Source organism: Epargyreus clarus, unplaced genomic scaffold, assembly GCF_041222505.1.
Source record: "Epargyreus clarus isolate Ecla_fem2 unplaced genomic scaffold, WU_Ecla_fem_2.2 ptg000004l, whole genome shotgun sequence".
NCBI lineage: Eukaryota > Metazoa > Arthropoda > Insecta > Lepidoptera > Hesperiidae > Epargyreus > Epargyreus clarus.
Genome location: NW_027332212.1, coordinates 6,128,252 through 6,416,609, shown reverse-complemented (window position 1 = coordinate 6,416,609; position 288,358 = coordinate 6,128,252). Strand labels below are relative to the sequence as shown.

Here is a 288,358-nt window from a genome sequence, read left to right as displayed (position 1 = left end):
AATATGTGAATATATATGAAGGTGGTAGAACCCTTGTGGTTCGACTCCGGCGGCACCACCGCCACACCTATTTCTACCTAACAACAGCAGTGTTAAGCGCTGCTGTGTTCCGTTTTGAAGGGTGTGGTAAGGGAGACAGACTTTTCCGAGACGTTCCAGCTTAGTCCTCAGGGGTAGCGGCGCATCTGTAACCGACCTCATGTAGGAATATCTTATCTTATCTGGGATTGATTACAGATGTCCATGGGCGGCAGTAGCCACTTAACATCAGTTCCCTTAGTATGAGTTTTTAACGTTTCCGCGACTCACTCCTCGTAACGAGCTCGCCCATACATCTCCTAGCAGCGCCTCTAGCGGAATTTGTTGGAACTAAAATATGGCATTATGAGTTTTATATTTCGTTTACGAGCTCGGACTCGCTTGACCGAGTAAGGCGAACTCGTAAACGGTCGATAAAGAGTGGTATGTTAGTATAAGTTGCACATTTGACATTTCTTACAAAGTAAAATGACGTCATTTTCGACTCGGACGTCGTCGGTCGTTTACGAGCAAGCGTTGAACTCGGTAGCTTTTAAACCGTGAGTTGTGTTGTGATTGAAAAAAAACTAAATAAATTTAATAAATTGTGTTGAAAAATTATGTTGTGAGATCATATTATGCTTCGAGAATTATAAAGGAGGCTGTGTATACGCTCACTGTCGTGAAAGTGAACGATTTAGTGCATCGTACTAAACTTATGTCATATTACCCGGATTACAACCAAATTCAAGCAAACCAGGCATTCAAAGAAGTTTGATTATTGTGCTTCTTATAGAGGGAAACTACTACTTTTGTGCCGTGGAAAATACCAACCTCAAAAGCTTACCAAGGATGACGCTAGTGACTAAGGCAAGTAAAGAGAAATTATAAGTAATACGTTAGGTACATTATCATCGGTGTTATATATTAAATGGTAATTTATTTATTACAAAGTGCAATGACTTGGATATGTTCCATGTTACCATACTACCAGAATGTTATTTGGGTCCCTAATTACTCACCTATCAAAGAAGACTAAGCCTTCAAGTTACAAAGGTTTTAAAGGCTTTATATTTCTATTTATAACCCCTTGATTTATATAACTACTCAGTATAATTTAAAAAGTAGAATTTGATTTCCTTGAAGCCGTTACAATAGAATACAAAACTGTTGAACACCAAATTAAAAGTAACAAATACAACATTGGAAAAAAACCTAAGGTACAATTGGTGACCATTGTCTTTGAATATAAAGTAATTAGAAAAACAGACCAAAATACTACTAATACTAGCATTCAACAACAAATTAAGTGAAGTGGAATTTGATTATACATTTGTTTGAGAGTTATTTTAATTCATAAAATCAATGTTAAATAAGTATTATATCTATATATTTATTTATATCACGGCGTGCGTAAATTGACGTTTTACGCACGCTTCGCGTGCGCAAAACCCCCATTTCCGACCCCGTAATATAAAATTTTATACAACACGCGGACGAAAAATGTTTTTCTGACTCGTGTGATTGCAGTCCTCGCCTGCGGCTCGGCCTGCAAACTCACACTTGTCAGAAAAAAATTTTTCGTCCTCGTATTGTAATGTACTATTTTCACATAATGCAGCTATGAAGTGTAGGTATAATGGGCATCTGATGAGCCTTCCCTGTTGTGTCCAGGATGTCTACTACATGGCAGAGTACCCCCTTGAATAATACAGCTACTATTTTACATCTACCTATAGAAAGAATCAGTTTACAATTTTTGGCAAATTCCATGGAAATATGAAGGTCATTAATGCATTTCTAGTGTTAAGTCCATGTGTATTTGTATAGGACTTATAGTTCAATTCAATTCAGACTCAGACGCCTTTAAATAAAATAATAATTAAGAATAATATTCTACTTTAATTTCGAATCCTTTCCCCCAAATATGAAACTATGAAACTGCCATGGTACATTCCATCAAATACTAACACAATATCGTCATATTTTGTTACATTATCTTGTATATTGTAAATTTTGTAATAAAAATATTTAATAAATTGTAATAAAAAATGCAAGTTCTTGTTTTTTAATTAATTTATTTTCTTGTTAGGCTACAGATTGAATTAATCTTTTATTATAACTATGTCTTATTGTATTATAATACAAGTTGCAGGTACAACGCAATATATTAATACAATTTATAGTTAGTATCAAAGTATGTGTTTAGAGGTGACTGAAGACTGTTTTTACATTAATATGCAACAGTAACTGTTTACTCACAACTTTATTATTATTAACAAAAGAATTAACATAAAAACATACAAATTTATTTTATTTTTAATAGTTATTTAAAAGTTGAAAAAGAAATGATAAAGAATTCAAAATCAAATTTACAATTAATAATTTACAACAAATGTATATTATACAATTATTAGTATCAACAATTAAATGTGAGTAAATATTATGTCATTAAAAAATAGGAAAGATTAATAAACATAATCGCAAATAAAAACATTAGTAGTAAAAGTGAAAATTACATGTACAATAAACTTATAGTATTAAATTTTAAATAATGTAGCAAATCATTACTGCAATATTTAATTAAATAAATACATTGATAATTTAAAAAAGATTGTATCATAAAGTGATGCAATATGAATAAATTAGTAAGTAACAAAATAAATGATTAATAACATTATAGAAAATATCAACATTATAAAATTCACTGTTTAAATAATATAAGTGACAAATAAAAAAAAAACATATATTATTAACAGAAAAGTAAATTATTAAAAGAAAAAATAATATGTTATCAAGTAAGTTCCAAATCCTTTTCTATAATTTCTATAAAATAAACTATTGGATAATAAATCAATTTGGGGAAATATTAGAAGCTGACCTATCTCTATTGCTATTGCACAAATCTACATTAACTTCAATACTTATATAATGTTCTTAGTTTGATCGTGTTTTAGTTTTTTCGAATGGAAGATATTTAAATTGGCAAAAATATAACATAATATTTTTGTATACATTATATTACTTTTAAAGTATTCATTTAAAGTATTCATTCCATTAATATTATATTTAAGTAAACATTTATAATTAATGACATTATTACAAGGTAGCTAATAATAGTTTATAATACATTATTTCTATGAATGATATTTGACGTAGACATTTATTATAGATACATTATATGCTATCCTCTTTTTCAAATGTGACAATTCCCTTGTGAGTCCAAAGGTGGGAGACAACTGCCTGACATACCCTGAACTGCAACTGGTGGGATTTCAATTCTGGATGCAGCTTTTGAAGGCAAAAATTTCAGCATGCCGTTGGGGATGACAAGTTCCACTAAAACAGAGTATAAAATAATTAGTAAGCTTATTCCAGGGAGTATTACATTTATAAGTGTTTGTTATTGTATGACTGTGGCAAGGAAGACTATAAAGTCTACTTATGGGGATGAAATGTTTTGAATAATTAAATAAACAACAAAACAAATAATTTATATACTACTCTGAATTTGACTGCTTCCTAACTGATTGATGTATTGTAACATATTGTTTGCATACCCTATTGGGACTTATGTATTAATATAACTGTCAATCTATACAGTACAATTAAAATATTAATTTTGAAACTTTAGAAACATATTTTATATCTTTTTTTTATACAACTAAAATGTATTAACATTATAAAAGAAAAACATGTAAACCAGTTAAAAAGTTTTGTAGGAAACAATAAACAGAATCAAAGGATATGCAAATACATATTATCATCTCTGTTTAATAAAATAAGAAATGTTTCAGTCAACATCATTTGTGTTTCAAATTTATTTATTTAGTAAAAACATGTAAATATTTATAATATAAATAAAAATAGATTGATTTTTTACCTTTTTACAATCCACTTGTTATCTTTTAATGTGAGTAGTGCACATGCAATTTTAACGCCAATATGTTCCACACCGGCTTATAAATTCGGGGCCAGCAGCTGGTTTATTTAAACTGACGTGTCTAAAAACAAAAGGCATAATTACGTGGGGCTAATGTAATAATGAAAGTATAAAGAAACGTTTCACATATACATAGAAAATATTATCGTATACTCACCTCTCTACTCGGTACTCGATTTTATGAATTCCAGCATTATTTAAACTTACACAACACAACTACAACTTCAACTTCAATAAAGTACAACTTTATACTTTTATTGAGTAGCACCTTTTTTAAAACGTAGTGGTTATAATATTCTCTTAGACTTTTTATTGTTTTTGATTTTAAAAGTATACAAAAACTATGAGAGATGATAAACACTGACACTTAAAAAGTTTCTAAATTTTTTAAATAAACAATACATGACAGTCATACTGTCAATCCCAACGACAAAGAAGTTTATTATCTTTATGGTAGTGATAAATTTAAAATAAATATTTATATTAATAGCAAAGCGTCGTTAATTTCTTTTTTGTAAATTATATAAAGTACTTTGTATATCTTTTAAATTTTCTTTAAATAACAACCTGGTCAACGAGTTGCGATTGCTCGTTTGTGCATTTCCGACAACTTATACTACCAATGCATTGGATTCGGACCAACGACCCGAGCACTCGGCTCGATCTCGCAAGTGCACATTTTAAAACTCATACTAGGGGTACAGGTGGACTGCATGCTCGTCTGCTACTCTTACATTATAAAAAAAAAAAATGTTCTAAAATCACTTTAATCCGCTTGCCAAAGAATATTGAGATTTGACAGTATGTATTTGTTACGGGAAAACCTTCTTGTTACAGGTTTATGTAATGTGTATGTTTCTTGTGACTGTAGCCAATCCCTTTCATCTTCTCTTTTCATTTTACCTTTCATAGCTTTGGCTAATTTATTAATACTACCGAATGCAGCAGGATGAGAAGGGTTATAGTAATTATTTCTATAACCCTTCTCATCCATTATACTATTTATTTCTAATAAGGGATCCATTTCTCCCAGACTAATTTTTTCTTGGGTTTTACTTTTTCTCTTTCAGTACTAGTTGTGTTGAATTCAGATCTTTTTGCGGTGTAAAGTTCTTATGCTCATGTAATAATAGCTGAGTTATAAAGCCAGTTCTTTTAGTATTACCGAGGTAGGTAACTGGTGTATTAATATCTTTCAATAAAGTTGCAAATTGTTGCCATCCTACTGGATCAATTTTTCTACTTGGTCTAATAAAATCACTCACCAAGTCTATGATGTTACTTCCAGGAATTTTAACTTTGTCTATGAATACAGTACCCTCGCCATCCCAATTAATTTTATCCTTGTGATCAGACAAGAAACCTAGCAACAGCTCACCTTTCTTTAAATATGTTTTAGGTATCACTCTCAATATTTGTTTCGGTGTGATAAGCACTCACTTATCAGCGTCTAAATATATTTGGTTATTGGACCCACCCGAGATAACTACATCCTATTTCCTTTCATTATGATAAGTACCTTATCATCGGTCAGAGTTCCAATGATATTGATTCACCATATCCAAATGGGCCAACAAACAAGTACGAACAAGTTTCCTTTCATTATGATAAGTACCTTATCATCGGTCAGAGTTCCAATGATATTGATTCACCATATCCAAATGGGCCAACAAACAAGTACGAACAAGTTTCCTTTCATTATGATAAGTACCTTATCAGTGCTCAGAGTTATTTAAAATGTGAAGTATGCATTACGGATGCAACTCTTATTGTTCGTAGAGCACGAATAAATCCAACTGTACTCCTCGCACATCAAAAAGTCTTAGCCTCTACTACAGCAAAATATCCTATTACTCGAGCTGAAGTCAAAGTTTTAACTATACCATCAGGGGTTCAGGGAAAAACTCTTGACAACATTTTTCTGGGGCAAGTACCTAAAAGATGTATAGTTGGATTTGTAAACAACACAGCATTCAATGGAAGTCTTACTAAAAATCCATTCAATTTTGAAAACTATGCTATGAACACATTTTGTTTATATATTGATGGCCAACAAATACCTTCAAAAGCATTGCAACCATCATTCGAGAATGATATTTTTACTGCAGCCTATCACACTTTATTTTCGGGGACTGGTATACATTTTCTAAATGAAGGTAATGGAATATCTAGGGAGCAATATGCAAAAGGTTACTGCCTATTAGCGTTTGACCTAACTCCTGATTTGTCATCAAATTCCATGACTCATTGGAATCTTATAAAGCATGGCAGTGTAAGGGTAGAAGTTCGGTTTGAATCAACTCTAACAGAAACTATTAACATTAACTATGCAGAGTTTGATAACGTTATTGAAATTGATAAGAACCGAAATGTAACCGTCGAATACAGTAGTTAAGATAAATTTCTATACTTAGATGTAAGTAAAAGCCTAATAAATGTAATATATTATACCTATTTGAAGTCTTTCATTCGAGTTAAACCATATTGCGTCCCTTTGTCCATTTGTAAATAGTGTATTGTACCTATTAGAGGTATCGATAAGTAGGCATGGGGGTCGTTCAAGTATTACGTAACGCAATTTGGGGGGGAGGGGGGGTCTTGTGAAACGTTACGATGCGTTACAGGGGCGGGAGGGGGTCTTCCGTAATACACGTTACGTAACATTTTTTTAATAAAAAAAATAGGGAATTAAAACTCCTAAATTGGCAACCCTTTTCATTTACGTTTTACGGGAAATCCCTTGAATGAGCTGGTTCAGCCGAACTAAGTCCTGAGTATTCTGAGTTAGACTAAGTATAGTACAGTATAGCAGTATGTATGCTTTGACTATACTTAAACTAACTTAGAATACTCAGGAGACCTAGTTCGGCTGAACACGCTCTTTGTATAGTCTGGTTGTCATTTTTAATTTGTTCTCGCAAGTTCGCAAATCTTTTCGTTCATATTTCACGGGGAATCCCGAGATTGTATTGTACGTCATTTAATGTTGTTTCCGTTGTCAGTATTCGTTCGTAGTGTTTATAGACAAGTAGAGATTGTACTAGGTACATTTGGGACTAGGTATGCCTGTTCTTAGTATTTAAAAATACGTGATCCAGAATCCTGTTCCACCTAGTCCCATAAAGTCTCATTAGTTAGTACAATTTGGTGTGGACTAGGTACTTATTCTTGGACTAAGAAGCTAGTTCGTTCATGCCTTGCATCAATACGTAAGGGCGGTAAGGTTTGCACGCGCACTCACTAGTAATAATGAATTGTAATCTTTCCTTCATACTTTATACAGGCTTAGAACTATCAACGTTAGATTTATCGAAATAGTAGTCTGATTTATCATTAAAGGTTTCGTGAGCCGGCGCGGCGTCCACCTAAATGACATTCGTATAGATTCGGAATAGATGCACGACTGAACAATTCCGAATTTTCACACATTTGACATTTCATACTTAATTCGCATCGAGTATCTGTTTGATCCGACAGCGACTAGGTGTAGTTAAAAAGGACAAGTATATTTTTGCCTGCCCATGAGTTGATGTTTTATTAGTTTTTACTCTTATTCGCATTAAAAATCTCTTGTTTTATTTCTTAGTATTATAAAGTAAATATGTAAGTAAAAAAAGTATTCTAAGGATAAAAACTATACCTAACATAACTTTTTAGCGAGTTTAGGGTAAAAATTGACACTTGAGTGTTACGTAACGTTAGGTGGGGGGGGGGGGTGGTATAGAAAAACGTTACGGTACGTTACAAGGGGGGGAGGGGGGGTCAAAAATCTTCAAAAATTGCGTTACGTAATACTTGAACGGCCCCATGCACAATGGATACAATCGAGATTCAGAAGCATTTAAGTAAAATTCATTGTAGCTGGAAAAACAATGTCTATGCGGCAAACCGATTACCGCTATACGTTAAGACTCCAATGTACTTGATAAGTAATTTGGACCCTGACAGTGAACCAGGCTCTGACTGGGTAGGCATGTACATAGACAGAAATGGCATCGGTGGGTATTTTGATTCATACGGTCGACCACCAACAGGCCATCACAAAGCCTTTTTCAGAAGGAACGCAAAGCATTGGGATTTTAATAGATATAGAATACAACTTGATTGGTCTTCAGTTTGTGGAGAATATAGTCTTTACATACTTGCATTACATGTATTATGGAAATACACTCAGAGATTTTTTTAAGTCTGTTTTTTGAGGATAAATTGATAAACGATATTGTAGTATCGCAATTGTTCAAAAGGTTGTTTTGGAAATAATAAACAATGTCAATACGAAGATTTTTTATTGCATTACCATGCGCATACCCCGATCATTACCGACACAGTGATAATGACCGTATTATGTTGTGAGGACAGCAAGTGGTGATTAGATAAGTAAGGTCCGTATTGTTATATGGACGTAGCGAGCTTGATGAGATAAGGAGGTGATTAGATAATGAATTAGAGGTCGTTATTCAAAAAAGCTCACTTCGTAAGCAAAGGAGATAGCGTAAAATAAATGCGTGCAATCGATCGGGCATGGTCGGAAACCCCCATTTTGACACCAATTTTTTTTTAGCCGGGCTCGCCCCTCGATCGTGGCAAACAGAGCGGCGGGGGGACGGGGAAGCCCAGGAGAATCAGTGCCCCAGAACCGGTGAATCCCTACTACTGTCGGAGCACTGCCGTTCGGGCATGCCCAGGCATGATCACCTAGCCCGGCAGGAGATCTCCCTTTGCCAAATATCTATTCCAGTAGTGAGATTCGCAAGTAACGTCAACAATATGTCGTGCTTCGTGGTTAATTTTACCATAATTGATTGATGAGATTAAGCCCAAATATTTATCAAACTTCTGTACCTTAGCGTTCAGAATCAGCGCCGAGAATAACGTTCTGGCACTAACATAAAGACCACACACAATGACGACAGTCTAGCAACCGAGGTAAATACGTGTAACTTAATCACAACACCGTCCGATTGTCCGAAATCAAAACTCCATGGAACGGCTCGTTGTCCAAGGGCACATGGAAGGCAAGCGGTCACGTGGACTATCTCCTACGCGTTGGACCGACTTAATAAAGAGTACCACACAAGCCTCCATTATCCAATGTTGCCGCAACGCCGAAGACCACAACAAGTGCAGGCGCATCGCAAGGGTGGCATCGTCCAGAACTGATGCAACATCGTGAAACCACGACCGCTCTGTCAAGAGTGAACGACTAAAGAGAGAATCACAACACACAAACTAACAACATGATGAGAAAAAAGCGTTACAGCTGCAGTTATCATAAAATTACGCAACTTATAGTCGTCACAATTTAATAGGCCCATTTTGACACATGCCATCCTAATGTCATTAATGTTTTAATCTGACTTTGTAGTAGGCAGTTTACGGACGGCTAGATCTTGCGACTTCAAAGCATTCAGAAGAAATCATAATCGATTAACTTTCAAATAATCGAAACTTAGAATTACCAATAATTAATTTTATTTATCTCTTTTTCATCATAACAACAATAAAATAATCAAGACCTGTTTCACAGTATAAGGTATCCATATTTCTACTGTGCCTGTTTCTTAGTGAATGATAAAACGAATAAATATAGTTCAAAAAACTAAAAAAACACGCTTTTATGATAAATCATAAAAGCGTGTTTTTTAGTTTTTTGAACTTATTTATTTTATTAATGTTTAGTATTTGTTGTTATAGCGACCATCATTATGCATCGTCTGTAAAAAAATCATGTGTCTATCTAATACGGTTTAAGAGATTTAAGCCCTGTAACTCACGAACAGACAATCTCGCCTCGAAAATCGTTAATCCTGAGGATGTTGATAAGTACCCATTGAGTACGGAATCCTAAAAATCATTCTACAAGAGGGCATTATAGATATGTTTCAGAACATTTGAGTTATAGAGAAATAACATCATTATTTTCTAAACTAAACGCTATAACAGTACGCCTTATTGAAACTAAAAAGCAATAATTATTTGCAATCTAGTAACTTGCGATGAACTTTCTCTAAGGCGCTCGAACAATCTTGCCTCGAAAATCGTTAATCCTGAGGATGTTGATAAGGACAATGGTACAAAATTATTAAAATCGTGTATTGTCATCGTTTTTAATAATTTGACAAAATTTTGAATTAAACTGAACGTTCAAAGTGGATAGAAATCGGGTTCAAAGATTCCGTTACTCTGTTACATACAACCCAAGCTAATAAAAGCGTGTTAATTAAGTAATCTTGTTATATTGGCCTTAACCAACATAGTTAGGCATTCGCCTTAAACAAAATTATCAGACAGACATAATGCTATCTTCTTAAACATGAGCCATATTACCACAGTATAAGGATATAAAGTATTTTATCTTCATACAAACGCACGAAACGCAAGCCACGCCTACTCGCCTCGAGGTAAGTATTCACTTAGTATACGAACAGTCGTGAATGTGCCACAGTAACGAGCGGGTGATGTGACGGTTTTTAAGAAGTATATTTTTTTTTGTTTCAAGAATAATATGGCGAAGAAAAGATGTAGACTATATTGTGCTGTTTTTGGTTGCTTCAATTCATAAATAACACATCCAGATATAACATTTTTTAAACCGCCGGGAAACTCCGAAAGGTAAGACAATTAAAATGATTTTTATGTTTATACTAGATACTTAATCTACTAGGTACTACTACTACAAAAATAGATTAGTTTTTAATTAATATAATTTGATATTTAAAAAAAATACGTATGATTGTTGTAATTTTGGTTTAGTAGACAGGTGTTAGAGTTTGTTATTTGAGATTATCCCTCTTCTGAATTAATACAATAAAACTATTTCTTCGACCAATTTACAACTTTTATTATTCCCGTGCAAAATTAAACTCGAAACTGTTGATAAACGAAGGGCTTGCTTGCACAACGCACGCGTCGTATTTATTCGTCGTCGCGCGGCGCTACAAAGGCTTAGGGCGTGGCTTAGCAGCCTTTCGGCACCCGTTTATTCGCGCGATATGCCGCCGAGGGACTATTCTGAATGAGGTAATATAAATATTAGAAAATGAGAATTGATCTTAATTTATTTAGATCAATATTTTATTATCGTTGTATTATTTCAATATCGTCAAAAATAAGAAACTACCATTTGAAACGTATTTTCTTGATAGGTCAACACCTTTGTTTACATTTTGGATACCTAATTATGAATCGGAGTATAGATTAAAATTATTATTAAATATTGTATTAAAAATTAAAGTCAATATTGCATAATTTATGTTAATTTATAAGCTATCATGTCGAATATATTTCATATTTTATTGTTGTAACTGTCAAGTACCCAATTATATTAATAGTTTTTATTACGTAATATATACATATTAAAAAACATAACATGCATTTTCATTCAACACTTTTCTATATAATTTACTATAACATTCATTTGTTTAAATAAAAAATACAACATTTACAATCAAAAAATTAAAAAGAAAGTCAAGTATGCAGATGTAATTATAAAACTGTAGGCAGGCAGCCCTAACGCGTAACCTTGCCCAGCGCAACCGTAGGTATCTAATTCAAGGTCAGGGCCGAGTTAAAATACTGTATATCCTTATACTGTGATATTGCGCAATTGATGGCCATTTTGGCCTTCAATGAAAAATTACATAGGTTCTGGCTCATATCCAGGAATCGGTAAATTACGACTAATATGAAACCCAAATTATTTAAGATTCTCGTTTGTTTCAGGAGCACGCAGATATACGCAATATTTTACAATGGCGGACGGGGAAAGCAGTGGTACCAACATTTTCCTCTTATAAAAATAACAACTCACACAATAACTCACGCACGCATACGTATAATATGAGCAACCAATTTATAAATAAATTTCATAACAAGCTTTTTACTAACGTCATTTTGTTTTACGTGTTCTTCTCAGAAATCCCTTTAATTTGATGAATGGATAAAAATAACTGGGTTACCCGGCGTACCTACGTCATATTCGATTACGTTACTTAGCTAATGTTGTATTTCAAACTAGAAGTGTTTTATGTTTTTAATTTCAGTTAAATCGGTTAGGATTCATTGATATTGTCCCGGTAGTCCCGTCCAGCAAACAACCCCGGGAACTGGTCGTAAACACCAGGTGTGTGGGAGGAGCGTAAACTGCTCCTCCAGGGCAGAGCCCGATAGGGGCATCGCGCTCGGAGGACTCCGGTTGTATTCCATCGGAGATACCGGAGTTCTCCACTAAGCGCTGAGGACGGCCACCGGGGGGATATTAGTGCGGTAAACTGCGGTAAAAATTCCACATAACCCGGCGTCACTCACACTCCTCTTGAAGGTTTCCCCCTCGTAAACAAAAAAGGGTTCATTATTTAAGATAAAGTTTCAAGATACTCATACCTACAAACTAACAAACCTAGTTAAATAAAAGTTTGTAAATTTATTCGGCGTATTCTATCCACCCTGAACCAGTGATTAAGTCAAACAACAATCTTGTGTATACTCACTTACTTACCACAAAACAAATTAGGTTTTATTTTGTTTTCTTACTGTCTTTTTTACGAGATTTTTTGATTGTAAACGATACAAATAAAGCAACTATTTTTATTTTTATGCGCTACAAAATTATTTTTAAATTTTATGTGCATTCATAATTATCTGCATGGAAACAGGATAAAAGATATTTAACATTATCATAGATTAGTAAAGATTACTCACTCCTAACAAGAAAATGAACCCAGTTTTGAGAATTGAAATAGTTGCGTAAAAAAGTTTTGCCACGTCTCCGTGCTAAAATGTCCCTAAAATATTTGAAATAATTATTTATTTATTACGTAAATTACGCAGTATTAGTTATTTATTCGTAAATTTTCTCTAAAAATGTTTTAATTTGTCAAGAATTCAAAAAAAGAACTTACTAATAAGCCGTTTTTGGCTTCATTCAATTTCAAGGCGGCGAAGTATCTTTACTAATCTATGAACATTATATAAAAACTAATTGTAAGATTACATATGTTACATATTTTACCGTTTAATTTCAGATTTAGAATCGTTATACGAAAAAATGGCCAAATATGACCTTACAAAACCAGTTCATATAAGGATATATTTTGAAGAAACTGACAATGTAGTTAGTAAAGATCCATTAAGAAACCATTACAATAATAAAACATATGGAACCCAACCATCTAACGTGGTTAGAAGTAATCAGACAAATTCTAATTCTGACCAAATTACAAATGCATTACCACATGGATTAAATAATAATAATAACAATCAAGCAATACCTACGATGAACAACAACCATGCAGCAGTTACAAATAATTCACATATGAATTATGAGATACCGCACTGGATAACACAATTATTATTTGAAAAAGATCCGAACACCAGTAATAATCCACAATTTGATGCCCAGACTGCGAAGTTACTGTATATTGTAGCAAGGAATCTAATAGATCTTTTAAAAGTATATAGCTATTACATATCATTCATAAACAGGAAGGGATTAACTTATTCACAAATAATGTGCGCTAAAAACAAATTTCACGAAGCCAGAAAATATTATTGTTCGATATCTTGCGATATAGTAACACACGTATTATTACCTCAAAAATATAATAAACAATTTACGTGGGCTTTTCTAAATAAAACAAGACACATGATATACAAAGAGAAGTTACATTTTACAAATCAAGACATAACGCGGGGTTTTAATGAATTAATGTGCTGGGCAGAACAGAAAATAGCGAGCAATAATATTTCGTTACCACAAGTAAATAATGCGCCTCAATCATCATCACGCAATCATCCACAAAATGGTCAGACCTATAATAACGTTGAGGTACAACATAACCCAGCAGATAATCAAACGTGTATCTTTAGATATGGGCGTCCTGGAAATGAAATCAGCTTAAACGTTAGTACTGAGATATTACACAATGTAAGTGGTCAAACTCAACAATCACCAAGTGATAACTTGCAAATAAACGAAGTAAACGTAACTACTACAAGAAATGAAAACAACGTAAATATAAATGCGACAACAAGACTAAGTAGAATACAACAAAATGAAGAGTCTCAACCACGATACGTACCTTTAAGATCAACATCTAGAGATAGTGGTATTATGAGCCCTAGCTGCAATCAAATTGTAAGTATCCCTTTACTATTTTATGTAACGGTAAATTTAAGGGTATTTGAGATGTAAAAGCCCATTAAGGCGCAATCTCCACACCTATAGTTTCCTTACAACAGTGTTAAGTGACGCTGTATGCTGGTTTTAAGGACATAACTAGTGAGAGATTTACGTGAGATTTTCCAACGTAGCCCTCAGGGGTAACAGCACTTCCGTGGCCAACAACAACATAATGGCCGGTCATTACGTATACCTCAAGTCAAATTAATTACTTAGTCGAAACTACGTATAAAAATCTTTCTTTTGAAAAAAATGTCCCTACCCGAACTACGTTTTATTACGCCAATATCCCTTGCCCTTATACTTACTTAATATTTTAACTTTTTAGGGTGATCAATTAAATGAAGAACAAAATATTCAAGAATCAACATTACCGTATAATATGACAAGCTTGCCGTCTGCGAACCAAGACGCAACTGGTGCCAACTCAACAAACTACTGCGTAATATGTGGAGTAAATGCTACAGAAATATGCATAGGATGTTACAAATGTTACTATTGTAGCGCTGCTTGTTTGGTACGTTATGTTTTATTTACGTAAAATCAAAAACATAAAAGTGATTTAGTGGTTGTTATAGAAACAAAGAATTCGATTTCTTAAAAACTATTGTATGAAAAAGGGTAGTTATGTGAAGATTTTTACTTTCACAATTTAGACTCGTACGTTGAAATCCGTCGAGTCGTTTGAGCTGCAGGGCGTGCAGACATATGAGACACAGATATAGAAAACATTATTCTTTCATTCGGGTAGATATAAACGTGAAAATTTCATTACGATAGAAATAATATCATAGTTAAATTATGCATAATTCTTAAGGGTCAGCTAGAACGAGTAATTTGCTGTACAAACATTAAAAGTAAAAAAATCCAAATGCTCTGGGCGAGCCCGATTAACATTTGTACTTACATGTGTACAGAACCCAAAAGCCATTGAGTGGTGCATTTGCTTATCATCTAAAGGGATGTAACTTTAGAATGAATGAAAAATATTTTCACAGCTTAATTAAATTTATTAGAAACATTTGGTATAGTAATGAATCTGCCTATTTCTTTTTACCTATACCTTTCATTTTTCAGACCCTTCATTGGAGCAGTCACCGAACCCGCTGAAAGAAGAATCTACTGAAGAAAAATAACACATAGACTGAACCAGTTCTGACATTTATGAGAATAGATACAATGCCACGTCCGCACGCTTGCCAAACCGTCACAAATTCAAACATGTGGCTAGAGCGATTGGCTTCATTTGTGTAGGTTTGCAAGTACTTGTAGCATAGCTATTGATTAAACCAAACGTTTGTAGATATTTGGAGTTGCGTCAAATGCCTAGACTGCGGACGTGGCATAATAAATAAAAATCTATGTACCTATATAACATATATATTTTTAAAGATAAGATAGGACTTGGAACAAAAAGTTACTTTAAAAAGTATTTTAATATTGTAAGTTTTGTACATTTTTTATTTTTGTACTAATTAAAATTATTTTTAATTACATATAGCGTTTGTCTTGTTTGTACTTCAAAGATTTTATTTATTATTACAGAATAGAAATCATATTATGCTTATTTTCACGGTACCTAATTTTAATGATGGTGTTCCAGTGAAGGTTTGTTAAGATTCCTACGTAACACGCACGGGAGGAGACGCGCGGGCGGAGGAGGCGGGCATCGTCACCGCCCGGGTGCGGTGGTGGTACAAGCCGAACACTACTCACGCTTGCGACCTCCGTCGGCCACGGACGATTTCTATTAAAAATATTGTATCGACCGGGAAACCCTAATGTAATTAAGCGGCCTATTAAACCAGCAAAATACAGTCCACTCTCTCATTTAAGTCCCAGGACCCTAACGAGGTTTGAGATAAGGAGAGCCACCTAAAATAGTAGTACTTATCTGTTGAAAAAATATCCAGCTGTAAGCTGTAAATAATAATTCGAAAACCTTTAAACATAACGCTAGTTTAGCCAAAGAGTATGATTTTTTTTATAATATAGGAGTAGCAGATGAGCATGCAGTCTATCTGATGGTAAGTGGCTACTGCCGCCCATTGACATCTGTAATCAACCCCAGATAGGATTAGATATACCTACCTAAGGTCGGCTACAGATGCGCCGCTACCCCTGAGGACTAAGCTGGAACGCCTTGGAAAAGTATGTTTCCCTTACCACAACCTTCAAAACGGAACACAGCAGCACCTGACACTGCTGTTATTAGGTAGAAATAGGTGTGGCGGTGGTACCGCCGGAGTTTAACCACAGAGGGGAAGAAAATTTAATAATATTGGTAACTAGTTAATAAAACTACAGTGTAGAGAACCTCAAATATTTACGTAGTTCAAAAAAATAATAAATATTCTTGGTGTTTTTTACCCACATACTACACTAACGACCTGATAAAACTACTTTTTCATTAGCTCTACACTCCATATTCCGGATCTCTACCTATATATTTAACCCTTAATCAAACAATGGTCATATGTATGCCACTTCGACACCTAAAACTTAAGCGTGTAAATTATAGTGAATATCCGAACGCAGATTACTGTAAAGAAAAAAATGAATTTGGATGAAAAAATGTCATTGTCATGTCAATGATTGTAAATCTATTTTAAACAATGACATTTTATACTTATAGTAGTATATCGATGATTTTAAATAATAAAATAACGAAAATGTGGTGAAATATTATTTATTTCTAGAATTCGGTGTTTTGGTTTTATACCTACCACCTATTTTTACTAAAGGACGAGTGATTATTACTAAAGGACGACTGTGATGTGTTTTTAATGGAGTCTTCACGAGTGCTTCATTTATAAAAAGTGAATGATTTAACCCTTAATTTGATAATGTATGCCCCAACATACACCAACTTTAAAAAAATATTTTGTATTAGAAAATACATAAATAACGTAAAATTATATTTTTATCACCTTGCAACTTAAACAACTTTTAGTAGAAAATATAAAACAGGCATCTGGTATCACTAGTTTTGACATTAGTTGGCGAAAATGGCGTACCGGCGGCCGTCAGCTGTTCTCTCCAAGGTATTTATATAATTTTATTGATTATTACCCAGTTTGGGAAAAGTTTCACGACTGAATCCTATGCTTGGTATCATGATTATATAATTTGTCTAATAAGTTTGCAGTTCTAACTACTTACATTGGTGTTATTTTGCATATTAACATGATGTATGCTGTGACATACATTGCCAAGTTTGTAAAAAAATACCCCTATTTAATTTGTATGTCAGGGCATACATTGCCAATTTTAGGGTATTGCTTTGCTTAGTTTGTATATTAGCATTTTTTTTCTTTGTCTGCAGCAAAAGCTTGAAACTCGTGGTGGTAGAATTTTAGCGCTTGTCCCTGCTCAAAATGCACCCTCTGATGATAGTGAACATTCTGATATTGAAGACGAAATACGTGTGCACACACCGCTTTTCATGTCCAGCTCCTCTGCAAACTCAATTGATAGCTCTTTAGAAAGACTTAATCTTCTAGATGATGAAGACCCCATCAGCGAAAAAGTTCGCCTTACACCAATTTTCCAAAATGTTTATTCAAGCCCATCTCTAGAACCAAATTGTAGTCAAGTACCAGTACTGAGTGATATTCCCTCATTTCCCGCAACGCCTGCAACCCCTGCTACTCCTGCAACTGCTACACTAATTGCACCTAATGCACCCCCTGGTTTGGTAACACCTAGCATGTCGACGAATGCTTCCTCCACATCACGTATTTCCAGAAAAACAAGATCACAACGTCCCACTGTTCATGTTGCTAAACGACCTAGACGAATGCAAAAGTTTACTCTTAGTTATAATTGGAAAAAAGCTGTGTTTCGACATGTGGCTTCTATAGAAGAGGAATCGGAACCTGTCGGGAGCGTCACAGTCCTAACTCCCCTGGAGTATTTCTACAAGTTTTTTTCCCCAGACATTTTGACAGATATTGTCGAACAAACAAATACGTATGCAATATCTCAAACTGGACGTACTCTGGGTTTGACTGAAGACGAATTACGGGATTTTTTAGCGATTCATATCATTATGGGTGTTGTAAGCATGCCGTCTTATACTGATTATTGGAGTTTGCGATATAGATACAAACTTGTGGCTGATTTGATGCCACTAAAACGTTATCAACAAATACGTCGTTTTTTACATTTTGTTGACAACAACGTACAAGATTCTGACAGATACTATAAAGTTAGGCCGTTAGTGCAAAAAATAAGAGACAATTGTTTAGCTCAAGAAAATGAAAGGAGATTCAGCATCGATGAGATGATGATCCCATACAAAGGGACAAAAGCAGGGAAGCGGCGTCAATATATGAAGGACAAACCTAATAAGTGGGGTTTTAAAAATTACGTCCGCGCTGGAGTTTCAGGAATGATTTTTGATTTCGTATTGTATGGAGGAGAGGACACATTCCGATTTCATTCATTTACAGAAAAGGAAGTATCAATCGGATTTGGAGCGCAAGTCGTGATTGCTTTGTGCAAAACTATTAAATCCAAACCAGCCTTTATTTTTTGTGATAACTTTTTTAGTTGCCCGGAATTGTTATACATTCTCAGAGAAGACTATGGGATCTTTGGACTAGGAACCATCAGGAATAATAGGTTGAGAGGTGCGGAAGCAATTTTGCCCTCAGAGAAACAAATGAAAAAGAAACATCGAGGTAGTCATGCTCAAGTCTCCTGCGGCAAAAACCGCTTGGTCGCAGTACGGTGGAATGACAACAAAGCAGTGACCTTGATAAGTTCCTATGTCGGCGTTGAACCAGTAGCTACAATAAAAAGATACTGCAAGGACTCCAAAACGAAGGTTGACGTTCAATGTCCGCAAATTGTAAAGGAGTACAACAAGCATATGGGAGGGGTTGACTTGGCCGATATGCTTATCTCCTTATATAGAACACCTTTCAAGACTAGGAGATGGTATATCGGCATATTTGCCCAACTTCTTGACATCTGTATCAATAACGCATGGCTCCTTCACAGAAGAGATTCCAAGACAAAGTCAATTGCTTTGAAGGACTTTAGATTCGAATTGTACGAAGGTCTAATAAAATACCAGCGTTCTGAGGGTAGTAACAAAGGCACCAAAAAAAGAGTACCACAAGCCAGTCCAGTTGAAACGTCACGATTTGACAACGTTGGTCATTTTATGACAATGACCACACAAGGAAGATGCCGATTGTGTTCAAAACTTACAGTCGTACAATGTATGAAGTGCCAAGTCCGCCTTTGTTTCGTAACTGGCAAAAATTCCCGTAATTGTCAACTAGATTACCATGTGCCTACGTAATTTCTATGTATTTTTTTATAAAAATAAATAATAAATATAATAGTTGTTTTTTTTACATACGTAGTAAGTACCTACAGTAATTGGCAATGTATGCCCCTGCATACAACACATTTACGATTTGTATTCTTGAGTAGTTGGCGGTGTATGTTGTGGCATACATGAGTTTTCAGGAAAACTAAGCTTTTCAGATTTTTTTTCAAATTTTTCTATGGTTGTTTTATGTGTGTAAATAACATTTTTGATGACAAAATTCAGGTTTTATAGCATTTTATACTTTGCCAAATTAAGGGTTAAGCAATTTACACATTTGCTCATTATCAAATGAGCCGCCCTCAAAATTAATAGCAAATATTATAACTAGTGAAGATTATCGAGGATCGCTACTCGTTATGGAAATGTTTGTCTTTAATAATATAAGCCACATAATCGCTATCCCTTTTTCAAGACTGTGGAGTAATTCAGTGCTAAACAATTTTAATTATTATATCTTAAAATAAATAAATATAGTTTTAGTTTTTTAATCCTAGTTTTATTACTTAATTTTTTTTTGTTGTATTAATTACTTTTTATTTTTAGTGTTTATATATTTTTAATTCATGTCGCAGGTGCCTGGTACAAGCAATGCATTGGTATTTGGTAACAAATCTGGCGACTCATCATTTGATTTTGTTCAATGTCCATACTGCTCCCATCCTAAATATTTGAAAGGTCAAAGAGGCCTTAATATCCATATAGGCAAATCTCATAAAGTGTCCCAATCTAGTAACACGCTTTTGATTACGTCTCCAATTGTTCCACCAAGTCAAACACATCCAAATAAAAATTCTGATAAAGAGCCTTTTTGGAAATATCTATATAAACTAAAAACTTCCATTCCAATAGTGAAACGGATACCAAAAGGTGCCCGTATTTTAGTTGCAAACAAATTGTCTCAACTAATAAACTGTATTTTGAAGGATAACTCTAAGGATCATTGGGAGCAGTATTTTACATTTTCTTATAATATTTTACACGCGTCTTCTGATCCTCTGTCTGGACACACATCCATTACACAAAAAATTAAAAATAATTGCCTTAAACCTCTTCCCTTTGAAAATGTATTAGAAGATAAGAAGCAATTTCACCCAACATGTATTTTTCGGTCTATTGAGAGAAAAATCAGTGATGGAGACATAAAAGGTGCTTCTACTCTTCTGTTTTCAAATGATGTTGTCGCCCCTGATTCCCCAGAAACACTTTCAGCTCTACGGAATAAACACCCACCACCTGGTTCTTCATTACTTCCTGGACTTTCTCCCGATTGTAATGATTCGCACCTAACTGTTCTATCAAAAGATGTTTATGGAGCGATTATGTCTTTCAAAAATGGTTCTGCCGGAGGTTTAGATGCTTTAACGCCACAACATTTTAAAGATCTTGTGTGTGGCGCAAATGGTGACTCTGGCAGAACATTGTTGAACGATATAACTAATCTTATAAACTTTATGCTTGCGGGAAAAGTCAATCCAGATATAACGAATCTTCTTTATGGTGCAAATTTGTGTGCCCTAAAGAAGAAAGATGGGGTATCCGCCCCATTGCTATTGGAAACACATTAAGAAGAATAGCTTCTAAGGTTTGTTGTAGGCATATCCTCCCTTCACTGAAACAAAAGTTTCAACCTATTCAGTTGGGTTTCGGGTCGAAGGGAGGTTGTGAGGCAGCCGTACACAGCCTTAGAAGTTTTTTGCTTAAGGGTGGTGGTGATGTTATATTAAAGGTTGACGTTAAAAATGCATTTAACTCTGTGGACCGCAGCACTCTACTCCACGAAATTAAAACAATTGTCCCAGAAGTTTTTCCATTTTTATTTCAGTGTTATGGTACTCCAACCCATCTTTTATATAAGAACAACTTAATTGAGTCTGCGGTCGGATGTCAACAAGGAGATCCACTTGGGCCAGCCATTTTTAGTCTAGCCATTCATCCCATTATTTCGAAACTAAATTCAAAATTGAACATGTGGTATCTGGATGACGGGACCTTAGGAGGCGATGCAACTACGGTTTTTGATTATTTTACCTTCCTATTAGATGGTTTAAAAAAAATTGGTCTTGAGTTGAATTTTTCGAAATGTGAACTTTTTATTAATGAATTATTATCTGTTCCTGCCAGAGAAATGATTTTACAAAATTTTTTTTCTTTGTCATCTGATATAAAAATTGTAGGAAAAGAATCATTGCGCCTCCTCGGTTCTCCCGTTTTAGAAGATTCTATTCAACCTTTTTTCGACGAACTCTTGTCAAAATTTGATATAATTTCTGAACGTTTAGGCAAAATTAAAATACACATGGCTTATCACATTATTCGATTTTGTATTTTTGTTCCCAAATTTACATACTTTTTAAGATGTTGCCCAGCATGAAAGTTTTTAAATTCTCTGTCAGTATTGGATTCTCATATTTTGAGGATATTATCAAACATATTGAATTGCAATTTGGATGATAGATCTTGGTCCCAGGCCTCTTTACCTATACGTTTTGGAGGTCTTGGTATCAGGAAAGCTACATCCGTTGCTTTACCGGCATTCCTGTCTTCTGTGCACGGTACGAGTTCTCTGTTCCAAAAAATAACGAATTCTTCATTAGGTCTTACAGAAATCTCGTACTGTGAGGAAGCCAGGAATGCTTGGCACACAGCTTGCCCAGGTGTATCTCTACCTGTAGATCTGAATGTGCAAAGGCTTTGGGACGAGCCGCTTTGCAGAATAACACACACCTCATTGGTAAACTCAAGTGTCAGTTCTGCTGAGCGTGCTCGTCTCCTGGCCGTTTCTGTTAAGGAATCAGGATTTTGGCTTCATGCAACACCGTCCAACAACTTAGGGTCAGTGTTAGACAATACATCATTTACCATTGCTATCGGCTTGCGACTAGGTTTACCTTTAATTCATCCACATTGTTGCCCTTGTGGAGTTCAGGTAGACCATTTGGGACACCACGGCCTATCTTGTCGTCGTAGCGCCGGTCGCCAATCGCGCCATGCTGCCCTCAATGATGTCATCCGCAGGGCTCTTGCTACCGTCAACGTACCGGCACAATTAGAGCCGAACGGTGTTGTACGAGACGATGGTAAGAGGCCTGACGGCTTGACTTTAATTCCTTGGAAGAATGGGAGGTGTCTTGTGTGGGATGCAACGTGTGTCGACACAATGGCACCATCCCATCTTCAACTATCTTCTAGGGCAGCTGGTGTTGTGGCTACCGATGCGGAAATACGCAAACTGCAGAAATATGCTAGTCTCAGTCGAGACTATATATTTCTGCCGTTTGGTGTAGAGACGATGGGGCCGTGGGGTTCTGACGCTCGATCTTTTTTTAAACACCTTTCAAGGCGTTTGATCGAGTGCACCCACGACCAAAGGGCTGGCGCTTACCTCGGGCAAAGAATTAGCTTTGCTATTCAGCGAGGTAATGTCGCCAGCGTTTTGGGAACTCTTCCAAGAGACAACAATTTGGATGAAGCTTATTATATTTAACTATTTTATTATAAGTATTTTTATAGCCTGTTTCATATATTATTTTGTACTTTTTTTTATTACGTTAATATTGTAAATAATTAAATGTAACTTGTAGGATTATTGAATAAAGAAAAATTTTATTTGAAACAAGAAAAAAATACATTTATTTTGAACGTAACTTTGTTAAGGTGGCATTACAAAAAAACTTAATGTGACATTTTATTGTCTATAGAGTGTTTTTTGACAAAGGGCGCCAAAATTTAAGTGAAATAACACAATTTTCGCAAGTTGAAAATTAAAAATTGATTTTTGATGTTAAAAATTCCGGTAAGTACAAATAAATGTTTGATTTGTATAGTATTTTATATAATTCATTGTAGAACTAATAGAAATATTACTTTTTTGAGAGTTTTGTATTACAAAAAGGATTATAAAGTTGGTGGCCAATATATTACAATTGTCCCTTAGAGGTTTTGTATAGGGAATGAGTGTTCAAAATACCACCGTTGTTCGTTCTTGGAGTATTACTTACATTATATTGTTTTATTTATTATTATGTAGGTTTTATTCATGATTATTGGTTTTCTTCTTTCAGAGTAATTAGTAATGGCTTCTAAAAGAATTTTATCCGACAAGGATCTTCAAAATATTTTAGAAAACTGGTCGAACATAGAATCAGACAATGACGATGAAGAATTTATTCCATCCCCACAACATGCGCTGGAAGAATTACCCTACGAGGACGTTATCGAGCGCCGACTGGAACAAATTTTTGAGGGTGGTTTAGAGCTTAGTTCCGTCGCAGAAACAGAACACGCGACTGCATCAGAGGAGAGAGACATGGTGATAGATCTGAACGCTGCCAATTTCTCTCTAAATTTGGATAAAGCTTCAAAGCCACATAGGACTTACCAGGACTGGAAAATGAAAAAAAGGATTCATAGCATCCCTCAGTTTACTTCTAAATTTTGCCCTAAAATATCTTATTCACATAAAAGTCAGCCAATTGATGTCTTCAGTAACCTTTTTCCAGATCTGTTGATAGATAATATTGTGATGGAGACTAATCGCTACGCGACTCAAAAATGCAGCAAGAACTTTCAACCAACGACTTCAGGTGAAATAAAAGCTTTTTTGGGTGTGATGATAATGATGGGTTTGCATCCACTACCGGATTTCGAGTTGTATTGGTCTACTGATATTATTTATCTTACTAAACACACCCAGCGCGATTCATCCCATAGAGAATTTCGATAACGACTAGCTAGATCGCTAATTGGAGACTTTACTAGCAAAAAGCAGCGGCAAATTATTTTTAAAAACAAGAAAGGTGGGAATTTTGGAGTCCCGGGTGAGGTTCGCCTCCAAAGTGTAGGTATCCATTTCCCAGAACCGCAAGGCACCTACACACGGTGTAAATTTTGTTCTACGAAAAAAGAGAGCAAACGATCTAATATAAAATGTTCACATTGTGGAGTTGCGTTATGTGTAAAAGGCTGTTTTCGTAAATTTCACTTAGCTGAAAACATACTCTGATATATTTTTTTTAATTTTTTCTGTTATTTTTCATTTTATACTATAATAAAACTATTTTAACAAATCTTAATGTGTATTTTCTTAAACCGTACAATGGCGACATAATAGCCACTATCTGAAAATAATTGTAACCTTTACCAGACAATGGCAACATATTGTCCACCTAAAAAAAGTATATAAATATATACATATATATATATTTCTTTATGAGAACTTCTTATTTGTATAATTGTGCAGAATTAACAGTAAACTCATTTATGATTAACTTACGAGCTCGCATCCGATTAAGGGTTAACCACGGACGTCGTTACATTTTTTTTTTATATAATGTAAGAGTAGCAGACGAGCATGCAATCCACCTGATGGTAAGTGGCTACTGCCGCCCATGGACATCTGTAATCAACCCCAGATAAGATAAGATAATCCTACCTGAGGTCGGCCACAGATGCGCCGCTACGCCTGAGGACTAAGCTGGAACGCCTCAGAAAAGTCTGTCTCCCTTACCACAACCTTCAAACCAGAACACAGCAGCTCCTAACGCTGCTGTTATTAGGTAGAAATAGGTGTGGCGGTGGTGCCGCCGGAGTCAAACCACAAAGTGTTCTACCACCTTCACATGCAAAACAAGCATGCAGTCCAAGTTGATGGTAAGCGGGAAGTGCCGCAAAATAACCATCTCTATATAGGACAGGGTTTCCGCCTAAATCCACGGTAACATGTTTTATGGTCCTTCTTACCTTCCTCATCTCTCATATATCACCGCACGGCAATATAGAAGCGGACAAGGTCTTGAGGATACACTCTTTGTCTGGGCAAATTCTCAAGGGAGTAAATACCCTCCCTACTCCATACCTAATTGATATGTTCTTTAATAACCACATAACATGGGACAAAATCGTTTCCAACCTTTCTTTTAACATCCACTCGTGATTGCTCCCAAGGTATAGTCAAATCTTTGAAGAATCGTAGTAGATTCCGAATCTGGAGTACTTCCCGCTAATAGATTGCTCGGTTTTAAATCGCAAAAAGGCGCGAGTAGCCTGAAACCCTTTCAGTGAAAAATAAACCGGCCAATAATAAGACTGCACCTTAATTATGAGTTTTCAATCGAGGACACGATCAATTGAATCAAGAGCTCCACAACTCAAGTTGCCCGAGTGAATAAATATAATTTTGTCTCACATTTATGCAAAAAAAATCACACATATCGCTTTACATATCACAACATGATAATTCATTCACACAAGTGGCCTTAATTGAGACGGCGGGACTTTTTTTTAATATAGATGTGATTAGTGATCGCCTCTACTAGATGACATCACGTTCTGGTCTATCTATATCGATGTGTCGAAAAGAAAATAACCTGGTACATATGGGTGCATAACGTAACACAGAAAAGTTTGTCGTATTGGTAGAAGATCCCGATATATGACGACCTTCACCGAGCTGCTTAATAGATGAAACGTTAATGAAATGATTTCATTAACGTTTCATCTATTAAGAGCCGATGATTTCATTGAAATCATCGGCTCTTCACTTTCATGAAGATCTTCAATGTCCGATATATTTCTCCTCACCCAGCACTGGCAAAATCTGATTGTCATTTAGATGTACCCCTAAAAGTGAAACAAACACAATTGTTATTGACGAAACTTACACATTGACATAACTGGTAATAAAGAAAGAATTTTCATTAAACGTTATTCTGCACCAACAACCGTAGGCACACGATCGTAACAGTTGAAATTTGCAACTTAATTGTATCTAAATTGCAAGTTATTCGAATAAACTAGTAAAGTCCACGTATTTAGTTTTCTTTTAACTTTTAAATAAGCAATAATTAATAACAGATAACAGCTAACTTTATTTTATACTCTTTGGCAACACTAGCGCCATTTTATTGACTGAAGTGGACACTTTTTCAACAGATCCCCGAGATAAATGTGTCTTTACCTCATTACCTATACACTCCATACAATAACGGCTTTACGACACTTTTTCAATAGTTAAAGACAGTATAGATTTTTTTCATATTGTGTAGTTACTGTTAGCTCTAGTGTAGCTTTTACAGCTTCGCCGGATTTTGATGGCGAGCATAAAGTTCATAATGTATTTTTAATTTTAATACACTGAACCGAACACGAGAAAGAGATTTTTTTTTGCAAAACAATAATGTTTTGCAAAACACTTCAACTTATTGCTTCTACCATAGACTTAATTTTTTTGCTACTATGATTATTACTATTTGAAGGATAAAAAGTCACTGTCAAGAGTGTCACTGTCAACCATGACGTTAAACATTAAAATAATAGTCTCATACTTTTACTTTAAGTAATTTCGTTTTGTTAGATGCTATATCAGGTCTGAGATTTAATTCAAGAAGTAATTGTAATTGTTTATCCCTCCCAGGACTAGACTATTATAAAATTTTCCCACATTGAAAATGACTACAGAGAAAGTACAGTACTATGACGTGAACTGTGGATACAGCAATTGAAATAAGAATGTTATTATTATACTTGCCGTGTTTACTTCAATGGTTTATTTACTGTGAGAGAGGAGCCAAGGACTTTAAAATGTGGTATGCCGCGCTGCTGCGGTTCATCCGAAAACCATTGGTCCTGGGTGTTATATTTGCGTCCTCGCTTACCTACTGTATTGTTAGTTTTCTTAGAGAGGTTAGTATTTCAACACTTTATTCTTTTCTGTGAATTCGATATATGAATATAGGTGGTAGAAACTTTTGTCATTCGACTGCAGAGGCATGATTGCCACACCTACGTATGTTTAATAACAACAGTTAATCACTGCTGTATTATGGTTTGAAGGATGCTGTAAACGAAAGACATTTATAAAAGCATTTCGACTTAGTCTGCTACCCTTAGCACATAATTTATTACCGACCTCAGAAAGGAAATTAATCCTGTAATGACTCAAAGATTGGTTACCTGATTCAGGACACTTGTGATTGACAATATTTTGAAGCAAATAGACCTAAAAGTGATAGCCGCAGTGAAAACAGCAGTGATAGCCTAGTGGTTAAGAAACGCGGCCTCTCGATCGAGGGGTCCGAGGTTCAAATCCCAGGCACGCACCTCTGCTTGTCACTTGCTTACTCGGTGAAGGAAAACATCGCGAGGAAACCTGCATATCTGAGAGACTTATAAAAAAATCTTAAAGGTATGTGAAGTCTACCAATACGCACTTGGCCAGCGTGGTGGACTATGACCTAATCCTTCTCATTCTGAGAGGAGACCCGTGCTCAGCAGTGGGACAGAAATGGGGTTGATGATATGATGATGAGACCTAAAAGTATGTTTGTTTATGAGGCAAAATACTATAGTATGTTAAGTTTAACAACTTAAATAGAGTTAGTAGTAGTCCTTTGAGGGGTTAATTTTTAAGAAAAATAAATTTGGTTTCTAGGGCAGCAATCGTGGCATGGTATACCAAGATATATCCATGGATCAAAAACCATTTGTATGGAGAACTCTGCAAGAACACAATGACACGAATGAAATGTGTAGAAATTCTTTACAAGGGAAATCATTCATTGTTGATGACAAAGGTATGTGCTATCTGTTAACTCGTGCAATAAAATAAATGTGTGGAAGAATATAAACTTTTGGCTTTACTTTTGATAAAGTTATAATATAGACCTAACTACAATACAACATCTTTGGCTGAAGTTATAATATAAACAACAATAAAACATCTTGGAAATAACTGACAGGAAAATGCCTGATATGTGACATAAGTACCACCATAGTTTAACTAGAGACAGACTTTAGTTGGAAGTTGGAATGCCTCGTTCCAACTTAGTCCTCAGGGGTAGCGGCGCATCTGTGGCCGACCTCAGGTAGGAATATCTATCCTATCTGGGGTTGATTACAGATTTCCATGGGCAGCAGTAGCCACTTACCATCAGGTGGACTGAATGCACGTCTGCTACTCATATATTATAAAAAAAAATAGAGAGTTCTACAACTTTTTAGGCTTATAATACCACACATAATTTGATTTCACGTTAGGATGGCTAAGTCTAGTTAACGCTAGTAACTAAACTTATGTATTTTAATTAGAATCACAGTTCTTCAAATTAATCGCCGATCAATTATCATAGTTAATATAATGATCTTTATAGAAATTCATGTCTACATTTTCAGGTTATGTGTGTCAAAGAAGTGACATAACAAAAAATGGGTGTTGCAATACTGACACAGAATATCAGAGGTATAGCTGTAAGACATGCAAACCGAACCACTGCTGCAAAATCTTCGAGTTTTGCGTCTCGTGCTGTTTAGATCCTAGTAAGGTACTCATTTTTGAAGCTATACTTTTTTTTATAATATGGGCCTGGCAACAAGAATACAGTCCACCTAATGGTAAGTGTCTACTACTGTCTATGGATGACTGTAATCAATGCTAGATAAGATTAGATACCTACCTGTGGTTGGCCACAGATGTGTTGGTACCGTTGAAGTAGTATAAGTTGAAAAATCTCAAATAAGTATGTCTCCCTTACCATACCCTTGAAAGTGGAACATGGCGTGCTTAACACAGCTGTTATTAGACAGGAATAGGTTTTGGCATGTTTGGGAAAACAGATGGCAGTGTTTTTATTTGGTGATGACAGAAGCTTCATGAGCTGTTGTATCACATATAATCCTTTTGCTTGTGAATATAAACAGTGCCATCTAGTTTAAAAATTAAATGATTTATATGGTTATTATACTCATACTAAGGTTTGTTTACATCTAAACTTTGGTTTACTGGTTATGTGTCTGGTGTCAGTCTAAAATAAAACAACATAGATTTTCAACATAAATTTTCTGAAGAGATAGAAATAAAGATAAGTCTTTTGTAGTATATATATATTTGTTAATGTTAGATTTGTTTCATGGCACCATGTGCGAGTACATAAACACATGAAATAAAACATAGAAATGAAAAAGTATATATAAATGTTGTCTGTTTTGAATAACTTACTTACGTCGCTAATTTTCAGAGAAATATGCTCGAGATAGTACTATCGAAGCTATCAGCAGATGAGAATGTGTTATTTCATTCTCTGACTGACGACTACGAGCTGTGCTTGACGAAGTGTCGTACAAGCTCTCACAGTGTCCTTCATGAAAACTCTTACAAAGATCCCGTAAATAAGTACTGCTTTGGTCACGAACCACCGGAAACCAGACCGCCTGATTAACATTTAATATCAAAATACTCAGAAATAGACAATGTTTTATATAAGTGTATAGTGAATGTCTATGTACTTGTGAATACAGGTTTTGTACTGTGTAATTGTTGCTCCGTGTCACTTTTTGAGGAACACAGGACCAAAGCAGCGTTACTTACAATTGTTGACTATATTTTAATTAAAGTTATAAATAAATTCACAGTGTTGTGTACTTGGTCTACTCAAAATAATTGAAACTTTGAAAGACTTGTAAAGTATCTATAAATCCTCATTGAAATGTAAATTATTTTGAAATTTAATTTTATACATATATGGTTTTAGAAAATTGACTTTAAAGGTTTATTGTGTAATAGTTGTTGGTTCATATATCAGGGAAGAAACTTATTTGTAAATTTTTAAAGAGCGTTTGTGTCGTAATGTAAATCAGCGGTCGGCAAGTAGAGGTCCGCGGGTCTTCCTAAAACCTCTTACGGCTTACGGAACTTACTGAAACAATTTCTATACTGCATTACATTCATTTGTATACAGGCAATTTCCTTTTAAAGACTATTTTTTTTTTGTTGACCAATTTCAAAGATGATTTCCGAATGCGGCTTCCTAACCACTTGTAAGTACTATTTGGCCCATGTTGCCGACCACTGCATACTAAGATGGGTACAGACTGCTGTAACGTAACAAGCGATGTAACAGGAAAGGAGCATTTCATAAGTGTGGAAGCAGCGCGCGCACGTTTTGAGCATGTACCCATTCGCATTTGTTTCCGGCATGCACGCGGCGAAAATAGCTGAGTCTGTCGAGAACAACGAAGACAATACCATTCCGCAGTACAGACACACACGAGCCGTCCACACTAGCGCTACGCGCACACTGCGCGCCCCTTTGTGTTGGGCGAAAAAACCGACAAATGGCGGATCACAGCGCGCACGAGTTGAAATAATTGTTCGCGCGCGTAGTGTGCACGGTTCGTGCGCATAAGACGTCTACACTATGGGAATTCTGTTACATTACATGTTACGTTACAGCAGTGTGTACCCACCTTTAAATCAACCAAAAATTGTTTTGCGAATATGATTTTATTCATAGAACAAAATCGATCACTTTGATAATAACAACTTTTGTAAAATGTCGAAAGCTTTACCTTTACCTTTGTAATGGAGACGAATGATGATATGTTTTAAGAACAAAAACATTTGTACTGAAACCGTTGACCTACCAAGAAATTAATGCAATTCTAGCCCATAACTTAGACTAAAAAAGAAGACAATGCTTAACGGGACTTTACATTGTAAAATCCTTCAGGCGCCACAACCGCCACACCTAGGTCTGCCTAATAATATCAGTTTTCAGCCCTGCTGTGTTCTGGTTTGAAGGGTGTGGTAAGGGAGGCATACTTATCTGAAACGTTCCAACTTTGTCTTCAGGAACGGCCAATGCATCTGTGGCCGAACTCAAATAGGAATCTTATCGGGTGTAGGCTACAGATGGGCATGGGCTATTAACCCATTAACCCACTTCTCTCTTCTTAAGCCACGGTTGCTACTTCAATGTTGCAAAAAATCTTTAAAGAAGCTGAGTCTCATTTTAATTTTTGTCTGAGGCACACTTCAAGATAGCATTGATATTGGTAGGTCAACAAATAATTACTTATTATTACATAAATATAGACAATTAATTTAGTTACCAATGCCCTGTATCATTGTTATACGTTTCAGTGTTATTTGATCTTAGTTGAGTGTAAATGACTGACTTTCTGTACCACTTTTCAGTTAAAAGAAGCAGATAGCCAAGTAATTTCCTCTTTGTCTCAAAAGTTCTCAAAAAAGCAATATACCCCGAAAATAATTATTGTTGTTTCATGTATAATCAAGATTATATTATATATATTCGGATTAATAATATTATACTTTAATAACAATAATATATTGAAGATTCTATATTATTGTTAAATGTCATGTATGATTTTATGTTACAGGGGTGATACGCTCCTCGGTTTTTACCCGCCAGGGAAAATAAGTGTGCCACCAGGGAATATTATATTTAAGAATAATTTAATACGAAAACCATATGCAACTGACTAAATTATCTGTATAGTCTTAATGTTCAAATATTAAATATGTATTCATAGATTAGTAAAGATTACTCACTCCTAACAAGAAAATGTAGCCACTTTTGACAATTGTAATTGTCAAAAGTGGTTACATGGCATTAAATGGCTGACACTTGTCAGCCATTTAATGGCTTCCTTCAATTATAAGGCGGTGAGATATCTATACTTATCTATTTATGTATTATGAATTTAATTAGACCGAAGAAATGTTTTTACAAATATGATAGAACCGCGTCACAAGTATTTCTGCCTTTTATCTGCATTTTGTATTTATACCTATGTTTTTGGTTCTGAAGGAGTCAGACGTAAAATAAAAAGGCGGTCAGGAATTTTTACTAAACAAATGTAAAGTATCGGGTACTTGTTGATGTGATCAACTTAATATTAAATTAAGCTCACCGAAAATCGCTGTCCACTAACGGCGTAGCGTCGACTCGACTAGCCCAGGATAGACAATTTGCCGCCCAGAACATAGGTCAGCATAACAACATCAAACCAACAAAGGTAGCATGTAAGAAATGCAAATTATAAAACCTGTAATTTGAAAAAAAATTGCCGTCCGCGTCGACCCGAGTATGCTATGACTCTGCTGCCCATCTTTATTAATAAATCCTTTAAGTCACAGATGGGACATCAATGGCCCGCGGGTTGGATGCGATCCGCCTCATCTTCGCATGTAATCCACAAAACATTTTATTAGGCAACAGTATTTCATATATTTGTATTGAATTTGGGTGGCCGATAAAGGCCTGTATTTTTCGTTAATCAATTCGCCGTCATCAGCTCGAAACTATTGCCGACGCCTTCTTTAACATCGTTATCTTTAACTTTCGAAGTTTTATTTAAAAAAAATCAACTTTCGAAAAGTGTACCCTTTACCTATACGTATATGCTTTAAGTACTACTTTGGAGCGTTCCCGTACGAGACAAATAATTAATAATTCACTATATATTATAGTGTGTGTAGCGTAGTCTATGTTGTAAGTATACCGCCAAACTTGGTCAAATGATTCTGAAACGCACATTGTTATGTAGGTAAGTAATTTAATGATAATGACGTATTGTAAATAAATATTTTTTTACACTGTACCTATGACTTTTATACCTACTCGATCCCACGTCCGATGCAATCTCGTCGGAGTCGTATAATCGTATATTGCATCCGTTATCTATTTTCAGGGCTGTCAAGTTAGTACCGTATAGTATTTAACAGGAAAGTTTAGCGAACGGGAATAGATTTGTAATTTTTTATTTTTATTTAAATAGCCTTCTATTTAACTCCTGTAATAAAACGATTGATAATTGTAATTGAGATGAAACCATTACGTAAGGCTAAACCCGACGAGATATTTGGAGGAGATTTGACCCACTTACTATCATAAAAAGCTTGTGTAAATAAACGTTATTACATATGTTTTATCTGTCATTGTTATTTTGACTATATGACACTGGCGATAAAATTATGATTAGAAGACCTTACGATGCGGAAGGTCTCTGCATTTTGATATTGATAAGGTTAGTTGGGGCGATATAGGAGCTGGGCAACGGTGTACGATTGAAATTGTAGACTAAATGTTTCAAAATGATCTATATTATATTAGTGCGACATACTGTGCCATGAAGATGATGTATGTATATGATGTAGGCCATGATAGGCGTAGACAACCCCCCTTAGTATAGGCAAGGAGACCTGACTTTTTCGCCGACTCAGCCTATGTCCCTGCAATTGTACCCCCCTTAACATAGCAATATGATATATGAAATTGTGGGCTAAATCGGCCCATGAACCTACTTAGGCCAATTTAGCCTACAATTTAAGTCATACGGATTTAAACTAACTAACCTCGCTCTGTTTTACAGAAAACCTTATGTTATTAAACATTAAACTTAAAATATATAAAAATTAAATATTACAGTAATCAAATGTACCTAAGTAATGTAAGAACAGGTGTTACTTCGTAGGTCGTTTAATCCACCACTCCATTAAGGATTACAAGATAAGCGTATCATAAGGTTGTTGCAGTTAAAGTCAATGACATTTTAATATTGTTAACTGGCCTTAAGTATTTAAGGCACATTTATAAATGCCGTCATACAAATTGTACATTTCAGACCTCGCCATCTCCTTCTCATACATTCTCACATATTGATCTCTACCTACACGCAGCACATAAATACCTATATGCCTGCCTATAGAGGTAGGTATATGTACATATACCTATACCTACATATATATACATATACCTACCTCTTAATAAGGTTTATCATTTTTGGAAGCGAAGACCAATTCAACCAGGAAGATGATTTAGTACGCGGCTACCCATAAATCGACACCGTGTACCTAAATAAATACCTTCTAACACATACATTTTGATGGCTGTTCCCTTCCCCTAAAGATGGTGACGTACTTTATGAATGTATACCGCATGTTCACAATACAATATACAGCAAAACATGTATATGAAATGTAGTAATGATAACCCTATTGTAATACAAATGTACCAGATAGTCATAGCAAATGTGTCTTGCATCGAAGGCCGTTGCAATCACAGAATCTGGTAGATATTACGTCGTGACTAAAAGTATAACATCACCTTGTTATAACTTCTCATTATGAATTGTATAAACATTGTACAATATTGTTCTAGCATAGAATGTACCTATCCTTTCCTCTGCTGAAAATATAATCATCAGGCCACCTATTAACAAAGGCGTGCTATTTCATGGCCTATAGGTATCTTAAGAATAAATACAACCCAAATAGGGTAAGAAATACCTGCCTATAACAGCATAGAAGAAAAGAATTAAACGGGTTATTTCATAGCAGTGATAGCTTGGTGGTTTAAATTTCAACTTTTTACGTTGCGGTTTCATTACAGGACCTTTTTGTTAGCTATTTGCATGTTAGAAAATCGTTATCATATGATTAAATCTTTTGCGTTGCATCCCTGCTTTTAGCGCACTTCTCCTCTAATAATAAATATAGTTCAAAAAACTAAAAAACACGCTTTTATGATAAAATTAACTAAAAAGTAGAAAATCTAAATGAATCTAGGAATCAATTAAGGAACAGTAAATAGTATAATTGTGAAATAAATTTACAAAGTTTGAACGAAATCTGGCCGTTTAAAGTGGGTCAAAATCGCGTCTAAAGAAGTCGGTTACAAACATACAAACAAACATACAAACATACAGGTGAAGCTAATAAATCTACAAAGTTTGAACGAAATCTGGCCGTTTAAAGTGGGTCAAAATCGCGCCCAAAGAAGTCGGTTACAAACATACAAACAAACATACAAACATACAGGTGAAGCTAATAAAAAGCGTGTAATAAAAAGCGTGTAAAAATAATTTTAAAAATCTAAAAGGTGTGTTACCAACCAAACAGCACGTTGCCAGTGTAGTGTGCAATGGCCCCTTGACGTTCAGAGAGGGAAAAAGTTTAGTAAGTTGATGATGGTAATGTATATTGAATCAGAGAGTGGGATTTTCCCTTTTCGTATTGCTTACGTATCATAAGGACAAGTAACAAGTAGTTGTTTCTTGCGAAATAGTACCCACCTAAATACTGGCACATCTTTCATTGCATTGACTCACATGTATTGTTCCGAAAGATGATTCCATTTTCCATGCACACAGGCTACAGTACAAAGCATGTGATTGCAGTTTAATATGAGTCATTAATTCTTAGTTTTAAACAACTTGTTCAATCAATCAATCAGTGCTCCAATATTTTTTTACTTCAAAAATTACGAAGGTCAAAAAGGAATCTCTTGTTTTTGGGGTAACAAGGTTTGATACGATGCTTGTCTAAAGCACGCAATGCCACTGGTAACTCGAATTCAAGTTGATTCGAAACTATTAGTCCGGTTATCCAAAAAATCAACTTGAACTCTGTTATATACATAATTATTATATATAAAATACGTACCTATCCTACAAAATGTACTTATCTATGATTGCAATTAATAAATTATAGATAAAGAATTACGCCATAATTAATATCTAACATAGTCACGTATTACGTATAAAAACCTAAATAAAAACTACATAACAATTCAGCATGACTTCGTAATTTCGGAATGCAGAAGGAATCTAGCAATAACTTAATAAAACAACAGCTGTAATCAACTTCATATAGACACACATATAACCAACTCATAAAAGATAGAAAATAATATATTATAAAAAAGATTTTCTGCATGAAGCCATACATTGTCACTCCTGAGGACCAATATGAGCAACTCATATATGGGTATTGGGTCAGTCTACCGACATCCATACCGTACCACCGAAACGCAGAACTGCCTTTGCGCTAGAAATTAATATTACGGTGGTACCTCCACGGTCAAACCACGACGGGCTCTACCACCTCAGACCTTAAAACTATTGTAGGTACAAAACATTGTCCCTGTAGTTCCAGGACTAGAATAGGGCTACGGAATCCTCTGCCTGTGGTAAGCGGCGGCTAAAAGGAGGCTTCCGGGGTTGCGGACGGCAAGAGTGGGAACTCGAACCCCCCGGCCAGCAGCCCCGGGATGGACGGCGGTATGTGTGGTCGCATACCGTCGTGAACACCAGATGGTGGTGAGTTTCAAGCTCACCTGGGCGGAGCCCGACGGGGCAACGCGCCAAGTGATTGCGTTCCGTTGGAGATCCCGAAGTCCTCTACGCAGCGCCGAGGACGGCCACCGGAGGGGTTTTAGTGCGGTAAAAATCCCACATTAACCTGTGTCGCTCCCACGGCACCGGGTACCTTTAAAAGGTTTCTCCTCGTTAAAAAAAGGTACATAATTAAATAATATAATTATATAAGTGCATAATGCAAGTTTATGATGCAAGCAGAATTTGAACTTGCGACCCAAGCATCATTATAGTCTGGCAGGCCTATTAGGACATTACGACAACATTCGCTGATCACTTTCACTTAGTGCAAAATATGTGGGTACTTTCTCTTTTCCATGGACCAAAATAAATAAAGCTAAAAACTTATGCATTATTTTATTTTTGTATTTGTAAATCACAATCTAATAATGTGATATTAATTGCACGTGCTCGTAACTACGTTTTCCGTGTACAATTATGTCGTTTACATCGGTACATAATAGTGTAACTATGAGATAAAACGGTTCGCGCAGCATCACCAATCTTTAAATCTATAGTAACGTGTGATAGCTATTATCGATTAAGATAATGATAAAAACGTTTAGTATATTCATTGATCATGAGAAGTCATATCCGTGATAGATGCAATAAGTATTATCCGTATTAGTCGCGCTCGGTATAATGTAATACGACCTTCTTCTATGAATTTGTATGACAGTCTGTGTGTAGCGGCGGTCACAACTCGTCGTCTTTCTGAATCAAGACTTCATAATGTTGAGGTGAGATCTATCAGATCTATTTACACAGTTCTAACAGTGGAAGTGCTAAAATAAGTGATAAGTACTTTATTCGATACGAAAATCGATAGTTAACCGGCTATAAAGACATTTAATGGGGCAAACTTGTTGCAAACTCAGGCATTAACAGTTTAGGCAAATATAATTCTGTAGTTTGCAATTTAGTTTAATTTAAGTAATACCTGTGTATTGCTTAAACCTGATTAAGCATATAATGACGGTCACTATTTAAATTTTATTTAAATATTTGGTAACGGCTACCAATTTGTAAACGCTTAAGTAACTAGTTTATTTTCCTATTTACCTACCATAACTAATTTGTTTACAAACATTATCGACTGTCGCATAGTGATTTCCTCTATTACGAGTACTTATACTTAATTTACTTTTTACTGCATTTAATGATCTTGGGCAGCGAGGGTCGGTCATGCCTCTTCAATTCTTATAGTATTTCGCAAGGTTTAAAAGTAGGTAAATTCTTCATGAAACATTGCACTTTGTCGCTTAACGAATTATTTGAATGAAAAAAATATGACCTAAATGAATGAAAGTGTAATTTAGATATAACACTAATCTAGCAATACGGATAAGGTGATTAGAAACGCTAATAGCTCTGTCACAACAATACCGATATCGCAAATTATGTCAGGTTAAGTAACATATAACACGGCGAGTCCATGGATGGATAACCGCTAAGAAAAAAAAACGATACTTCGTTATCATTAAATTACAATTAAAATTTTAAATAAAACCTGACTGAAACAACGAAATGAAACCCAACCAAATATCGAAATTTGAAAATTTCTAACTATTCGTCAATTCGGAAGGCAAAAATTTGGTTAAATTGTTCTTTATTAATAACGGGACACCGTATCAGTTGCTCAAGGGATAGCAGGCAATGGGTAGTCAAACATAAAGTTCCGGTAATTCCGAAAATTCCCACAGACTGATTAATTCATTTCAGAAACATGATGTTATATTAGTATATCGATGTTATATAGGTATTATATAGGTATTAGGTCAAGTTATAAGAAAGGACTAGAATGTAATATAATTAATGTGTGACAGCCAAAAATAAAACAAATGTTTTGAACCGATCATGAAGGTACCTCACCTCGATGATAGGTTACAATTAGTATCTTGGGTATCGATATGGGTATTAAATATACCTGTATTTAATATCCCATATATTACCTACCTAGGTAATACATGGGTAAGTGTATATTTTTTGTGCCTGTGATACAACAATATAACTTAGTACCTACCCTTTTTAACGCAAAATTTAGCATTTTGTTTTAGAAGTTCATAAAATCTGTTCAGTCGCAGGTAATATATAGATGTCCCTGTAGTGCCAGGACTAGAATAGAGCTACGGTATCCCCTGCCTGTTATAAAAGGCGACTTAAAGGGGTCCTCCAGGTTTGCGGGCAGCAAGAGTGAGAGCTCGAACCCCCAGCAAGCAACCCCGGGAAGGACGGTGGTGTGTGTGCCGCATATGGTCGTAAATACCAGGTGTGCGGGAAGAGCATAAACTGCTCCCACCAGGGCAGAGCCCGATAGGGGCATCGCGCTCGGAGGACTCTGGTTGTGTTCCATAGGAGATCCCGGAGTTCTTCACCAAGCGCTGAGGACGGCCACCGGGGGGGTTTTAGTGTGGTAAAAATCCCAGATAACCCGGCGTCGCTCCCACGTCATCGGGTTCCTACTTTTCGAACGTTTCCCCCAACAAAAAAAAAACAAAAAAAAAGTTAGAAATAGAAACGTTGGTGTACCTCAAGGTGTTCCGAAATTTAAGTACCTACTTGCATGATTACAATTAGTACCTACAATGTTACTAATTTCCGTATACCATGTACTCGTATAAATGTGATAATGATAATAACCATCTAAACAAATATGAAGTCACAGCTCGGTAGACATAATTATGTATTACATACGTCATTGTTCAAAATAAACAATATTATTTAATCTTTGCTTTATCGTGATATCTTCTAGCGATTAATAACAACTTATTGAAATTAGCTGATGAATGTTCATGTATCTTACTCGTCTTAAGTAGGTATGTCCCTTTGCTCCTAGAAGGAAGACTGAAGCACAATTCTACCCTCGTAATAAAGAACGTACTAATCGTCACTTTCGTGCAATTAAGTTTTTTGCAGAAATGACTATGGGTGGGAGAAAAAATGTTTTTCAATTGGAAGTTGGTGGAATCGTTACGAAAAATGCAGTATTTGCACTAGATTAGATAGTAATCTTTAATTTAAACCCGTTTTTCTCTGAAATATCATTTTGCAAATACTGCGTTCTTCATTACGACGGCGGAATTGGCGAAAGTAGGTGATATTATGATAAAGACCGACCCATGTCAAATGTTTGTAAACCGGCTTCTAAAATTTTAGTTAGAAATGATTTTTCTTGCAGAGCACATTATGGAACAGAAAACGATATATAATATGAGGTCGTTGTTACTTCAATAATTAAATGTGTAGGTATCTATATTGCGCAAAAATTTGTCTCTAAAGGAGCAAATTGTCTAAACGCTTTTGTACTATAATTGTTATTTTAATTAGTGCTCTATGACCACTGCCATTTGAATATGTATGAGGTATTTCATATTTATCGTTTAAACAAAACTAGGTGTTATAGTATTTTACCTCCACAACTAGTAACATTTTTCGAAGACAATTAGGCGCACTTTTATAATTCTGCATTAACCGCCCTTTCGCCAAGTATCTTTGTGAATATGCCATTAAACTGATTTAAAAATTATTTCGTTACAATTGCTTTTTGCATAAATATGTAGTAATTCCCGAGCTAACACCACCATCTTATTATTATTTTATCGAGCTCCGTAACCGTTACCGAAACTATCGGATATAATATATTGTATATCGACATAAAAAATATCTTTGCAACCATAACAGAGTCCGATATAAAAGTTTAGAATATTTTCATATAAGAACGGAGTGTGGCTCACTATTATGAAAAGTTATTGACCGAACAAGCCGACGCTGTTCAGTCATTTCACACAAAAAAAACATAAAAACAAATCATTTATGATTCCTTAAGAACTGTGCCGAATTATTATTTCATATTCATGTCCATACCAAGAGATTTTTTACGAAGCATATACAAATATTGAAGCAGTTGAATGATCAACGTTTTTGTTATCAAAAATGGGTTTTCTGATAGGAAAATTATGCAATTACTTTATGATTTCATAAAATATTTGAAGTTTATTATTTAAGCCTTTACGACTCCCGTAAGTTAATATAGAACACATAGTAAATACCTAACACCCTTCATAGTATTTTATTTTAAGTGGATAAAATAAAGCTTATGACATCCCTATTTTACATGATAAACCTATTTTACTAGTACTCCATCGTATCTAATGGCAATAAATAAAGTATAAACTACCGAGATAGGTAGTAGGTACCTGCCTAAACAAAAAAGTGCCCTACACGAGGTCCGAGGTTCAAATGGTTACATGCGTATTAGAAATTAATTATCACTTGCTTAAACGGTGAAGGAAAACTTCGCATACCTCAGAAATCCTAAAATAAAATCATGTTTTCTAAGGTATGTAAAGTCTAACAAAACTCACTTGACCAGTGAGATGGACTATGGCCTAATCCTTCTCATTCTAAGAGGATACCCATGCCCAACAGTGGGACAATAATGGGTTGATGATGACACTCTTCTCTCTTATTATGTACCTACATACATTAATATTCTGGATTTTATATCCAGCCAATCTTACAGAAAACACTTTCTCGCTTCGACTTGTATACCTACTTATATTAAAAACTGAAATCATTATTTTCATGTGCGTACGAGATTGTATAAAAATATTTTATATCACGGCGTGCGTAAATTGGCGTTTTACGCACGCTTCGCGTGCGCAAAACCCCCATTTCCGACCCCGTAATATAAAATTTTATACAACACGCGGACGAAAATAGTACATTACGATACGAGGACGAAAAATTTTTTTCTGACAAGTGTGAGTTTGCAGGCCGAGCCGCAGGCGAGGACTGCAATCACACGAGTCAGAAAAACATTTTTCGTCCGCGTGTTGTATAAAATTTTATATTACGGGGTCGGAAATGGGGGTTTTGCGCACGCGAAGCGTGCGTAAAACGTCAATTTACGCACGCCGTGATATAAATGTTTTTCTGACTCGTGTGATTGCAGTCCTCGCCTGCGGCTCGGCCTGCAAACTCACACTTGTCAGAAAAAAATTTTTCGTCCTCGTATTGTAATGTACTATTTGATAACAGTATTTATATATTATCTAAATCTGTATTTTAATTGTATATTTGTGTGTACATTATTTTAACATTTATTATTCTAGGAACAATAAAATTTATATAAATTTTACAAAGAGATAACAAGTTGATTTACAAATCTCCCAGTTAATCTTTTCATTATGGGTGCTTACATTTTAATATGCTTGTATTGTTTCTGAGATTATGCTATCAGGATACGAACTTGTTATAATTATGCATAATTTTTATTTTTACTATTGCGTAGAACTTACAACATTGTTCTGTATCGTTATACATTGTTTAGACCTCTGAGTGGTAAATATGGATTTAATCGTAACGGGCATGATGACAGTATTGAAAAATCGAAGAATAAATGATTTACTTAAAAACAATATGTTGAAAGCATTCTCAAAAATAGCCCAGTTTTAATAAAAATTCTAGGATACACTATATTTTCAATAAAATAAAAGTATAAAATACTGCAGTCGGCCATCTTGTCTAAAACGCTAATCGTGGCGAAATGACGTCATTTTTTTGGCGAGTCACCGTATTGCTTGAACCACAGTATAATTATACTGTGCTTGAACTTTTCTATGGGATATCGAAGCGTGACGTCACTCGCGGACGCCATGACACCCGTGAGCATTTTCGCGCTTAATTCAAAATTTGTTTTAAAAATGCTTATATTTCCGTTAATAATGAATTTATTACCGAAATAATACGATTTTTGGAATCAGTATATATGTACCTACTATACATTATAGAAGGGGAGTTTAAAATTTGTCATCATGCCCATTCAATCCATATTTACCACTCAATAGGACTTTAAACAAACAGACATATAAATGTGTATTTCAAAATATATTGGCAGGTATTTTAATATAAACCGCATTTTTGTAAGATTATGAATAAATTAATTTAGAAAATGATAGACTTGATAATATTTTAATTGTAAGCCGAGAAGTCCTCATTACTGACTTTTTAAATCACGACCATAGATTAGTAATCACGACTAAGTTATTGTTCAATATAATATGGCCAGCATATTTTTTCGAGTGTTTTAAAATATTTATTTCAAAGACAGTGCTATTGTTAAGTTAATTTCTGTGATTCTTTTCTATTTGTGACACATTCTACTATTCATTTAGTCAAATAAAATGGTAAAAAATTTAAAGGTTATGTCAGTAATATTATTATCAAATTTTGAAGTGTAGTTGCTTAAGTCGTACCGTGTACGGCTAAGGCATTGTTAGAAATTATTCTAATTTTTTGTCTTTGTGAGCTAAACATTATCTTTTCTCAAAATAAGATACTACACTTGCAAGCAGGAGGTTAGGAATGAAAGAAAGCTTTATTGAAAGTTAGAAATGTGAAATTGGGATTTATTAAATATGAAGTAAATACATGCAGCAGCAAATTTCGGCACCCATTCAATCAATCCCGATCAAAATACAATGTAAGCGTTTACAAATGGTTTTGAGATCTTTTAAAGTTTTTTTTTTTTTTATAATATAAGAGTAGCAGACGAGCATGCAGTCCACCTGATGGTAAGTGGCTACTGCCGCCCATGGACATCTGTAATCAACCTCAGATAGGATTAGATATTCCTACCTGAGGTCGGCCACAGATGCGCCGCTACCCCTGAGGACTAAGCTGGAACGCCTCGGAAAAGTCTATCTCCCTTACCACACCCTTCAAACCGGAACACAGCAGCGCTTAACACTGCTGTTATTAGGTAGAAATAGGTGTGGCGGTGGTGCCGCCGGAGTCGAACTACAAAGGGTTCTTCCACCTTCAACAAGTTATCACAGACCAAAAAGAAACACCAAATGGGTGCAATTACCGGTGGTATTACTTTAGGTACGACTTAGGCTATAGGTGGTAGGTACTTAGGCTATAGGTGGTAGGTAAATAAAATATTTTTATTTTATTTTATTCATATAAATTACCCCAAAAAATACAGCATTTTTCCCATAGGGGGTACGACTTGAGCAACCTTTCCCTGCATGCTTTATACAAAAGTTAATAATTGTAAATGTGCATAAATTAATAATTTCCACTTTGTAATAAACTTAATGCACTGTCTGCTTATCTTGAAAACAAAAGCCGTTTTGATGTGACTTCGCTTTCTAGGAACTGCCATTTAACACTAAAGAGTGGTACACCACTCTTACCTTACAATCTATTAACCCGTGGTATTAACGTATTAAGAGAGGTTACACGCATACATAACTGAGCAAGAATGCCTATCAACATGGATAAAGAAGTTGATATTGAGCCCTCGATAGGTTTTTGTGAACAATTGTATTGCATGAATGTACTCGGACCTTGATCCCAATTTGGAGGATGTCACGTTCAGTGGGTCGTTGCTTAATAAATTAACAATACAACATAAAACACCTGCGCTTTTTCTAAACCTCTAATGAATATACAGGTTTATTTTCTTGTATCACAGTAACCTCCCGTAGGAAGGCATAATATCTTAAATTTGAAGTACCTAACAGGATTTTTGTATAAAGCCTTAAGGCCATAACCGGCTTAGCCAGTTTAGCTAGCCAGTTTATCTACCATAAAGGTACATATTATGTTTGTTGAAAAAGCTCATTTTGGATTCTTTATAAGTTCGAAAGAGCGCATGTATGTACCTAACTATGTTTTCTTTTTATGCTTAGGTATTTATAAGATTTTACGATGCCAATAATCCTAAACCAGTTTTAAAAATATTTGTCCGCACATTAACTTTAAAAACATTAAAATATCGTAAAGCTCTTCATAACTTTGTCAGTTCCTGAATTGGTCGTTAAGTTACGAAACCATTTATTTTTCTTATAAAAATGAGACCCTTAGGTAATAAAAACCGCATTGGCATTTAACCAATCTTTATTAGACGGGAAAGACTCTAAGTACTTAATGACATATCGACTTTAACAGTCACCAGTCCACACTATATAACGTTTGTCTGGACAAAATCTATGCTTTAAACACTAACAAGTCTATACAAACCAAGTCAAACGCCGTCGTCATATGTACACGTTTGCATTTTCGGTTTGGCAAGCGTGCGGATATTGCATAATACGTAAACTACTTAATACTAGTAAGATTGCAGATATTAAATTAATCGACACACATTTTTAAGTATCATACTCTTAAATAGTTACGCAATGATCCAATGTAATCCAGGTCCTATCAATACATAAAATCTATTATATCGGCAATGTGTAAAAGAATGTTTGATAAAACTCTTGATAATAAAAACTGATAGTACATATCAATCAATAGATATCATTAATATCATTGTAATCGATTTTCGGAATCATAATATAACAATCCTTACGATACTACTAAGTGTGTAAAAGTGTCAAAAATGTTAACCCTTTATTGTATTTTAGGAAGTCTTATTCTTTATTCTTCATTAGGCAAGCCACGTAGGTACCCAATCCATAACGCCAGATCAACTGCCGCCCGAGCTGCGCTTAATATAGGAGTAGCAGACGAGCATGCAGTCCACCTGATGGTGGCTTCTACTGCCTATGGACATCTGTAATCAACCCCAGATGGGATTAGATATCCCTACCTGAGGTCGGCCACAGACGCGCCGCTACCCCTGAGGACTAAGCTGAAACGACTCGGAAATGTATATCTCCCTTACCATAACCTTCAAACAGAACACAGCAGCGATTAACATTAACACTGCTGTTATTAAGCAGAAATAAGTGTGGCGGTTGTACCGCCCGAGACATACCACAAAAAGTTCTTATATTCACAAACGTAATTACGTACGTGAATATTATGTGAATAACACTTCTTTATAAAATGTAGCAAATATGATATTATAATCGTCATAATAAGTTATAAATCGAATAACATTCGCCGCATCTAAATCCGTTGAAACACAAAATATATTATCTCAAGTTGCGTGCGCCGTAGGTAATAAATGTATAATTGATCCCAGTAACAATGGTAATTTGATAGGGAAATGCCACTATTTTAAATTACCTGTCGTCTTCAGTTTATGACTGGATAATTAGTCGACTACTTACTATGTTTATTTCTGTTTTATAGTGGTGCTATGATACATATAGCGATGTATGGTGTTTATATTGTACTCTGTATGCAAGAAATACGAAATTACCTTCGAAGATGATAAGCACACTCCTGGGTATATTACAAAATAGACCCCCTGAGTAACAAATAACGTTGCTATAATTAACTCGAAATAAAACTTCCTCATTTGACCACGAATTTCTTAAAAATAAAGTTTAAACAGGTTATTAATTAAACGCATTGTACTATAAAATTACAATTTTGACTTAAATATTTTCACTACACAATAGGAAGGTATGCATATAACATTTATTTAAAATATACAAGTCATAAACTTACGTAGGAAATCACAATGATTTTGAATTTCAGTGTACAATACTTAAATCAAATGTAACCGCAGTGAATAGGCCATTACCTACTTTTTTTCTGCAGTCATATGCAATAGTCAAACGATTGATTGACAATACTGTCAAACTAACGTTATAAAATTTCAAATCATAATATAGTTGAACGAGTAAATCTGCCTTACAGTTTAGAATAAAATTGTTGGTCAAAGTCAAAATGTTAGTGGCCGTAAGTTAATTAAAGTGTTATTGAGACGGTAATGTTATTCTGTTGAAGATTTTTGAGAAAGCGAGGCTGGTTGGTGGGGGGAGCCGTGTTGGCGGCGCTGGCGGTGGCGGCGCTGGTGGCCGTGCTGGTGTTGCAGCCGTGGGCCGACCGCGACCCGCCGCACCCGCGCTTCCCGGCCGCCGCCGTGGCCTCGAATGGCTTCGAATGCTCGTCCATTGGGAGGTATGCTTAAAGTGACCAGACGTCCCGTTTTGAACGTGACCGTCCCGTTTTCCGGTTGTCCGTCCCGGTATCCCCAACGTTAACCGCGGGACTCCAAATTGTCCCGTTTTTTCGAAATGGCGTGAAAATTTGATCGGCCGGACCGCGCTTAGTCACGATACGCTCCTGTCGGTTGTCTAACAACAGGGCTGTGAGAGGGAAGGTGACATGTCTGTGTTTAATTCCGATTCATAATTTTAGACATCTAATTATGAATCAGACTTATAAGGTCACACCTTAGACGATCTTGTACATGTTGACCTTGAGTTCGCCCTTATCACCATAGTAATAGGCGCTATATTCGCAGTGCAAGTGTTTCGTGTGGCTTTTTTTTCGTCACGAAACCTGCTAATTGACGAAAAACTCAATGTCCCGAAAATAAAATGGTCAGGTTAGGTATGCTATTTAAACGTTCTTTAGTTCACGGCGTATTTGCAGATTATATTCGATCAAAACCTCGTTAAATTTGGACTCGTCGAATATTTCAAATCCGGTTTTTGTCGAGTTACGTATGTAAATATTTGAAATTACTTATCACTTTAACAGTGAAGAAAACAACATACCTATATGTCTGAAAGTTTTATTTTTATTTCAAAGGCGTGCATCGTGCTTTTCGCTTAACACGAAAGGGCCTAAGTCCTGTCTCTTTGAGGGGATGCCCGTGCCCATTGACATTGTGTAGCATGCGATTTATACGTTGAACTAATTTGTTGAACAACAGAAACATTGCAATATCGTGTCAAATTCTGTAAGTATAAACTAAAATAAATAAACTCCCTTTTTACACGTCCCTTTTTTAACTTAAAATCAGCCAATTTTACACGATAAGATAGTTTTGGAATATACCTACCTGCTATGCATAATTCACTACTATTGTAATTGACTACCCATTTTAACATAAAGGGGGATACTGGAAAGAAACGGATCCGCAGTTGATGCGGCAATAGCGACGTTGTTCTGCGAGGGCCTGGGGTGCGCGCAATGCATGGGCCTGGGGGGCGGGTTCCTGGCCACGGTGTACGACTCGAGGACGCGGCGAGTGCGAGCTCTGAACGCTCGCGAGCGGGCGCCGGCGGCAACCCAACACAACATGTACGACAACGCGTCCTCAACCGTCGGCGGGCTGGCCATAGCCGTGCCTGGCGAGCTGAGAGGCTACGGCGAGCTCTACAGGTAGGATTACTATAGTTTTCAGGTATCCCCGATCACGTATCTCCAAATAATCAAGTTTAAACAGATTATTATTTAGACGCTGTGTAAAATTAGCGTATTAGATTATTCAACCGATAAAATTGTGCCGTCTGAAGTAGTTCCACATTCTCCAATAGCGAAAATTGACGTAGGTATCTACCTGTTGGAACTTTTTAAAAGGTAAAAAGTTATAACTTCGCCGCTTCTTTTCCATAACGAAACACCTTGCGAAGTGATGGGAGATTATTGATGTTTAAAAAAATTCTGTAAAAGATCTTTGAATACCTAAATTATTTTTATTTGATTCGATTTGAAAGATTTTATTGTAATCTACAGGGCGTATGGGCGCCTGCCGTGGCGGGAACTAGTGCAGCCAGCAGCCGACCTGTGCCGGCGTGGCCACCGCGTCACGGAGTATATGGGCCGCGTTCTGAATTCCTACAGCGATCGCATCAAAGCAGAGCCCTCCATGAGGTACGAACAAAAATTTTACAATTTTCAACCTGAAGAAATTGCCAAATATCAATCTTAATCCGTTATTAATAATCAAAACTAACATTTGACAATTTCGATCTTTGATTGGGAAAAATCGGACAGATTGATTAATCGTGATGGACGTTAGTCCAAAGAAAGTTCATTTGAACTGCTTAATATTGGAACCACATAACTAGATCTAAGAGCTCCGTTCAATATTTGAACAAGAATTAGGGTCTCTGGTAAACTACTATTGCTAATGATTTCAGCGAAGTATACGTGAATCCAGCGACGGGAGAAGTGTGGAACGTAGGCGACCGCATCCCGAACCCGACGCTCGCACGGACGCTCGACATCATCGCGCAGGATGGCCCGGAGGCGATGCACAACGGGTCCCTCACGGCGGCGCTGGTGCGCGACATACAAGGGTATGGCGGGATCATCACAGAGGACGACTTGAGGAATTACAGGTGAGACCATTGGCTCCAATATACTGGCTGAGATACACCGTCATTGTCTTAAATAGGGGACGGGCTGGGATCGACCCCACTTTAGACGAATCTAATATCTACTCCAGAATTTCAGAATAATATAACTGGTACATAGTATACAAACAGTTAAACTTTCCGTGTTGAGTATGACGTCAACTTATAGCAAATTGCAGAGTGTTCAGAGCATAATGGCAAGAGTCTATCGCGACACCAATAACAGAAACGCACATGCCATATTTAGTCCCGCTGCTAAGTTGCTGACATTTATCTTCAACGCCCTACGGGGATGGCTGAGCGGCGCATGACCGCCACTTTCGATTTATCGCTGTCCAAATGTTGATTAATTACTTATTGTCTTCAGGGCAGAATGGCAAGAACCAATCGCAATACCAATAACAGACGATCACACTTTGTACTCGGTGCCGCTGCCGGGCTCCGGCTCGGTGCTGGCGTTCATCCTCAACATGCTGCGCGGGTGGGTCGGCGCGGGCACGGCCGCCCCCACCGACAGCGACCTCTACTGGCACCGCATCGTCGAGACGTTCAAGTACGCGTACGCGAAACGCACCGGACTCGGCGACGCTGCACGCTCTAACCCCAGCCCGGACATACCGTTCGATATCAGGGAGGTGAGTACGACTTATTAAAGTGTTTTAGTGATTCTACTTTAAAGAAAATACCGCCACATCTATTCCTGTCTTCCATTTCCATCCATTGAAGTGACGGTTGGAAATGTTCAGTAAGGGGTAAACCTTACATGTGGCACTTCAATTTCGTCGTCAGGGATAACTACGCATCTATTACCGATCTCAGGTAGTACTCTAATCCTATCTGAGGCCGATTGCAGATGTCCAGGCGCGGCAATGGCCACTCACCTTTAGGTGGACTGCGTGTTCGTTTATTTCTTATAAGATTACCCGTAAAATGGATTCGATAGACAATTTCTTAATTATATCTACTTTTTGATTATATTATCAATGGTAGGTATAACTTGAGCGTTTTATTTCTTTAAAAGTACCTACTTGTAATAACATCAATACATTAACATTTTAGTTGGAGACCAATTTGTCTTCGCCAGCGTGGGCTGCGTCGTACCGTGAGTTGGTGGACGACACCCGCACCTACTCCGATTGGAAACACTACGGTGCATTGTTCGAGGGCGCAGACGACCACGGAACTGCGCAAATTGTGGTCATCGCGCCTGACGGGAGCGCTGTGTCCGTCACGAGTACTATTAACTACATGTTAGTTGTCGTATTTTACATTACTATAGTTAAATCTACGACTAATTCTTCGTTCGTATCTACAGTATATATAAGAAATGTGGATATTTCAATAAGCCACTAGAATCCGAACAAATTCTTTTGTTTAATCCCGCGATGCAATTACAACACTTCTGTGTATTTAGGCAACGGTGTCTACTTCTACTTATGCTGTAAAATTTTGTTCTCCTGCTTTTGCCATGAAGTTAATACGATAATCTGAGTTAATGAATAATGCGTAACCCAAATGCCTTAGCATGTGAAAACAATTGTTTGCTGAGATGAAACATAATATTTTTTACGTTCACAGCAATCATCTTGAATTGCTTGCTTATTATTTATTTTGACAATAATAACAAACACTGCATCGCTAGTCTTACGTTGAATTGACTGTTATATATTTACATTGAACGATATCTGTTTACAGTTGGGGTTCACAAAGGCGGTCGAGGAGCCTGGGGATTATGTTGAATAATGAGATGGATGACTTTGCCATTCCAAACCGCACGTCATCGTACGGTATGCCACCGTCGCCAGCTAACATGTTGGCACCGAATCTGCAGCCTCTTAGCTCGATGACACCCAGTATTGTACTTGATAAAGATGGCATCCCTGTTTTGGTGGTCGGGGCAGCTGGCGGTACTAAAATCACCACTCAAGTTGCCTTGGTATGTGTCTCTATACTTGCTTTTTTATAATATAGGAGTAGCAGACGAGCATGCAGTCCACCTGATGGTAAGTGGCTACTGCCGCCCATGGACATCTGCAATCAACCTCAGATAGGATTAGATATTCCTACCTGAGGTCGGCCATAGATGCGCCGCTAACCCTGAGGACAAAACTGGAACGCCTCGGAAAAGTCTTTCTCCCATACTGCACCCTTCAAAACAGAACACAACAGCGCTTAACACGGCTGTTATGAGGCAGTAATATGTGTGGCGGTGGTGCCGCCGGAGTTGAACCACAAAGGGTTCTACCACCTTTAAACTTTATTGTAAATAGTTTTACTTTTATAATATAGCACAACTTAATTACATTTAACAAGGATCAGGATACAGTCAGGCACTGTATGTATTATATGTAAAATAATTCTTAATTACCAAAATTAAAAAAATCACTGTAATCGTATATTAAATCGTCTGCAATATTACAGATACATATTAAAACATATTTTCCTACATATAAGTCCTTACTACGTGTACATCGGCGCTCCCCTGGGAGTGCCGGGGATTCCCGGGCTCTCCTCCATGTTTCAAGTTATAAAACGTTCAACATTGTTTTAGATATAAATAATTATATTATATTAAAATTTATTTTAATACAAATAATTATATTAAGTTACCATAATAATATTTGGAACCAAAATACATAGATTGATAAACTTGCAAACTTACAATTTACAAAACTTGCCACTAGATGGCGCTATTATACCCATGCGCCCATATGTACTTACTTTGTATTTATTTATTACTGTAGGCGGTGGTTCATACAATCGTTGAGGGGAAGGAGTTACCCGAAGTAATGAACCGGCCTCGTCTCCATCATCAGCTGGTGCCAATGGAGGTTGAACATGAGGCTGACTTTAATCCGGTATATTTATATTGTTATTATTATTTTTTTCTTTTCTTATGCTGTTGCATAGGATATCGATGAAGTCGATATATTTAACTAGAGCGATTAGTAAGATGTTATCGATAATATACAGGATGAATTTTTCAAACGGGCCTTCAGGGCCCAAATCCGAAACTATAAGGATCAGCGAAAAATGCTGAAAGGAGTTACGAGGCCGACTTTATACATAACATATTATAATCCTTAAGGATTAGTATGTATGAAAAGATATGTATTTTCTTCAAAATTTTCCTTTTCCTTTAATTTGTCCAATAACTTTACTTCCCAGAAAGTTATCCTTATAAGTGACATTATCAGATAGTAGAATAATATAGAGGGTGTATTTTTGTTTTCAAAATGAACTCGTTCGATTCACGGCTAGGGTAAAAGATATTTTAAAAAACTAATAGTGCAGTTTTAGTTTTCATCAAAATCGGCCTCGTTACTCCTTTCAGCATTTTTTGCTAATCCTTATAGTTTCGGATTTGGCTCTGAAGGCCTATTTGAAAACTTATGTATAATCCTTAAGTACTATACATAAGTCATAACATCGAAGAATTTGTCCCAAAAGGCCTATTTGAAAAATTCACCCCGTATATTTTATAAAAGATTTTTTAAATAACTTATGTTTATCTGCAGGAAGTGATAGCATCGTTACGAGCGCGAGGCCACGCGACGACGGCGCTCAGCCCGACCGCCGGCTTCGCGGCCATGATCGGAGCAAAACGTGACGGTGAAGGGTACTTTGTTCCTCAAACAGACAGGAGGCGAGTGGGCAGTATCGACGGATTCTAAAATGTTCACAAATTATATAAATGTGTCCGTTAATATTGACCGTAGTATGTAATGTACCAAATCCGAATTTCGTTTTAAGCAGGTACAATGTTGCATTAGGTAAAGATAGACAGAGAGAGCGATGGAACGTTCACCTTTTGTGATGTATCGGTTTCCAGCATGTTTCATAATGATCGACATTGGTACCAACATAAGAATCATAATATTACGGTTGTATATTTATACTTTTAATTGAATATATTCTGAACACATTTCCTGATTGAAACAAAGCATGGAATGATGAGTATATGCAACAGTCAAGTATGTACCTATTTGACTGTTGCATGGACCGGATACTTGACCAATACCTACCCAGGTCTATGCGATAACAAATAAAGTCAAAAGCAAGACAAGTGATTCATACAGGTAAAACTAAATCCTGTATAGTATTAACATGACCTTATCTTACCTACTACACCTCCGTTTACTATGTGACAATAGCTATAAACAAGCAAGAATTAATGAAAAAATAATTCAATTTAATTGGATATGGTTACTTTTCAAATTCATCTAAACTGCTCGTTTTAGCAAAGTAAAAATAAATAACGAGGACAGAGAGTGAACAGTATTGCAAGTTTTTATGGTATTCTAATAAAATATACTTATTTATATTAATATTTTAACACTACTTACTTGTACACAAATATTGAAATAGACATCCTACAAAATCTTTGTGCTAAATACTTACTTAAAAACAGCTATAAACATAATATTAAACTATTATAGGTAAAGAGTATAGTAACCATGGGTCTCAAATTAATTTAAAATACCATAGATAATATACAATGTAACTAAAATAATCTGTATATAAGTATAATTGTCATGTTATAATAGTATAAAAAAATATTCCTACTGAAAAATAATATGATTCCGAAAACGAGTAAAACATCATACTTCATGCTTTTCTGTTTGTATATAATAATAATCACTATTTGAATTCCTATATTATCATTTATTTTATCTGTGATTTAATAATTATTTATATCATTTAATTTACAATAATTTGTAAATGAGTTTTAAAAGGTTTAGGTACTTGTACATTGTTACAGGAAACAAACATTGACCTTTGTGTACTATAATAACAAAATATTGCATTTGATGCGTGTTGTGTTTGTTTATAGTTTTATTATAAATTTCTGTGATGTTAATGTTTAAAGTACAAAATAAAATAAATATTGTGTTGTGCTAACCAATATTTTTTATTTACCTTCCCGTGTGTATAAGTTATTCTAGGGATATATCTCTGCATCTATATTCTGACAAACTTTTGTGGGCGTGTGAAAAGGGCGCCAATGGCGTTCATAGTGTAGTCACAGACGTAGTGTAGTCAAGAAGTATAATATGTATTATGTGCGTGTAGTTCATAGAGGAACGACAAGCCTTGTGAAGAGGAGGCACAAAAGGGAATTTCGTGTTACTCAAGCGTGGCCGATTTAGGTACATATAAAAAGTTATTCTGTAGAATACCTATATGGATCCATATCCCAATAGCTTTAATAACTCGAGCTTGTCAGAATATAATACGATGGGTTATTATAATTACACGCTAAAAGTGTACATTTCTTTAATTTGACATGTATGACAAGTAGCGTGTAGTGGGTAGGTGGATATTTGTTTCGCATACATCACTACTGTCATAAGATGAATGCCGGGCCGGGCTCTGGCTGTGAGGTAAGAGTGAACTGTGTACGACCGTCAGCCCATGCAGGTGGACTTAGCACAGTAATAGGGAATATGTGTGTGATTTAGATTTTCATGTATTTTCCCTCGGTCCTTATGGTCCTGAAATTACATCTAAACAATTAGTTTTTATTTATTTCGTATTAAATTGATTAAAACTTTAATAAAAAATTGTATTTATGCGAGCGAAATTCAAATTTGCAAAACTCATTTCCATTGGTCAAATCGAAATATGACGTCACGCAGCGTATTACGATGTTTATCGGTGTCGATATTCATAATGTTTCAGAAAAAAATGTTTTTATCTAGTTTCTAGCGATTTTTCTATATATTATTATTAGGAATAATTAAGAACAATAATTGACAGTAGTTTTGTCAAAGCACAATCGGACTATTTACCAGTAATATGCAAAAATGGATAAACAGGTTTTTATATACAGAAATATTTAACCGATCATAAGTTAAATGTTGTTAACATTCACCTATCTTTATAATATTCCTGAATTCCAGAAACCTGTTCCACCTAGTCCCATAAAGTCTCATTAGTACAATTTGGTGTGGATTAGGTACTTATTCTTGGACTAGGAAGCTAGTTCGTTTATGCCTTAAACGTGTCCATGAAATGGCGCGACGAGCAAAAAAAAAAGGGAACCGTTTTTTTTCATGAGCCAGCCGGCGCGACGAGCAAAAAAAAAACGGGACCCCTGTCGGAAACAAATCCGATAAACTACCTAGTCCGATAGACTCCCTAGTCCAGTAAACTACCTAATCCGATAAATTACCTAGTCCGATATACCACCTAGTCCGATATACCTAAAGTACCTAGTCCAAAAACTACCTAGTCCCTGAACCTATTCCACCTAGTCCCATAAAATACTAGGTACTTATTCTTGGACTAGGTCCGACCTAGTCCGGTAAAATACCTAGTCCGAGAAACTACCTAGTCCGGGAAACTACCTAGTCCCTGAACCTATTCCACCTAGTCCCATAAATTACTAGGTACTTATTCTTGGACTAGGTCCGACCTAGTCCGGTAAAATACCTAGTCCCTGAACCTGTTCCAGTATATACGCCTCATCTCTATTGTAGTATTGTTCTGAGACTAGAACCGTAAATATCGGATAGATTTTCGACATTTTTTTTTAAACTATTTCCATGAAACCAAGGTGTGGAAAGTCATCGGTTTTACACAGACTAGGTTTAGGTGTTCTGTGGGCTCTTACGTCTAACGTGTGCTGAAATGTTTATTTTAATGATTTTTCGCGGCAAACTTTAACTGACAACTGGCAAGTAACAAACATGACACTTCAAGTAATTCACTCGCCGGTCACTCACTTATAACTAATCAATACTCATGTTTTGGCTTTTTTCATAATTAATAGATTGATTTAATCGTGTGCTGTTTGACTATTGTTAATACAACTCTGTAGATTGTGGGACATATTATTCTGTTACGTTAGTGAAATATTTCACAATGTCTTACAGATTATCAGAGGGATCCTTGGAGGTAAGTAAGCATGTCGTGACTTGTTTTATACGTATTACGCCATGAATTTAACAAATTGTATTTTAAATATGTATTTATGAAAATTTCTGTTATGCTTTTTATGAAATCTCTTATATTTACTATCGAATGTTCATAACGTATTGAAAGAAAAAATATTATTAAAGCCGGTAAATGGCGTTTATTTTTATAAACAAATCCTCCAGTATGACTAGTACTGTACGTACGTCTTATTTTTTATTGATTTCTCAGAAAGAGATTATTATTTCGATCCTTATATTTCTTTGTCTATCTTTAGACTATCTAGATTAAATTATTAATTCCGTAGGTGATTATGAATGGCGGACACTACGACAAACCGGTAATGCAAATTTTGGGAAATAAGAAGATACAGGGCAGTGGGGCGAACGAGAGATTCAGATTACTAGTATCAGATGGGAAACATTCCCACAGCTTCGCCATGCTTGCGACACAGCTCAATGATAAGCTCATTACAGGAGAGCTATCTGATAACTCAGTGGTCCAGATCGATCGCTTTGTCACATCGCTGCTGAAAAATGTTGGGAGAGGAGAAAAGTAAGATTTTTTTATGTAGTAGCAAATGAGCTACTCTACTGTACATAACTGTTGTATGTCTATGGCATCTACAATAGGGAATATGCACATTTTTATTTTATTATTTTAAACCACTTAGCACATCGTTTTAACATAGTAAAAAATATAAACAATTTTATTAGTGATTGAAATATTTTTTTAAAAATTATTTAAAGTATCAATAAAATTTGACACATTTGAACGCCGCCATTTTACGCGCTCTTTGAATGACGTCACGTAGCGTGATTTGTATTAATATTGATGATAACTGTATGCACATAAAGGTATTATTAAACGTTTTCAGGTTTCATCGCTATTTACATCATGGGAAAGGCTAAATAACCACTTTTTAAATATATCCAAGAGTTATTGTGCAAAACCACTACTATAAATACAGTATATAGTGTTTTTTCTTTTGCAAAAGATGCGAAAATACGAAAAATGTGGTGCAAGATTATAGGAAACAGATATAGTATCTCCAAAATCGCATTCACATTTATATTTACTGTAACAAACAATAATTTTAGGTAAATGATTTTAAAATATTGCATTGATCATCTACTTCGTTAGGTACTTATCGACTTCTACAACAAATACTATCATTTGAAACACACAAAATGCATTATAATCTATTATAATATTATAAAGATAGGTGAAGATAGGTTATTGGTTGAAGGTGGTAGAACCCTTTGTGGTTCGACTCCGGAGGCACTAGCGCCACACCTATTTCTACCTAATAACAGCAGTGTTAGGTGATGCTGTGTTCCGGTTTGAAGGGTGTGGTAGGAGACAGACTTTTCCGAGGCGTTCCAGCTTAGTTCTCAGGGGTAGCGGCGCATCTGTGGCCGACCTTATGTGGGAATATCTAATCCTATCTGGGGTTGATTACATATGTCCATGGGCGGACTGTATGCTCGTCTGCTACTCCTATATTATAAAAAAAAGAATATTAACATAATAAGTTATGATCAGTTAAATATTTCCGAATTGACCTATGCATAAAAACCAGTTTATTCATTTTGCATATTTTAAGTAAATAGTCCGATTGTGCTTTGACAAAACTACTTTCAATCATTGTTCTTGATTATTCCTAATAATACTATGTAGAAAAATCGCACTAGGTAATAAATAACACTGTAGGAATATAGACAAAAACAATTTTTCTCTCAAACAGTTTGAATATCGACGCCGATAAACATCGTCACACGCTATGTGACGTCATTTTTCGATTCGACCAATGGGAATGCGTTTTGCAAATTTGAATTTCGCGCGCATAATTTACGATTTTTGATTAAAGTTTTAAACAATTTAACACGAAATAAAGAAAAAATAATGGTTTAGATGTAATTTCAGGACCGTAATGTACCGAGGAAAAAAATAACAAGCAAATCTAAATCACATGCATATTCCCTATTCAGGGAATCCTAGTGTAGACCTATTAACATGTTTAATTGAATCTGTATTTCCAGGCGGGTCATGATAATCTTGGATGTGACTGTCTTGGCATCAGGTGCCGAAGTGGGTAAGAAGCTGGGCAACCCTCAGAACTGGACAGAGGAGTCAGCGGCTAGTACATCAGCACCAGCACCCATGAGACCCACGGCTGCACCTGCCCCACCCAAGCCCACTCCACTCCCTTCCACTGCATCAGGGTTGAACAGCAGCATCATATCCACACAAATGACCCACCCCATTGCTAGTCTTAGCCCATATCAAAACAAGTGAGTAATTATTGCATTATTATCTAAATAATAAAGGTTAATCGTAATATTGTTACTGGAGAGGCTAAAAATGTAACATGGAACGAAGCTCCCTTGTGTGTTACACTTTTACCTTTTCCAGTGACAGTATGGAATTGTTACTTGTGTTGTATCACTATTAGCATATCTATTCTTATCTCTATTATGTCTGTTTAACTATTATAATCTGAAAACATCTAAATTCTAGATCAATTTTGAATAGCCTGTTAGATCAGTTCATTCTTTCTTTATAATGCTTAATCATATTGCAATTAACAATTAAATATTTTTCAATACAAGTCTCACTTTCCCTTCTGACAACTTATTTTCTGCATATATCACAATCTTTGTAATACCTAACTTCTACCTTTAAATGTTCTTATTAAGTTGTATTACTTTTTCTTAGAGTCTGCGCCAAACTTCTGATCTGCTCTGAGTATAAATACGATTCATGTCACAACAGCAAATTGTAGATATTAGCGGGGAACTAAGACAATGCGGGGCGCCCCCACAACTGTCCACTGCCTGCTCTCGCCCACAGGTACATAGCTGCATTAGTGTGTCCTTACGATTGCTACGGAGTATATGCATGTAGTTGTGTTTGACCGCATTGACTGTGTGACTACTCCTGCATGCAACAACTTCAGAGTGGACTAGAAGTTTGGCACGGAATATACCATATTATCGTATGTTTCGTATTTATGGACAATGAGAATAATTTGCATTGTTTATCTACCAGATGGGTGATAAAAGCTAGAGTTATGAATAAGACGCCAATCCGGACTTGGAGCAATGCTAGAGGTGAAGGCAAGCTGTTCAGTATGGATTTGTGTGATGAGAGCGGTGAAATAAGGGCAACCGCATTCAAGAATGAGTGTGACAAGTTTTATGATATGATTGAGGTGAATATGGTTTATTATAAGAAATGTCTCAAGCCAGTATCAAAGTCACTTTTAGGCATTTGTTTCATATTGCACTATTTTATTCGTATAAACATAAAAATGATTCTTTCTTAGTCAATTCTAAATAAAAATAAGGTTTGTTCAAATTTCACCAATATTAAAATTTATTTAGACTGACCAGTGGCTACTATAGCATGAACCATAGTTTTATAGCGTAAGTTTAAGATCCTTAATCCTTAATGAAGTTGTTCCTTAATCAGCTGCCACTCAGGCCTCCAATACTGATCAGTGTTCTAATCCAATAATAAAATATTTTAACTGACTTTGTAAATAAAGTTTGTAAAAATTTGTAAGTAAACAGGCTCATACAAACTTAATATATTTTACATAAATTTTTGTGTGCAACATACAGGTTGACAAAGTATACTACATCAGCCGATGCCAGCTGAAAACTGCAAACAAGCAATTCACGAACCTGAAGAATGACTATGAGATGTCATTCAATGCAGACACAGTAGTTGCAGAATGCATGGAGGATGCATCATCAGTTCCCAGCATTAACTATGACTTCCAACCTATCAACGAAATAGCAAATAAAAGTCCTGATACCATTCTCGGTAAGATAAAACTACATTTGACAGTATTTATGGTACCTGGCGTACCTAGTCCGCCATTTAAAAAAAAAGAATTATAAGAGGCCAGTAATAAAACACGTATCCATCGACAGCTTAGGTGATTACAATATAAAAGTGTTGAAATTTAATGTTGAAAGTAATGTGTTAAACTATATCTTTCAGCACCGGCTACCGAAATACCATTTATTCAAAAAGCCGGAACTTGTACCTTTGCCAAAAAAATCAGGTTTTATGGCAGTTTAACTATAAGAGTTACAAAATGTACCCTACATAACTACAGGGCTTTAGTGGTCATTTTATTCAAAAATCTATGTTAGAAACCTTTTAAGTTTAAAAGTACATAACTATTAGCCATTTAATATTCCAGATGTAATTGGAGTATGCAAATCAGCTGGAGATTTACAAGAGTTGACAGCAAGGAGCACGGGAAAATTGCTGAAAAAAAGGGAAGTCACACTTGTGGACTCATCAGGTGGAGCTGTAAGCAACCTTTTTTATAGTCCCACTAGTATTATAAATGTCTAGTCATTTATTTTTGTTTGTTTTCTACATATATTAGTAAAGATAACTCCTTCCTGACAAGAAAATGTAACCAGTTTTGACAATTTAAATTGTCACTGTCATCTATTTTCGTGTTTGAAAAATATTAAAAAAATGTAGTTTTTAGATCATTTACGAATGAAACGACATTTCTCCGCACTTTTTCTTTGCTTTCGTGTTTTTGCACCAATTAACTGCGCATGTCGGCATTGTTCCGCGTAAATTACACCATGACAGCCATTAAATGGCTAACAGAATCGTCAGCCGTTTCATTCGTCAGTCATTTAATGGCTTCCTTCAATTAATAATGCATAATGCATAAACTGCAATTTGTGATTTCTATTCATTTCAGATTGTCTTAACTTTGTGGGGTAATGATGCAGAGAAGTTTGATGGCAGCACTAATCCTGTTATAGCTGTTAAGGTAAGTAATAACAATTATAAAAAGCGTGTTATTATGTAAGCATGTTAGCCATTTACATTTTTTGGCATATTTAATTGAAAAATAATGAAAAAATAAGAGTGCATATATCAATGTGTACATGCGACACATGAACATTTTTGACTGTTTACAAATTTACAAATATTATATAAAATTTAACGACACGTAGAAATCATCGTGATATCGCTGGAATGTTTTTTTTTATGAGTACCCTCTCATTACAAATATCACGCCATTTGTCACCGTGACGTAACCCGGAAGACGTGCGGGGCAGCACATTATTTTAACAGTCAGTTCGATCTTGACCTCCGAATGATACGCACGCTTTCGTCACGTCAGGTTTTATAATAAAGAAGTCAAAAATTATTAAAATACTATTAAATAAATGTGAATTCAAGGTATTCTATTTCGACCTAACATTTTATATTATCGTCCTATATACTCGACCCGCATATACCCATGATAGTCGAATATTCTAACGAGGGTCCTGCTGTATTATGGTACAAATAAAATAAAAAAAATATATATCTTAGAAACAATACATTATTTTATTAGTTAGTCATCATTCGAAGTGATAAGGGTTGTTCACCCTTAACATTTTTTTTTGTACATTTTTTTTTGTTTGTCTATAATGTTGCATTAAAAACTTTTTTTTTAAAGCGCGGGCGCTACTAGTATACAAATACATACAACCCTAAATTTTTACCCTTTTATCACCAACCGCTATTTTTTAATAGCCATTTTAGTAATCATTTTTCAAACCGCTCGATGGGAGTTTTTTTTTTATATGGCAACACAACGTTTGCCGGGTCAGCTAGTAATGATATAACAAATGAATGCACCAGGGTGTCCGCCTGACGGAGTTCAACGGCAGCAAGTCGCTGTCGTGCCTCGCGAGCAGCATGCTGCGGCTGCAGCCGGACGTGGGCGAGGCGCACCGCCTGCGCGGCTGGTACGACAACGGCGGCGCCGACATGGACGTCGTCAACATCTCCGCCAGGTTGGTGTGAGCTCACTCCGGTTGCGTTCCTTTGGAGATCCGCGAGTCCTTTACGCAGCGCCGAGGACGGCTACCGGGGGGGTTTTAGTGCGGTAAAAGTCCCACATAACCCCGTGTCGCTATATTATTATATTTATTAAGTTGACATTAAATGGAAAATAAATATAAATTGTAATGCAAATTCTGTGGAACATGTATTGCAAAAGGCGGCGGTCATTTATCCCCGCTTAACAACTGTGGGACAAGAATGTGGCTGAAAAACAGCGCTGCACGGAACTCTGATTCTGTGTCAGCAAATGCTGAGTCACCTCCTTTTGCCTACAATTTTGTTTGCTTTTTTTTAAAATTTTTCCCTTTTTTCTTAAATTGTATATTTGAAGCAATAAAGTATATTATTGTTATTATAACACGTTTATAATTGTCGAGCGCAGGGCGGGCGGGTACCAGGGCGGCAGCGGCGAGTGGCTGACGTTCGCCGAGGCGGAGGAGCGGCAGCTGGGCGCCGGCGACAAGGGCGACTACTTCTCGCTGCTCGGCACGCTCACCTTCACGTACCCCGACAACGCCGTGTACAAGGCCTGCCCCTCCGACCAGTGCAACAAGAAGCTCGTCGACCAGGAGAACGGGCTGTACCGCTGCGAGAAGTGCAATAGAGAGTACCCTAACTTCAAGTATCGCTTGCTCTTGGCGGTGAGTAGAGTTATCCTCAAGGTCGTATGTATTTTATAAGCTAAAGTTTCGCCAGTGAGACTCAGTTATAACTTATCGGGATTGTTAAGCAGTGGTGTGTTCCGTTTTAATAGTCTTATCTGGTACGATATGCCGCGGTCGTCCCGGTCGTATGCCGCGGCGTGACTTCGCCGCGCGCCCTGTGCTAGGCTGCGTGTGTAGATTTTCAGCCCTCCAGGTGGTCGGAGAAGACCTGTCGCTCGAGTTCACTAGAGAGCGGACGACCGTCAGTTGGTCGAGCGTGGAGGGGCGCGAAGCCTCTCAGATGGGCATTTGGCCCATTGTGAACGCGTACGTACGTACATGCGACGCAACAACATGACCACATTTATCTGGTGATGATTACAGATGTAAATAAACGTCAGTTGCAACCTACCATCAGGTGGACTGCAGGCTTGTGTGTGATGTCAATATTTTTAAAAAGTGATAATACGTATATCATAACATATAAGCATGAATAATATTTGGCATTGTTCATAGGCGAACGTATCCGACCCCACCGGCGACCAGCGCGTGACCGCGTTCAACGAGGCCGCCGAGGCCATGCTGGGCCGCACGGCCGCCGAGGTCGGGGCCATGTTCGAATACGACAAGAACGCATACGCAGCCTTGTTCCAGGATATTAAATTCAAGACGTTCGTCTTTAAGTTCCGCACTAAAATGGAGAACTACAATGTGAGTATTACAGCTACAAATAAAATATGGCGGTGACCAGTTTCCTTAAAAATTCAAAGATTCTTAATTTGCTTCTAAATTTAATTATTAGATTATTTCCCTTTTACTTATTTATTCTTCTTCTACTATATGCTATACCTTAATTAACACTTGATTTTACATATTTGTAGTTATAATTTTAATTACTTTCCACCCTACCTATTATTGTAATTCTTACCCTCTTTAACTCCTCACCCTAAGGTTGTCTGGAAGAAATAGCTGTTTTAGCGATAAGACCGCCTTTTGTGTCGTCCTAAATTGTATGTTTTTATTTTATGTTCTACATCTGGGTACAATGAGGATTATTATTATTATTTATAACTGTCCTGCAAGTCTGCTCTTTACTTGGTTAAAGAATGACATGAGTTCAGAAGACCATGATATAATGTAATCCTCCCGGAGAATAATCTTAATAGTTGTTATTATGCCTTTTAATTCTTCATTGAACTACTTCGACTTTCCAAATTTGTAAGCGATATTAACTTTGTTCGCTCTAATATTTCATACCAGTCTCGATGGCGAAGCATGTAATTTATCATTATTCTATGCTTTCTGACAATGCCGGAGTAATAAACATCATTTTGTTGACCTTATAAAAATTTACATGTACTTAATTGTTCCGTTGAATTCAACTTCAAAAAATAGTACATTACAATACGAGGACGAAAAATTTTTTTCTGACAAGTGTGAGTTTGCAGGCCGAGCCGCAGGCGAGGACTGCAATCACACGAGTCAGAAAAACATTTTTCGTCCGCGTGTTGTATAAAATTTTATATTACGGGGTCGGAAATGGGGGTTTTGCGCACGCGAAGCGTGCGTAAAACGTCCATTTACGCACGCCGTGATATAAACAAATTTATGCTAAAGTTATTGTCTATTTCCAGGATGAAACAAGATTAAAGACTACAGTTATGAATGTTCAGCCGATTGATTACAAAGAGGCCAATGCGAGGTTAATCAAAAGCATAAAAGCCCTAAGTGGTATAGATTTTTAAGTGTATTCTTTATATGTATTCAGTAGATTTTTGTGTATTCAGTAGAATGTGATCAAAATGTTAGTGTCATTAGCAAGGTCTTGTCTAAAGCCAAGTGTTGTTTAACTGTACTTGTGCTTGTTAAAGGAAATAAAATTAAGTTAATTTAAAATTATGTTATTCCCAGCGAATTGTTTATCTCAATTTCTAAATATTAATAAATAATAATAAATGTGATAGAATTATTTTTTGTTTTTCTTGGCAATACTTTGGTACCCACCAATATATGTTTGACTCCCTATTATCAAAAGAAAACCGAAGACTACTTCATATACCCCAATAACAACATTACATACAAATATAAAGTGAAAGGAATACAATACCATTAATAAATAAAACTACTCATTAGTTCACTAGTTACTTTATTCAACCTCATTGATATGATTTGTAATTTGGCTAATAAAATGGACATTTAAATATATACGCACTCGGGCAACTGTAAACAGTATGAAATATTAAAATCTTTATTATTACGATGGAAAATTCTGTATCTTATTCCAACTTAGGCCAAATAAAACATGTATTAACTACAAATCACAGTAACAATTTTGGAATACAAACTGCCATACAACAAATTAATACTATAAGGTGGACAAACATTACTTACTAATAAATGTATTAGTTATTTAACAAAGTTAATGCTTCCTATACATAATTATATACCATATTTTGAATTTGAAATACACACAATGAATCTAAGTCTACATGCAGAAATTGTAACATTGAATCTGTAAACTAAACCACATTTCACATCTACATTCAACAGCTTACTGTACAAATATGAATTTGAATCTATAGACAAAGCAATAAATATGACTCTGTTAGCTATTTTACATCCTAAATCTATTGTACATCAATATTACTTCTATCTATCATTTAAAATTCGAAGCGAAAACATGAAACCGACATTTCACATACCTATTTGTATTATTTGAAAATAGAATCTCTAACTGATTGCCCGAGTGGTATCAAGGTGCACAAAACAAGTAGCTACACATTCCATTGTAATGTATGTAGAGATTGGAACTTCTATAAAATTGTACACTTACAAGGTAATACAATAATTTAAAACGACAATATAATAAAAATTACTTCGACAAGTAAAATTTGATCTTTAGATGTATGGCAGTGTGATTACATTGCATGTGCTTAGGAGGTACCACATACATTGCTGCTACACGCGTCACTCTTTTGAAACCGAGCGAAAGCATATTTACCAATACCAACACTTGTACTAATAACAACTCAGCTGACACACTACCGAGTGTCTAGGTTCCAAAATGTCATATGTGTACCTGATCAATATCCCTGCAATTTTTTAAAATATAATAAACAGGCAAACCCGGTGGTGGTGTCTGGTATCAACCGTCGTCAACAATCTGTTACTTTCAGATTCTTCAATATCGGAATACATGCATTACAATAGTACAAGACATAATTATGCGTATCGCACCAATTTCAAAAGAGTTTGTAGAATTATTGCCGTACAATAGAAAAAATATTGGATATGTTATTTTGGGTCAAATTTTAGATATTCCTATTTATAACATCTATTTTAAAATACTGTTACATTCGAGTACATCATGGAGTACACATTTATAAATATTCAAACAAACATTGTTTAGAGCCTAAAATGTCCAAAATATTCTAATATAATACTGTATAACCTCATTTCATCAAAATTAGTTTCAGCACTACGCTTTGTAGCAGCAATAAAAAAATAAATAAGACTTAACTCTTTTTACGATTTAGCGATAAGTAGTACACAAAAATAATATAATTAACGTCGATTGACAAGAAATCTCTTAAAAATTAAAGCTGCCGAATTTCATTTAAAGTTATCTCCACAACGGCATATTAAAATAAATTACTTAGTACACATCGTTTACACATTGTCAAAATAAATTCATATACCTATACTTTATCACAAAAATTAAATGTAGATAGTGCCATCCTTCACGGTGCGGCACCAAATAAGTTCATAAAAATTACGAAACCAAACCGCAACATGAAGGATTATTTATAACTTAAATACACGTGTAAAAATATGAAATTAAAGCCATAACCAAGAGAATATAAATTTGAATAAATTTATTCAAAATGGTTTCACTTATGAAAAAGATAAATTAATTAGCAAAATCAAATGGAAATATCAATTTCTTTGATACCACCATTCCTATAATATATTAGATGCCTTAATCGTAATAATTGTAGCATTAATATTATACTTATACGAGTTACAGTTACATTAATTGTAGATTTTAGTAGTTTAAATACGATACAAATACATTCTAAGAAAATATGCGTCCATCAAGAAGCAATTCTCAATTCCGAAGGAGCCATTCGACATCTACATCGAATGGAACATCACGAGAATCTACGGACGAGGCCCGCGAGGGCCCGTCACCATCCGGATACATATACAACGACGACGATTAAGGGGATCGACAAAAATACATGCGCACTATCGAGCGTCCCGTCGGTAACTTCGATAAGATACAATTAATTCCTCGATTATCTCAGTAGTTACAAATACAATATTACAATAGAGTCGACATCACTCGCGGAGGCGTTCGGTCACTTAACACTAACTTAACGTAGTACGAGTCCGTCTCGCGAGGCGGGGGTGCGAGCGGGACAGCCTGCCCGGCTCTGTCCCGCTCGGCCCGCGGGCCGCGAGCGCCGCGCAAGCGTCTCCCACAACACTGGCGTGCTTAACGTAATGAGGAGGAACCTAACACGATCGCGAGGAACATCCTTCACAATGCCCGCCCACACTAGAAACACTGATGGAATCATTTCACAATTTTTGCAAGTTGTTAATCGATTTTTTGACGTTAAAATCCTAAACTTAATAATTTCACTTAAGTTATGTTTGCGAACACATTTTTACCAGAAACTAAATTTAATTTAAGTATAAGTTACTTGGTTAAACCTGTTTGTTAAGAATAATGGGTATATTCGTTTTAAATACAGAGAAGCGAAATGATTCTCTGCCTTTCTATAAAATAATTTCTTATTTCTATAATATCCAGCTCCGATAAGGCCCGGCAAGCCACAGCGTGGCCACTTCTCTGAAAGAACACAGGCTTTAGTCTGTATAAACCTGGCAAAATCTCCATATTCCCAGGTGGTGGCATATGTAAAGGATTTCCCCCATGAAAAAATGCAAATAAATAATAATGTTACGCTCTTTGGAACGGGTTGCGTTCGAGGTACGCGGGAGCGGAACCGTCGTGAAGAAAACCTTGTTCTATTTTAATTTCGTGTTTTTATAATTTATAAATTTGCTGTTCATATATTTAACAAAAACTGTTATTATTATGAACAAGGAAGTAATATAGATTCGTGTGTTTGAGTTTACGGTAATGTGAGGGTCAGTCATACTGTCCAGATCAAATTTAATTTAGTACTAACACTTTTTTTAATCCCACTTTACATCATTACGTACGAGATTTAATAAGCTCAATCATCCCATCAACACCATTCAACGACATGATCATTTGAAAATCATTAAATTCATATTACAAAGAACAGTTTTCATTTATATAAATAGATAAAGTTTTCCCAGTATTGACGGTCCCGACCCGAACTACCGATAGGCAGCGAAACAAAAACGACCATTTCAAATAAATTAACGCTAAATAAATACAATACGTTGACTCAAAAAGCTCCGTACATCCCACACTTACTATTTACTACTCAGACTATGATTTTTAGACTGAGAACATTTGAGATTCACTAAGAGATAACTAAACTATAAATCAATAATAAATAATAAATAACCAAAATCACTTAACTAAAGAAAACTAAACATATTTCAATTAGATTTTGAGAACTTGGTGTAACAAGATGTCCCATAAATTTTATATAGACCATCATACCACCAAGTTTATCTTTAACAAATTATTTTCAACGCAGCTCTATTTTGATAAATTCCAATTTTGTTAAGCCAATTCTTTCTGGAAATAAGAAATTTAAAGTCCAACTAAAAATAACTAACAACACTATCAAATTTTTCATTAACTCTTTTATAATCAATCACCGCCTAAAGTTAAAGCAAATAGTATTTGAAGGACAAGAAAATTAAAATATAAGCTTACCCAAACAAAACAGAACAAAAATAGGAAAATCACCAAACTCTTTATGATCAAATAGAAATATGAGATTTTTTACTTAATTTAAGCTTTAAAACATGAGATTCAAAATCACATCCAAAAAATTTTGATTCATTCTAATAATATAAAAAGTGAAAAAAACTTAAACATATTACAAACAAAGAGATTCAAAATTAAATATTCTATTTAAGCTGTTATTTATTTGCACTCTAAATAGTAATTGACTAAAAAAAATTAAAACATTATGTATATTTCGTAAAGCTTCAAACAAATTAATATTTTTAAACTGTTACGCTTAAATGCAAGTATATACTCAATTGATACAAATGAAAATAAAAAGTGTAACTTATTGAGCTTCAAATAAAAATCTTCTCTAAGCTGCCACAAAGAGCTTCAAACTAAAAAAAATAATCAATTGAAAACAGAGATTCATATAAAAAAAAAACTGAGTACGACATGGCGTATATGAGTATGTGTTCTGTGTAGGATGGGGGTAAATTCAATCAATTAGAAAAACCAAAACTGAAAACAAACATTGAAGCAAAGTGATTTGTGATGATGTTGTATGTATATGTGTAAGTATGTGTGTATATGTGTGCTGTATGTGTGTGTTGTGTGTATGTGTGTGTGTATATGTGTGCTGTGTGTGTGTGTGTGTGTGTGTGTTGTGTGTGTGCGTGCGGGAGAGCTAGCGCGGCGCGGGCGCGGCGCGGCGCGGGCGCGGGCGGCGCGGGCCCGGCGCTCACGGCACCAGGTCGGGCAGGCGCCCGCGGCCCTAGGGGCGCGCGCAGCCCTCCGCGCTCACCACCTGCCGGGGGGGGGGACACGGTTAGTGGACGCTACATCTGTCGCTGCATACTTATAAACTAACCTAAATTAATCCAGATTCCTAGCACTAACCTAACAATTTTACACACACACAGTACTAGAGGTGGTAGAACCCTTCGTGGTTCGACTCCGGCGGCACCACCGCCACACCTATTTCTGCCTTATAACAGCAGTGTTAAGCGTTGTTGTGTTTTGGTTTGAAGGGTGTGGTAAGGAAGACATACTTTTCCGAGGCGTTCCAGCTTAGCCCTCAGGGGTAGCGGCGCATCTGTGGCTGATCTCCGGCTCCGGTACGAATATCTAATCCTATCTGGAGTCGATTACAGATGTCCATGGGCGGCGGTAGCCACTTACCATCAAGTGCACTGCATGCTCGTCTGCTACTCCATATTATAAAAAAATAACAAATCACAGCATGTGTGAAGTTACTGAATTTATTATTGATCTAAGAATGAAAAAAAAATATACTATCACAAAAGTCTCACTATATACAATCAATACACTTATTTTCCTTGTTATAATAATTATTATGTATGTCTCGTTCTTTGACACGCACTGAACCTCAAAAAGCAAACGAATTTTAATATGTATATGCAATATTGTTGGATTCATCTAAGAGGTGGACGTAACATAACAAAACATTGAAAGTGGTAAAACGCTCTGTGGTTCGACTCCGACAGCACAACCGCTACACTTATTTCCGCCTAATAACAGCAGTGTGTTCCGTTCTGAATTTGTTGCGAGCATGTGTAGTCATACAATTTGCTATGACGACGGGACTCATTTCTATATTCAGAGTGGACTAGCAGTTTGGCGCGGACTATAATCTGTCCTAGAGTTGATTACAGATGTCCACAGACGGTAGAAGCCAATTATCATCAGGCGAACTGAATACATGGAATAGTTATGATTCAGTTTCAATATTTTTACTAAACAGAATTAACACCAGATTAATAAACAATTGACAAAAATTAATATAATTTATGACACGCAAAAATTCGGAAACTCACTTTCCGCTCCTTGTAGTAGAGCTCCTCGCTCTCCTTGTCGCAGAGCAGCAGCACGACGGCGCCGAACAGGAAGATGGCCGCGCCCCACCCCACGCCGTACGCCCACCCGAACTCCCATACCGATCTGTTACCTGCAATAGTATGTATAGAAATATTATAACTAAGTTTTATAATCTTTTTTTTAATTTTAATCTTTAATTCAAAGGTGATGGAACCCTTTGTGGTTCGACACCTGCAGCACCACCGCTACACCTATTTCTGCCTCATAATAGCAGTGTTACACGCTGGTTTGAAAGGTGTGGTAAAGGAGACATATTTTTCTCAGGGGCAGCGGCGCATCTGTACATCTGTGTGTCTGACGACTTCAGGTACGGATATCTAATCTTATCTGGGGTTGGTTTAAGATGTCCATGGGCGGCAGTTTAGTCTATCCATAAGCCCTTAAAAGTCCACCAATTGACATTGCTCTTGCCTAGAAAGAGAATAGAGTCACCTCAGTGGACCGCATGTTTGTAAGAAGGTTATAGATATAGGTCAACAGACTCTTGTCTTATTTTTAGTTGCCAATATTTTGTCCAAAAAACAAGGAATATGCAATTATTTAAATTTAAATAGACTGTCACAATTTATAACGAATAAACTTACCCAGATTGAGTTCCGCAGCGAAGCAGACCGGATATATAACTAAAGCTATTAAGATGCACATCACTGAAAATATAATAATTAATTAATTAAAATAATACCGTGGATTACCATTATAACCTGAGCACAAAACATTACAAATTGGACTGAATACTAAATTCGGGCACTATAAGTATTTGCGAATTACTACTCGTGGTATTAAACAATGTTATTTTGTTTATTTATTTCCTTTAAAGTTGCTGCTAAGTTGAAGGTGGTAGAACCCTTTGTGGTTCGACTCCGGCGGCACCACCGCCACACCTATTTCTACCTAATAACAGCAGTGTTAGGCGCTGCTGTGTTCCGGTTTGAAGGGTGTGGTAAGGGAGACAGACTTTTCCGAGGCATTCCAGCTTAGTCCTCAGGGCCAGCGGCGGTTGATTACAGATGTCCATGGGCGGCAGTAGCCACTTACTGTGACTGTGACTGTATGCTCGTCTGCTACTCTTATATTATAAAAAAAAAAAAGTACATAGCAGTCCATAGAGAGGCAAAATATGTGTTGAATGGTTCATTATGCTCCAAAGTTTAGGAGACATTGGGGTAGACCAACACAAAGTATCGAGATGGAGAACATTTATGTACAAATGATGACTGACGTGCTATTGCAGTATTTTTGGATAGGCTTAGGACGATTTTAGTGCAGGTTCAAAATTCTTATTGATTTCGTATTATGATTGTACTCATAGAGATACACTGCAACTTTAGCGACGAAACCGTGAAGTGACTACTAATAACTTTAGGGATTTGAACGCCTCCTTAATTACTCGAAGAAAAATCCTCCTATCTTGTCTTAGTGTCTTACAATATTAATGTACTATTGTCCACTGATGCTCCTTTGACATTTTCTATTGAGATACCACTCATATTTTTCATTTTTATCTTTATTTGACATTTTATTGTTATTGACATTTTATCTTAGTACAGTTTTAATAATATTGGAAATTAGTATAATTAGTACAATTTAATAAATTGAATTTATAAAATGCGGCTTAAAATTATATTTGTACGCCATTTATGGAAGAATGAGCGAAAAAAATTGACTGTAACTCCAATGTATAAACCTTATTCTACAAATAAAGATTTTTGTATTTGTATTTTAGTGTAGTATACGTACGCGCAAGGGCCATGGCGAGCACCGCGAACCGGTAGTACCGGAACTTGGTGCGGTGGTCGGCGGCGCGCAGCCCCAGCCCCGTCAGCAGCGCGCCGCACACGTCCGCCGCCAGCGTCGCCACGCACAGCCCCGCCGCCGCCCTGACATTACACATTCTTGAATCGTACATGTACAACTTGAGCCTATAGCCTATGGCTAAGAAACTCGGCCTCGATGGAGGGATCCGAGGTTCGAATCCCAGACACCTCTGATTTTTTAATGTTAATTATTACAAATTAATTATATTATCACTAGCTAAACGGTGAAGGAAAAAACAGTGAGGAAACCTGCATACCTGAGATTTACAAAAAAATCTCAAAGGTATGTGAAGTTTACCAAAACGCACTTGGCCAGCGCGGTGTCCAGCAGTGGGACAATAATGGGTTGATGATGACGATGAAATTGTACAATAGGCTGAAGGTGGTAGAACCCTCTGAGATTCGACTCCGACGGACCACTCCGGCAACCACCGCCACACCTATTTCTGCCTCATAACAGGAGTGTTAAACGCTACTGTGTTCTAGTTTGAAGGGTGTGGTATGGAAAACATAGTTTCAGCGTTCGAAGCGTTCCAGCTTAGTCCTCACTGCGCACATGAGGCCGACTCCACACTGTGACTGTCACATATTACCATCAGGCGCAGTGCATTTATCGTTTCCTACTGTGCTATAAAAGATCACAGAATGTTTTGGTAAACTTACTTAATATACGGAGCGGGTCTGGCAGCATAGCAGCCGGGCTGTGCGGTAATGTCGAAGGGCAGCGGCGTCGGCGCCTCTGGGTCGATGCAGTGCATGAAGAGTCCTTGCCTCCAGCCTGCCGCCATCAGCCAGTCCGCTGACGCGAGCCCGAGCACCATCAGGATTACGACCAACAGGCCGCATATCAGCGCAATCACCTGGAATTGACGATACACAAGTAAGTTTATTGATAAGCGTTACGCGACATATTTGCATATGCAACGCTCCATTGATTTACTAGAAACATTAGTACCTAATGTCATAAGTTTCCAATTATTATAAGTAATAATATTATAATGTACAACTATCTATTTGTCTATTAAAAATAAGTACACACAAAACATTTGATTATTCTGATCCATGCTAGCAAATCAAATCAAATCATTTATTTTGCTAAATATAGGTAAATACAGTTGTTATATCCTCAAAATTGTCCTCTATATTCCACCTCTTAGAGGTATGCAAAATTTTAATGAATACTTAATTGTTTTGGGTCAAGTTATGGTCAAGGTTATGCAAATTAAATTTTAAACAGTCAATTTATAATTTCAAAATATAAACATAACATAGATGGCGTTAGTAAAAATGTTTCTAAATCACGCTATTGACATTTTGTAAAGACCAAAACCGCTTGAGCCTACTAGTTTCAGTTTCAATTTCATTGTAAGGGATGCTAAGTTAGTTATCTTTAGCGGGTTCCGTTCATATTTTAAAGGTCATCAAACAAGTCATTTTCGAGTGACGACATAACAGTGACATTTTTACCGCATCCTTTTTTTAGTTATTTCAATATACGAGTATATATAAGTAATATAAACTCTCTACTCCTCATTAAGTAGATAGGTATAGTACTTACTCGTATGTACAATGTAACTATTGTTATCGTGTGCCAAGAAAAAATGTATGGGTGCAACAAAGAACGCCGACAACAAAGCACGTTGCATCGCATCGCGGCCACCTATACGGTTTGTCATACGTTCACATTACTGACTTACTTTGTAAAACGTTAATATACAGTACGCGCCAAACTGCTAGCCCGCTCTGAAGTTGTTGCGAGCGGGTGCAGTCTTACAATTTGCTATGGCGACGCGATTCATTTCTATATTCAGAGCGGACTAGCAGTTTTACGCGGACTATATCAACCTACGTAAATAAATGAATTATTCGCATATTGTGCTATTGATCTAATGACATTTTCTTAAAATTTTCGATGTTCCTAGAGGCACCACTTCACATAAATGTGACCTCACCTCACATAAACGTGACCTCACCTCACATAAATGTGACCTCACCTTACATAAGTGTGACCTCACCTCACATAAGTGTGATTTCGCGATAGACGGTAATCTATTGTTTGTGTTTTTTTTTCCTCTTCGTTACTCTCTCCAGCTGAATAGCGATATGTTCATTAATTAAAAATGGCTGAACCAGTTTAAAATAGATTTTTACACAATGATAGAACTAGGTTGTAAAACAGGAAGCAGTCCAGTTTTAAATATTAGGGTTTTCATGTTCAAATTGGAAATGTTTGCCCAGGAGGATTTAGGTCGATGAAAACCAATTATAATGCACTGCGCTGTTTCATACTTCCAGCAATTTAATAATGTAGCTTAGCTGTGATATAAAGGTTACAGGGGTGCCGTTTTTCATACAATTAAACATAATGTAAAGAAAGGTTCATTAAATATTGGTATTTATTTAAACAAATCATGCTAAGATAATCCCAAGTTCCAAGACATTTTGCTTGAAAAGATTGGAGATGTAAGTACATATCTATTTTAACTTATTTATACCTATAGGTATTTAGCGAATTGCTTAATACTCATTGTAATCTCTTTAATTTTCAATAAACTACATGTTACAAACAAAATATATCTTACAAAACCTTCCTACCACGCAGATAAGTTTTAATAGTAGGTGTAGTGTGAATTCATATTTGTCACGTCTTTGGCCGCGTTTTTTCGGAGTTGGGTGTACACACTGCGATAAATATTTAAACAAAATGTCACACAAGTAACCTTTGAGGGAAACCTTTATACAACATAAAATCAAATATAGGATTCCAAAAAAGATTCTGAAATTACCAAATCCAAATAATGATTACGAGAAAAGCTGAAACATTCGATTCTACGGGTGGTCTACGAGCTAAAGGTTGTCAGGCGTAGATCCGTCCCTTTGGCAGGGAAAGAAAAACGTGAAAGTGAGAGGTATGGGTGTCTCGAGGGGTGGCGGGGCGCTCGGGTGCCGCATCGATCGCGGCCGCCCCGCATCAGCTGTTAGCCGAGTCGATCCGCCTCGTCTCGACGCTATACTCCCACAGCTTTTAAGACGACACCCCGACTTATGGCCTTAGCAGACATGCTACTTTTTAGCGGCGATTCGCGTTTTGGCGATTGCATTGATGCTGTATCTCATTTCGACGATTTCACTGCGTTCGGTCGCGGAATTGAAAACGCGCATTTAAGCGACCATATTAATGCTGCATTGCGTTCTTCGTCTTCAATTACTGCTTGGAATTATCAAAATAGTTGCAACCGGCGCTCAAATGTGTATGGCGTGTAGTTTTAATCTAACATCCGAAAATCTGTCAAATCGCCGATGCTAAAAGTAGCATGTCTGTTGGTACCCTTAAACACTGATCGCACCACCCACGCGACGAACTTCGCGCCAACCTTTATTATTCTTTTAACTTTCCACTCGACCCCCGAATTCTCTTTACACGGATTATTTTTGTGATAGTAATGGGATTGATCTCCGTCATTCTGACTTCTAGAGATAAAGAGATTAAATGCGATATTACGGAAAATCATTACTTCATTCCTATGATTCCTCACTATTGAGGAAAATGACTATAGGGTTTATTATTTTAGGAGCATATTACATTCATACTGGTGGTAACGTTTTGAGGAAAAAACATGTAGGTACATACCTAGGATAGAGGTAGATAATTATGTTAATATAGTGGACTTCTGATCCGATATAGCACCAAATCGGACGACAAAAATGTATAAGCATTAATCAAATGCAATCCAACCCCGATATGGCATTCGACTAATTTAAATAACAAATAAGATACCATAATTGGTGTCAAAAATGAATGCGTCCGCATTCATATAACTTGATTCAAACAAGAATCAAATGAATACAGAGTGTCTATTAAATACAGCGACCCACCTGGACTTGTACTTTTATAATATGGAAGTAGTAAATGATCATGCGGCTGATGGTAAGTGGCCACTGCCGCCATTGGACATGAACTGTAATCTACCCCAGAAAAGATTAGTCCTACGTCGGCCACAAATGCTGTGCCACCCGTGAGGACTAATTTGGAACGTCTAGAAATAGTAAATTGCTTACCACACACAAACCAAAACACAGTAGTGCTTAACGCTTCTGTTATAAGGCCTTTGGAGTCGAACCACAAAGGTTCTATCACATTCAACATTTCCGGCTGGTTCGTTTGCTGACACACTACTACATTTCGGTGAATTTTATAAACATTATTGGACGATGAATCATTTATTGATTTCGTGTTCGTTATGTAACCACCTAAACTCATGGTGCACGAGGTCAGTCAGCTGGACAACTTCGATTCGACATTACCTTTTCGGTTCAGTGGTAAATATTGTACGGTCCTTAAAAGGGCGTGTTGCTCAATAACAAAGGGATATTATGTTTCTTGCTTTTATTCGATATTTAGTAGATAGCTTTGTCTTGAATGAAAGTAAAAAAGTTATAGTTAAGTACTAACTACTACAATAAAATAGTTTTTTTGTAAAATATCGCTAAAATTAGCTAAATAAGTACAATTAAGAGACACAAACACGTTTTGGCTGTTGAGAAACTAAAATACTAATTAAATGTCGAGATGGTTAGGTTTGTAAGCCATGATATGATTTTAATTTATCATTTATACACTACTGGAAAAAATTAAGGGATCAAAAAAAAATTCCAAATTTTTCGGTAGTTTTCAACAGGCCGTAACTTTGAGAGAAATGGTCGTACAGGAAATAAAAAAAAAGGAAATTGTAGCTCCAAATGTCTAGTTTTTGGATTAGAACTTCAAAATTTTGTAGCCTCCGCGGTTTCTGAGTAATCGTAGAAAAACCAGCAACAAAAAAATTTTCAAAATTTTTTTAGTTTTTTTTTTGGTCTACGGGCATGGAAAAAATTTTTTTAGCTTAACCACCATAAGGATCGGATACTTTGTTCATTTAGCTTTAATTTCTTTTTTTAAACACCCTGATACGTCCACTCCTCGCTGAGATATCGGTCTTCAAATGGAAAAGGATCTTTTTGTCTTTGATCATCGATATCTCAGCAACCAATGATCGTACAGAAAGTTAAAGATGGCTTCCCCTTAACGACTGTCCATTGTTTTTTCGGAGTTTTTTTTTCTTTTCTTTTTGAAAATTTAAGCACTTTCTGGAACAAAAATGTGGAAAAAGCTCGGAAAAACATTTTTTTTTTCTCATTTTTAAAAATTATGAGCTTTTCAGAGCAAAAAACATGATCCTTTAATTTTTTCAAAAATTCGATCAAGTGAAACAAAAAAACGGCTGGCTGGATCAATTTGATTCTTTGTAGGGTTTTTGTGGACATATTGAACTGTAAAAGGCACACTTAACATTAGTGGTTTCCTCAATATTTACGATCCAGCGCTTGATTTTCCAAAAAACCACCAAAAGCCCTTTTTTTGTTGCATTTTCAAATTCATGTGACAGAAAGAAAAAACAATTTTTTCGAAAAAACAATGGACAGTCGTTAAGGGGAATTTATTCAAGTTCTTGAAAGCCATCTTTAACTTTCTGTACGATCATTGGTTGCTGAGATATCGATAATCAAAGACAAAAAGATCCTTTTCCATTTGAAGACCGATATCTCAGCGAGGAGTGGACGTATCAGGGTGTTTAAAAAAAGAAATTAAAGCTAAATGAACAAAGTATCCGATCCTTATGGTGGTTAAGCTAAAAAAATTTTTTCCACGCCCGTAGACCAAAAAAAAAACTAAAAAAAATTTGAAAATTTTTTTGTTGCTGATTTTTCTACGATTACTCAAAAACCGCGGAGGCTACAAAATTTTGAAGTTCTAATCCAAAAACTAGACACTTGGAGCTACAATTTCCTTTTTTTTTATTTCCTGTACGACCATTTCTCTCAAAGTTACGGCCTGTTGAAAACTACCGAAAAATTTGGAATTTTTTTTTGATCCCTTAATTTTTTCCAGTACTATAGTACAATTTAACTATATTACAGTATTATTTCACATATTTGTGAATAAAAACAATCAATATCCAGCTACAGATCATTACTAATAGACCAATGAATCACTTGCTGAATCGTCATAATTCAAGATTCGCATTAGATATTCCTAACAATTTATATTTTCCTGCAAATAAAAAAACAAGATATATTGGAAATACATAAAAATAGACAGCAAATTATCACAAATCCAATAATCGCACATATAATAAGAATCTTCATAATATCAAGAAATTCGGAAGGAACAAAATGGAAGTCCGTGCTTAATATCCGCTTCACTTCACTGTTCATTGAAATGGAGTTCAATCCAAATATTGGAATTGGAAGTTAACGACTTCTTCGGATAAGTTTTAATGTATTTGAAAGATTTCACAAATAAATTTAGGGCAGCTCGTGATAAATTATCTACTTAAGAATATTTATAAATTCATTTGGATTTAAAAGAGGTAGGCAGGCCCATTCATGTTTCGATTCCGGCGGCACACCGCCACACCTATTTCTGCCTAACAATGGAAGTGTCAAGCGCTACTGCGGTCTGATTTGAATGGTATGGTAAGGGAGACATACTTTTCATTCAATTCCGATCCCGAACCTGACTTATACTTAGCAGATTTTTAGAGGATAGAGAAGCCTATAGTAGTAGGCTAAGCCTATGTGGAGTACCGCATACTCTGACCGGGCGTAAGGATAGCGCAAAAATCCACCACAGTAACACGTATAGTGTGTAAGCTTTAACCGACTACCTGTTACGGTTCAAAAGACAGGTATGCAAAGGTACATCCGACGAAAAAGGATAGATGAATTGACTATTTAGGCGAGAGGGATCTTTTATATACGAAATACCCTAAAAGAAGACCCAGCCTTTCTTGTATAGGTTAGTCTGGTTAATCTCAAATCAATCTGTGAATTCGGCAGAATTATTTCTCGCTCTTGGTCGGTTAAAAAAATTAAAGGGTCATACATAACTCATTGGTAATTAAACAGGATCATCAATTGTTTGTGTTTACTATATGTCTCAAAATCACAAGCTAAATAGCTGACTTATCGCGAAGATTTCAACCGTAGTGACCGTAGGAACATCAATATTTTGTGAGTGCTGCATGACCAGTGATATGCAAAATCACAAGCGAAATGACACAGGCTTATCACGAAGATTTGAATCGTAGTGACTACTAGTGACGTATCCATTCGCCGTTCAATGACGCACAAATCAACCGATGTTGAAGTCAACACCACCCCCATAAAGTAATAATAAAAATAGACTGTGAAAATAAAAACTTTGTCATTCAATTCGTAAAAAAGTACGTGCTCATTATTTTATGTTCAGCGAACCCTAATAAGTACATAATACCCTTTTTTTTCGCTTAAAAATACAGTAGGAAGTAATAAAATAATAACATTAATGTCACTTACACGAATCGCATCATACTTAGTTCTGTCTTCAAGTAGGACAATACAGTTAGCAGTTCTCTTGGCGAACAGTTAACAGAACAGAGACCGCAAGTCTAATCCATTAGCAAGAAAACCACTTTATACTAAGACTTATAAACGATCTCGACAAGACAAGACTGAATTTGAATTTCTAATAGCATCTGTTATGTATAAAATCCATTTCCTGACTTTGTTTTAATGTAATTAAGTGTCTCCACTAATGACAATACACTTTACTACGCTGATTACATTAAGTATTTAGATAACAAGTAATTAATTTAAAAAATCAAAAACCCGACTGCACCAAAAAGGCCGAAGTAGAATTTCCAAAAGCAGTGAAATAGGCATTTCATTATTTTTATCCAGAAAGCCAAATACAAAGTTTCATAGTAGGTGTCTGCTTCAAAAACAAAAGATGTTCAAACAATATTATCCTATTTTATTTATCCTCGTAGTGTTCATTTACGCTCTATAAAGAACCTACGAGTATGTGTAAAATTCCAGCACGCTTAAGTTCAGCGGTTTCCCTTTGCGTTGATCTCTGGCACAGCAACTCTCTCATTTAGTCAGACAGTCATCTCGATGTGTATATACGACTATATACGTACTAGCTGACCCGGCAAACGTTGTGTTGCCATATAAATAAAAAAATGTTAAGGATGAACAACCCTTATCACTTAGGTGTAAAAAAAATAGATAGTGGCCGATTCTCAGACCTACTGAATATGTATATAAAATTTGATGAAAATCGGTGAAGCCGTTTCGGAGGAGTACGGTAACTAACACGAGAATTTTATATATACTCGTAAGATATATTATTTAATGTATGTGTAATCTCCTCTTAATTTCCTTTATTTTTACACCCTACTCGATAGGTTTGGTTAACTTTTTTAAAACGTGTTACTATTTTGCGAAAAAATTCACCATTTACGGTCTACAAAATATATAACTTCAGTAAATCAAAGTTTCGGTCATTATTTTACCTCGTTAGAGGTAGCATTTCATTATTTTTATCCAACAAGCCTGATACAAAATGTCATAGTGTTTGCTTCAAAATTGACGATTGTTCAAATGAACTTTTAACCCTTATTTTACCCTCTACGGGGTTGATTTTTCGGAGGGGGATAAATAAGTGCGTCCTTATTCCTATCCAGAAAGCCAAATACAAAATTTTATAGCAGTTGCTTCAAAATTGAAGGATTTCAAAAAAACTGTTTTCCCCTATTTTACCCTCTTAAGGGTAGAATTTCCAAAAGGCCTTTCTTAGTACTTATTCAAGCTATATAGAGAACCTGAGTGCAAAATTTCAGAACTGTAAGGTCCTTGGTTTAGGCTGTATGTTGATTTCTGAAAAATGAAAAAGTCATTTAGTTAGTCAGTCAGTCAGTCACCTTACTGTTTTATATATATACAAATATGTTTTTATAATCTCCGTTTAATTTCCTTTCATTTGATACCCTACTCGATAGGTTCGGTTAACTTTTTTTTTAAATGTGTTACTATTTCGCGCCAAAAATCCGCCATTTTGTTTTTTTTTTCACTAACACCTATCTAAGGACACTCGGGTCATTGAGACAAATATAATGACACTTTAACGGTTGAAATTCATCCAGCCGTTTGTTAGATCGGTTCAAATAAAGAAAGACAAACATACAAGATACGCGCGAAAAACATAACCCTTCCTTGGCAGTCGGGTAAAAATCTATATTCATTTATTTTTTTGTGATATAGCCGTAGCATGCAGATCACCTGATGGTTACTAGCGCTCATGGAAATCTGTAATCAAAGTTAGACAGCTTCGTCTAGTTAGGTGAAAAAAGTTAAGAGATATACATATATCTCTTAACTTAGTAGTGAAAAAAGTTAAGAGATATATGTATATCTCTTAACATTTTTCACTTGTCAGCTTGCTTAAGCTTCAAACCTATGTTATATGACTAAATAGAGCACCTGAGCAATCTGGTTAGCAGGCATCTCGTCGGGTTCAGTTGCGAACTGTGGCGGCGGCGGCAGCACGGGGGGGAGGGCGCGCGGGTGGGTGCGGAGCCCGCCCGGGGCCGCGGCGCGCCCCTGCATGCGCTCGCGCCCGCCCGCTACTCGCCCCTCAACACATCACACCACTGCCGGCCAGCGGGGACCGCCACCAGCTAACACTGTTATCACACTTGGCAACACCGAAGACCGTTCTACTCAGAATCCCGCACTAAAGGCACGCCCAAAGTAAGGATTTTCTCCCAATTGCAGAATTTCTAGAATTCGATCGCGACTATAATGTCCAATAGACGAAACGATATATTATTAATTATATGCAAAATAATTAATGATATGTCTGTGTCAAGTACTAAAATTATCGTCATTATAGAAAAATATAATAATAATAATAATATAAATACCGAGTACGATTTTTTTATAAAAGAAATAGGCTAGGTAATTTCATTTCTAATTGAAGTGATTCAAAAGATTACTTTCATAAAGAATTTAATTTTCCCGATAGGTTTTTCAATACATTTTATGAAGCAAATAACAGAATTAATACATGAAGCACACATTAAAGCATTGAAAGCTAACATACTTTTAATGAGATCAGAATCATCGACATTTGTATGCATACACTGGTATGTACATAATTTAATAGGCGTAAGTTTGATATACATGTATCTAAAAGCTAAAACCTAATACTTTTGTAATTATAAAGAAAAAGTGATAAAAGTTATTCCAAGAATATACCTAAACGAGGACAAAGAAGACTGAAGTAAAATGATAGCATAAATGCGAATAATGTTATAAGAACCGGAACGTTTATGCTAAAAGAAAATTTGGCGTACAATGTCTTCGCATAACGTAAGCATAACTTAACCAGACAGCTCCGGAAGTTCCTCTTTGTAAAGGCAACAAAGTTTAAGACACTATTTACAAAGCGCCTGCTACGCAAATTTTACAAGACGTTCTGAAATACATCGGAATTGGGAAACAAAAATAAAACTTTCTTTTCACAGCTTAGTAAGCAACCGCTTCAACCTTTCAAATAAAGAACGTTCTTTAACCAACGAAACCACGGTAACGAGCAGCTCTTTTGATAAAGCCGCCTTTAAATTCTCTAAAAAGACATCTCAAATTATTTTCGACCTTGGAAATTTTAGTATTATGTACACTTTTAATTGGGAAGAAACCTTTTTCCTTTTATATTGTATCTCATAGAAGTAGCCTATGGACGGATTGCGTCCTATAATGCTAGTTGTAGGTACGTGACGAAAATGGGAATTTCTATCAAGTCTTAACCAGCTTGTTGTCTTAACCAGATTTCAAAAACGATTTATTGTAACATATTTACAAGGACGCCATATCCCGATACATAAAGAAGGCAACACATTTAAGAAAGCCCCTTCACAGTTAAAATCATCCGCGTCAGACGTGGATTGAAGAGAGCTAAAAATGTACACTTAGACGTAGCGCATTTTAATCCTAGCATGGTGAAGTGCGTACTCACGTGAGTGTAAGCGGCCCCGACATAACAAGTGCCACCTCTCACCTACATCCTTCGCCAAAAAGCTGCTAATGCATATCCGTATTTTTACCTCGGAATATATAATATCGCAACGAGTCAGTAATATTTTACGGTACATATAACTACCGGGTGAAACGAACAGCCTTTTGCATGACTTTCCTCAAATTAGGTCAGAGCCGAGCGAGTGCGCGTTTCAGTAATTGTAGGGAAAATGCTTAGAATGAGGTCGTTCATGAGGCTCACACACGAACGTCAAAAACGAAAATGAGATGTCCCGTCACATAACGAACGATGCGAGGACTCAATTTAATTACGGCTAAAAGGCAAAGACCCTCAGTCCAATAAAATGAAAATTCAATATTAACGGGCACGCCATTAAATTAGAGCAGAACACAACGCTTATCGCGCTCATATCTCGAGGTCAATTTTGCTTGAACCCTTGCGTAAAATATATTCGAAGCATCGTTATAAATGTTTTTGTGTAATACAAGAAGCAAACGCGCAATATTAAGTAGTCACTGCCGTCCATGAACAACTGTTATCAATTTCAAGTAGCACGGGAGACGTGTTTCTAAACTAGATTACAGAAATCTTGCCAATGTTTTTTGACGAATATACATACTTAAAAGTCAAATCAGCGGCAGAAATACTGCTACTATAAAGTAGAAATAGGTGTGGTGGTGATGACGCCACAGTCGAATTACAAAGATTTCTGCCTTGAACTGAAGAGCATAGTCAGTCGACAACTTTAGTAATAGTCAGTTACATACGACAACTTCGTTACAAAAATTAATATAGCAAAACATTATGTGTCATCTTCATTTAGTTACTGATTCTATATCATATAGTACGTTTAGTCATTTAATTTTAATTTCATACTATTAATTTACGACTTTATCTATTGCTTTATTTTCTATATTCATCTAATTCCATTAATTTAAGCTTAAAATATTTCTGTTAACAGGAATTAAGACTCCCAGATTTCTTCCTAACATGGTGCTGGCAGGTTGCCAGGACCCGCCTCGATCCTGACATTGTTGTGGCTGAGAATGTTTCAACCAAAATTATTATCTGCTGCGTTTAGTGGACAATTGTTCACCAAAATACGAATTTGGGCTACAAATACCATAGTATCGATAGATAATGCATTTACATAATTCTTAGTCCCGATTCCTTTTACACGCTCAAATTCCTGTCTATTTCAATATGGAATCGTTTAGCTATCGTTGGTAGTTGCTTTAGATTTTTGATTTTCTGCTACAACAGTTTTGTGTAGTATAATGGGTTGTAAGTCACGCACACCCTTACAAATTACATACTTTGTTCAAATTCACGCTATGTGACCAAAGCAATGAATTAAATTGTGTTAATGTATTACTTCCGTATGCTGCCTCCATTTACGTTGATTACTGAACAACATATTTTTTGTTCACAAGAAGTATGACAAAAGTATCAGTCACTGTAGATCACCCTTGTGGCAATTCAAAAGAAACCCTTAATTTACCTTTTCGGAAAATTTTACATCGAATCTTTCGAATTTTCGAAACATATAATGAAACTTTTAGATACATAAACTTCGGCAAATGTCGCAAATTGTCATAAAGTTGGTATTATTAGTATTTATTTTTATAATCTACTACTTTCCAATTGGTGCATTTACAGTATTTAGTTTCAAACAAGCCAACAGCCTTCTCGTCTCTACTTTGAAGTAATGAGCTTAAAAAGCCCAGCGAAAAGTTATGAAGGCAATTTGGACCACTCTATTTATTACGTTTATGTTATGTTATGTTTATTTATATTATTACGATATGCCATAATATATAGCAAATTCCGATATAAAACTGTGACTACGATGTATTGGCGACATCAAATGATGATTATCCCACGGAGATGCGTCGTGACTCGGTTATGTTGGTAAAAAGTGTTTAATATATGTATTTATGTGTCGATCACATATTTAGCACTCGAAATCTATCAGCTACCATATCTTAACTTCTTTAATCTTGATGTTTGCTATTAATTTTAAACTAAATTAATAAACTTAAAAAAGTACTAAGGTAATGAGTAGGTAATTCAATTGCTAAAATTAAAAAAAAACGATCTAAGATTGACAACCAAACATTTTTTGTTGCAATGGCATTTACAATCATATTTATTTAAATGTTAATTCATCATAAACATTAATGAAAACGATAATTAAGTCACATACGAAATATCTGCGTGTAACCGCAAACAATGGCCACAGGTGGCGAACCAATATAAATGAAGAATAAATAAAACGACAGATATGATAATTACGACGGATACAGATGCTTAATAATTCAGCCCAGAAATACTAAAATCGTTTAAGCATGTGGACAGCTTCACTAACGTAAATATGACGTCGACAGATATTGTCCGACGTGAACAAATGCGTATCATACGGGGAGTGAGAACGATGCGTCACGGAACCCCATTACGATTATAAATATACCAAGAAATCCGTTTATTTGTATACAGATTTCTTTCATTTCGTCGTTGGTTCATTCCAAAGTGAAAGGATTGTTACTTTTAAGATTTCTCTGAATATGAGAATGAAATATGAGTAAGCATCTAAGATTTGAATATCGCAATTCGCAACTTAATACATTATTGCGTTCGGAATTGTTTTGACATTACTCAAATAGTGGTGATAATAAAATATGTTTCTGCTTTGTGAAATAATTAATTTATATTTATTCCCACTTTTGACTTTGGTAAATATGGCGTAGATAAAAGTTATTTCTTTCTTACAATAAATACCTGGTGCCACCTGTCTTTCTTTAATAAAATATATTTTTTAAGCCAACATCATCAATTTTGATTATTTTTCTTCGGAATATATAATTCCTCACCTACCTACCTAACGACAAATATATATTGGGAATATAAATCTTGAACCTCTATAAATTCACGCAATTCTTCAGTCCCTCTGAGTTTTGCGCATTCGGTCGCGCCGATTTTGTAGATCTACACAAAAAATACCTATTACTTGCTTCTCATTCCTCAAAGACACCTATGCAGTACCTACAACGCTAAAACGGTTAAATGCGTATTACTTGCAACGACTCTTAAGGGTCTTTGGGTGATCGGGGGATAGATGACAATGTGAATGGTCCCCGAGGGCGGGAGTCACTAGTTAGGCGACCGGACCGGGCGGCGCCTGACGCGAGACTGCCGCCCGCCCCGCCCTGCACCAACTCGCATCTGCCGCCCTCCCGCGCCCAACAAAACACAGATTACGGAGACACGTTTATTAGCCAAAACGCTACTTAAACTTCGATCGTTCTACAACAAACACGAACAAAGCATAGCGTTTTAGCACAAACATTACATTTACAATCTCGTACAACGAACATAATGATAACTATGCATCTAAATTTAGTAAATTAAAAAGGGGATCTCCAGAAGTGAACATCCTCGACGGTCACACCTGAGTAATCTGTAAGCGCGGAGGATTCGGCTGCCGACGAGGCGGTGGTCGCGGTTGCTCATAACAACGTCCCAGATTACGCATCCGACGTGAGCATTCAGTTCTGGAAGGAAGTTTCCACCATCTTCTAGATTCCTTCACACCAAATGTGGTCACCATTCGGTCACCCGGTTTTGATATATCGTAAACTATCTTAGGACTATCGACAGGATCTGCACCTGGCGCTATACGGTGTCTAGCCGAGGATATGGCTCTTTTAATACCATTAATTGCGCGTCGTGTCGGTCCTTCATCGTCCCTTTCAGGGCACACTCTCGCCGAGGGTCGAAGATAAATAGGCGGTGGACATCCCTCTGGAAGATTGCGGTCTCTTTTCACGAGACGTCGCAATCTATTGAGAATCGTTGGTGGCGGATCGGTATTGGTTCCGACCGTGCATACGCGCGGTCTTCTATATTCGCGTTCAATTGGCGCCGTCGTTACATTGTACGCGTGAGTTGATATCGGTATCGTTGAGGACGCACGTCGGGGCGATGGCTCGTCGTGTAGATATGCGAGGTGTAGTGTGCTGATGCTCAATGGTTGCTGCGGCGGGGGCCAGAGGTCTCTGGTCGGTGGGACCGGGGCAGGCCGCTCGCCCATCATGCGACGGGCCAGCTCCCCCGGTTGCCACAAGTAGCTGGCTGTCAAGTTTCCGTGCGTTTGCATCCCGTCGCAAACCTTTACTAACTACACGCGAGGTAGCTACACTAATCCAATACAGAGTCTTGTGCACTTGTTAGTATTCAAGAGATAATAAAATATACAAGTACATCAAATAGCTTTTTTAATTGGATCAAGCGTTTACTACATACTCGGATGCGGAAAATTGCGCGCGAAAGACGTACCTACGTGTACTTAATATGCAGTTTCCAATATTTTAGTTGCACTTACCTTTAGCGGCCTGGTGATAGTGACCGTCTCGATCATAGTGGTGGATGCCATTGTAGGAGGGTTACCTGTTAAATAACGTAATAATATTAGTTATTTTTATTAATTAATAATATTTTGTATTACAGTATTTCAATAATATTTATTTTTGACATTTCATTTGCATTTACTGTGTTTAGCTATCATCATTCATTTAGAATCAAATCAATCAAAAATCTTGTACATTTTTTTAATATAATTCAGTACCAGAGTCAACAGATAACAGTACCAGAGTCAACAGATAACAATCCGAAGATAACAATAGAACACAGTTCCAACTTTGTCCTCAGTGTTAACAATACATCCTTAATTGGCTTCATTTAATACCTACTATTTTCATTATTGAGATAAGTAACAGATTTTCTTGGGTTACAATGCTTAATCAAAGCCAGGTGGAATGCAAAATGACTCTGATACTCTGATATATATTACTATATTCACACATAATACAACCTTGCTGTAGAGTAGGTCAATAACATTTACAATACATATGTTACACTTGACGTCTAAAAAGCAAATAGATAAATAAAAGAAAAAAGATTGCAATTTTGCAACTCAAAAGGTAACCAAATATTCATGAATAAAAACATTTAGTGTTAGACTATTGATCTCAATTCTGAATTTTAAATTTGCAACAAATTGCACTTAGTACAGGATCCCTAGTATAGTTTTCATCATTTATTAATAACAAGCTGATTTTTCGTGAGTAGCTTCGTTTCGACAAGACGCCCAACATTTTTCCTTACAGCAATGTTGGTAAATGGTAGCTTGATGGGGCAGCAAGGATAAAATATGTTGACCGGACGAATTCTAAAAATTTATTAGTAACCAAATTTTTCTTTGTTAATTATCAAGATAATTATTTAAATAACGTGAAAAAATATTTGTCCTACAAAATATAAGGTTTTTATTAAGGCGTCCCCCCTCTCCAACATGTATCATAAACAAGGTCATGAAAAATAATTACTAACCAGCTGATTTTTTTTTTATTGGCTGTCTACCATTTACATAGTCTACCATGCACATTGTCCTACAAATTACATGGTATGTCATCTCGGACCTACGCTGAAAAGATGTTAATTCCGCAGGTTTTTTTTTTTTATTAGTAACTGTAGGACAAAGGTATCACGTGATAGGATAATATAATTTTTATCTAAATAAAACAATGTCCTACAAAAAAAAGGGTAACTTTTATTAATCCTACAAGATTTGTAATTTAACTATAATATAATATAAATAAACTATAAAACTGGCGGACTGGAATAACGCACTTCGCAATTTGTAGGACAATGTGGGTAGTAAGCTGTGTAAATACTGTAAATGTTAGACAGCTAATAAAAAAAAAAATCAGCTGGTTAGTAATTATGAAAACTATACTAGGGATGATGATGATGAAAACTATACTAGGGATCCTGTACCAACTGTTTTTTGCACTGCAAAAACTTGTGTGTAATATTGAGTTTTCTTTCAGTTTACAATTGTTATCTGTTACATCATATTATTTTGCAAAAAAAATAAGTAAATCTTTTTGCAATAAAGTTTGGGTGTAGAGGGACAGCCTTTACATGGAGGTATTCAAGGGTTGGTATATGGTATCTGGTAGCATGGAGGCAGCCCGTTCGATCATCCGCCACTGCTTATCAGAATGAGCATGACCTTCATTAATGAAGAAAATTACGAAGACAAAACTGTAAGGATTTGCAAGGATTTATATAGATTTGAGTGCGTGAATCTAGAAATTAGTCACATATGAATGAATGAATGACATTACTCATATTATAAATGATTACAAAGTCTTCATACCTGTATTATAAATTTTTGTTGTTTACCACTACAGACAAACAAATAATAAAATAACCTTGATGACATTACAAAGACGATAAAAACTTGTTTGTTCTTTTCACCTTGGATATATTAATATAGACTATACTGTTGAAATGCAGTATTAATATTTATTCTAGTGGTAAGTATTGAAGTAGAACCTCACTATACTATGTAGTTTTTACAAATTGAACAAAGATGCAGTCCACCTGATGTTAAAGGGCTTGTCACCCATGAAGGTCTATAACGTACCACACATAGGATTGAAGTGGTTAACCACATGTGTTGCTGCACTTAACATTAGGTAAAAGTAAATATAGTAGGAGGCTTTAGCTATTTACCAATAAGGATTTTGAAATGAATGACAAAGGTCTTAATGGCGATTTCACAGTAGCTTCTGTTTTTCTGACCATTGAATATTAATACATAAAAAATAAATGATCACTTGTTTGTTTGGACTATATGCAACAGTGTGTTGTTAAAGTGTGTTGATGCTGATGTGGATGTGTATCTTTCTAAAATTTTAAGGGAAATTTACATTTGTAAAAAGACACTAATTTCCTTAAAATCATCATACTGTTTATAAATATAAAGATTTAGTATATGTTACATTTTAAGAATATGACATAGTTACAATCTGTTTATTAAATACAAATTAATCTCCAAACATGGAAAATTGTAATTATTTTAAGACAAGATCATCAAGAGACCACATCCTATAAGTTTCATTGGACAGTCAACTGTTTTATTTCAATAATCACAATATGGTGAACTTAGATAACCCATTTACAAGTTATAAGTATATAAAATGTTTTAAAAGTTAAAATTAACATTCCCATCAGGAACTTACACAGAATACAAATTACTTTTGGTTTCTTATCATCTTACTTCACTACACTAATAAGTAGGCAGAAATTACTTACTGGAAATTTCTGCACTCTTAAAATAACTTTTAACTGTTTCCGCTGAATATGAACTGAGAATTCAAAATACTTATCAATCTTGACACAAGTAGGCCATTCAGAGTTAATTATAATTAAAACTAGGGCAGCCAGTTGATATACATTCCCTTACAAAGTTTTAACCATGTTATGATCACGTATTCCAAGATGAATTTAGTAAATTAACAAAGTTGATTCAATTGTGGAGAGTGGAGTTTGTTTGTGAACCGTCAGAAATATTATTATAACAATAAGAAAAGAAATACACATCCAATGTACAATTGGTAACAAAAATTATAATTATAGACGAAAATTAACAAAAATACGATTATTGAATTATGAAATGTTTTTGTTTACACAAATAAATACATTTAAATAAATGAAATCATACTTACATGTAACGCTATACATCCGAAACATAGATTAGTAATAAAAACGTTTCTATATCACTCTCCGAATGCTTATTTTTGAGAAAAATCAAACTGTAACACGTTATAAATACCTAAATAGTACGCATTTTAATTTGCTTTTTATATCGAATAAGTTCAGTTTATACTTGATACGAAATCTTCATGAACAAAAACACAATAATAGAAATAATGCATGAACCCGACGCACACTCAAGTTTTTCAAGTAGTAAATCAGTGATGCGCGCAGTGCAGAAGCAGCAAGAAAGTTTATGTTATTACTTATTGTCTTTGTCGTCAGTGATATCGATATTTGTACGTAGTATATTGTGTCGTTAGTGTATCGAGTTACTATCGAAGTATATTTTGTAATAAACTACGAATCCCTTTATTTAACCATTTCATTAATAGGAAACAAAGTGTTAAATTACATAAAGAAACTACACTTAATTTGAGTACTATGTTTACTATAATTTTTTATTTATTTATACTTTTATCACTTCGATCGGAAATTAATACATTTCTAAAAAAATCGGTATCTATAATCACCAAAGAGTATAGTAACCTATACAGGAGAATCACTATCAAATTTATTGTCTGTGGTACATAAGTTAAAATTTCTTAAGGGTTTCATAATTAATTTCTTAAAAATTAAAAAATTGAGATTTATTTTGCGTAAATTAAAACGAACCATAAAAAATATCTAAATGATCGGTGACAATGTATTTAATTAAATCGTATGCATAGACAATTATGAATTATGATCAATTATGACCTATTATGAACGGTCAATACCTAGGTTACTATACTCTTTGGTCAATACACTCGGAACAGAACAAAATAACGTGAATAGTAACCGAACCAATTAACAATTTATATTTCCCCTTATTTACTCCAATGAAATACACTAAAAATTACTTTTTTTTTAAATAATATAGGAGTAGCAGACGAGCATGCAATCCACCTGATGGTAAGTGGCTACTGCCGCCCATGGACATCGGTAATCAACCCCAGATAAGATTAGACATTCCTAACTGAGGTCGGCCACAGATGCGCCGCTACTCCTGAGGACTAAGCTGGAACGCCTCAGGAAAGTCTGTCTCCCTTACCACACCCTTCAAACCGGAACACAGCAGCGCCTAACACTGCTGTTATTAGGTAGAAATAGGTGTGGCGGTGGTGCCGCCGGAGTCGAACCACAAAGGGTTCTACCACCTTCAATTACTTATTACAGAGATAAATGTTTAAATATGCATGATTTCCAATATAATATCAATTTGTATAGTATTTTTATAATAATGTGTTCGTAACATTGGTTCAGTGTAATAATATTGTTGCTAATTTTAAAGTAAGAGACAAGACGAATATAAGAAAACAAGACATGAATTAGACTTTATTTTCAGGCCAACTAATGACTGTTGATTAGAAATGACCAAAATTACCATGGTCAGCTGTCGTGTATAAAGGCCCTAAAAATAATTTACTCATTGATCAAGCACAAAGAGTATAGTAACCTAATCAAGCACCCCTACGATATATTCAAATATAGCAACACTATTAATTTCGAATCTGTATTTCTGCAAGCCGGTGGCGGGCGGGCGGCATGGTTGTTTGACGGTTGTGTTGTCGTAAAATGTTTGTTGATTGAATATAATCTTCCGGATTAGATATAAAATGGCAGGAATACAATCTTTAGCTGTGCGAGGGATACGTAGTTTTGGGCCTGAAGAAACTGACGAACAGCGTATATCGTTTGAGAGGCCTCTGACGCTAATATTAGGGCAAAATGGATGCGGCAAAACCACAATTATCGAATGTCTTCGCTATGCTATCACGGGGCAAATGCCACCCGGCAGCCGTAATGAATGTTTTGTTCATGATGCTAAAATTAATAGGTCTACTGAAGTACTGGGGCAAGTTAAATTAAAGGTTAGTGAATATGAATACACGTTCAATGTTTGTATTATGCTGTGTAGGCTACATCTCTTATTACCGTTTATCTTAACGCATCCTGGTCTAGCTATATTTGTAGAATTGATTACATTCGGCTGTGCGTAGGAAGTTGGATCTTTATAAGTCAGATTAGACTCTTGTCTGATTTAGTTGTCAACATCTATTGTGTTTATGAGCTGTAGTGACCTCCTCACTTTATGTACCAATTTGCTTGTCAACACAATAACTAAATTGCTAAATGAAAATACAAAATCTAAAATTTCATGTACAAAGCAAGTATTGCCCTTTAATTATTTTTATTCATCAATCAATTTGTTCATAAATACTGCTTTTACAGATTTTTAATGCCAAGGATAGGAAGTTGGAGGTCACTAGATCAATGAAGGTCACCGCTTTGCAGAAGAAAAAGACTAAGTTTCAAACTCTGGACTCATTCCTTTCAATTATCGATGAAAGTGGTAAAACTACAGACGTGTCATCCAGGTGTGCAGATTTGGATTCTGTGATGCATGAAGAATTAGGTAAATTAGAATATAAAATGTTTTATGTTTTCATCCTCCATCATAAAATCGGAAAATCTTTGAAACATCTCAAGTAATTTATGCCTACTAATTGCCTCCCAGTCTACCAACCTATCTAATTAGAGATTTAAACTAATTAACTTTTACCCGTCCAGCCGAACTCGACCGAAGATGCCCGAGCGTGCCCCTACCAAACTTTTCACTTGACGCCGAGAAGTCACTGAATAGAAATGTCATAATTTTATTTTTTTGTACTAGTGACATGAAGGAATACGTTGTATCGGTAAAATAGGTTCACATACTACATATTAAAAGTATTTTTAGCCACAAATAATATGTAGATAATTTAAAATAAGCCAAATACCAAGGTGCAAAATTCGGACATGTATGCATGTCCATGGACCGATTAGGACATTTTTTGTTTCGGGACATGTATACAAGTCGCTAGGCATTCAAAAATTAATAATTAATTTCAGGTGTATCCAAGGCAATTTTAAACTCTGTAATATTTTGCCATCAAGAGGACTCTAGTTGGCCATTAGACGAGGGTAAGAAAGTAAAGGAACGGTTTGATGAAATCTTTGATGCAGACAAGTATAGTGATTGCTTCGACACCCTTCGTAAAATAAGAAAAGAGTATACAGTACAACTCAAGTTGCTAGGTAAGTTTTAAAGAAAATATTTCATACAAAAAATTCTGATGTGATTTCTAATTGGAAACAGCAGTTACTTCTTAAAGTGTGTTTACATGCTTTATATTAGCTTCACTTTTATGTTTGTCAGTGAGTAACTCCGTTTTTCAGTAGAAAGAGATCAACATACATCCTTATAATTATAATGCTTTGTGGATGCTTAATGTGAACAGCAGTATAAAAAAAACAATAAATAATAATTAAAGAAACTAAAGAACTCGCTTTTATAAGAAATTTATCTAAAAAATAAATATAGTTTAAAAAAAAACTAAAGTACACAGTTTTATAGAAATGTAACTAAAAAATATAAAATAAACTTAGAAAATTTTTAATGAAAAATTGTATTAACAACAAAATAAGATATATTTAATTGTAAAATAAGCATGGGGTGCTTTTGAAAATATCAGTGTTGGTCCTTCTGCTCATGTCTGTCAGTAAAATATTTATAACTACCGAGAGTGTGCACCCCATGCTTTTTTACAATTAAATAAATAAATAACGCTTTCTACACTCACAGCCCCACACTAGGATTCCCTGTGTCGTGGGTGCCATGGACACACACAGAGACAAATACACAAACACCCAGACCCAGAATCAGAAATCTAATTTCATCATTTAGAAATCTGTCTGGCCGGGGATCGAACCCGGGACCCTCTGTGCGTCAGACCGGTATGGTGACCGCTCCGCCACGCGGGTCGTCAAATATATCTTTTTTGTTGTTAATACAATTTTTCATTAAATTTTTTCTAAGTTTTATATTATCTATATTTTTTAGTTTGATTTCTATAAAAGCGTGTACTTTATTTTTTTTTTATCTATATCTATTACATTTTTAGTACATTAATTTCAAATTCGCCATTTAAATGCTCCACTGCAATAAAGATGAATTATTTTAATTCTAAGTATGTTATTTCTCTACTGGAAATATGCAGTTGAACATCTCATTTACCAACTTAAGGATATCACTTACAGTTCTAAAAAACAAAACTTTAATATCAGATACATGGAAAGTTCAGCACCAGTTCATTTATGGTGATGATGGAAAGTTCATTTTATGTTTCAGTTCCTATAAAAAGTCTGAAGGCTTGAGAAATTATTATGATAGACTTCCTCATTGTGCAAATATAGAAAAATATGAACATAATTAAACCAGTATTTTATCTTTATTGCAGTAAACCTGTCATTTGTTATCATTGCAGATTGTTAACATACCATTACATATAATAGTGTATAAAAACAATTTTATGAGTGTCTTCCTATGTAATAAGAAAGATGTTTTATTTTTGTTCCATATTGTTCCATTTTAGAACAGGAAGTGGGGCATTTAACTGATGAGAAACAGGAATTGGATAAGAGGAAACTAGACGTTGTCAATACAGAAACAAGGATATCCGAAGCTGAAATAAGAGTTTCAGAGCTAACAAAAGAACTTACACCTATCACTGAAAAAATTAATTCAATAGAAACATTGCAGAAGAATCTAGTGGAATTTGAATCTGAACGGGAGAAGGCGAAAAATAAGTAATTATACTTTTGGTTTATTACTTAGGTTTACTTAGGTTTTATTTTTATTTGTGACTGTTTTTATTGCATGTATACATATAATATATCTGCATATTTAATTATTACACTCTTTGTAAAAGTTGGGTCATTAAAATAGATTGCGCTTGCCAGTAAAGAAACACTCAAAAGTGAATTCAAAATACAATATATACATTCCCATCTTCAACTTTTACAATAATAAATATTTACTAGTTGACCCGGCAAACGTTGTGTTGCCATAAAAGAATGTTAAGGGTGAACAACCCTTATCACTTAGGGGTATGAAAAATAGATGTTGGCCGATTCTCATAGATACCGGATAAGCACAAAAAATTTCATCAAAATCGGTCAAGCCGTTTCGGAGGAGTATGGCAACGAAAACTGTGACACGAGAATTTTATATATTAGATAATTTACCACATGTCATTACTTGAGAAATTTATCATATCTTAACAGGTGCTATTATCGTTTTACAACATTTATTATGATTTTCTTTAATAGTGGAAAAACTAGACAATAACATTAATAACCAATTATGAGAATGACTTCTCTCATTTCAGATTATTCCTTCTTTCTTATTGTCTTCTTTATTATTTTCGTTTTGTAACCTGTTAGATTAATTAATAATTAGTACAACTTATATTATTTAATTATTTACATCATCCATTTACTTTACAGACTAGAACAATGTCGATCACAGGAGGAAGATTTGAAAAAAAGAATCACAAGTGTATTTGAAGGGTCTCAAGAAGAGCTAGAAAAATCTATAAGTAATGTATTTTTTTATAAATAACTGTTTTGGTAAAATTAAATGTTTGACAGCCCATGAATACTTGATATATTGTTTTCATCCCATATTGTTCTTATTAAAAATAGTCTTAGTGTTACTCATTTATTAATTTATATTTTAGGTAATTATAAAGCAACAGTTGAATCAAAGAAAGAAGAGCTTAATGCTTCCTACAAGAAAAACATGAACTTTAACAAGGAGGAGGAGAAAATTGCAAACGAAAAAATGTCAAATGAAGTTAAATACAACAAACTTGCTATGTTGGAGAGCCAGAACCAAGAAAAAATGGACAAGAGGAACTTAATGATAGTTGATGTTGCAAAACTTGCTGGTAAGTGATTATGGCATATGAGACTTCCTAAATTAATACTTGGCAAAGACAGTTTGCATGCCAGAATACCTAGACCGGCAGCAGTTCTTCATTAAAATCACTTCACAACTTGTTTATATGCAAAATGTTTAAAAAACTTCCATAGCGTGATTCAAAATTCCAATCAGAGTTTTATAGTGGTGCCATCTCTCATAGATTTAGGCGAAATTGGCAAATGTAAACAATACTGTAATTCGAAAAGATTCATTGGAATGATCATTACATAATCTACCCATTATTTTTTAAATGACAGTTTGAAACAGTTTAGGTTATGTTGGAAAGTTAAGTGCAAATAACTTAGAATCAAAATATTTATAATTCCAGAAATGGAAATGGACAAGGTTGAAAACGAAGATGCTGCAGAGGCGATGAGCAAAATAACAGACAAAATAAAAAGTTTGAATGCAGAGCTCAAGGAACTCAAGGCACAAGCCGACGCCGAGGAGAAGAAACTGCAGTCAATAGTGGATCAAAGTATAGTCGCCTTAGTAAGTTATATTTGGTAGCGTAGATAAGTATAGATATCTCACCGCCTTTTAATTGAAGGAAGCCATTAAATGGGTTAAACGGCTGACAATTCTGTCAGTGATTTAATGGCTGTCATGGTGTAATTTACGCGGAACAATGCCGACATGAACAGTTACGTGGTGCAAAAACATGATATCGAAGAAAAAGTGCAAAGAAATATCGTAAATGATCTAAAAACTACATTTTTTTAATATTTTTCAAACATGAAAATAGATGACAGTGACAATTTCAATTGTCAAAACTGGTTACATTTTCTTGTTAGGAGTGGCTAGATCACAGACCTGTAATCTACAAAGGTCTGTGGGCTAAATATTGAACAACACTACTAGTATTTCTGCTGCCAAGGGTGCATAAGCAAACTGTAGGTGTAAGAGTGTAGGAAAACAGTACCATTGAACATTTCAAATGGAATCATGTCGAAAGATACTATTCAATTTCCATAGATAATGATTATCATAAATATTGCAGTCATGTTAGTCTTATCTCTAATTTCCTAGAATTTGTTATTTAAACTAAACTAAATATAAAATCTTTTTCTATTTCGATCCCATTTGTTATATATGTAGTAGGTAAATCTAGTTGGAGGCCTATGGGGGGTTGGAAATCATCCAACCTGTACCTTCCACCAATCTGCACTCCCAATTGGGCTTTCACTACAAGAAGGATTGCATAAACTACACATTTCTTTTATTTATTTCAGTCTGGTCACAATCAAAAAATATCCAGCAAAGAATCAGACATACAAGCAGTTGAAAAGAAAATAGTGAAAATTGGTAAAGAAATAACAGATGCTAATAAGTCAAAACAAAAGTTGGAATTGTTGGAGCAAAAGCTGAAAACTGCTGAAGAGTGAGTATGATACTTACCAACTTTATATAATAAATTATATTATGATTCAGGCCTAATTCTTTTCATTCTGAGTGGAGACCCATACCCTGCAATAGGGCAGAATGGTAGGGTCATAATGACATACCACTTATTTTTAACCAATTGAAATTTAAAATACATACTCATTTTACATTGGAGGTATTGATTTATTCAGAGATATTAAAAAAAGATTATAATTATATATTATAGAAAAAAATATATAATTTCGGATAGGATAATATTCATAAAAGAAGGCTTTGGTAAGCAAATACATGTACATCATACTATGTTAATTTTAGAGATTATGAAAGAACCGAAAAGGAATTTAATATTGAGGAGAGCCAGAAGGAAATTGCCGAAGAGGAAAAAGTAATGGAGACTCATGAGCAAGAGCAGGAACAAAATGATGAAAAGGTATGTTACTTTGAAATTTAATCATTTTTGCTATATATCATATCTATGAAAGTAATTAAAGATTAGTTGTGCAATGTTTTGAAAATAATTAAGAAATATGTAATCAAAGGGTAAAAACGAGATTTTTAATAAGCAGTCCATCTGACACAGCGAACTAACTCTTGAACTTGATAGATAGACACTTTATTGTTTATAGTGTGTTTTACTATGACCACTAAAACATCAAATAAACTAAAAATAAAAAGTTAAAAATAAATATTATTGTATTATTGATCTTTTTAAACTTTTTATACTAGCTATACTTTAAGAAATTGATGTGTACACATTTATGTATGCTGCTTATTTACATAACAATATATTTTAAGTACATAGTATCCATAACACATAATAAATGAGCCATTTTTTGCCTAACAGATATCATTACTACAAAAACAAAGTGCCAAGTTGATTGAAAAAAAGAAAGTGGAGGAATCTTTGAAAGAAAAGGAAAAACAACTGTCTGTTTTAAAAAACAAACACAGGACCACTATTACAGAACTCCTGGGCGAAATGCCAGAAAGTAGTTTTGCAATGTCTATTAACAAGGTGGAAGTTGCAATGCAATCCGAAGTAAATTCCTTGAAGAAGAAGCTTAAAGAGAACCACACAAAAGTGAGTATCTGATTTCATATTTTAATAAAAAATTATATGTGATGCTTAGGATGTAGTATGTATTCTATAAAATTAATTTCTGTGATCATCATGAAGCAACACTGAGCTGCGCATTGGAGGGACGCCTGTTTTACTGGCAGTTTGATCGTAACCTCCGACCGATGCGCACGCGTTCCATGTACTCGGTGGAATGTCGTCGGGTGTTTTAATTATTAAGTCATAGTTTTACTCGGCGTAACACAATGTTAACTTGTTTGAACGTGGTTGTATCTCAAGAGGATATATGGATGAACAATACAGCAATATGTATTCCTCTCTTTCCCCCAGGTGACGTCACTGGAGACTGAGCGCAAGCACGTGCGCGAGCTGGTGCGCGAGCGGCGCGCCGAGCTGGCGGCGGCCGAGGACCGCATGTACCAGGCGTGCGGCACGCAGCCCTACGAGGCCACGCTCGCCAAGGTCACCGCCAGCGTCGACCGGCTGCAGGTAACGTGCTCCCCCAGCAGGTGACGTCACTGCAGACGGAGCGCGAGCTGGCGGCGGCCGAGGACCGCATGTACCAGGCGTGCGGCACGCAGCCCTACGAGGCCACGCTCGCCAAGGTCACCGCCAGCGTCGACCGGCTGCAGGTAACGTGCTCCCCCAGCAGGTGACGTCACTGCAGACGGAGCGCGAGCTGGCGGCGGCCGAGGACCGCATGTACCAGGCGTGCGGCACGCAGCCCTACGAGGCCACGCTCGCCAAGGTCACCGCCAGCGTCGACCGGCTGCAGGTAACGTGCTCCCCCAGCAGGTGACGTCACTGCAGACGGAGCGCGAGCTGGCGGCGGCCGAGGACCGCATGTACCAGGCGTGCGGCACGCAGCCCTACGAGGCCACGCTCGCCAAGGTCACCGCCAGCGTCGACCGGCTGCAGGTAACGTGCTCCCCCAGCAGGTGACGTCACTGCAGACGGAGCGCGAGCTGGCGGCGGCCGAGGACCGCATGTACCAGGCGTGCGGCACGCAGCCCTACGAGGCCACGCTCGCCAAGGTCACCGCCAGCGTCGACCGGCTGCAGGTAACGTGCTCCCCCAGCAGGTGACGTCACTGCAGACGGAGCGCGAGCTGGCGGCGGCCGAGGACCGCATGTACCAGGCGTGCGGCACGCAGCCCTACGAGGCCACGCTCGCCAAGGTCACCGCCAGCGTCGACCGGCTGCAGGTAACGTGCTCCCCCAGCAGGTGACGTCACTGCAGACGGAGCGCGAGCTGGCGGCGGCCGAGGACCGCATGTACCAGGCGTGCGGCACGCAGCCCTACGAGGCCACGCTCGCCAAGGTCACCGCCAGCGTCGACCGGGTGCAGGTAACGTGCTCCCCCAGCAGGTGACGTCACTGCAGACGGAGCGCGAGCTGGCGGCGGCCGAGGACCGCATGTACCAGGCGTGCGGCACGCAGCCCTACGAGGCCACGCTCGCCAAGGTCACCGCCAGCGTCGACCGGCTGCAGGTAACGTGCTCCCCCAGCAGGTGACGTCACTGCAGACGGAGCGCGAGCTGGCGGCGGCCGAGGACCGCATGTACCAGGCGTGCGGCACGCAGCCCTACGAGGCCACGCTCGCCAAGGTCACCGCCAGCGTCGACCGGCTGCAGGTAACGTGCTCCCCCAGCAGGTGACGTCACTGCAGACGGAGCGCGAGCTGGCGGCGGCCGAGGACCGCATGTACCAGGCGTGCGGCACGCAGCCCTACGAGGCCACGCTCGCCAAGGTCACCGCCAGCGTCGACCGGCTGCAGGTAACGTGCTCCCCCAGCAGGTGACGTCACTGCAGACGGAGCGCGAGCTGGCGGCGGCCGAGGACCGCATGTACCAGGCGTGCGGCACGCAGCCCTACGAGGCCACGCTCGCCAAGGTCACCGCCAGCGTCGACCGGGTGCAGGTAACGTGCTCCCCCAGCAGGTGACGTCACTGCAGACGGAGCGCGAGCTGGCGGCGGCCGAGGACCGCATGTACCAGGCGTGCGGCACGCAGCCCTACGAGGCCACGCTCGCCAAGGTCACCGCCAGCGTCGACCGGCTGCAGGTAACGTGCTCCCCCAGCAGGTGACGTCACTGCAGACGGAGCGCGAGCTGGCGGCGGCCGAGGACCGCATGTACCAGGCGTGCGGCACGCAGCCCTACGAGGCCACGCTCGCCAAGGTCACCGCCAGCGTCGACCGGCTGCAGGTAACGTGCTCCCCCAGCAGGTGACGTCACTGCAGACGGAGCGCGAGCTGGCGGCGGCCGAGGACCGCATGTACCAGGCGTGCGGCACGCAGCCCTACGAGGCCACGCTCGCCAAGGTCACCGCCAGCGTCGACCGGCTGCAGGTAACGTGCTCCCCCAGCAGGTGACGTCACTGCAGACGGAGCGCGAGCTGGCGGCGGCCGAGGACCGCATGTACCAGGCGTGCGGCACGCAGCCCTACGAGGCCACGCTCGCCAAGGTCACCGCCAGCGTCGATCGGCTGCAGGTAACGTGCTCCCCCAGCAGGTGACGTCACTGCAGACGGAGCGCGAGCTGGCGGCGGCCGAGGACCGCATGTACCAGGCGTGCGGCACGCAGCCCTACGAGGCCACGCTCGCCAAGGTCACCGCCAGCGTCGACCGGGTGCAGGTAACGTGCTCCCCCAGCAGGTGACGTCACTGCAGACGGAGCGCGAGCTGGCGGCGGCCGAGGACCGCATGTACCAGGCGTGCGGCACGCAGCCCTACGAGGCCACGCTCGCCAAGGTCACCGCCAGCGTCGACCGGCTGCAGGTAACGTGCTCCCCCAGCAGGTGACGTCACTGCAGACGGAGCGCGAGCTGGCGGCGGCCGAGGACCGCATGTACCAGGCGTGCGGCACGCAGCCCTACGAGGCCACGCTCGCCAAGGTCACCGCCAGCGTCGACCGGCTGCAGGTAACGTGCTCCCCCAGCAGGTGACGTCACTGCAGACGGAGCGCGAGCTGGCGGCGGCCGAGGACCGCATGTACCAGGCGTGCGGCACGCAGCCCTACGAGGCCACGCTCGCCAAGGTCACCGCCAGCGTCGACCGGCTGCAGGTAACGTGCTCCCCCAGCAGGTGACGTCACTGCAGACGGAGCGCGAGCTGGCGGCGGCCGAGGACCGCATGTACCAGGCGTGCGGCACGCAGCCCTACGAGGCCACGCTCGCCAAGGTCACCGCCAGCGTCGACCGGCTGCAGGTAACGTGCTCCCCCAGCAGGTGACGTCACTGCAGACGGAGCGCGAGCTGGCGGCGGCCGAGGACCGCATGTACCAGGCGTGCGGCACGCAGCCCTACGAGGCCACGCTCGCCAAGGTCACCGCCAGCGTCGACCGGCTGCAGGTAACGTGCTCCCCCAGCAGGTGACGTCATTGCAGACGAAGCGCGAGCACTAAACGCAAGATTTCTAGCGTGTAGCAGTAGATGCCAGCTAAATTTCACCTGAGACTGACTACATCTCAGGCCTTTAGAGCGGTATAAATACTTCAGGTATAAGTACTGTTCTATGTGGAATTGGTTTTAGATGTTCTCATGTGGCAGTGCAGGCACACCATCAAGTGGACTGCATGCTTGTTTGTTACTTTAATACAACTAATTGACCCGTTTTTGTTTACAGGAAGAAACTAATGAGCTTCAATCATCAATATTCATAATTTCCAAGTTTAAGGGTCAGCTAAAGGACAACAATTGCTGTCCTCTCTGTAATAGGGGATTTGATAATGAGACTGAGGTATGTATATCAGGAATTTTGCAATCTAATAAAATAACATTCCATCTATAAACTATCTACAATATGTAAATTATTGTCAATTTCCCCTTAATTTACTAGTTATTACAATGTAATTTTAAATGGAACTAATTGTATATAATTTTATTCATTACAATCAACCCACTTGTATCCGCAACTGCAAAATCTTGTACTATAGCTATCACACTAATCAAAGGCCAGTTCACATACCTTTGTAATATTTATGTACATATTACATGTTCCTCAGTATGTTTTCACAGACTTCGAAAATGAGAGAGGTTATATTTAGAGCATGTAAAATTTTAAATATTTGATTGTATTCCAGGCATAGGTTAGTAAAGATTACTCACTCCTGACAAGAAAATGTAACCAGTTTTGACAATTGAAACCACTCATCTATTTTCGTGTTGGAAAAATATTAAAAAAAAATGTAGTTTTTAGATAATTTACGAATGAAACGATTCGATTTCGTTTTTTTTTACGTCTTAACTGCACATGTCGGCATTGTTCCGCGTAAATTACACCATGACAGCCACTAAATGGCTGATACATTGGTCAGTTGTTTAAACCATTTAATGGCTTCCTTCAATTACAAGGCGGTGCGATATCCATACTTATCTATGTTTTCAGCATGTAGAATTTTAAATATTTAGTTGTATTCCAGGTGACAGATCTGATATCGCAGCTAGCAACGCAAGTGATGAACGTACCGTCGAAGCTGGAGCGCGCGACGGAGGAGCTCCAACGCGAGTCCGCTAAGAAGGACGACCTGCTCGCCATGCGCTCGCTCAACGATAAGATTAACTCTCTGAAAGACACGGATATACCCAAACTAGAGGAGCGGTTGAGTGATCTTGATAAGGTACGTAATGATTTCGAAGATTTTTTTTATATTGATAAAGTTTAAACTATTTTAAAGCGCGCATAACTGCAGCTTGTTGGATCTTCAAAGCTTAAACTTTAGTGGTGTCCAGGAGTTGAATGGGTGAATGCTAGTAACTAAACTTCAAGTGCAGTTCCATGCTTCGTAGAGCACAGTAAAAAATTAATACTTATATTTTTCAATCCTTATTTTTTTATGTACTCTATCCCCAAGAGTTAAATGTATCTGGTGAAGTTACACATCTGTATTTACATATTTGTATTATTCATTTTTCTGTGATATAATTTGCAGCAAATAGCGACCATCACGGAGTCAACGGAGGAGCTATCGCTGTCACTGGCCGAACCGGAACAGAAGTTGGCCTCTGCGCGGCAAATCAAAGGGGACATGCCGTTGTTGGATCGTTACACTAATGAAATTAAAACCACTACTAAAGAGGCGAGTATTCGTTGAAGAAATTTTTTATAGGAGAGACCTTCATTTTTGTGTGTAGTTTGTAGTTTTGTACATATATTTCTAGATACAGCAACAAATTAGAGTGAGATATCAGCGATAGTTCCCTAGTCAAATTTAAATTTCCCAACCCTTATCATATTGTTATGTCATGACAAAACATGTCCGGAAACAGACCTTTTCAAATAATTGTATTTAAAAAAGCTTGTTAAAATTTAAAAAAGCATGTTATGTCCATCTATTTGCATGGTAACCAACATGATAAATAATAAAGATTTGTTTACAGTTCGACACAATCAACTCCCAGTGCACCGACCTCATATCGGACATTACGCTAGAGGACGCGATCGCGAAGCAGAAGGAACTGAAGCAGAAGATCAGTACGTTGCGCGCGCGCATCAAGAGCGCGAACGCTAAGATCAACTCGCACAACAAGAGACTACAAACCATGGCCGATAAGAAGAATAAAATGAAAGAAGAAATGCTCAACGTACAAAAGAAGGTTTGGATTTATTAATCAATTTCATATAATAGTAAAATAATACTTCTATTAAGCGAGGAACAGAAGTTGCTCGCGCCGATGTGTTATATAATTTATTTACTTTTGATTGCGCCCAGCGCCATCTAGTTTTTTATTTGTACACTTTTTTTCCTAAGAAGCAACCAAAATTTTTGATGACCTGCGTGATGAAGTTGTCATCTCTCAAGTCTGATATATGTAGGCTTCAGAGTACGATTCCCAGCCAGGCAGATGTCTAGATGATGAATTTAAATCTCTGTACTTGATGTAGGTGATTGTCTTCTCGCCTTAATGTATGCTCATGTCAGCTACGATACAGGAAATCCTAGTGCAGCGCGGAGGAGGCATTTTCACTTTCAAAAAATTGGATCCATAATTCTTTATTTATCAAACAATCATTTAAAAATTTTTTCATCTGATAAAAATCGATTTTTATTATCTATATTGACAGATTCAAGAGTTATACAACTTACAAGAAACACAGAAGCAACTTGAAGCAGACAAGGAGAAATTTATAGAGGAATTGAAAGAACTTAAAGATGGAACAGAACCTCTTGAAGCAGTACTGAAAGAGAAGCAAGAGTCAAAGAATGAAGTTGTCAAGAAAAATAGGTTTGTCTTGATTTTCATTACTTACTCGCGCTATGGTGCATAAATATCCACAGGCATTGTATGTGTCAGACAAAATACCATTTTCTACAATATGTATGAATGTATTTATTTCTTCTGCAACACGACCGCGCACGCGTGGGCCGTGCCTGTCAAAATGTAACAGAGAAACATATTACTTTATCTGATACAAGTGGGATTTTATACTTTTCTATTGGCAATTTTTAATTATTGGCCACTTAAATCATTATCAACTGTATAAACTATTTTTCATCTCTCATCTCGGTCATTCTCGAAATGACAATTTAGCATTAATCCACCAAACTGACCAATTGGTTAAATATATGTTTACCTTACCATTGGTATTGTATTGATAACGTGTTATGGTTTAACAGGGGTGAAGTGGATGTCAAAAATAATTACATTATGAAGGTGGTACATGCATTTGATAAGGTGGAAACCGTCCAGAAGGAAATTAAGCAGCATTTGGACAAAAATATACCGAATGAGATTGAGAAGATTAAAAAAGCGAATGACAAATTGATGGACAAACAGAAACAGATTATGATCGACCGCGACACACTTACTAAGAGGATTGATACGTTAAAAGATGAGGTCGCAAGACAGGAGGTATGCAATTTTTTTTTAAATCTTATAATAACTTAATTTATCATTCTTATTTAACAATAGAAATAAAAAAAAATGGGATTACAAGGGTGGAATGTCAATTAACACAGTGTTATCAACATATTGATTTTTTATTTTACAATACTTCAAATTGACACTTTATGTTGGAAAAGTTAAACCCACAAAAATTGTACACATTCTGACAGCATTCATTAATAAAATTAAAGAAACATACATATACACAGGACTTTAATAGTAGCTCGGAAATTTTCCATTTCAATTCAAATATTTTTTTTATATTGATTATTTTTGTCTAGGTTTATAAACGCAACTTGGACGACAATCTAAAGCTGCTAACGGCACAAGCAGGCATAGTCAAGCACGAGGAGGAACTAAAGAACATTAATGAGAAACTGAGCGGCGTCAGTGTGGAGATGATCGCGGAGAAACAACCGCTGCTCGAGCAACAAACCAGATTGTTCAGGGAGAAGGCACAGAACGAAGGAAGCTTGCGGGAACTTAAGGTGAGGAAAATGTATTATGAACATACTGAGACACACTCATTTGAGGAGTTCCAATTTCATTATCGACCTCAGAGTAACAACAATTATGGGACCAACCTCAAGTAGTGCTCTAATCTTAGTCCTCAGGGGTAGGCCGCTGTCTGTGACGAACCTTAGTTAAGACTCTTATCTGGGGTTGATTACTGATGTGTACGGGCGGCAATCACCACGTATAATCGTGTAAACTGCATGTTTGTTTGCTAGTTATACCTTTAACAACATGGCTTAGCACGCCCGTCGCGCCATTCTATGAAACGGACGACTCTTATTATTTATGTATTTATTATTATTTATGTATGACATATCTTTAATTTAATATTACAGGAGCAATTAAAACGAAGCAAAGCTGATTTAAATAGATCTCTGAAGAAAAATGTAGAAACTAAATATAGACAAGCGTTCTACAAGTTGCATGTTACGAAAGCAATTGATAAAGACATAAGAGATTACTCAGTGGCGTTGGAGAAGTGCCTTATGGAATTCCACCGGGAAAAGATGGAAAATATCAACCTGATCATAAGGTAATTGTGATTAATTAATATTTAAGATGTTGTAGGAGACGCCTAAAGTATAAATTCACTAAAGATTAAAGTTTATGAAGTTCGATATACACAGTCGCGCGTAATATGTAACGGGGGAGGGGATATGTCTTGTTTTGGGTCGTAAAATACAGCCTAGTTTATTAAGGCGTTATTGATCAAATTCACCGTTAGTTACACTTTTAAAAGAATTTTACGGATATCATTAATATGCAAGGGTAACAATATGAAATTAGTATTTTTTTGGGATAATATCGCCACTTATAAACGTAACATTTCTTAATTTTTTTTGCAGACAAATGTGGAGAAAGATATATAGAGGAAATGATATTGATTATATTGAGATAAAGACTGAAGGAGGCATGACTGCGGATTCCGAACGCCGTAAATATGATTATAGGTAAATAATTTGCTCTGTCACTTATCATCATAGACCTGTATTTGTTTTGTACCCAACTTACCATAATATACTATTAATTGGTTATTTAAATTATTTTATAAATATAGTATAACCATCTGTACGCTTCCGGATATTTTAGACACAAATTGACTATTCCCATACATGAACATGAGAACATGAACTTTCCATTTTGAGTGAAGACTGATGTTTTTCATTTCTCTACTCAAAGAATTAAAATCAGATGACATAAATACCTGATCTCTTCATACTAAGCTTTAAATTACAGAGTGGTTCAATCCAAGAATGGCGTGGAAATAGACATGAGAGGGCGCTGCAGTGCAGGTCAAAAAGTTCTTGCCTGTCTCATTATTAGACTAGCTCTCGCTGAAACTTTCAGTTCAAGGTGAGATCAAGATTCCAAAGTATTCCTAATTCGCTGTTATTTTCGTCGCTAATATTTTAAAGGATGCACTTGCAAACTAGACTCAACGCTTACCAATTAAGTTTTAGCATATAAACATAGGATTATGTTTATTTTTGTTTTAACTAACTTCAACTTGTTACAACGTCTTTGTTGTTTGTTCGCTTGTCGTTGTTTTGTGTTCCAGCGTTGTTCTAACTTGGACCATAAAATTTCAGATTCGGTATCTTAGCGCTGGATGAGCCAACAACAAACTTAGATGAAGAAAATGTTAAAAGTCTGTGTTCAGCGTTGGGTGAAATAGTACAGGAACGAATGGCGCAGAAGAACTTTATGTTTATCATAATCACGCACGATAGAGAATTTATCGAGTCTCTAGGAAATATCGATAAAGTTTCCCACTTCTATGAAGTTTCCCGGAATGATGACGGGAAATCGCGTGTTAAGAAAATAAGATTTTCCTAATGTTTCGTACTTACTAAAGTCTTAATTTACTTTTGTAGGACAAAACTGCCAGTTCAAAAAACAATATATGGTGTTGTTAGCTTATATTATGTTAAATACTGTAGAGTACAACAATAAATAAATCAATATTACGCTTAAAATATTTTTATATTAAATGTCTTACTATTATCCAATAGAAATTGCTCACATTTGAAATCTCTAATTACCTTTGATTTTGTTACTCAACTTTTCCTTATTGTAATTGAAGCTTTGTAACTACAATAGAGTTTATCTTTCCATCTGAGTTTACGTGCGTATGTCTGTCTTTACAGGGCTGTTCTCAATTTTCTAAGAAAATAGAAACTTGAAATGTTGCTATGTAAAATTATTTTTAATACGGTTTTATTTTTAATTTGATAACAGTCAGTTTTGTCCCGCGATATAAAATTAGACTTTAGTTTATTAAACATTAATTATAATCATTCCTTAATACTGTTGCTATTTCAAGTAGTCCCTAAGAAGGCGGTGCCTTAAGTTATGTTTATGAGTAATCATTACATACATTTTGTAAGAAAATTAAATTTTTATATTAACATTTGTTTTCATTTCACTTGCCAAACTATATTTGACTATGAACTTCAAGTTAGAATTCCACTATTTTGTGAGATACTATTGAAATCAAAACAATTAGTATAAAGACAGCACATATATTTTATTATACATATATAAATAACTTACTTATCACAAGATTAACCCATTACTAGTCCCGTTATTACATTCAAAGGCTTACAAATTTCAATTTGATCAATTTGTAATATTTTACTCTCTTGCAAATTAGTCAGGGTTACACCAAGGAGCTCTGCTATTTGTGTTGGCGGGAATGATTGAGAGAGGCATTTTGTAATATATGGAACTAAATCTTCAGAGAAACAAACACACAGAGACACAAAATTTTGTCTCTCAATATCAGTGAAGGCTTGCTGTTCTTTGTGATAGAAAGCAATCAAAATTTGCATAGCCTTTTCAAAAGATTTCCGGAATGAATTATACACGTTCTTAACAATATTTAATGGCGCTGTGACTCTCAGTGAATTTAACACCATCAATAAACCATTACAGTACTCTGCTAAAGGATAGTAGTCCAACAAATTCTCTGGTGGTCCTGAAGCCATGTTTTCATTGACAGGTCTTGGTACATTTTTAATCGTAGCAACCTTATATGACCTCATTTGAATTTCAAATTGGCTATCTACTTTTTCCATCCCACTATGAAAATGCGTAAGGATGTTATTACGAAATAACGGGGTCAGAACACATCTTAAATCAGCTCCTACTCTTCCAAAAGATAGACATAGATACATGCATTGATTTAGTAATGATTCAAAACTTGATTCATCTTCTCGAAGTATGTCTTGATTCAATATCTGAGCCAACACTTCAACCTGAAACAATAAATGAGGTGATAAGGATACATGATGTCATCAGCCTAGTCCACTAGCTATATTTAAAAACAAACGTAATTTTACCTTTTGCTTAAGCCAACATGACAATGCACTTGTTCCACTTAGTTCATCATCTCTTACTTTTGTCTCTTGGGAGTCTGATAAGAATATAGATTTGTGTTGTGTCAAAACATTGAATATGTGAATTCTGTGTAACTCCACAATCCTCCGTAAAAGTTTTTCAGAAGCTGAAAATAAATTATAGATAAGTATACCTAAACATATACACTTATTTATTTAAAACTTTATTAAACCACACAAATTGGTACAAAAGACTTAATGCTAGAAGCATGCTCTACCAATAAACCTTTGGGTAAAGCAGAAAGTATGCAATACATATATTTAAATAGTTTGAAACTTTGTTTTTGTGAACTTACACTCTGTATTTTTTGCATCTTCAAGAGCCTTTTCAAACCATGCATTCCTGGCCTTCAGAAAATGCAGATGAAGACCATCTGACATCACAGCACCACTACCTTTAGTGCCCAACAATTGCATACGACTATACTCATCATCTGTAGATTTGAACACCGTGTTTGCACGTCGTAGGTATCCTAAAATCTATTAATAAAAATTAAATTAGTTTTTCAAAATCGGAAATAACAATAATGTTTGTCTAAAGAAGTTGTATTACCTGTAGGCATTGAGGCAGTGGCAAATCATAACGAAGTTGATTAAAAAGATGATAAAGTGTTTCAAACCAGAGGGTCATTATTTCTGATGTAGTATTCTGAAAATGCAATTAGATCATTTAGATAATTAGATAATTAACACTTAAGATTCATAATAAATAATTATTGTTACTAATTAATTCATTTCATGCCAAGTGATATTAAGAATAATTCTAAACTGTATCACACCTGTATGATAGGTATCTCTGAATATCTTTTGGATAGGTTACGAACAAATGTAAAAATGTCTAGTGCACTCTCATAGTCTTCAGCATTGAGTGCCTCTCGCATAAGGGAGGGTAATTCCAGGAGCTCAAGAAGCTTGTCACTTTGATTACGGACACTACTAAACCGCCTGAAAATAATAAGGAAGACTTTATCAACATTCTTAGAGACATAGATAGAGTCACTTTTGACATAGATTTAAAAAACAGGTAAGCAAAGTTGAAATTGTATGCTGCATCAAGTAAGTAAAATCTGTAACGAATATTAGCATGTTTAATTGGACATAGTTAAACGAAAAGTATCCAATCCATATGGAGTCCATTGTGGATTGGATCCTCTTCGTGTAACTACGTCCAATTATAACTTCTGAGTTTTCAAAAGTACTATGTTATTAATAAGCATTATAACCAGTAGTCCTAAAGGAAATGACAAATAGATTATTTCTTTCACAGATATATCATGGTATAATTAATATACCTAGTATCCCTTACTTTTTCTCTTGAATGATGTTCCCAGCCATTTGTGAAAAACTCTCACATTCCTCCACAAAGTTGGGCATTGTGTCTAAAACTGTTGCAACTGAGTTTTTAGACTTCCCCAAATCTTTCATGATAGTTTGTGAAATCTCTGCCGTTTCCACAAAGGTTTTGTAGTTGGTAAATGCAAGATCTTGTGTCTGTTCTGTCAGGTGGCTCATTTCTTCAGTCAATCTTTCAGGTTCCTTGCGGATGTGCTCCCAGTTTTGCGAACCCAGTTTTTTAATATAATCAGTGACATCACTAAAATAGTCTGCATTTTCTGGAATACAAATATGACATAAAGTTTGTATACTATCAATTCTACTAATAACAAATAAATCCTATGTCCCATGGTCCTATGTTGTAAAAATTTGTTCTATGTGTGGGCACTGCGTTTTTGTATTTTTGGTTACACGATACGATAATTACCTGTAGTTGAATTTGGAAACAATAATTGGCAGAGTTCCTTTAATTCTGTAGCCATTCTTGTGGTTGAGGCAAAAGTTTAATAGTAATTGACTCGGACGTGATACAAATCAAAGTGGTTCAAAGTAATCTAACAGAAATTGATATCTAGTCTACTTTTCGTAAATAAGAATAAAAGGCAAAAATCTACGTTCTATACGATAAATCTTGTAAAATTAATGAAACTATTGACAAGGCGAGTTTGATAACGTATATTGCATTATTGACAATAATGACAATTGACATTGATTATTCTGACTTTGTCATTGTCACTCTTTCTGACAATTAAGTTTTGATAACAGATGACCATAGATAGATGATCATATTTATTATAGACTTAGTGCGCATTCTAATGATGTATATTATGCACTTGCAAGACTATTTTAGCATTTTCGGTCAGTGGAAATCAGTGTTTCTCAAAGTGAGCAATAACACTTTCTTGATGGCACTGGAATTTCTTAGAGAACCATGACGGACCCAAGGTAAACATTATTTGTAAAAATATTCAAGGCGTCTGCTAAGTAAAACAACAATGTTCTGGAAAACATCTATGTTTTTATATAGTTATTTTATTCTGAGATATCACTCTCTAAATCTATTGGGGACTGACCTCTCAGAAAAAAAACTATACATTAGTATAAGTCAGGTTTGGCATTTTTTACGACGAATGTGAATTTTAACATTACGAACGCATAAAATGAAACAAATAAATATTTTTTGTTACTATTGGGACGGCATTTATTGCAGAAATATGTAAACACACGTATTATACGTACGTAATCATACTAGTATCAATATCCGCCTCACACGTCTTCAATGAACACGAGCCAGCATCCAGCATCAATCCACTTTGATGATACATCGTTGATTACGGGGGCAGTAGGATTAGTTCAGACTTTATTTCCTCTTCACCAACGGTTCTGACGTGTAACCACTCCACGCTTTCTCGCATAACACACAAAACCTCATGTGGCCTCCTGGAAAGAACCAGAAGAGGTCGCACGCGAGACAAATTGTCCACAGCACTACCATGCACATTTTTTCGATGGTTGTTCATTGTTTCTTTTCTTGAGGCCACAAATGTTCCTGAAACTTCATGGAAGTGACTACGTGTACGTCGACTACGTGACAAAAATCTAAGTAAGCAAACACACATACATACAAGACAATATATTTCTTTAGTGTATTCAATAAATATAGGTATCAATCCATCCATCCGCATATCAATCAATCCATATATCGTTTCACGTACTTAAACATATTTTTTCTGTAAAACTTGGAAAATTTACTAGCCAATGTTATGGTGCCAATTGTTTATCTAATGGGATTAGTTAAAACAGTCACATCATTTTCCCAAAGGAAGACTAACTTCGATAACTTAATGAAATTATAGTTAACGTACTATATACACAATTACACACTTTAAGCTTCAACTCCTCAACAACTATTTATAACAACTATTAATACATTTTAGCATTACGAATTTACGACATATTTTGCAATCCACTTGAACTGTACATTAACCTTAATATTGTGATAATAAAATAAATAAAAATCCCATACCAACACGTTTATTTATTATATATTATATAAAATCTAAAAGGAAATTAAATCTATTTTTATTTCTATTTAAGATTTGATTAAACCATATTGATTAAAAATCTTATACAGATTATATCAAATTTATAGGCTTTTTCACTCTTTATTGTGTATCTGTGGAATAGAATAGAAAAGATTTTTAGAAGAAATAATTTTGGAAACGGAGTTTGCAAGATAGCCATTTGCCTAATAACCAAACATCAAAATATTCCGACAGATATAGCTTAAAAAGTTTGATTTATAAATGCCTAGCAACAAAAAGAAATTTTTGGTGAGGTTTAAGATCATTGCACGATAGTGTAAGCTTAATTACTTTATGTTCGCTCCTTATAAACTGCACTGCTAAGTTCTGTGATTGCGTCATGTAAACGTATAGATATAGGATGTGGATTCGATAATCAGGTAAATCTTTTCAATCCGCAATATAAAAACACAATTTCTTTTATAATTTGAGTGTATTTTTTTATTGTCGTGAAACATAAAGTTTGTTTAGATCTCTTAACCTTTTCTTTTGACGTATAACCTAATATTCATTTTCAAGAGTTGAGACTTGACACCATTTTTGTTTCGCCTTTACGTCCGTATTTACCTTTTATGTTTCGTATGACTTAACTGCTGGTAGCGCTAAAATCGAAATAACTATAATAGTTTATGTTATTTCTTAAATATCTTGATGTTTGTTTATTAAGGTTATGTTGATGTTTTGATTTGAAGTAAGATGTATGGGGAAATTAGTGACAGGAGTGTCTCAGCTGTGATTAAAGTATTCTACGCCCATGGTACTTGAAATGTCTTACATAAAGATTAGTAAACTACGTTTTAACGTTAGATTAAAGGCTTTATCTATTATTTCTTCTAATTTTAAAACATATAATTCTGGTGTTCTGGTATATAGTTTTTTTCTAGAAAACAACATACCTTTTGTATAATTGTGTGTGTATAAATTAATTTCAAGCGATTATAAAACATTTTTTTGTCATACATACTTTGTAAAAGTCTATTGTAAATGTAAATGAATGTATCAAGAAGAAGGAGTTTTTATACAGATCAACATAAAAATTTACAGATAGCACATTGATATCTAATGCCTGAAATGTAAGACAACACAAGAATGGAGGGTGACACAGAAGAGTTTACTCTTCACTGGGGGGAGGAAGTGGAAGTCAAGGTAGTTTAAAATATTTTTAATTTATACATTTTTTAATCACTCATAATCCTATAGTCAATTGACATGACCTATGTGCACCCATATTTCAATTAAATCAGTATGGTACCCAATGTGGTCAATAAAATTAACATGCTAATTAAAAATATGCCAATTATTCAATGCAAATAATGCATGGAATTTTTTCTTTCACACCTTTCCTTTGGGCTATCATACTTATTTCTGTGAAATTGTAAATCAGTCCATTATTTGTACCTGTTTTTCCACATGGCATAAAAATATCCTATTTGAAATTCTAAAGGTCAGAAAAACAATATGACATGTGGCAGTAATCCTTTAGTATGCCCGTCAACCCCTTTATTACAAGCACAGTAATTGCATATTTTAGGCTGTTCTCATTTTTCACTTTTTGTTTTCTCCTATTTTATTTTACTTTATTTTTCCATTATTTTTAGCACACAGCTGGTGTAGTGGCATCCGAAGTGATATGTGGCCTTGATAATGTGCAATCAGTATCCTATTCTAACATGGTATGCAAAATTTCTTTTTTTTATTCAATATTGGCAGTCAAATCTCTTGAGATTATGGTTAGATTGTGCCTGCATTACATGTGCAAAATATATGTAAAAATTCTTTGAATATATTGAAAATCTTTTCTTTTAACTACGCTTTGAATTTTGATGACCTGAAATTATGACAAAGTACATATGGTGCAGGTACTTTTTTATATTTAAAATAGGCTACCTCTGTCTCTATTAGAGGGATGCCATTAACAAATTATGCATGTGACAGAAACATTAGACATTGATCATATAAAAATACATGATAATCTTAATAGTATGCAGTGCTTCATTAAAATGCATACAGTAAATGAATAATTACTTGATAATGCAACATATGAAATAACTTATAAGGAGAAGTTGTCAACAATTAAAGTATAGTTTATATTTTGTAAGTGCTAATATTATGTAAGTTAAAAAAAAGGTATATTAATATGTATATTTTCATTATTTGATGTACTCCCAAGTGTGACAGGATTTGATATCAATCTATTAACAATATGAGTGTTATTTACATTATGACCATTTAATATTTGTCTCATACACAGACATCTGAAGAAATAATAGCAGACACAGATCAAATGGCTGCAGAGAATTTAATGTTCTTATCACAAGATGTAGTTAGTTATACTGATGGTGCAGAGTTAGCAGATGACCTAAAGGTTGAGTGTGTGACGGAGGAAGTCATCACAGATGATTGGGTCATGCCAGGTGGACAGGAAAGGTGAGCTAAGTCCTTTTTTTTATTTATTTCAACTTTATACTCGGCGTAATATGCAAGTTGTGGTAAAATCATGTTATTAAAGTTATATGCTAATTTCCTATGTTTTGAAAAATGTATATATAGTTTTATCTTAGCTATACTATTCTTCAAGTTACCCAATATTCTCATTGTAGATGATGAGAGATAGTTCTAATACTAATCTTAAATTATATTGTTATAAAAAAAAATAGTATAGCTTTTGGAAATGCATAAATCTTTATTTACTTTTTTATCTTTGAAATAATTAAAGTTATCACTACTTGTATATGAAGGAGGCTAGATTGATTACATGTAATATAAAACCTTATATTGTAATCATGGCATGTCTATTATACTAAAATTTTTGGTAATCTTTTATATGTTTTTTTGTATTAATCAATAAAGTTATTAAAATGTTCATTTATTTCAGAGTGGAAGTGCCTTTGGAACATTTATCTAATCCAGTGACAGGTATTAAGATAGAAAATGATATAGACGTCCCTTTGCCAACTGATCAGGTACCTAATTAACCTCATATTTACATATCTATATGAGTACTATAAGTATAATTTAATAAATCTAATGGTGTACATTTGGTTGAAAATGTTGTATACTGAGATCACTGTTGTAATATGTCTATTTAAACAGAAACATATCAACTATAAGTAAAATATTCAATTATATGTATATATATAAACCAAACACAGAACATGATCACACTAATTAGGCCAAGAATGTTACACCACTGATGAAGCTAATGTATGATCAAATCAGGAATGTCATTTATGTCATTGTAAGGGAGAGACATATATGAAACATTTTACTCTGTTTGTGGTTGTTACTGTCAACTTATTGGCTTCCATGAACGACAGTGCCTACTTACGATCATGGTGGACTACATTCATATTTTCTGCACTTAATACAATAAAGATCTATTGTATGTGTGTTTGCTACACTCAGCAGTCTCACATTTAACAAGAGCCAAATCAATACACTCTCAAAAATCATTGTCAACCCATTACTGTCCCACTGCTGGGCATGGGTCTCCTCTCATAATGAGAAGGAATAGGCCATAGTCCACTGCGCTGGCCAAGTGCATATTAGTAGACTTCACATCCATTTATACATACATTTTTTATTTTATAAATCTCTCAGGTATGTAGGTTTCCTTGCGATGTTTTCCTTGAGCATTTAGCAAGTGATAATTAATTTCTAATACGCACATAACTTTGAAAAATCAGATGTGCGTGCCTGGGATTTGAACCTCGGACCTCTCGATCGAGAGGCCGAGTTTCTTAACCACTAGGCTATCACGGGTATCAAAAATATTCAACCGTATCTCCTCAACCAGGACGAGTACACGGCGATGAGGCCGTGGCCGTGCGACTTCTGCTCGCGGCGGTTCCGCAAGAAGGCGGCGCTGATGAACCACATGGTGGCGCACCAGAACGACCGGCCGCACGCGTGCAACCTGTGCGGCGTGCGCTACGTGCGCAAGTGCGACCTCATGAACCACCTCAAGGTGCACGCGTTCGTGCCGGACGACCCCGACCCGGTGGAATATGGTGAGTTTTTGTACAGTTGAGCGAACAACTGGACGTTGGATTCGTCTGTGCCTGAAATTGTTCCACCATAAAGGCCAACAGAAAATGAGGAATTAGCATGCAAATTCTTAATTGTATTAGCTACTTGTTGTATTACAACTGTATTTGTAATTGGTTGCTATAGAATAATTGTGTTACCAATATTTCTATATTATCAGCAAACATAAACATGGTGCTATATCGAGTTTTTTTTTCAACATTTGACAATAATTAAGTAACAGTTGATAAAGGGAAAATAATACAGTGACCAGTAAATAGTACAGTGACCCTACCATACTCAATAACATACTAAATCTAAATTGACAAAATAGTTTACTAAAATTAACATTTCCTTTCGTTTATGTTGTTATTGTTTTTCTCTTTTTCCAGATGATGTAATAGATAACAGCCAAGTAGTTAAACCAAAGAAAAAGAGGGGACGACGGAAAAAGAATTCAGAACCTGTTGAGGTAAAAATAATTTAATTTATTGTTAAGGTTGGTCACTGATGCATTGTGTTGAAGTGTAAAAGGATTAATAAAACAAGCCAGCTTCCTCCTCTAATCTTTGATTTGCAAGTTCATTTTAAATTATTTACTTACACATATAAAATTATAATCATGTATTATTTGGCAGCAAAGTTCTAACAATTTTTGCCATTTTTTGAAGGTGGTAGAACCCTTTGTGGTTCGACTCCGGCGGCACCACCGCCACACCTATTTCTACCTAATAACAGCAGTGTTAGGCGCTGCTGTGTTCTGGATTGAAGGGTGTGGTAAGGGAGACAGACTTTTCCGAGGCGTTCCAGCTTAGTCCTCAGGGGTAGCGGCGCATCTGTGGCCGACCTTAGGTAGGAATATCTTATCCTATCTGGGGTTGATTACAGATATCCATGGGCGGCAGTAGCCACTTACCATCAGGTGGACTGCATGCTCGTCTGCTACTCCTACATTATAAAAAAAAAACAAAAAAAATTAATGTACGATGATACATAATGAATCTGTTTCTTTTCCATTTCACATCACATCACACATTACGAATACATTTCATTCAGTACTCATTCAGTGATTACGACACTAATTAGATTTTTAATACTAAGCAATAACTAATGTTAAAGGCATTTTGACAGTATAGACTAGTTAACTCGGTGAGTAGTATGTAGATAATAATAATATAAAATATGGTATACCAGAACGGTGTGTGGGAGAACATGACGTCGGCGCGCACGCAGCAGTGGTCGCGGCGCGCGCGGTCGCCGGCGCGGCCGCCGCCGTCGCCGCCCTCCCCGCCCTCGCCGCCGTCGCCGCCGCCGCCGCCCGCCGACCCCTCGCGCCCCTTCGTGTGCCGCCACTGCGGCGTCGGCTTCGCGAGGGAGAAGGCGCTGCAGTCGCACTCCAGGGTATGATAGCTTTTTGTTTGATATTATAGAAAGAAGGGGTGGTCCATGTGGAGGGGTAGACCATGTTCGATACAGTCTATGGTGTCTGTCCAAGTCTGTCGTATCTTTGTTATCTTGTGTATCTCAATGTCTATAAATATAAATGAACCTAACAATGTTATTTGTTGGTGTGTGCTAAAAATGTACACTTAAGGCCTGGCCACACAGAGCGCGTATTCTAGCGCCGCGCTAGGGCGTTAGCGTTAGCTATAAGTAAATCCTGACGCCGCTGAGTTGCATTGTACTGAATTACTATTAAACGGTCACACAGAGCGCGTACGCGTACGTGCGTGCATACAATAACGCTTGAACGCAAATCTGTAAAAGAATACAATGCCCGGCGACGAGAACGCCGAGCGCCGCGACAAGCGTAGTAATTCTGTACGACACAACTCGGCGCTAAAGCGAGGCGTCAGGATTTTGTTCTAGCGCGGCGCCAAAATACGCGTTCTATTTTGCCGGGTCTTAAGTCTCTGGTGTATTATAATCCCAGGTGCACGGCGGCGACTCGCCGGTGGAGTGCGGCGAGTGCGGCGAGCTGTGCTGGTCGCGCGAGGCGCTGGCCGCGCACGCCGCGCAGCGCCACCCGCACGCGCCGCCGCCGCGCGCGCGCCGCCGCGACCCCGACTACGCCGCCGACGACTCGGGTGACGTCACTTTATATTATGTACAGTCTGAGTAAAACTGCTAGTCCGCTCCGAATATAGAAATGAATCCTGTCGCCATAGTAAATTGTATGACTACATCTGTTTGCAACAACTTCAGAGCGGACTAGCAATTTGGCGATAACTATACTTAACTCGCGACTTCCAGCAGACCCGAGTAGCTTCTTTTGTTCGATCTAGTTTATTTTTAAGCGACTTCGAAGAATAAGAAGACTGTTTAATATATATTGCTTTTCTGTCAATATTCGATAAAGGTAAAGAATGTCATCATTCCCTTTAATTTAAAATATTTTATATTTCAGAACTGAACGGGATTTAATTTTACATTTAAAAATATACCAAATGAAAGTACTATAAAGCAGTATACAATGTTTAAATAGCAGTCATTTTCCTAAGTAACAACGTCGTTTAATTACGTGGGAATTATACTGTAAACGTGAAAAAAAAAATTTAGACATTTATATTTCTTTATACGAAGTTTACGACTTCAAAGTAATTGTTAATCACATGCCACTTTTGTTAAAGACTTATTTTCCATCATTTTGAAACCCTCACATTCATGGCGCATTCCGTGTCGAATAAATTAAAACCACGTTCTAAATCAATTTTATGTGAATTTATCAGGCGACGACATGGACTTCCAGCTGTCGCCGGCGGCGCACAGCGGCAGCGAGCGGGAGCGCGAGCGCGCCGTGTTCGACACGGTGCGCGGCCCCGAGCTGTTCTGCGTCGACTGCGGCGTGGCCTTCCAGCGCCCGGACCTGTTGCGGCGTCACGTCGCCGCCGCGCATAGGTACGCTGCACTGTTACATTATAATAACTGTTATGACACGGTGCGTGGCCCCGAGCTGTTCTGCGTCGACTGCGGCGTGGCCTTCCAGCGCCCGGACCTGTTGCGGCGTCACGTCGCCGCCGCGCATAGGTACGCTGCACTGTTACATTATAATAACTGTTATGACACGGTGCGTGGCCCCGAGCTGTTCTGCGTCGACTGCGGCGTGGCCTTCCAGCGCCCGGACCTGTTGCGGCGTCACGTCGCCGCCGCGCATAGGTACGCTGCACTGTTACATTATAATAACTGTTATGACACGGTGCGTGGCCCCGAGCTGTTCTGCGTCGACTGCGGCGTGGCCTTCCAGCGCCCGGACCTGTTGCGGCGTCACGTCGCCGCCGCGCATAGGTACGCTGCACTGTTACATTATAATAACTGTTATGACACGGTGCGTGGCCCCGAGCTGTTCTGCGTCGACTGCGGCGTGGCCTTCCAGCGCCCGGACCTGTTGCGGCGTCACGTCGCCGCCGCGCATAGGTACGCTGCACTGTTACATTATAATAACTGTTATGACACGGTGCGTGGCCCCGAGCTGTTCTGCGTCGACTGCGGCGTGGCCTTCCAGCGCCCGGACCTGTTGCGGCGTCACGTCGCCGCCGCGCATAGGTACGCTGCACTGTTACATTATAATAACTGTTATGACACGGTGCGTGGCCCCGAGCTGTTCTGCGTCGACTGCGGCGTGGCCTTCCAGCGCCCGGACCTGTTGCGGCGTCACGTCATATTATAACTTCTCTTTGGACTGTGGCGACTTTTCGTAATCCGACCAAAGAAGGCACTACATGTATACTATGTATTACTACATGTATGTTAAAGGTTTTTAAAACATTATGCGAATTAACGAGTTACGGACTGTAGACGAACAACTGCTAATGAAGTTTTTGTGAAATATTTATTGTTCTTACTTTTTTGGGCTTTTCGTTTCATTTTAATTTTTTTGTGTATTCCTTTATGTGTTACGTAAATAACGTCATAATTCCTAAACTACTCAGGAATAGTGATAAATTTGTACCTAACTCCAACTCGTATCTTATTTACGAGATTTTTTATGCATGCCACTAGCAATTTACCATCAGGTAGACTACACGCTCACTTTTTAGCACGAGTTTATTATGTATGTGTACGTGTACGTTTGCAGCTACAAGCGTCACGACAGCACGAGCACGTGGGAGCAGGAGCACGCGTGCGAGGTGTGCGGCGAGACGTGCCCGGACGCGCTGCAGCTGCTCGCGCACGCGGAGGGCCACGCCGAGCGCCACGCCGACAACACGAGGCCCGCCACCTCCAGGTACGAACACACGCGACAAGCCATCCGTGTATAGGATGTATAGTCCGCGCCAAACTACTAGTCCGCTCTGAAGTTGTTGCGCGCAGGTTTATTTAGCATATAGTCAGTAACGTTAGGGCACACTAACGCAGCCATGTACCCGAGGGCGAGAGCGGGCTGCGGACGGGTGCCGGGTGAGGTCTCGCGCCGACTTCGTCCCGCTAACGTCTACAAATTGCTACTCGACGCGACTCCTTTCTCAGATATTCTAGTTTGTTCCACTAAGCGCTCACTTGCTTGCGAGCGTTAAGATCGTAAACTCTAGTGGAATGGAATATGGAGAGCTTAGTCCTCATAGGTAGCGGAACATTTTGTCCCTGTAGTTCCGGGACTAGAATAGGGCTACGGTAACTCCTGCCTGTCGTAAGAGGCGACTAAAAGGAGGCTTCCGGGGTTGCGGGCGGCAAGAGTGGGAGCTCTAGCCGTCCAGTAAGCGATCCCGGGAAGGACGGCGGTATGTGTGGTCGCATAGCGTCGTGTACACCAAATGGTGCGGGAGGAGCGAAAACTGCTCCCCCAGGGCAGAGCCCGATCGGGGCATCGCGCTTGGAGGACTCCGGTTGCGTTCCGTCGGAGATCCCGGAGTTCTCCAACAAGCGTTGAGGACGGCCACCTGGGGGGTTTTAGTGCGGTAAGAATCCCACATAACCCGGCGTCGCTCGCACGTCGTCGGGTACCTTTTGAAGGTTTCCCCCTCGTTAAGAAAAAAAAAAAAAAAGGTAGCGGAACATTTGTAGGCGACCTCAGGTAGCAACGTAATCTTATCTCGGGTTGATTACATATGTCCATGGGCGGTTACGAACTTTAAAGGTGGTAGAACCCTTTATGGTTCGACTCCGGCGGAACCGCTGCCACACCAATTTCTGCCTAATAACAGCAATGTTAACCGCTGCTGTGTTATGGTTTGAAAAATTTTGAATTATCTTAATCTGGATAGTTCACCACCTATTTATTATCTTTTTATCCATTTTGCTAATATATAACTGTTGTAACATATTTGCATTATTCTTTTTCAGGTTAAAAAGAATGTCAAGAGGTCGAAATAATTCATCATTAAATAATATTAAACAATTCCCGTGTAAAGAATGTGGTAATTATTTTATTTTATTGGTCTTATTAAATACAGAAGCTTACATTATTAAGTAATATTAAACAATTTCCATGTAAAGAATGTGGTTAATCATGTCACTTTATTGTTCTTATTGTATACATCAGCTTATGCATTATTACCCAGAAATAGTTGTGTAGTCTCCTTAGTTGAATCACGAAGGATTTTACCAACATTAATTTATAGTGACCACCCGATTTTTTTATTTCGGCAAAGTTGCGGCGCAAAATCATTTACCATGTAATGCTTGTTTCCTTGAGAAACCGATTCAATTTTGCAACTCAGCCGAAATACGTTCGTTAACAGTTGCATTGGTCTGTATTAGGGCATTTGAATAGCAGACTGTCTACTGGAACAGAAACGCGAGTTTCGGTTTTATTTTCGGCTGATAAACTAATTTCGGTTGGACACTATTAATTTATCCTTATCGCTTTGAGTTGTTTACGTATATGTTATATCTTTGAATTGTTTACACAATTATTATTTGTGTGCAGGTAAGGTGTTCGGGTCACGTAGCTCGCAGCAGATCCACGTGCGCATCCACACGGGCGAGCGGCCGTACGCGTGCCGCTTCTGCTGGAAGGCCTTCGCGGACGGTGGCACGTTACGCAAGCACGAGCGGATACATACAGGTTCGTATAGTTCGCACCAAACTACTAGTCCGCTCTGAAGTTGTTGCGAGCAGATGTAGTCATACAATTTGCTATGGCGACGCGTTTCATTTCTATATTCAGAGCGGACTAACAGTTTTACGCGGACGATACCTCTTGTACTTTAAGATCGTTATATTAATATTAATTATGTAATATTTATCACATTTAGTACGTCCATGTCGCCAACAACTTGCTACGAATCGTAGATGTAAAGCACCGAAAATCAGTTGAAATTTCATAATTAATTTATAAATATGTATTACATTTTCCACTACTAGTTTTCATAGTACATTGGACCAAAACTATATTAAAATAACAAATATAATAACAAAATGGTCTTTTATCATGTCAATTTTAACAAAAGGAGATTTTCCACCAGGCAAAACAATCATGCCTATGGAATGCCATATTCTGATACAATTCAGAATACTTGTTGCACCATTGCAAATACATATTGCAATGGTGCAACAAGTATTCTGTATGTTTTGTGCATAGATTAGTAAAGACTACTTACACTTCTAACAAGAAAATGTAACCAGTTTTGACAATTGAAATTGTCAGCGTCATCTACTTTCGTGTTTGAAAATATAAAAAAATGTAGTTTCTAGATTATTTACGAATAAAACGATATTTCTCCGCACTTTTTCTTCAATTTCGTGTTTTTGCACCAATTATCTGCGCATGTCGGCATTGTTCCGTGTAAATTACACCATGACAGCCATTTAAGCTATTTTACGCTAATGCTATTTAATGGTTTTAATGGTTTCCTTCAATTAAAGGGCATTGAGATGCAGATATCTCACCGCCTTGTAAAGTATAAATACTTATGTATGGTTTTGTGTGGCAGGTGAAAAGCCGTACGCGTGCGCGGTGTGTCCGCGCGCCTTCAACCAGCGCGTGGTGCTGCGCGAACACGTGCGCTCGCACCACTCCGCGCCGGACCGCCGGGCCAATGGTACGTACACGATATGCGCATTACAAATAAAACTAAAGGTATTTTTTTTGTTTCGACGTTAGTACGAAATATTTCATCACGGGTTGGAATTTTTTCACACATAAGCATAAGCATGTTCTTAAATGAAAATACGAGAATATACATGTTCTATTCCCATGAATTTGCCGTTTTAACTATTTATAAAAGTTTTAAAACTAATGGTGATCTTTTAATTTTACTTGAATTCTGAGAAAATTATTATTGTATTGTAATTATTGCCTATATACAGTGTAGTACATAATGACAAAATGCAATAGGACGCCATTTGAAATAAGGTGGAAATTACGAATAATTAAAATTTTGCAGGTGGTAACGCATATACGTGCGTGGTGTGTGGCAGAACATTGCATTCCAGCGCTGAACTAGTGCAACATCTCATCCAACATTGTGACGCTAACACAGCCATGAAAAGGCAACCACAGGTAAAATACTCTTTCATGTTTAAAAAAATATTTATAATCGACTTCATTTTAGCTGTATGAATGTTTTAATGTCATTTTTTTATGGTTCCGTAGAAGAGTAAAATACTCAAAGATGTAGAAAAACTGTCGCCACTATTGGAAATGAACTAACCACAAAAACTAATTCTGTTCTTTATTGCACTCACGATGCCAGTATAGTGTTAACGATACTGCTATTTTTTATAATAATGACACTTTAGGGATATTTGTACTATGTGTTCGGATTTGTACATTCGAACAGGTCAGCGATTACGCGTTTTTGCATATTTGCAATTGAAGCGCAATCGCTTTCCTTAAATTCGTTTTATTAATATAAATTAGTAAGTAATCAGCATCTACAAGGCCTGTGCGTATTCTATATCATTACCAATACCAATACCATTCAGTCGTTGTTAGAATCGTGTATACCATTACCATTTTTAGTCACTATTAGAATAAAAACCAGTTATCCAGTAAAAGGTTGCCCACTATTACCAACCAACCATACCAGAAACAAGAACTTTTTTCACTATGTTTATCCTCATTATAATAAAGACACTTTAGAGAAATTTATATTATGTGTGTACACAGAGCGGTCCGCGCAAATACAAGCGGCGGCGCAAAATCAAGATGGAGTCGCCGAGCCGCGACTGGAAGTGCTCGTCGGGCGGGTCGTCGCCGCGCGGGCGCTCCGCGTCGCCCGCCGCGGCCGCCGCGCCGCCCGCCGCGCCGCGCCGCCGCCGCCGCGCGCCCGCGCCGCGACCTCGCATGATACACACGGAGGAGCCGCGCACGCGCAAACAGGTTGGTATAGTTAGCGCCTTAACGCACTAGCGGTTAGCCGCGGGAGCGGTTAGCTTTTATAATTTAATATGAAACCGCCTGTGATTGTACGCACTTAACCGCCATGAATTTACTCTTGTTTATACGCACTGGCGGTTCAGTTTGCGGCATGCCGTCGAAGAGTTTGTATCTTTACTTTTGTACTAAAGGATGAATCCAGTATCGTTTTTTTATTTTTCTTTCGTTTTAATTGATTTCGGTAATAAAAATAGAAAACACAGGTTACTTCGATAGCGTCCATTTCGCTAATGGAGCCAACACGTCTTCGAGCGGTCCAACCGCTTACGTGGTTTCATCGCGGTTGGCCGCCGTAACGGTCTACCGCTGTAGCAACCACGATAGCAACCGCTTCAGACGGCTGGCTGCTGAAACCAACCGCCTAAGCGGCCAACCGCTAGTACTTAATAGCGCTTAGGCTTAACGTGACCGCCCGTTGACTACTATCGCTTGAGCAGCTGATCTTTGATGTTAAAAATCGGATGAATTGATTATAAATAATGGGCGTTAGTGTTGGCTTTGGTGTTGGTGTTTGATGTTTATATCTAAACTTATTTGTTATTTATATCTAAACGTCTGTATAGATTTTTGTCTAAGACAATATATGCCGCTCGTCGGTCGCTTGAGCAACGAATTAGATGGCCGAGAGCGGCAGCCGCGTTAGCAACTGTTCAGTAGATTAAACGAAAAGAAGCTAGCTTTAACAAATATTCCTTAAGCGATAGTAGTCCAACGGGTATTTAACCTTGTAGTACGGTTACGAATTTCAAAAAATGTTACCGATGATCAAGTCTAAAATTCTAAAAAAGAATAATAATCCATAATGTTTGGGCAGGTACGACAGAGGAGGCCACCTCGGCATCTCGCGGACGACCTCCGCGCCATCGGCGGGCACTCGCCGTCGCCCTCGCCGCGCTCGCCGTCGCCGCCGCCGTCGCCCTCGCCGCCGCCGCTCAAGACTTCCCCCGCCTCGTCGCCGGTACCGTCACCCGCCAGCTCGCCACCCCGCTCGCATCAAACCGAAGACGGCCCCTACAAGTGTGAGATGTGCTCGCTGGAGTTCCCGCGGCGCGACATGCTCCTCCTGCACGTTCCGGTGCACATATGACGAGCTCGCACGACGCGTTGGAGCCGAGCGCCGCCGTGCCGACTGATCGTAAGTGTGACGTGATCGTATGAACCTCGACGTCACACGGTACGACCGAAGAACCTACCACGGGCAGTCGAACAGTGGTAAATACGCGTGAATAAAGTGAAGATGAACACGGATGAATGCTGGAATGATTTTGTAGAATCTCCGTTATTGCTCCGATTTTGTTATCTCATCTTCTAAAAAAAATATCTTAATGCTCCAAATATATCACAAGTTTTTTTTTTTAATAAATTATGTATAAGTTATTCAAACTTTACACGTTGGTAATCGTTTTTTTAATGACGCATTATATTTGAGAATGACAAGTGCAATATTAAATATCAGATATATTCCGGGGAACTAAGTACTACTATACGTCAGGAGCAAACCCCCACTTTATTTCGCCATTATATATTTTGGCAATAAAAGTATGCGTTGTCTGAACACTTGTACAAATACAATTATGTAAATAGAGGATATGACCTCGTTAAATCTTGTTTCCTTATTTTTATGTTATATATGGTGAAGAAAAGATCGTGATTTCTTCATGCGCGCCACGAATGTATAAATATCGAGCCATGTAAATGTCAATTGTAATAGTAGTTGAGGATTGTTTCTGAAGTGACCCTTTATGTACTATAATTATGTCTATATCTTTTCAAACTACCTTCATTTTTTATTATTTTAAATCTTAATTATTCTTAATAAGCATTTACATGAGTTGACTGAGGTAATCAAAATTCGTCTGTTGTATTGTTGACTGATATTGATTTTTGTTAGTAAGCTAGGAGGTATGCACATTGATTATGACTATAATAAAATTAATTCCATAATTATTAGGGAGTGTATTGTACTGTAAATAACGTAATAAATTGGTAATAAATATATTACTCTTATGCATACAATTATGAAATTGAACTTATTATATCATCACAGCGATTTTTAACACTAATATAATTAATTTATCCGATTCAATGCGGCGGCCTTTTGGGCAAACTTTAACGCCTGGCGGCGAACAAATATTTCGTGGCAACACTGTGGTGCCAAACGCCAGGGACTTTGATGGCACCGCTAAGGTGCCGTCCGCCGTGAATTGTAACTTATCGTTTTTTTATTTTTTCCAAGTGCTGTAAGTTTAGTAGCCACCCAAAAGCGAAAGTGAATGGTTTAACTGTTAGATTAGTGTTTACAAAAGTGACTATCTACGTGTAATAACGGAAATGGAAGGTAAGTGTCTTATTTCTATCAGGTGTTGTAACCATTTTTGTAATTTTTTGATGAATTCATTGTTTTAGTGTTACTATAGAATTAAATATGAACATTCGAGAAGTGCAGAGCGCTATGATAGTTCTTTTCTGGTGTTTTGTTTAGAATGAAAAATTTAAACTATTAATGGATAGGTTTCTAATAGAATATCGAAATTGATTGCGCTATTGATTCAGACAAAGATAACACGAAAGTACGAATATTATAATCCAGTGTCTATTGGCTTACTATTAACTAATAGTAGGTATTATTATAGTAATACAATCACAGTAATTTACAAAATAATATAATATATTTTTTGAAAGGTTTACAATCCCTGAAGTATGTAAAATCACGTGATCTGCTGAAACTGACATTCTAGGAAGGATCTACGTGATAAATAAAGACACTTTTGTTTTCAGAACAACTTTGATAAACTTCAATTTATCCGAGTTTTATGGCTTCAAATTTTGGCACCTCTCAGGTGCCACCCGCCATACACAAAAGAAATTCATGGCACAACTGTGGTGCCATCCGCACGGAATCGGTTAATGAAATAAGTACAATGATTGGTTTTAAGCGTTGTACTATAAATAAACTTATATTAAACTACGCGGCAGGCCGGACCGGCGTTAAAAATATAAATCTGATTTGAAGACATTTCTAAAATGTCATATTTTAATCATAAATGCAAAAAAAAATATTTAAACAAAATGCCTCTACATATTTTAATTTTTATCACGTTGTAACTAGAGTAATTTTTAAATGCTAACTTTTACTTTTACGTGCATATATAACATTATACTGTTGTATCGTAAAAAGCTGTTACAATTTAATAAAATGCCTTATAGCTAATATTAAGTGTCTTACACAGTAAGCATTTTTGTAATAAAATAGATATATTGTTATTTATTAGGTGCGTGATTCTAAAAGAGGTATGATAAAAAGGATTTGGGTCAAATGCATCAGAAAAAATATTTAGTAAAACAAAGCATGTACTTATTTTAACTACATATAATTTTGTACTATTTTTTAGATTATTTTAGTATTATACACTCCCTTATAGACTATCAATACAAAAAATAAACATATATGTAGTAAAATAATTGTTGGTACATTATAATTGTAAATAAACATCCGAGTGATATACCCCTTGTTAATGCGCATATTATTTTTATTTAAATACCACTGATGGATTGGTACAACTAATCTAAAATTGAAATCATTAAACGCTTCGCTGTACTATGTACTGTAATACCTTTTAACTATAATATTCGAAGATACAGCATTATATGAGTGACTCAATTAAAATCAGTTGTCATGTAAATACAAAGATGTACATAATTAATTAATTAAATTTCTACAACAAATTTGTAAGTTTTTTTATTATTTAGAAGCGGTATCGAGTTAAATAATATTTTTCTTAGGCTGATAGTCCACGCCAAACTGCTAGCCCGCTCCGAATATAGAAACGAGTCGGGTCGCAATAGCAAATTGTAAATATTAACGGGACGAAGACAGCACGGGTCCCCCCGGCACTCGTCCGCTGCCCGCTCTTGCTCGCGAGTACATGCTGCGTTAGTGTGCCCTTACTATTGCTACGGAATATATTCTTGTAGTTGTGTTTGACCCCATTGGCTGATTGATTACAACTTCAGAGCAGACTATTTTTTTTTTGTTGACTAGAGGGAAACCTACAAAAGGCACCTGACGCCGGGTTATGTGGGATTTTTACCGCACTAAAACCCTCCTGGAGGCCGTCCTCAGCGTTTGGTGGAGAACTCCCAGGATCTCCAACGGAACACAACCGGTGCCCTCCTAACGCGATGCCCTTCTATCGGGCTTCTCCCTGGGGGGAGCAATTTACGTTCCTCTAACATCCCCTGGTGATTACAGCGATATGTGACCACACAAACCGCTGTCCTTCCCGGGGTCGCTTGCTGGACAGTTTGAGCTCCCACTATTGCCGCCCGCAACCCCGAAAGCCCCTTTTAGTCGCCTCTTACAACAGGCAGGGGATACCATAGTCCTATTCTGGTCTCGGTACTGCAGGAACAAGAGCAGACCTCGTGTTCAACCCCTGTGGCTGCGGCCTCGACGTAAGGCCGCTAACATATGTTATTATTTATATTCCTGTGGATGTCCTATAAACGACTAGGTGATTTAATAATAAAGATAGGCAACAAATCTTTCTATAAATTTATTAATATATTACAGTCACTATCACACAAGTACAAACCCTATTCTCAATCCATGCCTTTCGAGAGGACATGTCCAACAATAAGGCTATTGAATAGAGTTATTTTTATATAATAAACTGATAAAATACAGTTCGTATTTTCTATATACCTATTTCCTAACTTGGAACGTAATAACAGTTTAAAATTATAAGAAGAATTCGAATACGATTAAACCACGGGATGAAGGGTTCGTACACAAAACTGCGATGCGACGTCGCATCGCAAAAATCTGCGAGCTCCCTCGACGCATCGCAAGAACTTGCGAATTGATTCGCATCGCACAGTGGTTGTTGTTGTTGGTCTCCCTGAGAGACGCTACGCCGCACGATATCGCATCGCAGCAATTCGCATCGCAATTTTCTGCGTTGCGAATTCGCATCGCGTCGCATCGCAGTTTTGTGTTCGAGCCCGAAACAATGAAAGCTAACGCGATGTGATAAGAATGTTTAGTTTGACTATCACAACTGATATAATGATGTTCTGACTTGTAATTATTATTCGTAACTGAATATGCTCAATCTATACTTTATAAGTCTGAGCAATTAAAAAAAAGATTTTGATTGTGAGAGTTAATTGGCTGTATACAGGGAATTATCTGCATCTACAAACTAGAATTCCTTTTTTACTTTACTGTCAAATGTCAACTTCAAATAAACTTACACAATCCATATTAGGGACGTCAATCAATATTCAATATTATATTGTATAATCAGTATAATCGATGTTATTATTGATACACTAACTGAACTTTCTCATGGCACCTTACTAATAATACATCTATTTGGCAATAGCTACTATATTTGCTTCTATAGTAGAAGCCAAAATTTACCCAAAATTCTGCTTAGGCCATACCAGTTAAAAATCGCGAGTCGCGACTATAATAATCATGCAATCGATATTTTTATATAACAAAATAGATGATTATCGATTACACACCAACAGCAAATCACACCACTAACTCAATTGCAAAAAGAGTGATTCAAAAATTTCAAAACAAGTTCAAATGTTACAAATAAAAAGAAACTAGTATATATATAGTTGTTGGGAATACTATAAGTAAAGATTGCAGTCTAGTATGCTGTAAGATTATGTGGCATTTGTGCTCTATTGTATGTTATATTGTATTAATGGAGTAGACTGGAGGAAATTATTTTCCATTTTAGTCACATACCCAACTATGTGCATGTATTCCTATTTATTGATAATTTAAGTAAGTATGCATAAATATTTTTAAATTTTACTACAATACTTTTATATCTGCTTTGTCATATGTTTTCAAATTTCAAATACCTAACATAGATTAGTAATCTATGATACCTAATAGAACTTTTTTAAAGGAAGACATGTGAAAAGCTAAAATTTAAGCTACAAAATTTTCACTGCTTCTTATTCTTTATATAAAGAGACATAATTTATTATTTCAGTGAAAAAATATTTTCTAAGGTGCAAAATGAATGAAACAAGTGTTCGTTGCAAATTCTTTTGTGACGGAAAGATCAGTAACAGAAGTATACTGTTTAAAGAGGCGCTACTGCAAGCTAAAACAGGTAAAGTGATGTATATCTTGCGAGAGGAGCTGAGTGAATTACCCCAGCTCTCACAGGACATAAGTGAAGTAAATAGACATTACTTAAAAATGATTAGTTTTGTATATGTATCTACTCTAGAAGCCCTTATAGAAAGTGTATCAACATTACCTGATTGGCAGAATGTTCCATGCACAATAATACTGGAAAACCTCTGTGAATATTGTGATAAAAATGATAAGCACAATGCCTGCGGTGTGGTTGCAATGCTTATTGATGCAGCTCATAGTTGCTCCAAACACTTAAAAACAAATTGTAAGCTCTACATTTCAATTAATAGGGATGTTGTTGGTGATGACTATTGTAACTTATTACAAGAATTGTATGAAGTAAATTAAAATGAGAAGTATTGAGGATGATTTTTGACTGCTATTAATGTAAACCTGGATCTATTAACCGATTCCGTGCGGAAGGCACCACGGTTGTGCCACATCCGCTACAGTTTTGCCACATCCGCACGGAATCGGTTAAATAATTTTGATCACATGATGGATTATATCTTGTAAAATTCATTCAGGTGAGGGGAAAGATTTAAGGGATTCTCTCAGTGTAACTCCTTTTAAATCACACTAAGCCAGTGTGATTTAATAGGGGTTACACTGACTAAATAAACTTCGGCAGTTGTTTTAAGTGATACCTTGACCAAAACATATTATTGGCAATTTCTAAATTTATAATATATACATACACTGCTACTCTATGATGAAAATATACTGTGATGTAATTCATCTTTAAAAATTATAACATTAAAATCACAAAGATATTTTGCAAAATTTATTAAAGTATAAATATTGACATAAGGCTGAATTGTTGGCAATATTTAATATGTGTACTCTACAATTAAAATCTTTGTATTTAATAATTATTTTATTATTGAATAGTAATAACATTGAGTAAATAGTAATTAAAAGTTTGCAACTTAAATATGAAGCATAGATGAATCAAAGTAATTTATGATGTATAACTATGTATCTATGTAAGTATATCAAACAATAATTTTAGGAATCTATCACTACATTTATGGTATTAATGTTACATTTAATACTTGCAGGATAACATGAACTCTTCCATTGGAGGCATACATTGATAATAAACAACATACTAAATAATTTAACAAAATTTATTTCTTTACAGATTTATTTACAAATATATCCAATAATACATAAGGGAATGACGGGATAGTGATGTAATGCAAATATATAATGGTATCTGTTACATTAGATCATCTGAACTTCAATATAATGTAAAGTAAAAAGAAAACAAATATTGAGAACAAAAACAGGTAGAAGATATAGTAGTTGTGATTCCCTTTGCCCAGTTTGAGTACCCTGCCCATAGTTTTCCCAAGGAAACCGGAACTTCTGTCTACATCGTCATCCATTCCACGCAAAATTTTGTCTTGGTATCGAACCTCATTACCAATTTCTATCGACATATGTTTTAAAGTCGTTATCTTGCCACTGAGTTCCTCTGCCATTCGCTCATTTTCATGTTCCAATGCATCTTCAGTAGCAACCCTTGGAATGGGTTGGTACTGGTAGGCGTCCCTGGCTCGTCTCATTCCGTTTCGTCCCGCCGTCTTGATCACTTATTAGAGCAAATCCAACAATATTACTTGCAATTTAATCACAAATAATACCACTCACAGCGTAGTTTGCACGAAGATGATCCGTATAATTAATTGAACTTATCATGTAGTAAACCTTAATTGTAGTACAGAACAATTTGATGTATTACCACAAATTATAATAGTGATGAAATTTTATACAACAAAATTTCCCAATACACGTAAACGCAAATCCGTTGTCATTTGTCATTGATGACAACCACTAAAGATTTGACAACTGACATTTTGTTTGTGTTTCTGTGTTGCAATTCTTTCTCGATTACGACTTCATAAATATCGATGTTAAAGATATTTTTTATTGCTAATCGATTTAGTAGTGTTATTAAAATGTAAATAGGATGCGAACATTATGTGACTAAGCATATGATATTGCAAGCACAATTGATTAAGAATAATTAATCTGTACATACACAAGATATTATAATTTATTTATAGTGAACATTGTCATAACTGTGTATCGTTTTGTTTTAAATAAACTTTTAATTTGATATTTACCATCAAAACAAAGATTCATTTAATTTTATACGCCACTTGTTGCTGTAATCTTGGAAGACGGTTATACTGATTCCATGGGTGTATATTATGTATTTGAGTTGGGGGTAAGTGTAATCTAGGAAGCTGTAGCAAAGTGAGAAGTGTCGCAGATAAATTTCAGGCTATTATTTCAGAAATTAGCAAGCGCGTGGAGATGGGGTGGTTATTAGCAGAAAATCAATCAAAAAAAGGCGGTAAATATTTACATGTACTTTTATTACGAAAAATGACAACTATTATTTACAGACCAAATGAATATAAATCTATATTCATATACTTAAAGTCATGAAATTACCACAAGTCAAAAATATGTAAAACTACAAAAATTATCCAGTTTATTATTTTGATATTTAAAAGCTTTTATATCCTTCGTAAATTCACGTCACATTTTTCTTAACATTTCTACATCTATGAATGTTTTAATTAGACATTTATAGTCCGCGTAAAACTGCTAGTCTGCTCTGAATATAGAAATTAATCGCGTCGCCATAATAAATTGTATGACTACATTTGCTCGCAACAACTTCAGAGCGGACTATAAGTTTGGCTAGGACTATACCGTTCGGCCACGGGTTAAATTCTTATCATCGGAATGTTCATGCAAATCCAAAGATCATTCCTAAACAATTCATTTGAATTAAGTCTAAGTGCTTGTTTACACAAAACATGACCGCTTACGCACCCGGCGTGTGCGGCGGCGAGGTGGACCTCCCGATTAAAGTCCACACTGGTTGCCATGGGCTGCATGCACCCTTGTTCATACGACACTTGATAAATCGCGCGCGCCAGACGCGAGTTAGCCTCAGATTTGTAATTAATATTTCTATACAATGTGATGTTTAATATTTTGGAACGTTGTCCGCACGGCGCCCGCGTCTACAATGTGTACAAGCGCTTAAATAGAAAATAAAACCATAAGACGAGAATAATAATTTTCTTACCTAAATTTCTTACAAAAAATGTAGCACTGTCTGATAATTTGATTCTACTGAAGTTTAGGACCACAAATTATTCATCGCATTTACTTGGAGTTTTTAAAAATTTGATATAACACATATTATATAAATCTTAGAATGTTATATATCGATATCTTAATTCGCAAATCAGCCAACTCCACTTTTTGTCAAAATATTTATTTATTTTGATTTCGTTCAACGACATTTACTATCAAACTGTAATCCTTGCAAACACGTAGTCTTAAGATTTGTATTTATACAACATTGGACGCACAAAGTAATGAAGTTAAAATTATTGGTCTGCACCACATTGGTCTTTTGAGCGTAAAATTCATAAATTTTTAAAATATATAAATTTCCAATGATAACATAATAAAATTAACTGCACAATTACAGGTTGCTATTAACTCCTTGCACTTTCCAACTGCATAGCATCTCGTCATATAAATATTTTATTAAATTAAAATGAAAAATAGTCTAACCTTATGATATTACAATATCATTTATGCACAACCTTTACATTGACTTTATAGGCGTTATAAGTGTAAGCGATATACATACATAAAATATCATGTCAAAATCATGTTTTCTATTAAATATTTCTGATAAGCACGGCCCGTGTCTGCGCTATCGCGTTACGGAATATATAAATATATTCACACATATCATGTAGACTTATATGATTTTGTTTTGTCACTGACCGTGTCTAATACATATGATGTTTGTTGATATAAATGCACCGTGGTCTTGTAGGGCTGCAAGTGTCGTTTGCCAGACTGCGTAATTAAAGTGTGCTGATTTTAGCACAATTCGTTTGCCGATCCAGACAATGTAATTTCGTTTACCTGTTTTGACTATGTTTAAGATGTCTAGTCGCTGGTGGGACCACCGCCACATATTTTTGTCGTATAATAACAGTGTTAAGCGCTATCGTGACCTGGCTTAAAGGTTGTGGTAATAGAGAAAATTTATATGAGGCGATTCAAGAAATCTTACACTCAGTACTTCTCATAAAGTGATAGGAATCCAATACTATTTGAAGTTTACTAAAAATATCCCTTGGGCAACAGATAGGAATCCAATACTTTTTGAAGTTAACCAAATATATCCCTTGGGCAACAGATAGGAATCCAATACTATTTGAAGTTAACTAAAAATATCCCTTGGGCAACAGATAGGAATCCAATACTATTTGAAGTTAACTAAAAATATCCCTTGGGCAACAGATAGGAATCCAATACTATTTGAAGTTAACTAAAAATATCCCTTGGGCAACAGATAGGAATCCAATACTATTTGAAGTGAACTAAAAATATCCCTTGGGCAACAGATAGGAATCCAATACTATTTGAAGTTAACTAAAAATATCCCTTGGGCAACAGTAGCCACTTATTGTTAGACGGACTTCATGCTTGTGTACTACATATACATAAAATCGAAATCAAGAATCATTTTATAATTCTGTAAATTATCATTTTGAAATCTATTTTCTAACAGATTTTATTATAGGAAATTATGTGACAATATGCATACTTTATGGATAGTAGTAGTGGTTTTTGAGGGAATAAAATATATTCAGGTTTATAAGAAATATGACTTAAAGGACACTGCAAAAGTACACATCTACTAAAATATTTAATAATATTTATTGCGGTTATAAATAACCAATTCTTTTTAAAGCTAGCGGCACCAAAACATAGCACTTATGATTCGAAAATCGATATATTCAATACTTCAAAATAGTTTTTTCTTATGCTGTACATAATTTTTGCGATATATGTATTATGTTAGGTAATTGGGGGAAAACAAACAATAAAACATTTAAAAGAAAGTAGGACTTTATACAGAGCGACAGGCTATATTTTCCCAGAGGAGAGGAGGGGACACAAAGCAAGCGCACACTTGAGCAGAAACTCTTTACATACAATCAAAAAGTAAAAAATTGCTCAGTAACATTATGATGCCTCAAAAACTATATTGCAATTTCTTGATCACAAATGACATCAATTGGTGCCGCTATTTTAATGAAGTGTACACGATAAGGACCTAAATCTGATCAGTCAACAAGTCATTGTATATTTATTAAATATTCATTGTTTACTCTTGCGCTTTACTCGCTTCTGTGATAGACTCATATTGTTCTTTGTCGAGTTCCGTCATTGTGAAACTGCCGTCCGGTAGTAGTAAAACGACACGCCGGGTACCACCTAGAAAGATACGAAATTTAATATTATTTAAATAAATCCATAGGTAATATAAATACAAAATGAAGCATTTCTTAAGTAATAACTGAAAAGGTGTAAACACATATTACAGATTTTGCACAGTAGTAAGTAAGCTTGTCATAAGATATCCTTAGATGGAAATAAATTTAATGACACAAGTAACCTTGCTCTCTGACTGTCCAAGTCGAAGCTTATATTTGTGGAAGATGTTTAGAAAACTTCAATAGAGACATTCAGAATACTTGTGGCACCATTTTATAATAATAATTTTATTATAATATTATCAATATATATTATTAATAAAATATTATCGGGCTCTGCCCTTAGGGGGAGCAATTTACGCTCCTCTCACATCCCTTGGTGATTACAGCAATATGCGACCACACAAACAGCTGACCTTCCCGGGGTCGCTTGCTGGACGGTTCGAGCTCCCACTCTTGCCACCCGAAACCCCGGAAGCCCTTTTTACGACAGGCGGGGGATGCCGTAGCTCTATTCTGGTGCCGGTACTACAGGGACAATATTGCGTGTGTTACCTGGCGAGGGCAGGTCGGCCTGCACGAGCTGCGCGATGACCTGCGTGGCGTCCTCGCCGGGCTCGCCCTCCACCTGCACGGCCACCTGCTGCAGCGGCGCCTCGCCCGGCAGCAGCGCGCCCAGCTGCCCCAGCTGCGCCGGGTCGATCGCCAGCACGTCCTGATCGAAACAATCACAATATTGTATGCCAAACCTCGAACTTACGTAGATTATCGCTCACTGAAAATCTTCTACCGCATCTCGAAATCTCCAAAAGAGCTAATATAGACAAATCTAATAGTACAGCAATATAAAAGGAAACTTAAAAGGAAAACACAAATTAGATATTGCCTCCAAAACCACTTCAGCACATTGTTTTCTGGGAGTATTTTGAGAAATACTGCTATACAGAACCATGCAGTAGCTTGCCCTCGTACACAAGTCAATAAATAGACGGAACTAAAATCTTTATAAAAAAATCTACAATATGCCAAGTTTCATCTAACAAATAATATTTGTAAATGCGTACAACGAAATTAATTATGACGTAAAAAACCTATTTATAGCAAAAAGAATACACAAAAGTTATCAGAAAATCCAGAATATTATTTAATAAAACAAGTTCTAACCTGGCCATCCTCTCTCGTGACGTACATGACGCCGTCGCTCTCCCCCTCCACACTGCCCTCAACCCCTTCCACAGCGCCCTCCACGCCTTCCACTCCTTCAACGGTATCGGCCGCTACCAGTAACGTCTGACCGTCCTCGTTCTCACCCGCAACCTGAATCATATTTTTGCAAAGTGACGTTATAAATGTTTACACAGGATTTTTCTAAATGACACATGTTACATGCTTATAGGAGAAATTCAGCCCTTTACGGTGGGAGTTTGAATCGATGGCAGGTATGCACCTCTGATTCACATGAAAGGATATGAGACATACTTTTCGGAGGCATTCCAGCTTAGTCCTCAGGGGTAGCTGCGCATCTGTGGCCGTCGTCCGGTACGAATATCTAATCCTAGCTGGAGTCGATTACAGATGTCCATGGGCGGCAGTAGCCACTTACCATCAGGTGGACTGTATGCTCGTCTGCTACTATATATTATAAAAAAAAGGATTGTAATTGATAGGTTATTAATAATGGTGTCGTTACCTGGTAGAGCACGCCGTCCTCGCCGCGGATCATGATGGGCGCGTGCGCGGCGTGCAGCAGGCTCACGCCCTCGTCCTCGTCCAGCAGCTGCTTCACCGCGCTCGCCTCCACCTTCACCTCCGTCTGCACACAACACATACCATTCTTAGGGTCCGTTCACACTCTCGCTCTTTTCTTTTCAAACAGACCGGACCGTATACGCTTGGAATTGGCCAGAGCGGAGCTGCCAACTATTTCACATAGACCGGCTGGAAAAGATCTGAAAGCGGGTGCGCTCGCAATCAGAGTCAATCGGCTTCGCGAGCGACAAAGAGCACGCAATCAGTGCTGGTCGGCTCTTCATATTATACCACACGAAGCGCGTTCAAGCGTTCTTAATGTCAAAAGAAGTGCACATGAAAAAATAAACCTTAATACAATTACTTAAAACTCTGTTTTCAACGTGGTAAAAATCTGCCCTCCTCTCCGAGCCGGTCTGTGTGAATGGACCCTTACTGTTTATTGCTTTATTTTATTGATAATTATAATCTAAAACCGTTATTCCACTGCAGTGATACACAAACACACAATCCTTGGGAAGTAATCACATAAAAAGGAATATGTCAAAACTCGTAATCTACGAGATTATGAGCAGAATCCTTTAGAATTCCGGATAGTTATTACAGCAGCAGTTGTTCCGTGTTTTATCATAGATTGCGAATTGCCGCGAAGCCACCGTTGCTACATTACTACCTTTTTCTGCAGAAGTATCTTCGAGATCTTTTAGATTCCTAAATTCAAAACTTCATTTCATTTTAAACATATTTAAAGCAAAATCTATTTTACTGTCACAATTTGTAGTCTTCTATAAATATTTATCTTTGAAAAACTGTTTTCATGGGGAAGTGAATTTAGAATCATACTCACACCATCCTCATCCGTTAACACTGGTAGTGACGGTTGAGCACCATCGCCTTGTACTAACATTCCTGTCGTACCACCTGGAGACATTTCGACCTGCAGAGATGCAAAAGTGTAGTCAATTAGGCATTAAAAAAATGTGACTGTAATACAATAATAAATAGATTAGAAATAGATGTTATGGAATTTTTAGTCATGTATTCATATCTTATATCATAGTTAACTCTAAGACTAAAGTACTACATTTCGGATTTTTTTACTTTGAGGAAATTATATAATATAATTTCTCTCGGAAATCCTCAAACATTACGTTTGCAGTTAATTATTTTTCTTACAAGTGAAGATGTTTAATCGACCACTCTCTCTCTCTGATAACTCGTTTAAATGTGCAAAACAAACTTTGATATTTAATATAATTATGTAGTGCACGATTGAAAACTATGTTTCAAATGAGAATACCTTCATGAGCATGGTGGCCGCGGGGTGTTCCGCGTCTGGCGGCGGCGCGGGCGGCGGCGAGGGCGTGGGCGGCGGCGTGGGCTCGCCCTCCGCGCGCGCCAGGCGGCGCCCGGTCAGCGGGCACAGCGACAGCGGCCGCTCGGGGCTCGCCGGCGGCAGCGGGCCCAGCGCACGCGGGAACGGGTCCTCGATGCCGTCCGACGTGTCCGATGACGCGTCCGACTGTACGACAAAAAAAAACAGATGTAATATATTTCATTAATTATGTGCGTGAATTAGAATTAGTCCTGGGTGCCGTCCGACGTGTCCGATGACGCGGCCGACTGTTGGACGGACACTGATGTGAGTCAAACTTCAATATCATACGCTCTGCACTTTTGCCAATAGTGGGGAGAGACCCGTATTCAATAGTAAGACGTGATTATGTTTAATTATGTAAAGTTCAAAGAAAGGTTATTTCTAAAACATTCTAACATTGAGTAGCAAGTATTTTATATTTACTTTGTAGGATAAAAAACTACAATGTCATCAAAGCTGTTTAGACAAAAAGGTTAGTTCAGCTCCAGTAAGTTCAAATGGACATACTGGTTATCATCAGCTGTTGTTGATACACCTGGAACTACAGCTTGGAGAAAGACCGTGCATATTATACTAGATATATATTAGAACTCTTTGATAGCGCGATTCAAACCACTTCAGTGCCATCTATTTAGGAAGTTGAAAGTACCTTGTCGAAGTCGAAGGAGATGGCCTTGTCGCGGATGCGCACGATGTTCCCGGCGGCCGTCGACACCGAGCTCGCGCCGCCGCGCCCGCGACCGCGCGCTCCACCGCCGCGCCGCAGCAGACTGTCGCCCTGTAACCGATTACAAGTGTTTTCACTTCCATAATATTGCTGTGCAACTAGCTGTGCCCCGCAGTTTCACCCGCGTTAAAAAGAAATAACACCGGTGAAACCGCGGGGGCACAGCTAGTTCTAAAATATAAGTAGCCTTAGTTACTCCTTATTACATCAGCTACCTGCCAATAAAAGTCCAAGTCAAGATCGGCTCAACCATTTTAGAGATTAGCCAGAACAAACAGACAAAAAATTGTAAAAAATGTTATTTTGATATATGTACCATATGTATATTCATATGCATGTAGTAAAAAGCGGTTATTTCAATATTAAAAACAGACACTCCAATTTTATTTATATGTATAGATATGCTACTACTATAATACTACTTTCCACACATAATAAAGCAATAAAATACAAATTATACAGAGAATATTGAAGTACAAATTGTTCCTACTTTGTTTAAATGAAAAAAATATTACATGAATGAATTATTTGAAGAAAATATAGAGTAAAGAAAACTTTATATTATAAGGAGTATGTATGTATGTCATATGTATATTAGCATTTACAGCTGTACATGTGCATCAAAATGAAATCCTGCCTTAATAATAAGTTTCAATTTAAGATCAAAATTACTAAATAACACATTCTAATATTATAAACTTTGTGATTTTCTTACTTCACTTAATTTGAAATTATTACAACCTGAATTGATACTATATTATACTGGAGTACTTTAAAATTAATTAAAATTGAAATCAAAGAACATTCAGATTTTTATAGACTAAAAAAAGTTATTTTTTTACTTACTTGAGCCAACTTTTTGTTGAGTATCGTGACGGGTGACTTCCCGTCGGGCTGTCCGAATGGCCTCTGTATCGTGCGCTGTATGATCTTCTGACCTGAAGGTGTGATGATAGTTTTCTCTGTCACTTGTTGACCTGCGGCACCCAGTGGTTTCTTCATCTAAAAAAATACTTACTTTAATCAAAAATAATATTTTTTTTACAAATTTAAAAATATAACAAAGCCAATACTCAATTGTAATACTTTTTCAAAGAAAATCTGAAAGTAAGGTAAAGTCAGAATTGGCTTAGAAAAACATATAAATACATTACCTGAGATGATATTGGGACCCGTGCGGGCGACATTCTTTTACTTTCCTCCATCTTTTTCTGCGAGTACAATTATAATAAAAAAATATTAACATAAAAATAGAAAATCATAAAACGAAGGAATGATGAATTGATTTCGAAATCATCATTTTGCATAGAAAACTTCATAAGCGAAAATAACCATGCGACGATTACAATAACAATGGGCATGATGACAGTATTAAAAAATCGAAGAATAAATGATTTACTTAAAAACAATATGTTAAAAACATTCTCAAAAATAGCCCAGTTTTAATAAAAACTCTAGATTCATTCTATTTTCAATAAAATAAAAGTATAAAATAATGCAGTCGGCCATCTTGTCTAAAAAGCTAATCGGGGCGAAATGACGTCATTTTTTTGGCGTGTCACCGTATTGCTTGAACTTTTCTATGGGATATTGAAGCGTGACGCCACTCGCGGACGCCATGCCACCCGTGAGCGTTTTCGAGCTTAGTTCAAAATTTGTTTTAAAAATGCTAATATATCCGTTAATTCTGAATTTATAGCCGAAATAATACAATTATAAAGAGGACTTCAAAACTTGTCATCATGCCCATTACACACACACACACAATACAATACAATTACGAAAAACACGCCAGTGTTTCACATTCAATACACATTCATGTGAAAAGTGAGATTCTAACCTGTTTAGCGGCCATAATCTGTTTTCTGATTTTCTCTTCATCTATATTCAATCCAGGTCCTATTTTTCCAGGTGAGTCTATTTTCATTATTCCAGATGATTTTGACATTATGTACACACCTGGAAAAATTGCAATAGGCTCCTAAAATATCAGTAGAACATTCTATGGTAACGTTTTTATAATAAAGGACCTAAAACAAGTGTAATTTAGGTACTTCATAATATAGTATATAGAAGACTACTAACTGACTGACTGACTGACTAACTGACCCATGTGTAAAACTCCTTACATTATAAGATTGCAATGTAAGATTCTAAAAGATAAATTAGGTAATTACTTTTTTTTGACTATACATATGAGATACAACACGAACATGGCAACCTCAGTGAAAACAATATAAGAGATATTTTTAACATACTCAAAATTATAGATGCTTTTTTTGTAATCTTACACTTTAATATTATATGATCTTAATAATTCATAAAAAGGACACAGGAGAGTAGAGAATATCACGCCATGAAAAAGTTCGAAAAACAAGCTAGTGTATTTCGAACCAATACATATTCAATAACAATACCTGTAGAGAGATTTGGCATGTGTTTAGGGTCCACTTTGATAACTCCCTTAATGTTGGGCATGCCCTTACCGCCGAGACCCAGTGTCTTTACTAGTTCGGGGTCCAGATTCGACTTGGGGGACGCTTGACCATTCAGTACCTTCTTCTCAGCTGCAAACAAATAATAATTAAAATAATTAATAAGTAGTCAGAACAAACAAAACTAAGGTTTTTCGTAAAATACCACGCAAAATACTGAACAAGCATAAATAAGCTAAAGTAGTTACAGTTTGCAACAGCAAATTGTAACGGTTATTTTTCACTTGATTGCAATGTTCTGCATGGCATGTATGTTAAGATATTATGGGATTACAATAAGCTACTGAAAGAAATAGTGCGCAGTGTATACAACCGAATAGGAGCTCATTTAAATTTTAAAAACTATGCTATGTAATACTTATTACAGTATTAGACATTTCAAACTATCATTATTAGAACACACATCACGTCACACACAAGTATGTGCTTGTCTTACGTATACTGTGTGTATGCTGTTACGACAGTTTCTTATTAAAGCAGTTACTAATTGGACATATTTATGCAAAATGGATTCCATAAAAACCGTTTTTGTAGTTACTATCACAAATGGCATCTCCACATCAACTTTCGTATATGCAAAAATTATTCAAGGTGCATGGTACATTTTTTTCTTTTGAAATATATAGATATCAGTGATACCAACCATAAATTAAGCAATTTAACTTTTACTAAAAAACCTATTTTCTCAAGAGCTAGTTTTTGTGGTTGGATCTATTTTGCATAACTACGTCCAATTGAAAGTTCCAAAGTACCAGGCGAGCATAAAGAGCAGCGGTTACCTTTAGTGGAGTCGGCGTCGGAGTAGTCCTCGTCCTCGCTGGAGAGCTCGCGCTTGAGGCGCTTGACGGCGGGCTCGTCGTCCGCGCCGCACCACGCCTTCACCTGGTCCAGCGCGCGCACCTTGCTCGTGCGCTGCAACCGCCTACCGGACAAACGAACGTAATAAATTATATACAAGTTATTGTATGGAAACAACTCGTGAATATGTTGATAAGACGACATACGTATATGTATCTAAATATCTAAAATAATTAAACGGGTATTTTTAGCGCATACACGCAACTTGTGCATTTTTAAATAACTTTCTCACCAAAGAGTGCAAATTGGTGGAGAAGATCTATACGATAAGAGTGGTTCCGAGTCGTTATTCGGATGTAACTTGGGGAACGGCGGCGTTGGCCACAAGACAAAACCATTTTTTTTTTTTTTTTTTTTTATAATATAAGAGTAGCAGACGAGCATGCAGTCCACCTGATGGTAAGTGGCTACTGCCGCCCATGGACATCTGTAATCAACCCCAGATAGGATTAGATATTCCTACCTGAGGTCGGCCACATATGCGCCGCTACCCCTGAGGACTAAGCTGGAACGTCTCGGAAAAGTCTGTCTCCCTTACCACACCCTTCAAACCGGAACACAGCAGCGCTTAACACTGCTGTTATTAGGTAGAAATAGGTGTGGCGGTGGTGCCGCCGGAGTCGAACCACAAAGGGTTCTACCACCTTCGAACCACATTTATTGGGGAACGGCGGCGTTGGGCATAAGACAAAACCATTTATTGGGGAACGGCGGCGTTGGCCACAAGACAAAACCATTTATTTGGGAAGGGCGGCGTTGGCCACAAGACAAAACCATTTATTGGGGAACGGCGGCGTTGGGCATAAGACAAAACCATTTATTGGGAACGGCGGCGTTGGCCACATGACAAAACCATTTATGACGGACGAGGAGGAAAACTCCGAACCTCCCGGGATCAGCATTGTCAAGCGACGAGAACGGCTTAAAGAGCTGGACCTGCTCTGGGATAAAACAGGAACAGGAATAAGAAAGTCCTGTTCCATTCTGAATATTCGACCCTGTTGTTTGTGTATTCGTGTTGTGTGACCATGACACCCACCATCTAGGACAAAACTTAAGTGTATAGAAAACATTATTTATTTCAATGATGTAATAATTATCAACTCACCCTGTTGGCGTCAGGGCCGGACTATCGTTCTTTTTCACAGCCTGTTTGACCACTTGAGGTATTGGCGTGCTTATCTGTTTCACCTGATAAATATAAAATTATTCCTATGAATAAACATTCTTCATTGCTTCAGACTTCTGCTGACAACTGTGTATACATTTGGGTGCTTATTTAAATATAAGGAGGGGTTACTGTTACTAAAAAGACGCTTACGTAATATTTGGACAACCTGGAAAGTCAGAGTTGTGTGAAAGAAGTTAATGTATTTAAACATAACTATTGTACATATATTATTAGCAGTACCTGAACAGGATGTTGTTGCTGTTGTGCCCGCAGTGCCTTGAGCTCCTTCTGGCGCGCCAGCTGCTTTTCGAACGCCTCCAGGAGATGTTTGCATGTCGCCATGTTTTCAACTGGCTCCCATGTATTTTGCTCACTAAATTAAATACATAATATTATTAAGTGTGATTCGAACATGGTGAATTTAATTATAACTAACGATTTTTTAAATGTATAAAACAGACTAATAGCTTAATATTCTGCTAAATAGAATCATTGAGAAATAACTACTTCTAGCCTTAGGTCATTAATATGACTTAGAATATTTGAAATGTTTAATACTGATCTATTGTTAATTATATTCAAGCAGAAAATTATATTAAGAATAAACACCTAAAATTTATATGATAGTACCTTTTATCAGTTGTTTATCAGTATACATAAAGGCTTGCTTCTGTGCCATGTCACGCTACTCGCTAGACACGCACGCTGATTGTTTTCAAATAGAGCTTTAATCTGATTATATTTGTGTACTGCATGGTATACTAACTGCGGGTAGCCCTCCCACTTGAGCAGGTACTCGTACTGCTTGCGGCGCGGGTTGAACCGCTTGGCGAGTATCTTCTCGACGACGAACTCGCCCGCGTCGGCCGGGTCGCCGCCCTCGCGCTCCGTGCGCCGCGCGATGCGCTCCGACGGCGGCACGCGCTCCTGCGCGTTGCGCACAGACTCGCGCTCGCCGCTCGACGCCTCCGGCTACATGGACAAATTACATTTTATCTCTCCTCTTCGTCTTTATTTTCTTAGTTTTAGGGTTCCGTACCCAAAGGGTAAACACGGAACCCTGTTACTAAAACTTCGCTGTCTGTCCGTCTGTCTCAGGGCTATATCTCCGGAATCGTAATGGACAGACACATGAAATGTTTACAGAGGATGCATAACTGTGGCCGCTATAACAACAAATACTAAAAATAAATAAAGTTCAATATTAAAGGGGTCTCCATACAACAAACCGAATTCTTTCTGCATTTTTCGATCAAACTGTTAACATAAAAACGTACTAGGAAGACGGTTAAATTTTTAGTTCGATTCGTACTTGGCGATTTATTAATTGAGCCATGCCTCGTAGCTTCACCCACATTTGATTGTAAACATCCTGGAGACTAATGTGGTTTAATGTTTCGCACGGAGGAAACAAAACTAGCCAAGTTACTCCTTATAAACTATGATAGGCACGTTATATACGCATATAAATTAAGTTTTAACGCATATAATAGCATCTTTTCTATCTATATTAAATGAAGTGCGACAGCAGGCAACAACATATTGTGTCTAAAAAAAATATCTATGTAAATCTGTCAACAATATACCTTCGTTTTTATGGCTGGAGTCAATGTTTTATTCAATAGCTTTTGGCCTGCTTTGATTTCATCACTCTCCTCTCCTGATGGATGAGTCTCAGGGTCTTCCTATAAGTAAAATTACGAAATTCATTTTTTTAACTTTTGCAGTTTTTTTTTATTGCAACAACAACACCATCTTTTAAAAGGTTATCTTTCAACCTATAACTAACCGCATATTTAGACAATTAAGATTGGCTAGGCTGGTTTAAATATTATAATATTATATATGTTATAATGTTATAACTGCATATTTAGACAATTAAGATTGGCTGGGCTGGTTCAAAAATTATAACATTATAACATACAAACATATGATAATATCATTTTATTGGCAGCTTATGCATGCATGCACGTTTCATTCTTTGGCATGTCTTGCAGCCCATAGATTTTAATGTATGAGGTATTACTGGATTCTTCTAAATTGTAAAAATAACATATTTTTGCATATTAAGCAGTGGTGTTTTTTTGATTCTATAATAGTATAATATTTTGTTGTTTTATAAATATACATACACTTACTTGTTTGACGTGTTTCCTTGGTCTGCCTCTCTTTTTCACTTCTGGTGTTGCAGTCTGTACAGGAACTAGTTGATCCTCAGTCTTGAGCTCCATCTTAAAACAATTTATTTTTGTTTTTATCACCATTATCATAATGTAAATAACATAAATTACTCTAACTATGTTGTCATTGTAATTTACAAATCGAGACTTTGGTTCACAAGGTTGAATTTTAAATACTACAGTACAGACTATACTGTCCATATATATGTCAATGTAAAAGCTATGTTTTTTTCGAACCACTATGAACTTATGATACTAAACAGCTACAGGATTGAATTTTTTTTCTCATAGCCTGACCTTTATAAAATTTCCAATATTATACATTTATGCACAGAACTTCTAATGTACTTGATGGATGACCTAAATTTTTTCTACAACATTGAATTATCATACATTTATATGCAAGAGTTTATTTATAAACTTTTCATTCAGACATGGGGACGAAAATAGAACTTTAATTAATATGCACTGAACCACCATCATGTGGCTGGGTTCAGCTAATTGGTGAAATACTCACAACTTTAGCATGTGCAAACTTGGATAAGGCCTGCACACTGGCCCCAGCTGTTATCCAAGCAGTGCGCTGTGCTTCCGGCATGCGGCACCACTGCTGGTAAAGCTTCCAGCTGTTGTCTGTGTTGGATGTGGACCCATCACGGGCTGATGAACACTTCCATAGCAGGAATGCCCAGACTTGTGCTTTGCTCTCATTCTGAAAATGAACACAATATTTGAGAAAACATAATAATTATCAGATGATTGAATTAATAAATGAAATTTTCTAGGGTTCTAGTGTTCTAGAGAGAATCTAGTTTGCTTTATTTTGACCAAATGTATTGGACATTTAGTAAAGAAATTAAGAATAAAGTTTTTTCTGTCCCCCAAATGCTAGTCAAGTGCTTACTGCTTACTGACGATATTGCAATCTCTAGCACATAGACCATAAATTTATATTGACAAGTCACAACAAATCCAGATTTTTGTGAATGAAGATTCTGATTAAAGTAATATAAATAGAAATAAATATTGGTGAAATCTTTGACAAACTTAATTTTCATTGTCTTGGATTTACAGAAAACAGAAACTACAAAAAAAGTCCATTCAGTTTAAAAAAAAATAATGTAAGCAACTCACACTATCTCTGACAGGTGACTTTCCCGTACAATTGCTGGCATCCTTGTGTTCTTTAAACTCCTCTACAAAATGGAACGCTGAGTGGCATTCCCCACAGACTAGCACATCTAGCGTTGCCATCTGTTCATGGGCTTCTGCAAATACAAGTTGTGTTTGTGAATAGAATATGTAATTTATATTTAGATCAAATGTCAGTTGGGTAAAGTATAATGTGCAGTGAAAAAGTTAAATCAATGTGTTCTTCTGCGTTTCTTTCCTTTTATTAACCATAAATAAATTGTACTACACCTGTCCAATTCATTCAGTATGATTGTGATATACTACAACAAATAGTACAGTAAACTACAAGAGTTAACTCATAATGTGTAACTAAGTGTTTAAATTGTATAATGTAAATAATTTATTTAAGTATGTATGTCATATATGAGTGTTTTGTCATGCCATTTTATAGTTGTAATATTTTTGGGAAATGTAATACATGTATTTTACCTTTTAATGCAGTAGGATTTTTAGTCAATTCATCTGGATTACCCATCGACACATCCTCACTGGGAGGTGTCTCTCCTTCTTCTACAGTCGACATTATAGTATTACTGAGAGCCTATCTGAAATGAAAATAATAATATTCACAATATAACAAAACGTGAATATTAAAATAGGAAACTTTCGTAAAATCTTACAAAGAGTATAAATATAACCTCATTATTTAGACCGGCTGGTTCCCGCCAACTCATATAATTCGGTCCACAATGTTCACATTAACTGAATCAACACATTGTAGCACATAACATATTATTTCATAATATATATTTACAATTCACAACTTTTATACACAGTTAAAATAAAAAATATATATTTGTTTAAAATATTAAAGTTATCACCAAACTTAATTTCGTAAGTATCAAATAAATTCTTCATGACACACATACATAGACGCTTGCTTCTGATTAGTTGGCGTCGCTTCAATAAATTATAATCTTCACTTTGAATATTTATGTTTATCACAAAATATTATTTTACGCTTGAATAACACAATTTCACTTACCAAAACAATGTCATTTAAATTATTTTTTTCACAGATGAAATCTTTCAGAGAACAGAATACAACGCAAAACGGAACAAACTACACCAAGAATCAAATATTTTGTGAGACATAAAAAAGCGTCACCGACACAGCTACACTGCCCCCTAGTGATTGCCGACATTTCCTGTTCTCTTTTACAAAGATTACCACAAAGAGCCAATGAGAATGCTACAAACGTCATATTATAACCAATCAAAAAATTGTTGTCGACATGCATAACGTAACGAACGTTCTGTCGCAGAGTCGGCGTAATATTTCGCCGACAAAAATTCTACTGCGTCATTTTTAGCCGAAATGGCTTTTATTGTATTAAATTTTTAATTTTATGAGCAAAATTATAAAAATATTAATATTATGTTTGTTACATGAAGATTTAGAATTGCTTGTAATGATTCTACAGGCTGAATTTTATTATTTAATTGAGTAGAGCCTATTTAAGTACAGTCATATATAGGTAGGTACTTAGGTTATTCTTATAGGATTGAATGGCTGTTATTTTAAAATACTAAATGATAGCTTTATGTCTGACCATATTATGTCTGAATTAACATTCAGATACTTTTAGAATGGATAAACCGATCCGCATGGAGTTTGCACGCTCAGGTTTTTATAGCAAAGAGTGTGCAAACATTAAAATACTTAATCTTAATCACCAATATAGTCAGTTAGTCATTTAGGCATATATCCGCCCTCTCCAAATATTTTAAATCTAATCCACCAATTAAGGAATTATTATTATATTAACTTATGTGTACATGAATGTAACCATTTAGATTAAATCAAAAACATTTAAATAAAACAAATAAACTTTAGCAGCTCAAAGTTCATAAGATTTTAGGTCAATATGGAACCAATGATGAATGAATACTTTTCTACATTGTGCGACATTAGAAACGACTACTTCTCCGAAATCATTAAATATCTATACTAATCTATGTATCTACATTATAATATGCGTGCTGCTCTTTTCGTAAGTTCTGTATGCTTTCAATCTCTACGACCGCGGTCACGCACTGTGTAGTTAATATTATTGTTAAGGTTGTTGAACACTAACTCGATGTAGGTATTAAACGTCAATTCTATTGTCGTGTAACGAGGGAAAAGGGGTCAATATCGCAAAATATATTTACTTACTTAATTTTATGAGTGTAATATTTTATCTAACACATGGTTTAGATACTGGGTACAAGTGGAACGAGTATACATTACGCTTTGGGTACGAGCCCACCCTACACTACTGCTTTGAAACATTCTCTAAACTATTTTCGCTTTCTTAATAAAAACGATACGGTACGGTCTTAGTGCGGTCTTCGCTAATGTGAAAACATGGAAAACGCTATAAACTCGTACAGAAATGTATGAGATAAGTCCAAATAAACATGAGTCGGACTGGAGTGGACTCTTTAATTAATTGTATGCGGAGATGATAATGATAAGAATGATTACAGCGATGATGATAAGTGATAGGACTACAGGCACAGTACAGGTGTTCTGTGTAAGTGATGCAATGGATAGGAGATAGGTTACTATACTCTTTGGATAGGAGTATAGATATTCTGTGAATGGATACCATCTCGGACGAATGTTCGTACGAAATTTCGGTCCAATATTAGTGTTACAAGTTCGTGCATCGGCTTAGAGCGAATTCATGCTAAACTACATTAATAATAAGAGCGAATTTCATACAAAGCGGTACTTTAGGATTAGATTGAAATTAATGGCTACACTAGTTATTCCATCAATATTAATATAAGTTAATAAATTTAAGTGCATTTTTTTATAAAAGAACGGTATTAAATATTTAATTAGGTTTAATTAAAAACAGAAGAAAACTAAGAATGTATATTATTTTATTATCTGTGCAAATTATTTATTCGTGCGATATGAAATGTATGAAATGAATGTTTGTTTTATCTGTTTTTGTACTTGACGCATCGTGGGACGCTTCTTTATTCGCGTTGTGATTTAATTCTTTTTTACGTTTGTTTCGTTGTAATACGTGAGTATTATTCAGATATTTGCAGTAATTTCCAGCAATGACGCTACAGTTATTTTTTAATATAATTTTGATCACAGGACATGTCAGGGATAGCAAGTGCACGCTTAGCCGAAGAGAGGAAAGCTTGGCGCAAGGACCATCCTTTTGTAAGCAACTACCTACATACCTGTTTAATCGTTATGAAATTATACTGTTTCCATAATAATACCTTTTTTCAGGGTTTCGTGGCCAGGCCTATGAAAAATTCTGATGGATCGTTGAACTTAATGACATGGGAGTGCGCTATTCCCGGCAAAAAGGGGGTTAGTATTAAGTTTTTCTAGAACAGTAATTATAATACTAGTTCAAAGAGTTAGTTTTACTACCTTATTATTCTTTATGAATATTGGTTATGTTGATCATCCTGGACTTCCTGGCCTTGTGTAAACTAATTCGTCAATGGTTTCCTTCATATGAATGTTTAGTAAAAGAACATTGACAATGTACTAATTAAATTAATTACAAATATTTTCAGACCCCATGGGAAGGAGGTCTTTACAAGTTGCGTATGATTTTCAAAGACGACTATCCTTCAAGTCCACCCAAATGCAAGTTTGAGCCACCCCTCTTCCACCCTAACGTGTACCCATCAGGAACAGTGTGCCTGTCTCTGCTAGATGAGGAAAAGGACTGGCGCCCAGCGATCACGATCAAACAGATTCTCCTCGGCATCCAGGATCTGCTTAATGAACCCAATGTCAAAGATCCGGCACAGGCTGAAGCATACACAATTTACTGGTAAGAACTCCTTGATTATCATTGAAAGTTAATTTTCTTTTACTGATAATTTTGTTTATAACTGACCATGAACACTCATTTAATGTAGGTCAATGTTGTAGCTTATAGTGTTACAGTAAATATTGCATTGGCTAACTCTGATGGAATACAACAATATTTTTTAATAAAAAAAATTGTGGGGGCCGCACTGTTGTTACATTATGTGTTAACATCAGATTACTCGTAAACCTGTAGCCATCATTATAAAAATATATTTGAAAAATTATGGGATCTAAACCATTACATAGACAATATTTTTGTCATTTTTATTAATTATAATTTTTTATCATCAATATCACTATAAATTTAACAATACAAAATTTGTGTAGATTACACTATATGAGTAATTTTTAAGCAAATTTTACACACATTCAATTAAACTAAACTAACTAAACTAAAACGCTTTCTACACTCACAGCCCCACACTAGGATTCCCTGTATCGTGGGTGCTATGGACACACACAGAGACAAATACACAAACACCCAGACACAGAAACAGAAATCTAAATTCATCATTTAGAAATCTGTCTGACCGGGACCCTCTGCGCGTCAGACCGGCATGGTGACCGCTCCGCCACGCGGGTCGTCAAATTTAATTAATAAATTCGGCGGGTTAATTATTTAAATGACAATCATTCAACACATCTAATTTAATGTTTTATTTGTTTCAGTCAAAACCGTTTAGAATATGATAAGCGTGTGAGAGCACAGGCACGAGCGATGGCTGCAACTGAATGAATCTGATGCTATTTGTAAGAATGTTCCTTAGAGAGCCGCTGGTTCAGGCTAGTTGCTGTATAGCAGGGGGTTTTAATGATATATAGTCTCATATGTACTGCAGAAGTTCTAAATCACGCATCATACACTGCCTACAAATCCTTGCTATAAAGTGGCTAAGCTGCGGCCAGAGATTAAACGCATTTGAGAGTGATCATTCTCAGATGCACACAAAAACACTGAATGAGTAATGATGTAAAATTTAAATTTAAAAATTCCATTTTAAAGTGGTTTTTGTAGCATTTGTAAGTACTACTCACGTATAACATTCTAGATTTATTGTTAAGTCTAAGTTTGTCTTTAATTTATTTGTGTGTCGAATAAAAAACAATTTTTAATATCCCGGTCCTGTTATTAGTAAAATAATTGTTTAGTAACGGAGTCCTTTTAAACACAATTTCAAGTATTATCTATTGTAATGCTGTTATCTAGTATTTATCATTGCAAATTATGTTCAATCCAGTTGTTGTGAAACACTACTCATAAGTTTGTTCCATTAGTTAATTTTAAATTGATGGTTATTAAATAACAAATAAGCAAGGAGTATCTCAATATGTAGAAAATTGTTTGTTTTTTAGAATAAATCACTTTTTAACTGACTTCTTATATATGCTATAATAATGGGATCACACAAAACCAGTGTTTCAAGTCAATATTTTATAACTTTCTTACATACAGTCTTGATTTAAATAACTGGTTTTATGTTAACCCATTGTTAGAATTGTTCAGCTTAGATTTCATGATTGAGTAACGTTTTGTGTCTACAATTACATTAAATAAAATGAGTAAATGGTAAATCAGTTGTAAATTACGCCACATGTAGAAGCACCACGGCTAGAAAACGAATTACAATAAGAATCTTCATTATTATTTTTGTATCTTTATGTTAGTCTTGAAATAAATAAATACTTAATTATGTTTGGATTTTATTTAATTATGTATAAATGTATATTATTCGCAAAGTGGAGATGATTATTTCTCTTTAAAGATTAATATATGATGGAATTATTTGTGCTCAATGAAAAATAGTAACAATGTTTTGTTATACCAGGAGGTATGATTAATTTTGAAGATATTCAAAATTTATATTTTACAAAGCTTTGTAACAGAAATGGCTGTATATCTTAAATACTTTACTTATAATTATAAAAAAAAAATCAGTGACAAGTTGACAACGACGCCTGACAACTGTCATTTGTTTGTGAATAATGTCAATTGTCAAAGCTGTCAAACAAGTTGATAATATAAAGAAGCGGGTTGGACTGAAAGTTTTGTGTATACTGTATAATAAATTTAAAACTTTACGATATCTCCGTTTATTCCATATTTGTTACACTAATTATAACGTACAGTTAACCGAAAATATTCTTAAACTCTCATAATGGCGGACGACGAGCCAGATCCAAAAGAGTATAGATGGGAAACAGGTTATGAAAAAACTTGGTAAGCATTTTGAAAATTTTAAATTTTAATAACAGAGTATTTATCTATAACTAATTGCCCTTTTTCTGTAATCTTCTTTAAATAATATTCACGACGGATTAAAAACACAGTTGTATTGTAATTAGGTGTAAATCAGCTTCGAAGTTCTTGTTTTACAAGCACTTATTTCAGGTGAGAATATAACAGTGTGGGCATTGCTCTTATGTCTCAAATATGTTCCAATGATTCTACAAGTATTAAATTATATGTCATTAATTGCTTTGAAAAAAATCCATCTTATAAATTTTTAAAGGGAGGCTATCAAAGAAGATGAGGATGGGTTGGTGGAAGGCCTGGTGGCAGAGTTTGCGCAGAAGGCAGCGAGGAAGGCGGCTACACCTCGCCGTGGACCCGTGCGCCTTGGTATGATGAGACACTTACTGGTGGCTATCGACTGCTCTGAAGCTATGAGCTGCCAGGATTTGAAACCTATGAGATTCTTATGTACTTTGAAGGTAAGGTGTGTTTTATTTTCATACACCAAGTGTCATTGAATGGCACAATTTGAGAATATAAACTGGTTACTTGTTTGTCAAGTATCAGTGTATATTATCATGTCAATGTAAATAAATATTTAGAGAAAGAGAAGTCATAATTCTGCAGATGTCACTGATTTATTTATGTAATACATAGAAAGAAGGGGTATTTCCCAAATATCATAATTGAATAGCATTTGTATTTTTTATTTTATTCCAGCTTCTAGAGAAGTTTATTGAAGAATTTTTTGACCAAAATCCATTAAGTCAATTGGGTATAATAGCAATGAAAAACAAAAGAGCTGAAAAAGTTACTGAACTCTCAGGAAATATAAGGAAGCATGTTAAAGCTGTGCAAGGGTGAGTATTCCAAATATCTTCTTGCTTATACCAAAATCTATTATAATATTCAACAAAAATAGGTTATTTAAAAAAAATAAGATGTATAACTTTAGATAGTTCTATTTTTAAAATAAAAAGTATGATTTAATTTATGGTTGCTAAAAATATTTTAATGCTATTTATGTTCTTATTTGAATATTCCACCATTATTTTTTATTATAATTAATTTACAGTTTATTATTCTATCACTCATTGTTTACAGAATGTCTACAGTAGCATTAACTGGTGAGCCATCCTTGCAGAACACTCTAGAGCTGGCTGGCCGAGTTCTGCGGCCTTTGCCCAGCCATGCATCTAGAGAACTGCTTGTCCTCTTTGCATCACTCACCACTTGTGATCCTGGAGACATTAATACCACTATACAGGTATGTTTGTAAACTTTCATTGGAATTACAATGACATTCAACATAATTTTGTTGTATGATAAATTTATTTAAGTTTCTTGATAAAGGTTCTCTATTTTTGTGGTGACTTTGCAGGCATTAAAAACAGATGGAATAAGGTGCTCAGTGATTGGATTAGCAGCTGAAGTAAGAATATGCAAGAAATTATGTCAAGACACTGGTGGGGAATATGGGGTAAGTGGACAAATTAAGAAGTAGCAAGCAGCACTATCCATGTTATTTTTAAATAATTTGCTTTTTTACAGTTTAAAAATACTGTAACTATTAAAACAAAAATTAACTGTGGTAGGTTGGCAATTGAGTTCTAGCTATATTTTTAGATTTTATATTTCAAATTATGGTTTACAATTTTTTTCAATTCTCTGGTAGAAATCACTTATGTAATCATATGTTATTTATTTTGATTAGGCTTTGACTCAAAATTCAAGTGGTTACTTTTAATATAACTAACACTGTTTTTGTGTATGCAGGTGGTGCTGGACGACGTGCACTACCGCTCGCTGTTGCTGGAGTGCACGGCGCCGCCGCCGCGGGCGCGCGCGCTGGACGCGGGGCTCGTGAAGATGGGCTTCCCTCACACCGCGCCACCCGCAGCGTTGCCCGACGCCGGCAGCGCGGACCCGCCCATCACCGTCTGCATGTGGTATGTGTGCCTGCGCCACACCGGGCTCCCCGCACACCTGCCTCAATCAGATAAGTGCAGCGCGACTTATATTGTATGTGGGCAGCATGAATAATTTTGATACCAGGTAGGTTTAGAAATCTACTTGTCAGCTATGGATGTCTAAGTCTCAGGACCTTGCTGGAATGCATCATATAAGTGACTCTCTTGTACTAAATTGTTGAAAGTAGAACACTGTAACATTCAAGACAAATATTATAAAGTAAGACACAAATCTCACCTTCAACAAGTGTCTCTTGCGAGGTGTCGAAACCTTGCTGTTATAAGCTTAGTGTCATCAGTATCACTGCCATCTAGTCACGTTATGTATGTGTTGCAGCCACCTGGAGGAGGGCGAGGGCGTGGGCGGCGAGGGCCACCTGTGCCCGCAGTGCCGCAGCAAGTACTGCTCGCTGCCGGCGCAGTGCCGCACGTGCGGCCTCACGCTCGCCTCTGCGCCGCATCTCGCCAGGTATATAGCTCTTCCATATTGACTACTCATGGAGTAGTTAATTTAATAAGTACTAGTAATGGCGTTTATTATACCATTGTTTTACCATTTATTATGTCAGAGGGTGAAGTTTATTATTATAATAATAATTTTAGTACTAGGGTACCTAAAATGGTGACAGGTATTAATGTTAAAATGATTTTGTGTTTCAGATCATATCATCATCTATTTCCTGTTGAACCTTATGAAGAACTCAAAAATGAAGGGCAGGCCCAATATTGTTTTGCGTGTTTGAGGAATTTCACAGATCTTGATAAACAGGTAATGTTATTATCATATTTTACACTAAGAGTAAGGATGTCTGATAAATTGTTACGGGTGCACGCTCATGTGACTGTATTTAATACACTAGTATGAGGGTAGTGATGTTTATTTAAACGCGTGAGGCGGGAAGACTGCGCGTTCGTACGCGCGAGCGAGTACCCGCTCGTATATTGTTTCTCCAAATAAGTTGAACACCGCCGCGTTCCAAAGCCGAACGGAGCGGATTTACGCGCCAGTTTTAGTGGTAGCCTGTTTAGTAAAACGTTAAAGGACATTGTTGAGCTTGACGAGCTTTTAATTTTATTATTCTAATGTAAATATTTAAGTAATGTGTGTTTATGCAGATATATCGTTGCGGGCGTTGCCACGAGTACTACTGCTGGGAGTGCGAGTGCGCGGTGACGATATCAGTGCACGTGTGTCCCGGCTGCGCCGCGCGCCCGCGCCTCTACCAGCGCCTGCCCGACGGCGCCGCGCACCGGTAACCCTGGACCGATAGCCCCGCACTGGTAGTGCCACACCGGTAGCCCCGCACTGGTAGTGCCACACCGGTAGCCCCGTGTCGGTAATCCAGCACCGGTAGCCCCGCACCGATAGCCCCGTGTTAGTAAGCCCGTGCTGGTAACCCCGTGCCGGTAACCCTTCACCGGTAGCCCTGTGCCGGTAGCCCTGTACCGGTAGCCCCATGCCGGTAACCCTGTGCCGGTAACCCCATGCGGTAGCCCCGTGCCGGTAGAGTCGCACCGATAACGCCGCATCGATAGCTCCGTGCCTCTAACCCCGCACTGGTAGCCCCATGCTGGTAGCCCCGTGCCGATAGCGTCGCAACGGTAGCGCCGCACCGGTATACCCGAACCGGTAACCCCACTGATAGCAAGATAGCAACGCAGGGCCACCGCTGCTGTTGGCGGTGCGAGTGCGCGATGAACATCTTGACTTGTATCACTGCTGTATGCAAATTGGAATAGATGCCCGCGGTACTATATTGGGAGTGTGATTGCGTCACGTATCGGGATCGTGATGCATCTCTTTTACTACTTATACTAGTACTGCTACTAACAGTACGTACTGTGAATATTAGTACTACTATATTATTCTCATTTAATACCAGTTTTCATCTATAGGTGAAATTACTTGATTTCATTCATTTTATTTGTCTTGACACATTGTTTCGTAAGAAAATTCGTCTCTCCTGTCACTTAATTTAAGATACTATAAGAATGTATTAGGATTTGTAAATAAAAGTTTGTGGTAAAATATTTAAGATTTTTATTTAAGTATATCACATTTGTTTTCCTACGTAGCTTTACAGAATGTACTGTCCATACATAAATACATGATTTGAGAAGCACCTACTCTTAAATATTACGGACAATAGTCTTTGTATGGTATAAATCACAGATAAGAATCTCACATTGAACTGTTTATAATCTGAATCATTAAAGATTAGAATTTATAAAGTATAAGTAAAGTAAATATTTAAATTAGTTTTCATTATTATAAATAGTGTTTAATGTTTAACATTCGAAGGTTACATTCGATAAGTAAATGAATAAACGTATTATATGTAAAATTATGTTTATTCGGTATTTATATTGACTATTGACGGCTAAATGTTTCTTCAGTGTAGGCGTTATTTTACATAGCAGTGATAGCCTAGTGGTTAAGAAACTCGGCCTCTCGATCGAGGGGTCCGAGGTTCAAATCCCAGGCACGCACCTCTGATTTTTCAAAGTTATGTGTGTATTAGAAATTAATTATCACTTGCTAAACGGTGAAGGAAAACATCGTGAGGAAACATGCATACCTGAGAGATTGTCAATAATAAAACAAGATATGAATACAGTGGGAATCACAGACTTTGTTTTGTACCCAAAACGATTTTAGACAAATTCGGCCGCCATCTACGATTCTCATCTTTAATGATTCGATTTCAATGTTGCGTACGTAATACGTATATTATTTCTAAATATTTGAATTCGGTTTTCTTTTAAAGTTATATATTATTTAAACATTATATTGGGTAAAGGAAGGGCGAAGTCTTATCAGAGACGCGATCCACTAAGCGACAACGATAAGGTCTCATGACCAATAAATAAAAGGATGAACGGAGGAGAAAGAACATTAAGCTGTTCTTATATAAAATTGTTTGCTGGCGAAAAATTTATTTTGATTAAAAAATCAGAAACAAAATCCACAAAATAATTTCCATCATTTTCTAACACTTTTTGCCACTGTTGGACGGTGGAAATTATTTTGTTGATTAGTATTTAAGATTTCGATGAAATTTTAATTACTTTTCTGTTTTCCTAATATATTTGATGTGACCGGCTAGTGGAACGCGGGATAGGCATACAAATAATTAGATAACAATATAATTTTGTATATAAGTTCCATTTCTAAGCAAGGAAATCACACAGAGAATCCTGGATTTTTATGTGGAAGGTTTTGTCGTTTCATAAGAATAGTCATAAAACAAAATTATTAAGTTATTACTTAAAATCCTTACCCAAAGTATAGCAGTGTAGGTACACAATATACTTACGTATTTTAACTGGGCTTTACCACCATTAATAAAGTGAGTACAATCACATTTAAAAGCATCAAAAAAATTTAATAACTCGATACAATTATTTAGCTATTACTTACAAGCTAGATAATATTTAAAAGTTTATATATGGCATATACAAAGATATAACAATAACAGAGTTGTGTAAGGGACATTTCAAAAACTCCCTGTTAGAGATCACTAGTTTAGGCACTTTCAACAGAAAAGTATTGTCTTTGATGTCAATATTAATGAATAGGTATAATTAACATAAACTTCATTATTATTTAAGTTTATGTCAATTGAATGCTTGGAGTTACAGAGGTCACAGTCCTTGATTATATTAAAATATTTTGAAAGGTTTTTCGGTCATTTGTAAGTTATTGCCGCGACTCCGCAGTTTTCTCTGCCTAACAATAGCTGCGGTTAAACTTATTTTATGGGTGTTGTATAGTAGACCAGTGCCGAAGCCTTTAAAAATGGTAAAAAATGAAAAAAAATTACAATAGAATGAAACCCATTGGAAAAGGAGGGGAATATGATAAAAATGAAAGGAAAAATAAATTACGGTCGATCCGAGTTCGGGAAGTGGGAGGGGGTGACTTTTTAAGGGTAAAAAATGGTTTATCTTGATTTCCGGCTAATCTACACGTCCTATGCGAAAAAGTTAAATGGCAAAGTTGTAGGCAATAAAAAGATCTACAACTTTTGTATTTGCAATTTTTTCACATAACCTCAAAATTTGGGTGAAAAATTCAAAAAACCAAGTTTTTGGTTTTTTATTTATATCTTTTTCAAAAATTTCTTTTTTTATACGAAATTTGGTGAAAACTTACCTTATTATGTCCCAAATACACTGTAATTTATTTGATTAAAAATATTTATTTTTTCGCCTTATTTTCACTTAATATCAAAAAAGCATCCTAATTTTCAATCGAAAATTCTGACGTCAAAATATCAGCTTTTTTCACAAAGTTTGGGGGCTTTTTATTCGTTGAAATATCTACTTTCTGATGGTGTAAAAAAAATATACATTACTATAGGAAATGTTCTCAGAAAATGCAAAAAATTGAAAAAAAACCAAATTCGAAAAAAATTTTTATATCATTATGTACAATTTTGAGGTATTTATTAAAATTTACACTTTAATTACTCAAAAAACGTAAGATTTCATGTTTTATTGATAAATGAAAAAGTTGCAAATTAAAATATACTTCAATAATTAACAAACAAATAAGTTAATAAAGTTAATATTTAATAAGACATCTACAATATTTTGAAAAAGTTGTAGAATCTTATTTAAATAATATTTGTAGATGTCTATTTACTGCTGTTTTAAGATAATTTATATACCTGTGTGACCTTCGGTAAATTTTAGCCCATTGTAAGTTATTTCATAGAGAAGTGGGGACGGACCTAGGAGGGTCTGGGCCTTACTACATACCTGCTATTTCGTAGCAGCTGTAAAAACCGTTAGCCAGTATTCGAGATACAGAGCAGTGTACAACATCGTTTTTAAAAATACACGTGCAGGCTCAGTTACTCTAAGTGAATTGTGAGAAATTTACTTCATTCAAAAAATCGTTTGGAATCTACATAGCAAGGTAAATACAATCTGTATTTTAATCTATATTAATCAACTTTAAAATAAAAATAGTAATATTTTCTTTCATAAATAGTATGTTTAACATAACATAACCTAAAAAATTAAAATTGAATGATATTTTAGTACAAGAATAAAAAATAGTAATTTCGTTTATTTTATACAAACAAATTTAGTTATACTCATCATGATAAAACTTTGAAGGCATTATTAATTTAATTTTGTCTTTTCAGATTATCAGTATGGATGGATTTGTTTGTATAATCTGCAATAAGTCAGATGATAAGCAAGTGTATGAAATAAAAAAATCAGCTTTGAATCGTTTAGTGGAGTCTAGCAAGAAGAGAATCGACAATAAATACAATTGGGTTTTTTTCAATTTTTTGCATTTTCTGAGAACATTTCCTATAGTAATGTATATTTTTTTTACACCATCAGAAAGTAGATATTTCAACGAACAAAAAGCCCCCAAACTTTTTGAAAAAAGCTGATATTTTGACGTCAGAATTTTCGATTGAAAATTAGGGTGTTTTTTTGATATTAAGTGAAAATAAGGCGAAAAAATAAATATTTTTGATCAAATAAATTACAGTGTATTTGGGACATAATAAGGTAAGTTTTCACCAAATTTCGTAAAAAAAAAAATTTTTTTGAATAAGATATAAATAAAAAACCAAAAACTTGGTTTTTAGAATTTTTCACCCAAATTTTGAGGTTATGTGAAAAATTGCAAATACAAAAGTTGTAGATCTTTTTATTACCTACAACTTTGCCATTTAACTTTTTCGCATAGGACGTGTAGTTTAGCCGGAAATCAAGATAAACCATTTCTTACCTTTAAAAACTCACCCCCTCCCACTTCCCGAACTCGGATCGACCGTAATTTATTTTTCCTTTCATTTTGATCATATTCCCCTCCTTTTCCAATGGGTTTCATTCTATTGTAATTTTTTTTGGTTTCAAAAATTATCGACCCTGGTCTATAGTAGGTAGATCGGTATGAAGAGTTCCATTTTAGTTCTAGTCGTGTTTTCGACTTAGGACATTTTCGGATTTTTTTGGAACGTTTCGTCCAATTATTTCGTTGGGTGTTCTTTATTTAGTCCTTTGGTTTTAATATCATTTTTTGATACATAAGACGTTGACCGCTTAAACAACATTCAGATATAGACGAATAGGACACGAGCATGTGAATAAAGTAATCGGGTGTATTCTGTATTCGTCATGAATGCTGTACCTACTGTTCACAGCTCGGTGTCAATTTTTAAACGTGATAGGTACTATAGAGGATTATTTGTATATATTCGTGCAAGACGTTTACATACTTATTCGTTGTTTAACAAGTTATTGGGCAGATTATTCGCGAGTAGGTAGGTATATGAATGTCGTATGACGATGAACTTTCTTTTCAGTGACAAAATATATCATTTTGCTTCGGCCAATGGCCGGGAGAATATTATTTTCATTGTCACTTCTAGGTTGCTTGATAAATACTTACGACATTGCGGGCATCAACACGTGAAATGAAAATCACGACGCGACCATATGCTTAGATTTTTTCACTATGTAACGCGACAACAACGATTTACATCGTTATAAAATATTTAAATATATCACTATACTTCAAGAACACTTTGTTTTATTATATTTTAAATATGCTTTAAGTCGAATAACATTCCTTTAATCTGCTTGCAAGTACCTACAACATCCAAAACCTTAAGCGTTAAGTATCCTCAAACATTCTGACCTTCACTCATTTTATTACGCGTAACCCACAATATATTATCTTTTTGGTAATACTGTTCAATTTGTATCAGAGATTTGCCCTTGGTTTCGGGCAGTAAGAGGAAAAGTACTATGGTAGCCAGCATCGCCGATGCTCCGAACAATCCAAAGACACCGCTTATTCCGATTTTAAGTTTCATAATCGGATACAGTTTCGTAAAACCGAAGAGAATGGCGTTGAACAGGCAGAATATGTAGCCACCGCATAGCCCGCGTACTTTAGTCGGGAGCAGTTCTCCTATCATTAAGCCAGGGAGGAGGAAGAAGCCTAAAGTGTTGAAGGCGACGTATCCTAATACGAGTAGTGGCGGTAAGATCCCGGAGCTAGAGCCTACGGTGAGGAGGATGGTGAGGCCGATGGTGCACGCTGCCGTGCCTACCCCGGACACCAGCACGAGAGACCGACGGGTCACTCTCAGCAGCAGCACGCACGCTATAACGGTCACAACGAGACGCACTCCAGCGCTCGCGAGAGCTGCACTCTGAAATAAACGCAAGTTCATTAAGTCGTCACTCTAATATAAGTAGTAGGTAGAACCACTATAGGAGCAGTTCTTGCTCCGCAGGGGAATGCTGTGGAAGCTGTTGACTTATATATGAAGCGATCATTTTGGTCGTCAAGAGTAGCAATGTAGGTATCTTTTATCGACTTTAGATAGGACTCCTGTACTATGAGGAGTTGGTTGGTTGAGGAGATGTCTATAGGAGGCAGTGACCAGTTGCCATCAGGTGGAAAGCATGCTCGTTTGCTACTTAAGTCATATAAAAATACTTTAAATAGAATAAACATCATTCACAGAATTTTAGCTACTAATTCGAAATAGATAACATAAGCGATATTGCTTCTAAAAACTTGAAGAAGTTGTGGCTGCGTCGCCACTCGTGCTACAGTTGGTACTACATAAAGATGCTACTTACATTAGGGTCAAGAGAACCACCAGCGTCTTTAACGATGTCTACAGCGTAGAAGATGACGACGTAGCTGCCTGATAGGATCTGGAGGATATTGAACGCGTTGATCAGGAGCAGCGGCTTTAAGACCGGCGGACGGCAGACGGTTGCGAAGAACTTTATTGATTCCTCTCCACGCGCCTTTTCCTTCTCCCGCGCAGATATCAGCTCGTGGAGCTCACGTTGAGCCTGGAGAATATTATCATTCTTTATAAATTTGTAATAAAGCATTATTGAAGTGATTCGTACCCTTTAGGAAGGTGATAGAATCCTTTGTGGTTTGAGAGACTTTGGAAACACAACGGCTACAAGTATTTCTGGATTGAAGGCTAAGGGGATACGACGCTCCAACTTTGTATACTGGGGTAGCAATGTATCTTTGACCGATCTCAGGTAAGATTCAGTTCTTATTTGGACATTTGGACAGGGCGGCAGTGACCTTTTACTGACAGGAGGACCGACAGTTTTCTGCCGTTATGTTATAACACACTATAGTAAGATATACTATATCTGTAGAAAACATTATAGTAATGCAGATAGTATTGGTTCAACTACCAGATATCCAAAGATCAATCAATTTGTGAAAGTCATGCTGAATTGCTGACGAATCTGTTATCGCCATACTCGTATAATAAAATGCTGCTATGGTAATTATCTTGCGACCGGTTTAGGTTAGCTAGTTAATTTTCCATATTGACAAGTCATGCTCGAACCATTATGTGCGTACCACTGATCAGTTCCTGTAGTTCCGGGAGTAGAATAGGACTACGGTATCCCGCCTGTCGTAAGAGGCGACTAAAAGGGGGCTCTCGGGGTTGCGGGTGGCAAGAGTGGGAGCTCGAACCGCCCGTCAGCGACCCCGGGAAGGACGGCTGTATGTGTGGTCGCATACCGTTGTACACACCAGACGGTGTGGCGAGCGACAAGCTCACCTGGGCGGAGCTCGATGGGGCTATGCGCTAAGAGGACTCCGGTTGCGTTCCTTTGGAGATCCCGGAGTCCTCTACGCAGCGCCGAGGACGGCCACCGGGGGGGTTTTAGTGCGGTAAAAGTCTCACATAACTCCCATAACGTCGGGTACCTTTTGAAGGTTTCCCCGTCGTAAAAAAACGAAAAAATAAGGTACCACTGATCAACCAATACTTTCCTTTGTGCCACTAAAATAGCACTAAAAAGTGTCTTCCCCTAATATTAATTAATATTAATTTACATGAAACGCAGTTATCGCAGCGAGACGAAATCACGGATGAAATATAGGTAGGTTAACCTAATTGCCTAATATACAAAAGTGATCGAAATCGGTAGTAAACAGTTTGTAGGCAGATGAAAGACTTTATATTGACTCGTGCATGATATTAAGAAACATTATTGAGTGATTGAGTCTGTGCTCCTGGACATTTCAATCAAGAGATCGGTAATGACGTATTCCACGCGTATTCAGGTCAATTTGTCGAAGTAAAACAGTCTCCCTTCCTATACAATCGGATTATTACACATGCAATGTGTTTGCCTCTGTTCGAGAAACGTCCCGTCAATTGCCAAGTGCCTTGTTGAGCTCATTAGCAGCGATTGCTGGAATAAACGCAAACAAATCGATAGAATGAAAACAATAGGATGTAAACAAATGGCTCGGTCGTAGAAACTATACGTAGGTAGCGGAGTTTTATTGATACAATATTTTCCTGAAGCACAACGTTATCTCAGAAAGGAATATAAAAAATAGACTAGTAAAATAAGTTGGTGACGATAAACTGCTAGTTTCCAGTAAGTTAATAATAATACATTGATATATGTAAGCCAATGCCCTCAAAGTTTGAAAATATGTCTAATAAGTTATATAAGAAATAAAACGCTGGCTTAGTAAATAATAGGTGCACTGCATCAGCAAGTTCTTATGACCTATGTACGTAAAATATGCATAGGTCAGTGTTGCTTATTAACCTACAGCAAATTACATGTCTAAGCGGTAAAAACAATAATAACCACAGGTCAGCATATATACAGATCACTATACGATGTTTAAAGATAACTTAAAATAGCACTTTAGGTATTCTAGCTACACTAATCGAACAGCCTATTTTTTATATATAATATAGGAGTAGCAGACGAGGGCTGCATGAGTCCACTTGATGGTAAGTGGCTACTGCCGCCCATGGACATCTGTAATAGACTCAAGATAGGATTAGATATTCCTAACTGAGGTCGGCCACAGGTGCGCCTCTACTCCTGAGGACTAAGCTAGAAAGTACGCCTCGGAAAAGTATGTCTCCCTTACCACACCCTTCAAACCAGAACACAACTGCGCTTAACACTGCTGTTATAAGGCAGAAATAGGTGTGGCGGTGGTGCCGCTAGAGTCGAACCACAAAGGGTTCTACCACCTTTAAATAAAGAAATTATAATTATAGAAATTTATTTATAGAAAGTAAAGTAAATCTATTAGGTACTCTTATCAACCAATTACTTTTCAATAGGTAATCTAAATTTAATTGGCAAATTGTTAACTTATAATTATATCGAATATTATAGATTTGTCTAAATTATAATTAAATCCGTGAAATTAGGTCCTATAAGTTACGAAACGTAAAGATATATTATTTAAATAATTGGATATGACGGGGAAAGAAGGCATTTAAATTTAAATTAACTACAACCTGTGATTATCATCCTAGAGACACACTTAGCGGTTGTGAAAAAGGTATAATTAGTATAATAAACATAATTATGTTTGCAGTAAAAACGTTCATTAAATTTCTTTCACGGCTAATGATTAAAACTAATAAAAAGTAGATATAAATTTTGTTTGTTAACTTTAAATTAATGCAGATTAAGTTGTTTATATTTTCTGCTTATACATTATTCATTTATTCATCATTAATTATTGTGCGTTAAAACTGTTAATAAGTAGGTACTCTACTAAGGTAAGTAGGAATATACATAAGCAATTTCATTATTTTGTTAATTTGTACAGAAACAGGAAACTAATTTCAGTTATATATTTGTTGGGCAGTTCATACCCTCTTTAAGGTAGATCCCATTGTGGTTCGACTTCGGCGGCACCACCGCCACACCTATTTCTGCATATTAGTAGGAGTGTTAAGCGCTGATTTGTTTTGGTCTGAAGGGTGTGGTAAGGGAGACATATTTTTCCGAGGCGGTCCAGCATAGTCTTCAGGGGTAGCGGCGCATCTGTGGCTGTCCTCAAGTAGGAATATCTAATCCAATGTTATACATAAAAAACTTATTAAGCGCATGTTGTCAGATTAAACTCTAACCTATGTACTATACTCCTTTGGACAATACTTACCTACCTGCTTTAATAAGATTGTGTTTCCCCATTTTTAGTAACCTGGAACCTACACACATAATAACGTTCTTGTTACTTACGTAATGATTATGTCTTCGCAAAGTATGTTGTCACGTTAACTATTTTTCCTGTAGCTAACCTCGACTCTACCTCTAAACAGGAAAAGTTGTTATTCCCCTAAGATTTGTGCTAGGTTTGGCGATGACTTAATTATGTCCTATTTATGGAAACTGTATAATAATTATGTCATGTTTAGAGGACTCATTATATATTTCAATATATAACTGGCACATAAATGTCCAGTAGAAGATTTTTGATGGTTTTAAAACATGTAAATGTGTATATTAAAAGGTATCGACAAACTTTGTAACTATTTTAATTATTCTATTTCCAAAATATCTTCTACTCTACTACAAAGTTAAGCAAAGCATGAGCTTATGAGAGAAAACCCTCAAATTTTCATGATTTATAACTTGAAGAGCGTAACAAGGAAGCTAATCGTACAAGTTTGAAGAGAAATCTTTAAAGGAGGTAACAGGTAAATGACTCACGCATTAATATCAGTGAAGACATATTAATATACATATATAGTACTACGCAAAAGTAACAGCTGACAAGTTTGTTGAAAACAGGAAAAACAGGTTTAGTTGATTGGATTTTTGATTGACCAAAAACATACTTTAAATAGAGGACATTATTTAAATATGTTTATTTTTAAATCCCTGTCTTAATGGATTTATATTTAAAGATTTCGCAAGTATAATCTTATAATCCTCAAATTAACTATATGGTTATTTATTAACTTCCGTCTTTAAAAGGTGAATGTTTTTTGCGTTCTTTCTTTGTTCCTGTACTTATATTGGTGGATATATTCCGTGTTGAATACGACTTTCTGTTTAAATGGTATGAATCTCATCTGGCCTACTTTCTAAAGTTTTCTAATGTGAATTCCGTGAATATTCCTTAACATATGTGAAATGGCATACCGTGTCAGAGTCTCCTCGAAGTCTTGACATAGCCGCCATAGCGTCGTGAAAGCGGCCTCGTCTCGCAAGCCAGGTTGGACTCTCGGGCGAAAAGCAGAGGCACGCGAATGCGAGGACTGGCAGCACTATGCACATATGCGCCACCGACCTCCACTGCAGGGCGACTCCAAGAGCGTACACATATAGCACTCCGAGAGAGTAAGCTACGAATGGCGTGCCTATTAGTAGCCCCCTTAGCCGCGGTTCCGAGATCTCTCCCAGGTACACCTGAAATATGAGATGTTTTACACAAAAACGGCAGAATATGTGTTCAGCCTACGTGATATTAAGAAAATAGAGAGGATTTTTTAAGTGATTCAAAAGCGCTGAGGTTTGGAAATTATTATTAAGTAATAAGAAAATATCATGATAAAACTATAATGCAGGCGAGATGTGAATGTCTGAACTCTATCAAGTCCTTGTCCTTGTCGTTTGAAGATAAAATCTTATTTTAATTCGGTGAGAGTTGGTTAGAGCATTTCATCTATGAAACATTTGGTCAAAGTACCTTTACTGTGACTAAATTACAAGATGTTGACTTTTTAAAGAGTTAAGTACCTGTGAAGGAGCAGCCATGATGCCGACCGCGAATCCACATACAATTCTACCGAGTAATATCAGGGCGTGATGTGTGGCAGAGCCAATGAGGATCCAGCCCAGGACGAGGGGTAGCGTGGAAGCTTGTAGCGTCCGCTTCCGCCCTATAGCCTCCATCACAGGACCCGATATCATCGATCCCAACGGAGTTGCAGCTGAATGTATGCTAGCTGTAAAGAACCGTTAGTTAATATCTTTTGGATAAATATTTAAATTATATCTACTATGTAATTATTTTTAACAGTAACATGTCCTCGTTTTTTTATTTGTACAATCTTCTACATTGTAAAAATAAAAAAACGAGATTGAATGTGGCCACTGCCGCCCATAAAAGTTATTTTGTTATTGATCCCAGATAGAATTGGTGACTTACTTCATCACTGAAACGTGGTAGCTTCCGTTGTGGTAGTCAAACCAGGACACAGCGGCGTTTAACTCTGTTATTATAAAGTTTGGTGTTGAAAGTCTACCGGTTTCTAACCACGAAGGGTTCTGCTAGTCTAGTTCTCTTTCTCAGAATACAAAAGGGTAAAAACGGGACTCTATTATTAATCCTCCGTCTATCCTTCTGACCGTCTGTTACGTGTCTATCTCTTGAACCGTAGTCAGTGTTGGCAACCTGGGAGATGGCGTTGATCGTACCAGGGGCGTAAAATTATCGTATCTGACGAAAAATTATCGTACATTTCATAAGAACGCGGGCGCGAGTAGAGATGTGCCTACTTTGGACTCGAATACCAAAAATGGCCCACTCGGCACATCATTAGGCGCGATGCACGCGTTCTTATGAAATGTACGATAATTTTTCGGCAGATACGGTAATAAAAATATATTTTTTATTAATAAATCGCCCTTTTTTCGAAAAAAATTATCAATTAAAGGCATATATATAATACGTTTATGAATTCATTAAAACAGTTTCCCAAAAAGTTTCAAGTAGCCAATTATCGTACATTTGCGTACGATAATGACTCGCTATCGTACATCGTACGGTGGTATCAAATTATCGTACATGTACGATAATTATCGTACGGTTGCCAACACTGACCGTAGTTGAGAGAGACATGTCATTTTTAAGAGTGTATGGCTCTATGGTACTATGGCCTCTATACCAAAAATATTAAAAATAAAATATCTAAACTGTGGTAGTTCTCAATCCCCATACAGGAAACCGGCATTTTTTAGCGTTTTTCGGTTTATCTATTGAATCGTCGTCGAAGAGACTTAAAATTTTCGATAAAATGATGCTCATACGGAACCCTCCGTACGCGACTTCGACTTGCACATGGTAAATTATTTTTATTTAAATTCATCTTGTCTTTATCTCTGTAGATAAGAAACTGATTTAAATAATAGGTAAGTAACCATACAATTGTGCATATGAGTAAATTCAATATAAGCTATTCACACTGTAAGCATCTGTTCATACGTTTAATGAGTAATGAGCTCGTTTTTGTTAAGTGATCGCGCATTTGTACCGTTAATTGTCTATTCACGTTGTCTTTATTTATATTCACGTTTTCTTCATTTACGTTGCATTTTAAATTGTTATGTATGGTTTGAAATGGGTGAAGCAAACGACACATGTAAAACATTCATCATTAAGTGTATGTATAGTACTAATGGTTTGATATTAGGTACATACATAATCAGTTTGCTAACAACAACGGCCGTGTATTCTTTTACCTGTTTTTCTTAGGTTCTCTTACTTATGTTCTTGTAGTTCCCGGACTAAAATAGGGTAATGGTATCCCCTGCCTGTCGAAAGAGGCGACTACTGTACCATGCCCATAGACATTTGTCAACCTAAAATCGGTCGCTGAAGCTTTGCTAAATTTGAGAACTAAATAGGAACGTCATATATAAGTGACACACTTAGGACACCTCCTAATATTTATGAATTACTTACGTATATAGGTATATTTTTCAAAAGTTGTCGTATGAGTTTTAATTTTTCCGCAATGTTTCATTGATTTTCGTTTTGTAGATTTGTAAAGTATAATATATTTATAAATACTATAATATTACAGAACATGTAATGATCAAGATGTCGGTTGGAATTATGCAAAATTGCACAAGGCAATAAGGATTCCTCATTAATTTCAAATTACGATTGCTTAACCAAATACTAACGCACAACAAAAAATATCGCAGAAAAAGTGGGCAAGTGGTTGACATAACTTACGGATGTAATTTAAATTTTAATCATGAAATTACGAATATTTTAATAACGTAATTATACTATGGTCTTGTGGGGATCAAACCCGTCCCCTTAGCATAGGCAACCTATCTTTTTTGCACCATAAAACGTTAATAATAAATGTTCACAACAACAACAACAATAGTTATAGGGGTCTGACTGGCTGACTGACTGGTCTGGGGTTGTTTTCGCCATCTGCACTTAAACCACAGAGTTATTGTAAAATGTGAGGACCCTTTGTGGTTCGACTATGACAGTATTTGCAGTACCTACCTTTTTTTTTATTTTCGAGGGGGAAACCTTCAAAAGGTACCCGACGACGTGGGAGCGACGTCGGGACACACACGTTAAATTTACAATATTTCTGCTTTGTAATAGAAGTATTAAATATTGCTGTGTTAAACTTCATCAGGTGTGGTAATGCAAATATACCTACAAGAGTCGTTCCTACTTAGTCCTCAGGTTTGCAGCCCTTTATAACATCGAATGTAAAATTTCAAGGCCGGTAATGACTATTACTAACAGGCATATTGAATGCTTGTGTGTTTAAAATGCGTATAAATGATATAAAGTACGTAAATTACGTAAATTACGTACTTTAAATAACTGCCTAACTATCAATACCTAAGTAGCAAAATATCCGTCATTAAAAAGTTAAGTATGTCTACTTATGTAGTGAAACCTATTTGTCATCATTATCGTAGTCTCTTCATCATTTATGAAGCGTAACAAAGGTTTTTTTTTCCTTCAACTTCATATTTTATTGTTCAGTTACGAGCAAGTTAGGAACAGAGCCTATACTTATGTAAATTTCAGCTGATCTGTATTTTTGCACAGTAGCTCCATATTCATTGAAATTTACTGTCAATGCTTGCTAAATTTATTCTAAGAGAATAATTTACCAATAAATATATCATGTATAGTCCGCTTAAAAGTCCGCTTTGAATATAGAAATGAACCGCGTCGCCATGGCAAATTGTATGACCTGCTCGCAACAACTTCAGAGCGGACTAGCAGTTTGGCGCAAACTATACATAACTAAATATTTGTACCTACCATGAAGAAACCGCTTTACAATATTGCTTATCGTTTTTTCATTGAAATAATAGTGGGTAATTATTAACTGACATTTACTTGACCGTACTGATCTTGGGTACTTAAAAATAGCTGTCTTTAAATATCCTATGTACCAAATGAAGGTTCATGTAAGCACTTTTATTAGAGTCAATTTAAACAAAACAAGTTGCTCATGCATCATGTTTTTCCTCAATGATTATTTAAAGTTTTACGATGGAAATTTGCGTCGTACTTAACTATCAATACTACTTGATATTTTCAATTGAAGTATGACGCGTATGCATTTCTCAAACGGTTGGACGGACGGAAACAAATGAGTTGCCGGCGGATTCATCTAAATTGAGGGAAGTATAACATTGTTTACTATATAACATAGCATGGTATTGATTTATTTTAGCCGACTTCAAAAAAGGAGGAGGTTTCTCAATTCGACCGTATATATGATTTTTTAATGTTTAATGTTTGTTCAGGGATAAAACTTTGTTGTTTATGAACCGATTTTGATGTTTTTTTTGTTGAAATGAAGATATTTCTAAGATGGTCCCACTATAGGGAAATCAGGTTCTGATGATGGCAGACCAGAGAAATCGAGGTACTCTATATATTTCTGGATAACGGCGTAAACAGCGTGTCCAATATGAGCACCGACTTCAGAACTATGAACTAAACCAACATTTATTTCAATTAATTTTAGACATAGAAGTCGGTTGTATTTTTTTGTTATTATTTTTTGATAATATTATATATTTAATATACATATTTAAAATGTGTGCTTCTTCTTTGATTTTAAGCTATCGTCGGATCAGTAGGTGCCAGTGTGATTGAGACCAAGATTTCCAATTTTCGGACCAAGTTTGATTTAGAATATTTCTTTAATTTTCTATTATATCTGACAATCTCAGCTTCCCTGCTGAGCTTCTCTCAATTTTATTGTTAGTTTATATAGATTTATAAATCCTTACAAGTACCTAATTAGCAACTTTTGAATAAAATCGGGAACGTGATCTGGTGTTAAGTGGTCACATGACATGCATATCTGGAACCAATCCCAGATGCATTGGTCAAACCGTGAGTGTGACTTATTCGCGAATGATTGGTTGGAAACATTGTCAGCTATACTTGAAGTTAGGCGAGCGTGAAGTATGACTGATTTCTTTAATTAATGTAAATGGGTGTAACTAACCGTTTCAATCAAAGTGAAGTTAAGTAAATAATAAGAATAAGGAGAACGATGGTGAGAGGCCTGAGTAACTAGGGTCCCCTAGGTTGATGGTACTAGGGAACATTGATTATGAGGAAAAAGTTAGTACGCCTCAACAAATATCTTTGGTAAGTAGGTAGGTACTGTAGTTCCGGGACCAGAATAGGGCTACGGTATCCCCTGCCTGTCGTAAGAGGCGACTAAAAGGGGCTTTCGGGGTTACGGGCGGCAAGAGTGGGAGCTCGAACCGCCCGGCTAGCGACCCCGGGAAGGACGACGGTATGTGTGGTCGCATTCCGTCGTATACACCAGACGGTGTGGTGACACAAAGTCACCTGGGCGGAGCCCGACGGGGCAGTGCGCTGAGAGGACTCCGGTCGCGTTCCTTTGGAGATCCCGGAGTCCTCTACGCAGCGCCGAGGACGGCCACCAGGGGGGTTTTAGTGCGGTAAAAGTCCCACATAACCCCGTGTCGCTCCCACGGCACCGGGTACCTTTTGAAGGTTTCCCCCTCGAAAGTATTATTAACATAGTATAAAGTGAGTTTATCTCTAAAATCCGGTACCTAAGTAACATAAACGTTAAAGTAGACATTGTTGAAAGATATCGGAAACAAAAGCAAACGATTTAAAACTAGAGATAACGGTATAGTGATCTTCAAGAAATACCCATAATAATGAAGAGTTTGGTGTTTGTTTTACTTTGCCAGTAAGTGGCGTAGGATATTATTTGGATTATCACTGGATATTTGTCGCTTAAAGTGGCTTCGGACAGGAATTTGCTGGAGTAATTTCGTTTTGGCATGCACCTATGACACTTTCTACACATCCATAGGCCTTAAAGTAGTATATGCTATATTTATAACTAGAATTCCCTGTGTCGTGTCGAATTTTTATATTGATACTCGTAACACTTAAGCTTAATGGCTATCAACAAAAAAGAAAATCAGTTAACAAACTATCTCTAGTTCGTGATCTTTCTCTCGAAAAAGGTACAGAATTATTTTCACTAGTTATACCTATAAAGGTTTTATTAATATTTATAATAAAGTATGACATGCCATTGTCTCATGCACTTTTTACTGACAAAAATACGGTAGTTGATACTCATTTAAACGTCAAAGAGATTATAATACAGTGGAATATAGTAGATTGATTGTTTAGCTCATAAACATGTCTGTGATATGATATTGTTTTTTACTTCCTACTAATATTACAAATGTGAAAGTCGGTCTCCGTTTCACGAAAACTAAGTAGAAAAGTTTTGGATGAAATTTGGCACACACATTGACCGTGACCAGAATAGCACATAATTATGAAATATCATCATCACATCTCAGTAATAAGTAGTCCCTACAATGATCTTTCATAAATTTTATTTCATAATGACTTCCGTTGCCTTATAAAGGTATGAAAAGTGAGATTTACTTAGGAATGATGCTTTTAATAGTTAAATTCGGCCACGCGTCGCTGTGGCAGTCTGGTATACGAGTAAAATATTAGTGTGAGAGTTATGATACATGTAGATAGTTATTGCCCTGTCCCTGTAGTTTCGGGACCAGAATAGGGCTTTCGGGGCTTCTGGGGTTGCGGGTGGCAAGAGTGGAAGCTCGAACCGCCCAGCCAGTGACCCCGGGAAGGACGGCGGTATGTGTGGTCGCATACCGTCGTACGCACCAGACGGTGTAGCGAGCGCCAAGCTCACCTGGGCGGAGCCCGACGGGGCAACGCGCTAAGAGGGCTCCGGTTGCGTTCCTTTGAAGATCCCGAAGCCCTCTACGCAGCGTCGAGGACGGCCACCGGGGGGTTTTACTGCGGTAAGAATCCCACATAACCCTACGTCGCTCTCACGACACTGGGTACCTTTTGAAGGTTTCCCCCTCGAAAACAAAAAAAAAATAGATATTTATTGCCCAAATATATTTGTTTTATTCAAGTAAACATCGCAGAATTGAATTAATCCTGGGGAACTACAAATTAGAAATACCTTTATATACTATAGGTATAGAAACAATGTTGTGTAAACATTGCGGGTGTGGTAAACATTAATACATGAAAGCTCAACACTTATACATGAAGATTGCCGCTAACGTAAAAATAACCTCACGTTCACACGAAAAACGTGGGCGGAAGTTAGTATAAAATATGTTCTTCATTTCATTGTCATGTTGCGGATAACGTTTTTCAATCATATGCGATTCATTATCTTCTATTATTTATCATTTTCTCTAACTTAACTGTCAATCTAGACATTTAACACAATTTTTGATAAGGATACGTGCGTAAAACTTTTAAATCTAGACCTAAAATTTATACACAGCTATAGCTATAAGATTTACCTTATTTGATGTGTGATCGCTACACGCGGTTTTAACAGACTTCCCAGAGGTAAAAGCTTTTCTATCAATCGCGTATATATTATTCTTTAATTTTAAAACGTCACTAAATCAAACAGCTTAGCTCGACCTAATTTCGAATATGACGACATCGATTTCAAGCGGCTCCCAGGGGAATATAGATAGAGTTAGTAGTTTGCAGTTGTCCTATTATTGCTCGGTAATAGTATTCGCGTTGCTGTGTTTTTCATCAGACTAATGCCTGTTATTTATCTACACTAATATTATAAAGAGGAAAACTTTGTTTGTTTGTTTGGTTGTAATGAATAGGCTCAAAAGATACTGGACAGATTTTAAAAATTCTTTCACCATTCGAAAGCTACACTATACACGAGTAACATAGGCTATATTTTATATGAAATATATGAGATAAATAGATTTAGAGGCGGTACAAAGTTTGCCGGTTCAACTAGTATTCAATATATCCATGTGGTGCTTACCAAACATTAAAATATGTCAATTTCTAATAGACAGGAAGGTAGGGTCGATACCCTACCTTCCTGTCTAAGATCGATATCTTTGGTAGTCACTTTAGATTGATTAATTATTAATATTGGGCGTATAACTCATAGGTCTCAAAGGTAACAACGCAATTATGGACGGCGTCGGAACGAATAATGCGTGAAAGACCAATCCCGAGTATTCCTTATCTATAGATCATGAAAAAGCAGGTGTTTGTACTTACCAATCCAAGAACCCATTTCGTCATCTATCTGTAAGCTGGAGTTCTCTGTCCGCAGCTGAGGCAACGCTACTGCCGAGAAGCCGATGGGGTGGCCCGCGCCAGCCGCTAATACCAGCACTGCACATGTTATTAAGCACTGAAACAAGGAGAATATAATACAAACTGTACTAGTATTAGGATATCAGAAATTTAAGAACTTTCTTAACGTACTAAGTAAATATATTATTTAAGTAAAGAAATACGGTCCATGCCATCTGGTTGTATGTTGCTATTGTCGCCCATAGACAAATCAATTTGAGATAAAAAAAATTAAGATTTCTCTTCGGTTTGTCGTACAACACAACAACAAGGCAGTTGTGTTTGTCTTGTAGCAGCAACGTTCTAGTTTGAAGAATGTGGTGAAGTAAACTATAGAATTAGGTTTTCCAATTTAGTTTACTCTAGGGAGTAGTCGCTTGGCTCTACATTAATTAGGATTAGTTATATCTATCTATTGGTTCCATTGGATAAAATCCATTGGCTGCTTTACTTGAATCTTTCAGTAAAGTTCATACCTTCTTAGTGCTATATTAACTTTTATTGGAATAAATAACTCATTAAAATTTTACATTTAAAAAACATCAAATAATTACGGATTTTAATTAGCAGCCATTTTTTGCCATTTCATTTGTTATGATTATGATGGATTATAATAGTTTTTTTGCCATCTTAATTATGTAAGTTGACTTCTATTATGTTACTAGATGACCCGGTGAACTTCATACCACCTAATTATGAGTGACTATCTGTACCTCGTGGTTTCACTCGTGTAATTTATGTATTATGTCCATAAACTACTGGTAAATATTAGGAAATGGCCACAGGAGAACAGGAAAATAAAAAATACAATTAAATAAAATTCACTCTACCTCTCTGCACTCTGTTATTTTTTTACCGACTTCAAAAAGGAGGTGGTTATAAATTCGGCCGGTATCTTTTTTTTATGTATGTACACGAATTACTCCGCCGTTAGTGAACCGATTTTAATAATTATTTTTTTATTGTGTTATTTTTTATTGTAGGTTCTAATGAAATTACAAAGTCAGTTCATCATTGACTATTTAAGGGTCTGATAATGTGGCTCGGAGACAAAATATGTAACTCCTCAACCGATGGGGATATTTGAGTTGTGTTTGAAGATATTTGGTGTAAGTTCTAACGAAATTGCAAAGTCAGTTCATCATTGACTATTTAAGGGTCTGATAATGTGGCTCGGAGACAAAATATGTAACTCCTCAACCGATGGGAATAATTGAGTCGTGTTTGAAGATATTTGGTGTAGGAGGTTCTAATGAAATTGCAAATCATTGACTATTTAGTTAGGTTAGGTTGGAACACATAAGACAATATAAAACTAAGCGGGCAGGGCGCGGCAGCGCCCTGCGAGCGGGCGGTTCCAATCAATGTAAATTCAGACCGTACCTTAATTCATGATCACGTTTATACAATTTTATATTGTATTAATATAAATGTTATTATGTCATCACTAAAAAGGGTAAAAAAAATTTTAACAAAAAATACAACCGACTTCTATGTCACTACATAGTAAAAAATAATTCAAATAAATGTTGGTTTAGTACATATTTCTGAAGTCGGCGCTCAATATATTTCGTTCGAATTATTTTTTACTTTGTAGTGACATAGAAGTCGGTTGTATTTTTTGTTATTTTTTTTACAAACACGCGAAAAGAAGTACCTATAACTTCAATAACGGTTTTTTTTAAAGAAAGTTTATTTACTTATAGTACTCTAATCGGGTTGTTGAATAGCTAAAAATGCTGAAACAGGTGTGTAAATAGAAAGGCGATTTATAACAGTCTTAAGGGTTGATCTAAAAAAGCAAACAGTGACTCAGATGCTTCATTATGTCTTATGATAATTTTCTTAGTGCTCCAAATTAACGGATATTAAATTAAAGTTCCATACCCGATTAAACGACCCTAAAGGTTGATTTTCCAAAAACGGTGAAAAATGTGTTCTATTATTTTGAATCAAAAAGCTAAATTCCAATTTTCATAGACTTTGCTTCAAAATCTGCCGATTTCTAAACGAAGTGTCTTCTAAAGCCAAATGCAAATTTTTACAGTTTTTGCTTCCAAATTAACGGATTTGAATATAAAATTCCAACCCCTACTTAACCAACTTAAGGGTTGATTTTGCAAATATCGTAAAATAGATATTTAATTACTTTCTATCGAAATCCTATCAAATACCAATTTTCATATAGATTTGCATCAAAACTGGGGGACTTTAATACAAACTTTCAACTCTTATTTATTCACGGAAACGCGGTCGAACAGGATAAAAAGTATCCTATGTCCGTCTCCTGGTTCTAAGCTACCTCTCCACCAATTTTCAGTCAAATTGGTTCAGCCGTTGTTGAGTTATAAAATGACTTCACGGAAACGCGGTCGAACGGGATAAAAAGTATCCTATGTCCGTTTCCTGGTTCTAATCTACCTCTTTACCAATTTTCAGCTAAATCGGTTCAACCGTTCTTGAGTTATAAAATGACTTCAAGGAAACGCGGTCGAACGGGATAAAAAGTATCCTATGTCCGTCTCCTGGTTCTAAGCTACCTCTCCACCAATTTTCAGCCAAATCGGTTCAGCCGTTCTTGAGTTATAAGTGGAGTAACTAACACGACTTTCTTTTATATATATAGATAGAGGTACCTACTTAGATTCTGTTCCTGGAGGTTCAATTAATTACATTTGGCGATTTCTTGACTTCTTCGTAGTAATTTAATATTGCCAGGATTTTTTTAATGCGGGAAAAGCGTATGATATTTGCTGCAATCGAACTCTCTCTCCCACACGGAAGATTGGGTGGGATTTGGATTGACCAATCCCCCATCCCCCCTAAATGCTTCAATTAATTACAGATTGCCCCTTAAGTTCTATATTTATTACGTGAACATGTATATAATAGGTATCCTTTCCTTCACTTTGTTATTTAAACGCTACGATCACGAATGTAATCTATTATATTATACTAGCTGACCCGGCAAACGTTGTGTTGCCATATAAATGTTAAGGTTCAACCCTTGTCACTAAGGGGTATAAAAATAGATAGTAGCCGATCCTCAAACCTACTGCATATGTGTATAAAATTTGGTGAAAATCGGTAAAGCCGTTTCGGAGGAGTACGGTAACTAACATAATGACACGAGAATTTTATATATAAGATTACGTATTAATTAACCTGAATTGTTGCTGTTACAAATGTTTAGATAACTTCAACGTCAACTCACCTATCCTGACGTAACCTAATACAGGTTGATTATTGTGTGCTTATTACATTTTATGGATATTAGATAATACGTGCAATTGCATTGGATGGTCAGATGATCAATACTAATATTGACGTTGTTTATTAGCGTTCTTCTCCTATGCATCAAGAGATGTTACCTCTTTATGTTATCAATAAAAAGCTATTTACCATTGAGTGATCATAAAATCTCTCGATATATTATGTGTTCAAGTTTAGTAGACTTTTGGTTACTAGATGTAAATATGCAAATTGCAATAATTAATCCCTAAAAGAGTTAAGAAATTAAAAAAAAATAAGTATATTGGTTTCTAACTTTTAAAATGGAAATAAAGTGAAGGTGGTAGAACCCTTTGTGGTTCGACTCCGGCGGCACCACCGCCACACCTATTTCTGCCTAATAACAGCAGTGTTAGGCGCTGCAGTGTTCCGGTATGAAGGGTGTGGTAAGTAAGACAAACTTTTCCGAAGCGTTCCAGCTTAGTCCTCAGAGGTAGCGGCGCATCTGTGGCTGACTTTAGGTAGGAATATCTAATCCTATCTGGGGTTGATTACAGACGTCCATGCAGCAGCCACTTACCATCAGGTGGACTGCATGCTCGTCTGCTACTCCTATATTGTAAAAAAAGTAACTTTCTATCATTGATTGATTAATTATGTTTATTTGTCGAAATTACAACTAATTGAACGAAGTTCCAGAGCGAGATTACCTTCGTTTAAATTTATTTTCTTTCTATCCCTTAATTTTTATAGATATTTTTAGATAAATATTCGTGTTTAATTTAAAGACAAAAAGTTGGCAATTAGTAAATAATATATACCTTTTTCTTGTACCACGATACGGAAATACTGCATGCATATGCGACACGCTAATAATAAACGTAATCTTCAAAAGACATCAACAAGCCCAGCAGGAGACCTACCTAGGCCGAAATAGTTCTATGCATTACTGTCCTGTATGAAATATCACGCGGTATTCTTCCACACTTGTGATATTAATTTGGTCTAGCCACCATTACGGCAAGTGTTCAAACATCATTTGATCCCAATTAAATAGATTGCTTCCTCATGTGACCAGATAAGGAGTGGGCTACTGTGTTGACAGGTTCTAATTAACGAAGGTTCTCGTTGTTGTTCAACTTTATAGTAGTAGAGAATATATTGAAATTAAAAATAGGGGAACTATGTTATCATTGAAGTTATTTTTATATTTTACTCTCTATTGCATTAAAGTGGATGATCTGGATTTTAGGAAGCGATGGCAAGAGTTATGCTTGGTATTTTGCAACGAGAGTCAATTCATAATAAGTATTAAAATATTACTGATGAGTCCTTAAAGGCTATAGAAATCGTATTGGGAAGTGAGGAAGGGGTCATTCTTTTCTTTTGGAAGAAAGATTCGAAACCGGCAACGACATATAGGTAGTCAAAAGGTTCACTAATCACTTGAAAGTTCATATGGATTAAGGATGGTCGGATTTGCGCTAATTAAGAGAGACTTATGTCTCAGATAAAACTTCCAAAGGCTGTTGACTTTTTTATAACATTGAAGCAGCAAACGAGAATACCGTTCACCTGGTGGTAAGTGGAACACTTATTGTGGCTCACGGATATTTGTAATCAGCTCATAGATCATAACCATAAGTTAAGTAGTCTGTGATTGTTGGTAGATCCCGATTTGCAGACGGTAAAATAGTCTTAGATTTAGAGCGTCGCCCGATTGGTCGTTCAAGTCCGTCTATCTAGGTTGTACACATTGAAGGCTTCAAGTAAGAATGTCCCAATAAAAACTTATAGTTATCGAATTTCCAAACTAAATAACTGGTTATTCGTACCATCATCGCGTAATTTTATTTTTATCAACGACTTTCGGAAAGTGTTGTTATTTCTTGTCTAACGTTATAATTGGCTTGTATTAATTAATTATGTAATAAATTCAGTGTTTTTAACCTGACTGTGAGGGTAATATTTTTCGAGCGTATGTTTGTATTTTTCCGTCTTTGGCACCCCCAGCAATTCAAACGGCTCGATGGATTTTAATGTGACATATTATTACGAGGTGTTATTAGATTTATCTCTAAATTATGTCTAAATATTAATACTGATGTGGCCTACATTTTTAAGCAGTCGAGGTTTTGTTTTTATAATAATTCTCTAGTTATGTACCCACTTATGCCCGTATAATGCTTTGGTTAATGTCCTTCGCATATTAAGATAATTACTTGTCTTTATGAAAAAATCTTAATTATTATTAGTGTAGGTACTGGGTTATTTTGTAGATGGTTGCATTAAAGGTAATTAGCGTTCTCTAGTAACATAATTATTTTTTATGTTTAATTCATTACCATACATAGATAGATAATGTTTATGTACCTAATTATCTAGTATTTATCTGAAATTATCTTTAAATCTGAAATTTTATCTGATTGTCTGAACACATAGTGCTTCCTGTGACCCATCCGATATTTCGCTAAAATATACCTACACAAGATAAGTACCTATACCTTGAATAAAATAAAACAATTTGATCTGAAACGATTGCGAGAGAAAAAATCGTTTTCGTTGTTAACAATTTTATTTATGAGTTATGCAATTCAGATATCGATCCGTTTAAGGTTACAATATACATACATATTTAGAAGCCGTGACATCCCAAGGAATATTTCCAAATTTTTATCATTGAACGATAATAAAAGCTTGCAAAATAATGCTAAATATGGCATGGAACGTAAAGCTTTAAACCTTGACCTGAAACCAAATTGAAGAGACAAAACCTAATAAATGGCATCTACATCGAATAAGGTTATTGTGAGCTGCCATAAATCCATACACATGCTATCTTTATTATCATAATGCCATTTTCTTATTGTAATTTGGACATATTTGAATAATCTTCTTTTTGGGACAATGTTTTAATTTAAATAAGTGATAAAGTTATCCTTAAGTAAGAGTCTGACATGTTTGTAAGAAAGAAAATTAAGAAACTGAAATACAATTTATTCTCGAATAGGACAGTCACCATATTATTGTGATTATTATATTATTTTTGATCATTAGGTACCTGTTATTAATTGTTACCATTTATTCAGGATTGATAAAAATATATCTAATACAAATATTTATGTTATATACAGTACGATAAGTAGGTACATAAAAGATATATAAAAATATCTCCAGGCGTCCAAAGTATTATAATAAATACCTAGGTATTATTTCAGTGGGAATAGTCCTTTAAATAACTGCTGAAGTCCTTGAATGTTACATTCTAATTAACTAATAATATTAAATTACAAGGCTATATATTAGATGAGTTGTTATTTCTGCAATGACAAGTCGTATATTTTTTACATAATGTTGAGTTCGCCATATGCAAATTGAAGGCAATTCTATTGTTTTGTTTTAAGTATCTACTTATTTACAGTACTCATATGGCATGTACTTAAATCAGGTCATTATTTCTTTTGCAAATAATGTTTTACGTTTGCTGTACGTTATTACGGCCGCAATCATCATAATAGTGTGGAATTGATAGAACAAAAACGTTATAATATGAAACTGTAAGGCTGGGTTTACATGGCATCGTACTGCACGTTTTATATTGCATATTATTTAAAACGTACAATCACTTTTCTATGTCAACTAGTTTAAATTTTTTATTGATATCGAAAGTGACTATTTAGGGCGCACAACAGATCAAAATATTAAAAAAAATCGTACAACGATATTTTTTTGCTGTACTTAATGTCGCAAACCAAATGCGTTACATTTTATTATGTGGTCTACGTGTTCATCGTTGTACCTACCTATTTTGCAGAATATAAACGTCATCTCAACCACAGTACCCAAAGAACGTGCCAATTTTTGGGCACTTTTATCTATAAACATTGCACATGTCAGATACGGACTGTGGTTGACAAAATCATAATTTCTATACAATATTTTGCCAGGCACGATCTGTCTGCGTGGCTGTGTTACGATAGATATCGATACATTACTATACATTTAATAAGAGAGTTTTTTATAATATAGGAGTAGCAGACGAGCATGCAGTCCACCTGATGGCTATTGCCTCCCGTGGGCATCTGTTATCAACCCCAGATAGGATTTAATATTCCTAGCTGAGGTCTATCAAAGATGCGCCGCTACCCCTGAGGACTAAGCTGGAACGCCTCGGAAGAGTATGTTACCTTTACCACACCCTATAAATCAGAACACAGTAGCGTTTAACACTACTGTTACTAGGCAGAAATAGGTGCGGCGGTGGTGCCGCCGGAGTCGAACCACAAAGGGTTCTACCACCTTCTGACATACTTTTCGTCCACCACGGCATGTTTTTGACACTTAAGTCTGAGGATGTAAACGAACCATTCCTGGATAAGATTTGTTCTGCACAAAAATCGTGCAATATGTCATGTGAGCTCAGCGTTAAGTACGTAACATGATGATGTGATATCCTACTAATTTTAATATTAGATACGGGTATGTCCAAACAACATGCCACGATGTTTCTCAGAATCCTATCATTTGTAAAATGAAATCCATATAGGTACATTGCCTAATGCGTATATTATGTCTCTATGGTTTTATAATTGCATAAACATTCTTAGATACCGTGGTTATGAGTGTATTCATTTTGAATATTTGTTTTTAATAATTTAATATTAATAATGCGCCTAGATTAAATCTATTTTGAAAATTAAATTTGTGTGAAAATTAATACACCTAAAATCTTAAGAGTCCGCCTGAAGTATCACCAATGGACAACTGTTACCCTTACCATGAGTTTTTACGTTTTGACAAATATGACTGTTTTGGTATTTGTTTACGTATTTGCCCATATAAATTCCAATCAGCGCCCCTAGCGGATTGTATCAGAACTATAGTGTCAGTAAAGTAATATTAAATGTCTAAATTGACAAAATGGCGCGTTATGTTTTGTCTCTCTTTTTTGACTTTTTTGCGAACATGTGAGGGAGACAAAAATACTTGATAAGTGCTCAAGTCTTATTGTTACGTTTACTCAGTCTACTGAAGCAAACGGAACAGAATAATGGATTGAGTAAAGGTAACGTAAAATTGTGGTATGTTTTGAAAACTCACGCTAAGGGTACTGTTGTGCACTCGTGCTCAAATCTCAAGTTTAACAGGACTGAGTTGGAATGCTTTAAAAGTAACATACTTTGAAAGACCCATCAAAGTAGAACACGGCTCCGTAATCTATAGTTACGTTGCTGACACCTCGGGAAGTACTCAAGTATATGTTTACCTAATAACTAGCTGAGGTTTAATTAACTTTAATTACTTGGCGATTTGTACTTACCTTGATTATAAGATACCTAGGATTGTATTCTCTACATAGATGTGTCTAAAATCATTATCGCTCTATACCGGAAATTTGACAAAAATAGCCATAAATCTCCCTAATAGGTCGGCTGAGCGCAAATAAAACTGCTATAGAGATTGCCGGATGTTTAGCCGCTCCCGCTTAGCTTTGTAACGTAATCTCCCTCCATTTCCGTTCTGACTCATAGCAAACAAAAATATTAGGAAAAATGACAATTTGACAATGTAATAACCCAATGCTAGATAATGATAATTATAAACAAAAAGATAATCGTCCTCATTATTTCAATTCAGTATGAAGTATCCAATTTCTTGAAATGTTTAATTACAAAACAATCATAAAATTATTATGTACCTAGCACCTACCACTTAACACTGGAATTTTATATTATCACGAGATTTTGCCCGTGGCTTCGCTCGCGTTACGAAGTAATATTTTCATCCCCTATTTTATCCACTTGGGGGTAGAATTTATCAAAAACTTTCTTAGCGGATGCAACATCTACTTGCATGCCAAATTCAGCCCGATCCGTCCAGTGGTTAGGGCTGTGTGTTGATAGATCGCTATGTCAGTCAGTCACCTTTGAGTTATATATATTTAGATATTTATAATCGTATCGTCGTCGTATATAATGATGCATATTCGTTTGCATACGTGTTTTTACAGTAAAGCAAATATAACAAAATATTAATTATTAAACATTTTGAATTATAATTATCTTTCAATTTACAGTTTATCGACCGTATTAATTATAATCATATTTTAAGTCCCTTAATTATTTTTGTATTTACTTATAAAATAGCATTATTATTATCAAAGAAGTATTCTCAGCACACCAAAATAGTAGGTAGGTAACTTGTTGACTTCTGGAACCAACTCTATATAGATGAATGGCGCTACCAAAAGCCGATCACAGCTGCGTTATCGTTTTTGAGGGCTAGGATGGTTGCCTTTTATATGAGCGAGCCAATATCCACATCCACCGAAAAGCAAGAACTATTTCATGCTAAAATAATTGTGGCGATGGTTCCGCCACATTTCAAATAAAATAAATATGTGTAAAACTAAGAACTGGTACCTGATTGAATACACCCCGTGAAGATGAATAAGTTTCACCCTTGACGTAAGGAGGGAGGGTGGCGGTGGAGCTGATGCTGCGGAGGAAGCTTTGCAGAGCTTCATACTCTTCCCGAGTCCTGGTTTCCTTGGTCTTCACCTGCGGCTTCTTGTTGTCAGCCAGCATAACCTCGTGGGCGCCATCACTGTACAAGAGACAAGATGTGTTAATGTGTGTTTGGTTTAGTTTTGTTTTGTTTGAAAGGTTATTTATCGAATATTCTAAGCTAAATTGTTAAAATATTAAAATATATTATCTGTACAATTAAAAAATTTCGTGCCTTCCATCTAATGTCTTTTTCATGATCTGTGACACTTGTCTATTCTCTCTACTCTGTGGAACATTGTAAAGTGAATGTAAAGATTTTCAAAGCAATCCAATAAAATCCGATTAATCCACATATCAGTCATTTAATTGTATCAGGTTATGGGCCCAGAATAGCCCGAGTGATCATAAAAGATTAGTAATCTGTAAAAGTGTGATTTCGGCAAGCCGGCAAATACTTAACCTAAAAGTATTCACGCGTACAAGATGTCTTCCAGCAATCCGTTAACATTAATAGAAAAACTAAGCGGCCGAGACAATTACTCAACGTGGAGATTTGCTGTGAAAACATATTTACAGCACGAGGAACTCTGGGATTGCGTTGAGAAAGGCTGTACTGACTCCAAACGCGATACCAAAGCGAAGTCAAAAATAATATTGTTGGTTGACTCCACTAATTACGTTCACATACAAGAGGCTGAAAGCGCGAAGGAAGTATGGGACAATCTTGCCAAAGCCTTCGATGACTCAGGGCTGACACGCCGTGTTGGATTGCTTCGGGAACTGTGCACAACCACACTGACAGGTTGCCAAAATGTAGAGGAGTACGTCAGTAAAATTATGACGACAGCACACAAACTGAGAAATATTGGGTTTAAAGTAGACGATGAGTGGTTAGGAACCTTATTGCTCTCCGGTCTACCCGAGTCATATCAACCCATGATAATTGCAATTGAAAGTTCAGGACTCAAAATAAGTTCAGATTCTGTTAAATCGAAAATTCTACAAGATGTTAAAATGAGTGAAAGTCAAACTTCAGCATTTGCAACTAAGACGAACTTCATAAGGAAAGGAAATAAAAAGTTTATTCCAAAAGGACCTCGGTGCTATTCCTGTAACAAGTATGGACATATCAGCACGGAATGTAAGTCCAAGAAAAATAAAGCAGAAAGCTCAAGTTATGCTGCTGCATTCATTGCTTCTAATAACAGCAGTGATGCTTGGTATGTTGACTCCGGAGCCTCTGCACACATGACCAGACACTGTGACTTATTGTCACATCAGAAAGAATCAGTAATCAAAACAATCAAGGTTGCCAATGAAAAATGTTTACCAGTGAAATGTTCGGGGCAATTGAGTCTAGATGTTTGTGATGAAACAGGTCAGTGCAGTAAAGTTTTACTTCAGAATGTGCTTTTTGTGCCAGAGCTGGCTACTAATTTATTATCTGTTAGCCAAATAATTAGAAATGGTGGCCAAGTTAAATTCAATAGCAAAGGATGTGTTATTCTGAACAAATATAACACTATAGTGGGAACAGCAGATTTAGTGAACAATATGTATCGACTAAATATGTATAACGAACATGCTTACATATCTGATATTGTAGAAAATGATGCATATTTATGGCACCAGCGAATGGGCCATCTGAATTTCAATGACTTAAATAAAATGATTGAAAATACTGAAGGTATGAAAGTACTAAAGAAACAGGATAACAATTTAACATGCATAACATGCCTAGAAGCAAAACAGGCACGATTGCCCTTCAAAAACAAAGGTACACGTGCCTCAAAACTCCTTGAACTAGTGCATTCCGATGTGTGTGGTCCAATGGAGACAGAATCTCTTGGCGGAGCAAAGTATTTCCTAACCTTTACCGATGATTTTTCAAAGAAGATATTTGTTTATTTCCTACGAAAGAAATCAGAAGTAATCGAGAAATTGAAAGAATTCAAAAGATATGTAGAAAATCAAACAGAATGTAAAATCAAGTGCCTTCGAACTGATAATGGCCTCGAGTTCATTAACAACAGTGTCTCTGAGCTACTAAAAAGTAATGGAATTGTACATCAAACCACAGTGCCTTATACACCGCAGCAAAATGGAGTTGCTGAACGATTAAATAGAACTTTAATAGAAAAAGCCAAAAGTATGTTACTTAATGCCAAATTATCTAAACAGTATTGGGCAGAAGCCATTCAAACTGCTGCTTATCTATTAAACAGAATACCAACAAAATCATTGTCATATAAAACTCCTGAGGAGATGTGGTCTGGAACAAAACCAAGTGTTAGTCACCTGCGTGTGTTTGGTTGTGAAGCCATGGTGCACTTACCAAAAGAGAAAACAAAGAAATGGGATCCAAAAGCAAGGAAAGCCATATTCATTGGTTACTGTAGTGACACCAAAGGCTACAGGTTCATAATTCCTACCTCTGGATTAATTGTGAAAAGCAGAGATGCAGTTTTTCTAGAATCAACTGTTGTAAGAAACTATGTTCCGGTGGACTTAACTGAATCAAAGAAGGAGTCTGTAAATGAAGAATTATCGTGTGACAGTCAACAATTAAGTTCCACAAACTCCTCCAGTAGTTGTGAAGAGTATGAATCTTATGATTCATCACCAAACAGCAGCATCTATGTACCAGACAGGAAAATTGACAACCTACCAGTCTCTAATGTCACATTAAGGCCAAGAAACAAACAACTACAATCTAAAACTGAATATTTTGAAACATATCTATGCTACAATGAAGGAAGTCTAGATGTACCTCTGACCTACAAAGACGCAATGAAATCGGCCAATGCAGAGCAATGGAAAATGTCAATAGGTGAAGAACTACAATCACATAGTCAAAATAATACATGGACATTGGTCAAGGAACCAGAAAATGCCAAAGTGATTGGATGCAAATGGGTATTCAAAGTGAAAGATGAACCAACAGGTCCAAGATACAAGTCCCGTCTGTGTGCTAAGGGATATGCACAAACCAAAGGAATCGACTATGATGAAACCTTCTCACCTACGGTCAGATCCTCATGTGAAGCTCCAGAAAAGTGAGACGGTACCCGACAACAATCTACCATACAGAGAAGCAGTTGGATCACTTATACACCTAGCGACTGTGAGCAGACCTGACATTATGTATGCAGTTAGTCTGGTAAGTCAGTTCTTGCACAATTATAATGAGTCTCACTGGAGTGCTGTAAAGAAAATATTGAAGTATTTACGAGGGACCATTGACCTGGGTTTAAGTTATCAGTGTAAGCCACTGTCTTCAGATCTAGTTGGCTATTGTGATGCGGATTATGCCAATGATATAACAACAAGGCGATCTAAGACAGGATATGTCTTTATAAAAAATGGAGCTGCAATAACTTGGTCCAGTCAACGCCAGCAAACTATAGCCTTATCAACCACTGAGGCTGAATTTATGGCTGCCTGTGCAGCCACCAAAGAAACAATGTGGTTGAAATACTTATTAAGTGATTTAGGAGAGTATAAACAAAACTCTGTGTGCCTACATATTGACAATCTAAGTGCTATAAATGTAATTAAAAACAGTGAATTTCACAAAAGATGCAAGCATATAGACATTAAGTATAACTTTGTGAAAGAAAAGTATAATGAAAAAATTATTTCTTTAAAGTATGTAAGCACAGATCATCAGTTTGCTGATATTTTTACAAAAGCATTACCTCGAGATAGATTTAAGTTGTTAAGAGGTAACATTGGTATGTTAAATATAGAAACTTAATATATATTTTTTAAAAATTAATTTTGTGTTTGAAGGAAGGCTCTCATTTGAAGGAAGTGTTAAAATATTAAAATATATTATCTGTACAATTAAAAAATTTCGTGCCTTCCATCTAATGTCTTTTTCATGATCTGTGACACTTGTCTATTCTCTCTACTCTGTGGAACATTGTAAAGTGAATGTAAAGATTTTCAAAGCAATCCAATAAAATCCGATTAATCCACATATCAGTCATTTAATTGTATCATAAATATTTGAAAACAGCTGTTTTGCAGATCAGATTTTCCAGTTAAAGTTCAACAAGAAATAGTTTTTTTTGCTGACGTAAATAGTACCTGAAAGTCCGCATATTGTATATACCCAAATGGATACAATAAGAACCAAGTCAGGCAAATTAGACATAAGAATATTTACTGGTGTTTACAGTAAAGTAGTTCGCATTAAATAGCACCTACTGGGTAAGTATCTACGTAAGCAAGTATCCATTAGCTTACAACAACGTTCATCGACAATGACAGTGACAGTCATATTTTAAAAAATAATACTACTTCCATGTGAATGTATTATTCATAATCACGTTTGTCATGAATTGATAAGAATTATGTTAATTTTTTAGGGTATAAATGTGTAAATAGGTAGTCATCGCGGCCGACTTCTTGCACCACAATTTGCAATAAGTAATGTTTAAACAGCTAGGTAAATAGTTCTGCTCTATAGAAGCTGTGTACCTATATGTGTTCTAGAGTTATTCTGAAAGCATGCAGTCTGTAAATTTATATGAAGTTTCGCACATTTCCTATTCTTCATGATTACTCACGGATGTCTGTTATGGACGGGCCTAACAACTTATGTATTTAGTTATTTGACAATATTCATTTCTGTAGCTCCTCGTCTAAAAATTCATTTATATTTTGGAATTATTATTTCAAATTTACTTTCGGATGAATCTGAAACTACTAAGGATTTTTTAAGGTTGGTTATGGTACATACTTGTATGATTATATGTCTTTGTAACTTGAGGTAAGACGTCTACCTCAATAATATACGAGTAGCTACGCCATAGGCAATATGTGATTAGTGATATGGGTTCTAGTGGCTTCTTAATTAAGGTGAACCACAGATTTGTTGAATTCAGTCAGTTCACATACATGCATGCTAGTAAATTTGTTTACAAGAAAACTAACGCCGAACGCGGTTCACGAATATTACGTTACTAGTAACCGTTTATGATATAAAGTCTGGACAAATATTTCAAATAATTTAAATCTAAGCAGTGCTGACATTTCTCCATTAACCGTGATATAAATTATTGTGACCGAAACGAATGCTTACTTTGTCTGCATAATGAGCATTTTAGGTCACTTACTTACTTTAATAACAAAGACTAAATATCTGAGGTGGCTTTGAAGGTCTAAAGATAAAGTAGAAAAGCGCATTCTTTAGAGCAAAAAGGAAATGCACATACAAAAACAGTTTTTAAAATTTTGCTTATTTGTTAAAATTATATTTAGAGATGGCTAAACCGAAATTAACGGGCTTATTATTACTCACGCTATTTTTATTTAACATGTAGTGGCAATTAGTTTTCTACAATACGAATGTAATCTAGCTATACTACAGTACTAGAGCGCGTATACGCAAGTAGAGTCATGAATGAAAGCTCATAGATAACCAAGTTGTAATTAGCTAAGAGGTTATTTGCTGAGAAAGGTGAAATATTATTTTAGAGTCATTAGGTTTTTGACACTGAAAAATGTAGGAGCCAAATTCTAAAAATAAACATGTTTGCATTTGTTGGCAATCGCTCGGATTCGGAATAAATGTACGTAGTAACTTACGACTTTCACTCATAGATATTTCCCTAGCTATTTGAATATTTACGAGACCCATTTTCCGTATGGACCATTTCTCATATGGAAATATTTGTCAAATCTTTACTAACCCATTCCTGGGCACGAGTCTCCTCTCAGAATAAGAGGCGTGTTGGTCATAGTCATATCATCGTATGGAAATATTTTTGTTTAAGTATGTATAGGATCCCAAATTATCCTGATCTCCTTTCTAACACGCACGGTGGGAGGGAATTTGTTTTATAAAAATCTCCAAGGGTTTTTTTAATCATCCAGGACCATACTGGTAAATGAACTCGTTCGATTCCCGGCGAAGGAAAATATATTTAAAAAAACTAATGATGCAGTTTTAGCTTTTGTCTAAATCGGCCTCGTAACTCCTTTCAGCATTTTTCGCTAATTCTTATAGTTTCGGATTTGGCCCTGGAGGCCTATTTGAAATTTTCAATTCACCTGTATAATAATTAATTAATTTTTTTACCACGGAAACGAAAATCGACACAATATGACACTTTGAACATAAAAGTACCTATATATTATAAGATGGTAATGTGTAGATTGTTGACTTAAAATAGAATTGAAGCATTTCTATTTTCAACCACTGATAGTAGTCGCCATGTTCAGTTATACAAGCTCAAGAGTTAGTGTACTTATCTATACAACTTAATTAATTATACATTTTTTGTATGTATTTGACAAAAACATGTTATTTAACGAATGTAAATTATTTCAATTGTTAACTTAGAAGATTAAGCAATATAAGGTTTTGTTTAGTAGGTATATCTTTACCACTCCGGTTGGTTTCCTTGGAGATCTCGGAGTCCTCACCGCCGAGGACGGCCACCGGGGCGTTTTAGTGCGGTATCTTACCGCGTATCCCACTTGTCGTTCCGGGATAGGGTACCTTTTGAAGGTTAGTCCCTCGTTTACAAAAAAAGGTATGTCTTTCTGACATAGAGTATCAACATTAATCGAATAATTGCTGCTACACGACAGTTATAATTGCGGCGGTGGTATTTCCGTATTCAAATTGTGAGGAGTTCAATCACATTTAAGCCTTATTATTAATTCAAAAACTTGTAGATTTTATGTTGAATCATAATTTCAGATGTAGCAGCATGATGTAGCATAATAAGGAAGGATATAATATAATTATTTATCTGATTTTCAACTTCGTCTCGTGTTTTGTCAGCAGCACATTACTGTTATAGTTTTTTATAGGGACCTCCATTTAACGTGTAGGCCCTAGTCTGTGTCTAATAAACTTATTAAAAGAAATCGATAATACTTATATAATTAAATAATATTTCTTTGTTAAACGCTCTTTAAAAATGTTACCCATATTTGAAAAATTCGTTTACATTTTCACAAGAGATACTGTCTGTAAACACGAGTGAACCCTCATTTTTATCAAGACAGTATACAAAATATAAATGTCTAGCAATATATTTTAGCTGATTAGTATATATAATATAAATTGAATGATTTATGCACGTGTAGAATCAATCAAAGACTCATTGTTATTGATTCTACCAATTAGTTACTTGTGCAGGACACACAACGAATGTTTTGTTCCTATACGCAGATGCAAAGCAAAAACAACTCACCGCTGTATCTTGATTATTCGAAGCCGATGACGGTAATAAAATGCATAACCAAACAGTAACACTACCATTTTGTTGGCTTCTAATAAATGTAGGTTTGTTATTAAAATATATAAGAATAAGGGTCCAAGTAATTGATACGTCCTTTCCCTAGCGACAAGCCCTAAGACTGTGCAGTGTAAATAATTATAACATTGTTATCAAGCTAACCTTTACCCTGCTGTTACTACTGCCGTGCATTTAAGTGAAGACCAATACATATAGGCATTTGTGTATAATCTATATGCATATTCTTATCAGTTCGTTCATGAAATTAACGTGAATGTAAGAATTTTTGGCACATTTTAAAAATAATTGCCACCTTTTTGTATGGATTTGTATGAATTTTATTTGATTGCTTTTAATATTTGTTGAAAAGAATCAATTTAATTACACTCTAGTCTGAACTAGAACATATAGTAAACGTTTAACACAGTTGTTACAAAGAAGAAATAGATGTGGTACCACCACGGTCAAACTACAAAGAGATTGGCCGTTAACGATTTTTCTTTTGTTTTGACTATGAGTCCTTTTCACGAATTATATTTATACTAGTTTCATACTAACATACACAAAACTGTAAATGCGTACCTTCAACTTTACTAAAGATCATCACTTGATCAAATACATAGTTTACGATTCAATCCTTACTAATATCGATTCAAATAATGGATGTTTTGGTCCAAGTGATCGATTCTCCGATTAATCGATCTTAGATCGCCACCCCTAGTTCCCGTGGGATTTCCGGGATAAAAACTATCCTATGTCCTTTCTCGGGTCTCAGACTATCTTAGTACAAAATTTCATTAATATCGGTTCAATGGTTTAGGCGTGAAGAAGAGACAACCAGACAGACAGACAGAGTTACTTTCGGATTTATAATATTAATAAGGAAGTAAGGATTATCCATGACTTGATTTATCTATGAATGAAAATCTATACACAACATGGAATTGCTTATTAATAACGTAGGCATACTTAGTCTTGTCCCTGTAGTTCCGGGACTAGAATAGGGCTACGGTATCCCCTGCCTGTCGTAGGAGGCGACTAAAAGGAGGCTTCCGGGATTGCGGGCGGCAAGAGTGGGAGCTCGAACCGTCCAGCAAGCGACCCCGGGAAGGACGGCGGTATGTGTGGTCGCATACCGTCCTAAACATACATGGTGTGGGAGGAGCGAAAACTGCTCCCCCAGGGTAGAGCCCGTTGGGCATCGCGCTTGGAGGGCTCCGGTTGTGTTCCGTTGGAGATCCCGGAGTTCTCCAACAAGCGTTGAGGACGGCCACCGGGGGGGTTTTAGTGCGGTAAAAATCCCACATAACCCGGCGTCGCTCCCACGTCGTCGGGTACCTTTTGAAGGTTTCCCCCTCGAGAAGAAAAAAAAAAGGCATACTTAGTCTATCACTACATTCAAAGCAGCTACGTCAAAAGTATAGGATTGGAATTAAGAATGCTGATTTGATCCTCCGATAAGGAAGGAAAGCGTTTGTCATACTTATTTATTTAATTTACACATGTATTTTATTCGTAAACCAAAATATGGTGCAAAATTACTCTTTTCACATTAATTTATTTATTTTTCTTCTAATGGAAATAGAAACTATTAATTTAATGATGACTAAATTAGTTAGGTATAATGCAAATAATTTGTAATCTTGAGTTGTTGTGTTAACCGTGTGAATTTAATTAAAATTATGTATGTGGCAATTAATTTTAACTGGCTCAAAATTTTGCATTTAAGAGTCAATTTCCTTTCATAAATTTGGTTTTATAAATAAACTAATATTTAAATTTTATTTTACGCAGTAATGTAAATATAATTAGGGGCCTCAATAAAAATATAATTTATTTTTGTATTTTTAACGTCATCTTTATTCGGCACAAAGGTTATTAAATTAAATAGTTTTAAAATTAACTACGTCATTCCTATAAACATTCGTAAAAATTACATTTGATTTACACGAAATGCTAATGGCAATAATGCCACTTTGGTAGTACGAAAAAAGTCTTTTTAAGAACGTGAATATATTCTTTAAATTTTACGTTTTATACATTACCGATTATGTATGTAGGCTATAGGTGAATGACTCGGAGCATATTTATATACGAAAATATAAAATTACCATAAAATTTGATTTCACATATTCATGTACGTGAAGACTTGACTTAACTTGAAGATGAAGATGAAGAGGCTGGGGTAGTGAGCATGTGGGAGATGTAGACCTCTCGATGTTTATTGGTCACTAACGTCCTTTTTCAGTAGATTTAGCAGTAATCGAACACAGATAATGGCTTAAAAACGATGTTGAATCTTTAAAAACCTAGTAATTCTTAGCCTTATTATATTATTTTCAATTATGATATTTTAGTAGCAGCATTCAAAATAAGTATATCTGTAGCCAAGTTTACACCTAATTTTTCATATACCTACTTCATTGTATATTTAAATAATCTATATTTCATTGTACTTCAGTAAATTCATCAATGTTTTATCTTATAGACGGTTTGTATTGTTCAACGTTATGATAATGTCGAGTACAATAATGTTTGAAATCACGTGCATAGCGTATACTTGCACGCGGTTGACCATTTATGAACGGAAATAGTATCGGATTAATTGCTTGAATGCTTATTGATAAGTATTTTACGGTCCATTCAGTTGGTCTTGGTGGGTGTAATGTTGGTGTTTGCTGTGAACTTTAGGACAATGGAGATGGCAATGTACACGAGGAAAAAATGAAGATTTTGCGGCTCTAATATTTATTTTTGTGCGAGGAAACGTCCTTATACTGAGGTCTCGACTAGCCTCGTGGTACGTTTAAAGTTGGAGAGGTCCTTTAATTTAGTATTATAGCAATGGCAAAGTACTTATTTCTGAGCGTGGAAACGTTCTTATATAAGGTTACAACGTGCCACCTGGTGCATTTAAAAGTGGACTTGGAGAGGTTCATAAACTTTGCTCTAGTTGGTTATTAAAAATCAGCTGCGGGATTTTTTCGCCTACAATTTTTTAAATCTATTCAATTTTGACGATCTTTTTTCTCGCTGATATTGTTGCGTTTCCTGTATTTATCAGTAAATATTTATGTACAATATATTCCGCGAATAAATGACGTAACTTGGTCATTTTAGGAAAGGCAAATTTCACTATATTTTTCCTGGGTAAAACGAATCTAGTTCCAGTGATTCTTAATTCATGGTATATTAAGAGATCAGTAGTCGTGTTTAATCAAAAAGAATCACTAGGCCTGTGATTGATTCTTGAGTTTATCTTACTCGGAATCGTATATTTTGTGATTTTCCTTCTGCCTGCTGTGACTGAATTAAGATTTATAACATTATTGTATCTCATAGCTTCCGTTTCTAATAGAAAATACATTGCGATACATAATAGGTAAATAAAGTATGCATGTAAACAAAATAACTCTCTATATAACGATATGACTAACACCTAACACAATTTTCGAATATTAAAGAAATCGATACGGAATATTTAATTATTAACTTTATATACTTACTAGAGGCTTACTAACGAGATGCTGTTTATAAAAACAGTTATAAAACAGCATTTTGTTATTGTTTGTTTGCAACAACTGAATGTTGTTTTTGTCAATGTTTTCTGTTTACAAGTATTTGAAGTTATGCCTGTCTTAAGAAAAACACTGCGTATTACCTACCTGTTGAACTAGAACATACGTATCACGTTCTATGGGACGACATTCAATAACTATAAACATTAACATAACAACATTAGCACTCATAGTAACTGTTCTCCATTAGGCATTCATTATAAGCCACTTGAGCGCAGAAATGATGAAGTCAGCATATACTGAACAGCTGTTCATAAACATTATGATATCGAAGTAATAACGATAGTGACTAATTGGATACTAATGACAGAAGGGCATACGGAACGTATACTCCAGGAAGAATTCCCACAGTTGAATATGTGATATTAAAAATTGGAGCTAAGGATATGAGCGAATAAAGGTTGTTGGTCACGTGTATCTCAGAGTCGTCTGAGGGATGTAACTTAAGAACGTTGTTGAGCACGTGCCCTGTACTTGTATTGCACGTTTAAAAGCTGTTGGTCCTTTGAGGGATATGTCCCAAGAAAGTTACAACGTCAGACACGTAGATATTAAAACTGCTTCTTCTAACACACAGGCCAAAGCCGCTTCGCTTTTAATTAATGGTCTTGATATTAATAAAATAAGTTTGCCTTTCCTTACGGTCTAGAGTGAATTATACTTATGAAATGAAATAAACGAGTTTATTGCACAACAATTGTGTAATTTATTTACATATGTCTTTCGGCGCGCAAAGCGGTTTTTCAAGATACCTATTTAAACATTTTAATACAATTGTTGAATATTTTTGCGGTTGTACTTTTCGTTGAGTTTTTATTAAAGAACATTTGTGATAATATGTTTGATGAAATAAGGAAACTTGTTGTAGAAATAATAAGTGACTTGCATAGCACAGTGTAACATGGCTAATTGTTTTGCCTACGTATGTATAATACGACGACCAATGGAGACGAAAATTATTTTAATTCCTCGAGTGGAGTTTAATCATGTTTGGGTAAAAGACATATTAGTTTGTGCAGACAGACCGGTGACCTCAAGAGGACACTGGGAAACCGAAGGATTCAGGAGGCACAGGACTGGTCCGAGTGGCGCCAGGAAAGGCCTCCAGCAATGGATTACATGAGGTTGACGGATAAAGTAAGAAATATAATTCCGATTTTGTGTTATAACGAAGCAATCATTGACATACTTTATATTTTAATATATCTATTACTTTTATTTTTAAGTCTATTCAACGGGTCTGTAGCAATGATTATATAAATACTTTTGAGGTATATGATTGGTAGCCGTTGCGTCCAAAACTTACGAAAACTTTTGATATTGTGATTCAGTTACTGCATTCATTATAGGTTAATAATTTAATAACTCTACATTAATAAGTATAATTATTCGTATCTTAAAACTCTAGTATAAACTAAATTACGTCATAAATTTGTTATTTTCAAGTTGTTGAATATACTTATTTTTGCAGCGTGTAAAAAGCGGTAAATTCAGAATTTCATGGTTATTGTTAAATCTGCTAAAATTTTAAGTAATGTCTCGAGAGCGATTGTAAGGCTATCGGTGGTTCAAGCGATAAATAGGTAGAGTTAAATATAACATTTATTCAGCTAACTAATGATTCTACGCAATTTTAATGTAATTTGTGAAATCAATTTCCTCCTGAAGTATTGCCGGAGCGCTATGACATGGTTTTCTTCAAAAAAGGCGAAAAAGGTCACCTTCAAAGCAGGCGATGTTTTTTTTTTTTATAATTATACTAAACGATGAGGCAGACGGGCTACCTGATGGGAAGTAGTCACCGTCGCCTATGGACATTTGCAACACCAGAGGAGTCGCCAATGCATCGCCCGCTGTGGATGAGAGCTCTTTTATGCTATTTACACCTCTTTTGAAGAGCCCCATGTCATAGCGCTCCGGGAATACCTCAGAAGGAAGTTCATTCCACATCTTGCACGTCCGTGGCAAGAACGTACGTGCAAACCGAACCGTGGAGGACCGCCACGAGTCCAGTTGATGTGGATGGAACCTCATCCTTCGGCGAGTGGTGCGATGGAGGAATGGTGACGTAGGCACCAGGTCAAATAGTTCCTAGTATTAGTAATCGCTGATGTTGGAAATGTCCATAGACGATGGAGACTCTGACTGACTACCATGCATCAGGTTTTTATCAGGACCGTCTGCCTCATCGTTAGGTGTAATTATAAAAATGGTTTAGTAGTATTTAGCCAACAAAGTCCTTTTCTTTTATGGTTTTAAGAAATAAGGTTATTGAAATTATTATCTGTGAATTCGAAGGATAATTCGAAGTCGAGAGATAAATACAATTACGGTTATACAAAACAATAAAAAATGCTGGTAATTTTAAAGAAAAATATTTTATACTATATTTACGCAAATCCTTTAACACAAGTACCTACTTGTAAGATAAGTATGTTTAAGATAAAAGTACAAAAGGCGATCTTATCGTTCAACAGTGATTTCCTTGAGATAATCATTGAGAAATGGCAAAGAATAAAATAAAAGGACAAAATTTAAGGGCAAGTTTACGATAGGAAAGATTAGGTATATTCTTATAAAGATAGTAAAAGCGTGTTCGAGTTACCTTTCAAGTACAACACAACTAAGGAAACTTTAATTATTTTAGATAAAAATATAAGTACATATTACATGGATAATTAGTACAATAATATACTAGCGTTCACATAGTTTAGTAGGTACTCTGTTTTATCTTTGCTTATTTATAGATTTATTTTTTATACATGGATATAAAATAATTATTTTTGTCCCACTACATTGCTAGAATTTCTAAGTTAAATATTTATTGCTATATCTATTTTTCAAGTAGGCAGCAATGTCACGCGTGGTGTGCTGTGATAATCATGAAGTACACGCGTATGACTGATGTTAGACATATTTTTTGTTACCGTATATTACAGTTCACTGGTATGTATCCAAACCAATCGATATACTACCGAAGATTTCGTTAGTTATGGCTTATTATGAGAATTTATGAAAAAATGTATTTTCTTAAAAAATATTCTTTTATTATATACCTTTTAGTTTGTCATTTATCATTACTTTCCAGGATTTTATACTTATATCCTATCGGACGGCCCAACAAAAGAGCTGTTTTTTTGGATGATGGATGTTTCTTTTGAGCCGCAGGATGTAGAAGTGTCGATTCTATTTGGAAATGAGATTTGATTTGAGATGTTGTAATTATGTTGGAGATTATTGACTCGACGACATTGACGAGTATTTTTGTAAGTTAGGATTCTTTTTTATCTTTTCTTTTATTAGGAACTATATTATACCGGAACCACCATTGATCAACCAGCTGGAAGGTCAGTCACTTATAAAAACTACCGTTAAAAGAAGTAACAGTAATCTTATTCGACGTTTTTTTGTTTAATGTTACGAGTAGGTATATAAAATTAACGTGAGTTAAGTCAAACAATGATATTTTTATGATAGAATTAGAATAAAAAAAAATGTTTAGTTTTTATGTTAAGAAATAAGTAAAAAAAACTCGAACCATACTAAGTACGTAAACTACGATTAATTATTAGGATAAACCCGATCTTGTCTATTGTAAAGCTTTACTCCACTGTTATCAATATAAGGTTGAGTTTGATCTGAGATCAGAAGTCAAGTTAGTGCGTAACTATGTTTTAAATCTGACAAAACGGCAAAAAATGGCATGGCTGCTGATTTGTTACATTAGATAAAAGTGGCGCAAATACTAAAAATATTACCTAATATACATAATAATATTTTTAAATGGATTGTTGGGCTGGGAAAAACTATGAAAATGAGCTTACTAAATTAGGTGTTATTTACAGTGTACGTCATTTACATAATATTTTATACCTTCTATCTTCTACTAGGTTTCTACCTTCATAAGTGTAAAAATTCCGTAAAACCCCTGGATGGCGTTAAATACAGTTGTAGGTTCTAAGTAGATGTAGATTTAAAATAGTTCAACTGTTACGAGAAATTATATTTTACAATAATTTTACAATGACATAACAAAACATACCACTATAGGTAAAACTTATGTTGTGTTTTGGCACACATCACACACATTTCGTAGAACGAAATAAAACTATTACGTTGATTAAATGACTACTACATAATAATACGTACTTACGTTAAAAATAAAAACCATACGTGCAATGTTTTACGGTAACCTACGAGTAGACAGATGGTTGCGGTATGAATGTCTAAAATTTAAACTAGCTGACCCGGCCGGCTTTGTACCACCTCAAAATCTATTTATCAAATATAAGTATTTCATATAAAATATAGCCTATGTTCCTCGTGGATAATGTAGCTTTCGAGTGGTGAAAGAATTTTTAAAATCGGTTCAGTAGTTTTTGAGCCTATTCATTACAACCAAACAAACAAACAAAGTTTTCCTCTTTATAATGTTATAGTATAGATTGAATGGCTACGGGGTTCAATGGTATTGGGTACTTGTTATGGGTTATTTCGGTAAGTAAAATTTTCTATAAAATAATATAAAAAAAGGAAATAATATTGTTAAATTATGCCTAAAAATAAGAATTATTCGTGGTACAAATAACATACAACACTGACTATGTTCTGCTGTAGTACCTACTTCCAATATTGTTATTACTGACATACATACATATCGTCACTGTAAAGTCTAACAAGCAAAAAAGCCTCTTTGCGTGTTAGACTTTACCTATCCGTCTCCAGTGACAATATAATTATATGCATGACTCTATGATAGCGTGGAAACTCCTCTGGGTAAATGTATATGCCTAATTTCTCAGTATAAACCCATGTCCCCGTCTAAGGTTGGTTTCAAATGTCTCTTAATATGTTGATAAACAGTTTAATTGGCGTAACAAACATACTGACCCGTGATCATATTTCGACCGTGGCACATGACATTCGTTTAATAAATGTACCTACGTTGCTATGTCCGTTTGAAGGTTCTTGGTTAGGATTTTAAATTTTAATTTTTATAGTCTACTAGGGCCCGCGTCTTCGCCCATGTTAAAATAATATGACATACACATAATAGAAAATTTGTACCTTCATTGGAATGACAGTAGCGCCATCTGCCAAAAATTGGTTCTACCAACTCAGAAACCTTCGTGGGCTTATGCACAACAACTTTGCTAAAGATCATCACATGATTATGCATAGTTTACAATTCTATAAACGACATACAGAGAAACATTAATTTTTATATGTATAGATTTTAGACTTATCCTTTTTCGTAATAATATCTTATTTAAAATATTTTAAATCTCTACATTTCATGAATGATTTCAAAAAGTAGCAGTTACAATACTTTAATGTATTGCGAATTGAAAAAGAAATGTGAATATATTTAAAGAAAGCAATATAATATCTGTTATGTTTTTATTCTACTTTAGTAAATCTGTAATACTTTAGTAATTCAAATAATAAATCATAGTTATATTCTACATTTTTCCATATCTCTTCGCTGTTTCTCTTATATTTCAACAAAAATAATTATTTAATTTGATAAGACCAATGATATTATACATATGATAATAATTATATGTAAGTCAGTCAGATTCCACACCCTTCCTACGAAACGCAGAACTGCTTCACACCAGAAATCGATGTTATCATGTATTAAATAAAACAGGAAAAGTAATATTTCGCACATGGATTACTAGAGATTACTCACTCCTGACAAGAAAATATAACCAGTTTTGGGATTGAAATAGTTGCGTAAAAAAGTTTTGCCACGTCTCCGTGCTAAAATGTCCCTAAAATATTTGAAATACTTATTTATTTATTGGGGAAATTATGCAGTATTAGTTAATTATTCGAAAATTTTCTCTAAAAATGTTTTTTATTTGTCAAGAATTCAAAAAAATAACTTTTTGTGGCTTCATTCCATTTCAAGGCGGCGCAGTAACTTTACTTATCGAAGATTTCGCGTTCTATCAAATTTATTAATTTCTGTTTATAGTGTCGCCTCTATTTCTAAAGTAGAAGTGTAGAATTACACTTGTACATAATGTTTTTTTTGATTTTATAATTTTTTGTATAGTTCTATATGGTTGTTCAAGCAATAAAATTATAATTGAAAAGTAGTTATATACGTGATTTATTTCGTACTGCGTGTGCTATCAATTTATTCCATTGTTTCCATCGATCTATGAGTACTCGTATCGCAACGTGTATTGAATGAAACTCATATGTTAGCGTACATAGTGTACATAGTACTTACACGTAATGTTTGTAGGACTGTCCGATGACATGCTTGTCAGTATGTCTGTCTGTGTCGTAGCTTCGAAATGGATAAAGCTCAAGTATGGATTGGTAAACCTTCGAGAAGTTTTTCTAATGGCGTGTGGGTTTCTTATGTTTTCATGCACCGTTAAAGCAAATGGTTTTTTTTGTTAATTTCTAAGAAAACTCAGAGATCTACGACTCGAACCTGGGACTCCGCGATTGAGTGGTCGTATTTAAAACCATTACTCTATCACGCTTCATACCACCATTATAACACAGGAATCGTCGTCGAGGTGGTGTCGTCGAGTCGACCCACGAAACTACCATTTTAAAAGTGAGTTGGCAGAATAGTATAAAGATGGTCGTTTGAGGACAAAAAGTTTTATGTATTTTCTTCACATATACCCCATGTATTTAATTTGTCGTTATAAACCATCAATCTGTTCAAGCATCAATTGCAATCTCTTACTATAAAATGATAATCGAGAACGTATTATCGTGTTTTATATTAGTTAAAAAAGTACCTACTGGTTAATATTTATAAATAGATTTATACATTTCAAGGGTATCGCTTCAATGTACCAAATGACGAAAACTAGTTTAATTATTACAACATTATTTAAATTATTATATCTATCTTTAGTTAAACGTCAACTTTAAATAGTACTACATAAATGCGAAATGTAAAATAAATGGTTTTACGTAACCTTTAAGTTCACGAGAGATAACTTTATTATTATTATTATAATTGTTCGAAATCATGTGAGTGACAAATGAGGCTTTTTTATATTACTTATGTATGTTAAGGCACTACCATAATGTCTTCAGGCGGTGCTTCATAGTTGAACCTTGATAGTACCTAGGTACTAGGGGTTTTATTTTCTTCCCTGTAGTCTCGGGACTAGAATAGGGCCACGGTATCCCCTGCCTGTCGCAAGAGGCGTCTAAAAGGGGGCTTCCGGGGTTGCGGGTGGCGGGGGCGAAATTAGAGTGGGAGCCCGAACCGTCTAGCAAACAACGCCGGGAAGGACGGCGGTGTGTGTGGACGCATACCGTCGTGAACACCAGGTGAACACCAGGCGTAAACTGCCCTCTAGGGCAGAGCCCGATATCGCGCTCGGAGGACTCCGGTTGTGTTCCATCGAAGATCCCGGATTTCTCCACCAAGCGCTGAGGACGGTCACCGGGGGGTATTAGTGCGATAAAAGTCCCATATAACCCGGCGTCGCTCCCACGTCATGCCGTGCCGTGCCATTGCTAATACGTAGGTACATAAATTCAAAAAGTTTCGGGCGTTCAAATTGCTGGTCTTAAAGTCATGCTGATGCTCAGTTTATTTCAATTTCTTATAATATTCACCATATATCTGCAGGCATGTATATGCACCTTTATTCATAAAATTATACTGTCTTCTTTACTATTATATTTTTTTGTTGAAATGAGTATTCTTTTTCGTAAGTTATCTGTAAATTTGATTGATTACGTACGGTGTGCGGGTGTTACAGCATAAGTGATAAGTTCGAGATAAGAGTTACGTTATGTATAAAGTTTGTATCCGGAAAACTTCAAGAAAAAACGAGTTTGAGGTAAGTTTTTCAACCGTGGAAATTACAAATGATCTTCGTCAATGGTAGTTATTTTTAAATCACAAACAAACACTTCATTTCTTTGTTTGGGTTAGTGAAGATGTTATCACGTTTCTTGGTATGGAAATATTCTGCTATTAAAATGGTAATTAAAATAATCATAAAAAATACACTTAGGACATTACGTAAAGAATTCAAATCTGTTTTTGTTGAGTTACTATATTCCCAGCGAGTTATAATCTGTTTTTAATATTATCTGAAATATAATACGCACATTTTAGGACAACTATGCAATTCAGAATTTAAAGTAAAGACCAAGAATTAACCTTGTAAATAATATTCTATGTTGTTTTTTACGTTTCTATGTTGTAACTTTATAATGTTCCATAATCAATTTAATTTTATTTAGATTTTAAAGACAGTTAAATCACGGTTTCGAAGTTTTCTAAACATGTGGCATTTAGGTATACAATCTCCAAAGTAAAACAATCCAAATACAGCATTTACCTAAAGACCACTTTAAAAGAGTGAAAACTATTGCACGACTCATGATGCGAAGCATCAGAGAGTGCTTTACGATCGAAAAATTTTTTTCGCTTCATTTTGGCGGCTATTTTTATTATTATAGCCTTGATAGTTCACGGAATCAAGATATTCAATTGTTAATCTTGTATTGAAGAAGTGGAAATACGCAAATAACTCAACAGTGGTCATTGGTATTGACAATGCTTGTAAAGCGGGGTAGCGAACTTTCTAGCAAATAATATATAAAGATTCTAATGTTACCCTGTATGAGGCTTGCAATATAAAAATATCTTATCTACAACTTAGCTTACTTACAGGAAAAAAGTAGTTTATATTCAGTTTTAGTGTTATAAATACAAACAAATCTCAGGTATGCGCTACTAACCGACCTACACTTGTCTGCTGTATGAATGATTTTACCGCAACGGGTTTTAAACATGCTCATTTGGTCGGAAACTTAAACTTAATATAATGTATCAATAAGCACGGAGTGCGTTGCCAAATTTCGGCTCTGGACGCAGTACTCTTATATTATTCTTATATATAATATGATTCTATTATATTCTATTGTGCATAATTTCTGTCAAATATACGACAATTACCGATGCTGCGCTAAACGGTATGGTAAATACCTATTAATGGAAGATCCGTGAAAATTAAACTTTAGAACGTAAACGTAAAAACCTATGTGTTCGATTTTAAAATAATTTATTAATTATAAACCGCTTTTGTTTTAAGTCTTTGTGATTTGTGACCTCTTATGGAAATTATCTTGCTTTGTTCGGCTAAAAACTTGGTCGTACAAAGGTCGTGCATAATTTAAATATTCGATCGCGAAGACAGTTTTGTTAACTATTTGTGAAGTAGGCTGTTTGCGTGTGTTTAGTCAGTAAATTTAAATATTCAACGTAAGTACCTATACCTTATTATCTATTGTCAGATCGAATGAAATGTTATATAAGGAAAACAATATTATTATGTATTTGTATGCAAATATTTATGTACAGGTATTTCAAAGGCACTTAACAAGCCTGGTGGCCTACATTCTTTTAATGTAATCAGATACTGAAATCAACCACTGGGACTGAGTTATGGGATTGGGAGTAATCGGTTATTGTTGAACTGGTGGCAATGGTTGGATCATGAAGAAGAAGCTAGTAGAGTGAGCAGTACACCGTGTAAGATTCTCTATATAATAAAGTATTTGAGTATTATCTTTGGTGATGATTTTTGGAGATATGGGTGTTTAGACTTAAATAAATGTATAGATTAGACGTTTATATTTGTGTCCAAAAACAAATAATAACTGTGGACGTTAAGTACAGTCTGTTACGAATGGGTACGCTATAATAGAATACGTGTGCGTTCTAAATCGGTGGACTGTGTAGAAATAACAGACACTAACATATTATGTTATTGTTATACGAAAACTTAATAATTCCATTCAACTCACCTCTGTTTCTTGTCCTTCATGTTGCTTAATAATAAAGAGGTTACAGGTCCCTAGACTTTAAGATTAACTATGACACAAAATTTCACTAATAAAACGTATGTAATAAAGCCTCTGTTTACGCCTGGCGTGTTTTAAGTACAGTCAAATACTATCAGAACTTAACTAGAGTTTTTGATTTCACTACGGCTAGTCAAAACATTATGAATGAATGCGATCAATAGTGTTTTAGTGTTGGTAGCGCCGTGTGGTGACGGCTGTAGGCGGGCGAAGCGCCGAGCGACTGCGCGTGGTTTGCGAGTGTTGTGAATTCGTGCTCAGATTTCGCAAGCTAAAGCACAATTTCGCGAAGCCCACGTGACGTCACGCATCGTAGTTGACATTGCTGACCTTGAACTGCCACAAACTTCAAGCTGATAAATATTGTGCGATTGTCAAATCACTGATTTGAACTGCAATTTGAATACCGTTACCTTGCGCCCCAACTGCTTAGCGACAGTAATGATTGCTCTATAACTTTATAAGTTTCTACAGGATTTTATTATTTATAAGTATCTACTCGTAGGTATACCTACCTTTTTAACTTTAATATTATTATAGTGCAAAATCAGGTGCATATAGTAGGTACTCTATACGTTGCCTTTTGCTCTATCTCCGACAGAATTGTACTCTACATCAACAGAACTTCATCCGAATCATTTAATTTTGTGCTTTTCAAATCAAAGCTCTAACCATTTAACGTTGATGGTTATTTTTTTATAGGAATGATAGTGAAGAAAAATTTGTACTCTCCATTTTGTTATTCGATAATTAGGTAGAGATGCGGGATTACAGACCTGTATCTAACAAGTAATTAATTTAAAAAATCAAAAACCCGACTGCATCGAAAACGCTGAAGTAGAATTTGCAAAAGCAGTGAAATAGGCATTTCATTATTTTTATCCAGAAAGCCAAATACAAAGTTTCATAGTAGGTGTCTACTTCAAAAACAAAAAATGTTAAAACAATATTATCCTATTTTATTTTATCCTCGTAGTGTTCATTTACGCTATATAAAGAACCTATGTGTAAAATTCCAGCACGCTTAAGTTCAACGGTTTCCCTTTGCGTTGATCTCTGGCACATCAACTCTCTCATTTAGTCAGACAGTCATCTCGATGTGTATATACGAGTATATATGTACTAGCTGACCCGGCAAACGTTGTGTTGCCATATAAATTTAAAAATGTTAAGGATGAACAACCCTTATCACTTAGGTGTAAAAAAAAAATAGATAGTGGCCGATTCTCAGACCTACTGAATATGTATATAAAATTTGGTGAAAATCGGTGAAGCCGTTTCGGAGGAGTACGGTCACTAACACGAGAATTTTATATATAAGATATATTAAATAATGTATGTGTAATCTCCTCTTAATTTCCTTTATTTTGACACCCTACTCGATAGGTTTGGTTAACTTTTTTAAAACGTGTTACTATTTCGCGAAAAAATTCACCATTTACGGTCTATAAAATATATAACTTCAGTAAATCAAAGTTTCGGTCATTATTTTACCTCGTTATTATTTTACCTCATTTCATTATTTTTATCCAACAAGCCTGATACAAAATGTCATAGTGTTTGCTTCAAAATTGACGATAGTTCAAATGAACTTTTAACCCTTATTTTACCCTCTACGGGGTTGATTTTTCGGAGGGAGTTAAATAAGTGCGTCCTTGTTCCTATCCAGAAAGCCAAATACAAAATTTTATAGTAGTTGCTTCAAAATTAAAGGATTTCAAAAAAACTGTTTTCCCTTATTTTACCCTCTTAAGGGTAGAATTTCCAAAAGGCCTTTCTTAGTACTTATTCAAGCTATATAGAGAACCTGTGTGCAAAATTTCAGAACTGTAAAGTCCTTAGTTTAGGCTGTACGTTGATTTCTGAAAAATGAAAAAGTCATTTAGTTAGTCAGTCAGTCAGTCACCTTACTGTTTTATATATATACAAATATGTTTTTATAATCTCCGTTTAATTTCCTTTCATTTGATACCCTACTCGATAGGTTCGGTTAACTTTTTTTTTTAAATGTGTTACTATTTCGCGCCAAAAATCCGCCATTTTGATTTTTTTTTACTAACACCTATCTAAGGACACTCGGGTCATTGAGACAAATATAATGACACTTTAACTGTTGAAATTCATCCAGCCGTTTGTTAGATCGGATCAAATAAAGAAAGACAAACATACAAGATACGCGCGAAAAACATAACCCATCCTTGGCAGTCGGGTAAAAAGATCTATGTGCGGGATGGAAAAGGAAAGTGCAAATACACGATACTCTACATATAGCATTGATGAGACTAAAATTTATTTAATAAAACACTTAAAAAAGGACTTAAGCATCTTTTTCTAGATTGAGATTATGTACAATATATTTTTCAAATATTTACAATGTTGAAAAGTGTGGAATTGTGTCATTTCAATGCTCTCAACAAGTAAACCTTAGTAAAAAAAATCTCACGTTATAATAGTAAAATAATAACTACAAAAATATGCAAAGAACTTGGGAAATACCTAGAAGATTAGTAATAAGTGTTGGTTATGTATCTCTAACTTTTGCACGTAACTATTAATAGGTATATTATTATTTTTAAACGATAGTAATCTTCTTATTATTATCTTCCAGAAATTGGACTAGATTTTATTATTGCATAAAATTCACGTTCAAATTAAAGTTCAGGCATAATATTGAGTTCCTAAAAATATTCATTTACATTTTATATCGTATTTATAACAATTTATATGAATAAGCTGTGGTATTTGTATTTGTAGCAGAGTGCATAGGAGAGTATTTGGAAATAAATTGGTCACAAAGTTTTTAAAATATATTGAGTATTCCGTATATAAAATAGGGATGTGGGTACGCGTGATAACAATCGATTCGATCGTTAAAAATTAATCGATTTATATAAAATAAAAAAGCGAAAAAATGTGTTCGATGCTCTGAACTTTGACGGGGAAAAAATCTCGTCACAAAATGCTCTTTAATTCTAGGTTCAAGCAAGACGCACAAACAGGATCGCGGTGCCGCCGATGCTCATTAAAAAGGACATAGATTAGTAAAGATTACTCACTCCTAACAAGAAAATGTACCCACTTTTGAGAATTGAAACAGTTGCGTAAAAAAATTTTGCCACGTCTCCGTGCTAAAATGACCCTAAAATATTTTAAATTATTATTATAAATTATTTAATTATCATGAAAATTACGCAGTATTAGTTATTTATTCTTAAATTTTCTCTAAAAATGTTTTTATTTGCCAAGAATTCAAAAAAAGAACTTGCTATAATAAGCCATTTGCGGCTTCATTCAATTTCAAGGCGGCGAAGTATCTTTACTAATGTATGAAAAAGGATTAGTACTATTTTAAAAATCGATTAATAATTATAGATAGTAATCGAGAGTGATCGATTATTATAAAAATCTATTATTTTTTACACCTACCCTATACCTAAGTAGTCTGAGTATCCAAACAGAAAACTTTTGTTGACATCTCGTTGACTAGTTGACAACAAAGTTTTACAGCTGATTAGTCCGACAAGGGAATAGCCCGCGCCAAAGTGCTAGTCCGCTCTGAAGTTGTTGCGAGCAGGTGTAGTTATACAATTTGCTATGGCGACGCGATTCATTTCTATATTCAGAGCGGAGTAGCAGTTTTACGCGGACTTTATGTTATATAAACGACATTCAATCGTTTAGTAACTTAACTTGTAGTTGGGGAGCCAAGAGGGGAGATCGGGAGTGTATCGAGCGCGGCAAACTAAGATATGGGAGATACTTTACACTCTGTAGAGTATCCTAAACCATAAATGAGCTTTCTATGTAGGGGGTTTGCACAGGGGAGCCAGTCAGATTAGTTAAAAAAAAATCGATTACTAAGGATATGCTCGAGCGGGTCAGATTAAGGAATGGTAGGTTAATTACATGCTGAAAATAATAAATTTATAATAATCTGACAATTTGCGCGTGGCGTTAGGAAGTAATAGGGTCACAAAATTGCAAAAAAATCGTTACCTGGAAAAACCCGAGCGCAGTCAATTTTTGTTTTAATATAAAGGACCACTATATTACCTATTACACTATCTGATAGTGTCATTTATTAGCATGAGCCTCTGGGAAGTAATGATGTATGATAAACTAAAGGAAAAGGCTAAATTTTATGAAAATACATTATTCTCCATACATTCTTATACTATTTTTTTCAAATCGTCAGAAGAAGGAAATCCCTCCACTAAATCGTCAGATTAAGGGTTATCATAACTAAAACGTAAAGCTGGAATTGCCTATAATCATCTGACGCACTCGAGTATGTCAAGATAGCGATTTTTTTGCATTTTCAAACAGCTTTCGTCTTATCAGAATCGTCAGATTTTCGAATGTCATTTACCCTCTAAATATCGGATGGTTTGGAGTAATTTTTAACTCTCGTACGGCTGCTTCGCTCATGCAAAACGGCAGATTATCATATTTCCAGGATCAGAGATATGTGTACTATATACACTTTCACTAATCTGCCGCGTTCGAGAATGTACATCGTCCTCATTTTTGACATCTTTGGAACCCTCTAGAAGCTGAACTCCCCCGCTGAATCGAAAAATATTATATAACATTTTCTTTCTTTAACGTCTAATCTTCACAACCGTATAGGTCCTAATGACGTTGGATGTTGTACACATTTAGCATAGTGGGCTCCCCTACTATTGATATTGTAGAAAATCTACAAACTTATAATAAAATCGCAGCACAAAAAATACGTCTCGCACTTGACTGTGACGTAGCAAACGGAAACACTTAACGATGTTGATAACGTTTTAACGTAAGTTTATCTGGATTTCTGTGAATTGTGTGGAGAGTATTTAGGTTAAAATCAAAACGAATCTGAATACAAATAAATAAATAATAATCAAATTCAAATAAATTTGGGTATACCTACAGCTACCTCAGTACTTATACAAAGTATCTACAGAACGATATGGTGCGTTAAGTAATACCTACCATACTTAACGCACTATATCAACCACAATGAGAGGGTCGGGAATAGAATAGGGCTACGGTATCCCCTGCCTGTCGTAAGAGGCGACTAAAAGGGGGCTTCCGGGGTTGTGGGCGGCATACGAGCTCGTACCGTCCAGCAAGCAACCCCGGGAAGGACGACGGTATGTGTGGTCGCATACCGTCGTAAACATCAGATGGTGTGGGAGGAGCCAAAAGTGCTCCCCTAGGGCAGAGCCCGCTTGGAGGACTCCGGTTGTGTTCTCTCAGAGATCCCGGAGTTCTCCAACAAGTGTTTAGGACGGCCACCGGGGGGGTTTTAGTGTGGTAAAAATTCCACATAACCCGGCGTTGCTCCCACGTCGTCTGGTACCTTTTGAAGGGTTCCCCCTCGTAAACAAAAAAAAAAGGTAAATGAGAGAGCTCTATCGGTGAGAACAATAAAATATTTAAATATGAATTAATCATTTGCCTCATCATTTATAAAATAAGACATTTTATTTAAAAATGAATTACATAAGATTTTATGTAATTAACTAGGTTAAGTAGTAGACATTTAAAGTATTTTAAAAACTATTTTCTACGAAGGAAATATTTCTTTTTTATTTACATGTATAATGCAAATCCACATACATAAGTACTATAAACCATGTGTAATAATAATAATACATCCTATGTACCACCTTATGTATGTACCTATGTACTACATACAATGATACTAAACTATGCATATGTTTAAAATAAGTCAGGGAAAAAATACTTCATCAAGAGTCAAACAACTGATTAGAATAATTTTCTAACAAGAAATAGTCTCGGGGGCGAAAACTTCGAATCTTAAGTGGGGTTTAAAATTTTAATCTTGCCAAGGGCGCTTATAACTTCACCATGCCTTATTTAAGCTCAAGTGCAAACACATAACAACCTTAATACCTGAAAACAATTATAGTCATCTGTTATAAATACCCGACTTAGAGGTCAAACGTGATGATTATTGGATTATTTTCAGAGAATTCGAGGTTGTTTGGGTTTATCTCTGTTTATTCTAGTTTTATGACTTCTCATGGAAGTGAATCATCACAGCCTCGGTAATGACCGATATGTGCCACGCATGCGTGCTTGTGCCTTGTATTTATAGTAGGTACTGTGCATAAATAACCGTTATGAGAACTGACCCGAACTTAGTATGCACATATATTACGTATTAAATTTTAAAATAAGGAGGTACAAAAAATATTATGTTTAAAAATAATAAAATTACATATTATAATTATTTTAATTTATGTATCTACCTATTTAACACGATAAAAACTTTTGTTAAAAGACTGAATTAATAAATGAGCGGTCCATTTGATGGTAGGTGGCACCTAACTGCCGCATATGGACATCTGTAAAAAAACTGCATATTATTACAGTTTACGTAACGTTTTGATAAATATGACTATTTGCCCATACAATTTTCAATCAGCGCCCTTAGCGGATTGTATCAGAACTAGGAAATCGTATGGGCCAATACGTAAACAAATACCAAAACAGTCATATTTGTCTAAAAGTAAAAACTCATGGTAATGGTACAGAACAGGGGTTCTATCAGTCGATCACAGATCCATTGCCGCCCCAGATCGCTCATATGTAATTCATTAATAACTAATAGCCTATGAGTAGGGTAAGGTTGCTGAAGTCGTACCCCCTAAGGGAAAATGCTGTATTATTTGGGGTAATTTATATGAAGGAAAATCTTTTGCGTAGTGATTTAAACGTTTTTCCAATGTGTCAACTAATGTGTCAGAAATAGAAAAGAAACACAGAGATTAACTTAACATTCGCAATTTCCTTGAAATTGCTTACTAATGAACTTAAATTATTAGTGAAAACATCGACAAAACTTGTTTTTTAAAATATTTTGAAATCAATGGTGCCGACATGGTGCTATGTTATTTTTGTTTACTCGTACAACTAGTAAACATTTGAAGCACCAGAGATCCCTTTTCGTGCATAGGGGACTAAATATTGCGGTGGTACGATTTAAGCGCTGGTACGACTAAAGCAACCTTCCCCTGCTTAGTTTAAACCCGTCTTATTGCCAGCAAGTTCAGAATTTTTAAACAAAGAGAAGTTAAATAGACGATAAAAGTATGTTGTTCTTGATAGGAGGACAAAGAAGTCGGATCGAAATAAAGAAAATATAATTGAAATTATAACAAAAATGTATTTTTCAATTTCTTTTTCTTTATTGTGACTTGGCTTACCTTAGTTTGTTCAAGATTGTCATTTAATAACTTCTTATCATTTTTAATAGCATGTGAGTAAAAACGACATTTTAGTAGGTTATCATAATACTACCAAGGTTTCCGTTATTTTAATATCTGTAGGCTAACGGAAATATAGAGTTTAAACTAAGGTATATCCTTATTATAAAATTTTAATTCTAAATTAATTCATAAAGGAAATTATTTTGCCGTTAACTTGCTTTGGGCTAGACTATGAATACGGGCGGTTAAGTGATAATTGAAAACGGCCGTATGACCCGTTACATTTCCTAAAACACATTCGTTCTCGTAAACAGATGCACCCAATGTGTGTCATCGGAACTTGATCTCCCTATAAAACCGAGGACGACACTCTACTAAGATTATTACAGGATCATCTACCGTATTAGTAGTTATACTAACCCAAGCAAATTTACTCAATAAATTTAGTTTCGTATTAATCAAACATGGGTCCTGGAAAGATTTTTTTGATTTGTTTTTTATTCTTGGTAGTCATAGTTATTAACATCCAAGCAAAGCCACTTGAAGAGACGAACAGTGTGTCTCAAATCCAACCTGAAGAGGAAATGATGGAGGCTGCAGAGTCACAAAATCCATTCTTGCCGCGGTTCGCAATGAAGCGATTAAAGGAAAGAAGAGAGCAAGCGCGGGCTCAAAGACGAAACAGTCAAGGAATAAGGAGACAGCAGGTACATACCACTAGGTGCCCCCATTACGCGCATAGATATTATGTGAGTATAATAAGGCTATTTGTTCTTCTGTGTACAAAATTAAATATATTGCTTTATAAGGTATTACAGAGAGTTCTATCTATTTTAAGTAGAAGGCTATATACTTTCACTGAAGGGAAGGTCCTAATTTAAAAAGCTATAAGATGACGACAATAAAAATCGGCGGTCGTTATTTATCTCATATAGCGAGCAAATTAGTATAGCTTTATGGTTTATATAGATCGTAGCCTTATTGATTTAGCTTGTAGTTCATCTAATGGTACGTGGTCATTGTTGCTCATGGAAATTTTGTGATCAACTCCATATAGAACAGGATCTCCTCGTAGTAATGTCGATCATAGATATGTTGTCACTCTAGAAGACTAGATAGTTGTCGTCTCATAGGTATGTAGGCAAATCAGCCGGATTCACACCGTTCCACTGAAACACGGCACTGTTTTACACTAGAAATAGGTGTGACAATGGTACTTCCCCTAGCGAATCATATTGCTTTTACCACATTTCAATTCTAGTTATAGGTGCTATATTTTGCAAAGATGTAGGTTACAACTATAAGCTAAGCCAAATTGAACAACCCTTTACAGAAAATTGAGGCCATATACTTCGAAGTTCTAATTTTTAGGTAAACAATATTGTCACTTTTATTACTGTTACCTTTCTTCGACCTACATTTTGTCAATATAAAGCTGTAGCATCGAGCTCACTTCATATTCTATTAGAAGCACGAAAGTAATACAAGTTTATTTTTTTCAGAAAAAATGAAGAGCTGTGTATTTTTAGTATTAACGATAGGGCTAGTGGGTGTGATAGCGAAACCTAAAGAACAGTCAGCACCTGAACCTGAACCAGTGCCAAAAGATAGTAATTCAGAAGAAAAATCCGAAAAAAATACTATCCACATTACAAATAATGGACTAGCAGACGATACAGCTATAAACGAAATACCAATTGACACGGACAAGGAATCAAATTACGGAGCATCAATTGACATTTTCATGGAAGAGAATATTAAGAAACCCGCCGACGTATTTTTGGATCTAGTGAATGAACCTAATTTCGACAGTGAATTGCCAATAGAAAACGACGACATATACACTGATGTTTTAAATAAGGACCCTAACGAGATAATGGACACAGCTGCAGGTTTCGTGCCAATACCAATATTTAGGAATAAGCAGAAAGCGAAAAGACGTTTTGCAACTAGACGCCAATTCAGACGGAAGCCCTCTCCACGCAGAAGAATTTTCTTCTTCTATCCTACGTACGGTTTTTATCCATACAACTCTTTTAGATTTTATTAAGTTTTAATCTAGTAAGTAAATATTTTGTTCATGGTTGATTATGTCTTTGGGCCGATCTTCAGTAGTGTTGATATTATGTATTTGGCGACGATCGGGCGTACTTCAGACAAATTCAAGTGTAGGTACTTAAGTTTATCACAGACATATAGCATAGATAACGATTGCTTGAATACACAAAAATACCACTTTTAATTAGAATCGGAGCAGGGCCAAGTCCTTGATCGTGATCTGTATTATGCCAATGAATAGTACCTACAGACATTTTTGAAAATATTTGATTGCATTCGACATGGCCAATACTTTTATATCTTCGACGATCCCGTGACGGAGCGGTACGGTACGGTACGAGCGGACCGTACCGGTCTGTCGCGCAGAGGACGCCGGGTTCAATCTCTGACCAGACAGATATCTGAATGATAAAGATTATATTTCTGTTGTGTGTGGGCGTTTGTGCATTCATCTTCTCTCTCTCTAGATAGTCATCATATTGTTCAATCCTACAACTTAAAATGGAGTTTAAATTTGTAGTTTGTTAGTACTTATTCATTAGGCTTTTATTCCTTTTTAGTTACTGTATACGCATCACATCACTAAACTATAACGGTACTATATTATGGAATAATCATGACAAGTACATAATAATGTTAATAAAAACGAATTTATTTATATTGTAATATTTAAAATATGTAATAAGATGTAGGTTAATAAAGACATAAATAAAAACAAAATATTCCTTTCATTTTTCATTACATTTATTTCTGAATATTTTTTTTTTCTAAAAGCATAAATGCCTTATCAGTTGTATTACATTTCATATTATAATATTTACATTGTATGTAAAATAGTTATTCGTCTACCCGCTACATCAGGTCTCCTACAAATCTAACTAAATCGTATTCGCTTTATGGCAGTTACGTTGAAAATAATATCATATATCAACAATATATTTAAAAAACATTTTGTGTAGTCTTTCTGAAGCTTTTTATTCTAGAAAACATAATACAAATAATGGACATTATATGTATTTTTACAAAATGAAACAAGCACATTTTCTTTCTGTAAATACGAAGCATTTCACAATTCAAAATTCTTAGATTTCTCGTTTAATATAAGAATACACTCATTGATAATTATGTAAGCAGCGGTTGATTACCTTATGATTATTAATTAAAATAAATTAAATACACGAAAACGAGACGTTACATTATAATTAATTTATAAATATTATAACCTATTTCCGTTTACCTTAAAACATATGAGTAAGTGATACTAACGACTTAATGATAAAATAGTATAGGTATACATCGTGGCAAAAAACTGATAAATGAAATACAAATCTGCGTAACACATTGACCTGACAAATGGACCTCGGCGGTAAAATAAAATTAAAAGAAACATTATCGTAGATGACGTACGACGTTCAACGTCAATGTTATCGTTAGTTCCAGTTCATTTTAGTTCGATCTGGCACGTTTATCATTGCCGATTGCAGTCTAAAATAACCTTAATTAAAATATATTAAAGTGTAATTCGAAGTTAGAGGTTTAATACCGTCAGCGACATTACCAGCGTGGGCTGTCGTTCGTGTTGTACGCCCCGTAGCGATAAGAGAGTGTTTTGTTTACATCAGGTCGTATCTACAGGTTGATTGCAATTATAAGGTGAAGGGTAAAACCCGGAAGTCAGCGAACGGTAAACTTTGAGGAACTTTGTAACTTACGGACATTTAAATATGTATAATACAGTATACAATTATATTATTTAAAACAATATTGTTAACTTTTGGTGTTTCGCTTGGACAAGTAACGAATACGAATTATTATTACAGCAGTTTTTCTATATTATAGTTCCTTTAGCTTTTGAACAGTTTGTCAGGTCAATGTTTAAGAAATATACGCGAAATTTAGCCTACGCTTACTTGTATTAAATAATGAGATTGATTCCCACCATCCACTTTTATCGATTTACATACATATAAATTGTATAATAGTGTTACAAGTAACTGGTAATTCCCACATACATATTTTACACAATTTACATAATAATACAGCTATATAATTTATATAAATTTTGAGACTAAGCAAGTAAATACTCTTAAACATAAGATAAATTACTGGTTGAACTCAATGGTTGGACTTAAGGGTTTATTTGCATTTAAAGACAGAGTGTACCAGATCTGTGCCTTAGCACACATATGAGTATTTTCCTATACTACAATATGTAGTGACGTATGATTTTTGTGACACAAACAGGCATACACGGGCTGTCCTGTCAAAATATGCTATAGAAAAACATAAGTATGCTGCTACGGCCCGTGTCTGATACGTTTAATGTCTGTAAATACAAATAAAACCTAAGAATGGGCTCTGTGCCGCATTCACTTGCCGGGACCGACTAACGCTTCGTCCATAAGCTCGTCGTCAGTGATGCAAGGTGAGTTTGAGTGTGGAGAGGGCGCCACGAGCGGAGATGGGGCGGGGCTCTTTGCTAGCTGTAGTGCTATCACAGGAGATGCGGGGTAAACCGGCCGTACTGCTACCACCCCGGACACTTTACTTCCCGATGACGAGGAAAAATCGAGTAGCATTTCTGCAGCCTCCTGGGGAGTCGTGGCTCCGCTGCGTGGCACCGACCCACTGGCTGGTGGCCTCATGCACGAATCCGCGCCCTTTCTGTCCTCCAAGCTACCCTTCGGTGCCGCGAATCCCTTCGACATATCCGTTTTGAAGTCTAACGGCATCATGGGAAAGGACCCCGAGTAGCCTTCTTTTGTATCGTCTTTATTTCGCTGTGGACTCTCTACTTTGGATATGCTATCCGCAAGGTTTTTTGAGAACTCGATAGGCCTGTCGGTTTGATCTGCTTTAGATGGCACGGTTTTTGGGCTCATACTGCCCATGTTTAGTAAAGGTTTTGGTACGTTTAGAGGATACGCAGATTTTTGTATCGGGTCAGAATTTCTAGCGTTCGAGTTGTCGAAATGCGAGAACGGATACTTATTTTGATCTAATGATCGCGAAAAGTCGTTCACCATGGAACGGTTATCGTATTGTGATGCTGGGCTATTTTTATCTGGAGTGTTTTGGTTTTTTAGCTTAGGGATTTGAAATTTACTAGTATCGAGAGGTTTGATCAAGCCTTCTACGAGGAAATTCGCGTCCTTTGAATTTTTAAACCTGTCCCCATCGACGTCATCCCTAGAGCCACTGGGACTTGAATGTCTTTCTGATTTAGAAGAAAATATAGATTTCTCTGAGTTACTCATAAGTTTGGTTCGAGCTTTTTCGCGTTCTCTTTCTCTTATCTTGGCAAGATCTGCGCTACTACTTTTTGGCGAACCCGAACTAGATTTAGATGCAGACTTGGATAAATTAATTCCAGTACTACTACTGCTGGACGATTTAGAATAAGGCACTTTCGACTGGCTACTTGAACCACTTGATCCCGACGTCTCTGAAGGACTCATGTTCGCTTTAGGCGGCGTGGAACCGGGCGTAACGTTGCCTGATTTAGACGATTGCATCGCTTGTGTTTTCTTCGAAGCAGGTCCACTAATAACTCCAGGTTTTAGTCCAGTGTGGGTTTTAGGCGAGCCCTGGCTAGGTGGAGTCAGTTGAGGAGATGACTGTTTACCAGAACTAGAGCTGCTATAGTTTAGCTTAGAACTGCTACTAGAAGATTCTTTGGATCGTGTTTTGTTTATAGTAATTTTCATTCCATCAAGGCTCGGTTTCACCATATACTCTTGATTCTTAATGTCATTGTTGATCTTCAACCCGCTAACTGAACTGTTTTTAGGATCAGAAAATTTATTGCTGCTACTCGAAGAACTTGATTTGGCAGTAGCCATTTCTGCATCCGTGCCACAATGTTGAGCGGACTTTAGTTTATCTATCACAGCACTGAGCGATCCTTTCCTGTTTCTAGCTTGACTTGGGGCATTCGACTTGTTCACTTCAATGTTTGGTGGGGATATGAGAGGCTCCGTCACTGGACTATCGCAGGTAACAGGAGTTATTTCTAATTGCTTCAGTTTCATTGGGTTTTTTAACTTAGGGCTACTTCTGTCAGAGCTAGAAAAAGACAAGCCGGAATGTTTTTTCTCTTTATCCCTCGACGTCATCGAGCTAGATCCGTAGCTGTCTTTTGAGATTTTTTTTGAGAGATCGTATCCCGTTGTTCCTGATTTCCCAGAGGGAGAGCCACTGGTTGCTGATTTTAAAGTGGACATGCTAGGTTTTCCCGACCCAGAGGAACTATGTTTAGGTGAGGAGATGCTGTGGTTTTTTGGACTCGAGTATCCTGGCAAGTGTTTAGGGCTGTTTTGGACCGGCGAATGCCTCGGACTACTGTGATGGCTGGACGTGCCCGACGGTTTCCCCATACCCTTAACCGTACTGGGACTTGGCGACTTCGTTATTGACACCGACCTACCGTGCGTTGGACTCGGGCTAAATTTTCGTAGAATAGAGTTTGGGGAACTCGGACGCATTGGGGAGCCATCTGTCGGCTTGATGCTGACTGACACTGGTTTTGTGAGAGGGTCTTGTTTCGGCGGGACCTTTTCCGGCGGACCCATGGAGTCGTCTCGTCGTCTTTTCTTCTTTTTCTCTTTACTGCGTTCCTCTCCGGATCTGCTGGACTTCTTTTCGGATCTTCGGTCATCCATGTTCTTTAGTTGCGTAGAGGAAATCGGTGTGATTGTAATAGAACTGGGTAGAGCTGCTGGCGCTGAAGCAGTTATCGGTATGATCTCAATACCTGGTCTTCGGTCCAAACAGAGCATTGAGGATAAATTTGAACCGGACCCACTGGTTGGAGTAGTGGAGGTTGACCCTATAGGAGTGATACTCACGGAGGACGGCATGTAAGGTTTACCCTCGGTGAGATCTAGCAGTAAGGAGGACGCACTCCTGCTACTACGGGACTCGCTGTCTTTGCTTTTAAGTTTTTGCCTTTTGTGCTCAGACTTGTGAAAAGAATTCCTGTAACAAACATGATTAATAAAATATATTTAACTAAGAATGTTGTCATAAAAATATCTATCTATGCTTATAGCAGCAGCGTCTTGTTCGAGCTTGAAGGGTTTGGTACAGCATAACACTCGCACGAGACGCGACTATTCAATGTTTGATGCATCTGTGGTCAACAATAGGGAAGACCTAAGTGAATTTGCTGTAGTCAACAATATCTGTGGTCAACAATAGGGAAAACCTAAGTGAAACTGTAGTGGGCACGCACCTCTGATTATTTAAAGTTATGTGCGTATTTAATTATCACTTGCTACACGGTGAAGGAAAATATCGTGAGGAAATCTACATACCTGAGAGATTTATAAAAAAAAAATCTCAAAGGTATGTGAAGTCTACCAATACGCACTTGGCCAGCGCGGTGGACTATGGCCTAATCCTTCTCATTATGAGAGGAGACCCGTGCCCAGCAGTGGGACAGTGGGTTGTTGATGATGCTGATGATGATAATGAACTGTAGTGACTAGTATAAAATGAGATGTGCCAGCCATTTCGTTAGCATGGGTTCAAGATATAATGGCAATTATACAACAGACGCCATCTATGAAACTCAAGGAGCAAAACCGTAAACTAAAATTCACCACTCTGCGTACACGTCATGCAATATTGATAATAGATTGACTTTAAATTGTTATAACTTTTGATAAAGTAGAACGCTTTGAATGTAATAAAGACAAAATGTTAAGTGAGTATACATACTATGAATAAATTGTAAATCAATTAAAGTGTTTGTTGCTATTTCAAACTTACAGACAGACATACAGACAAAAATTAAGAAAACATACCTGATTAAATCCTCAACGTCTCCATCATTCGAGTTGTCCATATCGGACGACGTCCTGTTATCTTGACCACCTAGCGCGTCCGTCGCATCCATACCCGACAGCTCCAAATCAGACGCGAACTCGTTCTGAGACACCGACGACTCCTGACCCTCTATATCATCATTCGTAGAGTTACTGTTCATAGTGTTATCGTCTTCGTTGGCATAACTCTCTGAATTGTCACTCTCACTGTCCGAGTCCATCATATCGTTCATCCCGGGCTTCCCTTTCTTCTGTGTGGACGGCCACATGCCGGAGTCGGATTTTCTCTTTTTCGGTTTCCGATCGTCTGACATTTGCGGCTTGCTCTCGCTAGAGCCGGTGTCCTGACACATCAACGTCATGTGATGCTGTTGTTCTGATAGATATGCACCTGGAAGATAAATACGGAACTATATTTGAGATATGCTAAACAGTGATAAAGCCCACTAGTTCCAATACCGTCGGACTATCAACGCGATTTTGTCTATGCTGCCTGCACCTTATACCTACGATGATGGTGTATGGTAGGATGTATAAGGTAGATTTAGTTAGCACATATTATTATACCACCTGATGAAAAGTGTTCATCACTTCATACTGACATTTGCAATACTAATGCTATAAGTTGCTAATACTTCACCAACTTTGAAAAACATGTTTTTGAACCTTGTGTAGCCCATAATTATTTGCATATCAGAATTATTAATGCACCGCTAATTTCAATGTAAATAATATTGCATATTTTTTTAATTCGTTTTTTTGGTGAATACTTGAAGAGAGAGTCCGTTCCATTATTTTCAAGCACGCAAATAATAGAAGGAAGAACAATAGTGTATTTGCTTTAAATATCTATTTCCTTCGTTCGTCGATGATACTAACCGCCTCCATGCGGGTGTCCGACGCCGCCCGGGTACATGGGGCGCGGGTGCGAGCCCGGCTCGTGCTTGACGTGCTCGCCGCCGGGGTCGATGCCCCCGAGGCCGCAGCTAAAATTTGAATCCAATGCCGAGTAGCTGCCGTTCATCTGCTTCGTGGCTGCCTCGCGCTCCCAGATCTTTACTAGGGACCTGTGGATTGATTTGAGTTGTGAATTAGATAGTGGGTGAAATAGGATAATTATCTATCTATCTGATATACCGGATTTGTAGGATAGATAGGCTTCAATATTTAAAAAAAATCCTAATAAAGAAAATTATTCTAAAAAAATATTATTAAAAAATAATACAGTGTAAACTCTATATAACGGCACTGAAGGGACTGTGCATTTTATGGCGTTATAGAGAGTGGTCGTTAAATGGAGAGAAGAAAAATCAGAATTAGAAGAAGAAAAAGTTTATTTCAGTCTAGTGTTAGTAGTTATGTACATAAAAAATAATCTTATTTGAACGCTATTGCGTGTAGTCTGTTATTTTTGTCTGACGTCTTTTGCTGCACCAGTAATTTTGTTGTACCTATTTTATTCATATCTTCTGATATTGAGGCATCTTGGTGACCAAGGAAGTAAAAGCACCAATTTCTTAGAAAGTTTCGTATGCATGATGCCGACAGTCGAGTTTATTGCGGGCTAGGATAATAAAGCGACAAAAGAACGTACACAGATGCGCAGTTTTTACTAATTTTAGCAACTTAAAAGGTACTTTTTATTACTCAGTTGTGGTCGTTATTGAGAGAGAGTGTAATGCTATGTAGAGTGTATCATTGTATGGAATACAAGCTAAACCAACTAAGCCAATTGTTTTCGACGCTTTAGAGAGTTTGTCGTTAAATCGAGTGACGTTACATGCAGTTTACACTGTATTAATACAGCTAAAATTTAATCGAACAATTCTTCACATTGTTTACACAGAATATGATGTACGAGGGTACGTTTTTAAGTTCGCGGAATGAGGGACAAGGAGCGAAAATAAAATGTCAAAATTATTTTTCTTTTTCTACATATTCTCCTGCAAGACGAATGCATTTTTCAGATCTTTGTATTAACTTATTTAAACCCTCATAAAAAAATGTTTTGTCCTTGTCGGAAAAATACGAGGAAATTGCGTCCTTTACTTCTTCGTCTGTAGAAAATTTCTTTCCACGAAGCTCTTTTTTCATTTTTGGAAAGAGATAATAATCGCTGGGAGCCAGGTCTGGACTATAGGGTGGGTGATTTAAAATATCAAAGCCCACCTTATGCAGGGCAGCCAGTGCAATACGGCTCTTGTGTACGGGCGCATTGTCGTGCAACAGCAGGACACCTCTGGATAATTTTCCTCGTCTTTTTTCTTTGATGGCTTCTTTTAACCGCTCCAAGATTGTTGCGTAATATTTTCCGGTTATAGAGACACCTTTATCTTTGTAATCTATTAACAAAATTCTTTCTGCATCCCAAAAGACTGTCGCCATGAGTTTGCCGGCCGATTGTGACACCTTAAACTTTTTAGGAGGTGCTGTACCCTTTTTATGCCACTGCATGGAGTCTTGTTTAGACTCAGGTTCATAATGGTGAACCCAAGTTTCATCTCCAGTAACAATTCGATTCAGTACAATATCCTTATCTTCTCCACAGAGGTTCAAAAACGCACGGGAACATTCAACGCGCTGTTGTTTCTGAGGCGGCGTGAGCATTCTCGGCACCCACCGCGCGCTGACCTTAGTCATGCCAAGATGGTCATGCAGAATTTTAAAAATGGTTGTATCCGATACTCCAACCATTTCTGCAAGCTGTTTCTTCTTTAGCCGAGCATCTTCCAGTACTAATTTTTCGACTTCCGCTATCGTTTCCGGAATGGTCACCTCAACAGACCGTCCTGGTCGTGGGTCGTCTTCAAGTGAATCCCTGCCTTGCTTAAAAAGGTTGTTCCACTTGTAAACCATCGTTTTTCCAGGGCAAGAGTCCCCGTAAACCGATGACATCTCTTCCATTATGATTTGCACAGACTTTCCTTGCTTGGTAAGGAACTTTATAACGGCGCGATGCTCGATTTTCTCCATACTTCCAATTTTCTTCCGGATTGAGTTGTTTAATTGTCGATAGTTTTAAAACTAATGATGCAATTGTGATAAAACTTTATATTTATACTATTTATGAGTCACTTAACACGTACCGCCCTTAACGAGCCCGCTATCCCCCTCCAACCCTGCCATTCCGCGGACTTAAAAACGCACCCTCGTATATGTTATGAATAGTTATAACTGTATGCTGTGTGTGTATAAGTACTCTACACCAAGACAAACTACATATAAGTGTCAACCATACAAATAAAAGCCGTGCGATGTGGAACAGACATAAAAGGCAACGCCGTACCTACGTACGTAATTACGTAGTGCGACGTGCAACGCTCCGTGTATTTTGGCGTTCGTTTTAAAAACAATCTCTTTACGTTAAGATAGCGACACGCTGTGCGAGCTCCGCTGAGCGTCTTAGCATCGCATCTTCAGCCCCGGATATTCAAGTTTTTTTAGGTGGGGCAAAAAGTGAAAAATGCCGCCCCCGACCACTTATATTTATTTTTACCGAACTATGCCTACGCGCCTTGTGGATAATAATGTTCGTGCGTAGTGTAGCTCAAAGTTAAGTAAGTGATGATTTGTCCATTCGTTGGCGGGGCATAGGCCCCGGCTTCCCCCCCTAGATCCAGGCCTGCGCATCACACCGTATTTATGGCGACATGACGCTCTACACATACCTCAGCGTGATGGGTATGGAGTGGCTCTTCTGCAGCACGCGCGTGATGTACTCGTCGATGTGGTCGCGCGCCTGGTGCGCGTGCAGCGTGTAGAGCGCGGCGCGGGGCGCGGCCGGCTCGCTCAGGTCCAGCTCCACCGTCGCCATGCTCTCGTCCAGCGGGTGCTCCAGCGAGATCGAGATGTGCTGCCACGACAGCGCGCTCACCTCGAACATTATCACGTTCTCGAGCTCCGTCACTGTCACAAATAACAAACATTGCATTAAAAATAGCCAATTCAAGTAAATTAAAGTAAATTCTTGCATTGTCGTGTTTCCCCTGCGCCAGTACAAAAGTGAATGCGTTACTGTATTTCCCCGCGCACTGTACCGAGTATGGTACGCAGCTCGTCGTCGAGTCACCAAATATTTCCCAGCCAGTTGAATATTCCCATTATGCAACATCTTCTTCGTATTTTTTTCGGTACTCGCGGTGTTTACATACTCGTCATTGATCGGTTGGTTTAACGCGACGACCTAAATGTTTTATGAGACACAGACAGTTTGTCTGGTTAAATAGACTTCTTGGGTGTATTCGTTATTTGCCACAGTGCGCGTCCGTATTCGTCCGCGTATCTAAGTGCTGCACTAAACATTTGGCAAACACAGACGAATAGGCAATACGTGTGTTTAAATAGCCTACTCGCATGTATTCGTTACTCGTCACTACGCTCGCGTGTGTCCGTCAGTGGGTTACCGTGCTTGCCCTGCGCGCGCACGCAGCTGGCGACGAGCGCGTTGAACAGCTGCTGCTGGCGGAGCGCGGCCAGCAGCGGCGGCACGTGCGACGGGTGCGTGAACGGCACGCTGCTCACCGCCGCGCCCTCCAGCCCGCGCGACTCGCACAGGAAGTAGCACTGCGACTGCTCGGGTAGGTTCTGTGAACAAAAAAAAAACATAAGTGGTAAAATTGAAAAATAAAACCCTTTGGACTGGTATGCACGATAGAAGTTATACTTCTTTTTTGTAATTTATTAAAAAAAGAGTCTTTACACACACGTAAGAAGACACTATTAAGGCGAAAGTAAGGATTTTGTAAATATTGGTATGTAATGTATTCGACTCGGCCGAAACGTACTATATAGCATGTTATGTCATATCACACCTTTTGTTTTTTGTTATCGAGGGGGAAACCTTCAAAATGTACCCCGTGCCGTGGGAGCGACACAGGGTTATGTGGGATTCTTATGTTCTATCACACCTAAGTAATAAAATATTTCAAATTACTTTTTTGGTAACCTTCGGTTAAAAGTAATTTTATAACGTCAAGTTTGTGACAATTCTCCCATATTTTTTCCGAAATGCCCCAAAAGAAGTATAAGTACAATAATACTTACCACAAATAGTCCTTTACTGAGATTCAACTCGATATTCTTTCCTGGCACCAATTTGTTGTATGCCTGTTGAGCTACCAGGCCTAGCATGGGTTTCGCGTTTGCCCAATCGCCAGATACTTCCACCTTAAATATAAAATGAATATTACTCTAAAGTTTAGACTAAATAACCTTAACCAAAAGAGTTAAAGGAAGCAGACGCACTTTGCCAGTCTGGTCACTTACCTCTGTTGTAGCATAAATCAGCTTAGCAAGACCTGCGCACAATGGCATTGGCTGGGATAGTTTAAGAGTGAAACATGCTGGCAGCATAGAACTATTTTGGGGCACCAATTGCGCGTATACTGGACCGTTCCTGAGAAGTGACAATAAGAACAATTTTAAAAGGATTAATATTCTAATGATAGACATTTTATAGAATTGTAACCATACAATAGAAAAATTTGTTATGGTCAGTTAAGTTCCAAAGTTCACTTTGTTGACAATTACTAGTTATTAATTAGTTATTAATAGTTCATGTATAATCATATAAGAGTATTATAAGGCATATCCTTGAATATTTAAAACATGTATATAGTTTACTACTGTATATGTAAATGTACTCACCCTTTACCCGACCTCTGCCCAGATATGATAGGCGCTAACTGCAGTTTGTTCGCAGTAGATCCTTCTAGAAGTACGGTGGCTGAATGCCCCACTGGCGTATACGTAGGGGCTACTAGAGGCGAGAGTGAACTGGACCCAACTGTCTTCCCAACCGTGAGCAGCTCTACAGTAAGGGGTTGGAGACCCTTATCCTTGTCAAGAAGTTCGTACGGGGAAACAAAGTATGTTAAGCGCATGGCGTGTCCTGAAATGTGTCAAGCAACAATAAAATGTTACTAGTATTTCAAACCTTATTCTAATTAGTACTCATAAACAACGAAACAATGATTAAGATCTTAAAGTCACATTACTATACTTTCTATTTCATCTTTATATTTACTATCATCACAAACAATTAATTTGAAGAATAAAACAAAAGTGTATAAGCTAAATTTATTGGATTTTTTTTTGGTTCTGGGTGTTTTTGGAATTTTCATTTGGAAAATAATACCTCCCCTCCGCTTCTGCAGAAAACCGATAGGACTCTTGTGTACTTGGGTCCATGGATCTTTGATAAAACTTTGAAGCTGCCTGAGGGCGCATAAGTCTTCTTCCAAACTCTGAAGGGCACTGAATGCTTTGCATTTTACCTAGAACCAGCGTAAAATGTTAGATAATTAATAAACCATAACAAAACATATTTTAAATGTACAACATGGACATCCATAACTGGCTTTGCTTCCTAAGAGTTGTGATAGAATGCCTAGGACATTTATTTGCAAAATAATAAGAAGCAGATGTGGTTTAGGCATCCTGTCTAAATACTAAGAGGTTTCCACATTAATTTTCCAGTGTAATTTGTTGGGGTTAAAAGAAACAAATAAGAAATGTTCATGTACTTACCTTCTTTTCAGCATTTAGCAGATATACAGCAGTAAGCCCTTCCAGCTGTGCCGTGAAGTCCGCAAAGTCCCCGCGAGAGATACATTGAACTAGTTCTTCACAGCTCTGTTGCTCTATCTGTTGACATGATATAAAAAAGAGTATTACTTTTATATTATGTAGAAAGAAATTGTTTTACGATGTAATGGCATTATGTCGCGATTATCTTGCAAATGCTTTTTTTCTGCATTTTGTCTAATTCAGCAATGTACAGTGACATATATGTACAGTGGTAGATGTTATAGATGTTTTCGTAGATGTAGCACCAAAAATAGCATTTATATATACAATATTTTATTTCACTTATTCTTTATATATTTTTATTATAAATATTTATACCCTTTTTGCTTAAAGAAGGTGGCAACCATAAGAGCCGGTCCACACGGCGCGTTGCGTCAGCGTTGCGTCGACGTAGCACTGTCGCTGCGTCGTTTTACATACTAATAATCATAGTGTACACACGATGCGCTGCGTCGACGCAGCGCATACGCGACTGAACTGCAGCGCACGAGACGAATCGGGCGGGAGAGTACTCATTGCGTCGCCGGAGCGGCAGCGTTCAGTTGTTTATGCGTTGATAAGGAACGCACACGCAAGCTGATCTCGCTTATTTTTACGTATTTTGACGGTGACGTAGTAATAGCAGCAATGCCAGACGTCTTTTCCGATCCATGCTTTCTATAGAATGACTGCTACGATTACTTAAAATGCTCCCGGCAACGGTGCGTCGCCGTTGCGACGACGGAGCTTTACGACTACGTCGTAGTAACGCTGCGTTGGCGCAGCGCCCGTGTGGCCGGCTATGCGTCAAAACCTTTGCGTTGCGACGACGCAACGCAATGCAACGCGCCGTGTGGACTGGCTGTAAGACACAGTATCTGTGTAGGCATCATTTAACTTAATTATACATACATAATGATGAATCTTACCTTGCCCTCATGATGAATTTTAACATCTTTGATGTTTCCTGATGATTCGACAAGAATTTCTAAATAAAACATATCTGAAGATATAAACAAATTAACACCTGATGTACCTACAACAAATTTTAACCTGTAACAAATATAACCAATACTTAGTAAAATTTAACACCTCACCCTCGCAACTTGTATTCTTGTTTGTATTTTTAATTTTTATTTTCAAAACATTTTGTAATATTATAACTTCTATCATATTAACCATGATACAAACATATTATGTACAATTATTTGTTATATTAATTAAGGTATGTTGTAATTGATCATTTAATTCAAAATGAATGACCATTATGGTGGTTCCAGCTTAGTCCTCAGGGGTAGCGGTGCATCTGTGGCCGACCTCAGGTAGGAATATCTAATCCTATCTGGGGTTGATTACAGATGTCCATGGGCAGCAGTAGCCACTTACCATCAGGTGGACTGCATGCTCGTCTGCTACTCCTATATTATAAAAAAAGAAATATATATTTTTAAGCAATCTATTCAACTTCTTGTTAGTATTTGTGGACCGTATTTCTTGTACCAAATCAATAAAAAACTTTGTTTCTGCTTAAGATGTTTATTTCGCATGTATTCTTGCAGAAGGGCCAACCAGAAGGGACGATGTTGTGACATTCCTTACATAAAATTACAAATATTAAATAATTACAAATATTAATGTTGCTACATTTTTGTCTATCAAAGATTTGATTTGACAACATATAGTAGGAAGAAATTGTTATATTTTAATCTTTAACAGGTCATCAACCCATTAGTGTCCCACTGCTGGGCACGGGTCTCACCTCAGACAGAGGGATTAGGCCATAGTCCACCGCATTGGCCAAGTACATACATGGTAGACTTCACACACCTTTGAGATTTTTTTATAAATTTCTCAGATATGCAGGTTTCCTCACTATGTTTTCCTTCACTGTTTAGCAAGTGATAATTAATTTCTAATACGCACATAACTTTGAAAAATCAGAGGTGTGTGCCTGGAAAATGAACCTCGGACCCCTCGATCGAGAGGCCGAGTTTCTTAACCACTAGGCTATCACTGGATTATTAATACCATATGGTTATGAAGTAGTGTGAAAATTATGTGTAGCACATATAATGACAAGCTAAGGTTCAGCTGTATTGAAAACTTTTTTAATACTTTCAATTATACTCAAGAATAGTTACTTACCCAAGCTGTCTGGAGAGGCAGTCAAGCCTCTCGATAAGGCTCTGCAGGGAGCTAACTTTAATGCAGTGTTGCAAACTGTCCAAGCACCTTTGAAGGATCATTCGGTCAGCACTGTCCACTGCCCACCTCTTATCCTGTAAGAATAAAGACAATAAGTTGACAGTCCATTGGCTATTATCAAATGAGTGATAGTTGTGTAGGCCACACCCTTACAGCTTAACCTACTAAGTAATAGCTTAATCTGCTGCTGCTTGGATGCTTAAAATGATATTTGCCGATGAATATAATTGAATTTGAATTTGCAAAATCTGACAACAGTTGATTGTTAACATGTTTTTATAGTTTCATAAGCTACTATTGACTATTATTTAAAATTGAAGAGAGGAGCTTACAACACAAATGAATAATTACAATATTCAATAAATTCTTCTGATTTATAAGATCATATATACAACAATCATGGAGTTTATAGGATATTATCAGGAAGCCTACAGACACATCTAGCCAACCAGGTACAATTGGAGTACATTAAGTTGGCTAGAAATGCTTAGCTGTACATGGAATTAAACCCAGGACCATTCTTCAGACTGTAGTCTAGTAAAAATTGCTGCTACATGACCATAATAGGTTGAACTTTCTTAGTAAAGCCGTTAAACTTAGCACAGACTTAAAATATTTGTATAATTTTTTTTTATATTTGAGCCTAACAATAAAGCAGGCGTGCTACCTGATGGAAAGTAGTCAATGTCGCCTATGAACATTTGCAACACCAGAGGAGTCGCCAATGCATCGCCGGCTTTGAAGGAGAGCTCGTTTTGCACCTTCTTTGAAGAGCCTCATGTCATAGCGCTCTGGGAATACCTCAGGAGGAAGTTCATTCCACATCCTGCACATTCGTGGCAAGAATGTCCGTGCAAACCGAACCGTGGAGGACCGCCACGGGTCCAGTTGGTGTGGATGGAACTTCATACTTTGGCGAGTGGTGCGAGTGTATGAGTTCTCTTTGTAGAAAAATTAGTGTTTCTTACTGAAATTTCTATTCATATAATAGAAATGTTAGTATGCTAATATTGAGGTGGTGGTGGATATCGAGCGTTATTAATTTTAAAGACTTAAAAGGGCCTGTGGACATGTAAGTATAGTTCATCGTCTAATGTGCTACAGCTACACATGAGCTTTGGTCTGGTCCAGTACATTCTACCAATTCAGTCTTTTCTTAACTTTCTCTCTTCATTTCTACATGCCCAGTGTTCAGGTTCTGTTCAACTCCGTCTAGCCACCTGAGTTTTGGACTTCCACGGTTTCACTCATTCGATTTACTGTTTGGAAGACGTTTAGGTACTAGGTTTTACCCTTCCTTTCTACATGCCTTGCCCAACGTAGTGAATATAGATACTTGAGGTTTTTAGTATGTAATGTATATTACAAGTATATGTTCGCTACTCACCAACATAGCCATTCGCACGGCTTTTGAGGTTTCGCTTAGATTTTTGTACTGTGACGTTTTCGATCTCAGCTTTTCCATAAGGATTTCCTTCTGAAGTTCCTTCGATTTATCATTTAGCCCGTTCGCGGATGCCATCGTTGCAACTTTCGTATCCGTCATCTTATCGATAAACGTTTAATAAATACAACAACAAACACAAAATTGATAACACAAGTAAGCGAACACACCACAAGATCTTTCAATTTTAGATGATAATTTATATTCACTTTATACAGCTTTACTCTTGTTTTTATGTAATAATATCCATTAAATATCAATCATTCTACAAATAAAACTGTATTTTTCACGATTATTTTATAAAAAGCAAATTTTATCTCTATTCTCAGGCAAAATGAAGCAAACTGTCAAATTGTCATTTTCATGCGATGCCATTTGCTTTGACTGTAATATACGGCAAAATTAAGAAGTTAGGTACATTTGTCAATCATGGCGCTACTGGGCTCTGGAATGCTAAAAGATAAAAAGAGAGACAAATATAGTTTATCCATTATCTCGCCAGCGTTTTATTTTAGTCCAATAAAATATGCCAACAGTAGTGTATCGTTCCGAAATCGTTATATTTATTTCAGAATGATACGACATTGTTAATTTTTTTTTATAAATACTTGCTTATTATTTAAGTATGTTTTGCTGATACTGATCAGAAAAAATATTATTAGAATTTTCTGATTAATTATTTATCGACATTGAATTTCGATAAATATTATTCACGGGCTCCTTTAGTTGTGTCATATTGACAACAGCTGTCATTGACAACTATGACACTATTGACAATATTTACCCACACCATGCTATGCATATGCACTTTGCATATGCTACAGGTGTTTTGTGTCTATAGCGCACGGTTGGGTATTGTTTCATGTTCTTTTTAATTTTTCTGTACCCGTGGAAGGGGGGGGGGGGGGGTGGCACTGGCCATAGTAAGGGTTCGTACACAAAACTGCGATGCGACGTCGCATCGCAAAAATCTGCGAGCTCCCTCGACGCATCGCAAGAACTTGCGAATTGATTCGCATCGCACAGTCGTTGTTGTTGTTGGTCACCCTGAGAGACGCTACGCCGCACGATATCGCATCGCAGCAATTCGCATCGCAATTTTCTGCGTTGCGAATTCGCATCGCGTCGCATCGCAGTTTTGTGTTCGAGCCCTAAGGTTAAAACTACTAAGGAATGGAAAAAATTAAATAGCATATTTATCAATATTCTGCGTAATATATTTTACATCGTAATTTTATTTAATTAAAGCAAAAATTAACACCTTTTTAAGGCAAAATTGAAAAATCACTGATATAGCTGCGGCATATTCTGCGAATTTTGAATTTCTAGGCTTGGGGTTCAGTTGCTCTTCCTGTTCCTCCCAATAACGTCACCCTTGTCCAACAAGATTTCTTGAAGAATCTGTATTTAGCCATGATTTAGCCCAAAAAACTACAACACGATTCTATAGGGGTAGCCCATTAGGTAGAAAATACCCGATTTCTTTTAATTCATACCTAAATAAATTACATTGTATTACATTTAGGGTAATTTGACTTTTCACGATTTTTCTATTCTTCCAAATGAAATCATTATTTGCGATTTTATTGCGCTCTAAAGGATTTTAGTGCGCTGAGAAACGATGTCGTTATCGTTTCAAATCCAATTCTTGGAATTTATTTGTTTATATTCAAAGAAGTTGGAAAGTTTAGTATAGATGTTACAGATTTCTTGGTTTGTAAGCAAATTTTGTAGAGATTAGTTTTATATGAGTGAAATGAGAATTAACACAATATTGTGAAGAAGATATAGACTTAAAAATCAGCAAATACGTGCTTGTGGTAAGAGCATCACACTGGTTAGGCCATCAGCTGAATGCCTATAAAAAGTTTGAAGGCAATGATATAGCAAGTTCAACTATTTTATTGGCTGATACTAAATCGTTGTAATATTTATGAATCACGCTATCGAAGTTTTCTCAATATCTTGTACATATGTATATCTCCAGCTCCAACATGAAACTATTGGAGCACGGTCACTCCCCGGGTATAACCTATAATGTAGTTCAGTCCATGTTGTATTCTTTGTGTAGAGTCATCTCTTTTTTGACTCTAGACAAAGAATACAACCCTTCTGAAAGTTAGCGATGGTGGCAACCTCACTCGCAGGGCTGACTGCGGCGTTACAATGTTCTCATTTTACACATTTTACACATACATTCTCTTTCTAGGAAGCAGCTGCATACTCTAAAGCTTAGGCTACATACACATTCTACAGCTACATACTTTACATCTAAAAATAAGGAGCATACACAAAATTAAAAAAAAAAAGTGTATAAAAAAAGTGATATGTTGTTGCATATTAATATTCTGGTAGCGCCTGATAAAATGTTCCAAAGAATGACATTATAAAAATATCCGAAATATACACTTCCTTTTCATTTATTTTTTTCTTTAGGAACAATGATTCAGTATGACTGTCGTGGTGCGTCTTTTCTAACTATTTCCATTAACGCCTGCTTAGTGTTATTCTTCGCCAATGTGGTTCCGCTGTTATTTTTCAATTTGTCTTACAATCATATCATTTTGTTTTTTCGACTACTTTTCACATTTATTGGGTACTATTATGTAACAATCCTGGTACATGTTTCTCTCTTATTGCGCACCATATGGTCGTTACACTTCCACTTTTGTTGGTCCACTCGTGTCAGCACGTTGGTGAGTATTGTCATTGACCTAAGATCAGTTGGAGACCAGATCTACACAATAATTAAATCATCATCATCAACCCATTGTTTTCCCACTGCTGGGCACGGGTCTCTTGTCAGAATGAGAAGGATTAGGCCATAGGTCCACCGCGCTGGCCAAGTGCGAATTGGTAGACTTCACATACCTTTGAAAACTATTTTTTTTAAGATTTCTCAGGTATGCAGGTTTCCTCACTATGTTTTCCTTTACCGTTAAAGCAAGTGATAATAATTTTCTAACACTCACGTAACTTTGAAAAGGCAGAGCCAGAGATTTGAACACAGAGGTTAAGAAACACTAAGAAAGAAACACACTAGGCTATCACTGCCATAATTAAGAATCGTGTCTTTATTCTGGCCGCCCATGACCTTACGACACTGGTTTAACATTATTAATACCTATATTTGGTTTAATACCGGAGATGAAATAGGACGTTCCATCAAAATTATCGAAAGAGCTGACAGAGGGCGCATAATATAAACGGTACAAGAGTACGGGAATTTTATTGGTAGGAATTTATTTTCGCGAATTGTTTCAATGATGTATCCCACTCACGTGTGCTGAAGTAAAGGATCAGGCGCGGGATAAGTGAGAGGAAAGGCTAACGAATCTAATTAAGGTTGCTTTCTGCTCTCAAGTCTCTTTGAAACCCTTAAAGGGCGGATCATACCTTTTTATAAAGTTACCTCAGATGATATCCGAAATAAGTAACAATATTTTTTTGAATAACTTATAAAGGTAAACGCAATATACGTATACTTGTATGTATCATCATTTTTCATTTAATTTTATGCGTTAAACGAGCTAAATAAACATTTGTGTACCTACTTTTCAGTGTTTATCTTGATTACCTTTGATGGGTGCAGCCCCGTCTACACAAAACTTCTGGATCGGCCATTGTCTCCATATTAAAATACAGCGGCAGCATAAACACTGCGAGTTTTGTACTTAATCACTAAAGCTACCAGTCGTTCAAGCAATATTAACTAATGGGGTCAGACAACAGTAGCTTTATTTGTAATATAGGAGCAGCAGACGATCATGCAGTCCACCTGATGGGAAGTGGCTACTGTCGTCCATGCACATCCCTAATCAACCCCAGACAATGGTGACGAGACAAAATTCCTGCGCTGATGTCAACCACAAATGCATTGCTACCACTAACGACTAAGTTGGAATGCGTCGGAAGACTGCATGCACGTTTGTAACATCTATTTAAAAAAAAAGATTAAAACATGGGGAGAAACTTTTGAATGTCGTAAGGAATATTTCTAATTTAATAGAGTCTGCTTCCATTTGCAAAAATTGAGTTAATATTTTTCCTTTAACCTCTGTCCCACTTTTACTTTCGAGTGGCTGTCAATAAAAAAATTTGCACCGATATAATTTTATCAATACTTCATTAGGTACGTTCGCTGAAACAATTTCATGACTCTTTTATTGGCAAGATACGGGATGCCTTAAATGTCTTATAGGTATAAGTGAAAAGTAGAATGCATAGTAAAAAGGGATATATACTTAATAAAATTTGTTATATTGAGGTTTTCACCATGCTTCAAGTACGCAAAAAAGAATTTTTTTATAAAGACCCGATTTATTTGTTTGTATTATTGACTCCTCAAAATACAAAATCGTGTAAGTACTTATAATATAGTTACTACTAATCTGTCTGTGACAAAATATCAGATATAGGAGGCCCTTTCGACCTTTTTTAAAAACTACATAAGTACTTTTTATAAGGAAAACCTTTTGTTTCGCCATCACATTATTTGAAAGCCTACGTTCGGCTGGACTATGCCCAAAACGAAACAATTGGGTCCAGACAGTAGTTTCCAGTGTCTACTATACTCCAGGTGTCATGCCAAGTCTAGCTAAAATATATTAAATAATTCTAAAGCTCAAACTGCAGCAAAACCTTATTAACTTGTTTGTCTTCTGTATTAAAAATTATTACATAACTTAAACTCGATGGATGAAAAAGTTTTGCCTTCGAAGCCCATAAGTGAGAGTTATGGGAGGGCCCAAATAATTTCCAATTTATTATTTTTATCTCGAATGAACCTTATATAAACTTAAATAATTCCGTGAATAATTATAGATATGAATGAGTATAGACATAAAAGTTTAATTGTTAGTAAATTAAATGTCTTTTGGTAAATGATAGACAGATCTATCAATCTTTGCACCTATATCTTTTAGGATCATGTCAAACATTGCACACGATGATAACATTTAATTTGATTTGAAATAATTTCATTAACTCATGTGTTTTACGCTTTAATAAAATGAAGGAGCTTTATTTTTTGTATTTACAAAGGTACAGTACAAGTATCCGACTTGATGGAGGTTTTCTTCAAAATAGCGAAATAAATAATGAAAAGATTTATTCTTTAACACCTAAATATGCTGTGCTTTCATCTAAAACTAAATAGTATACGAGTACTACTACTACTTAGTGCTTTACAAAATCTTTTTTCCAATTTTTACTAAATATTTTTAAGCTATTGCATAGCTTTTATCGCGCGCCTTGAGCGTGGAGACCGAATCCAGAAATTCCGTAACGAAAAAAACCTAACACCCCTCACTCCGACCTGCACTGGTCCACCGGTTAATGACTTTTTGTATACTGCATAAATAAAATAAATATATAATTGTAATTGCATAAGTTGATAAAAAATGCTATGCAATAGCTTTACCGCGGCAGTCTCCGAGTGCCACGCGTATTTTTATTATAATTTTATTATAATTTTTTTTTTATTATACTATGTTGGAAGTAATCGGTCTCTATCTCTATGTACAAGAAATTGGAAGAAAGACCAACATTTATATCATAGAAATTCGACCAATTCCTTTACGTGACTGTGATAGGAATTGAACGTATTCCACTACGCCTTTCTGGTTGGTTTCGTACGTATTGTGATGTCGACCTTATACGATAAGATGCGGACTTTCGTGCCAGTTTGGAAGACGTTTATGTCAGCTTTGGTTTTCATAGTAACCGACGCCCAAGTAAACGGTAGCTTGTACGGAAAATTCTCCATCTGAATCGTCAGGTTGTGAAAGTCATGCCTTCCCTGTAACAAAATTTAAAACAACTTGACAAGATAAACAAATTTGCACTAGATTTGCCTTACGTTCATAGGGAATTCCAGATTTTGGTAAAAAATGCCTTTTAACCAGAGGTAAGCTGATTTTGTCAAATTAATTTTATCGAATTAGTCTGCACCTTGGCTTGTAAAGGTAGGTGAAAGAAGCCTTTGTGGCTCGACTCTGAAGGCGCCACTGCCACTCATAATATTTGGTCTAAAAAATGCACAGTTGAGCGTTACATGTTCTGGGTATGGCAAGGGAAATACAGTTAGCTGAAACATTTTAACTTAGTCCTCAGGGGAAGCAAAGTAGCATCGCGTCTCGGTGGTACTTTAACTTTATTTGGGAATGATTAGAACCCCACTTAGTCACGCTCATTTGGTACCTCAGTATTAAAAAAGTCACCATCGTTCAACTTCTGTTTAATTTCTATTCTGAATGAGTTGTAAAGATTGTAAGAAAAGATTAAATATATGTTCTTACACGTTTAAAAGGACACGACCATCCGGCGGGAAGTTGCCTCGAAATCATTTGACCGAGGTAGACTTCATTGTACAACAGGTCGCATAATTTCATTGAAAAGGTGATAGGAGTAGGCTGGTAGCCACTGCTCAGATGTTCCATTAACACGAAATGAACCTGTCGTGTAAAATTAAGAAGTTACATAAATATATACCTATTCCTCCATAATAACAGCAGTGTAAAACGCTGCTGTGTTGTGATTTGAAGGATGTAAGTGAGACATACTTTAGAGACTTTCCAGTTTGCACCATAAAACTCGGGTAGGAATTTAATCTTATCTGGGGTTAATTACAGATGTACATGGGAGGCAGTAGCCACTTACCATTAGGTGGACTGCATGCTCGTCTGCTACTCTAATATTATAACATATATAATTAAACTATATACCCACGTGTGCGCTAATGGGAATCAAGATGTCAAGAATGAAATTCCTACGGGCCATTTTTTAGTCACACGTAATGATGCCAGCGCGAGAGCTCATTTACTTTAAATTATCTCGGTAAGATAATGTGTAGGTATATTTATTTTGAGATTTCTTTGAGAAATGACTTTAACTAAATTATTAAATATATACAGGATGAATTTTTCAAACGGGCCTCCAGGGCCAAATCCGAAACTATAAGCGAAAGCGAAAGCGATTAGCGAAAAATGCTGAAAGGAGTTACGAGGCCGATTTTAATAAAAACTAAAACTGCATCATTACTTTTTTAAAATATCTTTTTCCCTGGCCGGGAATCGAACGAGTTTATTTTGAAAAAAATTACACCCTCTATATTATTTCACTATCTCATAGTGTTGCTTATAAGGATCAAACTCTGGGAAGTAATGTTATGTGACAAATTAAAGGAAAAGGAAAATTTTGAAGAAAATACGTATGAAAAATTCCGTTTGAAAAATTCACCCTCTATATACAGAGAAAAAATATGTATTTTCTTAAAATTGAGGCTTTTCCTTTAGTTTGTCATTTATCAATACTTCCCAGATTTTGATACTTATAAGCAACACTATCAGATAGTGGAATAAATATTTCTAAATAAAAACCTGATGAATTTATGATATTAATGTTATAATTGCCTGAAATCAGGATTTCAAGCTCCTAGATTAGAGGTTAGCTACAAAATTAGAATTACCGTAAAATTGTTACCAGCAGCTGCTAGAAGGTTGACGTCAAAGTGTATCATATAAGGACTTTGTCGACTCAGTTTTCGTATTTCAAGTTTTATATAAGAAATGTACGATGTATTATAAAACTCTATTACCGGCCGTTCAGCAATAACTTCCATAGCCTGAAAAATATAAATTCTAATTATAAAAAAATCTATTAATAAAAAAAAAATAAGGTCTATTTTTTATAATATAGGAGTAGCAGACGAGCATGCAGCCCACCTGATCGTAAGTGGCTACTGCCGCCTATGAACATCTGTAATCAACCTCAGATAGGATTAGTTATTCCTACCTGAGGTCAGCCACAGATGCGCCGCTACCGCTGAGGACTAAGCTGGAACGCCTCAGAAAATTATGTTTCCCTTACCGAACCCTTCAAACCAGAACACAAGAGCGCTTAACGCTGCTGTTGTGAGGCAGAAATTGGTGTGGCGGTGGTGCCGCCGGAGTCGAACCACAAAAGGTTCTACCACATTAAAAATGTTACGCATTGGTAAATATGTAAATAGTACGTTGAAGCAATAATATAACTTTACCCAAGCCGACCATTGCGTCATATGCACAATAAATATAGTCGTGAAAAATATAACCCTCATTGTAAAACACCTATAAAAATGGAACTGAATTGTCACAAATGACTTTTAGCAGTTTAAATGATACTATATTAAACTGATGGTAATAATACAGCATTATTCTAGTACTTATTGTTTGTATACTGTCTATTCTATGTATGTTTAAAATGTTTATAATCCGCTGATTATAATAACGTATACGAGTACGAGTATGTGCCCCAGAAGCGCTAGGGATGCGGTGCGTCACTTATCGATAAACTTTAAACACTTATCGATGTTTAGAAAAATTCTGAAGGATCGCGATTACCTCATGTAGCTACTACGGGGATGCGATGTGACCCGTTTTGCCAAAAAGGTTGCCGATCGCTGCCCTATAAGAATGAAAATTATTACCTGATTGTATTTGCTTGCAAAAATTGCAGCAACGTAATAGATTCAGAAATAAAAAGTAAAAATATTACATTTTCAGACTTCTTATTTTTAAGAAAATATATTATTATTAAAATACATGCACACTTTAATCGATAATATACTGTATGTTTGGGCCTACACTTCCAGTTCTAAGTACAGATGTTGAATCGAAGTCATTATATTATTATTGTGATTAAATGTGCATGGTTAAATAAGTAAATGAGGACATCCATGAAATCTATCAAATAATCATAGTAGTTTACTGATAAGATTATAATGTTTACATCCAGTTTAACAGAAATAAGTAACTCATATAACCAATAATAATTTTGTCGTTTGAAAGTCAGCCTTAATCTTGGAGTCCAAGTTAGCAATCCCAAGCAACTGGGTTTTTTTGAAGTTCGATGATACGTAATGTTTTTCGAGAGTATGTATGTGTGTCTTAACTTTGGACATACCCTGCAGCTCAAACGTGACGTGGCTGTTGATTTGTCTAAACTGTGGGAGTAACATAGGCTATATTTTTAAGGCGTCGAGTTATGGTTAGGATCGATGGGTTCTGGAGAAAATGAGGGGAACTCCTCCACCCATGTAAATATAACAGCCATAACTTCGCCGTCTATGAACCTATTTTAATGCCTTTAATTTCGTGTGTGGACAATTGCTACAAGTTGGTCCCATTTAAATATGATGAGGATCAGAGTGGGTTCTGGAGACAAAATATGTAACTCCTCAACCGATGGGTATAATTGAGTTTTGTTTGAAGATATTTGGTGTAGGTTCTAATGAAATTGCAAAACCAGTTTATCATTGACTATTTAAGGGTCTGATAATGTGGCTCGGAGTCAAAATATGTAACTCCTCAACCGATGGGAATAATTGAGTTGTGTTTAAAGATATTTGGTGTAGGTTCTAATGAAATTACAAAGCCAGTTCAGTTATATCTAATGTTTTGTTTTCCAAAAATCGTTATCTGCATTGTAGAAACTGTGAATTTCTGATCTTTGGTAGGTGTTAATCCTTCTTAGTTCGATAGGTGGTTTGTAGTTTTATGAGAGAGTATCTATTTTCGAATTGACATCATTACAATTTTATTAAGAGTACAAAATAACTTGTCTTCCGTTATTTGTAGAACTTTAACTGTCTGAGCATCGTTTTAAAATTACTATAATAAAATGTAGCATTGTTAAAATAATTACGTACAATTATTTAACCAATTGAAAAAGATTTCAATCCGTATTAAATCGACGGTGTAGCCAAAATGATCCAAATACATTATGGCTGTTGTTATGTGAAAATTGAAGATGCACTCATGTATGAATTTAATGTTTTGAATGCCTTCGAACGATGTGAATGTGAAAAGACTCATAATCCATAACTAATCGAGGGTCAAAATATATCAGATCCAATGTTATATAACGAAGCATCTATCTACTGTGTATTGTTATCTGTAATTCAAGTAGAGCTAATTAGGAATGTGAAACATTAATGCAGTTATCAGCGATGGCCGGTGCCTGCGTCGTGTGGGGCTCATGAAAGGACTTCCTGAAGGGAGGACCAACCCACTAAAAACTCTCCTTAAAAGCTTCGTCCAATGGGACCGGACAGCCGACATCGGATGGCGACCTCTCGTTGTGGGACGAGAGGCGCTAGCGGCGCTCTATAGAGAGCGACCGCTGGGTTGTTGACACTGAAGGCGTCAACGTATCATGAATACGACTAACATCGTCGGGAAGACGATTAGCAATGGAAAGTGGTTCGCCCCTGTGGGCGGCCAGAAGATTCTCCAGATCAGTCGTCGGTCAAGATATTTCTTGGCCGGCGGCAATTATGACGAGTAGGAAGAGGGGCAGCGTAGTCCACTGTACCCTTAATTAGGGGATTTGGATGATTTTCTGAGCGAGAGAAGAACGCTTCAGAGAATTGTTTAAGGACTTGTTGAATGGGAGCGAGCTCCAGGTCGCGGTGTAGGTCGGCGTTCCTGACGTACCAGGTGGCATTAAGAGCCCGAGATTTTGTATGACCTGGAGTTTGTCTATGACGGTGGGATTCGCGAGTGAGCGAAGACTGGAGAGGCGTAAGTTAGTACCGGTCGAATGCAAACCTTATACAACGTTCGCTTATTCCTGGCTGACAACTTGCTGTGTCTACCAATCATGGACTTAAGGCGGCTCATGTAAGAGCGGGCGGTTTGGGTGACCTTGGTGATATGGGGTCTAAAGGTGAGGCACGGGTCTAGGGTTACTCCTAGATATTTTACTGTGGGACTCTATGGGATGGGGGCCCCTAGTAATTTGAAGGAGGGCAGGTCGAGTATGCGCCTGCGTTTGTGATCGAAGCGCATTGCGGAGCTTTTCTCTGCATTGACTTCGATGCGCCATTTTCTAAACCAATCTCCTAACTCGTTGACCGAGCGTTGGAGTTTGGTGAGGATAGCTGACTCCTTTTGCCCTTGGATGTAAAGAGCGGTGTCATCGGCGAAGAGTGAAAGTTGTACACCATTTTTGGGGATGGGAATATCGTTGGAGTACGATATGAATAAAGTAGGAGCGAGCACTGAGCCTTGACGGACTCCGGCTGTTATGGGGCGTGGAGATGAAAGGACACCTTCGTGCCTGAAGCGGAAGGTTCTGTCCTGAAGTTAGGAAGCCACGATGCGGACTAGGCGATCGGGAAGACCAGATTGGTATAGCTTGTATACCAGTCCTCCATACCAGACTTTGTCAAAAGCCTCGGCGACGTCGAAGAAGACTGTTAATGTCTTATTACGTCTTGGATAAAACCCGCTTGTGATGTATTCGACAATGCGGTGGACTTGTTGGGGGCACGAGTGCTGGTGGCGAAAGCCGAACTGGTGAGGAATGATAAGTGGGGGGGCATCTGTTGGGAAGAGGTGCCCTCTTATATGAACGAGGATCACCCATTCGAAAACTTTCCTCAATGCAATGGGGTCACTTAAAAACGTGTAATACTAGGTGAGTACAATTATACAGAGCTTAATTAATAATCCAGCACGAAATATAATTATGCATAACTACAGAAAGACTCCTTAATAAAATATCGAAAATATTTACCCACTTAACATAGGGTAAGCAGAATCCGACTTGTGTCCGAAATCGAAGACTCTCTGGAGCAGGTCTCGACATGGGGTCGACTTAACCTTGTTGAGTTTAACCCCACAAAGACACAAGTCTGCGCGTTTACCGCTAAAAAAAACCCCATTCGTCATAGCGCCACGGTTCCAAGGTATTCCACTCACCATTGATAAAAGTGTGGGGATCCTGGGAGTTGACATATCGTGTGACGTGCAGTTCCGGGGTCATTTGGACGTTAAGGCCAAGTTGGCGTCAAGAAAGTTGGGCGTCCTGAACAGGGCGAAGCAGTACTTCACTGCGGGGCAACTCCTTTTGCTGTATAAGGCACAAGTGAGACCTCACATGGAGTACTGCTCCCATCTCTGGGCAGGGGCGCCCCAATACCAACTTAACCCACTTGACTCCGTGCAGAGACGCGCTATCCGAATCGTCAACGACCCCAGGATCACCGATCGGTTAGAACCTTTAAGCTTACGGAGGGACATAGGTTCCCTCTGCGCGTTCTACGGGCTTTACAATGGCGAGTGTTCCGAGGAACTTTTTGACCTGGTGCCTACATCACCATTCCTTCATCGCACCACTCGCCGAAGGATGAGGTTCCATCCACATCAACTGGACCCGTGGCGGTCCTCCACGGTTCGGTTTGCACGGACGTTCTTGCCGCGAACGTGCAAGATGTGGAATGAACTTCCTCCTGAGGTATTCCCAGAGCGCTATGACATGGGGCTCTTCAAAAAAGGTGCAAAAAGAGTTCTCCTTCAAAGCCGGCGATGCATTGGCGACTCCTCTGGTGTTGCAAATGTCCATAGGCGACGTTGACTACTTTCCATCAGGTAGCACGTCTGCTTTATCGTTAGGCTCAAATATATATAAAAAAAAACCTACTTAATTGATATTATCGGTGCTCGTTACGAGCACTATGGGCGCATACAGTGCATTGATTTGCCGATGTCCTTGTTGATTATTATGAATGATATGTTACTAAAACTTTAAGTTTATGTATACACGCTTTTATATTACTTGGTTATTATTAAAGTTGTTGGAAGCTTGATGGCACTGCTCGGGTGATAACAGTTGCTAATACATCCTGTGAGATCTTTATTTAAAGTCCCAGAAAGAAAATAGATTTTAAAATTCATAGTCTACCTGTCTAAAGTAGGTTGCGTACCTACAGTGATCCGTAAGCAACCGTAAAACACTTAACAACTGCAACGAGTACGAGTCTTTCTTTTAGAGTACGATCTCTAAGGGCTGCAGAGACTACTCAAGTGGCCGGCATGCTTATTTGGTACTTCTTCTCTATCTAATAAAAGAAAAATGTGACTTGTGTCTAACAACGGGACTGCATATACGTAGTATTATAATTTAAACAAAACATTTTATCAAGATGTTAAAGAACTTGTTCTTGAATATTACTTGTAATATGATGTCAATTGTATAAGCATAATCATGAAAATAAAATGATAAATAATGACGTACAATTATGTCTGAAAAAGATACCAATCTGTATTAAATCGTCCGTGTAGTTGGAATGATCCAAATATATATAGCTGGAGTTATATGTAAATTGGAGAGGCACTCATGTATGAATTTAAAGTGTTGAATGCCTTTGAACGAGGTGACTTTAAAAATACTGTAAATGCATAAATAATTGAAGGTCGAAATATTTAATCTACACTAATCTTATAAAGAGGAAAACTTTGTTTGTTTATTTGGTTGTTTTGTTTTTATACTATAGGAGTAGCAGACGAGCATGCAGTCCACCTGATGGTAAGTAGCTACTGCCGCCCATGGACATCTGTAATGCCACAGACGCGCTGCTACCCCTGAGGACTAAGCAGGAACGCCTCGGAAAAGTCTGTTTCCCTTACCACACCCTTCAAACCGGAAGACAACAGCCCTCTAACACTGCTGTTATTAGGTAGAAATAGGTGTGGCGGTGGTGCCGCCGGAGTCGAACCACAAAGGGTTCTACCACCTTCAAATAATAAATAGGCTCAAAAACTACTGGACCGATTTAAAAAATTCTTTCACCATTCGAAAGCTACATTATCTACGAGTAACATAGGCTATATTTTATATGAAATATATTTGATAAATAGATTTTGAGGCGGTACAAAGTTTACCGGGTCAGCTACTATCAAATATTTTTGTTTATAGTGATTAGGTTGTATCTGTACTTCTGTGATGTAAAATGAAGTCGGTTAATAATAGATAATGCAATTTTAAAGATGATGGTTTTTTGAGATTCCGCTGTACTTACATTGGTGAAGAAGCAAATTTAAAAAGTAGACATCTTTCATACTCTTTTTACCTACATATCGATACCTATAGTCTGATTCATAATTAGGTGTCCAAAATGTAAACAAAGAAATGTCACTGTCAAAATTGACAAGAAACAAAAACTTTAATAAACTCAATAAAAACGAATATTAATCAAATATACACAATTTAATAAACGCGTTATTAGTGGAGTGCCTGGAGCATTCTAAATCATAAAACCTCGGATTAGAGTTATAGTGAATGAATTAATATGATCGATGTGGGATATTGTTTTTAAAACTATAAATTGCAATGTTTACCCAATTTTTTTTTGTGCACTCCATTTTTTCATTGTTAAAAAAAATATTATAAAAAAAATAATGTTTGACCATATATTTTCACTTTAAACAGTATTTTTTTATTTATTTGTTAAATCTTACCTGAGTAGACATATATAAACATTTTTCTAAGATATCTGTGTATAAAAATAGCAGTACCTAGGGATTTCGAACAGGTAGAAAAACGTGGAGGGGAGAGCGGAGCGACAGCTGCTATTTACAATGGAATTTCTCGGCCAGTTTAATTATAAGTGAAACGTACTCTATTGTGTACATTTAAAAAAAACAGGTAATTAATTATGACTAATGAAAAGAAAAAAAAATATTAGTACAAAATCTGTTTATTTAAATATATTACATTGTTGTCTACATCAAATATTTTCTTCTACTTCATCTATCTGTATAATAGGTGAAGTATTGGAACAACTATTTCCGCTGCACTGTAAACATGCTAAACTGCAGTATAAACCACTTCATCGGCATCCACACGGTTACATCATGGTTAATTTTTTTAAAACATATAATGGTATTGGACCCAAATTTAGGTGAAATGATAATATCGTGAAAGCGTTCTATTAGTCTTATTTTAATAGTTTTTTCATCCGGGATATGCTCTGTAGTGATGACGTTTTTCAACTCTTGCATGGTAAATTGGCAATCATCATTCTCTTCTATGTACTTGTATATTAACTCCATTGCTGCATCTACCATCGAAATTCTCGGATTAATTTTCTTTTCAACATTACTGAGGTGAATTGAATTTTTCAGCAATCCGAATGATATTTTGCTGCAAGTGTCTGTAAGTCGGTTAAGTATATCAGAAATCCTTTTATGGATATCTTGATAATAAGCAGTTTTCTGGACAGCTATAAAATTCGTGACGGATTCATTTAAATTTGGAGTATTGATGTATGAAATCTGCCTACGCCGAGCTTTATTTAATTATACTTTTTTTGTTTTATCAGCTTCTTGTCCGCAAAGAAAACAGTTTTTTTCCCAATTGAAGTTATTGAAATTCATGCTACTTCGAAGTTTTTTTTCGGAGGCGATAATGAGAGATTTTCACGTAACTTATTTTTACATTCCAAAATACTCTTTATTAATATATTTTTGTCGACAATTTGAATGAGCATAAACAAATTCAGTTTGTAGGTAAGGTAACAATCCATCTTGTCGTTCGCTTGAAGCAGCTTGTAAAGAGGTTACTCCTCGACTAATTTTTATAATTTCACCTAAATTTGAATTTGTTTGGGAAGATGAACCCAGGTGTATACATATTATGTAGCTATTTTCATCAGCCATACTGCTAGCCGTTGGTTTATCCATTGTTTGAAATCTAATAAAAAACAATTATTAATTAATTAATTGCATTTGATTCATTATTATCATATATTTAAATGCATTTTTTTAATCATATATATTATTTTATTGAAACTGATCTTTAATTTTCGATTTATTTATTATTTAATTAATTCAATAATGAACTGTAGTTTTCAATCTACTCACTTAACAAATTAAGCAATACAAAATAATTTGTAATAGTTCAATATAAAAACGGCGTCTTCAATACACCTTCCAGTACAAAAATATACAATACTTTTTCACTAATAAACCAAATTTTCACTGTTATAGAAGCACAATATTCACAGAACACGTCTTACTTGCAACTAAACTGGCCGAGAAACTCCATTGTACATAGCAGCTGTCGCTCCGCTCTCCCTTCCACGTTTTTCTACCTGTTCGAGATCCCTAGGTACGGCTATTTTTATACATCTATCAGGTATCTTTGAAAAATGTTCCTATATGTCTACTCAGGTAATATTTAACATATAAATAAAAAAGATTACTGTTTAAAGTGAAAATATATGGTCAAACATAGTTTTTTTTTTAATATTTTTTTTTAACAATGAAAAAATGAAGTGCACAAAAAAATTTTGGGTAAACATTGCAATTTATAGTTTTAAAAACAATATCCAACATCGATCATATTAATTCATTCACTATAACTCTAATCCGAGGTAAAAAGCCCCAGGCGCTCCACTATATGTAAACGAGAAAACATTCCGAATTAGATCACAATCACGAAAATGAATAATATTAGTTACGAAACTTAAAAATGACAGCACAAGAAATGTCTTGGATTCCGATTGTGTTACCATTATCACATTTGAATTTTCTACCATAAACTTAGTTTTTATTATTATTACTTATTACTGTATGGAACGAAATTAAGGTGATATAAATATTACAAAATGTGAATTAATCTTAATTTATTTAGATTATTATTTTATTATTGTTGTATTACTTTAATATCGACAAAAATAAGAAACTACCATTTCTAACGTATTTTCTTGATAGGTCAACACCTTTGTGTACATTTTGGACACCTAATTATGAATCAGACTATAGACACCTAGGGCTCTTATATATTTTGGGTCTGAACTCCTGGCTACAGCAACCCCTTCTTTATTTTTGTTAACAATAAAGGACAGGCACTGCAGGTATCTCAATACTTCTCTTATGCAATACAAGCGAATGGGTTACTAGTACTATTCATATGGTCAAATAGAAGTGGCATTGTAGCCAAATAAAAAATATTTTTTGTCTAAATGTTTTATTTTATTTAAAATACAACATCGTCGTGCAACATTTTGGTCTCTTTGCCTTTATTACAAAATTTTTACATTTTACAACATTATTTAAGATATTTTATCAATTCCTGACAACTTTGGGTATCGTTTGGAGGTGTGGGTTTTTTAAATTCCACTTTACTTGTCCCAAAGTCCCAATAGAAACAACTTCAATAATTATTAGGGATGTTTATAGTATCCTAAGGCCGCCACCAACTTATTGTAAACAATAGACATTAGGGTAATTAAACATAATTTTATTTATAACGTGCCAACTACTTAAAAAGAAAAAAAAAACAGCTAAAGGTGAGTCGAACTTGTACACAGAATATCATATTTATTGTTATAGTACCTTTTTTTTTTTACGTGGGGAAACACTCATGGGTTCCTCGCGATAGTACCTATAGTAACACCCTCTGTAAAACTTACACATGTCTATATAAGACGATTCAAGTTTTTCTCTTGGGTAGAGTACAGTGACAGACGAACAGATAGCGGAGGATTACTAATAATTTATTAGTATACTTTTTATAACACTTTAAAATAAATATTACTAAGGTATATCCAGTCCATGATATGCTACGTTTTTCAGTACGTACGGAATAATAGTCTGTAGGTGACGCGTTGAAAAACGCACATTTTCAAGTTTCTTTTTGCAGAGGATATCATCTCTCTTATCTTTGTAATGGAATAACTGACCAATTATAAAGAGAATATGCGCATAAATATAAAATGAAACCTTTAATTAAAGGTACATTTTAGGTATAGATTACAGGTAGTATTTTGGTATCCATTATTTTTATTAAAAGTAGTACATATGTATAAGTTATGGTTAGGTTCATTTTAATGGAGGTGTCGTTCTAAGTGAATTTAATTAAAATTAGAATTGCGTGTGATATATATGCCTCAAAGAACGCTTTTATTGAAATATTTATTCCATAATGTATGTAAGCCTCGTAACACGCCGTCAACCTTTTACTGTTCCACTGCTGGGCACGGGTTTCCTTCATAATGAGACGGATTAGGCCATAGTCCACCGCGCTGGCCAAACCCGAATTGCTAGACTTCACATTTGAATTTTTTTTTAAGATTTCCTTCACAGTTTAAGCAAGTGATACTTAATGTAGTGTGGATATGTAGTGTACTGTAGATATTTAGCTTACATACAGTAGCGACGTGACGCAATTATAACTCCCAACTTCCCGTAATATTATCCTTCAAAACAAACTACAAAAGCAAATTTCAGTTTTATTTGCACCTGTTATTTCTATGTTAAGATTTTTTTTAGGGTTCCGTACCCAAAGGATAAAAACGGAACCCTATTAAACTAGCCTTTGACGTAGCACGCACTACGATTTACGCACACGTTTAACCGCATGTCCGAAACCGCAAAAAATGTAACACATTGTTTTCTATGTAAGTGCACGAATTAGTGGCTTTTTTCAGTGACTGATTTGAAAAACGTAAACTTAACGTAAACGATACATTTTGACCGCGGCTTGTCGAGCGCGTTTTTCCTGTCCCATAGTAATAGTATGATGGCGCACGCATTGCGTTTTATCACATTCGGTTTTTCCTTCGGTCTCGATGGGCGAGCGATAAAACTAACGTTACAACACAAGCCGGGATAAGAACAACATAAACATTTCATCACTGAATACTTTTTTAACACGCTTTTATCAGCTTGGGTTGTATGTATGTAGGTATGTAACTACGTAACGGAATCTTTGAACCCGATTTCTATACACTTTGAACGTTCAGTTTAATTCAAAATTTTGAAGAATTATCAGAAATCGATGACAATACACGATTTTAATAATTTTGTTTTTCACCATTGTCCTTATCAACATCCTCAGGATTAATGATTTTCGAGGCGAGATTGTTCGAGCGCCTTAGAGAAAGTTCATCGCAAAGTTACTAGATTGCAACAATTATTGCTTTTTAAACGGTTTTTAGTTTCAATAACTGTTATAGCGTGACTTTTAGTTTTGAATATAATAATAGTACCTACAGTGATCCGTAAGCAACCGTAAAACACTTAACAACTCCAACGAGTACGAGTCTTTCTTTTAGAGTACGATCTCTAAGGGCTGCAGTGACTACTCAAGTGGCCGGCATGCTTATTTGGTACTTCTTCTCTATCTAATAAAAGAAAAATGTGACTTGTGCCTAACAACGGGACTGCATATACGTAGTATTATAATTTAAACAAAACATTTTATCAAGATGTTAAAGAACTTGTTCTTGAATATTACTTGTAATATGATGTCAATTGTATAAGCATAATCATGAAAATAAAATGATAAATAATGACGTACAATTATGTCTGAAAAAGATACCAATCTGTATTAAATCGTCCGTGTAGTTGGAATGATCCAAATATATAGCTGGAGTTATATGTAAATTGGAGAGGCACTCATGTATGAATTTAAAGTGTTGAATGCCTTTGAACGAGGTGACTTTAAAAATACTGTAAATGCATAAATAAATAATTGAAGGTCGAAATATTTAATCTACACTAATCTTATAAAGAGGAAAACTTCGTTTGTTTATTTGGTTGTTTTGTTTTTATAATATAGGAGTAGCAGACGAGCATGCAGTCCACCTGATGGTAAGTAGCTACTGCCGCCCATGGACATCTGTAATGCCACAGACGCGCTGCTACCCCTGAGGACTAAGCAGGAACGCCTCGGAAAAGTCCGTTTCCCTTACCACACCCTTCAAACCGGAAGACAACAGCCCTCTAACACTGCCGTTATTAGGTAGAAATAGGTGTGGCGGTGGTGCCGCCGGAGTCGAACCACAAAGGGTTCTACCACCTTCAAATAATAAATAGGCTCAAAAACTACTGGACCGATTTAAAAAAATCTTTCACCATTCGAAAGCTACATTATCTACGAGTAACATAGGCTATATGTTATATGAAATATATTTGATAAATAGATTTTGAGGCGGTACAAAGTTTACCGGGTCAGCTAGTATCAAATATTTTTGTTTATAGTGATTAGGTTGTATCTGTACTTCTGTGATGTAAAATGAAGTCGGTTAATAATAGTTAATGCAATTTTAAAGATGATGGTTTTTTGAGATTCCGCTGTACTTACATTGGTGAAGAAGCAAATTTAAAAAGTAGACATCTTTCATACTCTTTTTACCTACATATCGATACCTAGACACCTAGGGCTCTTATATATTTTGGGTCTGAACTCCTGGCTACAGCAACCTCTTCTTTATTTTTGTTAACAATAAAGGACAGGCACTGCAGGTATCTCAATACTTGTCTTATGCAATACAAGCGAATGGGTTACTAGTACTTTTCATATGGTCAAATAGAAGTGGCATTGTAGCCAAATAAAAAATATTTTTTGTCTAAATGTTTTATTTTATTTAAAATACAACATCGTCGTGCAACATTTTGGTCTCTTTGCCTTTTTTACAAAATTTTTACATTTTACAACATTATTTAAGATATTTTATCAATTCCTGACAACTTTTGGGTATCGATTGGAGGTGTGGGTTTTTTAAATTCCACTTTACTTTTCCCAAAGTCCCAGGCCGCCACCTACTTATTGTAAACAATAGACATTAGGGTAATTAAACATAATTTTATCTAAAACGTGCCAACTACTTAAATAGAAAAAAAAACAGCTAAAGGTGAATCGAACTTGCACACAGAATATGATATTTATTGTTAAAGTACCTTTTTTTTTACGTGGGGAAACCCTCATGGGTTCCTCGCGATAGTACCTATAGTACAGGATCCCTAGTATAGTTTTCATCATTTATTAATAACAAGCTGATTTTTCGTGAGTAGCTTCGTTTCGACAAGACGCCCAACATTTTTCCTTACAGCAATGTTGGTAAATGGTAGCTTGATGGGGCAGCAAGGATAAAATATGTTGACCGGACGAATTCTAAAAATTTATTACTAACCAAATTTTTCTTTGTTAATTATCAAGATAATTATTTAAATAACGTGAAAAAATATTTGTCCTACAAAATATAAGGTTTTTATTAAGGCGTCCCCCCTCTCCAACATGTATCATAAACAAGGCCATGAAAAATAATTACTAACCAGCTGATTTTTTTTTTATTGGCTGTCTACCATTTACATAGTCTACCATGCACATTGTCCTACAAATTGCATGGTATGTCATCTCGGACCTACACATAGAAGTTGTAGTACTAATACTTAATGTAAAAATAATTAGTATCAAGCTGAGTGTTCCAGAATAGCTTCGTTTCAATGAGACGCCCAACAAATTCTCGTACGAAAGTTCTCGATTGTGGTTTATAACTAAAATAATAGGGATGAAATATGTTGATTTGACGAATCAAAAAAAAAATATTACTAACCGATTTTTTTTTTATTAATTATCGAGACAATTATCAAATAACGTGAAAAAATATTTGTCCTACAAAATATAAGGTTTTTTTTAAGGCGTCCCCCCTCTCCAACATGTATCATAAACAAGGTCATGAAAAATAATTACTAACCAGCTGATTTTTTTTTATTAGCTGTCTAACATTTACACAGCTTACTACCCACATTGTCCTACAAATTGCGAAGTACGTTATTCCAGTCCGCCAGTTTTATAGTTTATTTATATTATATTATAGTTAAATTACAAATCTTGTAGGATTAATAAAAGTTACCCTTTTTTTTGTAGGACATTGTTTTATTTAGATAAAAAATATATTATCCTATCACGTGATACCTTTGTCCTACAGTTACTAATAAAAAAAATAATCCTGCGGAATTAACATCTTTTCAGCGTAGGTCCGAGATGACATACCATGCAATTTGTAGGACAATGTGCATGGTAGACTATGTAAATGGTAGACAGCCAATAAAAAAAAAATCAGCTGGTTAGTAATTATTTTTCATGACCTTGTTTATGATACATGTTGGAGAGGGGGGACGCCTTAATAAAAACCTTATATTTTGTAGGACAAATATTTTTTCACGTTATTTAAATAATTATCTTGATAATTAACAAAGAAAAATTTGGTTAGTAATAAATTTTTAGAATTCGTCCGGTCAACATATTTTATCCTTGCTGCCCCATCAAGCTACCATTTACCAACATTGCTGTAAGGAAAAATGTTGGGCGTCTTGTCGAAACGAAGCTACTCACGAAAAATCAGCTTGTTAGTAATAAATGATGAAAACTATACTAGGGATCCTGTACCACTATAGTAACACCCTCTGTAAAACTTACACATGTCTATCTAAGACGATTCAAGTTTTTCTCTTGGGTAGAGTACAGTGACAGACGAACAGATATCGCAGGATTACTAATAATTTATTACTATACTTTTTATAACACTTTAAATTAAATATTACTAAGGTATATCCAATCCATGATATGCTACGTTTTTCAGTACGTACGGAATAATAGTCTGTAGGTGACTCGTTGAAAAACGCATTTGAAGATTCTTTTTCCAGTAGATCTCATCTCTCTTATCTTTGTAACGGAATAACTGCTCAATTATAAAGAGAATATGCGCATAAATATAAAATTAAACCTTTAATTAAAGGTACATTTTAGGTATAGATTACTACCTGTATTTTGGTACCTATTATTTTTATCAAAAGTGGTACATATGTATAAGTTATTTAGGTTCATTTTAATGGAGGTGTCGTTCTAAGTGAATTTAATCAAAATTAGAATTGCGTGTGATATATATGCCTCAAAGAACGCTTTTATTGAAATATTTATTCCATAATGTATGTAAGCCCCGTAACACGCTGTCAACCTTTTACTGTTCCACTGCTGGGCACGGGTTTCCTCTCATAATGAGACGGATTACGCCATAGTCCACCGCGCTGGCCAAACCCGAATTGCTAGACTTCACATACCTTTCATTTTTTTTAAAGATTTCCTTCACGGTTTAAGCAAGTGATACTTAATGTAGTGTGGATATGTAATGTACTGTAGATATTTAGCTTATATACAGTAGCGATGTGACGCAATTATAACTCCCAACTTCCCGTAATATTATCCTTCAAAACAAACTACAAAAGCAAATTTCAGTTTTATTTGCACCTGTTATTTCTATGTTAAGATTTTTTTAAGGTTCCGTACCCAAAGGATGAAAACGGAACCCTATTAATTTAATATTAATTTATAATTTATTAATTTATTTCATCACTGAATACTTTTTTAACACGCTTTTATTAGCTTGGGTTGTATGTATGTAGGTATGTAACTACGTAACGGAATCTTTGAACCCGATTTCTATACACTTTGAACGTTCAGTTTAATTCAAAATTTTGAAGAATTATCAGATATCGATGACAATACACGATTTTTATAATTTTGTTTTGCACCATTGTCCTTATCAACATCCTCAGGATTAATGATTTTCGAGGCGAGATTGTTCGAGCGCCTTAGAGAAAGTTCATCGCAAAGTTACTAGATTGCAACAATTATTGCTTTTTAAACGGTTTTTAGTTTCAATAACTGTTATAGCGTGACTTTTAGTTTTGAATATAATAATGTTATTTCCCTATAACTCAAATGTTCTGAAACATACAGGGTTACTGGAAATTCGATACATTCCCTTGGAGGGGTAAAAGTAGAGCTCATTTGCAACAGGTTTTGTCATTAAGTACCCTAGCCGATAGTGATTTGTTTTTGAGATATTCAAGTTTTTGTGTTTTTATTTCTAAGTACCGATTTCAGGCAAAAAATAAAATGCTCCTAAGTGAATGTCCTATTTTGATCCTATTTTTGTGCATAATCTTATACCTAACATCGCAACACATTCTTAAAATGACAATACGCTGTAGTAGTACTCTTAAACTTAACGCTATGAAGGTCAATTTGCTAGAGTTCAATAAAAAAACCCTTTTTATTTCCACTTCAGAGTGAATTTGCATAAAAAGGATGTATGGAATGTGTCGTACAAATTATTTAAATAATAGCCCTATTTCACTAGCTTTCCAAAATGGTATAAAACTTTTATCTACATTGACAATCACAACAATAACACAGTTTAAAGTGTTAAATAACATGTGCTTTACCGGTGCCGAACAGTAAGACTCTAGTGCAGTTTGCGAATCCACAAATTACTGATGTTCTGAATATTTGTTTAACTTTTTTATTTAAAAAAAAATACCATAATATTTCGTAGCACTTTGGATAGCTAGTGAAATAGGGCTATTATTTAAATAATTTGCACGACACATTCCATACATCTTTTTTAGAATGATTTTTAGGATTCCGTACTCAAAGGGTAAAAGGAAACCCTCCGCTGTGTAATCATGTGTCACAGGGCTTTATCTCTTAAACCGTAATAGATAGACACTTGATTTTTTTACAGAGGATGCATAATGGTGGTCGCTATAATAACAAATACTAAAAATTATTAAAATAAGTATAGTTTAAAAAACTAAAAAGTACGCTTTTATGATAAAATCTACTAAAAAGTAGAAAATAATTTTCAATCTTGGAATCAATTAAGGAATAGTAAATAGTATAATTGTGAAAAAAGTGTGGGGCGCTTTTCGAATACTGATAAATGGAGCACCCCATGCTTTTTTCACAATTATACTATTTACGAGTATTATTGTAACCGTTAAGACGTTTAAATTACGTACTCATATGTTTAATGATTTCCGATGCAATTTTTTTCAAATAAGCAAAGTTATCTATATTACATTTATACCGAATGATAAAACATTTATGTACTACTACTATTTGACATTTTTTTACCAACTTTACAGTCTTGAACAAATTCCACGACTACCCCTTTTTGGTTGGTATCGTACGTATTGTGATGTCGACCTTAAACGACAAGATGCGGAGTTTCGTGCCAGTTCGGAAGACGTTTATATCGGCTTTGGTTTTCATAGTAGCCGACGCCCAAGTAAACGGTAGCTTGTGCGGGAAATTCTCCATCTGCATCGTGATGTTGTCATAGTCATACCTTCCCTATAACAAAATTTAAAACAACTTGACAAGATAAACAAATGTGCACTAGATTTGTCTTATGTTCATAGGGCTCATCCGAAATCCGGAATGAACCTTATTTTTGTAAAAAAATTCGTCTAATCAGAGGTCAGCTGATTTTGTTAAATTAATTTTATCGAATGAGTTTACACCTTGGCTTGTAAAGGTAGGTGAAAGAAGCCTTTGTGGCTCGACTCTGAAGGCGCCACTGCCACTCATAATATTCGATCTAAAAAATACACAGTTGGGCGTTACATGTTCTGGGTATGGCAAGGGAAACACAGTTAGCTGAAACATTTTAACTTAATCCTCAGGGGAAGCAAACTAGCAACGCGTCTCGATGGTACTTTAACTTTATTTGGGGAAGATTAGAATCCCATTTAGTCACGCTCATTTGGTACCTCAGTATTAAAAAAGTCATGATCGTTCAACTTCTGTTTTAATTTCTATTCTGAATGAATTGTAAAGGTTGTAAAGGTTAAATAAATGTTCTTACTCCTTTAAAAGGACACGACCATCCGGCAGGAAGTTGTCTCGAAAACATTTGACCGACGTAGATTTCATTGTAGAAGAGGTCACACAATTTCACCGTGTACCGAATAGGAGTAGGCTGGTAGCCACTGCTCAGACGTTCTAATAACACGAAATCAACCTGTCGTGTAAAATTAAGAAGTTTAATAAATATATCCGTAATAATAGCAGTTAAACGCTGCTGTGATGTGATTTGAATGATGTAAGGGAGACATACTTTTCAGTTTGCACCATAAACTTCGGGTAGGAATTTAATCTTATCTGGGGTGAATACAGATATACATGGGAGGCAGTAGCCACTTAACATTAGATGGACTGCATGCTCGTCTGCTACTCTAATATTATAACATATATAATTAAACCATATACTCACGTGTGCGCTAATGGGAATCCAGATGTCAAGAATGAAATTCCTGAGGGCCATTTTTTAGTCGCACGTAATGATGCCAGAGCGAGAGCTTATTTACTTTAAATTATCTCGGTAAGATAATGTGTAGGTATATTTATTTTGAGATTTCTTTGAGAAATGTCTTTAACTGAATTATAAAAAAATATATATTTCTAAATAAAAAGCTGATGAACTCAGAATAACTGATGAGTTGTGATACTAATGTTATAATTGCATGAAATCAGGATTTCAAGTACGGAAGCTCAGTTAGAAAATAAACTACAAAATGAGTATTACCGTAACATTGTTACCAGCAGCTGCTAGAGTGTTCAAGTCAAAGTGTATCATATAAGGACTTCGTCGACTCAGTTTCCGTATTTCAATGTTTATATAAGAAATGTACGATGTATTATAAAACTCTATTACCGGCCGTTCAGCAATAACTTCCAGAGCCTGAAAAATATAAATTCTAATTATAAAAAAATCTATTAATAAAAAAAATTAAGATCTACTGCCGCCTATGAACATCTGTAATCAACCTCAGATAGGATTAGTTATTCCTACCTGAGGTCAGCCACAGATGCGCCGCTACCGCTGAGGACTAAGCTGGAACGCCTCAGAAAATTATGTTTCCCTTAACGAACCCTTCAAACCAGAACACAAGAGCGCTTAACGCTGCTGTTGTGAGGCAGAAAATGGTGTGGCGGTGGTGCCACCGGAGTCGAACCACAAAAGGTTCTACCACATTAAAAATGTTACGCATTGGTAAATATGTAAATAGTACGTTGAAGCAATAATATAACTTTACCCAAGCCGACCATTGAGTCATATGCACAATAAATAAAGTAGTCGTGAAAAATATAACCCTCATTGTAAAACACCTATAAAAATGGAACTGAATTATCACAAATGACTTTTAGCAGTTTAAATGATACTATATTAAACTGATGGTAATAATACAGTATTATTCTAGTACTTATTGTTTGTATACTGTCTATTCTATGTATGTTTAAAATGTTGCTGTCCGCTGATTATAATAACGTATACGAGTACGAGTATGTGCCCCAGAAGCGCTAGGGACGCGGTGCGTCACTTGTCGATAAACTTTAAACACTTATCGATGTTTAGAAGAATTCTGAAGGCTCGCGATTACCTCATGTAGCTACTACGTGGCTGCGATGTGACCCGTTTTGCCGAAAAGATTGCCGATCGCTGCCCTATAAGAATGAAAAATGATTACCTGATTGCATTTGCTTTGCCTATGACTTAAAATTGTAGCAAAGTAATAGATTCAGAAATAAAAAGTAAAATTATTACACTTTCAGACTTCTTATTTTTAAGAAAAGATAATATTATTAAAATTTAATCGATAATATACTGTATGTTTGGGCCTACACTTCCTGTACTAATTATAGATGTTGAATGGAAGTCATTATATTATTATTGTGATTAAATGTGCATGGTTAAATAAGTAAATGAGGACATCCATGAAATCTATCAAATGACAGAGTAGTTTACTGATACGATTATAATGTTTACATCCAGTTTAACTGAAATAAGTAACTCATATTACCAATAATAATTTTGTCGTTTGAAAGTCAACCTTAATCTTGGAGTCCAAGTTAGCAATCCCAAGCACCTGGGTTTTTTGAAGTTCGATGAAACGTATTGTTTTTCGAGAGCATGTATGTGTATTTTTGGCATACCCTGCAGCTCAAACGTGACGTGGCTGTTGATTTGTCTACACTGTGGGAGTAACATAGGCTATATTTTTAAGGCGTCGAGTTTATTGTTTTCATTAGAACTCTCAATTTTATTTAGCTTAATCGAAATGCAGACATCTTCAATCTATTTTACAACATTTTTAAAGTTAACAATTATCCACTTGGAACATGAAATTAAAGGACATGGAAGCAAGAGAGAAGTGAAACGACAAACGTGCTAATTTTCTTCTCAATACCTTTTGTAGGAATAGAATGCGGCAGAATTAATAAAGATGGACATAATGGAGTATCGTCCATCGTGTCGATTGATGCACAGCTTGCTAATGGCGACTGAATACTTTTATACCTAAGTGTACATAGTTTATAATGTTAAAAGTTCCTTATGTCTGGGTTTTTTTATGTAGTGATCAAGTTTTTGTTTTGTATTTGAGAAAAGTTGTAACGGATTAAGGAAATTAATTATATCTAATGTTTTGTTTTCCAAAAATCGTTATCTGCATTGTAGAAACTGTGAAATTCTGATCTTTGGTAGGTGTTAATCCTTCTTAGTTCGATAGGTGATTTGTGGTTTTATGAGAGAGTATCTATTTTCGAATTGACATCATTACAATTTTATTAAGAGTACAAAATAACTTGTCTTCCGTTATTTGTAGAACTTTAACTGTCTGAGCATCGTTTTAAAATTACTATAATAAAATGTAGCATTAACAATCAAAATTAACATGATAAAAATTATTATTATATATTATAAAATGCCTCGCCACACTTAAAATTTAACAAAATATTAAAAACTAAAATGTAATGTGCAATATCACGTACTGAAGCTCAATATAAACAAATAGATAGAAAAAAGTATTACTGTGATATTGTTACCAGCACCTGCTAAGGTTTCTATTTTAAAGTTAATCATATAAGGACTGCGCCGACGAGGTTTTTGTATTTCTATTTTTACAAACGAAATATACGATTTGTTGTAAAACTCTATTACCGGCCTTTCCGGAATCCCTTCGAAGACCTGAAAGACGTAAAATCGTTTGTCTATTTTTTTTTTTGATAAAATAGAAATAGCAAATGAGTATGCATTCCAGATTACATTTCAGATAAGCTTAGCTGAGGTCAGTCACAGATGCATTGTTACTCTTAAGAACGAAGCTGAAAAGCTTCGGATATATATGTCACCCATTCCACATCCTTCAAATCGGAACACGGTAGCGTTATTAGGGAGAAATGTATGCGGAGGTGGTGTCTCCGAACTATGAATGGTTGGACCACCTTAAAAACGTGTAATACTAGGTAGGTACAATTATACAGAGCTTAATTAATAATCCAGCACGAAATATAATTATTCATAACAACAGAAAAACTCCTTAATAAAATATCGAAAATATTTACCAATTAACACAATTCACGGGCATAAAATATAAAATAGATGTGAATAATATAATCCGCATTTCGAAATTTAGAAGCAAGTGAAACTCTTAAACACGTCGGACAGTTTCAAATGATGTGAGGTGCGATTTATAATATAGTGTTGTTCTCATATCAGTTTGATTGTGGTAATGTAATAAAGTGCATTACAGAAAATTATACCTAATTGATATTATCGGTGCTCGTTACGAGCACTATGGGCGCATACAGTGCATTGACTTGTCGATATCCCTTGTTGATTGTTATGAATGATATGTTACTAAAACTTTAAGTTTATGTTTTGTTACCCTTTTATATTATTTGGTTTTTATTAAAATTATTGGAAGCTTGATGACACTGTTCGGGTGGTAACAGTTGCTAATACATTCTGTGAGTTTTTATGTAAAGCCCCAGAAAGAAAACAGATTTTAAAATTCATAGTCCAACTGTCTAAAGTAGGTTGGGTACCTACAGTGATCCGTAAGCAACCGTAAAACACTTAACAAGTCCAACGAGTACGAGTCTTTCTTTAGGAGTACGATCTCTAAGGGCTGCAGTGACTACTCAAGTGGCCGGCATGCTTATTTGGTACTTCTTCTCTATCTAATAAGAGAAAAATGTGACTTGTGCCTAACAACGGGACTACATATACGTAGTATTATAATTTAAACAAAACATTCTTATCAAGAGGTTAAAGAACTTGTTCCTGAATATTACTTGAAAACATATTATTTAATATTATTATTTAATATTATTTAATATGATTTCAATTGTATAAGCATAATCATGAAAATAAAATGATAAATAATGACGTACAATTATGTCAGACAAGATACTAATCTGTATTAAATCGTCCGTAGAGTTGGAATGATCCAAATATATAGTTGTAGTTATATGAAAATTGGAGAGGCACTCATGTATGAATTAAAAGTGTTGAATGCCTTTGAACAAGGTGACTTTAAAAATACTATAAATGCATAAATAATTGAAGGTCGAAATATTTAATATCAAATGATTTGTTTATAGTGATTAGGTTGTATCTGTACTTCTGTGATGTAAAATGAAGTCGGTTAATAATAGTTAATGCAATTTTAAAGGCGATGGATTTGTTGTGATTCAGCTGTACATTGCGGTCATGTGTTATTTAAGCTGAAGAAGCATATAAGGTGGTAGAACCCTTTGTGGTTCGACTGCGGCGGCACCGCCACCACACCTATTTCTACCTAATAACAGCAGTGTTAGGCGCTGCCGTGTTCCGGTTTGAAGGGTGTGGTAAGAGAGACAGACTTTTCCGAGGCGTTCCAGCTTAGTCCTCAGGAGTAGCGGCGCATCTGTGGCCGACCATAGGTAAGAATATCTAATCCTATCTGAGGTTGATTATAGATGTCTATGGGCGGCAGTAACCACTTACCATCAGGTGGACTGCATGCTCGTCTGCTATTCCAATATTATAAAAAAAAAACATTTTTCATACTTTTTTCATCAAAATATCTATACCTAGACACCTTTTTTTTTTGTTGACGAGGGGGACACCTTTAAAAGGAACCCTATGCCGTGGGAACGACACGGGCTTATGTGGGATTTTTACCGCACTAAAACCCCCCCGGTGGCCGTCCTCGGCGCTGCGGAGAGGACTCCAGGATCTCCAAAGGAACGCAACCGGAGTCCTCATAGCGCGTTGCCCTGTCGGGCTCAGCCCAGGTAAGCAATACCTAGACACCTAGGGATATATTTTGGGTCTGAACTCCTGGCTACGGCAACTCATCTTTTATTTTTGTTAAGTATAAAGGACAGGCACTGCAGGTATCTCAATACTTGTCTTATGCAATACAAGCGAATGGGTTACTAGTACTATTAATATGGTCGAATAGAAGTGGCTTTGTAGCCAAATAAAAATATTTTTGATCTAAATGTTTTATTTTATTTAAAATACAACATCGTCGTGCAACATTTTGGTCTCTTCGACTTTTTTTACAAAATTATTACATTTTACAACATTATTTAAGATATTTTATCAATTCCTGACAACTTTTGGGTATCGATTGGAGGTGTGAGTTTTTTTTAATTCCACTTTTCTTTCCCCAAAGTCGCAATAGAAACAACTTCAATAATTATTAAAGATGTTTATAGTTTCCTAACGCCTGTTTCTGGACTAATACTCGCCCGGGAAACATTTTATTGTGATATGTAGTTACAACTAGTAGTGTCGTGTCAGTTGATATAGCTCTCAAGTGAATAATCCCTAAGATTAGACAGGGTTGTTTTAATAAAAACTTTTACACTTTATACTAAAATTTCAAGAGGCCTACACCAACCTACTGTTAACAATGGTCATTTGGGTAATTGTAACTAATTTTACTCAGAAGAACGTAGCAGTGGCGTAACTATAAGGTGGAAGTTGGTAGAACCCTTTGTGGTTCGACTCCGGCGGCACCACCGCCACACCTATTTCTGCTTAATAACAGCAGTGTTAGGTGCTGTTGTGTTCCGGTTTAAAGGGTGGGGTAAGGGAGACATACTTTTCCGAGGCGTTCCAGCTTAGTCCTCAGGGGTAGTGGCGCATCTGTGGCCGACCTCAGGTAGGAATATCTAATCCTATCTGGGGTTGATTACAGATGTCCATGGGGGCAGTAGCCACTTACCATCAGGTGGACTGCATGCTCGTTTGCTACTCCTATAATATATGCTCAGCATGCCTCAATGATTGTTGGTTTCTGCCGACCTGTGTTTTCGCTGACTTATACACATTTTTTGGTTACTTTTGAACTCGCTAGACAAGTGATTTTTGAGAAAATTTAACATTAAATATTTCAGTCCCATAGATAAACTGAAAAATACATATTACTTGTAACGGAACCCCGATTATGTAACTTTAATATTTTTAGTATTTACTATTACTGTTATTGTCGCTATAGTAATACCTACATATTCTGTAAAAAAATGTCTATATATTACGATTCAAGACTATCTCTTGGGTAGAATCCAGTGACAGACGAACAAATAGCAAAGGATTACTATAGTTCGCTATCTATCCGTCTATACATAGTAATAAATTACATTTTTTATTGCACTATAAATTAAATATTACTAAGGTATATCCAGTCCATGATATGCTACGTTTTTCAGTACGTACGGAATAATAGTCTGTAGTTGACGCGTTGAAAAATGCACATTTTCAAGTTTCCTTTTTGCAGAGGATCTCATCTCTCTTATCTCTGTAACGGAATAACTGTCCAATTTTAGAGACAATATTCGCGTACGTATAAAATTAAATCTTTGATTAAAGTTACCAACGTCGTAGTTAAGTAGTTACTTTGATACCTATTATTTATTACCATAAGAAGTACATACCTATTACCAAGTTATCCTTTATTTTATCGGAGGTTTCTTTCTAAGTAAATATAATCAAAATTAGAATAACGTGTGCTGTACCCTTATCATAAGTTCTTAAAACATCCCAGATTTTGCGTTACCTATACTTAATCCATTATTCTGTTCCGTTTGCTTAGTAGACTTAGTAAACGTAACAATAAGTAAGTGCTCAAGTCTTTTTGTCTACCTCACATGTTTTCAAAAAAGAGAGACAAAACATAAAGCGCCATTTTGTCAATTTGGATATTTAATGTTACTGTTACTGTTACTGACACAATCGTTCTGATACAATCCGCTAGGGGCGCTGATTGGAAATTGTATGGGCAAATACGTAAACAAATACCAAAACAGTCATATTTGTCAAAACGTAAAAACTCATGGTAAGGGTACTGTTAGCCACGAAGTATTTTCTACTCGGAAACTAAGTTAGAGCTTAATACGCTAGAGCACTCTGCTTTACAATTTACAACATCTTTACACATCAGTACACACTTAAAACACGGAACACACTTTTATTGAGTTATTTATTTCCTAACCAAAGTAAAAGTCCGTAGCATCTTCCACTCGTCTCCTCGCAGAATGAGCCGGATTAGGCCATAGTCCACCGCGCGGGCCAAGTTCGAATTGGTAGACTTCACAAGCTTTTTAAATTTCTTTTTTAACTCTCAAGTAGATATACAAGTTTCCTCACGATGCTTTTCTTCACCGTCTGAGCAAGTGATAATTAATTATCCTTCTGCGGATATTTAGCGTCAGGATGGGACATAGCTTACGTACCATAGCAGCGATGTGACGCAATTATAACTCCAACTTCCCGAAGCTACGCAGATTCAACTTTGTCAGTAAAGCAAATTAAAACTCCGCTCCGAGCTTCAGCCATGATCACAACTATTCGGAACTCAAAGCATTGAAACACTCTCCAATATCATCCGGGAAGTTTCGACTGAAATGAATTCCTCTTTGGCTGATGCAAGAAGCTCAAGGTAGTGCAAAGTTTTGAGTATTTCAAGGATACCGTAAAATATTATTTTCCTTCAAAACAAACTACAAAAGCAATTTTTAGTTTTATATGCATCTGTAATTTGTAAGTTAAGATATTTTTAGGGTTCCGTACCCAAAGGGTAAAAACGGAATCATATTAAACTAAGCCGCCGGTGTCTGTCCGTTTGTAACAGGGCTCTATCTCCTGAACCGTAACAAATAGACACTTGAAATGTATTCAGAGTATGTATTACGGTGGACGCTATAACAACAAATACTAAAAATAAAAAAATTGAAAATAAATGGTGGTTGCCATACAAAAAAACCGCTATTTTACGTCGTTTTTCGCTTTAAAACTAACAAATATTAGCAGCTGGAATTTTTTTGTCAATAAAAATCGCTGGAAGTTTATGAAAATAAATAAATATGAAATGAAGAAAGGTAAAATATTTTCATTGTACAAGGAAGATTAATTAGCAGCAGTTTATTTATACTTCATTACAATCTTTGAACTACATTTTTTAATTAAGGAATAATTACGAAGGACATGACGTATTATCTTATCATTTATGCTGTGTATTCTCTTATATTTTGTGTAATTATTATCTTCGTAGCCATATTTATAATATAAATCAGTATTCATTTGTTGGGAAATGGCCACAGGAGAACGAGAAAATAAACTATGAAATATAATAAAATAAAATTCACTCCAAAAAGACACTTTTTATTATATCGAATCATTGACAGAATGACAAAACAGAAGAAGTAAAAATATATGTTTTTCAGCTGCCAGCTTTATCATATACAACCTACTTGAATATTATACACTATGAGAGGCTTGGGTTTTTGCTATATTCCAACATCATTTTTCTCATTAATGAATTTAAGAACTAATTACATAGTAATATACTCGTAGTTAAGTCATTTAAAAAATACTTTTATTGTTTCCATAAGAACTTACTGTCATACAGGCGCCACTATTTTAGATATACTCAAAAACTAAAATGTTTGATCTGAATATAAAATTCTATTGTATATTTATTTCTGTATAAGAAAGCCTCACTGTATACCATTGGTAAGTGCTTTTGGTTAATAGTTATATATCTGTAATAATTACTATGACCTAATTAATTTTCGACATTATGACAATGATATGTATGTATGAGGTAGAACCCTACATAGGTCTGACTCTGTAGGCTAGTTCTGCCATAAGCAGCAATGTTTGTGGTGGTAAGGGAGAAAACCAACTGTGGCTGCCTTTAGACAATCCAATCTTATCCAGGGTTGATTACGGATGTTCATAAGCGGCAATCGCCATTAACTATTAAGTTGCCCCCACGTTTTCTAGTTCTGTACCCTTACCATGAGTTTTTTCGTTTTGACAAATATGACTGTTTTGGTATTTGTTTACGTTTTGCCCATACAAATTCCAATCAGCGCTCCTAGCGGATTGTATCAGAACTATAATGTCAGTAACGTAACATTAAATGTCTAAATTGACAAAATGGCGCTTTATGTTTTGTCTTTCTTTTTTGCGAACATGTGAGGCAGACAAAAAGACTTGAGCACACTTATTGTTACGTTTACTCACTCTGCTGAAGCAAACGGAACAGAATAATGGATTGAGTAAACGTAACGTAAAATTGTGGGATGTTTTGAAAACTCATGGTGAGGGTACTGTATTGTAATGATACTCAACAATGTAGCATAACGATTGTGACATCGGCGTAAGATGACTAGGAATATTTCAAAGTGTATAAAGCTCGCTATTGAGGGCCGAGAATCCCAATGACCTTGCACGTGATTTGCCTCGTTAATTCGCATTATGTTTAATTTAGACACCACTGAAAACGTTAATAGGGAGTTCATTGCCACGGTCACTCATCGTAAGTACCTATTTGGCATTTATAAGGTCACAAAATGCACACAAACGGGGCTTTTGCCTTGAAATGATGGCCTACATTGCGTCCCAATAAAATTTTCTACTTTTTCCTTAAAAATGATTCTTGCTGTAATCAATCCAAAAATCAATTAAAAGAGACAGAAATCAAGATAGCTTAATTAAGGGAAAATAAGAAATTGAAAAAAAACGTTTTGTTTTATTTTTATGTTTCATTCATATACTAACTAAGAAAATGCTTAGTTTTATTCCAATATTGCTTATTTTAATCGAATGTAACTGGCGAAGATTAAAGGGTTCGAAAAGTATTGCTACGCGATATATCCTTATGTGTAAATCCTGAGTTATAGTATGAAAGATTCTAATTTTGCGTGACACTACAGCCACACCTATTTCCCCATAACAGTAGTAATGCGCTGCTGTCTCGCTTTGAAGGGTGTGGTCACGGAGACACACTTATCCGAGGTGTTCTATCAGTTCTCAGGGGTAGCAAGCAGAAATTGTTAAATTTTGATCTTTAGTAGGAAAAAGTCAATGTTTATAAGGTTTGTTATAAGGTGATTAATAGACACATGAATATGAATTTTTCTAAATAAGTAATTAAAAAAATCAACGTTACGATAACGATGCCAATCGTCATTTGATTATCTTTTCATTATTATTAAAAAAATGTCGAATTATTTGCAATAGTTTAGTCATATAGTTCTTATCCTAGTTTTTCCTTTAATCTAGTCATACTACAGAAACTGTTTGTCACGGCGTGTATCGCTACCAACTTTAATTACTTGAAAATGCTACTCATGATATCGATAAAACCTCGCCCAATACTCTCGGGAAGCGTACCAACGCAATCTCAATGTTACGATACGTAATATGAAAGTTATATAAATTAAGATGGGAGTGTATTGTGTGATACTTGTCAGCTCCTATCGTAGATGTCTAAAAAGAGCGTGTGTACTGACTTACATTCAGTATGTAATGAAAAAAATATATACTATTGTTAGGGGTATCTCCAATGAAAGACTTGAATCCAGCTAGTTATTTTTAATTAATTCCAAGACCTCCACAAACATCGTCCTTGATATTTCCCGTTTCCCGCCATAATACACTTGTTTTTTAAATCACGAGTACAGCGTTACGGCCAATTAAATATGTGGCCAGCATTATTTTTCGAGTGCAAGGTTTTAAGCTAATTTTAATTTTATTTATTTTATAATGTTAAACTAACGCAGTAAGGTATAATAATGAATGTGACCTTACACTATAATATGTGTAATTTCTGCTCCCCCAGGGCAGAGCTGGATCGGGGCATCGCGCTTGGAGGACTCCGGTTGCGTTCCGTCGGAGATCCCGGAGTTCTCCAACAAGCGTTGAGGACGGCCACCGGGGGGGTTTTAATGCGGTAACAATCCCACATAACCCGGCGTCGCTCCCACGTCGTCGGGTACTTTTTGAAGGTTACCCCCTCGTTAAGAAAAAAGGAAACATAAGTCCCAGAGAAAGAAAGTTGCCATACAAATCCGAAGCAAGGTTTCCTAATAAGGCATGTTTCATGTTTATTGCCATTAACTCTGCCCTCGGTTGCCCTCAAACATATGTGCGCTCATAAAGCTTGATCTCAACGAAAGTATGAGAAAACACTGCAATGTTAAGATAAAGTTTCACTTGACATCTGTTTGCTCTATTACGATTTCGCGGAGCTATATTTGTTTGGTTTGAGAAATGGGCCGCTGTTCTAACTAATTAGATCTTGTTGTAAAGTTTTGGAGATTAAATTGGAACTTGTTGAACTTTCGAGGATTACTTTAATTAGTGGACGATTAGCTGTTACAAGTTGTAAGATCGAAATACCATTTATCCTATTATGCTTAACATTTTTAATTGAATAATAACTTTTAATATTATATGTAACTGAATCTCTTTTATTTTATATTTCTTGTGCAACAAGTAAATGGTTGCCTGGAAGAGATCGCTATTTTAGTGATAAGGCCGCCAATTGTACATTAGTTTATTTTTAAACTTTGTACTTTTTACTTTTAATTTTGACGTATAATAAAGAGTTTTGTATTGTATTGTATTGTATTGTATTGTATTGTATTGTATTGTATTGTATTGTATTGTATTGTATTGTATTGTATTGTATTGTATTGTATTGTATTGTATTGTATTGTATTGTATTGTATTGTATTGTATTGTATTGTTTAATAAGCTTTGTCAAAACTGTTGCCTCTTTATTCATTATCTCAACCACATAGATTATGATTCAAATTAATTTGGAGGTAGAATATTATATTATTAGCTATCAGAAGCGGTTTTTATTTAAAAAAATACACGTGGAAAATAACCTTAACTATATTTAATATGAATTATGTAATTAAAACAATAACAATCAAAGATTCAACAAAAATAGATTCCTAATGAAAATTGACAAGAGGTCCGCTCCGCACAAAGTCTTGAATAATAATGACCGACCGTCGTGCTCGCACCGCCTTTTATACCCATTCTTGATTTTTATTTGTCAACCCTCCAACAATATAACCTTTATTATCTTAGTTATCTTTCTAGTATTATGAGCTATTTGGATGCATTCACGGCTCAAAGTGCTCGACGACGTTGTTTAGCGGAGGCAAGGGTACACAGAAGGAACGCCGGACAAGGACAAGACGCAATAAGTCTATGTATGTGCGCCTGCTTGATTGCTATGTACAACTTTTTTGTAAATTGCCAATAATAAGACACGCCGTAGCGTGCCAGCCAAGTTCTCGAAAAAAGATAGCAAAAAATATATCCGTGTAAATAAGAAAGTTCATTTAAATTAAATTAAAAGGTAGAGTCAGGCGGACACTAACATTTGTCTTTAAAAGCTCAACGTTGACGCTTGTTGAAATTCTCCGAAATTCTCTGAAATTCGTGTAAATTTGAAGTGTCGTTTAAAGCGAATAAAAGTAGCTATGTTTTGTATGTAGCGTATGTTTTGTGGCTCACAAGTCAATAAATATGTAAAAAAACCAGATCTGTAGAAATTCTTACACAACTACTCGTATTATATATTTATTCAGATCACATCTTACTTACTTTAAAATCACGTCTTTTTAATAATTGAAATATTTTATCCAATTTCATACAAAGAAATAATACAAAGAAATTTTCCTTTAAGTACTTGGCAGTCTCAGAGGTATATTTCCTGCAAAACAACCGAAGGTTTTATTTGCGCTAGTTGATTGCTACAGAATAGCCTACGGCGTAGTCGCTACGGAGCTACGAGATTTTGCCGTGTACTCGTATTTGATAGCTACGGGAACTAGCCACACTTATTTTAATAACAATTTCTCTTATGACTGTTACCATTCGAATACACGTTGTTACCATTCGAGTCACAGTTTAATTAAATATCTGTTTTAATGGATTTCATTATTGTAGTGCTTGTTTTTCCGTTTTACGTTAATAATTTGAAGCACTCGGGTTTTTTGTGTTTATAATTTGCATATTTTATTTACTGTTTAAATGAAGTGTACTAGTTCTTATTGTTCATACGAGATGTACCAAATTAGTTTTACGGAGTAATGTCGCATCTGAATAGAGATGAATATAACTCTTGTTCCATTATTGTCCAAGATAGGCATATTCCATTCATATGTCTATATTTATATTTATTGAAAACGTCAGGTGATCATTGTTACATTATTTTGCATGATCTGTATCAGTATGTAAATTTAATCATATATTTAATTAGTCAGTTCGTGGTAGATGACTTTCATTTATTATAATATTTTTATCCTTATTCAAATGAAGCCTACTCATTTAGAAATTCAGTATTGAGTGTATTCAAGTAGATTACTTTTCATATTTCAAACAGTGGGCTATAAAATCTTCGTAGTTAGTAAATAGGTAGGTTAAAATTATTCTCAGTGTACTTAAATATTAAAGACAATAGGAATCAGGTCGAATTAAGCAAACTATGAATTTTCTTAATATATTTTTATTAAAATAACACACTTCAAATGATCATAAATATCTATTACATATCTGTCTTAACAATAAATATTCGAGACAAATTTGATATAATTGTATGATATATTTTAATTAAATAGATAATAAAGATTTAAAATTTCACAGAGAAATCCTCTCCCTAATATTAGTTTAATGTCTACGATAGTACAATAATTAATAATGCTGAAATATTTAATTTCATTTCAGCGTCCAAACATTTAGAGTAAGTTCAAGAGTAATTATATGAAAGTGGATTTACGACAGTTCGGATGGCAAAACATCGCGAGATAATGCATAAGGGAGATAACCCACAGGCGACACTTATCGATTGTCAATTGTTGTAATATGTCGTCAGAGACCGTCACCGACTGCCGTCGACTTATACTGCCTGTCGTCAACAACGATCATAGACCTGAACATTCACTCTAGTATTCGCTCACTGTCGCTCGTGTGTCTCTTCCCTTATTATAAAGTTCGGTCACGTTATCTAAGTTGTAAGTGGGGATAAAATTTAGACCGAACTCATTAAACTGCTTTTGAGGGATTATCACCGTGCAGAATAATAACAAAGTTGTTGTAGTTATTTTATAAGTTTATTTTTATGTTTAATAAATCATCACTATTCACGACAAACAGTATTTTAGTTACTGTGTAATATCATTATATATTTTTTTGTTTGTACTTGTGATTTTAAGACATTATCAACGTGTAGCTCTGTGAGGAGATTTTGTGTATTGTTTTAGAAGATTTACAGGTGACGTAAGTTCAATGTGGGGGATCGTTTGGAGCCAATGGGGAATGAGGAGAGGTCGATCTCGTCCATGGGGTAGTCGGGCCTGTACCTCTTCTTGTCTAAGTTGGACCTGAAAGAAAACATCTGTGTGAGTTGACGTCTTTGAATGGAGACGCGATGAGCTATGCTTCATAATTGCTCTCCTCAATTCGGAAGTCATTAGGACATTAGTCGTTTAATTAATTAAGTTTCGGACAATCACGCCATTCCATCATTACAAGTAACGATGGTCTGATGTATCGAGAGGGAAATTTAAGACAGTTGTATTGAAACATAATTAAAAAAGTCACAAAGAAAAAGAAAAAAATATTAATATTTGTCATACTTAGTAAAGTCATATGACACGAACCATAGTACTTAAACGATAGACAAAATCGAATCGAACCCGGAACCCACCGCGTGTCAGGTTGGTAGTAACTGCGTCGGCTCGTAGTTGTTGATACTTACGAGGAGGTGTCAACGTAGTTGGATCCATACCGGTGGTAGAAACGCTTGAAGGGGAAAGGCATGGAGGTCTGGTCGATTTCGTCGAAGTTACGCTTCTTCACGAAGGTGTCCATGTTAGATCTATGAAGGTAAATTAATATTCCAGTTTTAGTTAAAATATAAAAGGTTTTTACCAAATTGGGTACGAGCCCACAACGTTCTACTTAGAAGATCATTATAGTGTTACCATGCGGGTCAATTCTCTTTCATATATGCGATATAAATGGTATATTTATATCGGCCTCAACCCATTACTGTCCCACTACTGGGTACGGGTCTCCTCTCTCTTCTCACAGAGTGAATGGGGCGTAATCTACTGCGCTGGCCAAGTTTGAATTGGTTTGAGTTTTTTTTACTTTCAGGCGTTTAAGTTTTTTCACGATATTTTACTTCACCGACGGCAAGACTTAATTAATTTCTTATACGCACATAATTTTGAAAAATCAGAAGTGTGTGCTTCGGATTCGAACCTCAGACCTCTCGATTGAGAGTCCGAGGTTCTAACCAATAACCCTGCTTGCATAAACATTACTACCTAACCCACAGAATAATAATACAGGATGTGAGAAATCCTTTTGCATTCAAAATGTTGGGTTAATTTCACTTCCGGATGTACCTTAGAAAGAAAAGTTGGAGTTGAAAATTTAACTCCAGGACGAGTTGGGGTTATTAATACTAAATAGCAAAGTGGCGAAGTGCTTTTTACTTTTAACGAAAAGTTTTTAGTTAAAATACGAAATTTTAGAGGTCCAACGGGTGAAGCTATAAATTTCCCCAGTTGGTCGTGGCGTGCAAATTAGTTTACATCACCCACTTAGACTTTTAGATGTGACTTTATGACTGAAGAATATGACAAATTATTTATCATTTCTCCACTTTCACTATGATACCGCTAAATTAGAACACTTCGTCTAAATAGTACCTATAGAGTATTTACTGTTTTACAAAGCCTCGGTCTGTTCACAGAGTTAAAGGGGTTTAGGACATAGTCCATCACGCTAAGTGTGGATCGGTAGACTTCATATGCCTTTGAGATATATTTTTGTTTTTGAAGAATTCCCAAAAGTGTAGGTTTTTCACGATGTTTTTATATCGTTGAATGTGTTGTTAAAAGCGATAATTTGTATCTAATACGCACATAATTTTTAAAAGTCAAAAATGTGGGATTTGAATCGTAGACCATGAGCGTGACAGGCCGAAGTTACCACAAGGAATACCCGTGTGGTAACTTCAGCCAACAATCTGAATTTCTAATCAGACAAACAAAATATTCTACGTTGATAGGAAGTTGGATAGTTAGGGAAGTTTAGAACATCTATAAACCATTCTATTAATTTTAGTTCACTTACCGGTCAATCTCATCAAAGTTGCGCTTGGGGAAACCCTCATAATATCCGGTGTATTCAATCGGGGGAGCCCAGGGGTCGCGCTTCATTCTGTAAGGACTGCAATGTATACATTGTTAGGAGGTAGGTTAATCTCGTAGCGAGCGTTTCAGATTGTGTGACTACGTCCCATGGCTCGCGTTTATTTAAATTTGGATTTTTTGATATTTTATTCTAGATTTATTGAATAGCTAAAAATAAAACAGTTGATTGTTTTTTTTTGTTTTTCATCCGTGTAATTTTTTTCTTTGGCTATTGGCGAGTTGTAGTTTAAATAAAGATGTGAAAACTTAAGATATCATGTTTATTTAAATTTTCAATCATGATTAATTATAGTCGATGATATGAATGTATTTCGATGGGTGGAAATTAATGTAAATTAGTTAATCATTACGGATTAAACTTCAGTAACGTCAAAAAAGTAGCATACGTAATAATTATATTGCTCGACTTGGCGGGGGCACCGCCGTGCCCCCAGAAAGTAAGTATTAATACGTAATTTTAAAGGTTGTATATTACGCCACAGGTGTATTTGTATAAAATTATTACTCAGTAAAGCAAAAATAAATTTCGTAAAATATATAAAAACATTTAATTCTAATCTATGTATGAAAGGTTTTCTTAGCGAAATCAGTAAAACACCCACACATGTTGTTGAGTAGTTTCCCCTCTATTGCTCCACTTGTGTTTATTTAGTTCAATGTGAATTGGATTCAATCCAATTTATTTTTAGACGAATAAATGCTTTGATCTAATACTTTGAGAAATGATTGGTAAGTTTTGCTATCGACGATTTATTTAACATTTTAATAAAGTAAGAGTAGAAAATGAACGTTTAACAGATGGTAAGTGCTACCCATAGACATCTCTAACCAGTCCCAGATATGATTGGGGATGGGACACTTAAGGTCGGCAAAAGATGCGCTGCTATTCCCAGGACTAAGCCTTTTATGAGTGTCTGTCCCTTCGATCACCTTTCAAATTAAAATACAGCAGTGCTTAAAATTGATGTAATAAATAAATGTGGCGGTGTATCTCCGGAATTCAAACCACAAAGGATCTACCACTTTCATAAATATATACTTAGGACTTTAATATAATAAAGTATTGAGTGAATATTTAATTATAGTTTGCTGTTGAACTTGTCCAAGTTCAAATTGTATGAACTAGGCGACGGCACTACTCTTTATACAGTGAGACCCTACGGAATAAGTTCAAATGTCGTAATTGAATTAACTTTCATGAACAATTATTGTGGGGACTCTGCTGCTTTATTGCAAAAATATGCGCAGAAATAATGTATGTTTTAATAATTTTCGTAATATTGAAAAAGCAACGAACACGGTAAGCAGCATCATGGACATTTTGAAATAAACAGTCCTTTTTACTGTATTTGTATGGTATTGTATTGTATTTGTGTAGGTACAAAAATTTATAAATAAATAAAAGGCATTTGTAACTATTTCCAAAATAAGGGTTTCTAGTTGAAGCCCATCCGCGTTGCCACTTCTGATAAGAAAGTTGTTCATGGGCGATTGTGTCCATTTACCATCAGGTGGACTGCTAGTTTTTTATATATATATTTGAGCCTAACGATAAAGCAGACGTGCTACCTGATGGAAAGTAGTCAACGTCGCCTATGAACATTTGCAACACCAGAGGAGTCCCCAATGCATCGCCGACTTTGAAGGAGAGCTCTTTTTGCACCTTTTTTGATGAGCCCTGGGAATACCTCAGGAGGAAGTTCATTCCACATCTTGCACGTTCGTGGCAAGAACGTCCGTGCACACCGAACCGTGGAGGACCGCCACGGGTCCAGTTGGTGTGGATGGAACTTCATCCTTCGGCGAGTGGTGCGATGGAGGAATGACGTGACGGTAGTTAGCTTATGCTACTTCAATATTATATAAAACACTTACGTGCCGTACTCATACTGCCTGGCCATGAGGTAGGGGAACTGAGGAGACTCGCGCACCTCGCGGACCAGGTTGCCTCCGCCGAGAGGATCCAGGTTGCGTGCCTTATGACCTTATAACATCACATTATTAATATTATTTCACACTTTATATAATTGGTATGCTATCACATATTTGTTTGAAAACACCTTACCTCCTTGAATTCGACGCACAATTTTTTCAGGTTAGGAAATCTTCCGCGAAAAAGTCTCAATTATATCGCAATATTTTAGAATATAACAGGAGGAAGTAAAGGTAGGTTATTAAGAAAAACAAATGAAACGTCTGCAAGGTCTTTATTTGAAAATACCGGCTTCTAATGTTAAATAATAAAAATAATACTTACGTTATACTAATGACCATTAATTATCACATTTATTACGTAGAATAATCGAAGAATTGTTCGGAGCATAGGATGGAAACCGAGTATTAACTTAAACAAAGTTTCCACCGCCCAGAGGATCTACTTGACGCACGAAATTCCCTCCGCCGATGGAATCTAAGTTGCGTACAAAGTTTCCACCTCCTATGGAGTCCAGGGTTCGTTTAACGAGGTTGGGGCCACCAATTTGATCAAGGTTCTTTTTGACAAAGTTACCTCCACCGATAGAATCTAAATTTCTGACGAAATTTCCTCCACCAATAGAATCCAGATTTCTGACAAAGTTTCCGCCGCCGATTGAATCCAAGTTTCGAACAAAGTTACCACCGCCCAGCGAGTCGATGAATCTTGCGTATCTTTCTTTGCCCAAAAGACTGGAACCACCGAGTCCGTTTAGGTTTCGACCCATTAGAGAAGATCCACCGATGCCGTGTATGTTTCTGTCAGGATTGAACGAATTTCTTCCGAGCGAAGAGGGTCCGCCGATATTTCCAAGATTCCTCAAGCCTAATAGAGAACTGCCTCCAATGCCGTTAATATTGCGCTCTCCCATTTGGTTCTCGTATTGCAGAAGGTAGGGTAAGATCCTTTCTAATTCTTCCCTCTGCCTGTATCCTGTAACAACCGCAATGTATAGTTATATTGTTATCTAAATATCAGCAAGTATAGTAGAACATTAAGGGTACTCACCAAATAGTGCGGTAAAGATGCACAGTGCATTGTAAAAAGTGAAATACTTATCGTTGTGCGAACTTATCTGTGAACAGTGCGATTCCATCACCATAAATAGACGTGTAAATAATAAATATTATAATATAAAATGTGTGTAGTGATGTGCTGATTCAATCGATAAAGTTTTATCACATATAAATATACTTGGTAATAAGTGCAAGGGTCTAACTATGTGAATAGATTTATAAAGTACATAATATAGAAAATTTGTTAATAAATTTCATTGAAACGTCACAGGGTGGTGATAAAGGTTTACGGTTGTGCCTAGGGATGCAATGATATATAGTAAGTTCGAAAATATCGATACAGTTGAGCCCTAAAATATCGATAATTTTTCAATTATTAACCATTGTCGATACGATACTATAATATGAAAATATATATGTCTCATCCATTTATTGATTATATTGCCTTTAAAATTTCTTTATTATCGGGTATCGATATTTCAGGTTTTCGATATAAATATCGATAATTTTATCAATTCGCTTCCCTAGTTGTGCTCAGGATCGTGTTACGTGTGTGTAGGCATTCACAATGTGCGATAATTGTAACCCGACAACCGGATAGAAAGTGATCTGTCAATATCTTACCAGCGTTGTCGTAGCGATCTCCGGTGGCGTGTTCGCCAATGGCATCTTGTTCCTGGTAAGAAGAAACTTATTAGTTTATCTTATAAAGTTTATCATTACATTAATTTTTAATGTTAGAGGACCATATGGCATAGTCTAGAAGACCTTTGCGTGGATAAACAACCACGATACCACTGTAAACCTATGTCTGCCTAATAACAGCAGTGTTAAGCTCTACTGTGTTCTGGTTTAAAGGGAAGCAAGGACGAAATACATTTCAGACGCATTTTAAATTAGTCCTCAGAGCTAGCAGCGCATCAATGACCAACCTCAGGTAAGAACCTAATCTTATCTGGAGATGTTTACACATGTCCATAGGCAGCAGTGGCCACTTATCAGAAGGAGGATCACATGCATATACACCTCCGTATTATTGAAAATTTACAAAGAACTAAAATCAGGCTTTGAGGTTTAGTATCATTTAAAAAGTAATTTTTGGAATCCCGGATCAATTTCAATTCTCAACGCATCCCTATATTAGCACATATGTAGAGCTAATTGATCCATATAGGTTGCTAATAAACGCGAGTTCTGCAAAACATTTTCAAACTCATCAATCCCTATATCAAGCAACTTCGACTTTGAAACATTGTAACAAGCTCATAAATTCAGAAAGTATTAATTCAAGTTGACTTGGTAATGTTTGCGAACGAAAACGAAACCGAAACCGACATAAGCTCGGGTGCTTCGTGAGATTCTTTCTCTTAATTTGTAACTTAAGTGGAAGCCTTGATTTTGGTGATTATATATCTGATTGGAAGCTTAAGTTTTCATTAAATATTTGCTCCGAAATTGTTGGAATGGAGGACTTAGAACTGAAATTTAAGGTTAATTAACATTCTGTCGCCGTCTGTTTTCTCGGAGTAAACAACGAGAACTATGTTTATTTATAATGCATAAAACCATCTTGAATAATTTCAAACAAAAAGCACTTAAGCTGAGGTATTAGACAATCTACGAAATTACAAAAACAAAAACCCAACTGCTTAATTAACTGGAACGGGAAGTAGAAGTAAAGTAGCAATTTACAATTTTGACGAATCTAAATATATTAAAATCCATCACGCCGTTTGGGCTGCTAGGCATGCCAAAGATGATACAGACATACATACGCTCCTAAATATTACTGACCGTGATTGGTTAAAAACTTACCTCAAAGTAAGAAAACTTCAGAAGTAAGAACAGATTATTTGGTATGTTACTATAATCAATTGTTTTAATATGGATCTTTTAATACGATCTTCAATTTTTTTTAAGTAGTCGCCCTTAGTGATATAAATATCCATCAGTGAGGGTCACTCATTACTACGGGGTATCTTTATGCAGGGTTATTTGAATATAAAAGTTAGGAGTTATAGTTACCTGATGAGGATCGGCGCTGCAGCAGACTAGCAACGCGGCTATGGCCACGGCCACCGCTCCACTGGCTCTCATCATTGCACCTGCTGAGACAAAATCTTAGAATGTAGAACACAGAATATGCTAAGAAAACAATTCATTATATATTTTTTTGTAATAGCCATTAGTAAAGATTACTCACTCCTAACAAGAAAATGTAACCTGTTTTGACAATTGAAATTGTTGCGTAAAAAAGTTTTGCCACGTCTCCGTGCTAAAACTCCCTAAAATATTTGAAATAATTATTTATTTATTATGTAAATTACGCAGTAATAGTTATTTATTCGTAAATTTTCTCTCAAAAGGTTTTTATTTGTCAAGAATTCAAAAAAAGAACTTACTAATAAGCCGTTTGTGGCTTCATTCAATTTAAAGGCGGCGAAGTATCTTTGATAATCTATGGTAATAGCATACGAGCATGCAGTCAACCTGACGGTAGTTTACTGCCGCCCAAGGCATCTGTAGTCAACCCGAGAGGAAATCAGAGTTCTATCTATATCGAAAACAGATGCGTTGCTGCCTGAGGATAAACGTACCAACTTAGGCCTCGGATAAGTATGTCTACGCTACCAAACATTTCAAATTGGAACACGACAGCTCTTTACACTGCCATAATCAGGAAAAAATAAGTGTGGCTGTGATGCCTTCGTACTTCAACGACAAAGAGTTATTCAAACCATCGGAAAATAACAAAATAGTCAGTACAATTTCAATTTAGAATAATAAAAATTACATTTCATTCAAAGGAAAATTTCTCAAACCAATTTGCTATCTGCGACGACTAAATTACATCGTATTGAAATTTGCATTTCAGTTCATTAGTATATCTGCAGTACGAGTATAATACGGTAAATAAAGGATAATTATGTGTATCATAATATTGAGTAAATAAATGTAAGGAAATTTGCGTGGTACCGGAAAATCGTAAACATGGTTGGATTTTCACTAATAAGTTCAATATGCCTTCAGGGTATGCGTATTATTGGAAAAGGGCTAGAGGTGATTAGACGCAAACTTTTCATATTACAGGACGAAGATTTTTAACAACAATATTATAGACGTCCATTAAGTACGTCACTGTCGGTAATGGACATTTGTTAGCAACGCCAGCTGGGAATGGGGTTCTGTCTGAAGTCGGCCACAGATAGATAGATAGATAGATAGAATACCCTTTATTGCACACTTACAGTTGAATTTAAATAATAGCAAAATACATACACAGGTCAAACAGTATGCAATAGGCGGTCTTATCGCTAAGTAGCGATTTCTTCCAGATAACCTATGCATGAAAAAGAAAAGAGATAACACAGGTGTTTTGATAACTTGCTATCCCTGAGGAGTAAGCTAGAACATCACGTGTGACTCTACCTTACCACACCCTTCAAACTGGAACACAGTAGCGCAGTTATAAGACAAAAATGGGTGTGGCTAGGCTTCCGGAATTGATGACCACGATGGGTTTGATCACCTTATATGGCAAAAACATGTATTTTATATATTTTCTCTTCTATTTCAAATCGTTCATAGAAAAGTAAGAATTGCATTTTACATTTACATTACGTTGTTTATAACCATAACTTTCACATGTTCGAAACAAAAGTTAATCATTAATAAAGATGGAATGTATTCTATTCTAAAGGCATTATGTCGATTTCTAGTGAAATGGAATTAGACGGTCAATTATGTCATTTAATGGACGACTATAAGCGGCGTATCAAAGACAAAGGAATTCCGATCTAATGTTATTAAGGGAAGTGCGCCGACTGCATTGGAAATTAGTTCTGAGGAATTTATAGCATATGAATTAAACTTTATTGAATTGTGGGCATAGGTCTGAGAGTGAAAAAGATTTAAGCCATAGTTTGTATATGCAGATTGGAAGATTGCATACACCTTGAGAACTCTGAACTTAAGGAGATTTCTAGACCTGAGAAATTAAAAAAAAAAATCTATCAATACGCACTTGGCCAGCACGGTTGACTATCCAATAATGGGTTGATGTTGATGACGAGAACTGTGTGAAACAATTCTCAGGCCTGTACATTCCGTCACGATGATTTTGTTTTACTTTAATGCCTTTATTTTGAACTGTGTATGTACCTACATTAATGCAGCCTGATCTTGAAAATACTATTTGATATCTATCTATATAAAGTCTATTTGATAGTACACAAATTAATAGATGATAGTAGAACGTTACGCATGATAGCTGATTTGTAAGTTTTGTCTGCATAATCTGTTATGTATTTATATTATAATAATGCGGACTTGATTTTAATATAGATGCAACATCAATTTATACTAAAGGTTGCGTGACGCAAGCGTAAGATGGAATTTAAATTAAACTTTATAATTTAGAAAGAAGTATGAATATATGTTAAGTAATGATGTCATAGGTAAATTATATGAACTACCAAACATATACCAAAAGATGACCACAAATACATGGCAACAACTCAATTCTACGTTTTGTCGTTAACCTACTATCTTATTGCGCTCCACCTAAAGTGAGATGGGTTTAGAAGATGGTCCACTGTGGTGCCCAAATGCAAATTCGTAGGCTTCATGCATCCTTGCAATTTTATTTAAAGAACTCTTTGGTGTGTAGATTACAATAAAAAAGTAGATTTCACTCTCAAAATCCAAATAAACAGATTTTTGATTACAATGTAGTCAAGTTACTGCTACAAGATATTATAGTCATCTGAAATTCCCCTTAGACTCGGCCGTGATACCCCTCACACTAAAACACGGCAAATTTGCTTATTAAAACTAAATACGTGCTGAAATCTGAATCTGAAACGAGATGAACCTTGAACAGAATTTACCTGTATATTTTTATAATTCTACTCTGATGTTATTGAACTTTATGAAACTTTTAAACACATTAATAATTTTGTAGAATTCGATTATATATGATTTTTTGTTTTATTTTTTATAAAATTGAAGTAGGAAACGATTATGTAGTAAGCGGTCACTGTCGCTCTAAACATCAGTAATCAACTCAATATATATTGAATAGAATAAGGGTTCTAAATCATAGAAGCTTTGCCCCTACTGAAGACGAAGATTATCACCTCAGTGACTCAGCCGGTAAACCGTTCCAACGAAACGCAAACTACTACGTTAAATGTATATACAAAATTGAAAGCCGAGATTAACACATACCGCGTAAAATAAACTTACTCGTGGAAACATCTTCTTTACATTAAAGGTACTCCAAGATATTAGGGATAATCCGTATTACCTAAAGACAAAAATGAGGCTCATAAAGATTACTGCGGAAAGTAGGAATTTAATAAACCTTAAACAAGTCCTTGATAAGAAAATTAAAAGTATTAAACAGGCTTCGGTAACTTTAATGTGGGTATAAACGAAAGATTTAAGAGACATCAACGGGTCTTATTTACAAGTCTACGGTTCCGTCCGTGTTTATCTTCGTGTGGGGTTTTTTAACTTTATCTACGAACCGACCATGCATGTGTCGAGATCGCGCGGATCTGAAGTATTTATGAGGTAAAACGTTATTAAATATAGGACATAGACCTACCTATAGGACACCTACATCTTACACCTATAGGACATAGGACTACACCTCTTTATTATACTATCCTTATCCGTGTTCCTGTTTGCATTAAGTTTCTGAGATAACTCGAAGAGAATCTTTGACGGAATTAAGTATCAATTTATTTACAAGTTTCGTTTAAAACTGTTAGTTCAACAAGATTTTTTAACAGATCGAGTAATCTATCGTTGCAAATTTTACATTCTCAATTGTCATTTATGAATTGCAATCATTTATTTCCAAAATTTTAAGGATATTATTCGAAAAATATTTGCGAATGCTTCATGACTTTTTTGACATATGAATTCTATATTACGAGTATAACTCTTCATAAATATTAAATATTTGAAATAAATATGTAAAGTAGGTAATAGTAATTCAAATTTAAACAACACACATTCTTGAGTTATAAAGTGCGTCATAATGATACATATGTACAATAAAACTGTTTACTGAATAATCACATATTCGAAATACGTAAATAAAATGTCTCGTTTATTCAGTCACAGTAGAGCGAGCTTCGCATATATTTCAACGAGGCGGCCTGCAGAGCTTTTGTCCTGCAAACATGAGTGCTTATAGCAGGCCTGGCAGGTAATTCAAAAGCCCCCGTGTGCAGCCAAACAAGGCCAGCGTCAAAGAGGTCAAAGCGAAACTTGTTGAGTTTCAGGGGATATACTCGAATAAGCGTATTCTGTACTTTGTACGGGCGTTGAACAAGTATGCTTCACTTTTATACTCATAGTGAAATTTTATTTATATGGAGGAATGTCTAGTGAAATTTTATCTTTATGAAGGAACTAGTGAGTTGAATTCAGTGTTTGTGACACTGCATACTAATGTTACTATTAAATTAATGCAGTTTCCTGTTGAAGTACAGAAGTAATTATATTTAGAACTCGTGTAGGAGTTAATTAAGTTATATGATGTATTTCGTAAGCATTCAAATAATTGTATGCAAGACCTAGTCTGAGTGCTGGTATACTCACCTATCTCTAATAGGAAACTAAGTAAAAAGAAGTAAGGATATTGTCTAATATCGTCATATGGTAACATTTATTGTACAAAATAGTCCTACAGAAATATCTATTTATATATTTTTTTCATTTTATTATAGTAAAACGAAAATACGTACATCAGAGAAGTTGATTGTTCTTTTTTTTTAATAATTTACGAACATGAGCGGAATATTGTTTTAAGAGTGTTCTGTTATTATCTAAAGACTTACCAAGGGCTTGTTCATTTGGAAAAGGAAAGTTAAAAAATGCGACAATAACTTTCTTTTCTGAGTAACTTTTCTTTAGAGTTTCGTTCTCATGTAGAAGAATGTTTACTTTGTCGATGGACAACAGGAAACCTTGGCCGACAATTAAATAAAACATTAAACACGCTTCCCCTGAGGACTAAGCTGGAACGCCTCGGAAAAGTATGTCTCCCTTATCAGACCCTTCAAAACGGAACACAGCAGTGCCTAACACTGCTGTTATTAGGCAGAAATCGGTGTGGCGGTGCCGCCGCCGGAGTCGAACCACAAAGGGTTCTACCACCTTCAAAATAACTATGTACTTTGTACAATAGTGTCAGCTGCTTTATGATTTTCGCGGTTCACTTGTTCATTTGTTAAACTTGCTTAAGATCATAATTAGTCTACTACTAGTGCAAGTACACAAGACTTCACATACCGATAATTTTAACTTAATTCAGCATTCAAGCACTATAGGTGTCTTGGGCTTAAACGATCTGCGTTAGGACTCAACCGCACGTCTACGTCACTGGTTGTAAAAAAAATTAATTTACCGGCCGAATTGATAACCACCTCCTTTTTAAAGTCGGTTAGAAATCGTCGATACGATACAACGACATCTCATATCTATATAGGGTCGCGAAAAATTTATCATCCAATTTTGTGCCTATTCAAATTCAAAAACAAAATTGGGTGGTTAATTTTACGCCACCCTGCATATAGTCAAATGAAATCTTCTAGTACTTTTTTAACTTTTTTGTCCACTGGTTTTCTCTTTTTTGTTTGGTAGTGTTTGATAAGCTTTAGAGCTTTTCAGTAAGATAATAGAATACAATTAATGTTCGAATTTTCAGTCATCATTATTTACTGGACCGTTGACCACTAGGGAATTCTTACCATTGGTATTGGACTAGGGAATTCTCGTAACAATAAATAAAATTGTGTAACGAAACTAATAGACAAGGATTGAAACCTTGCCATCGACGGTCTATACCAGCACAATTCGCAGTGTAAGAGTCAGATGGACGTGTGTACAAAAAAACAAAAATGGTTTCTTTTTCACAAAAAGGTCCACAATGTAGTCTTTTGTGAAATGGCAAAACGACGTAACGCTATATTCAATATTTTTATTTGAACTACTGTATATTATCTCTATTAATAATCTGGTAAAGTTTGAAGTGGCGAATTTTCACACTATTTTTGCTCTCCTGTAAAATTGACAAAATGTAGATACGTTCATCTGACTCTTACACCACGAATTGGGTTAGAGTTAAACTGTTGTCGTATCAAACACAATATTCCCGGCGTTCAAAATAAATGTTACACGTGCAAGCAATCATACGTGATTGCTCGCAATTTTTCACCTATATATAGAAGGTAATTTATGATCTGATAACGGCACGAGTAATCTGCTTTATTTTTAGACGTAAACATTACGATATTATTATACTTTACGTATTTGTATGCATTCGAAAATGTCTAAGTCTTAGACCAATGATGCCTAAATATATGACACGTTGAAAATATTAACAGTAAATTGAACAGAAATATTGTAGTGAAAATATAAATAAATCTATATTTAGCAACGGAAATAATATTTACGATTATGTAGTTACATAATCTTTCTAGTTAGAAGCACACAAAGTAACTTTAATTAAATTATATTTTACAATTTATGTAAAATATGTAAGTTTTGAATTTCGAAAAGTTTTAAGAATTTAAAAATAAAGATGGTTTAAATATATATTTAGTACTCCTTTTTCATTAACAAAAAAAAGATATTATATAGAAATTAAAAATAATATTTTTTAAATAAAATAGGAAAAAAATATAAATAGTACTCACATAAATACACAGAATATTTTTTTAATAAATAAATTTAAAAAATATGGAGAGTGGAATGAACACACATACATAAAAAATGTTGTGAATAAAAAATAAGAAATTTGATCTTACCTTTAGTCAGTGTTCAGCACAGAGGAAAGCTGTTGTAGAGCCAGCCGTTGTGATGCGATGTGGCCGTAGAGCCTCAGCGCGAGCTTATATATCCGGCTGGCTGGGCGGGCGGCTGGGCGGCCCGCCCTCCGCCTTGTTAGCACTGTGCAAGGTGCAATTACGCTCCAAACCGAATTCAAGCCAGATTATTAAAAAGCAATATCGGTTCTGCGAATTTTTTTGTTGAAATTGAAAATAAGCAATACAATTTTTTATTGAGAAATATTTACTTGTTGGTTTTGTAGCGAGGTAAAATGTATAACACCTTATGAATGTGAATTTATTAAAATAATATGCATCAACAAAACCGTTTATTCTGCACGTTTATTTGATTATGTTATATTAGATACATATGAATAAGCAAATATTTGACCCTAAAATGTTTGTTTATTAATAATATTTTTTTTAATAAATAATTATATGAATATAATCGGAGGTACGTAGGTTTCAATCCACGATATTATTTTACCTTGCAACCAAAAGGAACACCTTCAATAATTTTATTTCATTATGTCCAGTATTTTCGAGGATCTACACTGGGATTTGTCGTAGGAATGAGGGGTTGGGGAACCCTAGGGATTCGTGAAAGACTATTTGAGTACGGCGACTTGTCTATTGTAATCTATCGTTAACCGACTTCTTTTCTGAAAGAGGTTTGCCAATTGCCGTGAAATATAAGAAGCCACGTGGAGGAAGGCATGAGCCAAAGTTTCTGCTTTAATAATATTCATGGTTAGTTCAATATTCATTTAAACTCCAATTGAACTGGACTCTGTGTGTAAACTGTAAAGTTTATCCTTACCTCTGCTAGAATAGTTGGGTATGCCAAGAAATGCTATTGTTATTTTAGTAAATTGATGGAAGAAAACAGAAAAGTAACTAACAAGTAGAGAATTACTATAATTGCAAAACTGCTTAAAAATATAGCCTATTCCACGAATTTCGACGAATCCAACGACACCTCATATATTAAATCGTCATGACATATGGCCTGTAGGACATACCAAAATGAGACCTACATACAATAAGCTCGAAAAATACTAAGTAATGGTATTATTATAATTTTTCATCAGAAATAACTTAAAAATATAAAAAAACTTATACGCATTAAGTATAGGGATAGTCAGTTGAACTTTCTTTTGTTACAAGATGCATTTAAATAGGTAATAATTACGAGAGTTACAAGATTCAACAAAGTTTGGACCCACAACGTATTCTGGTTTTGTAGATAGTAGATTTATTGGCAGTTAACACACAATGTATTTTTAAATAGTCAGAAATCGTTTTCGCACGGATAATGATTTGGTTTATGTAGCTATTTCATACAAGCTGGAATATTCATGTATTAGTATAAAGCTAAATACATGCTAATATAAGCAACATTAGACGGCCCCGGGAGAATCTCGGTCGCCCAGGTACCGCAAAGATAATTGGAAAACGGAAATAACTTTAAATTATTACAAATAAAAATTATTGCACATAATTTGGATGTAGTCTGGAAGAAAAAGATTTCTTATTCTTTCTCAGAATTTCCAAGACTCGGGTGTATTTTTTGACCTAGGTAAGCCAGACCTTTGGTCGTTGGTGCATTCTGTGAGCCACCTCGAAAGGTGTCGAATGAAAATTCAAACATTTGAATCTCAAAAAAAAAACAAAAAAAAATTGCATATAACTGTCAGTTAAAATATTGTCTCAATGTCTGAATCTGTTTGTGCATATAATTATGTTTGTGCAGGATATCTTAATGAAAATCTTTGATACAGATACTTGTGTACACTGTACTTGTTGCTCTATGAGTAATTATTACAATGAATATTTTACACAAAGTTAAAATGAATCCTCATTGAGAGTTATTAAAGAAAACATTATAAATTTGCATGACAAAGTGGGCTCCCGGGTGACTAATAGAACTGTTCGTATGAATAAGAAACTTGTCTATCATAATAAATAATTAAAATTTTTGAAATCACTACGAAATAGTCTTTCGAAAAAAATATATATTGAGCAATGAAAATTTATATTTACTTTCTAGGAAAACACTGCCATTTTAAAGCAATAAGACCTCCTATTTAGAAATCCTATCCTATTTAGAATTGATTACAGATGTCCATGGGCAGCAGTGATGTACCATGTAGATAGGGTTGCCACCTTTTTTTTCTACAGATAAAGTATATTGATTATTATAGGTAAGAAAGAAGAAGTACATAGGATCAAAATAAAGAGAGACATTATTTTTCTCTATTAATATATTTAAGTTAAGGGATGTCGCGCTGACGAGTGACGATATCGTTTCAGTACCAATCGATAAATTTCGTTTAAAGAAAAATACTTACGACTAAACTTTTAAATCAAATCATGCAAAATAAATTATTTTCGTGTACTTTATTGTTCTCATAAAGTATAGAGTACAATTACCCGAAATAACGTACAATACTTTATTATAAAGTACGGGTGACAACCCTACATGTAGACGTTGTTATTTATTTTGACATGTATGCTATAATAAC

The 288,358-nt window shown here is 36.1% G+C and overlaps 15 protein-coding genes and 4 long non-coding RNA genes across 29 annotated transcripts in view; 10 read left to right on the top strand and 9 right to left on the bottom strand.

The window, feature by feature from the left end:
* LOC140757370 (uncharacterized) overlaps positions 1-15,957 on the top strand; it is a 22,183-nt gene extending 6,226 nt beyond the window's left edge. The window contains exons 2-6 of one of the 3 annotated variants that reach the window (XR_012103965.1): positions 11,684-11,734; positions 12,985-14,096; positions 14,470-14,658; positions 15,219-15,583; positions 15,745-15,957. This is a non-coding gene — a long non-coding RNA (uncharacterized LOC140757370). Of the gene's footprint in view, positions 1-10,460; positions 10,574-11,683; positions 11,735-12,984; positions 14,097-14,469; positions 14,659-15,218; positions 15,638-15,744 lie in introns of those variants that run through there. The other 2 variants (XR_012103966.1, XR_012103964.1) reach the window with 2 other exon arrangements.
* On the bottom strand, positions 2,424-4,329 carry LOC140757371 (uncharacterized). Its single transcript, XR_012103967.1, has 3 exons — positions 4,119-4,329; positions 3,902-4,022; positions 2,424-3,357 (listed from the first exon to the last, which is right to left on the bottom strand). It is a non-coding gene; the product is annotated as an uncharacterized LOC140757371 (long non-coding RNA).
* A 10,792-nt stretch (positions 15,958-26,749) lies between the features above and the next one.
* On the top strand, positions 26,750-32,886 carry LOC140757368 (SREBP regulating gene protein). Its single transcript, XM_073093037.1, has 4 exons — positions 26,750-27,168; positions 27,917-28,058; positions 28,657-28,805; positions 29,499-32,886. The coding sequence occupies exons 1-4, from the start codon at positions 26,995-26,997 to the stop codon at positions 29,697-29,699; spliced, it is 666 nt and encodes a 221-aa protein (XP_072949138.1). The 5' UTR covers positions 26,750-26,994; the 3' UTR covers positions 29,700-32,886.
* A 4,166-nt stretch (positions 32,887-37,052) lies between these two features.
* Positions 37,053-53,399, top strand: LOC140757367 (glutathione hydrolase 1 proenzyme). Its single transcript, XM_073093036.1, has 10 exons — positions 37,053-37,181; positions 46,135-46,308; positions 47,251-47,520; positions 47,875-48,012; positions 48,282-48,482; positions 48,865-49,132; positions 49,557-49,747; positions 50,193-50,433; positions 51,242-51,355; positions 52,016-53,399. Exons 1-10 carry the CDS (start codon positions 37,174-37,176, stop codon positions 52,169-52,171), a joined length of 1,761 nt encoding a protein of 586 aa, XP_072949137.1. The 5' UTR covers positions 37,053-37,173; the 3' UTR covers positions 52,172-53,399.
* Positions 53,400-55,175: 1,776 nt separating this feature from the next.
* On the top strand, positions 55,176-63,883 carry RpA-70 (replication protein A 70). The gene is made up of 11 exons (XM_073093035.1): positions 55,176-55,397; positions 55,723-55,970; positions 57,458-57,709; positions 58,467-58,629; positions 59,042-59,246; positions 59,632-59,744; positions 60,157-60,228; positions 61,092-61,246; positions 61,678-61,936; positions 62,456-62,650; positions 63,574-63,883. The coding sequence occupies exons 1-11, from the start codon at positions 55,365-55,367 to the stop codon at positions 63,682-63,684; spliced, it is 1,806 nt and encodes a 601-aa protein (XP_072949136.1). The 5' UTR covers positions 55,176-55,364; the 3' UTR covers positions 63,685-63,883.
* Positions 63,884-68,504: 4,621 nt separating this feature from the next.
* On the bottom strand, positions 68,505-90,437 carry LOC140757365 (transmembrane protein 47). 3 transcript variants are annotated; one of them, XM_073093034.1, is made up of 7 exons: positions 90,032-90,437; positions 86,839-86,903; positions 72,218-72,414; positions 71,478-71,617; positions 70,325-70,387; positions 69,680-69,810; positions 68,505-68,649 (listed from the first exon to the last, which is right to left on the bottom strand). In XM_073093034.1, exons 1-7 carry the CDS (start codon positions 90,054-90,056, stop codon positions 68,617-68,619), a joined length of 654 nt encoding a protein of 217 aa, XP_072949135.1. In that variant the 5' UTR covers positions 90,057-90,437; the 3' UTR covers positions 68,505-68,616. The 3 variants fall into 3 exon arrangements, with proteins under 3 accessions (XP_072949135.1, XP_072949134.1, XP_072949133.1); XM_073093033.1 differs by lacking the exons at positions 86,839-86,903; positions 90,032-90,437 and adding exons at positions 80,900-81,215; positions 85,374-85,904; XM_073093032.1 differs by lacking the exons at positions 86,839-86,903; positions 90,032-90,437 and adding an exon at positions 85,906-86,651.
* Positions 90,438-91,617: 1,180 nt separating this feature from the next.
* Positions 91,618-108,175, top strand: rad50 (DNA repair protein rad50). Its single transcript, XM_073093031.1, has 22 exons — positions 91,618-91,972; positions 92,334-92,517; positions 92,994-93,179; positions 94,517-94,730; positions 95,430-95,521; positions 95,663-95,872; positions 96,236-96,399; positions 97,140-97,288; positions 97,606-97,720; positions 98,135-98,371; positions 98,699-98,857; positions 101,992-102,105; positions 102,788-102,985; positions 103,298-103,444; positions 103,746-103,961; positions 104,431-104,591; positions 104,984-105,218; positions 105,533-105,739; positions 106,103-106,299; positions 106,613-106,717; positions 107,004-107,120; positions 107,357-108,175. Exons 1-22 carry the CDS (start codon positions 91,718-91,720, stop codon positions 107,601-107,603), a joined length of 3,909 nt encoding a protein of 1,302 aa, XP_072949132.1. The 5' UTR covers positions 91,618-91,717; the 3' UTR covers positions 107,604-108,175.
* Positions 108,176-108,273: 98 nt separating this feature from the next.
* On the bottom strand, positions 108,274-111,128 carry Cog8 (conserved oligomeric Golgi complex subunit 8). The gene is made up of 7 exons (XM_073093030.1): positions 110,928-111,128; positions 110,472-110,778; positions 109,945-110,110; positions 109,719-109,814; positions 109,462-109,645; positions 109,109-109,272; positions 108,274-109,024 (listed from the first exon to the last, which is right to left on the bottom strand). The coding sequence occupies exons 1-7, from the start codon at positions 110,980-110,982 to the stop codon at positions 108,332-108,334; spliced, it is 1,665 nt and encodes a 554-aa protein (XP_072949131.1). The 5' UTR covers positions 110,983-111,128; the 3' UTR covers positions 108,274-108,331.
* A 1,560-nt stretch (positions 111,129-112,688) lies between these two features.
* On the top strand, positions 112,689-128,656 carry LOC140757362 (uncharacterized). Its single transcript, XM_073093028.1, has 17 exons — positions 112,689-112,964; positions 113,629-113,730; positions 114,183-114,257; positions 114,836-115,011; positions 115,460-115,547; positions 116,381-116,594; positions 117,003-117,082; positions 117,805-118,011; positions 118,544-118,697; positions 119,340-119,508; positions 120,686-120,835; positions 121,891-121,964; positions 122,477-122,614; positions 123,483-123,590; positions 123,936-124,051; positions 124,661-124,873; positions 125,745-128,656. The coding sequence occupies exons 2-17, from the start codon at positions 113,674-113,676 to the stop codon at positions 126,015-126,017; spliced, it is 2,292 nt and encodes a 763-aa protein (XP_072949129.1). The 5' UTR covers positions 112,689-112,964; positions 113,629-113,673; the 3' UTR covers positions 126,018-128,656.
* A 1,286-nt stretch (positions 128,657-129,942) lies between these two features.
* LOC140757361 (uncharacterized) lies at positions 129,943-131,471 on the top strand. Its single transcript, XR_012103963.1, has 2 exons — positions 129,943-130,736; positions 130,951-131,471. It is a non-coding gene; the product is annotated as an uncharacterized LOC140757361 (long non-coding RNA).
* A 743-nt stretch (positions 131,472-132,214) lies between these two features.
* Positions 132,215-133,005, bottom strand: Bet1 (blocked early in transport 1). Its single transcript, XM_073093027.1, has one exon. It carries the CDS (start codon positions 132,671-132,673, stop codon positions 132,335-132,337), a length of 339 nt encoding a protein of 112 aa, XP_072949128.1. The 5' UTR covers positions 132,674-133,005; the 3' UTR covers positions 132,215-132,334.
* A 2,840-nt stretch (positions 133,006-135,845) lies between these two features.
* Chro (chromodomain-containing protein chromator) lies at positions 135,846-149,334 on the bottom strand. 3 transcript variants are annotated; one of them, XM_073093022.1, is made up of 21 exons: positions 149,173-149,334; positions 148,617-148,732; positions 148,128-148,261; positions 147,511-147,705; positions 146,946-147,044; positions 146,400-146,498; positions 145,580-145,785; positions 145,054-145,186; positions 144,751-144,833; positions 143,564-143,706; positions 142,707-142,856; positions 142,130-142,248; positions 141,444-141,500; positions 141,136-141,291; positions 140,212-140,340; positions 139,485-139,706; positions 139,032-139,121; positions 138,126-138,248; positions 137,600-137,752; positions 136,991-137,150; positions 135,846-136,436 (listed from the first exon to the last, which is right to left on the bottom strand). In XM_073093022.1, exons 2-21 carry the CDS (start codon positions 148,708-148,710, stop codon positions 136,327-136,329), a joined length of 2,655 nt encoding a protein of 884 aa, XP_072949123.1. In that variant the 5' UTR covers positions 148,711-148,732; positions 149,173-149,334; the 3' UTR covers positions 135,846-136,326. The 3 variants fall into 3 exon arrangements, with proteins under 3 accessions (XP_072949123.1, XP_072949125.1, XP_072949124.1); XM_073093024.1 differs by having other exon boundaries at positions 146,952-147,044; XM_073093023.1 differs by lacking the exon at positions 149,173-149,334 and adding an exon at positions 148,826-149,160.
* Positions 149,335-151,095: 1,761 nt separating this feature from the next.
* lwr (ubiquitin conjugating enzyme lesswright) lies at positions 151,096-153,719 on the top strand. The gene is made up of 5 exons (XM_073093021.1): positions 151,096-151,210; positions 151,288-151,356; positions 151,429-151,512; positions 151,725-151,987; positions 152,698-153,719. The coding sequence occupies exons 2-5, from the start codon at positions 151,291-151,293 to the stop codon at positions 152,762-152,764; spliced, it is 480 nt and encodes a 159-aa protein (XP_072949122.1). The 5' UTR covers positions 151,096-151,210; positions 151,288-151,290; the 3' UTR covers positions 152,765-153,719.
* A 290-nt stretch (positions 153,720-154,009) lies between these two features.
* Positions 154,010-158,262, top strand: Ssl1 (general transcription factor IIH subunit 2 Ssl1). The gene is made up of 9 exons (XM_073093020.1): positions 154,010-154,246; positions 154,539-154,740; positions 154,982-155,121; positions 155,366-155,528; positions 155,643-155,741; positions 156,038-156,210; positions 156,569-156,700; positions 156,892-157,000; positions 157,348-158,262. The coding sequence occupies exons 1-9, from the start codon at positions 154,185-154,187 to the stop codon at positions 157,486-157,488; spliced, it is 1,221 nt and encodes a 406-aa protein (XP_072949121.1). The 5' UTR covers positions 154,010-154,184; the 3' UTR covers positions 157,489-158,262.
* A 3,874-nt stretch (positions 158,263-162,136) lies between these two features.
* LOC140757358 (facilitated trehalose transporter Tret1) lies at positions 162,137-207,152 on the bottom strand. 2 transcript variants are annotated; one of them, XM_073093026.1, is made up of 7 exons: positions 206,846-207,152; positions 186,109-186,292; positions 176,378-176,513; positions 168,781-168,989; positions 168,184-168,450; positions 163,858-164,079; positions 162,137-163,421 (listed from the first exon to the last, which is right to left on the bottom strand). In XM_073093026.1, exons 1-7 carry the CDS (start codon positions 206,863-206,865, stop codon positions 162,888-162,890), a joined length of 1,572 nt encoding a protein of 523 aa, XP_072949127.1. In that variant the 5' UTR covers positions 206,866-207,152; the 3' UTR covers positions 162,137-162,887. The 2 variants fall into 2 exon arrangements, with proteins under 2 accessions (XP_072949127.1, XP_072949126.1); XM_073093025.1 differs by lacking the exon at positions 206,846-207,152 and adding an exon at positions 193,410-193,549.
* A 7,241-nt stretch (positions 207,153-214,393) lies between these two features.
* On the top strand, positions 214,394-216,472 carry LOC140757176 (uncharacterized). The gene is made up of 2 exons (XM_073092712.1): positions 214,394-214,832; positions 215,628-216,472. Exon 2 carries the CDS (start codon positions 215,633-215,635, stop codon positions 216,173-216,175), a length of 543 nt encoding a protein of 180 aa, XP_072948813.1. The 5' UTR covers positions 214,394-214,832; positions 215,628-215,632; the 3' UTR covers positions 216,176-216,472.
* Positions 216,473-216,909: 437 nt separating this feature from the next.
* Positions 216,910-232,578, bottom strand: MED1 (Mediator complex subunit 1). Its single transcript, XM_073093019.1, has 13 exons — positions 232,171-232,578; positions 230,724-230,857; positions 229,508-229,631; positions 228,540-228,656; positions 228,148-228,286; positions 227,658-227,901; positions 227,277-227,406; positions 227,055-227,177; positions 226,415-226,595; positions 225,680-225,917; positions 222,891-223,078; positions 221,991-222,402; positions 216,910-221,160 (listed from the first exon to the last, which is right to left on the bottom strand). The coding sequence occupies exons 1-13, from the start codon at positions 232,327-232,329 to the stop codon at positions 218,553-218,555; spliced, it is 4,797 nt and encodes a 1,598-aa protein (XP_072949120.1). The 5' UTR covers positions 232,330-232,578; the 3' UTR covers positions 216,910-218,552.
* Positions 232,579-237,905: 5,327 nt separating this feature from the next.
* On the bottom strand, positions 237,906-239,833 carry LOC140757208 (uncharacterized). Its single transcript, XR_012103949.1, has 3 exons — positions 239,696-239,833; positions 238,527-238,682; positions 237,906-238,027 (listed from the first exon to the last, which is right to left on the bottom strand). It is a non-coding gene; the product is annotated as an uncharacterized LOC140757208 (long non-coding RNA).
* A 31,446-nt stretch (positions 239,834-271,279) lies between these two features.
* Positions 271,280-285,937, bottom strand: Ork (orcokinin). 4 transcript variants are annotated; one of them, XM_073092711.1, is made up of 7 exons: positions 285,813-285,937; positions 279,013-279,095; positions 277,612-277,663; positions 275,872-275,980; positions 273,917-274,003; positions 272,529-272,648; positions 271,280-272,151 (listed from the first exon to the last, which is right to left on the bottom strand). In XM_073092711.1, exons 2-7 carry the CDS (start codon positions 279,085-279,087, stop codon positions 272,037-272,039), a joined length of 558 nt encoding a protein of 185 aa, XP_072948812.1. In that variant the 5' UTR covers positions 279,088-279,095; positions 285,813-285,937; the 3' UTR covers positions 271,280-272,036. The 4 variants fall into 4 exon arrangements, with proteins under 4 accessions (XP_072948812.1, XP_072948811.1, XP_072948809.1 ...); XM_073092710.1 differs by having other exon boundaries at positions 273,917-274,012; positions 285,813-285,925; XM_073092708.1 differs by lacking the exons at positions 271,280-272,151; positions 272,529-272,648; positions 273,917-274,003; positions 275,872-275,980 and adding an exon at positions 276,195-276,904.
* Positions 285,938-288,358: the final 2,421 nt, after the last annotated feature.

Excerpts from the sequence above, each read along its gene's own strand:
- LOC140757368 (XM_073093037.1), top strand. The coding sequence starts at position 26,995 with ATGTTATTATTATACTTGCCGTGTTTACTTCAATGGTTTATTTACTGT. Across the intron at positions 27,169-27,916 it reads TTGTTAGTTTTCTTAGAGAG|GGCAGCAATCGTGGCATGGT; the intron begins GTTAGTATTTCA and ends TTTGGTTTCTAG. Across the intron at positions 28,059-28,656 it reads ATTCATTGTTGATGACAAAG|GTTATGTGTGTCAAAGAAGT; the intron begins GTATGTGCTATC and ends CTACATTTTCAG.
- LOC140757367 (XM_073093036.1), top strand. Across the intron at positions 47,521-47,874 it reads GGCTACGGCGAGCTCTACAG|GGCGTATGGGCGCCTGCCGT; the intron begins GTAGGATTACTA and ends TGTAATCTACAG. Across the intron at positions 49,133-49,556 it reads TACCGTTCGATATCAGGGAG|TTGGAGACCAATTTGTCTTC; the intron begins GTGAGTACGACT and ends TTAACATTTTAG.
- RpA-70 (XM_073093035.1), top strand. The coding sequence starts at position 55,365 with ATGTCTTACAGATTATCAGAGGGATCCTTGGAG. Across the intron at positions 60,229-61,091 it reads ATCCTGTTATAGCTGTTAAG|GGTGTCCGCCTGACGGAGTT; the intron begins GTAAGTAATAAC and ends TGAATGCACCAG. Across the intron at positions 62,651-63,573 it reads CTAAAATGGAGAACTACAAT|GATGAAACAAGATTAAAGAC; the intron begins GTGAGTATTACA and ends GTCTATTTCCAG.
- LOC140757365 (XM_073093032.1), bottom strand. The coding sequence starts at position 86,613 with ATGCAAACGCACGGAAACTTGACAGCCAGCTACTTGTGGCAACCGGGG. Across the intron at positions 70,388-71,477 it reads GCTCGCCATGGCCCTTGCGC|TGATGTGCATCTTAATAGCT; the intron begins GTACGTATACTA and ends TTATATTTTCAG. Across the intron at positions 68,650-69,679 it reads TCTACTACAAGGAGCGGAAA|GTGGTGAGCGCGGAGGGCTG; the intron begins GTGAGTTTCCGA and ends CCCCCCCGGCAG.
- rad50 (XM_073093031.1), top strand. The coding sequence starts at position 91,718 with ATGGCAGGAATACAATCTTTAGCTGTGCGAGGGATACGTAGTTTTGGG. Across the intron at positions 98,372-98,698 it reads TTAAAGAGAACCACACAAAA|GTGACGTCACTGGAGACTGA; the intron begins GTGAGTATCTGA and ends TCTTTCCCCCAG. Across the intron at positions 102,106-102,787 it reads GATTTGATAATGAGACTGAG|GTGACAGATCTGATATCGCA; the intron begins GTATGTATATCA and ends GTTGTATTCCAG.
- Cog8 (XM_073093030.1), bottom strand. The coding sequence starts at position 110,982 with ATGGCTACAGAATTAAAGGAACTCTGCCAATTATTGTTTCCAAATTCA. Across the intron at positions 110,111-110,471 it reads AACATCATTCAAGAGAAAAA|GCGGTTTAGTAGTGTCCGTA; the intron begins GTAAGGGATACT and ends TATTATTTTCAG. Across the intron at positions 109,025-109,108 it reads CATGTTGGCTTAAGCAAAAG|GTTGAAGTGTTGGCTCAGAT; the intron begins GTAAAATTACGT and ends TTATTGTTTCAG.
- LOC140757362 (XM_073093028.1), top strand. The coding sequence starts at position 113,674 with ATGGAGGGTGACACAGAAGAGTTTACTCTTCACTGGGGGGAGGAAGTG. Across the intron at positions 116,595-117,002 it reads CCCCGACCCGGTGGAATATG|ATGATGTAATAGATAACAGC; the intron begins GTGAGTTTTTGT and ends CTCTTTTTCCAG. Across the intron at positions 119,509-120,685 it reads CACGTCGCCGCCGCGCATAG|CTACAAGCGTCACGACAGCA; the intron begins GTACGCTGCACT and ends GTACGTTTGCAG.
- Bet1 (XM_073093027.1), bottom strand. The coding sequence starts at position 132,673 with ATGAGACGAGCCAGGGACGCCTACCAGTACCAACCCATTCCAAGGGTT.
- Chro (XM_073093022.1), bottom strand. The coding sequence starts at position 148,710 with ATGTCGACTGTAGAAGAAGGAGAGACACCTCCCAGTGAGGATGTGTCG. Across the intron at positions 137,753-138,125 it reads AGGACGGCGTGCTCTACCAG|GTTGCGGGTGAGAACGAGGA; the intron begins GTAACGACACCA and ends AATATGATTCAG. Across the intron at positions 137,151-137,599 it reads TCACGAGAGAGGATGGCCAG|GACGTGCTGGCGATCGACCC; the intron begins GTTAGAACTTGT and ends TGTTTCGATCAG.
- lwr (XM_073093021.1), top strand. The coding sequence starts at position 151,291 with ATGTCAGGGATAGCAAGTGCACGCTTAGCCGAAGAGAGGAAAGCTTGG. Across the intron at positions 151,513-151,724 it reads CTATTCCCGGCAAAAAGGGG|ACCCCATGGGAAGGAGGTCT; the intron begins GTTAGTATTAAG and ends AAATATTTTCAG. Across the intron at positions 151,988-152,697 it reads GAAGCATACACAATTTACTG|TCAAAACCGTTTAGAATATG; the intron begins GTAAGAACTCCT and ends TATTTGTTTCAG.
- Ssl1 (XM_073093020.1), top strand. The coding sequence starts at position 154,185 with ATGGCGGACGACGAGCCAGATCCAAAAGAGTATAGATGGGAAACAGGT. Across the intron at positions 155,742-156,037 it reads ACACTGGTGGGGAATATGGG|GTGGTGCTGGACGACGTGCA; the intron begins GTAAGTGGACAA and ends TTGTGTATGCAG. Across the intron at positions 156,211-156,568 it reads CCCATCACCGTCTGCATGTG|CCACCTGGAGGAGGGCGAGG; the intron begins GTATGTGTGCCT and ends TATGTGTTGCAG.
- LOC140757358 (XM_073093025.1), bottom strand. The coding sequence starts at position 193,477 with ATGGTAGTGTTACTGTTTGGTTATGCATTTTATTACCGTCATCGGCTT. Across the intron at positions 186,293-193,409 it reads CGAATAATCAAGATACAGCG|TGATGGCGCCCACGAGGTTA; the intron begins GTGAGTTGTTTT and ends TCTCTTGTACAG. Across the intron at positions 164,080-168,183 it reads TTCGAGGAGACTCTGACACG|GCTCAACGTGAGCTCCACGA; the intron begins GTATGCCATTTC and ends AATATTCTCCAG.
- LOC140757176 (XM_073092712.1), top strand. The coding sequence starts at position 215,633 with ATGAAGAGCTGTGTATTTTTAGTATTAACGATAGGGCTAGTGGGTGTG.
- MED1 (XM_073093019.1), bottom strand. The coding sequence starts at position 232,329 with ATGACGGATACGAAAGTTGCAACGATGGCATCCGCGAACGGGCTAAAT. Across the intron at positions 229,632-230,723 it reads TGCCTCTCCAGACAGCTTGG|GTTAAAATTTGTTGTAGGTA; the intron begins GTAAGTAACTAT and ends TATTTGTTACAG. Across the intron at positions 227,178-227,276 it reads TGATTTATGCTACAACAGAG|GTGGAAGTATCTGGCGATTG; the intron begins GTAAGTGACCAG and ends TTTATATTTAAG.
- Ork (XM_073092708.1), bottom strand. The coding sequence starts at position 279,087 with ATGATGAGAGCCAGTGGAGCGGTGGCCGTGGCCATAGCCGCGTTGCTA. Across the intron at positions 277,664-279,012 it reads GCAGCGCCGATCCTCATCAG|GAACAAGATGCCATTGGCGA; the intron begins GTAACTATAACT and ends TCTTCTTACCAG. Across the intron at positions 276,905-277,611 it reads AGATCGCTACGACAACGCTG|GATACAGGCAGAGGGAAGAA; the intron begins GTAAGATATTGA and ends CGGTTGTTACAG.